The 202473-nt window shown below is 41.6% G+C and overlaps 1 protein-coding gene across 1 annotated transcript; it reads right to left on the bottom strand.

Moving 5' to 3' along the window:
• Positions 1 to 20085: 20085 nt before the first annotated feature.
• On the bottom strand, positions 20086 to 200170 carry PRUNE2 (prune homolog 2 with BCH domain). The gene is made up of 19 exons (XM_054987592.1): positions 199993 to 200170; positions 167441 to 167545; positions 160625 to 160827; positions 159398 to 159561; positions 142896 to 143048; positions 140444 to 140538; positions 92893 to 93051; positions 83268 to 90042; positions 79182 to 79986; positions 51291 to 51370; positions 49704 to 49904; positions 39433 to 39609; positions 35104 to 35206; positions 32813 to 32944; positions 32487 to 32573; positions 31961 to 32059; positions 30569 to 30604; positions 27585 to 27632; positions 20086 to 25235 (listed from the first exon to the last, which is right to left on the bottom strand). The coding sequence occupies exons 1-19, from the start codon at positions 200026 to 200028 to the stop codon at positions 25205 to 25207; spliced, it is 9489 nt and encodes a 3162-aa protein (XP_054843567.1). The 5' UTR covers positions 200029 to 200170; the 3' UTR covers positions 20086 to 25204.
• Between the last annotated feature and the right edge of the window lie 2303 nt (positions 200171 to 202473).

The following is a 202473-nucleotide window of genomic DNA, read 5'->3' as shown; positions in this document are numbered from 1 at the left end:
AATAGTCTTGTATTTAGTGTACTTTAAAAACCCCAAATTTCTGCATGTGGTTTATTGAAGCATCAATTGTATGCATGGACTCTGTTCTGAACCAGCTGTTTCAGAGGTGACACAAGAAGTAGTCTGCCAGCTAAAATTTTCTCAGGGTAATATTGATGTGCCTCATTCTGTTAGTACAAACACATCATTATATATCGCATGGTGACATTTGTATGTTGCTTGATACCCTTTTTATAAATGTTCCTCCATTGACTGAAGTGAGATTCTAACTTAGCAATTCTAGTTCTTGACTATCAGAACCTCATAAACATCAAATAAAAAATTCCCTTCAGTTGCAGGTGCGTTCAGTGCTGCTAGAGCATTCAGAAATAATAAATATACAATCTGTGTTTTCAGCAAAATGTACTGGAATGCCTGGCAGCTGGGCTTTATTTTGTCATGTAACTCATAGCTGTAATTTTTTAGACCAGTTTGCTTTCCAGATTTTGTATAAGGGTAAGCTGGGCTGCCTTTGTTGCCTGTAATATTGATTGTGTATCTCAAAATGTGCACGCCCTCCTGACCATAATAAAACATTCCAAGGGACTTTCACCTATATTGGAAGGAAGACCTCTCTCTCTACTATAAGCAGAAAATCTGCATGTATGATGGATGAAGGACTCTGGCAACAGAGCTGGTTTAATATTACTGTTGCATCCATTCACACACACAAAAAAACCCCTTCTTGTCACTAAACTTTTTAATGTAGTCATATAAACTTGAAGATTTTCATATTTTAAGTCAATCATGAGTAGCGTTGTATCTTCTGCTTTCTCTGGGCAGTGCAGTTTGAATTCTCATTAATTGTAATTGCAGTTGTAAGTGGTTCTGATCCAAAGATGTCCATTGGCTTTCCAAAGTTTTCTCTTTCGGATGCACTTCTGCTTGCTTAATGAGAGATCACTTTCAAAGAATCTGAGGAGCAGCTTGGAAGGGCATGAGATATGACAGGGCGAAGTTGGTAGGGTTTCGTGGATTTAGATATTTTCCACATATTCCTCATAAGATTAGGAGAATTGTGTATAAGGTGACCGATGCCTGCTAAAAGCAAGGTTGTTGGGGGGAGGTTCTATAATGGATTTTTTTGTGTTGAACCTAAGGCTGTATACAACGATTAAAAGCAGAATCTTCAAGAGGTATATGGACGTGTTCTCGTGGCTCTAGTTTCTCAAGGCTGGAGTTTTTCCCAAGCGACTTACCAGCAGGCTGTGGAATCATGCCTGGGTGCACTAACACAATGAACTAAATGTCTTTATAAAGCACAGGAATGTCAGGTTATTTTCAGTGGGATTTTTTGTTTTTCATTTTTATATGACTGTTATTCAGTATCCTTTTATGCCACAAAGCATCTGTTTGGGTGGGGGCGGGTTGTTTTTTTTTTGCTTTTTCCTTTTAACTGCAGCCTTGCTAATCTGCTGCATGGACTATTTTTGTGGAACCTGCTTCTTTAATGGCTTTAAGAACTGCTTGCCACTTTGGTGAGTTTCCAGGTATTGACCTAGCTTTTCTTGAGTAGGGTTTCCAACTCAATTGGTAATTGTTGCAGTTTGCCCATATTGAGGTCTCCTTTGCCACAATTCTGAAGCATTCCTCCATCATGGCCTTTGCCACACCTGTGCTCCAAGAAATAATTATCTTGGCGAATAGCACAGACCTACTTGGTCTGTGAGCAAAATTCTCAGGTGTAAGTTAAATGATGCTTTTTAAAATTTACTTCAACTGAAGAAGAATGTTCCTTTTCCAACCAGTGTGTGAATAATTGTGTAAGAAAGGGTTAGATTGGATCCAAATAGAAGGGAGTTGACTATAGCAGATCTTCCCCTCCTTCCCCTCACCCCCTCCCTGCCAAGCATTCTATAAAGGATAAGAGAATGCTAGAACATAAATATACCATGAAGCTTAGAGAGCAGCAGGATGGAAATCACATGAAATCTTGTGCATTCTCAGGCAGAATTTTATCCTTGCATGAGCAGAGCAAACACTTGAGCAAGAGCAGGAGCTAATATTCTCAGTCTCCCCCTCCTTGCTGCAGCCTTCATATACAACTTTGTTCAGGAAGGGTCCCCCTGTCCCCCCGCACCTCCCATCATCTTCAATGGCAGCTTTATGGGGAGGAGCAGAGAGGACCAATGGGAGACAATGAGAGCCATTTTCTCTAATTCCCTTCTGTTCATGGATGCTTGGATCATCCTGGGTTGTAATTTACTGAGTGCCATATTTTATTACTGGAGGTTTCAACTTGTTACAAAAGAAGTTGACTGAGTGCCAAGCTACAAGTGACGAATGACGCTTGAACGGCAAGTGTATTTCTCCCTGTTCACTTGCGCTCCACTCAATCCACTTGCCGTTCAAGTGTCATTCATCACTTGTAGCTTGGCCCTTAGCATTTGAATGGTTGTTTCAGAGGTAACTAACAACATATTTTGCATTCAATTCTTAGGACACAGTCTGTTGATTGCATGCCGTTCTTGGCAGAAGTAGGGCGTTCCCAGTGTTAAATGCCTATCACAGAGTTAGCAGAGCAGGAGGAGCTGTGTCATGGCAACCTGCTACCCTATTATTACAGTAGGGAAGCCATACAAAACTCTAAAGAACAAGCCCACAGAGAGCCAAATCACCTAACTAGCAGCCTGATCTGAGCCTCTGAGGAGTTGAAAACAACAGGATTGTGTGCACTTTGGTCTTTACGGAAGCAGGTTGTAAAGTGGCAGGTTTTGGAAATGAGCCCCACTCAAAACTGCAATTTCTTTCCAAACCAATGGGGGAAGGAGCAGGACCTAAAACTTGTCCTACTTGCCTCCCTTCTTTACTCGGGGTGGGGGGGGAGCACTCCATTCTTTCTCCAAGGCAAAGAAACTAACATGAGCAACCACTGACCAAAAGCCTCCAAATGCAAACAGAACCAGCAAGCTCAACAGAACCGACATCAAACCAGAGAACCCCAGCAGAACCACAGGCCAATGAGACAAGCCCAACACAACCAATGTCAAACTAGGGAATCCAGTTGTTATGACTGGGCAGACAGTTCTGGTGCTCCTCCTAACTTCTGATTCCATTGCCTGGGAGAGCTGCCTTCCTCCTGTTGCTTGGGAATTCTGTAAATTTAAGTGGGCTTGGGAGCCTTAAAACGCCCCAAATATTTCTAGATCAAGATGGGTAGCTGTGTTAGTCTATCTGTAGCAGAGCTTTCATGAGCCACAGCTGAAGAAATGCAAGTGAGTTGAAGAAGTAAGCTGTGGCTCACAAAAGCTTATACCCTACAACACATTTTATTAGTCTTATAGGTTCTACTGGACTCTTGCCCAAATATTTCTGGAAGTTTTCAGGACTCGGTTGTTGGTATTCCAGAAAACCCAAATATTGTTGCAGAATATATCTGAAATATACCAATTAAGGTATTCTGGGGTATATATTCAGACTGGAAATATCCAAATGCACATCCCTACACTCTTTGTTAAAACAGGCAGATGTTTCATCCTTCCAAGCTATTTTACTGTTTTCTTTCTTAAATGATGATCAGCACAAGGCAATGCAAACACTGATCAAATCAAAACCAGTATAGCTTTTAATGTATTTCTTCCGCAATATCAATTTAGGCATACTGGTTCTGGAGTATAATTGTAAGAGGGAAAGTATTGAAAGTGACCTGTTCTAACTATGACACTACTAACATTTGTTTAAGGAAGTTCATATACTACTGATGGAGTATATGCCTGCATTATAAAGTGCATGCACAGAGTTTGGTCTGTATATAAAACAAACACTGCTGTTTTTCCATTAATGAGAATGCTGGCTCCAGTAAGAGAAATGATGTGAAATTTTGTGGTTCTAACAAGTTGATTATGTCATTTGAACGATGACCAAGGTCTCAAAACAGATTGCTTTTTAAAGTTTCTGGATGGTTATATTTAAAATTTGGTGGTTTCTTTTACGGTGGAAAAGGCAATGCCTATAATAGCATATAGTAGAGTTATTTTGGTTCCTGGCTTTATTTTGAATTTCCTTCAGCGGTGGGTTCTGATATGCTTGCTGCACCTGCATCCAACTGAAATGAACAAATTTAACACTGAAAGAAGCTACATAACCTGCAAGGCAAACAGATGTGACTACTTAAGATCTCTTGCTGCTCTATTGCTTCAGTCAAGAAAAGAAAGAGGCTGATCCTGTTCAAAACTGTATATAAAGAGAGAAAAGACTCACAGGAGCCACTATTCAAAACCCATTTGAATATATAATCACAATCAAATATATTAATGCATTTACTATTCAATGTTATTGATCACAGTCAAAAATATTAATGCATTTACTACTCAATATTATAAAGCATATATGAGCTATTCAATAAAGTTAGTCCAGGGTTTCCATTGTGTATATATGTGTGTTCTTTGGCCACGAGGAACAGCAGAATCTTCACAAAGTCTTCTTAAACGAAAAATTACCAGGTGGAACAGGTTCCAAAGCAAATTAGAAATTAGCCACGCCCAATCTGGGGCCGGCTAAACTCAGATTTCGTCCCCTTCTTCAGGGGCGTGGTTCATAACTGTAATGAAAAATTAATTTTGTGTTACATTCAATGGTATCCCCACTTCAGTGATTTATACAGTATCCATAAGAAAATGTATTACAAACCAGCAATGTAAGTCTTTTATACAGTGTTACAGAATACCAAAAGTCCTTTTTTTAAATCCATAAACCCATGACAAGGCACCATACATTTTCTTATGGATACTGTATAAATCACTGAAGTGGGGATACCATTGAATGTAACACAAAATTAATTTTTCATTACAGTTATGAACCATGCCCCTGAAGAAGGGGACGAAATCTGAGTTTAGCCGGCCCCAGATTGGGCGTAGCTAATTTCTAATTTGCTTTGGAACCTGTTCCACCTGGTAATTTTTCGTTTAAGAAGACTTTGTGAAGATTCTGCTGTTCCTCGTGGCCAAAGAACACACATATATACACGATGGAAACCCTGGACTAACTTTATTGAATAGCTCATATATGCTTTATAATATTGAGTAGTAAATGCATTAATATTTTTGACTGTGATCAATAACATTGAATAGTAAATGCATTAATATATTTGATTGTGATTATATATTCAAATGGGTTTTGAATAGTGGCTCCTGTGAGTCTTTTCTCTCTTTATATACACTATTGCTTCAGTCAGCTGAAGATGCATTTAAATAGTGAATGCTATTTGCATAGCTTATACCTTTCAGATTTTGGGCTAAGGGTCAGTTTCTCATTTTTAACAAGGTGCATGAAACGCAGAGTAAATTGTGCCAAATTCTTAAAGCACTTTCGAGCTAAAGGCTTGTTGTTCAAGTTTACAGTGTAGGGACAGGTCAGCAGATGCTAAAGAGGAAATGACAACCGGATGGCTGCAGCACTAGAGAGGTTTTTCCATTGTGCTGACATCTTCATTAAAGATAATGCGGTGTTTGCATGGGAGTGAATGCTTTGGCTACCGACAGCTGTTTCATATGTTGTGTCCACAGTATACTCTGAAAGGCTGCAATAAAGGGCTGGCTTTGAAGAATGGGAGAAAATTCAGCAGTTTGTAAGAGCACTAATTATACAGGTGGCTCTGGTTATACAGTTTGTGACCATATACTGAAATACTTTTACTTTCTAGTTATATGACTACTAAAGAAGCTTTATCACCTACTGGTTTGAGTCACAGTCCAAGCAGGGAGCAGATTTTTCATCAATCAGTTGGATACTCATGATGTTCAAGCAGGATTCCTCCATGCAGTCACCCCTACAGGTGATCATGGAATCATGGGGTCAGGGGATGGGGCCAACATGCTTCCTTTTATCACATGAGTGACCACATGGGGCTGTCGTGTGCACTGGGCTATTTACTTGCAGTAAAAAGTGGGTGGCAAATACACTAAACTTTGCAGTCTACAATGAGACTATCTCTTATAGAACCAACCTCCTGAGCTGACTACAGTTCTGGTCTCTTTACAAGAATGCATTCCTGAATATAAAAATGGGCTAGCTGTAAGTGACCTTGAAAAAACATGAATAGGACTATTGTAACAGGGCTCAGCATGGCCTACATGCAGTAGAATGAAGACAACTTCAGACTACAGGTGCTTGATCAGCTTCTTAAGTTCCCATCTATTTAAAGCTTCCTGTGAATATAAATTAGCCTAGCAAGCAAAGGCTAGCCCTTTACTCTCTGATGCCTCTGTTTTCTACTTGCAGGGAGCTTTCATATGCAGGGTCCTTGAGTCTCGGTACCCCTTTTCTGTAGCTTCAAGTGGGACAGTCATTTAGACCATTTCATCCTCACCCTGTAGCCTTTGACTACTAATACAGAATTTGAAAATGTAGCTGAGGAGATGAACAAAGCATTTGCTTTTCTAGCTGAACAAAAACCTGTGGATCCAAATACATTTTTTGTGTTCATGTAATATCACTCAGGCAATGCCCAGCTGCTGCATGAATACTGGTATAGCTGTAAAGAGCCATGATGAGCCAGATGAATGTGAACATCTGCATAATCTGCAACCTCCCTCTTTATAAAAATATTTCCAGTATAATGTAAGCATACATTATTCTTTCAGAAATCCTTCATCAGTTTTAATGTCATTTAAAATGAAATTCCCTCATACAGTATTGTTTTTAAAGCAACTGTTCTGTCTAATTGGGAAGGATGCCAGCAGATGAATGAAGTGGGTCTGTAATCAGATTGAAAATCATGCATATTTGCAGAGGGCTTTTTTTCTGGGAAAAGAGGTGGTAGAACTCAGTGGTGGAACTCAAGACCTCACAATGATGTTACTTTGGGTCAGCTGGAACAAGGGGGGAGTTTTTTAAAGTTTAAATTGCCCTCTGCACTGCGGCACGTGGAGGGCAATCTAAACTCCCCTCTGTCTGGAGATCAGGGGGCGGGGCCACCAGCCATGTGACCATTTTTAAGAGGTGCCGGAACTCCGTTCCACCACATTCCCACTGAAAAAAGCCCTATATTTGGATCACATCTATGCTTTTCCTCCAATAAATGACTGTAGGTGCAATCCTGTTGACCGGTCTGTGAGCTTATGCACACTTACATGGGAATAAATTTCAAATTTACTTCTGAGCAGATATGCATAGGATTGGGTTCTATACTTGTTTTTACTACATTTTTATTCTATATCTCCTCACAGGAGCTCAGGCTTATATACATAGCTGTTCCCTCCTCCATTTTATCCTCTCAACAGCCCTGTAAGAAGTTTGGCTGAGATAGAATGTCACCTAGAGAGCTTTACGGTCTGAGGTCAAGTCTAACGCCATCGCAACACTGGCTGTCATATTTCATTGATTCCAGAGTCAGTAACTGCATACTGGATGTCAGCCCAAATATTTAAATATAACTCTATAATCCCCATAAAATCCTAGAAATATACATCCCCATGGGCAAAATCCTCCTTCTGTTAATTAGTAGGTAATTGCATAAAGTGTTCGGTAACTTTTGTGGCTATAATGTTCCTGAATTGGCCCTTAATTAGTTAATGCCTTTCTCTACAAATAGAGCTTTAATTACTTTGTACAGGCAAGGCAATTGCTCCTTTTTTCATGTTAATGTTTGGAATAATACAGTTACAATCAGGAAAAATAAAGGCAAAAAGAACAATAGCTTTGGCTGTTTTTATTAAACATCCTGAAAGAATGTTAGCCCATAACAATTGTGATATATTTTCAGTAAGGAATTGGTAACAGTGGTGATCTCATAGGAACCATTTGATAATTACTGGGAAATCACGTTGTGGGATATTTGTTCTAGAGTCATAACAATATTTCATAAATAAAATTTTTATAACTGAACTAAAGGTTAAAAATCACAAAATGGAATGGGCATGAAGCTTGAAGTTTGGTTGTTCATTACAGTTGGCGTCAGAAGCACTGTCCAATAGATATCCATGCAAGCACAGTCCACACAGAACTCACACTAGTTGTGGTGACTGGAATGGAAGGGGGAGGGAATTATATTTTCCATTGATAAAATATACAATTTAAATTATGTTAAAATGTTGTATCTGCTCAACAGAAGTATGTTGAAAATGGCATGCTGTTTCACAATGAGTCAGAAAGTGGTATTTCTTTTCAGGAAAAAAATATATTGTGTGGAAAGCCCCTAAGGGTGCCAGATTCAATCAGAAGCCAGCAATTACCTAACCGAAGAAACTTTGTTGATACAATCTCCCCTCCCGCTACTCACACACTACAGTTGGCAACCTCCTTTTATGCAACTTCTAAAGTCACAGGTTGAATGATAGGGGAACGCTCAGGGCATTTTTCTGGGGAAAGAGGTGGTGGAACTCAGGACCGCACAATGACGTCACTTTGGGTCAGCTGGAACAAGGAGGGAGTTTTTTAAAGTTTAAATTGCCCTCAGCGGAAATGGTCACATGGCCGGTGGCCCCGCCCCCTGATCTCCAGACAGGGGAGTTTAGATTGCCCTCCGCACCGTGGTGCAGAGGGCAATCTAAACTCCCCTCTGTCTGGAGATCAGGGGGTGGGGCCACCGGCCATGTGACCATTTTCAAGAGGTGCCGGAACTCCGTTCCACCACATTCCAGTGGAAAAAAAGCCCTGGGAATGCTACTCAGATCAAATTATAATTTCACAGCAAATTTGTGAGTAGCGTTCTTGAATACTCAGAATCCTGCTTTTTTGTTGAGTGTTATAAAATGGACTACAAATACTTTATGCTCTTACATTCTTGTATTACCACTTGACGCCTGCAATTCATGTTCAGGGGAGGGCACCAGTTTAAAATGAAGCCATGCAGTTTCTCTTCTCCATCTCTTAACTCTCTGATCTACCCAAAAGGGATTCAGTGAAAAAAAAGTATAACAGAGTGTTTCTTCTGGAGAGGTAATTCGGCTTGCCTGTTTTCAGTGCCTGAGTTCCAATCCTGTCCAGGAAAAGGGGGAGGCAGCTCTGAGGCACAGTTGTTTGTACTGTGTGGACTGCCTATTTTACCCACCTGAATTCAAGTCCTGCAGGTTGGGGTGAGGGTGCCTAGTGTTTACTGAGAGTTCTAAATTTGACCACAAATCTTTGCACATGTGCACTGCCACTTGGAAATGATGGTTCATGGGCAAGGAGGAGACGTTACATTGCCTAACTTGTAACATTACATATATGTTTTGCATCACAGTGTTTAACACAATAATTTTGAGAGTGTATCACCATCAGCTACTAGCCAGCTGCTTAGGCCTTTTCCGCACAGGTGATTTTTGCTAATTCTGGCCTCAAACGGCTTCAGGTTTTCAATTCCTCCTTCAGATTTCAATGCAATGCTTTCAAGAGTTCTCTTCAAATTTTCAGCTTAAATTGTCCATTTGTCAGCAACTCAGCAGCATGGGTGATAGTTTTGAGAGAAAATGGTCAAATTTCTACTAGAAGTTTTACATGTTTAAGAAAACCTGCCTTAAAAACACTCCAGTAGGTGGCAAGAGAAGTTTCTCACAGTCATACTTGTAAGGCCAATTCCATATGAAGGTTTTTCTATGGTTTAGAAATGATGAGCTCAGGGTGGGTTGGCCTTGAATTTACTGGTAAATGTCTCCATAGGCTGCTGCCCTGGAACCAGGAACAAGCCAAGAAGATTCTGTATGTGTGGTTTTGGCTGTGTGCATCTTGTAATTCTGTGTGCTTCTTGATCTGTAATTTGTGCATTGTCATTCCAGTGCATTTTTATTTGGGCATTTTTAAAAATTTGTTAATTGGAATGTTATGTTTTGTGTCCCTGCAAACAACTGTTGCATTGTTCTCTGCCTTGCATCTGAGGGGATAAGGCATGGTATAAACGTTTTAAAGCAAAAATTTTAAAGAAAAGGCATGGTATAAATGGTATAAAGGTCTTAAAGAAAATAAACAGAACCCCATTAGTGCTGGAAAAGCTGCATGGGCCATCCAGCTCAGACTCAGCTGGCGATGGCAACAACAGGTGTAAACTTACCTGTCACCTTCTCCATCAGCCATGTCTGAGCCAAACAGTTTCATAGGGCTATCTGGGCCTGGCCAGGAGCAGGTGATGGGCCAGTAATGATGACATACTTTGTAAATCTCTCTGAGTGGTCGTTAAGTTATCCTGAAGGGCGGTATATGAATCAAATGTTGTTGTTGTTGTTAATCTACATCTGCCACTTGGCTTGTTCCTAGGCCTTTTTGACACCCCGGTGCACTTCCGCATCACTACTGTACTAAATCTAATCCAAATGAGGCTAAGCAGAAACAGGGAGGTGCCACAGTCCTAAAGAGTTGTTGTGTGGGGAGGGCTGCATATTTTTGTAGCTATTCTTTTTGTTTTTCAGCTTCCTTTTCTTTGAACGGCTGGGTTGAAAAATGACAGAAAAGACACTTTCTGTGCAAGTTGTTTGATAAAATAAGGGCTGATGAAGAAGGAGCAAACCAGTCAGCTTATACAAGCCCATGGTATGATTTCAGGCTCCTGAGGAAGCAGCGTCAGGTGTCATCACAAAAATGCAGTTCATTTGCCCCCCAATTTGGTGCACAGGTCACACAGAGACCCTCTTTTGGAACTTCTTGCAACAGACTCCGTGCATTCTATTTTCTGTGAAGGCACATCCACTGGTTTGGAAGAATGTCCACTTTATGCCATTCACAGAGCCAGAAACAGGGCCTGCAGTGAAAGGTAAAGCGCACACACCTCTAATTATTTCAGCTTAGTTGTGGGTTTCTGTGAACATCCAAAGTACAGCCTATAAAAAAATCGTATAACTTGAATGATGATTTTGTAGTTTTCCTTTAAGTCCTCTTTCCCTTTCATAGCTGTGTTAGCAAGCCCAGCATACAACCCTGGTATTGATTTATAGATATGTAGAGCAGTTACTGTTCAAACAAAGTCCTTGCATTTCACCTACCTACTTGGAGCCAAGAGCCAATTATGGTCTTTGGCAAGAGCTCGAGTTACTAGCTTAATGCATATAAAAGCTGGATTGTCTCAGTGTTGGCTGCATACACTGACGTACTGATCAGGTAGAAAAGAAACACAAACATGCCAGTTCAAGCTACAGTGAAGAAATTTTTGAGATGGGCAGTACTGCATTTTGCTCAACTAAATTGCAGGTTGACAAAAACACAAGAAATTCCAGTTTGACTGATATTTGAGCCTGTCTTCGAATTATTTGCCCTTAAGTTGTGATTTGGGGTGGGGGGGCTACAGCTTGTTTGCTTTAATGTTGAATTCCTTTACTATGAATAGTTTGTGGCAGGAATACAGAACAGTTATCACTTCTGTTACACTGTATTAGATTGTATCACACTTGTGCAGGCATCAGCTGCTGTGAAAACATGCACAGTAACAAATGTTATATCCATACATGCATAATAATCACTACGGGTGATTTCATACATTATGTTGTCATGTAAACATTACCACCCCGAAATCTGAATGTGACAGTATTCCCATGTAAAATTGATTGTGTTGTGAACCACAGACTGTGTCGTCTATTTGAAATGTACCCTTGCAGACAACAGCTGGCACACTGGTGTGGCCAACTGCAACCGCACGGTAGTTGTTTGAGTGTTACTGTTTTTTCAGTGCAGCTTTGCCAGAATTGTTTATGGTGGTACTCGACTGTGGGTCACAATGAACTGGGCCCAAGATGATACACAGATACTGCAGAGGCTGGCACTGAACACAGGAGGCAAGAGCAGGGAGAGAGTGTGGCTTCAACTCTACTTTATGAACAGAGGCAAGTTCTTCTTCCTTCTGCTTCCTGAAATGACTCAGTTCAGGCTGTCTCTGATCTTAACCAAAATATGAAAGCATTGCTTTCATGTGTGCCATCAAAACAAAATACAAAAAGGGACATATTCAAGCTACAAACTAAGGGTTCATGAGGAATCTCCCCTTCCATTATTCAGATTTGAGTTGGCAGCTTCTGCCCTTCCCTTCTTTCTTTCTCTGAGGCTCAACTGCTTTCAATTTTCCATGCTTGGTTGTTATCAAGCCCCCCTTCTCTGTGTGTGTGTGTGTGTGTGTGTGTGTGTGTGTGTGTGTGTGTGTGTGTGTGTGTGTGTGTGTGTGTGTGTGTGTGTGTGTGTGTGGGGAGGGGTTTAATTTCCTTGTCTATAGGTAGCCTAGTTTTACTGATTTGATGATTGGCACGAGGCCCATCAGTTTACTATCAGATATGATAACTTAGGAAACCCTTTGGTGACATATGATAACATTCTTAAATGTAACTAATTAGGATGATATAGCTGACATATCCCTGGATCATAGACCATCTTACTAGACTAGCAGTTGGGCTGAATCCACACTTACCAGCATAGTGCTAAACAGTCGGAATGATAGCGTCTTCCTGGTGCATTTTAGGACATCATCACGCCGCGATGCCGGTCTCATGGCATGATGACGTCAGAAAAAGCACCAGGAAGATGCTGTCATTCCGACTGTTTAGCGCTATGCTGGTAAGTGTGGATTCAGCCCAAAAGAGCTTTGACTTCTCTTTTTGGCTAACAAGTGAATTGCATATTGTCAAAACATAAATTGCAAGTACTGTTGCAAGTCACATGTGTTAGATTTGCATCCCTATCAGTGCTTGATATAATGAAATGTATTAAGTCAGGGTTTTCGTTCTCCTTTCTCTATTTGTGAGTAGTGAAAAGTCATGGGCAACAACACTCCCCACCTATCTCTCAGTGTTGGCTGCAAACAGTTCAAAGCTCAAATGTTATAGGTGCTGATGACCAAAAAGCATAGGTTAGAACAGCTTCCTGAAAAAGAAAAAACTAAGAGAATTCAGGTAGGTTTTGGGGTGACCACAATGAAAAAACTTTAGTGTGGATGGAATTGCCCAAACAGTTCATTGCTGCAAATTCTTAGATTAACTATGAAAAAGAAAGGCTAAACACACAGCTAATCTCCAAGAATTCCTCTACAGTACTAGGACAGTGCCATGGTATGGAGGAGAAAGCGGGGGGGGGGGGGCGATAAATAAGATAAATGTTACCTTTGAAGTGAAAAGGGGCAAACTGTTGCATAGCTATATGCTGTATATCTGCATTGGCCAGTGTGGGATATCCTTCAGATGTATGCCTGTAGGTACCACTTTAAACTTTATTTTAAAAAGTACATCTTCATAATGTTCTCTTTAAAGAGAGTTTTGAAAATCTTTAACATGAGTAGAGAACCAGGGCCTCTCAGTATTTATTTTGGCTTTTTAAAAATAAAACCCTACATTTTTAGGGGTGAGAAGAATTTGTGTCCTTGATACTTTTAATTAAATACCAGGCTGCTCTGGAGATTGGAATTTGCTTGTGCCAAATCTAGCATGGGCTTCTCCTAGAAAACAAGTTTCATAAATTTTAATAGGCCTCTGCCCATGAATTAACTTTAGTCCCCAATCTACTCCCATCTGAGAGCACACATTCCCTTTGCGGGCGAGCCATGTACCTCATCTGAAAGAATTTGAGAATGGAAACTTTGATGCAGCCCCAGCTGTAAAGGCACAGGCATACTCCCATTTCAAGCATCCATGGTCATATACATAGAATTAATTTAAAAGAAAAACATTTGAGTGTTCTCTCTCTCTCTCTCTCCTTCTCAAGTCCTGAAACTTCAAGTCGTGGAAAACTTTTAAGAGGCTAATAAATTGGAGTGATTTAATGAATGAGGCCTTTCTTCACTCAGGTTTGCAGATGAGATTAATACAAAGCCAAAATGAAGATATTAATTCTTTTTTTAGAAGTAAAAACTGAGTGTTGTTTTTGTATTTATTCTTTCCTGATCTTGTCCTAGTTACTTATTTGTTATACTGACTAATTAGTTTGAATTTTTCATTAGTGGAAGCTAAGGATTTTATGTTTAGGTATCTGTGTTGAAAAGAGTACCCAGTGTAAGAACCCCTCCCACCTTCCCAGATAGGCTGAACACAGAGAAACTCAGCTTCATAAAACTAAAATCAGGTCACACATATTTAAAAGATTTTAGAGCAAACATGAAGATTATTAACATCCAGTTGTAAAACATATTATACAAAGCATATACTATGATCCTGTTTAAACATACTTCCATGTAATATGTTTATAACTGGTATGGAAGATTGCATTCATATAAATCAATGACCCTGGGACAAATTACCACGTGCCATATGAGAGCTCCCAACATAATAATATTGCCTGGGGCAAAGAGAAGTTTACACTATATCCCATGTAAGTAGGGTTGCCAGATGCAGGTTGGGAAATTCCTGGAGATTTGGGGGGTGGAGCCTGAAGAGGGCAGAATTTGAGGAGGGGAGAAGCCTCAGTGGGGTATAATGCCATAGAATTCACCCTTATAGCAGCTATTTTCTCCTGGGCAACTGATCTCTGTTGCCTGGAGATCAGTTGTAATTCCGGAAGATCTCCAACTACCACCTGGAGGCTGGCAACCTGACATGTAAGTGTTTCCTTTCTACACAGGTTTATGTCCACGCTCTTGAAGTAAAAGCACTTCATGGTGGTTGCTTCAGTACAATCCTCCGATACTAGCAAATTTAGTTTACATTCTACGAGCATGGCTACACATTCCCCCTTCTCACAGACACATGGGAGGGGTGAAGGAGATAAGAGTGTGAAGGAGTAATGGGACTCCCACAACTGAGGGCCAAGCTACAAGTGACGAATGACACTTGAATGGCAAGTGTATTTCTCCCTGTTCACTTGTGCTCCACTCAATCCACTTGCCGTTCAAGTGTCATTCGTCACTTGTAGCTTGGCCCTCAGCCTTCTATTCCTTGTGTTGTTTTGTTCTGCTCCACTATTAGTGAAACAGAAACTTTGGACCCAGCCCCATATTCTAACTTCCATAGTTAGAGAGAGAGATTTCCATTTTTAAAGTTCTTCAGCAATCAGAGCGTCTTGGTTACATGTGTACCAAATTTCAGCTTTCTGGTATGGAGGTATCTTAAACCATTTTAGATACACTTCTATAGTTCAAACTTTTATAGCAAAGTTAGAACCTTCTAAGTCCATTAAAGTCCATGGGCTTAAATGGGCATAACTCTGTTTAGAACTGCATTGTAGGCCTCTCTTTTTTTGAGATAGGATCATGTAAGTGCCTTATTTTCAATTTTGGTTGTCTCACTAGTAATTATTGATCATTTCTGGGTACATTTTGAAGTTCTGTTTTGAGTTAGATGTGTACAGATATTTTGTTTTCAAATTTGTCTATTAATCCAAAAATGTTAGACTATGTTACAATTTCAGCTTTCTGTACAATGTGTAAATGAATACATTTTTGATGCCTCATGTGAGTCAGTGAGACCCATTCATCTTATACTGGGTAGTTTAAAAATGTCCTACAGTCCAGTTCTAAAAAGAGAGACCTTTCTAAGCCCATCGACCTTGATGGATGAGTTCTAATGGATGATGAATAACTTCTAAGCCCATTGACTTCCTGACAATAAATCCTGCTGAAAAGACCTGGGCAGGATTCTAAGTAGAGCTGCCTAGGATTGCTCTCTTAGCTGAGTAACTTAAAAGAGAATATCTCATTCTGGTTTGTTTAAAATAAACACAGTACCTTAAATAAGAAGAGGTATAAGCAGCCAACATCACAAATGGCTGATATAAGCTCAGTAAGATTTTCCTGAATAACTGTGGTTTGCTAGAGTAGCTCAGAAAGCGATGTTAACCAGATGTGCTACCTCTGATCTTTTAAAGTGGATGGATGAACCCAACATGCACTGTACCATTCAGCTATATGCCTCTTCATTGGTTTGAACTGAAAATCTTGCATAGTTACTCAGATAGAGCCAATGTGGGACAGAGGATAGTGTTGAATATGAATAATCTTTCAAGTAACCCACTCCAGAGTATTGCTGTGAGGAAAGAATGGAATGATTCCATGTAATGCATCTGAAATGTGTACTCTGGCTTATGTAATAAGCAGGTGTTTATAGCTTACTTGATTATAGAAGAATCCTGCATAAATATTAATAGTTTCTAGGTTAGAAAGCCAAGATTTTATCCCTCAGGCAGAGGCACAGTGTAGAATCCAGCTTTTTCTACCATCTTTGGCTAAGGCTCAGGCCCTCGTCCTCTGACAGGCTTGGTTGTATTTGTATTGCCAACTTTAGCTCTGAAATGGGCTCAGGGGCACAGTATGACACAGGAATGAGACCAGCAGAAGACTGAGATGGTTTCCTCCTATAAGCTAGGGCAAGCCTTTTATCAACTTCTTTTGCACCATCACTTTCCTTTTAACACCTACATTCTAAAAGACGGGTGATATGAACAGATACTCTCTGCCCTAAAAACAAACACTTCCTAATGTAGCAAATGTTTGTTAAAATTACTTTGACAACACTTCAGGATTTCTGACTGTTTTAGATCTGCACGAGGCCCATAAAACTGCTCTTTATGTTTCAGAGTATAAGAGCATTTCTGATGTAACATTTGGATTTGGCTTTAAGTTACATCACTGCTTAATTTCTAGCAGAAAAAGAGGCTCAAGTCGGTGTGGAAACAGCACCCTATGATCTGAAGGCTCGCAAACTCATTTGTGGAGATTCTCTGTACTTATTCAGGTGTGCAGAAAATGCATCCTGCACCAACCCACAGGCATCTTTTTCTAGTAATAGTATCTTTTCATATATCCTAGGCATTGACCCAGGCACTGAGAAACTTAAACTCCAGCCACAAAAGTACATACACCTATCAATTGTAAATGATCCATTCACATTTAAATCTCTTGGCAAAATAACTGGAAGTGGCAGTTGGCAAAGGATGGTGCCTCCAGTTCTGTGTAAGAGAAACAGAAAGAGGTGTGTGCCATTCACAGCTGAACAAGGTAGGTTTATTTTGCAGTTGGGTCTGAAAAGTGTACACACAGTGAGAAGTGATTCAAAAGAACTTAATCCCCTTGAGAATGTTTGCAGCTGGGGTGTGTGGGTTTTTCCCATGAAGGGGCAATGACCTAGCCATTTCCTGAGCAGATACTGCTGGCATGTAAGAAGTTGGGGAAATTAATTTATAGGATTAATGCACAATTAATTGCATGCATAATTAACATAATGAATTAACTACATGAAGCAGTGGTGGCCATCAGGCTTTTAAACTATGAAACTCTTTTGCGGCACAGGCTGATGGCACATTTTGGGGGTAGGCAATTAAGTTGCTTACTTGCACAATAGGCACAGAGAGGTGTGAGCTGGTATGTGATTATGTTTCCTTTCCCTGCTTCTTCAAGGAACTCTTCTGAACAAAAATGAATGGGTAAGGGAAGCTAAACCACTGGTGGTGCCTTTGCTGTGTTCTGGTGCTGGAAGCATTTTGCTCTTAGCTGTGGACTCGTACTGGAGTCAAGGGAAGATGCACCTTGCCAGGCACTCCAGCTTTATTTTAAAATAACAAATGGACCCACTTTCCTTACAAGCGAATGCGGGGTTGGAGGGAGTAGCCTACCCTTTTCCCTAGTGGGGCTAGTATCAGCAGGTATGCCGTGATGAAAAAGGCAGTTGCTATTACATGGAATAAATAACAGAGACCTCATACTTTGTTCACCACTCTGAGAGGGGCACTAATCTGTCTAGAAGAGTGGTATATAAGTGCAGTTGTGGTTATATCCTGAATTAGCAGTTATTCTCCATCGAGATCTGATCATTCTTCATGAGTGACTTCCTACGTTTTCATGTGTTGGGGTATGTGTACTGCTGGGAGGCGCAAAGTTTTTGCCACTGCCCCTGGTTGTTCCCCCCCAGTCTGCCAGTCCTGGCTGCCAATGTAAAGCAAGTATTTATCTTTTTTTATCTCCTGCAGGGCAGGTGTGTTACCAATTGGCTGGGAGGCAAAGGGTGAAAGGATGGGTTTCTACCTCCCTTCATATATGTAGCCTGTTTTGCCTACTGATGGGTATGAGCAAAGCTTTGCCATTGCCTAGTAGGCAGAGCCATAGATAACAAAGTCGTTCATGCAAGCAGAATCAGAAAGTCCTCTCAAAGCCATAGGGCCAAGCTACACATGACGAATGACACTTGAACAGCAAGTGGATTGAGTGGAGGGCAAGTGAACAGGGAGAAATACACTTGCTGTTCAAGTGTCATTCGTCATGTGTAGCTTGGCCCTGAGATGGTATACAAATTGGCATTTCTGTGCACAGTATTTCTGTTTTCTACCAACTGGGTTGATATTCTTCAGTGGTAACCGAAAAGCTCTTTGGGCTCATTTAAGACTTTCTATCTTTTGAATCCCTGTCTCCCTTCACAACATTTCCTGCTGTCCAGGAAACTGAGTCCAAACAGTAACACATCAAACTAGTAGTCAAATCCAAATATTTCTAGTCATTGACAAATGCTATGAATTATTATGGTTGGATTATTTGTATTTTTTACATTCAAGAATGGATGTACTAAATGATAGAAATTAGCTGTTATCCAAATGCATATCTGTACATCGAAGGGTCCTCAATTTGATTCTGTGAAGTTCTTACTTCCTTGGAGAGATATCTTGTTTCATATGGAGTCATAGGACAATGTAAGGAGTGATCTGGGCAGAGGCAGCCCAGAGCCCACCCACTATGCAGGTGCAGGATCAGCTGCCCTCCCCTTGCCCATTCCACGGAGCTGTAGATGGCACCATGGTGCTGCAGAAAGTTGGAACTCTTGGGCACCACGCCATGGCACAAGCAGTAGCCATTAGGTGCCCAGTGTAGCAGGAAACAGCATGGAGTATCACCACTGCAGGCTGAGTGGAGCGGGTACCCCAGATTGCACCTGCCACGATTCCTTTATGGATACATTTAATGAAAGTAAAGGAGCCTTGTCCGTTCTCAGGAGGCTACTCTTATTTTAATTTCCTTCAGAGCAGGCAAGGCGTATAAATGAACGTTGAGGAAACGTCAGTCTAGGTTTATGAATCAGTGCATCCATCCTAGGGCTGATTCACAGCGCATGTGGCTGCTTGGGGCAACGTGATATCCTTGTGGTACCTAGTTTTCTTGGCTACCCCCTCCCTACCATCTGGCCATTCTCTTCCTCTTGCTGTAATCAGAGAGGGACTCAGCTATCCTTTGGAAGTGATACTACATCCTGATTCTTAGGAGTTGGGTGGTACTTCATAAAGATCTTTCTCTGATTATGGCTGGGGAGAGGGGAGGGAGAACAACGGAGTACAGGCTATAGACAAAGACTTTACCCTGCCCTGGGCCTGATTGGTGGCAATGGAGGCCAGGCCAGGTGGAGGAGAGCCCCCCTATCTGTGCTGTTGGTGCTCTTGTCCAGGATGGGTTCCAGAGGTATGTCATTGAGCCCATGCTGGACCCCACAGAGATGGCAAGGATGGGAGAAGTTTTCCTCCCATGGTGGTGGTGCTGCTGCTCTACACCTTGCAGGGATGGCATGGGTGGCAGCCCACTCAAAGAAACCATGAACACAGCACAGATGTACCAGGGAAGATTTGGCAACAAGACCAGCATACAGATCAAGTTTTTACACAGATTCCATGACTTACCCTGCAATAGTAAGTCTGCTGAGAACCAAGCTCTAGCATGCCTGTAACTGTGCTGCCATCTGCCATCTTCTATCAGTGCCTTTCTACGGATTCTGCCTCCCTAACACATTCCCACATTCTGTATCTTGCAAAGTCAAGAATGAAATAAATTTGCAAAGCAGGAATGAAAATAAGAATGTGCCAGGTGCATAAATAAAGTTTTTAAAACAAAAACAAAAAAATGGAGCTGGGTGTAGTAATTAAAACTAAAGCTGCTTCTTGAGAGCTGGAGATCCAGTTTATATGTTACTGCTAAACAGTGATAGCTGCTGAAAAAGCACTATTCCATGTTTGGGCTCCAACAGCATTAGTGTGATATGAAAACGAAAATCACATTGTCTAACTAGCATGGCTACTTCAGTACTATACTTCCATCAGATCTATGGTGGGCACAGGAAATGACCATGTAACCAACCATCTTGATCAATGCTTCCATGTGTTACCAGAGCAATATGGAGCATGGTTTTGGAAGGGCTTTTCTTTGTTTTTGTTGACACCAGATATGTGTCACTTAGTTCTAGCTCTTTCACCAATCATACCAGTCTTTCTGCACCGTAATGACTGCTGGAATAAAGCATCAGTTTCAAAGCAATTGGACATGCACAGTATTGGATTGTAAGAAGTTAGTGTAAAATGGAGTTGCCTTACATAAAACTATTTTATTGTTGGATTGCAGCTTTTTATTTCTGAGTCATACATATTATACATAACAGTAGCATTATATACTGTATTGCTTAATCTACACAATTTAGTCAGCATATCTGCATATAACAAAACAAGTAATGCTTAAGGGCCTTTCCATGGATGACAGAAGAAAAAACTTCTTTTGAAATTATTGGTAAAACTGGTGCTAGACCTGTACCCGCACGAGCAGTTATGTTATGTTATGCATGAGGAATGGTAGCCTTCCATGGTTCAACCGGAGGCATGCACAGCCTCTAAAGATGTAAAAGGAATAAAATAACATTACAATATAATGACATGTTTCAGTAAACTGAAGTACTTTTATACAGCATTGACTGCAATGGAAGATTGAAAGTTCAGGCTTAAATTTCTCTCACTCAAATCAATAGGTGTTTATTTAGCTTTAGCTTATATCATCCCTTGCTTATATTTTAAAAGGTATATTTAAAATGGCACAGGCATTTTAAATATTATGTTGCTGATTACTAGAGATATCATGGTTATTAGCCAATAGTTCCAAAAAACATGGGCAACCACAGTCAAAACTGCTGTACTTGGTGCACAAGCTGGGGAGGGGAAACACTTTTTCACCAGCGTGACAACAATGCGTTTAACCCTCAACAGACACTCATCATTTTGAGAAATCTGCCTTCTCCACAGTAATTAAGTAAACTGTATATTATTATTCAAAATGGATAGTCTAGAAAGGCCCTATCTAATACTTGACTCTAAGCACTTGTATATATGGCAGAAGAAAAAGAAAGCCTCAAAGGAGTATAAAATAAATTTATACAACAATATATTTGTGCAAGTATTCTTTCTTTGAAACAGAAAAAATAGTGTTAGCTGAACATTAATAGATAATTATTAGTATAATATGCAACAGTTATACCTTGACATTTTTTTAAAAAAAGTCAATTCTAAAAATATGTATTAGTAAGCAAGTAACTCTTTTCCTTTGAGCCCTAGTAAGCCATCATGAGGGAAACTCTTGTAGTTTAACAAGTCCTTTGTCTTTTTAATGATCTATAATTAATAATTAAATACACTAACTTTATCATATGTTCCAATGGCTGGAACTGGAAATAGATAATTTGCTTTTTATATGTTTTACAAATAAACACAATAATGACATGTGCAGTCCAATTCTGTACAGTTAAGCATACCTAAAACCACTGAAACCAACTGATTTAGGCCCACCTAACTTTGCACCAGAATGAGCTATAACACTACAACCTATGCACATTCACTATGGAGGAAGCCCAGCAGGAATTCAGTGGGACTCTCTTCTGAGTAAACCTGCGCAGAATTGGTGCACAAGGAAGTCGGAGTCATATTACGGAGTAGTGGCATGCTCTGCAAAAGAAGATCTGCAAGCCAGTCTTTTAAACTCACCCCTGTATTCGTGAATAGGTCATAATGGTTATTTATATGCAATGAAATTTCACCTGATGATAATAGTAGATTAAGCTGTTATTAAAGGCACAAGAGCAGCTGATCTGTTTTTTCCTGTTTTGTTGACAACCCAATTTCATTTGGAAGATTAACTTTATGGGCCACCATCCAACACAGAATTAGGCATGGTAAACACCAGAGAAATGAAGGGATTAAATACACAGTCTACTAGATTGTGGTCAAAAAGTTCAGAAAGTAATCTTCATTTTTATGTCTTAAGTATGAACATTTTTAAAAATTCTCACCAGCATCTCTGAAAACAAAATACTGTATTCAGATTGCAAGAATTCAGAGCAAAGCTGTCAGATCCATTTGATAAACAAGACAGATAGGACTATGATGGACAGCAAAGTGTAGTTGACAGGTAAGCCCTGTAATAGAAATTCAGTACACACAAGCAACCTATACGCATCTTTCCCAGTACAGAGCCCCATGTACATGCCAATATACAACTGAAAATTTTGCAACCAATCACTTCAATAGAAAGAGGCAATAGTGAACACACAAAATTGTGTGCGCGCGCGCATGCGCGCACGCACGCACTTGCACTGCTCTGAGGATGGCCCTGCAAGTGGGGAATTTCTATTTGCCCTATGGAAATAGAGATTATGAAAATTGAAAAGGAGGTAAAAGCTGTATCTGGAGAGAATAATACCTGCATTGGTCCTTTCCTTTCACATGAAGATTCTTAAATAGTATCTGTAATTCTGAATAACTTGCTGCCCTGAGATTCAATATGAAAAGTTGGATCCTACTACTCACACAGCCTTCCTCTGGTGCCAGGAGTGGCAGAAAAGGCTCTTGTACGAGACGAAGACCTGAACAGAATGGTAAGACCCAACCCCAAAGCTGCTACAAGCATCAGTAAGGATGCATGGATTCTCTGAAATGTACAGTTATTCTTCAGTTTTCAAAACAAGGCAGCAATAGGAAACAAGCAATGCATAGGGGAACAATTTTTCACTTTAATAGCAATTGGCAATCATTTCACATGGAAGGTTTTGAGGTAGAAGAGTCACCACAAGATTCCCTTTCCTATTACATGGTAGAAGGATCTTGCAAAAAAGCCTTTCCGTATGCTAAAATTGCAAGTCACCCTACCCTTCAAACTACTTGTTTTTCTAGTACAAATGTTCTTACTTACTCATGAATAAGTGCATTTAGGATAAGAGCAAAATACCTATATAGTTATCTCCTCTTGGTCTAAGTTGCCTAGCCTGAACGACTGCCAAGGACACAAGTGTTGGACACACTGAGAAACTGGGACTGAGAACAATCTCAGCATCTGCATGGCAACTCTAATACTGTTGCCTTTGTTTGCTAAACAAAGGGATTTGAAGCTGAGTTTTTATGCAAAAGATGGCATGAAATACAAGATGCTAATTTGGAGTCCCCTTGTGTATAGGAATTGCTACCGGTGCGTCACAGGACTGGCACCTGGCAGGATCTGCATTATTCACAGAACTTCAGGCTTAGGTTAAGGACGTACGAGTGCTAAAATTGGCAAAACAAAACAAGCCTAAATGAATATGGTGCTCTATCGAGATTGGAAGGGAGAATTGTGCACCATTGGCAAACATCTGTTCTGATACGGAATTAGAAAATTTGATGGCAATTGAGACATGTTCAAGTAAGTATATAGGTGCACAGTTTGAAAAAGCTGCCCTTTTCCAGGTTGATAAGACTATGTTTTTCACCTCTAGTTTGATCTACCAAAAAGTATATTTTATATTTACTTCTTGGTTGTTGCCAGCTTAAGAGCAAGAGGTAATTTGTTAATGGCAGGCAAGAATTCACCAGATCTGATAAAACCATACCCAGGTTTTCTGCACAAGTATTTGTATGCTCAGTCTGAGAATTCATCATAAAGAACCCCTTCCTTTCATTTGTTTATATTGACTAAGCTTGATTCCATTTCTTTTTGTTCAGTGTAGCTTTCCTAAGCAACAGAAACACAGAATCCAGTTCCCAACTTGTGCATTCACCATGCTTCCTCATATTACGAACACGAATCTAGGATAGATATATAGTTGGCTCTTTTCAGGTGTTTGATTTTACCATCCTCCAAGAGCACAAAACAGGCGTGTGGGCTATGAGAGAACCTCCTCATACTCACAGATATAATTTTGTTTGAATGGGGCAATGCAGGTATTTGCATGTACTTACAGCTTTGGTACACCTGAATGGAACCTCAGATTTTCGAAAGGCTGCACTTGGAAAATACACACGCCCAGTCACACAAAATAATGATCTCATATAGTGGGAAGATTGTATGTAGCATATGCTTCCCTTACACACAGCTGAAGAGCCAAAACCTGAATGTCTGAAAATAACTCTGGAAGGTATATAACATTTGACCTTCATTCCAGACACAGAATATATTCACTTGGTCCCCATTTGAAAATTAACATATTTGGTGTGTTTCAGAGTAGTTCATTCTTGTTCTTTAATATACATCTCTGTCTGGTAATATAATTAACAATAAGTTTGTTCTTCTGCTTTCTCACTGATGACTATTTAAATGGAGTATTTGATCTGTTTTATTGTGTTGATGGAGATAATATTGTTGGCATACTGTCTGGCCATCTTAGTATGAATTTCATCTGTTACAGCATCCTTTTAGTTTAGGATCTCTTTGATGTCCATGCATGCTCTTATTCATATCTAGAGTCTCTACTTCATAAGATGGGTTGGCACTTTCCTGAAATTTCATTTTTCCTAATGGTGGGTTTTTTCCCCCGCACAGAAAATTCAAGACACAATATCTGGATACAATGAAACGAAGTATTTAAATATTTGAGGGAATATTTTGAAGAGTGGAATTATAGTTAATGGCGATAGACCAAAATCTGCAGAGGCTTTGCAGCATACGTAGAGCTCTCTGGAATTGGAATTGCCCAATTCCCATGGATGCTAGGGAATATTCTGTGTTCACAGAGCAATACAGAAAAGCAGATAAAAAATTAAGTCTCCTTTTGTGCAGAGTTCCATGTTCATATCAATGTATACCAGGGCTGCTGTGAGGGGCACATACATGAAAAAACTAAGACTTGTTAAATGGAAGTTATCACCTCTGGTTTAACTAGGCACAGATGCTAATATATTGAAGACAAAAAGGAAAAAACAAACCAAACACACAAAATTACAGGCACATTGATGGCAAAACAGTAAAATACTTGTAAATTGAAAAATGCTTACTGAAATAGATTTCCTTGTTGCAGATAACACTCCTGAATACAATGAAAAGTCACAGCTACGTATTGCTGCCTGTCTGACAGAAACAGCAGCAACAGCCGCCTCCTTTACCTCAGAAAGCTCAGGATGGCATTAAGTAACGCAAGAACAAAGGTTATAATCCATCGGGAGCTTTTTCTTGCTCTGGCAGGCCTCATTGAAAGAAATGTGAATTGAGCATGGGAGGTTCCTGGACTATTGTGCCCAAGGGAGAAACCAGATTGTCCCCAACCTCTATGAATGTCAAATAGACAAAAAAATCCTCTTCTGAAAATGGCCAAGGAAGTTAGGCGTTTTCTTTCAGCTTCATTTCAGTGCTTTAAAGAAACAAAAGTTTTTAAAAAGTTAGTTCCATGTATTAATTTAATGTTAAATATATTTGGCATTTTTGCTAAAAATCATGTTACCATGTACACTTCTGTGGTTCCCACCCAGGTACTACTTAGGCCCAGAAAAACTTAGCTTTGAAAACCAAAGTTCCATTTTCTGTCTAGCACTAACACAGTTCACTTGGTAATCCCTTAACCTTAAGGTGTGGCCCAGTCATACAAATGGTTGAGAATATTGCTTCCTTTTCATGTCAATAGTTCTATCTTTCAATTCAAACTTGCAATTAGAGGGAAATGAAACATGTAGAGACACATTATGATTTCGCTAATGCAAGTATTCAGGTATTTCATAGTTTGATAGCTACTTTACAAAAGTAAAAGCATCCATGGAAAATCAATATACATACACAAGAATGAACAAATTTACATAAGGACACCTTTATTTTCCCATGAGATATGTGGATCTTAAAAACTCCAGGTAATAGTTATCTGTTGCTGATATTCTTTGAAGTAGCTTGCAGAAGCAGAGATAAAGAATTTTAATTACTAAATTTAATCAAATACAGGTTTGCTTAGGTTGTATCTCTCATTGTGACCTGCCAAAGGCTTACCAACAAGAGCTGTTTTGCAGCCTCAGGCAACAAAGCTCTGTTGTCCCTGGCAACCCACATCATGTGGCTAATGGGCTATCTTCAATCCAGCAAGTCACTGAAGTTGTAATATTTTGCCATTTGTCTAGCAATCCTCCTCAACAGGCATTAATTCAGCTCCAAATACATTCTATTCTACTTTCACTAGCCTCTCATGCAAGTTCCCAGGACCATTCCCGTTCAGAGACCGAGTGATTGCTATAGATTGGGTTTGCCTGGTGTCCTAATGCCTACATCAGATGCCAACATTATGCAGTTCACAAATCTGTCAGGGAGTCACTCATCACCTCTATGTTTCAGAGTGCCATGCAGTGACTGTATGTCTCTTTGAGCATGAGCTTGACTTAGAAGAGTTTCCTAGGAGGCGTTTCTATCTTCCCACTCCCCAACTTGTTTACAAGCTATTTATCTGCATGCTTAGGCATTAAGGGTCTAATAGTGTCAGTTTATTTCAGTTCTTGCTTAAAAAGCAAGTTTCTTTTGCTTTAAAAAAGGCAGCACTACTGTGCCAGACATGAATAAGTCCTCCACTGAATAATGTTTTATTTTTACCTATTCATGCTTCTTAGTTTTTTAACATGGTGCCCCTTCCACTTTCCCCTTGGCCTCTGTGCTCTCTTAGTTGGCCTTCCAGGGCTACCACATGGCCACTGTGAGACGCAGGTTGTTAGACTAGTCTAGATGGACCACTTGTCTAAACCAGCAGGTCATCTCTTATGTTCTTATGAGGAGGGTTACAACTGCCTTCTTCTTGTACTCATTTATGGACTACTTCACAATGAAATGAGTCATCCAGTATATATCCATTGCCATTGTCATGGCAATTCCAGAACACTTACATTTAGAGGGCGCTACCACTCATAAGTTGCAACCTACATACAAAATCCAAGTTTGCATGTAGGTGTAAAAATGAAAGGCAAGAAAAATGCTACACAGTATGGCTTCAAACAAGAGAAAATTAGTTGTACACCTCTTATCAAAATTATCAGTTTCAATGGCGTATAAGAGAGTTTTTTTCTGGATTCAGGTTATTCTGCCATTGGTCCCTTTTTGACACCTCTTTTACATTCCAAAATACTGCTACTACCCTGCTCTATTAAGCTTCTTTCCCCTTGCTGGGACTTGTGCTTTCTGAAGCTCAATGATATTCAAAACAAGCAAAGTACCCTTCTTTGTCTTTTTTTTTAAAGAATGCTCTTTGCTATTCAGACCAAAATGCAGTCAAATTTAAATGCAGCTGGAATGAAAGACAATGGAAGAGTTATCAAAACATAAGAAGATCAATGAAGGAGGGCTGGGTAGATTCCAGAAAGGAGTCACAAAAATTATATTAATCAGTACAAAGCTGCAAATCATGGTCAATATTTTTAACTTTTAGTTAAATAAGTTGTAACGACCAAGAAATTTACTTTCTTATTTGCCTGTCATTAGAGAAACTTTCTTTTGAGGGTGCACAGCCTAAAATGCTTAAAAGTGCAGCATTGAGTTATACAATGATCTAAACAGCAGTATTGAAATAGTCAATACTTTTCTCTTTAATAAGATCTGAACTACATTCCAAAAAGAAATCTCCAAGTTCCTGGATCTAGAAGAGGCTAGCTGGAGTTTACCCAGTTCTTTAGTTCTGAGCTGCATGATTATGAAGTGATACTCAAATATAATGGCATTATTAACTGTAAATTCTTACTCCTGTTGCACTGAAGTTACTTCTGGCTCATTAGAAAGACAGCTTGCTCTAGAGACAAGAGAAAATTTAAAAAGTAAATAGTTTCTCTGTTTAGACAGCTGAGGGGAAATAACTCAATCACTTTAAACAACCAAGAGTCTTATAGCACCTTAACAAGTTTATTTTTGCATAAGCTTCTGTGGGCCAAAGTCCACTAAATCAGGTTCATGATGACATGGTCACCCTAGTGGGCACAGAGAGAAGGCAACAAATGGCCCATAAATATGTTACATGGTGCTCATATCTTTAAAAAAGGAGAAGCTCCAAAGACAGCATTTTCCTGGGTTAAACACATTGGAAAGTTATACAGTTTTTGTAATGTTCGCTGTTTAAAAATATACAAGTAAAGTGCAGATGGAGGCAAGGATGATCCACTATCCCACTTCAGATCTTGAGAGCCAGGGAGATCCTGCATCCCCAGAGATCCATCACTCTGTTTCTTCTGAACTCAAGCTGCTGTTTCTTTGCATAAAGAGGAACACAAACCTTCACTTCCATTTAGCTGTAAGAGGGCCACCTCCTCTAAGCTCTAATGGATACTTAGAGCTATCTTCTAACCATTGCTCCCATTATGGGAAAAATTCATGTTTATTAAGCAACACAAACCTTTTCCCAAGGACCTAGTTCTGGTCCCCTTAAACCATACCTATTACAAAAGCTTATGTCATTATAAATGTGTTAGCTTTTAAGATGCCACAAGACCCTTTGTAGTTTGCTTAAGAGTTAACAAATCTCAGTAGCGGTGCATGCAAATAAATATAACAAATTACTTTGCAATTTCAAACACATTAACAGCCCAGTCCAGCACATACTTATTAGGAACTAAACTTCTGTACATTCAGAGGACTATGCTTCTGCCTAAGCATACATAGGATCAGGTTGTAAAAGAGCTACCTTTATAAAGACAGAATTAAAGGGCTGAAGAAAGTGTTACATATAAAATGATACTGTGTTCTAATATGTAAAATATGATGCTTTCATCTGTACATGTCCAGGAGAGGTTGTTGCTACTGTACGAGCATTAGCCAACATCACTAGACCTTATAACACAAAGCTATTATGTTACATGGTGGATTAAATTGGGTGATGCTTCGGACAGAATGCATGCAAGATTTCAAATCAGGGGCATCCTAAAGACATCCAGCCACTAACGAACTAATTTTATTGCTGCAGTCCAACAAATCTTGAATGTTATGATCTGTTGTATTGGGATTGCAATGAATAGACCTCATGGCAGAATGGTTTTGTTCCACTTTCCCAGCACAGGATACCACTGTAGCTAAAATGGCATAATTCTACATATATCATTAGAAGAAGGTATAAGTGAGGTTCAAAATTATAAAGCAATCTGGCTATTTGTTTAAGCTTCTTTGATCCATTCAGCTGCTGGAAATGAATGCTGAATTTTGGGATTGCTCAGCCAAAATACTTCCTTTACCATAAAAATTACAGCAAAGTGGTTTGCTTTCATTAGCCTCAGCTCTTAACTATCTACAGCTATGTGACAGCAAATCATTATGGCATATACCAATTTTTCTCTTGGCCACATAATGATTACTGATGACAAAACACCTAGAGAGCTATGAGTTTATACTTCGCAAATAACCTGCACTGTGAATTTCAGAAGCAGCAGTTTGATTTTGAGTTGATCAGTAGGATCATCTGCATTTCCAACAGTCTTTATTTCCAGCCAATTTGCCAGATGTTACATTGGAGCCCAGCTTAGCTAAATAAATCAGTCTAAACATCTTTGTTTTTATAAAGGTCAGCAACAAATCCTTTTAAAGGCTAAATCATCTTAAATAAAAAGTAAGTACAAAGACCATTTAAGGTAAACCTCTCAAGTTGCCAGCAAAGCTCATCTGTTTAAGATGTAAGTTTCACTGAAATCAATGGAACCTTTGCAATTGAATGTGCTAGGATACAGAATGTGATTGTGACTATAACCCCATATCCTGGCAGATAACTTCTAGATTAGATTACTGCAATGCACTGTATATGGGGATGCCCCTGAAGACTGTCCAGATTCTACAGGTGGCTCAGAATGCTATTGCCACAACAGTGACTGGGGTGGGTCACTCCAGCCTTGTTCCATCTACACTGGCTCCCAATTCAAGGTGTTCGTATTGACTTTGAAAGCCCTATATAGTTTGAGGCCACCATACCTCATATATATATATAAATATATTTATATATATATAAAAAAATATTTTAATGTTTGAGGACCCTGAATTGGGTGTTTCAAGAGTATAGAAATGTTTTAAATAAATAAATTACAGAAAAGGGTACAGTGGTCTAAAGAATCAATCTGGCGTAGAGAATTTCATGAGTTGAGTTATTTTTCTTGTGTGTCATCTTTGAACAAGAACAGACTGCTCACTCTCTGTGTGTGTGGCATCTTCACATAAATCAATGCCTAATGGACCTAGCAGATAAGAGTATTTAAGTAACTGTTTTCTTTAGGATATGGCAATATAATGGTAGTGGTTACCAGAACACTGTCTTACTTTGCTGATGCCTCCCTCAGCTCTTCATCCAGTCTTCATGAGTAAATATGATTGAAAATTAAAGGGGAAAGAAAAAGAAGCAAGCAGAGCATAAGATAGAAGCAGGGCAAAAGCAAGCAAAGATCCCGCAAGTTTTAGCTTCATTTTGCACTGTTTAGCTTAGGTGGAGGCAGGTGTGTAAAGGTAGCAAGAATCTGCAGCGTGCTCGCCGTGTCAAGCTAGGAAATGATGCTTTAACAGAAGAGTTTCAAATTAACTGCAAGCCAAGAATATTTCCACTAAATGAGAGTGATCTCAACAGCTTGTAAATGGAGGCAGGCATTCCATTCAGCAAAGCTGTTGATAGGCTGTTCCTGTTGGACTCCAGGAATGGTCGGTTGATATATCTCAACTTCGTAATAAACATCAGCACAAGCTGAAGCAGAGCAAGAGCATTACCTTGCTCGTCTCTGAAAACACCTGTCTTCATCAAACCTTTTAAAATAAAAGCATACAAAGAACAAAATTACAAACAATTGCTTATGTTATCCCCATTGTAACACCTCTATGTGACAGTAACCCCCTAGAGACCTTTTCTCAGTGCTAGGTAGCTAAAAACAGAATTATGGCAGACAATCTGCATTAGCAAGACCACAACATGGAGTGCCCTTTGCATCCGTTCTTCTGTGGTAGGTCTTCCATCTTCTAAGCATGATTTTTGTTCCCTGTGCTGGATTATTTTAGCCAGGGATAGAGAAATGCAGCTGAAGGCAGTAAGAAAGATGTATGTACTATTGATGTGAATGTACATCCACGCGATGATATCCATCTAGACCCACTAAACTATCCCAGTGTTTCTTTTGATGAGGATGGGGGGCACATCCACATAAAGAGATACATTCTACATCCGGAGCCACTACTACCCAACTAAAACTAGATCAAGGCCATGGGATTGCTACTATTAGAAATTAATCCATAAACTGGTCTAACGATATGCCAAATAGTCTCAAAGAGCTTCATCTTTTTAGAAACAGGCATCAGTGTCCTTGGAAATGAAAGCCTATTTTAGAATGTGGAATATTTTGATGCATCATTTTTGGTCAATATGTGCATTTCCAGCATACTTTGACTTCAGCCGGAATACCAATGAGGATGTACCTTAGTAGAGCCTTTCATTAGTGGAGATTTCTACGGAATCCAAGTTCATGAAAACTTGAACTCTATTAAAAGAAGTGGTTTTGTCCCAAGACAGCAAATAGAAAATTATGTATATTTTGTTTCTTCCTATATTGCTACTATACATCAAAGTGCTCCAGAGGCAAAATACACTTTGCCTGCTCAATGAATTTGAAAATTCATTCTATAATCCAAAAACCCAGATGTTAGATTCAATCAACTGAAAACAAATGAAGTTCAGAGTAAATTCATGATGACATACTACTTACAATGTAATACTAAATCCAGTTCAGGAAAGCTATCAGAACTCACCAGAAGCTAACCCCATTTATTTCAATTGGACTCCATCAATTTAAATCAAAGTTTAAAATGTTGATGTATTTGTTTGTTCAAATACATTCTATTTTCCAGTGATGTTAATGGGATATAAAAGATGTTATTCTGAGGAAACAATGAAAACTGATTTTTTCAATCTTGCTCTTAATAAATACATAAAATAGTTCCCTTATTTACAACAAAAGCATTCAGGACTTTTAAACTTTTGTTTATATTATTAAGCTTACATATTCTAGCTATAAGAAAAAGATAATGAAGTATAGAAATCTGGTTTGGAGAAACAAAACAGGCCTGTCTGAAGATACAAGAATCTTCACTCTCTGACTGTTCTTTACTTACTTGGCAATACTTTCTGGAATATTTATGAATTCCATAGGAATTAGTTCACTGAGCTCTGCCAAGGTGCTGACGTATTGTATCTTACTGCTGAATTTTGAACTGAAACACAAATGTACCATAATTAATTATTTAATTACTGAAGGATAATCAATTCAATAATATGAAAGACATTGGGTTTGATCCTATGATTCTGTTTTGCTAATGGCAGAGGAGTTTTTTGGCACAAAGAGGTATATAAGATAATGATGAGCCAAATATGAGATTTGGACACTTGTCGTAGCTGTGTGTCGTAGCTCACTTTGTTCACCTCTACACCGCAGTAGTTCTCATCCCACAGGAATACCTTCTTTGTACCTATAATTTTAGTAGAACATATTAGATGAGTTCCCTATTGGCAGCTTTCCAAAAGTTATTCTGTAACAGATTATCCATTTCCTTTTCATCCCACCAAAGACACTTATTTAGATTAAGTATTTCTGACCATACACAAACCTGAAACTTTTGAAAATTCTAAAGTATTAGTTACCTTATAAAAGGTCGTGTTACTGCTAGGATTGTCCTGATAAACCAAGAGGGGTGAACAATTATGAAGGATTTCAAATTCTTCCTTAACCTGTATTTAAAAACAAACACATCTAAGCCTTCAAAATGAAATATATTACCCAAGAAAAACTGGCACATAACTATCAGTCATTAGTATCCATTGCCATGCACGATGCAGCTTTTTGTAGAGAATCAAAAGCTGAATTCTGCACCTAATAACCAGTTAAGAAAAGCTGGAGTTACAGGATTATTTAAAACTATAGGTAGGCCCACAAAAACAAAAGTTAGAAAGAACGCTGTGGTCCATACCGCCTGTCAATCATCTGGTAACATCTTTTCATCCACCCCAGTCCTGGCATCTTTCTCCTTGGTGTTGCTCCGTTCAAGTAGACAATCATATAGTCTTCAGCAACCATGAGCTCCAAGGTGCTTATCACGTATCTGATCAGAAAGAGAGGATAAGGCAGCAATTAAGAAGCGGAGGAAATGAGAAATTGAGTCAAAAACGTTCATGTGCTCAAAATAATACAGTATTTAATGATAAATCATATCTAATAAATAAATAGAGATAGCAGATGCTTAACTGATAACCAATAGGGCTCAGCAAATACAACTGCCAATGCAACCATATATTAAGAGGCACATATGGCACTGAATAAAGTCAACAACACTTCGTTGTCTCAAAGATTAGAATGGTGGCATTCAAGGACAAGGAGTATATGATTTTTAGCCAGGAGGACCTTGCTATTTTATTCTTCAAAGCAGGTGAGTTAGAATGCCACAGGGAAATATAACTGCCTAGGCCTGCCTTCATGGCCAAGCAAGTAAGGAAGTGAACATTGGGAACACTGGTTGATTATAACCTTTGTTCTTTGAGGAGGTGAAGGGGAGGAGAAGACTGGGGGCTGACAAAGGTGGGTGAGAAGGAGAGAAGGAAGCAGGGAAGGGGACAGGCTATGGGGGGCAGGGAAAGGAATGAAGACTTGGTAGGGGAGGGGAAAATGAGATTCCCCCCACAAGACCTTGTGGCTCCCCACGTAGGAATAAAACCCAGATTGCTCATTTTCATATACTGTTACTGAAAATTATATTTAATTGGAACTATTTGGACAAAATATAATGTATATTGAATCTGTATGTCCCCAGAGTAACTCATGGTCTGAGTCCATGCTGGTGTTCAGTGGTACCTTGTACTAGAGTGAAACAACATTCAACATTGTACTACAACATTGTGATTCAAACAACATGGAGAAAGTTCAAAGTAAGATGTGACCCTCCTACAAACCAGTGTATTTTAGAGATAAGCTAAACAAGATGACTTACATGAGTTTGTGCGAGTGATTAGAAGTACTTGTGCTCCAACCTCCCAGTGTCAACTTTTCCCCAAGCTGAGCACGTATCCTGTAACTTCAGTCCACGCATGTGTCCTTTAACTTTGTGTAACTGCATTTGAGTGTGTCCATGGTCATAACCAGAGAGTTGCCAGTGCAGAGTGCCAATTTTGGTCAGCGTGGGCGAGATGAGGGATGGTATCCCATGATGCACCTTCTCTTTCTGCATTCAGCAAAATTCAACCATTGTTTCTAATGGGAAACACAATTTGGGGCTTTTGAGGCCATGGGGGCCATCTTTAAACCAAATTTTACCAAATTTGCTGGGGACCTACTCCTAACTGTCCTCTAATGACCCCTCAAGTTTCATGAATATTGAACTTTAGGAGGCAATTTTATGGCCCACCCAAAGAAGATGCCTCCAGCTACCTCTAATCTCAATTATTCCCTATGGGGAAAACTATGGGGACTATCCAGGGGGATGTGGGTGGCATTTTTCAAAGGAAATCTTCAAAATTTTCTGGAGACATACTCCTGACTGTCCTCTAAAGATTCCCCAAGTTTCATGAAGATTGGACCCCGGAGGGCCACTATATGGCCCCCCAAGGAAGGTGCCCCTAGCCACGACCAATTGCCATTATTCTCTACGGAGAAAACTAAGAGAGCTATCTAGGGGTCTGGGGGTGGCATTTTGCAAGCAAAATCCACCAAATTTTCAGGGGACCTATTCCTAACTATCCTCTAAAGACCCCCCCCCCAAGTTTCAGGGAGATTGGACCCTGAGGAGCAATGATCCATTTGTTTCTGCAGTAGAAATCATTTTTTCCAGAATAGAAACTAATGGAGAGTGGCTGGTCAGTCTACTCAGGGAGTGCTGGTTTTTTTTGTGGGGAGGGGGCCTTCATTTTGTGTCTGTTGGGCTGCCTGGTGTGTAGATTGTAATTGAGAGTATGCCTGTGACTATGGCGGCCATGATCCGTGTGTTTCTGCAGTGGGAGTCAGGATGAAGAACTGTGTGTGTGACTCTGAACTTCCTGGAGGATCGAAATACATAAGCAGAACCTAACCAAGAGGCCCTGTATTTTTTTTCATATAGTCATGAATTATCAGCTTCACTAAGCTGTATTAAATACATTCCTGAGGCATGTAGCCCATCCTGTCTCCTCACTTTTATACTCTCAATTCATGTCTTAAGTAAACATCAGTTATCTATTGGTACACAGTTTCAGAGATTAACCCAAATGGGACTTTGCCACATTGTTCACTCACAAGAAAAGGTTTTCCATGACATGGTTGTAATCATCTCGGTTGCTGTCTGGTAGAAAACATGCAGCAAATACAATAATGGCATTTAGACCATCGCCATAGTATCCTGCAGAGCAAACAAAAATACATTTGTGTCACGCAGAAGATTCTTAAGAAGTCAAACCAGAATAGAACCTGGCAGGCCAGACGTATGATGCATATATACAATGTTAAGAGAGGGAGCATATCCCAGATTGCCATACTTAGATCATGTATATTCCAAATATCACACAGTAGGTAGGAAAAGAACAACATTTTAATGGTCTGATGGAAAAAGCCTAAAAGGTGCAGCCTTCTTGAAATGGAGAAAGAAGACTACAAATTGCAGAATTGGGGCTCTGAAACATCCCCTCTTCTTTTTTGGGAGTACTAAACATTTTGATCCAGAGTTCCAGGGAATACAAAAGTACAGTGATTTCTGGCAGTCTGGTTACTCTTTAAGAAATAAATATATTAATAGTAGTGTTTTTAAAAAAATATTTTTTCCTAATGGACTAGTGCTAGATTATCATAATTTTTGATAATTTTTTTGTAGAGGGAAAGAAAAGTCACAGAATCATGGTCTCTTTTTGTGTGAAGAATTGGATACAAACTGCTAGTTCAAGCTCTAAACTGAATTCTTGTCTACAGATGTGTGTGCCCAGAGATTTCTTTGGCATGAAATCACATAGCAGTCTGACTAAAACCAGTAGATCATCTTGAGTATCCCATAATGTCCTCCTATCTGATCTAAGGTGATTATGTAGCAGAAGCTTTCCAGATTTGCCCGTGTGAGCTTCCTCAACTAGAAGAGAAAGCAAGTAGGACTTCTGATTTGTCTTAGATCCTCCCATCCAGAAAACTCTTCTATTAGCAACACCGAACATGGTTGTATTTTTGGATTGAGCAAAGAAGATCACTGCATAAAGAGCTGGTCTTAACTGTGGAAGATCTGGCTGCCTACTCTTCTGCCATGCCCATCCTAGTCCCAAACAACATCAGAGATCATTCACTCACAATCTCCAAGTGATTGCCCCTCGGTCCTGTAAGGCTGTTGCAGGGCTCACAGAGAGATATGCACCATTTTTGTGAACCACTTTACTCATGTGGGTAGTGAAGACACAACTGCTCCAATTTCTACTCCGTACAACCGCTCCAATTCCCACTCACAGCAGTTGTGAGAATTGCAGTAGCAATTACCTACTTGAAGTCACTGTTTCACACACAACTGGCACTTCTGCATGATAACCATCCCATTTGGTATTTACTTTACATATGAACCAGCTTCTGCCTCAGTTTGGCACTTATAAATAGAAATATTATTTCCCAGCCTAACAAGGTGATTGTGAGATCACATATGCTATACACGCAGGACATACAGCAAACCAGAAATGTCACATGTCAGTGCTAAACAGTGGAAGAGGGAAGAAGAGGGGGCTGGAAATAGAAAATAATAAGATAAATAGAAATTAGTGTGTCTGTGATTCATGCTGAAGTTCCAGTACTCCCACATTTTGAAAACTTTTGGTATCAGGAGTACATCATCATAATATGAACATACCCAAGTCCTATGTAGGAATAGATCAGTTTGGACCTTCAGATGTATTCTGTAATCTATGTATCTTCTCTGCAACCATCTCAGATGCTCAACTAGCTGAAAGACCAAGTTTTAGATTACCTAACAGGGCATACCTTTATAATTTCACTGGGTCCACAAGCTAGGGCCACCACACAAAAGAATAACACAGCCTTTCTAACTGTAATCACATTGTACACTGAGGCATATTTATTTTGTGAAGTCTACAAAATAAGGTACACACATGTGTGTGCATATGCCATCAAGTCACAACCAACTTATGGTGACCCTGGCAAGGGGTTTTTAAGGCAAGTGAAGAGGTGGTTTGCCTTTGCCTTCCTCTGCAGAGTCTTCCTTGGTGATTGCCCATCCAAGTACTGACCCTGTTTAGCTTCTGAGATCTGATGAGATCGGGCTATACCATGCTGCCTTCCCTCCAAGCTACAAATATTGTGTTAGTCAATCATACAAAAACATGGGAAGGAATAAAGCTGATTTTTAAAAGCTTCTTCATCTTGAAAAGCTGTGTGGAGTTTCCATTGCTTATTTAAATAAGCAAATCCCCAAGGACTTGCAATGTGACTGTTCTCATATGTCATAGGTTAGCTTCTAAATGGTTCTCAACTTGGCATAGCATGTCCACTCTGGCAGACGTATCTCTACAATTACACAGTCCCACTTTAATAGTTCCAATTTGTAATTCCATATAATGCCAAATAATTACTTGCAATGTGGCATTTTGTTAGTCATGTACATCAAAAAGCATTTCTATTAGAATATATTTTTCATGCTGTCTGTTATGGTCATTAATTCAAATCGGAGCTGCCTGAAAGCCTGTCCATGTAATTCCAGATGTGTGGTAATGGGTTACTCAGTTGTGCTCTGGACATACTCAATCATACACCCATGTTGAAGGATTAGCACTAAGAAGAGGTACTGTGGCTGGCCTTGATGGACAAAGCGGATAGGGGAGGAACAGAACAAGAACCATCTTGCATTGACTCCCACTTCCTTGATATTTTAAAAACTATTTTAACCTTTCCAGATTGTAACCTTCCCCTACAGGAAGAAGTGTTTAGTACAGTTTTAGTCCTCAATCCGTATTGTCCATGTTCTATAAAAGTCTGTGGGTCTGCTCCAGAACAAATGGATTGTCTCCTATATCATCTTAACCGAAAGATTACAAATGAAAGGTTAGACCAAACTTTTAAGAACTGCCAAGCACAGATACAAGAAAGCTGAACATTTAAAAGGTTCTCAGGTTGCTAGACTAAGGTTGGCTACTTTTGCATGCAGATGACAGGAAATAGCTTGAGCACCAATCCACGTAAGTAATTGTACATGTGGTGCACTGTGAATACTGGCACTACCACTCCACTCAGGAAAATGTGGCACTTTCCTCCACTTAAGATGGAGGTGGGCTGGAGGAAGGCTTCAGATAGATTTATTATGGTCAAAAGACCAGCCAAGTTAAATACAGATAAAAGAGATGGTTTTTAAATATTTAAAATGAATTAATACATAAAAGATAAGATCATATATATATAAACTCACTCACTCCACTAATTCACTTTCCAGCTTTTAACATTTCCTTAGTCAAGCAATTCCGTTTTCTGAGTGCTAATACACAAAATTTTGCAGCTGCGTAAGATACAGTTTTCTGGCTATCTTCTAAGAGATATATCCGAAGAGTTTCAGGGCTAAAGTCAATGTAATAATGGAATGGTTTATATCTGGAAAGTAGTCTTTCTTCTTGACAGAATTCGCAGTGCAAGAGTATATGTGTAATAGACTCAACCACTTTATTTAAGCAGGGACAACAGCGCTGCTGCAAAGGCGGGTGAGAGAATCTCCTGTATAGAACTGCAGAGGGAAATGCATTGAATCGTGCTCTTGAAAGAGCCCATCTACATCTCTCGTTTGTGATATCCGAAAAATATGGGGATATGGTATAGCTCAGTCCTTTTTTAAAGTTCTTATAACTTAGAGTGAATATTGCCTCGTCATTTTGGGACTCTATGTCGATTAATCTTTGAGTGATTAGAGCTTTTGCTTTGTTGAGTCCCATGTCAAACAGGGCTTCTGGGTCCAGGACAATCAATTTAATTTTATTAGCTATCTTTGAGCACCGTATATGATAAGGGTCAGAAGCTAACAGCAAGGGAATTAAAGCCTTCGGTTCAAGATGAATTCTTAGCCAGTAATAAATGACACATTCCCAGATTTTTAATTCAACTTTGGACAAACTTTGCTCACTTCAGCAGCACATATACTAAATTGGAGGAAGGCTTCAAACTTTCCTAGGAGTGGTAGGATACATGCCGCTGTATATGTATTTTTCTTAAACCCTTAATATATATTGTATTTTTATTTCTCTTAATATATATTTATTTCTCTTAAACCCTCAATATTTATTTCTCTCTTAAGCCCTGCCTTCCCCTTTGGAACTAAGCATTGTTGGTCTGCAAATGGGAATATATCATAAAGAGAACAAAATTAATTAATGAATCATGGAACAGTAAACACATTACTGAAATAGTCTAGAAAACAAACTGCACAATGGGCATGTGGAACTCCCCACCTAACTCTTTAGATCCAGATCTTTTTCTTTTAAATAGAGACTGTTCTGGGATTGGCTTCTTGAGTACAGAAATATTTATACAAAATAGATTTCACCAGTTTTGGAACTGCTGTTTTGTTCCATTCCATTTTAAAAATCAGTTTAGATTTCCCCCTACCTCCATGAGAGATGACCTTTTTATATGGCTCGATAGCTTTCATATCAATCCTCTGTTCCTGTTCTCCAATGACAACCGTTCTCCATAACCTGTTATCTTCCCGCTCTTCCTCAGCAGTGTATTCTGGGATTGATTCGGATTCCTCTCGGAAATCATCATTAGCAGCTGGCTGTTCTTCTGGAACAATAAAGTGCCAGGTATCACTGTCTTGTCAGTTATACTTTATATTGGTTGCTCCAGAGGGTTACCTTGCTTTAATTCTTTTCTTTCATCATCAGAATCAAAATCATGCCTGTGTGTTTTTGGTTATAAGCAGGGCTTTTTTCTGGGAAAAGAGGTGGGGGAACTCAGTGGGTTGCCCTCGGAGAAAATGGTCACATGGCTGGTGGCCCCGCCCCCTGATCTCCAGAGAGAGGGGAGTTCAGATTGCCCTCCGCGCCGCATGGCACGGAGGGCAATCTCAACTCCCCTCTGTCTGGAGATCGGGGGCAGGGCCACCAGCCATGTGACCATTTTCAAGAGGTTCTGGAACTCCGTTCCACCGCATTCCAGCTGAAAAAAAGCCCTGGTTATAAGACTGTCTAGTACTCTCAAATTATTGTCACCTGAATTAAGATCAGAATATAGTCCTGCATCTTTAAAATGGTCAGATCTGTACTCCACCCGTTTTAATGTTTTACTATACATTGGTGAGTATGTAGTGATTAACATTTTGCAGTTATAAAAAGGATGATGCAGGAAGATTCTAGGCAGCTGGTCAGAACAGCTGTTGAGCTGCAAAAAATGTGGGTTTTGCATGTCAGCGTAAGGTGCATAGCTGTGTAGTGTCCTCCTACCACTTTTCTGCAATCACCACTGTGGCACTCTGTTTGTTTCTCTTTTGCATGTAAATGTTTTTAACTCTTGGGAGTTATGTGCATATATTCATTGCACAGCTTACATAATCTGTTCCTTTGTCATAGCAAGTGATTGTCCAACACTATTGTTTTTAACATGACATATATTGTTATGGTAAGTAGTCCAGTGTTAGTGGAGGAAGGTTTTGATGGACAAGAGTTCAGGGTGACAACAGATTCCTAAAACAGTAACATACAATTCTTTTGCATTAACAAAACCCAAACCAGCACTGAAGAATGAAAGCTGTTTGAACATGGCCCCTTCATACACTGGCCGAAAGCACAGAGAGTGGGAGAGGGCGCAAATGTACTGGACTTGCCCTCCAAATTTGTGAGATCCCTGGGGCATGATGACCGTATGTGTAGAGGAAGTAATCACGTGTATGTTCTGTCCCCGTGATTGAGGATACTGTTTTCCAAGCATTCCTCCTGATCATGGAGATGGAGCTTATGCATGGACACTTCTTCTGCACAACGGTCCTGTGCTCACAAGTCAGTGGTTCAAAGAGGCGAGGGGTAGAGTCAGCATCCTTGGGCCTGCTCGCACTCTCTATGTGTTCAGTCAACATGCAAAAAGGCCCTGGGTGTTTACTGGTATTTCAGGAATATATACCAGCTGCCAATAGATACGCTTTATGACACTATTAAATTGGAGAAAACAAAGCAAGTCAATTGCTAAAACAGAACAGAGAGAAATGAGTATAAGATAAATTCAGATAATTACTGCTGAAGTAGAAACAAAAAAAAATCAACATTTGGATGCAAACTGATAGCAGTTAAGCAACAAAACAAATTGCTCCGAAAGATTGTAGATTTTTTTTCCTGTTTTTATTCCCACTTTCAAGAACAGATAGAATGCCGGTTGTTACGTATGAGCATATATAACCTTCATTTGTAACACGTCTCAGTTTTTCTGCTTTCATTTCTAGAACTTCCTTTATAATAATACTCAGGAGTACTATCAACTTTATCCCCAAAGTAGCTGAGACTTCTTGGGGATTTTTTTGTGGTGTGGAGAAAGAGTTGCATGATAGTCATTTGCAATATGATACTGCAAGGGATGGATGTGGCTTGTGACTAATCATACTGACTCTGCTTCTTGTGAATTTCGAAGGCACTATTGAAAGTGGTTGTTTTGTGTTGGTCTGGTGGTCTTTGAATGGTTGTGGGAGCAAATTCATATTTTTCAGTGCCGGTGCACCTTTGTAGAAAAATAATTTCAGCAGGCAGAATGAACTCCTTTCTTACACTTACTTTGCAGACAAATACCACCGGGGACTATTTCTGGTTCACTTGACGGGAAGACTAATCATCTGATGAGGGCCCCAGGCATGCAGTCTTTACCTTGAATTACCAGTAGCACAATTTATGTGGTGGTGGTGGAGAGTGCTGCCAAGTCATAGCTGACTAACGGCAACCCCTGCTGGGGTTTTCAAGGCAAAGGACTAACAGAGCTGGTTTGCCATTGCCTGCCTCTACATAGCAACCCTAGTCTACTTTGGTGGTCTTACTAACCTAGGCTGATCCTGCTTAACTTCTGAGATCTGACAAGATCGAGCTTTTTGCCTGGGCTATTCAAGTCAGACCAGCATAATTCAGAGGAAACAACAAAACCAGACACAAATATTTTTGAGACTAAAATAAAATATTTAGATTGTGGTTAGGCATGTCAGATGTTACTATATATGTGTACAGGCCCATATGCTTGCACGGTGGGACGTATAGCACAAAAGCAGAGCTATCCTTATTGAATCACAACATTTGGTTATCTATTTGTACTTACTGTGTTGATCCAGTATGATGATATACAAAATAAATGAAGTTGAGCTTATATATTTGTATCCTACACAGCACCAGTGGGTGGCGTGCAAATATTTTCTGCATTCCTCTTTTAAAATGGAGCCTAGAATAATTAATTATATTTAGATTACAGTTTTGGGTAGCCTTTGTGGGAATATCTTTGTGGGAATATAAAACACACATATTATATTATCAAAATTTAGTATGAGTGAAGTTCCTTTTAGATATAATTATAATACATTATCAGTGCAATCCTAAGAAGAGTTATTTCAGTCTAAGCTCATTGAATTCAATGAGCTTAGACTTGAGTGATTCTTCTTAGGATTGCACTGTATATGTATTATAATTTTTAAGACTACCTTTGAAAAAGAGTCAATTCAGTCAAACCACATTGGGAAGATCAGCATATATTGTTCATGCTAATTAAAATGTGGATTGCTTTGTATCAATTTTTATCACAGCTGCTTTTGCACACACCTGGCTTGTGGGCTTCTCTGTGACATCTGCTTCGTCATTGAAAATAGACAGAATGCTGAGTCAGGAAGGCTTTTGATTGGAGCTAGCATGGCTATTTTTTATATTATATCAATTAACTCTTATGCCTACTTAGCTAATGAATACTGACATTTGGATAAGTTGTATTTGAAATATTATAATGGAATTTTTTCTGCCATCTTATAATATACCATATTAGCAATTCAACTTTTCTTCATTAATTTACAGTCTTTCCCTTTCAAATAGAGATTTTATGTATTTGTTTGTTTGTTTATATTTTCAATTTATATTCTGCCCTCCTTGCACAAGCAGGCTCAAGGCGGATTACAGTTTAATAAAAAAAACATTTACAATATAAATTATATTAAAACAGTTTAGATAACAATATAAAACAGTATAGTATAGTATAAAAATAGATAGCAGCACTCAGTAATGGGCTCTAGACTGGAGTAATTCTGCTTAGGATTGCACTGTAAATATATTTACTGGTTTAATATTTTTTATTTCAGGGAGCAATCCTAAACAGGTTTAATCAGAAATAAGGTCCATTTTATTCAGTGATGCTTACTCCCAGGAAAGCGTTCTACAGCCTAAGTACAGCCAACAGCTCCTGTTCATTTGAGAGTCACACCAAGTTCAGCAGATTTATGGTAGCCGATATCGACAGAGTGAATGATTCATTGCCTTTCATATTCTATTAGACTAATTTGTACCCTTCTGGAGATTTACTGAATACCCTGATAATACAAAATGTGGGCCATGATCCAATAAAACACTTAAGCACATGTTTGGCTGCAAATACAGAAACATTGGCATTTTGCAGGAATAATGTAAACTAGGGCAGAGACTAAAAGAAAACAAAATGAATGAAGAATATTAACAAGCAAACGATATAAAAACACTCCTCTGCTATCTGGCTTTTGTAGGAAAGAAAGTGGGAAGAAATCTCCTTTGAGCAAGTCTGGTGGGCCTGTCTGAAGGTCAACCTCTTTTTGATCCTGCAGGTATGGGCAATTGTATAAATGTTTGCCTGAGTAAGTGTGTCAGACAGCCCTGTCTATGGGATGTATCAGTTCCAGAACAGTCCTGCGCATGATCACCATGCTAGATACCTGCCAAAATAGGAAGTCTCAGGGTTGACCTTGATGAGATGGAGACTTCAGATTTCCATTCATCTTTAAAACTACAGCTGCACAGAACTCCAATTTGGATCAGGGTGATTAAATGAGGAGAGGGTTTCACCTTTCTACCCCCTTAAAGTCTTGCTAATGGAAACAACAGCCTATCAGTCTTTTAAAGACAAAAGGCAAAACAGTTTGAAAGAACAGAAATCTATTATCTTTGATCTGCTTATTCTGACCCTCTGTCTATTGAAAACTTGAATTATTTTATAATCAGTCTATGCACATCAAATTTCCAGAACAAAACTCCTAAGTGAAAAGCATTCTATCCACAAAAATCTCCAAGGAAAAATTTGGATATGGAATATGACATCAATTGCCAGGGACTGGCAGCAACAAAAGGACTGCTTCTGTGGATTGGCAACTTTGCCATTCAGACAAGTCCACCTTCGGCTTCATCTGCCACCTGGAGGAAAGAGCCAAGAACCTGGACAGTCAGCAGTTGCTGGAAGCCATCTACACAACCATGCATCCTCAACGTATTATACCTTTGCCTCACCCTCCCTCAGAATGAAGAGGCAGACAAAAGAATTGGGAACTAAAGGGCTGCTTTATTAAAATAACACAACACATCTGTCAACACGGCAAGGGCCTAACTAGCAGTACAGGTCAGGCCCTGGGGTCACTCCTGGACCTCCACCTTGACCTGTCTGAGTGATCCACCTGCTGCCCTGTGTGCAAGCCATCCATTGTATGGTTGGGACCCAGCCTGGCCAGGTGAAGTGGTTCACCCATCTGTAAAGCGGGAGGAGTACTGGCTTGTCCAGGGGTTCCCCACCAGGGCGTCTATCCTCACAACTGGGCTGTAAAGGAGCCAGCTGCTCTGAGTCCTGACAGACCCCAATTCCCCACCAATGGGGATATGCCAAGGATGGTCACTGGTCTGCTCATTTTCCCCAACTTCTAACCTGCCACCACTAAGGCCAAGCCTCTAGTTAGGCCTTCATGCCCTACAGATGGCTTAAAGCCAACCGAGCCCTTGCCGCATATCCTCCAAAATTTTGTTCCTTCCATCCCCTCAGTACAGGTCAGCAAATTCAGCCCTGATTTGCGGATGGGGGAGCCAAGCCCCTTTTCCCAATACTATAAAGAAAACTCTATGGCCATCGCCTAGCCCTTCACCCCAGTTCCAAACTCCTTGCACACCACAGGCAGCAAACCTTGGATTAAAATCTCAAACGGGAGCCCAAGCTTCTTGCCCACACCCGGCAGGGAAGCTTTGGGACCAAAACAAAATTCCCTGCACCACAGGGAGGAAAGCCTTGGATTCCATGTGCACCCTTGGCATAAATCCTTGGGCCCAAAACAAAACAGGTTCCAAGCTTCTTGCACACACCCAGCGGGGAAGCATTGGAGTAACCATAGGAATTCTCTGCTTCTAATGCACACATCGCAAAGAAGCCATAGGCTCTAAATCTGAAAGAAAGGGTAACCGCAACAAAAATCCATTAATCTCAAATGAATGACTTGACAGACCACAGATTCCATGTCCGCTGGTCCTCGCCAACCACCAACCACCCCACCTAGGAAAAAACAAACAACAGTAACTGCCTTCAACAACAAGGCAACAGAACATGCATTAACCAGACCAATCAGTCTTGAGGCAGAGCCCCTTTGCCTGCCTGCTGCTGGGTGGCCCCCACCCCATCTGTCCTGTGCCGTCTGCCATGTCCTTGATGCCTAAATGCTGTAAAGGCACGAGGACCCGCACAAATTGGGAATGCATAGCGAAACTTGCAAGTCTCCCTGGAACATACTCCCTGTGAGGCAAACTCCCAGCAAAGTATATGCATCTGGGCAGACTGCTCAACTAAAGGACGAGCACCAGTTGACGTGGTAGTCCGCTGGACTAAGTGGCCGCTATCAGAGCGGTCCCCTGCACTAGGCCATGCTGGGGACATCACCTGCAGCCAAAGGTGCTGGTGAACCTGATCCAAAGCCAGGGAAAGGTTAAAGGCAGCACACATTTGAAATTCTTCATCATATTGCAGCCAAGTTGCACCAGCGAAGTCTGAATACCCCCTGTATATGATGTCTAGATACTGAAACAGCCTGCCAAGGCTGCATGCTAGTGATTACACCCGTGTAGACTAGGAACCTGGGAAGCCAATTGGCCCAGGACCTATCCACCTTATGGTGCGTAAGCCGCTCCTTATCATGCTCATCAATATCCTCTTTATCTTTCTTCTCCAGTTCCCTGAAGAGAAGGAAGACATCTACATATTCCCCCTTGAGTATCTTTTCCTTAGTTGCAGGTGTTATGCGGTCGCCTAAAGGCATAGCCATGTCTCCAAATGGAAAGGCCCTAAAGGGGACCATCCCATAAGCCGACCACAGGGATCCAAAGAAGGAGCCCAAAGGCACCACTGCACCCATCCCCATCTGAGGTTGAAACTTTGCAGACAGCCAACCAGCCCCTCCTGGGCAGCTGTCCCATGAAGGACAGTTGTCCCCATTGTGGCCATTCAGAACCCAACATTTGTGAAGTGCCTGCTTGGGTGAGATTGAGGTGTGCATGGGGGTGCAGAGGCAGCAGCCTGGCCCCAGGGCCCTCATGGCCATGCATACCCTGTATAGGGCCCTGAAGACTTACTTTTCAGCTTCAGCGGCTGGACTGTCACTGCTACTCAGCTGGATTCTTCTTGTCAATTACCTTCAGCTGCTGCCAAACTGGCCTCTTTGACAGAGCTCTCTGGGACCTGATGGCCACTTCTTTCTCCATCTGCTGCACTGCTCCCTCAAATATCCCACTCAGAGCCTTACAGCAAGGACAATGAGAGGAAAGGCTGCCTAAATACTGAAGCCCCTATTGAAATTAGATAGACTGGGGCCCACTGGCAAAAGGCAAAGGGGGGCACAAATGGGGCTGAGGCAGAGCTCTGTTGTAAAAGGTGGGCTGAAAAGAGCTGTGGCAGAAACTGCGTTCCCTACAAGACACTCCTATCAGTGGCAAGTGGTTAACATGCAAACCTGGAAAGGCCTCAGCAGCAAAGCCATGCAGCCCAGAGCCGGCCCACCCCCTCTTAAATGCCCCAAACTGCTGAGCCTCCCACGTTCCCACCCAGTCCCCAGCTGGGAAGCATAGACTCAAGCATGCCTGCCTGGGAGGCCAGCCCCAACTGGGGCTGGACAAACCCTCACTGCCGCACTGCTGCATGAAGCCCTGATTGCAGCAGTTTGCACAGGCGCTTCCAATGCTGCAGCCAGGAAACTGAGGCAGGTGCTACTGTGCTCCTTCCAAGGCATGCCCAAAGGCAGGCATAGATCCAAAGGAGTTAGCTGTGTTAGTCTGTAGTAGCAAAATAGAAAAGAGTCCAGTAGCACCTTTAAGACTAACCAACTTTACCGTAGCGTAAGCTTTCGAGAACCACAGTTCTCTTCGTCAGATGCATCAAAGACAGGCAGGCTGCCCGGGGCCAGGCAGATAATCGCTGCCTCCACCTGAGAAACAGGCCTGGGTGGAGCCAGGCGATCACTGCTGCTGCCGAGGAGGGTCTTTGTCAACACGCAGGTAGGCATGGCAGAAAAAGGTTGCGCCGCCGCTACAAGATGCTCCCGAACCTGGCTGGAGAGCTCCACGCTCCTTGCTGCTTTCTCATACCGGGAGAGAGAAGACGCAGCTGAGTTTTCTCTTCCTTGAGCACGAGGTGTGACTGCAGCACCAAGGGGTGGAGTGGCCTTATAAGGCCTCCAGCTCCACTCCTCACTGTGATCTCTGGATATCCCAGACAGCTCCGCTGCCTCTCCCTCCTCCACCGAGGCAAATCACGTCTCTTGGCCGTGGTGCTTGGTGCCGCCGGCCAGGAGTGCCACATTGTGTGGAATTTTAATTATTGTTAGCCACATTATAAGGCAACCATGGATGAAAACTGTGGTAAAAATATAATAAACTGACAAATGTTCTCACAACAGCATTCTATTTGAGCAAACTGCATAGCTGGTGTTAACCAGAGAATAGAGACATAGGCCAGGATTGTTCACCTGCATGTCAGCAAGGCAGAAGCACATCTCAGTTAAATATGAGCTAACAAACAATGTTTTCATGATGGAAAGCCTGCCATTACCTGACCAGATATGCTATAGCATAGTGGTTAAGTGGTCAGGTTGCAAATTGGCACTCCGCTGGTTCAAATCCTAGTACTGCCATGAATTGAGCAGGTGTCCTTTGTGTAAGCCACTCTCTCAGCCCCAAATCCCCAGCTGTATTTTGGGAATAATGATAACACTGACTTTGTTCACTGCTCTAAGTGAGCATTAATTTGTCTAGAAGGATATATAAGCATAGTTATGATTGTTTTTGTTGTTATTATTACAAGTTGTCAAGGCTGTAAACTAACAGTGTAATCTTATAAATACTTTCTTGGGAGTAAGCCCTTTCAGTAGGATTTAGAGTAGACCTTTTTAGGATTATTAAACTAGTTTATTATTTATACAAAATATTTATAGCTGTTTATCAGTAAAGTATTTCCAAGGTGGCTAGGTGATATGTCAAGATGCCTTCTGAGATAACAACAGCATTGATCTCAGAAATAATATGCAATCGCATTTTACTAATAGTTGTGGGAAGATAAAACATTTGTGATAGGGATGAAATTAATTTTAAACTTTGAAGAGTTAACTCCTAAAACAGAGTTCAGCAAACTGCAGCAATAAAACTCTCAAACTTGATACCATAATCTTTACTACAGTCAAAGCTCTGCTGCATTCTACATTATACTGTAAGTTCTGTCTTTAGTTCCATGATGCTATGAATGAACACTACTTAACATCTACATGAAATTGCTGGGAGAGGTCATCTGGGGATTTGTAGTGAAGCGTCAATAACATGTGGATTACACCCAGATCTGTTTCTCCTTAACAGCTAAGCCAGGTGGGTCTGTGGAAGTCCTGAACAGGTGCTTGGGAAGTTAATAGGATGGATGAAGACCAATAAACTGAAGCTCAGTCCAGACAAGACTGAGGTACTGTTGGTCAATGGAGAAGTTGCTCGGGGACTGTGGAGCCAACCTGTCCTGGAAAGGGTCGCACTCCCCCAGAAGGAGCAGGTTTGTAGCTTGGGGGTGCTACTGGATCCTGCCCCACAGTTGGAGACTCAGGTCTTCTCCATGGTATGTAGCACCCTTTATCAGCTATGACCATTCTTCAAAAAATGTGATATGGCTCCTGTGATCCATGCTCTGAACACATCCCAGTTAGATTACTGTAAGGTGCTCTGCATGGTTCTGCCTTTGAAAATATTCTGGATATTTCAACTAGTCCAAAATACGGTGGCCAGGCTACTGTCAGAGGTTGGTTACAGGGATCATATCACCCATCTGTTAAAAAATCTGCACTGGTAACAAACCATCCACTACTATAATATCCAACTCATCAGTTAATATCTGCCTCTGAAGTCCTGGTCTCCGTGCCCCTGCCTGCAGAGGTGTGGCTGCTGGTGGCTAGAGACAGGCCATTTCTAGTTGTAGCACCTTGCCTTTGGAGTGCTCTCTCCCTGGAAGTTCAGGAGGCATCTACTGTACTGTCTTTTAGGCACCAGTCCAAAATATATCTTTTATCCAGGCTTTTAATTAATTAGGTGTTACCAGCTTTTTAAAATGGTCTGCTTCTGGTCTGTGGTCTGTTTTATGGATAATTTTTATGCTGTATATGTCCACTGGCTTGTTGCTTTACATTGTTATATGATTTTAACTGCAACCTGCCTGAAGCAGGACTCTGAAAAGGCATAGAAATATTCTAAATGAATAGCATTACATCCATGATGGAAGATGCTGAACACAAAGCTGAATGGACAGCTGGACCCCTTAATTAAGAACAGCTTTTTCCCACACAAGGCTTCCATAAAAATGATACCAGAAACGTGTTTCTTTACTTCATGCATCTTCTCCAATTAATTCATTACCATGTGCTGCATATTCAAAAGAGTCTGCTTCATCTGGTGTATCAAGATCATCTACATTGATGTCAATTTCATCAGGAGTGTCCAGGTTATCATCAGAAAGGACAGATCCTTCACTCTGGTCCAATGAGAGACTGATATTTGGAGCTGTAAGCTTTATTCTTCTGGGATGGGAGCCATTTAGATCTAGAGAATTGGGAGGTTCTAAATAAGTGAAAAGATTAAAAAACCCTCTGTTTTAAATAAACAAAACTAAAACCAAGCAGAAAATAAAAATTAGCAAGCAGTACAAAAGAAAAACTTCAGCTAGAACGAAGAAATAGGAATATTAAACACTATAAAAGCATGAGAGAACAGGGCACGTTTTTGTCCTTTTAACACTGATGGCCCCTGCTGAATGTTCCTAGGAAAGGTTGTTTGATTACAATAGCCTCCATTTTGATATAATCTGCTCCTGCTCCCACCCTTTATGAGGGAAGAGTCAGAGAATGAGTGCCTACATAATTATGTATTTGTGTTGAATATAGCATTACATCCATGATGGAAGAAAAGTCCTATGCATACTGACACCATAGAATTTATGACCTGGGCCTATAAACACACATAACACACACACAGTAAGAGACAGACCATTACAGTAGCAAAGTCACAACCCTTGCAGGCTAAAGAACCTTCTCAAATGAAGAGGTCACTTCTAGGTGCTGGGTAATCTAGTTCAGAAGAGGGGGAAGTATGATAGGTTGGATATTCAGCTGTTTCCTGGTTACATTAGAAGGACGGAGCTCCCTACTGTGACATGAATATTCCTGATGGCAGAAGAACCTGCTCTTTCCTGGAATACTAACATGCTATCTAGAAGCCAGGGTAGTGGCCATATAAATTTATCTAGGTATCACTTATGTGGGGAGTAACTGGATTGAAGAATGAGGCCTAACATGGGCCATTTCCACACATCCTTAAAGGGACGGCTCACTCACTGAATGCTGGCGGCTTTTCTCCTTCACGTCTTCAATTTCAAAGTTTCTGTTTTTTCGGCGTCTTTTCGAGGACACAGGAAAGCGCAGGAAATTGCATTCTCATAAAAGACGCCCCAAAAATTGGAAGCCAAACAGCCTGCTAACATTTTGAAATTGGAGATGTGTGGAGTGAAAGGGAAAAGCCACCAGTGTTTGGTGAGTGGGCTGTCCCTTTAAGGACATGTGGAAATGGCAATGGAAAGGTCTTCTTTTCTAAGCTCTGAATTTTTCAGAGAAAACTGAACTGCTTTGTTTTGACTGGTGCATCTTAAATTGGAAGCAAACCCCATGCAGCCTGTAGACAAATTTAGCAAGTAAGTGCAGAGTAGGTAATTATCACATGAGCTCAGTATATTCACAGCCTGATGACACCAAAGCACTGGAGAAAGTGGATGGAGTGCTTGAAATGATTATCATTTGTCAAGAGTATCAGGGAATTTACTAAATAAAGAAAAGTTAACACTTTTCCTTCTAACACTGCAATATCGTAGCAGCACAAAAATGTGCTTCTCAATGAATAATTAAATGCTTAAGAAAGAGAGGGGATCAAAAAGATAATTAAAGGCTGTCTTACCAGTTCTCATCTCTGTATCGCTGGAGTCTAGCATAGCCTCATTAAAGGGAATATCCATTCCCACATCGTCTAGTACCAATCTGAAGCATAAGAAAAACAAGCATCTTAAACTGGGCTTTGTGGATGAACCCAACACAAGCCTACCCATGTTTCCTTCACTCAGGAACAAGAAGCAAAATTTCCTAAACTTCAATGATAATTCTTCTACCTTACAGTTCGAAAAATTTGAGCAGCAAGGCAATTTCAACCACCCTTCAGAATTAATATTAGGGTATAAATTTAGATATATTCCAAATGATTCGTGCTTGAAGATTCTTCAGACAATAAAAGAAAAAGAAAGAATTTTGGACTCTTTGGATGGAGTCTTTGACAGGAAAGCAAGTAGGAATGGTACAATGTTATTTTAACAGAAGGAAACATGGCCTAAACAAGGAGACCACTTTTTCTTTAATTACCAGTTTTCTTCTTCCTAGATTGGGCAATATAGCTTGGAGAAAGCAATTCGATCTTTTAATTCAGCTGTGTGTGCTGGAAACAATCAGCATAACTCCCCCTTCCTTTTAATTGTGTATTCACAGAACATCAAAAAATAAGGAACTCTGAGAAGGAAAGGAATTTCACAAAGAGCCAGAGCCAGGTTGCTGCCTGATGTGGAAACCCCCGCCCCACAAAAGAATTGACATCTCTTTGTAAGCTGCATACTCATGTCACTTGTGTATTTAGGTTCCTGTACTTATATCTGAATGTTTGAAAAACAAATGGAAAATATTTTAGGAGGTAAAGAGGGACTTCTGAACTCTCTTAGAAACACTATTCGTCCACAATTGAGGTACCAGACTTCTGCATACAGACTTGTTTGGAAGGTAACACAAATTTTTATTATTTAAATATAGCTTCTAGTTTTGTTTTGTTTTGTTTCAAATGTAGCTTGTAGAAAGTGACTGTGGTGTCATGGTTGGACTAGGATCTGGGAGACCTAGGTGTGAACTCCTATTCTGTCATGCACACTTGCTGGGTGACCTTGGGCCAGTCACACACTCTTACAGTGCAATTCTAAGAAGAGTTACTCCAGTTTACACCCATTGAAATCAATGGCGTTAGACTGCAGTAACTTTGCTTAGGATTGCACTGTTGGTCTAACCGACCTCACAAGGCTTTTATGAAGATACAATGGAGATGAGGAGAACAATGTAAGTCCCCGTTAGTGAGAAAGACACAGTATATATAAAGTAAGTAAATAAATAAATGTTTGTGTTTTTTAAAAAAACAATTTTTATTTTTATTTTTATATTTCAATTTATATACCGCCCATCCCCGGGGCTCTGGGCAGTGAACAGTTAAAATCGATAAAAACAAGAACTAAAATCAATATACAAACAATAAAACAAATTAACAAAGTGCAGTGGTGGGGAGAACCCTCTCCCACCCCAAAGGTGGGAGGCCGACATGGCACTGCCCCCTTCAATCACCGAATGCCTGGCGGAACAGCTCTGTCTTACAGGCCCGGCGGAATGATAATATGTCCCGCTGGGACATAAATAACAAATGTCCAGATCTTATTTTCCTTGGCCTTTTTTAGATTAAAGGAAACCTTTTATTTTCCAAGCAATCAAGGACTGGGTTTTGGGAGCATTGTTTTATGAGCAAGTTCACAACAATGGACAATCAATAGGCATCTGTCAATCAATGCAGTAGATGATCTGAGCACAAAATAAGGTTTGGGCTTCAATACGGCAGATGTAGATGTGCCTCTATGGCAAAATTAACATCTTATATACATAATAGGCTAATTTCAGAATTCCAAGAAAAATGGAAAGTGATTTTTTTATTATGTAGCTGAAAATTAAGAATAATTAAGAACAATTATTATGAAATATAAATATATATGGAAAGATATTTAAATAGAAGTGAAAATTAAGGATATATATATATAAGCAAGTTTTATATAGATACATGATTTAGTTGATGACAATATGATTTAAACGGCAGAAGTTTATTCATTATTATTTTCTTTTATAGGATTTAGACATTGTGTTTAGGTTCATATATGACCTAGATGATTATTGATGATTGAAGTAGCGGATGACTGTAGAGATATGAATTAGATGATTATATGATATAGTTCATATTTTATGTGTTTATGTTTGAGTTTATTATTTGAAATAACAAAAAACTTACAAAAATAGTTAAGAATCTGGGACTTCTTAACACATAAAAGATTATTACAGTGGACATGCTGGATATTTGTATAATTATGATTAGAGGAAACGGAGAGAAATTACTCTAGAAATAAAGTTGAGGTACATACATTTGTGACTAGATGGTGGAATTAGGGAGCACAGATATATCCAGACCTTTTAGCTGTAGGTAAGTAATGACCTTATTTACACACAGGAACACTATGGTGCTCTGTCAGTTCACTGCATAACCAGGGTAGACAACCAGCATATGCATAAAATAGGGTTGCCAATTCTGAGTTGGGAAACTTCTGGAGATTTGGGGGCAGAGATGGGGGTGGGGTGTTGGTGAGGACAGGGAGCTAAGCAGGGATGTGATGCCAGACAGTCTATCCTTCAAAGCTGCCATTTTCTCCAGGGGAACTAATCTCTGTAGTCTGGAGATCACATGCAGTTCCAGAACTTCAGGACCCACCCTAGAGGCTAGCAACCTATATTGTAAACTACCTAAGCTGGTGATGCCAGAGGCAGTGTTTAATAGGGACTGTGTTTTTACTGATGGCCACAGTAATTTTGTTTAAATCTCAGCCCTCAACAGGCTACTAATCCAAAGCATTAAGAACTCAGGCGATATAAAAATGGATAACTGGAACTTTTTTTAAAAAAAGAGGTAACATCGAGGTTATGCTGTTTTTGGTATTGTTGTACTATGTCTGGATCTCTTTTTTCCCCTGTGTGTGCCTCTGAACACAATTCAGATATTGATTTTGACCTATAATTCCTTCAGTTATTCATAACTGACATACCTGAGAGATCTCCTCTCAAGTTTCTTCATAATCTCCAGAGTTAGCCAAGAGCAGCTGTTTGGGAATGTTCTCCATGTGCCAGGTAAAAAATAGAGGGGACACACAGAGAAGCATTTTCAGTGGCTGTTTCTCTTCACTGGGTTTCTTCAAAGATTTCTCCAAATCATGTTTAATTTAAATCTTTTAGTGACCCAAGCCAATGCCAAGTTCTGAAAAGATCTGAAAATCCTTCTCTTCCTATTATATAGTTAAGGCCTCATTTCACTGAGGTACTTAAATATTTATTTAAAGTAGTATTCACTCATTTAAAATAACTACTTCAGGTGTTAGATTAATAAGTTCTTCTGTCAGATCAAAAACAAAATGAAGCACATTAATTGATTTTATCAGGTTTGTACTTAACACTATGCTGGATTGTTGCCATCTCCCTGGCCTCCTTAGCTATTGTTCATGTAAGAAAAGCCTCGCTTCTAATAATTCAATTCAAACCATAATGTTCACTTGGCTTTATTGTTTTGAACTATCAGGTAAGGTTTACTTCAGGATAGCTGAACACTATTCCAGGATTGCATTTATAAATTGTCACTGTTAAACTGAAACTGAACAGTGAGAGAGTGTTTCCTGAGAATAATGGAAGAGTAACAGAGATCCATGTATCAGGCAATGTTTTTAGACTTTCCACATCACAGTCAGTTTTTTCACATTCCACTTGGCCACATCATCAGAAGTATTTGCTATCTCAGCTCTTAGTTATTCCCTTTTGTGCCGAGACCCATGTATTCATATTGTGACCCCATAAATCTCCTGCAAACTACCTTTCACATCTTCCATACATAATGCAGCTTCAAGATAAGCATAGCATTATATGAAGTTTAAAGAATGACTCAAAATTACATAGAATCTTTTTAACAGCGGGTTTCATATATCTCTAGTGTATCATAAACACTTAATTTCTTTGTCTTCTTCCTGCAAAAGGCCATTTGTACTTTCGCCATTTCCCTTTAAATTCCTTGTTAAAATTCATGTGTCTTTTTGGCCTACTGTCCTATATTATATATAATACTGATAAGATTTCATGTCAAGGTGTGTGAAAGCCAATTCTACACATGAAGCACATCCTACTGATAGTTCACTGCATGATATTGCGATAGATATTTTAACTCAGACCAGAACAAGTTACAGTGTGCACTTCCTTCCTTGTTGGCATCTAAGGGAATTCATCCTGTATTACTAATGATAAATATTTGTTATTTGATGACAGTTGTTTGGCAATTCCTTCTTTTAAAATTAACTGCTTCTTATCAACATGTGCTTTTACAACTAAATGTGATAACTTTCTATCCTCCATTTCTTTTCACTTGATAATTTAGCATGAGAGCTTTGTCACAGGTTTCCTCAGATACACTGCAGCCACCTTCATTTAAAATTCAGTGGTGGTGTAAAGTGCTGTCAAGTCACAGCCCACAGGATTTTTCAAGCAAGAGTGGAGCAGAGGTGGCTTGTCATTGCCTGCCTTTGTGTAGCAACCTTGGACTTTCTTGGTGGTCCCCATCCAAGTAATAATCAGGGCAGACCCTGCTTAGCTTCTGAGGTCTGATGGGATTGGGCTAGCCTGAGCCATCCAAATTGGAGCAAAATTCTCAGTATTATATCACATTAGGTTAAATACATACTCACTTTACTGTTACTAACATTTGGATTCATTTTAAATGAGTTGCTATTTCCCTGGCTTATTCTTTGAACAGTTGAAACCGTGTGAGCAATGGAATACTCAACTATAAGTCACTAATGAGGAATCCTATTAATTATATATATATGTCTTAGCTTTGATCTGATTGTCTAATTAGAGCATTTGGAAAATATTTTGAAGAGTTGGTCAGAAACAGCCTCAACAAACAGATTAAGAACTGCTGTGTCCGTAATATGCTAAAACCACAAAGAGAATGAAGAAAATATTCAATTTACAATCAAAGGCTAAAGTATTACATGAGTATTTAATAATCCAAGCCGCTAATATCCATATCGGGGCTTCAAAATGGCTTCCCAGATTTTGCTTAGAGTATTTCAGAGTGATCTTTATTCTCTAAACAGGCAGCTTCTACATACTGTTCTAGAGATTCTTACGGCAGTAAGGTTCATAGTAACTGGCACTAAGTTAATTTTTTTAAGGACTGTTCCCATTTGACCACTGGAGCAGAACATAAGTCAAAGTGACCTGAGCTGCAACCTGACACCCAACCACCTGGGAGACTGGTTCACACAGGACTTTCCAAGACATATGGGTCCATTTATTTCAATAAAGCAATGCAAATCATTAGTTATTGAAATTTTCTTCACTAGAGTACGTCAGTGATACAACAGCCTGAAAAGTTGATTGATATTCTTGAGGAAACTGTGTGTTAATAATGTTCATACTTATTAAACAAATTAACCTCTGTACCAATTGAAATAATGAAATCCTGGCTAAATTGAGATTATACTTATTCAAGTAACATATGCAACATCAAGTAAAATGAGGATTTGAGTCCAGTTGCACCTGAGAGACCAACAAAATTTTCAGGGTATAAGTTTTTGAGAGTCATGGCTCCCTTTTTCAGATAGAGCTTGACTCTCAAAAGCTAATGATTTCTATTGTTAAAGGATTTTTATCACTAAAAAGGGACACATTTGGACAAGGAGGTTGCAAGAGAGTAGAAGCGTGTATGATGCACATCCAAATCACAGATGCCATTAAGTAGAAAACTAATAGGCTCGATATATAAATGTATCCAGGTCACAAAACTGGATCGTATTTTGAAACAAGCTCTCTTGCTCAAAAATTGTCTTCTACTCCTCATTTAATCTGTAAATAGGATGAATTTATACAGGACTTTTATTGTGATGGTACTCACTGGCACTGTGTACTGGCTCTCCCAGATCCTAATCCTTGTGCACCATTCCTACTCAGCCAGAGAAAGAGAGAGTGGACCCGGAAATTGGTGCAAGAATGCTGAACATAACAGCATTGTGTTCACTGCTCCCAATTGGTGGAAACAACATCTACGTCCCTTACCAGGTCTTGGGCCTTGCTCAGAACCATGTCACTACCACTCTGGTTCGCTCTGTGACCAACTGTTGCAGTGCACAGTCACTTATGACGGCTAAGAAACTTGTTTCTACAGCATGACTCAAGCACATGTTTGCCCAGTCAGTGAGAGGGTACTTGAAGTCATCTATCACATTTTCTGCATTACAGTACAATCCTAAGAAGAGTTACTCCAGTCTATAGACTTCAATGGGCTTTGACAGAGATAACTCACCATAGGGTTGCACTTTTAGTCACCTTCCATGCTTCATTTTTCATCTTAAGATGAACCTCAAGGGTTTGATCACATGGGTGATAGTACACTCCTACTTTTAAGTAACTGTTAGGGCCCTGTATGCCCTGGCCTGGATAGCACAGGTGAGCCTGATCTGGTCAGATCTCAGGAGATAAGCAGGGTCGGCCTTAGTTAGTAATTGGATGGGAGGCCTCCAGCGAAGACCAGGGTTGCAGAGGCAGGTAATGTCAAACCACCTCTGTTATTCTCTTGCCATGAAAACCCTACCGGGGTCGCCATAAGTCAGCTATGACTTGAGGGCACTTCCCACCATCACCACCAGGGCCCTGTACATCTACCCACACCTCTTCTGTTAGAGGGGGTTCATTGCCTTATTTTTTAAACAACTTATTAGATTCTATGCCCCCTCTGATATACAAAGCAACACCTCCCCTAACATGTGCCTCCCTGCCCTCCCTATGCATCTTATACCCAGGGATAATCATATCCCATCAATTTTCCCCATTCGGCCATGTTTCTGAGACCCACTATATCTAAATTGTCATTTTGCACTAAGCACTTCAGTTCCCCACATCTTGGTTCAGAGATTTCTAGCACTGGCATATTGACATCTATAATGTGTTCGCCTCTCCTTTACCTTCCTACCGTCATTCCCAAGTTCTATGGTATGTCTATCAATATTACCCTGAGTGATTCCACGGGGATTGTTAGTCCTAGATATTGGTGCTGAGCATGCAAAACTGGAAACAATACTGGTGAGGTGATATGAATCAAGCATCACTGTAAGAAAGCTTCTCTGTTGCCGTGTACATGACACAGAAAAACAGAAATAAAAAGAGAGAAATTCATGCCAGCTCATCTGAGGTTAAGGGGAAAGCTATCGCTTTTACTGACAATTGTTTAATAGAAACTGTGTAATCATAATCACTGTATAGGCAACTCAAGAAATTTGATTAATTTTACTGTCTCCAGAGAGTTAAATTTTAGTGGATATGTTCTGTAGCATTTGATGAATGTACCTTTGCTACAGAGCTGGTTAATTAGCAACACATAATTAAAAATTATCAATGCGGAGAGGGAAAGCAAGAGAAAGAGGGCTTTTTTCCAATTTGTCAGTATTTTTGGTAAAGAAGCTTTTAATAATTTTATATTTTCACACCATGAAGCAGTAGTGAGACAAAAACCTAAGCAATACATTGTAAAACAAGTTACTCATAAAATTTGAAGTGCAGGATGTGTAAATATTGGCTAATAATGTTTACAACACATCTAACATTATAGTCATTCCTGTGTTGCTGATAACCTGGAAAAAAATGGTTTCTTTAAGGCTACAGAAGAAATCCCTTAAGGCGATGAAACTAGAATTCAGTCTTTCTTTAAAATCAAGAATTCCATTGGCCCTGTTTATTATTTGTAGTTGAAATCTACCAAATTGTAATATTTCAAAAATAATTTCTCTGAAATGTCACAGTTGGACACAAAACCTTCCACATGCTAGGCACATTTTCCTCAACTCAAGGCATGAACCAACTGATAGCAAAAGTTTTCTGAAGGAACAACCACCAGCCAATCACTATGCAAGAATCAGCTTGAAGGAGCAGACAAGCACAAAGTAGATTGTGAATGCTGAGGGCTGCCTTCTGTTAATATTTATGGAGCATTGTCTCGTAACTGGAATGCGACCAGTTAGTGGATCATGTGCTGAAAACATCACTAGGTGGCAACTGAAATATATCTTGGATTATTCATCTTTGGATAGTTCAAGCATCTCTCTCTCACGCGTGCACAAACACACATTTTTACAATGGAAAAACAGCTGGAAGCAAAGAGAATTAAATTAATTGCGGTTTCTTGAGCCAACTAGCTTTCTGAGAGATGAGGGTGATGACTGGAAACTCCATCCAGGATCTATCTTACAGGGATTCTGGGGGAAAGCTTTAAGTTTCTACCTATACATAAATTAGTATTCTAGACTGGCTCATTAATAGTTAGTTGACTCTCTGTCAACTAACTATTAGGAGTTTATTATTATATTTAAAAAATTGCATTTTACCCAAACTCAAAATTGAAGGATATGAGAGATAATTTACAATTTTAATTAATATCTGTTGTTAGAAAGGTTTCTTTTTCTTCCCCATGCCTTATTAGTTTCTTTTTCATGACCTATTACAATAACACAATAAGAGACAAACTATCTCAAAAACATGTGGCTCTTCAATTTCAGACCCACTGATAACTATTTGCCCCAATGACTAATCCATCAGTTCAAGCAACTGAAGTGAGCCTTAATGTATTTTATTTATATGATAATGCAGTGGCAGTTGGGAGCAGAAAGCATGCATGGCTGGATAATTGTCCCATAACTGGAATGCTTGAATAACTGGATGGTTGAAGCAGAGTTGGTTGAAATTAAATCCCACAAAAACGGAGGTCCTGCATGTGGGTCTGGGGGCCATGGGCACGGGACTCTGGCTCCCCACTCTTGATGGAGCGCTACTTGCGCCGGTTTCGAGAGTTAGGAGCCTGGGGGTGATCCTGGATGCCTCCCTGACTATGAAGGCAAAGGTCACAGCAGTTGTCCAGTCTTCATTTTTCTATCTAAGACAGGCCCGGCAGCTTGTCCCCTACCTATCAACCCATGACTTAACTGCAGTGATCCAAGCAACAGTCACCTCTAGATTAGACTACTGCAACTCGCTCTACTCAGGGCTTCCCCTGGGCCTGATCCGGAGGCTACAGCTGATCCAAACTGCAGCTGTGCGAGTAATTGCAAGGGTCCCAATTAGGGAACATATAACACCTATACTACGCCAGCTGCACTGGTTACCAGTTGAGTACCGGGTCCGGTTCAAGGTTTTGGTGTTGACTTATAAAGCCCTATGTGGACTGGGCCCAGCATATCTGCAGGACTGCCTCTCCCCATATGTACCCCAGAGGATGCTTCGTTCAACAAATAAACAACTGTTGGTGGTCCCTGGCCCAAGGGAGGCCCGCCTGGCCTCGACCAGAGCCAGGGCCTTTTCGGTCCTGGCACAGACCTGGTGGAACTCTCTGTCTGAAGAAACCAGGGCCTGGCGGGATTTATTATCTTTCTGCCGGGCCTGTAAGACAGAGATGTTCCGCCAGGCATATGGTGGAGGCTAGGTTGGGCCCCCACTGGCCACACTAAAGATCTGTCCACCACCCTACATATGAGCCAGGGCTTGAAAAGCAGAATTTTATCATCGCCATCTGAAGATAAGCTGTATTGTATAAAGTTGTTTTAATGTTATTTGTATACTGTTTTATCTGTTTTTAACTGTATTTATGTAATTGGAAATGTTGTACTCCGCCCTGAGCCTGCCTGGCGGTGAGGGCAGACTAAAAATCTAATATAATAAATAATAAATAATGTGGAAGGTTTTGAGCAAAATACACGTCATACTTTCTGCTCCAAGCCCAACCTCCTCCTAGTTACTTGACCAGCAGTGGCTGCGGGGGAGGGGGGGTGAGACATGGAGCAGCCAGGTGCTTTCCTCACCACCACCCCACCTGGCATTCCCCCAGGTTTGCAGAAAATCTCCCCTTTCTCTGTCTGGCTCTGTTGTACAGATTTTTTGATCCACACTCTGGTGCCAAATGGAGAACTAGATAGATGATTGTAAATTGATTGTACTCTGTAAGCTATTTTGAGTCCTACTGGGGGGGGCGGGATAGGATTGCCAGGTCCCCTCACCCTCTGGGCAGGAAGCAGCACTTAACTTTGTTAGTATCTTTGTGTGCGCACAAAGCAGGCATGTGCTCCCGCGCTGCGCAATGATGTTACTTCTGGGAAGAGACATCGCGTAGGCCCTTGTGCCACCCCTGGAGCACTCCCGCGCTCTGCAGCAGGCCAATTTCAGCCTGTTTGGGGCTTAAATTGGCCCACTGTGAAGCACAGGAACTCTCCAGAGTCCTCCTGGCAGTACTCCTGTGCTCTGCTTTGGACCGAATCGGGACAATTTGAGGCCAAAATCAACCTGCTACAGAGCATGAGAGTGCTGCTGTCATGGCCCAGTCTGAGAGTGAGGTCTCCTCTGGAGGAGAGGAGCCACGTGTAGCCAGCCAGGACTCCTCAGGAGAAGAGGAGCCCTGTGTAGCCAGCCCTAGCCCTGCTTCAGCAGAAGCCAGCAATCAGGAGCAACAGCTGCTGGCTGATCAGAGCTTGCAGCCAGCAGCTGAGACACCAGCACCCTCTATCTCCTACACCACAGGGGAAGCTCAGCCAGGGACTTCTACAGGTGCAGCACAGCCAAGAGCCTCCCCCCCGCCCCCCCCCCAGGTTCACCCACACCCAAGGAACACCGCAGGCAGCGCCAGAGACTGGAACTGCAGGAGAGACGGCGCAGTGCTCGCCTCTTGAGCCAATGCCAGCTGCTGGAGAGTGACGATGAGTAGTGTCAGGATGGAGCCCCAGCAGCTGGCTGAAAACCACGCCTGGCTATAAGAGCCAGTCTGGAGGAACTGCTGGGCGTGGAAGCAATGTGTCTATTGCCTGCAACCACTCCGTGTTCTGTGAACCTTGCCCGCGCCTGCTTTTGGACCTGACACTACTGGTAAATGACCTTGGATTGTACCTGACCTTGCTCTTGGACTCTGGACTCACTCCTGGCGTTATCTTGTGCTCTGACCACCGGTTTGACCTGGCTTTTGCTCTTGGAACTCCCCTCAGACTCTGGCATTAAGGTTTGGACTTGAACCACCCTGCTTGGGCTGGCCCAGCCCGTGACAGCTGCTGGGTTAGCATGACAGGCCCACTGCAGAGTGTGGGAATGCGCTGTGCTGCCCGGAAGTGCACCACAGAAGGCATGTTCCCCCGCCTTTCCCCCCGCCAGCCAAGTAAGTGGAGGCAGGGGGTGAAGGATGGTAGCGGGGATCCCCACCCGCAATGGGGGACTGGCAACCCTTGGGAGAAAGCAGGCTCTTTGTTGAACACTTGAAACATTTACATTTTGATATTCTGAGCCAATACTGGGCATGAAGTTATTTACATGAACTTAGGTTCGATTTCCACATGACACTATTTGTACACATAGAATGTATACACAGAAAGTTTTTTACTGGGAAAATCTTCTCTGTCAGAGCAAGAGAGAAAGTTTCACTGATTCTCCTTTCCCACTGCAGATGGCTTTCTTTCTTTCTTTCTTTCTTTCTTTCTTTCTTTCTTTCTTTCTTTCTTTCTTTCTTTCTTTCTTTCTTTCTTTCTTTCTTTCTTTCTTTCTTTCTTTCTTTATTTATTTATTTATTTATTTATTTATTTATTTATTTATTTCAGTTTATAAACCGCCCATCCTCAGGGGCTCTGTTACCACCCTGTTCTGGGGATGGGGATGAGGGGTTCTTCTGTTTCTGAGAACTTAGCGGGCTGCAGTGGGAGGTGGGAATCAGCAAAACTCACTACCTTCCATTGACAGAAGGGTCATAAATCAACAGAAATTACCTTAAGATCCAACCCTTTATCTAAAGATACTTAACAGTTTATTGTTCTTGTTAGTGACTGTACCTCTTGTATTTCATGCCTTTGGTCCCACTGTTAACTCTTTCTGTCTTTATACCCATGTAAATGTGTGTGTTTGTGTATGTACATGTGTGTTAGGGATGTCAGGTGCCTGCTGATGGTGGGCAGTCTCCCAGTTATCGCTTCCTCTGCCCACTGATTACCAGCTGATTCGTGGGAGGAGGCAGGCCAGGAGGGAAGCCATGGGTGTGAACATGCCCACAACTCTGATCAATGATGTCACTTCCAATGCAACCTGGAAGCAATGGTGCTACAAAAATGCTATGTTTGGGGCGGATTCCTAAATAATCAGCCCCAGTGCAATACCAGTGCTTCTGGATGGCACCAGAGAGAGGGAGAGAGAGAGGGAGAGAGAGAATGCGAATGAGAACATCAACTAAGGATGACACTGTATGCATCTTTCCAGTCTATAAACAGTCTATAAAAGTGTATACCATAATACATCCACTGGTCTTTAAAGTTTTGTGCTGAAACAAACATTTCAAAAAGCAACTTAAAACAAACAAGGTACACTGCACAGTAGCTACCTGCAAAGCAACAAAAAGAAAACAAGCTGTGAAAATAAGTTGTACGACATATTAAAGTAGGATGGAGAAAGCCAACAGCTCCACCATCCTCTTTGATGTGAGCAAAACATGTCTTTCCAGCCACAAATAATGGCAATCGGTCTGACTTGAAGTAAAAGAACAAGTAATCTGCCACTCACAAACTCATGTTTGCCCTACTTAAGAGCGAATCCTTATGTTACTAGAGGTGAGAACCATATGTTACTAGGCTGGGAGCCACTCTCCTAACATCTGTAAAGAAGAACTACAGGGGTTAGGAAAATGATACTGATTCTTCCCATGCCAGCATCTCCCACCATTGTGGGCTGGGCAACACTGACATAAGCTGGAACCATAGTGCTGACTAAATGGTCCACAAGTTCACTTAATGCATGCATTGGGCAAAGAATCATGTCTTCTGGTCTAACTCATAACCACTAAGTGTTAAATGGGAAATCTGTGCATATATACATAGAGTCTGTACATAATCACAGACTCTGCCTTCTGCAGGATACCCAGCTGCAAGGACAGAGCCTACCCATGTACAATTAAGTTGCACAAAAGCTCTTCCACATTTTCCGGCACACACATGGAGCTTAGGACAACTGATATGATCCCATTCTGTCCATGACTGCACATTCATCTGAATGTGTGAATACTTCACATTGGATGCCTGAGTCACATGATTCTTCCTAACCAGAATGGCCTGGGATCTTGCTGCGTGGAAGCTGCTCCAGCAGCATTTGAACCGATCCCAATACCTCATCTTCTGTGTGTGTTAATTTCCATTTCCAATACTTCAGAGGAAGGAGAAAAACATAAAAACTTTAAAGCAGATAAGCTCCTTCCTAAATGTTCTAAGCTGCTACTCAAGCATCAAAGCTATTGCTTGGTAACTATATAATAAGGTATAACAAGCTGCTTTTTGAAACGAATGGCCAGTAGCCCAGCAATATCAACTGTGACTGACAGCAGGTCTCCAGAGTCCTGGAGTCCTTGGACAGAGGTCCAAGTGACGAAATCTAGTTTTTTAGGACTAGATTTTCTTTAAATTATCCATGCAAAAAACTTGTGCTTCCATTGAACTATGCCTATTTTATCATAGACTATGCTGTATGGTGAACATTAAAATATATTTTAAAAAATGTAAAACATTTTAAACAATACAAGTTTAAAATGAAATAATCATTTAAAATATTATAAAAATAAATCAATCAAAACATACACAACATGAGGAGCAGGGAGGAGAGTGGATAACAGTTATCGCACTGGGCCTAGAAGCAAATTGGGAGCCAGTGTGATGGAACAAGACTGGCGTGACATGGTCCCTACGACCAACTCCAGTCAGCATTCTGGCTGCTGCATTCTGTACCAACTGATGCTTTGGGATAGTCATGGCTGAAGCCACATCCCTTTGTTCAGCATACTTATGACTATGAGTCAAGCAAAGGAGGCAGGAAATAGGTGTGATGATGAAAGAAGCTACAACCTAGCTTTCTGACCTTTGCAGTCTCAGTTAAGAGCCTAGGGGTTATACTGGATCCAGTGCTACTACTAGAAAAACAAGTTAAGGCAGCTGCAAACAATGCTTTCTGCAACCTCACTCTAGCCTGGAAGATGGCTTCTTGCCTCAACAGGGCTGATCTGGCCACCTGGTAACATCAAGACTCGACTATTGTAGGCCGAATCCACACTACCGTTGTTCTTGCGGCAGTTTTTCACTTCTGCAGCGCCATTCCTTCATCTGTTCACATGCATCGTCTCCAAAGCCGTCATTAATTCGCCATGGCGTCGCCACAGCCCATTGCACTTTCGCCGCGGGTTATCTTTTGATGAATAACTGCCCTCCGTTGAATTCCGAGCCTCTCTTGACCCGCCTCCCAATTAAGGAGTAATTCTCCGCCTTTGTCCCCACCCCTTTTTTAAAAAAATAAGAGTACCGTGTCGATATGGCGACATCTCATCATATTAATCTCATTTTAAAAAAACGGGCAGACCTCAAATATCAGAGGAACAATTTTATATGTTAATTCAATTTATATATTGGGGGGGGCATCCACATGATACTGAAATCATGGCTCATGTTACGCCCCGACACGGACTGTGCCGACAAGTTAGGCACAGATTTCAATTTTCCAAAGACAAAATGAAGCTCTGCTGTGGGATGCTGCTGTAGGTGATCGTGACTGCTCACCCATTCCCGGATGATTTCAACCAGCATGCAGGCTGTGATGTTCCAAGCGCTCATCGTGTCTCGGGTGATTTTTTAAAATATATTATCTTAATGGTGTCATTGTACCATTGAATCAGGATGCTTACTTGTCGATATAGCGTCAATTTGTCCTTTTTTTAAAAAAAAAAACAGCGGAGCCGTTCGGGTTTTTCCCGCCCCTTTACCCGTCTTTTTGAAAGGGGATGTGATCAACGGATTGCGCAGGAGAAGCGCTATTCAAAGGGTGATGTGGACAAACAAGCGAAGAATGCGCAATAACAGATGGAGCAATCATTGCACAAGAAAAGCGGGAGCTAAGGTAGTGTGGAATCGGCCGTAATGTGCTATATATATATATATATATATATATATATATATATATATATATATATATATAGGTCCCTCATCTAAGTTAACTAGGAGACTCCAGTTGGTGCAAATCGCTGCAACTCAGCTGTCATCAGGAGTGAGCAGGAGCATGAATATCACTCCCATTCTGCAGTTTCTCCACTGGCTATCAGTTACTGTGCTTAGTTCAAGGTATTGGCTATCACATACAAAGCTCTTCACGGCCTTGGTCTGGCACGCCTACAAGACTGCCTCTCTCCCTATGTTCCTCCATGGCAACTTCGCTTATCTGAACAGGGTCTCCTGCAGATGCCACCCTGCACACGGGTGAAATCAACAGCTGCCCGTACACATGCATTCTCTGTGGTGGCCCCCACCCTATGGAATGGCCTACCTGAGGCTTTCCACAAATGATGCAAAACTGATTTATTCAAAAGGGATTCTTTACTCAGATAGGAGGGCTGTACTGTAGGGAAGTGGTGTCCAAGAGAAGTTTCACTAATAAGTTAGGGACCATAGACTTCACTACTACTTTGCCACGGGTCTTATCTGTTGCTTTAAGTATGTGCTCCTATGTACTGCCTGTTACTTTTAGTATGACCCTACTGGGTAGTTTTGTTTTCTTATGTTAGTCCTACAATTGCTTGTGCTCTTTCAGCATTTCTTCAACTCTGTATTGGATTCTTGCTTATGTTATGTCTTTGTAAACTTGCATTTGTTTATCTGACAGCATTGTTTATTGAAATGTCCTTGATATTGATTGTACTAATCTCACCCTATGTAATCCACCTTGAGTCAGTGAGAAAGGTGGACTATAAATGACATGAATAAAAAAATAAATAATAAAATAATAAAATATTATCCAAATGCCACGAGGGAAGGCAGCTAGTGTGGCTGGGATGCTTTCCAATCTTGAGAGGGAAGCTGGGCTAGAACTTTGGTAATGGTGAAGGGTCCTTTTCATCAAGAGGCAATCCCTTCTTCGCCTAATCCTTTAAGAAGACACTAAATCATAGCAGCTGCAGAACCTTATATAGACACCTCCCACCCCTTGAGCTATGGAGTATGAGGCACAGAGCCCAACTACACAAGATGAATTACATGCGTACAAAACATGAATACACTTACATGTCTTTCCCCGTTGCTTTCCTGTTCACTTGCACAGTGCTGTCAAACTGCACTCCATTGGATGCATCAGGGGAAAAAACTGCCAGGTTTCTTGGGGAAATGGGGCAAAAAAACCAGGGGTTCCACACATCTGCTGAGATTTTGTAGCTCGGCCTGCCAGGAAGGGGGAGGGCATCTATGCAAAGGGGGTTGGGGAATCCCTGCAAAGACTCCTCATGATCCCCACTTCCCAAGCACCTCCCTTATTCCTGGAAAGCTGGCCAAAATCGACACTCTGCAATGGCGACTGATTATGGACACTCGCAACTGTGACTACACCAGTTACCCGACATGTGCACAGACTAGGGCTACAGGACAAGTGTTCACCCAAGGTAAAATGGACACAGGCAGGTAGGAACAGACATGATTCTAGACACTCACATGTAATTCGTCTCTAGTTCAGCTCACAGCTATGGAAGAATAGAGAGGAGAAAAGACTTAAGCCTACGAAGAGCTTTCTTTCTATTCTTACATTTCAGAAGTCTGTTAAAGGTGAAGCTTTCATTTTATCTGATGGGGGAAGGAAGATGGAGCTCTGGGGTACAGAACTGCTTCCTGGTACTGGGATTCACAATAGGATTGTGAGGTGATACTGTGCCAAAGAGGAAATGGAGCTGATGGTAAAGTGCATGATGTCAGAATGAGGGCATTAAGTGCACTATCCAGTGAAAGGATCTTAGCAACAGCATTTTCAGTAGCTAGAAATGGGTCAAGTTAGGATTTGCCAATGCTAAAAATGTGGACAATGTAAGAATCTGAATGTGAGCGGATAGAGCTTTGAAAAAAGAGAGCTGTATGAACTGGGGGTGGGGGTAATCCTGTATCTTATTTAAGTATCAAACAGTTTTCACCAACTGAAAATTATTGAAGTATAACAAAAATTGAGAAAATGATGCTTCTTCATTATTGAATAAGTATGATTAATATTAAAACTGTATTGTTACCATCATTCTTGGTAAACACAGACACTATATTATGCCATTAATATTGGACATGTTTGGGAGGGAATGCAAAATGTTGGAAATTTTCTTCTGAATGAAGAAGCAAGAGAAAGTAAAGCTGGAGAATGCTGTAGGAAAAATATCTGTTACTTAGACAGGATTCCTTCCCATGTGTGCTGATTTGTCAAAACAGAGATTACAGCACTGCTTACAGCATACTCTCCTGGGAAATTATTTCTTATTTCATTAAGAGCTTATTTATATTCTTTTTTTCTTTAAGAAGTGGGTTACCCTGAGCTTCTTCGAGGAAGGCAGGGTTAAAATGTACTAAATAAATAAGTCTGATCCTGTTATCGTTCTTCAAGACCGCGCTGATTTACTGTGATGGAAGATCTAGAAAAGCTTCTAGTTTGAAGAAAGTGATACAATCTAATGACTGTTATTTTAGACTGAGAGAGGAGTTCAGTGCTGTGCATCTTAGTTTATAACAAATATCAAGTAGACTTTAGTGATATTTTCAAAAGATGGGAAATTAAATTGCTACAGTTCTTATGAGTTAAAACTGTCATGAGCTCAAAAACAGTTGCTTTAATGGAATTCTGGTTGCCATGCTCCAGGTGGGGCCTGGAGTTCCCCTGGAATTACAACTAATCTCCAGACTACAAAGATCAGTTCCCCTGCAGAAAGTGGCAGCTTCAGGGGGCGGGCTCTAAAGCATCACTTCCCTGTTCCCTCCCCTTCCCAAACTTCATCCTCTCCATGCTCTGCCACCAATTATCTCCAGAAACTTCCCAATCAGAGTTGACAACCTTAGAGGAATGTATAAGCCAAAAGAATCAAGAACGTTTTTCACAAAGGGCTTTGGGCATTTCAGACAGTATTGTTTTCCAAAAGCCAGAACAGCAAAGACATCGCTTTGTTCTAGCAAGTGATTACCAATTCCAAAATAATGTTTAGGAATTCACTCCCCATTTATCAGCTTCCCATTAATCAACTGCTAAATGTAGTTAATAGGAAATTACAGATTTTGCACCAGGAAGCTCAACTCCGGGTCTGAACATTCCTGGAGATTTAGGGGATATTGCCTGGGGAGGGTGAGAGAGGAAGGACCTCAGTGGAGTATAATGCCAAAGAGTCCGCCCTTCAAAGCAGCCATTTTCTCCAGGAAACTGATCCGTCATCTGGAGATCAGTTGTAATTCTGGGAGATCACTGGGCTCCACGTGCAGGCTGGCAACGTTAAGCTCAACTACTGCACGTTTTTGTTGGAGGAGTGGCACTTGAGCCCATGACATCATGGCAAGGCCTGACACAAACTCTCTCCCAGCTGTGCCATTTTGAGTGACTTATTTGAATCACCTCCCAGCACTCTCCTGAGTTTTTTTTTTACTTTCTTTTAAAGACTGTACTTAATAAACCAACAAATATATGAAATATAAATATATATTTAATATGAACTATTCAAAAATACGTAATACTGAATCAAATTCTTTATTCATATTTATTCTTATGCTAACCTCCTGGTGGCAAGTACTACTGTTTTCATTTTACAGATCAGTGATTCAAGACAGATTCTTATATTACGTAAAGCTTTAGTCTCAAAAGAATTTTCTGTGACTGATTAAGCTAATTCCTTTTTTGTTCCAACTTCTTCATTTTCACCACCCACTCTTCCTTATAACTCTATTTCGTAGACTTCATGTTGTTCCAGACCATTACCCACACTTCACACAAAACAACACTTCATATATCTCTCCTGACATTGATTCCCAGCATACTTTAAATATTTATTTAGGAATGCTATATGAAAGTCCAGGGGTCATGATTTCTTTAATTAAACTAACAGTGTTTTCAAATAATGTCTCACAGGAATTTTTCAAACTCATCCGCAGACAAATCAGTGACCATTTTCATATATATCCTTTTAAAAGTGCTTGTAATTTTCCGAAACTTGTATTCATTTTCACGAGAGATGCAATTCTCTCTCAGTTACAAGGGCTTTTTTCACTGTAATAGTGCAGGAGGATGTTGCAAGGAAGAAATGTCATACGGTTCACTTGATAGCAAAAGATCAAAAACGGGGCAATTGTCTGTTACTGGGTTGTAAGGCTGATATCATCTCGAACAACCATAGTGCTCCCTTAGTTCAACAAGCTTTTAACCCAGTTAGAGAGCAGAAATGCCTCTGATTCCATCCCCCACCCCACACCCCAAAAAATCCTCTGAAAGCAATGCTGAGGACCAGATGACAAGTGTTTATGCAATTAAACACACAGTAAAGTTTTGTTCCCTGATTACAAAAAAACACATCAGTTTCCTGACAGGACAAATCTATTGAATGGACATACTGTTCCCCTCATGTGACAGAATTAAGACACAGCTGCCTAATTTTCTATAATGAGGCAGTGGATGCCTCACATCCTGCCGACAATATTCTCCTCATCCCCTTTTTTATACCCACCACCCTCTGCCTGCAACAATAGAGCTGTTAACTGGAAAAGCGCTTTCTTTGTCAATCTCTCAGTATAAAAACAAAAGCACTTACCTTTCATAGACAGCTAATTTCCAAGGTGAAAATAATACAAAATGCTTTATTACTTCACTTCAGCATCTCCTTTCTGTCACAGCTTCCTAGGAATACAGATCTCCACCATTTTTCTGATCACATGACTAGTGGTACTTCTAAATAAGGAAGATCACCTGCCTTCTGATAGTCTGCTGCATGTAGCAGAATACACAGCAGCTCTGAGAAGCACTGCCATTTAGCCACAGATTTCATGTCCCTTGTGCAATTGTGACAAATTATTAATATGCCCAAAATGTCCTTGGCAAACAAGTTGTCAGTGGAGAGGGAGGGGAACAATCTCCCCTCTCTTTCCAGAAATGGAATAAGATATTTACACTGAGATAAAGGAAGAAAATATTAGCAAAGTTCTAAAGGACTCAGAAAGTCAGGATATAATTTTTGCAGTATTTATGTATACAGCATAGATACTTAGTACATTTGGCATAAGTTATTCTTATTTAAAACATTGTTAAAATTGTGTTGGGATGCAGAGTTGAGTAACATGGCAACAGAACAGTTGACATGTCTATAAGCATGTAGAAGAAAGGGAAACAAAATCAGAAATTTTGTGGATAACCCAAATGAGAAAGGCAGTATAGTATGTCTCAAAGAAGGCAAGAGTGAATTTCTAAAAATTCCTGCACAAGAAATACCAGTCAACTTAATTCAAAGCTTAATTTTTAACATTTCTTATAGAGCAAAACTATAGAAAAATATAACCCATGGGAATAACAATAGATTGAAAAATACAATAGGATGAATTCCATCTTGAAACGTTTTGTTTCAGATGATAATAAATACTCCTTATTTTCAAGAAACACATCTGCATGAAATTTTGTATCTCAGATGTGTGTTTGTGTATATCATTTACTTAAATATTTATACTACTAAAAACATGAATCTCAGGTTCAAAAACAAATAGTTTCTTCTGCTTCTAGTTGCTGTTGAGTATTGCTCCCTGACAGAACAAGAGAACAACTATTCCATCAAAGAGTGTTTTAAGTGAGTTTTGTTTTTACTGGCTGTGTGCTGGCAGCTATAATGTCACCTGCCCCTGTGTTTTTCTAAAAGAGAAACTTTCTGCACCTCCCCCTCTAACCCTGGTCTTTCCCACTTTCCCCTCCTCTACCACTGCTTTTCTGCCTATGTGAAAAGTGGATGCCTCAGTGGACAGAGTGCATTTATTTTCAAATTTTAAAAGTTGGTAGGAGCAAAGTAGAGCTGCTCCTCAGAGCCCTCAGAGCCCAAACCAGGGGATGAGGGGAGGGTTTCGGGAAGCACTTCCTTGTCATGCCAAGAATGATGTTCTCTTCTCCCCGCCCCCCCCCCCCCCGCCGACTAGGTGAGAGGTGGGGGGGCAGAGGCTGGGAGCAGGCGATCCCCTGCCCCCACTGGAGGAATTAGATCCCTAATATATGAAAAAAGGAAAAACAGGTCTTGTGTTACAGGTGGGATTTAAAATGGGCTCTTGGCCTGAAAAGTTGGTCTGTGGCATCTCTATAGCAGCCACTTGATTTTGCATATACTGCCATCTCCTTGGGAAGAAGGGTGTGGAGCAGTGGGTTTGAGGATTTTGTTTTACATGTTGCAGAAAATTAAAAGGGCAGTAGGGTTGGCACAGGAGGTTTGGGAGTGGGGCAGGGGTGACATTGCTTATGGCGCATGATCTGCAGCATCACTTCTGGTTACTTATCCAGAAGTGACATTGGGGCAATGCTATTTGGGAACTTCCCAAATCAATATGGTAAAAGCCACAGAGGTTTGAGGAATTCCTACAGCAGCACTGTGACACCATAACATCATTTTCAAATACGTAACTGGAACTGACATTGTGCCATCATCCAGATGCCACTTTTTTTCTTTGCTTCTGCTTCTGCTGCTTTATCAAGCATCAGTAGGGGCGCAGAGTAGCAGGAGCCTAGTAATAGGAGACCTGGCCACCCGAACTGGCTGTCCTGGGGAAGAAAACCGGAAAGGTGCTAAATGATTTGGAAGTAGGTGGGGGAAGATGGAAATATTTTTAGCCTTTGCCAGTCCCAGCCAGAGAGAGCGAGAGCGAGAGAGAGAGAGAGAGCACACCCATGCACGTCTGCACACACTGTGGGAAGGGGGAGATTTGACCACGGCTGCATTTTGGAATATGAATCTCTCCCTTTCCATAGGTAATATCACCTCCACAGTGAGAGGAAAGAAGAAGGTAGGGAAGATTTATGCCCCCCCCCCATTCTTTTTTAAGCATTTCATATTTTTAGACAAACCAGGGGGATCCCCCAAGTTTACAGAAATATCACTTTTCTTTCAACATGGCCATAATCCCTAGGTTTAAGTATCTGCAGATAACACATTTTGAGAAGTAGATATGTTGACATCATTTTCCAACACCACTGGGGAGTGTCATGCATGACCATGTGCGTCCCTCCCCTCCAACCGGCAGGTAAGTAGAGACAGGGGCAGGAGCTGAGGGCAGGGGGCAGGGGAATCCCACACCCCCAGCAAATGGATGGCACTCCTAGAAGATGCCCTCTGCACCCAGTTTGGTAAGGCATTCCAGGGGAATGTACTTACCCAGATAAAGCCTGTGTCCGAACTATTGCCAAACAGAAAATCCAAGATGAGAAAGTACCACCAGGAGAAGGCTATCTGAAGAGTATAATTGGAGATTTAAATAATTTCTAAGCATCCTGAAAGGACTGGGCCTTTTTGTCATTATCTCCTTCAGCCTCTTTGGTGTAGTGGTTAAGAGTGCGGAACTCTAATCTGGAGAGCCAGGTTTGATTCCCCACTCCTCCACTTGAAGCCAGCTGGGTGATCTTGGGCTAGTTACAGTTCTCTGGAGCTCTCTCAGCCCCAACCACCTCACAGGGTGTTTTGTTGTGGGGATAATGATAACATACTTTGTAAACCACTCTTAGTGGGCATTAAGTTGTCCTGAAGGGCGGTATATAAATTGAATGTTGTTGTTGTTGTTGTTGTTGTTATTATTATTATTATTATTAGAATCTCTAGAGGTATACACCAAAACAAATTGGCTTAATTTGGATCCACTATTTTGGAATACCACAAATAGTCAGTATTTCTGATATACAGGTTAAATTCTCTTTTCAGAACTGAACTGAAGCAAGGGAACCAACATTATACCATAGGATCACACCAGAGGCAATGTCAAAACAGAGAATCTCACTACAACAGAAGCAAGGAGCACCAGCATCACATCAGAGAATCCCATCAGGAACAAGGTCAAAGCAGGGATTCCCACAGAACCAATGTCATCCAAGAGACTCTCATCAGAACCAAAGCAAGGATGGACATTGTCACAAGCCCAAAAGAACCACTGTCACTCAAAGAACCCAGGCAGGCACAACTAGAGCTAATAAAAGCACAACAAAACCAACCAAAACCCACAGAAACCCAGTAAAACCAATGTCAAAAATCCAAACTGAAGCAAGGTAGAATTCTTGCAAGCCCAGCAGGACCAACAACTAACATCAAACCATTACCAGAGAAGTCTGGGAAGCCTGCAAAGGGGGAAACTCATTCACTCCCCCTCCCTCCTCCCTGCCCTGGGGGGAAAAAGGCCCAGGACAGCCTTGGAAAGCTGTGGGGGAGAGAAAAGAGCTTGCAAAAGCAGCCAGCCAGCTTTAAAAAGGCTGTAGCTGCATTTGCTGGATCCGATCCGATCCAAGCCACACAGTCGCGTCCGACCCTCGGCTACTCCGTAGATCGTCCCCCTCCAGGCCTTTCTGTCCTATAGCACGTCGAGAGAGATCCGCAGAGTCCCGCAGTGAAGTTTTTACAGGGTAGTTCACCATTGCTTTCCCCAACCCAACACACTTAGCCGTACAACAGCCACGAATGGTAAGTCATACGTTGCCACCCCCTTGGCACTTTCAGCCGGTGTGGGATAAGGGGGCATTTGCTGGATAAACCCAAATATATTTTTCCGACATGGATTTAATTGGTATCCCAATTTTATTTAGGATTCTCATGTTATTTGGTATATCCAGTTAATACCAGATAGGCAATTATCTAGTATATATTTGGTATATCCAATACCGAATCACATATCCCTACTAATCCTCTCATTTTAAAGAAGTTTCTTCTTCTGCAATAAAATGGGTCTGTGCTCGGCTTTTCCCCCAGTCGCATAAATGCTGGACTTAATGTCAATGTGATCACTGTACTCCATCTGTGCAACAACATTTACATTTCACAGAAGATTCTGAGTACCACTCAGTCCAGTATCACCTCTCCTCTAACTGGCTCCATTACCAACTGTTTCGATTCACAGTCATGATGGTATCTAGAAATTTTGTTTCTCTCTCATGTTCTGAACACATGCTTACCAAGGATAGAATGAGGAGAGTTGGTCACTCAGCTATCACACAGTTTTGTCCTCTGGTTGTCTATTTTTTTCTCTATTTCAAGATGACTCAGAGTTTTGATCAGGCATGTGATAGTATACAAATTAATTTTCAGGCCAGGTCTTCCACCCAGAGTGACTCTGTGGGGTAGTCTCTGCCCTTTTTTCAGTTTCTTAGACTCTGTGCCCTTTCTGACATACAGGAACACTGCATTGTCCTTCCTATGTATCTAATGTATCCAAGGATAATGGTATCCTACCAAGTTTCTGAAATGTCCACTATATCTATATGTTCTAATTTTCTTGCAGGAATTCCTGCACACTTAATTTAGCTTGAGGGTTTCTAGAATTTGCAGATAAACACCAGTGGTTTGTTTTTTTTCCTCTAATAACCATCTGCACAAACATTTCCCCATATGGGATTTTTATTTCCTTAAACAACTGGACACATCCTCATTGTCAAGCTGCAGCTGCTATCTAGGATTGCCCAAAGAAGGCCGTCAGGTCTCTCTACCTTTAAACCAGGGAGAAGGGAGGAGCATTGGTTCTCCTTGTGATTTCACTATGTTTGGGGGTGATTCCTTCTTTGTTGTTGTTGTTGAAATTTTTATTTTATTATATTATAGAAAAATTTGAAGAGAAAATGGGGGGGGGGAGGCAGATATAACTAATAGAGGCCTAGACTGGCCTACACAAAGTAACCTACAAAAAAAAAACAAGCTCGTGTTATTAGTCATTACAGTTTTCCCCCTGTGACCCTTCATTTTCATATCCATCAGCTTGTGATCTAGTTAATTTCCTTTTTTCTTTTTAACGTATGTATACCTATCTTATCTCGTCTCTTTAACATCCCAGCTCCAATTCTAACACAACTTATTCATTAATTTATTTTTAATCTCCCGTCACAGAGAGTCATCAAGAGCTTCCAATTTGCTATGTATACAAACCATATATCTTTTTATAACGAACAGTTCAACAATCTCAATTAAAGCCTACATCATTCAAATCCAGTTCCTCCACTGTCAGCAGACATGCCACTTTAATATTTCCCCACATGACATTGAAGAAAAAAGCCATACTCTCTTCCTCTTCCACCCCCCCACCCCGTCATATTTCCCCACCCATGGAACTCTGGTCCAAACTAAAAAAAAATTATCTTTCAAATACAGATTAATCCCTTAAAATAATAGAATAATACTTCTATGCCCCTTCCTAATCTTTACCTTACAAACCTTTACTTCCTGTTTGAACCAGAAGTGACATCAGTGGAAGTCCCATGGAGCACATGCATGCCATTTCACCAAGTTCTCTGGCCTGCCTCCCCCTCCTTTCCCCTCTGCCAGGCAGGTGAGTAGTGGTGGGGAGGAAGCAGCTGGGGGCAGGGCAAGTGACACACTGGCTTAATGTCATGAGGAATTGCTAATGTGTGAGGAAACAGAATGAACTATTCATTAGTACACACTGCTTGTTTGTTGGTTTTAATTCCTAAACTGTAGTTATTTGCAAACTGATAATTTGTACAGAAGGTCATTAATTCTAATATCCATATATTTAGATTTTAGAAAAGAAGGATTGTCAGATCTAGCAACTAGCTAGCTCTTGTGCATGGATATGGTGTACCTGGAGTATGCAGCATGTTTTCCATTTAAAGTACAGTTCAAACTAGTCATTTTTCATTGCACTAAGAACCCTATCCAGACCATAAGCTTAATTATATGATTCCAAGTTACCATCCCCAGAAAAAATTCACCACAGAAAAAGGAGTTAATTACCTGGACCAGAAGAGGTGCCTGTTAGCCCAGATAGTATGAATAAAAACAATTGTATATCTAAACATGTGCAGAGTTCATTTCATCATTTACTTCATCAATGAATAAAATACCTTTGTTTTTTGCATCAAGGATAAGGAGCTGAGATTTACAGGTCAGGCCGTGTGTCCAAGAGACTATCAGAGGAACGTGCACTTTTTACTTTTATGAACTAAACAGGATTTCTGGGAGTTTATATGTGAGAATGACACTTGTATATTCAGTCCTGTAAACTAAAAATGAATACCTCAAATTGCAAACTGGAAACAATAATAATCCTAAGACATAAAAGGCAAACTGTGTTGCTGATGACTCACTTCTTATCCCCACTCAGGCGCAGTATGCGGGGATAAGAAGTGAGTCGGGGGCAAAATGGTTTGCCTCACCATGGCACCCGAGGAGCTCTGCCGCTGCAGAGGAGCTCACCACCACAGACCCCATGGAGCCCGCTGCTGCTGCAGGAAGGTTCAGCACAGCAGCAAGGCCCTCCCAAGGTCTCGCAGCGGCCAGTTCCCCGCCACCTCTGTGGGGACTAGCCCTGGTGCTAGAGCACAAGCCGATCAGTGGCCAAGGGACTGGAGGAGGAGGGAGCCCCCAAACTCTTCCCCATTCCCGCCCTAGACTGATGCTGTGGGGGAAGGCATGGGGGAGGGAAGCACTGCTAGGGCCTGTTGAATTTTTATGAACAATTGGCCTTATGGCTAATACTTAATATTTGTCTCATGCTTTAGAGTATCAAAAGCAGTTCACTTGTGTTATTTCAGTAGTCTATACAACAGGCTTGCAAAGTTGGGCAATATTATTATGCCCATATTGCATATGTATGGCTGAGGGATGGTATCTTGCCTAAGGCCACTTACTGTATCTGCAGAAGAGGAGATACTTGAATTAAGGACTTCTAGATCACAGCCTCTTTGCACTATTCTTTATGTTAAATGCTAGCTAGCCATTCGTCAGCAAGCTTTAAGTGATTCTTCTAAGAGCCAAGCTACAAGTGATGCCTGACACAGGTCGGACACTTGTCAGCTTCCCTCAAGTTTTGATGGGAAATGTAGGCATCCTGGTCTTGCAGCTGTAATGGAGAGCCAAGCTGTAAAACCAAGACACCTACATTTCCTATCAAAACTTGAGGTAAGCTGACAAGTGTCCGACCTGTGTCAGGCATCACTTGTAGCTTGGCTCTAACCTGAAGGCTGGTTGCTCCAAGTTATCTATTTAAAAGGGTTATTGTTTTTCCTTGGTGTCAACAATAAGTGCCTGGTATAACACAGGGCTCCCATGCCTTCCAAGTCCTTTGCAACTCAACACTCAAAGTTGCTTGACAGCATGCATACAAAAGCACTGTTAAAATAATATAAATACAAACATTAAAATTGGTAGTACAATATTAAAATAGGGATACAAGCATTAAAAAGCAATAATACAATAGAATACAAACATTAAAACCCATACATCTAAAAGAACAGTGCCATTGCTAAATCCTACTCATGCCCATTGTCTATAATAAATAAGTCAAGCCAATAATAATATCTAAATCAGCCTCAAAATGTCAGACGAAACTTCTCTGCTTTGTAGGCCCTCTGGAATTTCACTAAATCCTGGAGGGAGCAAGTCTCCCCTGTTAATGCATTCCAGAGGAAGGGAGCCACAACTGTAAAACCCCTCCCTCTGGTCAAAGAGAGTTGAACGGTCCTGGGGCCAGGAACCACCAACAGGCCCTGACTTGCAAACCGTAGGGCACACAGGGGGTTATACTGGGAGAGGTGGTCCCATAGGTATGAAGGTCCCAGTCCATTAAGGGCTTTAAAAGTTAAGACCAATATCTTGAATTTGATTTGGAAGACAATTGGAAGCCAGTACAGTTGCTTCAAATCAAAATAATATCAAAGTATAATATATATAATTGTGCTTTGAGAGGAAAAAAGTATCAAGAAGAACTTGACATCCTCTTACTAAAGCAAACGTTGAAATGAGTAACCTGGATAGAAAAGTAAAATATAAACTCCAGCTGTGTAACTAAAATAATATTTAGCTCTAGTGACCACTTGGCTTACAATCACACAGAATAACATCAGAAGTAAAATGCATAGGCCTGTCCTTCCTTACCCTGGTATGTGACTATGTTCTTTTCCACTGCCAACAAACTGGGTCTCCTCTTCCATTCCTTGTTCAGTTACCATGCCACTGCCGAGAAGTGGTTGTGAACGGACATCCAGTTCACCGTGAGCAGCAACAACTTGTAGTAAAAGAGCATCTGTTGCTCTATTGTGAGAATTTTCATCCTCTTGTTCCTGTGATTTGTGAGGATTTCTCTCTAGCAGAGTTTCAGCTTGTGTCTCATAGATCAATTCCTGGCTTAAAGCAATTTCTGATTCATTATGAGAATGCTTAGACAGTGACTCTATTGTGTCTGTCCTGCTGCAGCTTTCTTCAGGTGATATATCATCCACTCCATTTTGGCCCACCATAGTCCATTCCTGGTCTTGCACAGGGCTTTTGGGTGATTTCTTTTCATCTCCTAGTTTTTGAGACACAACAGCAGGACTTTTCTCTGCTAAATAAAAAGAATCCCATTCAGTATCCAGAGCAGACTTCCCTTCACTTCCATTTATTATGGAGATTGACTGAAATGTATCCGAGGAGTCTGCTGAAAAGACTTCAAGAGAATCTATTTGTTCTGATACTGCTGCAGCTTCCTGTGAAGCAAAATTACTTTCTCCTGTTACCAAGATATCTTTCCCCAAAGATCTATTTTCTTCTCCAGTAATGAGCACATAATCCATCTCTAGTGAAGATTGATCTTTGGCCTCCTTTAACTTTGTATGTTCCCTGCCTTCTTTTCTTATCATCTCTGGACTCCCAGTGGACTTGCATTCTTCACCCTCACTATTAAGCATGTCACAGACAGCTTCTAAATGAAAAAAAAGTCGGATCAGTTAATTCATGGTTATGGCTATTTTAAAATAAAGATGAAAACCAGGAGGGGAAGTCTAAAAACAACATCCAATAACAAGGGGAACCTAATCCAAGGAGACTCAAGACAATATACACACTATTAGCAATAGTAACAATTTTTGTTGCTTTTTTATAAAGTGCAAGTGCTCAAAGTGCAAGATTAAATATAGATACATATAGATATATTGTTACAATTAAATTCCTTCTATCACCAGGGTAAACACCCCTAATAGTCTGCTTATTGTCCACACCGATGCATTTCCTATTTAAACAGTATCTAATTTAGTTTGGGTTAGGTTAGTTTACTAAAGTATTCTACTTAATGTAGGTACACAAAGGTAAGTAAACATACATCTTTTTTTGTATTGCATGATGTGATACAGCTAAATGCCTGAAAAATCTTATTTATTTATTTTAAGATATTTGTATGCTGACTTTCCATCCAAAACAGGGTCCCAAGGATGGCAAACATCAAAACACTAACAAAAATCAAAACAGTTTAAAACAATTTAAATCTAAAAATATTTTAAATGGTATTTTAAAAATTTCATAACAGACACACAAACATACAACACAAAACAAAGAACAGGGTGGAAGGCTGACAACAGTTATTTATGGGGGATATGCAAGACTAAACCTGCTGGCAGGTGAGAGGTCTAGAGCTTTAAAGGTCAATACCAGCACTTTGAATTGGGACCAGAAGCAAATTGGGAGCCAGTGCTGGTAAAATGAGACTGGAGTGATATGGTCCCTACAGCTCACTCCAGTCAGCATTCTGGTTGCAGCATTCTGTACCAACTGATGCTTTGGGATAGCCTTTAAGAGCAGCCCCAATGTACAGTGCATTGTAGTAGTCTAATCTAGATGTTATAAGGGCAAGATCTTTCCTGCCCCAGACTGGCCACAGTAGGCTCACCAGCAAAAACTGGGTAAATGTTACCCCTGGCAACTGCTGCCATCTGCCTATCCAATAAGAGGCGCAGGTCCAGCAGCACCCCCAAGCTATGAACCTGCTTATTTAGGGTGAGTACAACCCAATCTAAACCAGGAGATAACCCATTTCCTGAGCCAAACCTTCCCCTCCACCAACAGCACCTGTTGTCGGGATTAAGTTTCAGCTTGTTAGCCTTCATCCAGCCTAAAACTACCTCCAGTTCATAGTTCCCACAACCTCCTTGGGATCTGCTGGCAGTGTGAGATAAGAGCTGAGTGCCATCTGCATATCGGTGGCAACAGAGCCCAAATCTCCTCATGACTGCTCCCAGTGGCTTTAGATAGATGTTGAAAAGCATGGGGGAGAAGATTGAACCTTGAGGCGCCCTGTAGCCCAGAGGCTAAGGGGTAAAGCAGCAGTCCTCCGGCACCACACTTTGATCCTTGAGTTAGGTCCAGAACCACTGCAGAACAGTGCCTCTCAGTCCCAACCCTGAGAGGTGGTCCAGAAGGATACCATGATAGATGGAATCAAAAACTGCTAAGACATTCTGGAGAATTAATAGGGTTGCACTCCCCCTGTCCATCTTCCAGGCAGGTCATCCATCAAGGCGACCAGGCCTGAGACCAGATTGGAATGCAGCCAAACAATCCACTTCATTCAGGAATCTCTGGGGCTGGCCAGCCACTATTCATTCAGTCACCTTGCTCATGAATGGTACATTTGACAGTAGCTATTCAACTCTCCTGGATCCAGAGAAGGTTTCTTTAGGAGTGGACACACCACTGCCTGCTTCAAGGCAGGAGCAACCATTCTGTCTCAGGGAGACTTTTACTGTCTTCCCAAGCCACTCTGCCATTAACAGTTTTAAACAGTCAAGAGAGGCAAGGGTCATACAAGCAGGTGGTAGATCTCAAGCTTCCAAGAATCCTGTCCACATTCTCAGACTATATAAGCTGAAAGGTATCACACATAAATGGGCAAATTGGTACCCTTGGCCCATCAAGAATCCCAGTCACAACTGATGCAAGAGATTTTACCTGCAGAGTACTTAGCAAAATAATTGCAGTAGGCTGCAGAGCATTCCACCTCCTCCTGTAGGCCAGAGCCAAACAGGCCCCTGACCACTTGGAAGAGTTCTGCAGGTCTACACTGTGAGGATTCAGTGTTAGCAGAGAAATATTGTTTCTTTGCCATTATCACTGCCATGCAGTAGGCTTTAAGTGATCTCTAGCCTATGCCTTGTTGGATTCATCCCAAGTCTTTCTCCACTGTCACTCTAGCCATCTTCCCTGTCTTTTCATCATCCACAGTCCCTCTGTAAATCAAGGGGCTGACCAGGCTCTTAGACTTGGGAGAAGGTGCCTAAATGAGATACTGTCACTGGCCCGAGTCATTTTCTCATTCCAGAGGTCAACCAGCAAATTTACAGGAGTGCCAACCATATCAGGAGGAAAATTTCCTAGTTCAACCTGAAAACCAGTTGGATCCATCAGGCTACAAGGGCAGATCATCTCAATGAATCCCCACCTCTGCCAAGTCTTGGTATCCCTATAAGCCTAAACCCCAGCAAGCAGTCATCTGTCCATGACAAGGAGGCTGTCTTCAATCCCTCCACTTTCAGATCGCCTTCCTGCTCAGAACCGAGCACCAGATCAAGAGTGTGTTCTGCAGAGTGTGTGGGGCCTGTTATTACCTAAGACAGGCCCATGGTTGTTATGGAGTTCATAAAATCCAGAGCCACTTCTGACAAGGTAGAATGAATGTTGAAGTCCCCCAAGACAACCAGCCTAGGAGTCTTCAATACCACCTCTGAGACTACCTCCACCAGCCCAAGTAGGGAGACTGTTGGGCAGCAGTGGGGGCAGAACATTGACAGAATCCACCTCCTGTTTTGCATTCCCAATGCTAGATACACACTCTCAAAACCAACAGAGTTCTGGACAGGATACTGAGCCAGGGGGATAGAATCCCAATAGACTATAGCAAGCAACACCACCTTCCTGCTTGCCAGAACTATGCTGATACATCACTGAGTACCCTGGGGGGTGGGGCATAGATGGAAAAGGTTAACCCCTCCCCTTTCCCCAGCCAGTTTGCCAGTGAGAAAAAAATGCAATGATCAATGTCTCCTGTTTCAGACAATGATTAGAGTGGAAATGGTTAAGCACAAATTACTGAATTCATCAAACAGACAGACAGACAAGACAAGACAAATTTCACTGTCAGCATCATCCTAGATTTCCTCCATCTCAATTTGTCAAACAATTTTGTTTTTATTAGTGGCTATACTAATCCCTTACCCTTGGCTGTTCCTCTGACTCCATCTGCTGGTGAATCAATGTTAATTGATTCTGTTTCATAGTCAAATCCTGTCAAAGAATCAGTTGATTTAGGAGTAATTTCAGATTCTAGCAACAAAGATCCCCAGTCTTGGTCTTCTTGAGAACATTCCCCAATCTTGTCATTAGCATTACTGGCTTTAGATTCTGAAAGAGTCACTTCAATTCCACCAGTTGTTGAATCTGTAACACTTGAATCTGTTTCATGTTCAAATTCTTTCAAAACATATGAAGATTCCGGAGTCTCATCAGATTCTAACAAAAGAGATCCCCAGCCTTGATCTTCTTGAGTAAATTTTGCAACCTCTTCCTTGACATCTCCACTGTTAATTTCTGAAAGGTTTCTTTTACCTACATCAGTTTGCGAGTCAACAATATTTGTTTCTGTTTTGTATGCAAATCCTTTTGACGTGTATGAAGATTCAGGTGACACTTCAGATTCTAATAACAGGGACCCCCAGCCTTGATCTATTTGAGAATATTCTGCAACCTCATCTTTAATAACTTTACTGTTAGATTCTGCAAAGTCTGTGTTACCTTGCTGAAAAGTGAATTCTGTGGCAAATGATACATCAAATGGAGAAACACATGCAAATGACGACTGTTTACTGGATGATCCTGTAAAGCATGGGCTACTATGATTCTCTTGCAAGTTTTCACATTCCTGTACAAAATTTGTAGCATATTGACTTTCTGTACCATTGAGAAATTCTTCCCCCTCCTCTTCTTGGGAGGCTTGAGTAAATTCTGCAACCTCTTCTTTGACATCTCCAGTGTTAATTTCTGAAAAATCTGTTTTACCTGCATCACTTCGCAAGTCAACAATATTTGATTCTGTTTTGTATGCAAATCTTTTTGAAGTGTATGAGGCAAATCTTTTTGAATGTGTATCTGTTTCATTATCTAACACTGCTAGATGATTTAATGCGGTGGATGAGCTACTAATAATTTGTGGCTCATTGATGCTCTGCTTTCTCCCGTCTTTGCTGATACCAATACATATGTCTGATGTTTCCCATTTATCAGATATTCCTGTCGTATGGTCAAAGGCTGGAATCTGGTTACCATCGGGAAAGTTACTAAGTACAGATTCATCAGGAGGGGAAACAGGAGCAACATCTTGATCGGAGTTCTTAACTGCATCTTTGGAATCTGAGTCCTGCTTTTCTCCAAGGCTTCTGTTTTCACCTTTATTGTTTTCCATATTTAGGGATCCTGTTTCCAAAACATCAGTAAAGGAACTTGTCAGAGACATTTGTTCAGTACTGGTTTTGTTTGTTACATCAGATTCCTGCATGATATTGTCCCTTCCAATTTCAGTTGGCTCTTCAGTTTTAAAAGACATTAATTGGTAGAAGTCATCAGCCTTTGAATTACCACTATTTAAGAAACATAGACTGCTTTCTTCAGGATGTGACTCTTCTCTGTCAACTTTCAGTTGGTGTTTGACACCGAAGTCTGTGTGTTCACATATATCAGATGGTATGTGAGACATCTGAATAGCTTCTTCAGGCTCTGTTAGAACTGAAGATTGTGCATAGGTTTGTTTGGTTTCATACTCCTGGCAAACATCAGGGCTACTTGAGGCTTGTGAACTGCTATCTTGATCACAATGACTTAATATATCAGGATTTTCTCTATTTGTTCTCAAAACGAAAGGCTGTTCAGCATCAGTCCACAAGTCAGGATCAACAGTGAAGGCCTGAAAATCCCCCAAGATATTATTTTGTAGTATATCTGGAACAAATTCATTCTGTTGCAGAACACTATCTTCATCATACATTGGGCTGAAATTCCTTCTTGTTTTTGAAGAGCCAGATTGAGATTTTTCACTGGTGTTCAAAAGAATTGGATCAAATGGATTTGTTATGTTAACTTCAACTGGGCCGTTGGATGTTTCGTTCATGCTGTCACTTAACAAACCTAGTGGTGGATCTTCATGAGTAAATGCATTTAACTGACTTGACTGACTGTTTTCGGGAATAGATTGTTTAAGTGTATCTTGGTCAATATCGGCTTTAGCAAAGGATTCTTCTTTTACATCTCTTTCATCCTTGCATGCTGGTGACAGTGGACCAAGCCCTTCAAAGGTTTCAGCATTGTGCTCTAATCCATCTACTTGAATAACCAGTGAGTATTCTTTGTTTTTGTGTTCACCTTCACTATTATATTGAGAAGACTTAATTTCTTCATTAGCTTCATTTAATTCTTTTATTTTTTTATAACTGGCAGTGACTACTGCATCATTAATCTGAAAGTCACCAGAATTAAATTGATCTTCCATTGGTCTCTCATTATGGTTTTGTATGTTCCACCATTCTGAAGAATCATCTGGAAATTCAAGAGCTATGCACTTTTGATCTTTTCCTACTACATTTTCTGAATGACATTGAAGTAGTACATCCCACATGTCTGAATTCTTTGAAGCATAATTTTCTTCATGATTCACTATGGTACTTTGTGCATTTTGATCATGTACTATACATGAATTCCAAGAATGTGCATCATGTGGATGTTCCTGTGAAATACTTAGGGCTGGTTCAACTTGAGTTGTTTCACAGTGGGCCGAATATTCAGAAACTTCGTCAACATTGTCCTCCCTTGAAGTGTTACATGTATTAATTTCTTCAGAACTTTTATTTAAAATGGTCATATGGACTTTTGTCTCCAAATTAGATTGAACTCCAGAACATTCTGAATCAATGTCAAAATTTGTTTCAATGGACTGCAAACTATCCTGTTCTCTAATATCACTAACTGTATCCTCCAATTTGTTCAGGTATAAACCTGATTGTATTCCTGCTGGATAGACATTTGAGTATTCTGAATATTCATCTGTTCCAGGACTAGATAGAGACGATTGTGTATCATCATCATCCACATGTGCATTCCAAAGATCTAAGTTTTTCGGAACTTTGTGATCAGTGCTTGTTTCAGAATCTTCTTGGCTTTTAGTCTCAAGGTTTTCTTTTCCAGTTGCTTCTGACGTGGTGTCGTTTGTGAGGTCCCAAACATCTTCATTTACTTTCTGAGTATTAGCTGTTTGCATATTGTCCCAAATATGCCTATTTATAGATGAATCACTTGTATCAGGACTTGTTGCACTTGAGTGTGTATAATCATGAATGGAACCACTACAGAGGTTATCTTCTTTGTAGGTGTTTTTTGTTGGAATATCTGATGGGAAACTATTTATGATATCTGATGCTTCAAGAACTTCACTTATCTCAGGACTTGTTTCAACAGATTGAGTCTGTTCATTCACTGATATGTTCCATGCATCTAGAATTTGGGACAATTCATGGTGAGGTACAATATCAATTATTTTCTCATATGAAACCTTATTGTCAAACTCTAAACATTCAGAAATTTCACTTCTCTCAAAAGAATCCATTTCATATGACAATGAATTATTCGTTCCATGCATATTTGTGTCATCTAGGGCTTCAGCACAATCTGCATCTGGATTCTGAGGGATTTCACTGCCTTGATCATTATCTTCTAAAGATGTTTCATGACCACTGCTCATTTCTGAGATGTTTTCAGGAGTTTCTAAGCTTAAAATATTCATGGTATGATCTGTTTTTTCCAATAAAAGTTCCTGATTTTCTCTTATTAATATTGATGTTTCATGTGGCAAGGATCCTGGTGCCTTATAGCTGCTCTCCACCAATTCATTCCATACCTCTTGGTTGTCAACTGTTTCTAATGCTGAAAAATGTTTTTCTTGACTGTTTTCCCCTCTAGGAGAACTTGGAGAAAGACTTTCTTTCTCAGGGATGGTTACATTCTGGGCAGATAGATCTTCAAAATGTTTAGAATTTAATGGAATTGTTTCTTTATAATCATGTTTTGAGTCATCTGCTATGTAAAAACGTACCATATGTCTGGTATCTTCTTTGGGACAAACCGGAAAACATTCTGAATCGCCATCTAAAGATCCTTCCTTTCTTTCCTTGATAATAGGATTAATCTGTTTGGGAAATGGCATATTTGTTTCCAGTGGTTCTGTTCCTTCTTCTTCTAAACTTTCTGGTGAGCTGGGATAATCAGAAGCTGACCTGCTTTCCTCTGAATTATTAAAACATGGCAGAGGCAGCAGAAGTGACAGTGGTGTATTGTCATTTTGTATGATGCTATTCTTAATATCGTTAGGTATGACTTGTCCACTTTCCTTGTTGGTCATTTTACATTTCCTGATTTCTGCTAAGGCAAATGAGATGTTATCGTGCTCCTCACCAGCCTGTTCATCCTCTTGGTCCAAATGTTTATGTGGAAGTTCATCATCTTTTACTTGATCACTAACTGAAAATCTGCTCTCCGAGGTACTTGTTGCCCAATCTAAACTTTCAGCCATGTTTGGAATTTTTCTAACCGGTTGTATAACCTCAAGGATGACTCCACTGCATATTTCAGATTTTTCTTCTGCTTTGAGGTTGCTTGTACTTAGTGGTTCATCACTATTTTCCTGTTTAGAAAATAGCATTATTCCACAGTCTTCAGAACTAGAAGGACTACTTTCATCAACACTGTAGTTATCTGAAAAATATGTATCATCCTTCTGCTCTGAAATCACTAAACTTGTATTAGTGTCTGTAACAAGCATGCTTTTAGGCTGTGCAGCTTCTATTTGAGCTTCATTAAGTGGTGATTTCCATGGGCCGACATTTTCATTGTTTGAAAGGGATGGGCTTACAGGAGATACTTGTGATGATTTTTCATCTGCTACATCATTTGTTTCAGGTTTGCCTAAGCTTGAGTTAATGATATGGTCCAGCACTGATTCTCTTTCAGGATGCTGGCCTTCACCTTCTCTTCCATCCCCATTTCCTGTTGGAGATACATACGAATCAGATGAATAATTTGTGTCTGGGGGAGAAACAACCCCACATGGATCTGATGTGATAAAGTCTGAATCTCTGTATGACATGAAGGGATCTTCCCAAGGCACTAGGCTTCCAAGTATTTCTTTTCTGACATTTGTGCCATATACACTCCAGTCATCTGTATTGTCAAATCGCTCTGGCTTATGCAGAGTGTCATTTTGGTATTCTGTGGATAATTTAACATTCTGCTGTATATTACCAATATCAAATTTCATATTTTCATATGTTCTGTGCTTTTCTGCTGCACCGTCTTGTCCTTTGCTTTCAGAGTCTAGATCTACTTTCTGGTTTAGATTTTCACATTGTTGGTCTGCAGAGAGTTCTGGTGATTCTGTTAAACTACATTTAGTCCATGTATCAAGATTCCTTAGTGAAAGCTGATTAAAATCCATTTGAGCAACATTCCATATTCCTTCTGAATGCCCAGAGCCGTCATGGTCAGCCTTTGCCCAAGCATTAGGAGAATTTGTCTTGACGTACCCAGTATCCAATCCATCATTACACCAAGGATCAGATATTACAGGAACAGGCTTACTGGACTTCCACATGTTAGCAAAGTCTTCCATTTGTTCTTCATTGTCTTTTTGTTGATACTCTAAGGCACGCTCATTCTGGGCTGGACTGAACTGGTTCTCCCAAATGCCTGCCCTTGAATATTCCATATACTTTGGTTGTTTTTGCATACATACTGAATCCGAAGCCCTTCTGTCAGCCTGCTGTCTCAGTAATGCACTTGCTTTATAATCTTTCCATGAATCAGGACTCTGAAAAACAGACTCTTGTTCAATTGAATTCCATGCATCAGCATTTTTGGAATCTAAGTCAAAGCCATCCCACCAGCTGTTGCATCTCACATGCGACTGAGAACTGTTCACAGGATCAATTTCAATAATCTTTTTAATTATATCTTGAGGATACAAGACGGGTTGCCCACTAGCTAAAGGTGAGCTTTCCACAAGGCTGTTCATTGAGGTTGGTGGGGTTCTTCTTTCAACGTTTTTCAACAGTTCAGGGCAAGAGGAAGAATCACTTTCCAAGTCAACCACACTTGACTTTTTTTCTGAATAATCTCTAGTGTTTTCTTTCCCGTGGCTATATTCATCTTCTTCATTTGTTGGCAGTAAGAAATCAGTTGAATAATGTTTAATATCGCATTCTGATAGATTTGTCTCACCAGTTATTTTAGAATCAGGCAGCGGCTGTCCTTCTGATGAGCCACTGTCAGGGAAGAAATCATCGGCAGGAGAACAGGCCACAGCAACTGGTGCTAAATCAAAACTGAAAAGATCAAAATGATCACTGCTGTTTCTAGACTGAGCATTTTCTTCTTCAGCTATGGCTCCTTCAGGAATGGGACTATAGGAATCAAAACCAGAAAGGAAGCTGTGATGAGATGCAGCGCCTTCTGCTACTGGGCTGTCATCACTAAGAAAAACGGAGCTCTCTTTGGAAGATCTGCTACTTCTAATAGTAGCCAGTCCACTATCTGGACTGACAAGCTCAATGTTAACATCAGCATGGGCTTGAGCAGATGCATTATGATCTTGTGGGTTTTCTATGAAGTTTACAGCATTTGGATGTGGTTCAATATCAGAACCGTATAGTTCCATAATTCCAGAAGAGCCTTGGGAAAGTGGGGCACTCCCAGCAACAGCTTCGGTGGAAGAGGTTCTACTGTTTGGTGCCATTTCTGGGTGTCTCCTGCTGATCACATCTTTCATTAACAGAAAAATTTCATCACCATTTGCTAAAGAATTTTCTTGTTGATATATGAGGAGTTGGTCACATCCATATTCAAGGGGCTCCAACTCCAGGCAAGGATTTTGACATTCTTCTAACTCACAGCAGATCTGTTGAGAAAGAAAAGGACAGTTTTTTAAAAAAAATTACTGTAGTCTACATTTAATTAACGTATATTTAATTGGAGTAAATATTGCCCTTTAACTGACCACTATTTTTAAAATAACACATTTCACTTTCTAGTATCCAAGTTGCTGGTGGGTAAGCGGGCTTCCTCTGGAAGAAAGAGAACTGGTAACTTGTGGAAAATATTAGTGCTTAGGCTATAGTATATACAGCTTGGCATTTTCAAGCAAGCACACAGAGTACACAGCAGTACCAGACTCAAAGTAACATTGGTTCAGTCTTCTCAAAACTCTAAACTGTAGATTTCACCTTTTCTCACACTAACATATGGAGCAAATCAGTTTTATCACCAATTCTGCTGTATGGGGCATCAAGCGGATTCCCTCAAGGACTGGTGTTATTCCTCATACTTTTTAATATATCAACAACAATATTTGATTTATATACTGCCCTTCAGGACAACTTAACACCCACTCAAAGAGGTTTACAAAGTATGCCATTATTATCCCCACAACAAAACACCATGTGAGGTGGGTGGGGCTGAGAGAGCTCCTAGAAGCTGTGACTGACTCAAGGTCACCCACCTGGCTTCAAGTGGAAGAGTGAGGAATCAAACCTCCACTTTTAATATCTATGTCCAGCCACTGAATGAGAATGTCCAAAGATTTGAGGTGATGTGTCATCAGTATGTAGTTTTATATTTTTTAAAATAAACCTCCAGAAGCTGCCATCTCCATCCTGGGCCAATGACTGGATGCCATGATCAAGGGACTAAGGCAAAACCAGCTAAAATCAAAGTCAGATATGAAGGTGATGCAAGTCAGATGCTTGGGGCATCTTGTTCAGGGGCTTGTAGAATAGGATCCCTTGGTCCAATTCATTTGAAACCTGAGAGGACTTAAGGGAACAGACAGCACTAGATGCACTTTTGGTGTAATTTGATTGAACAATTGGCACTCCAGCCCCCTAACGGCAAAGCTGTGGTTCTCTTTCCCTTTCCTCCTTTATAGGGGTGGAGCCCTTTTTCCCTCTGCAAGTAGGATGGCTGGGGACACTTTGTTTAGGGGGCTTTAGAATTGAGCCCCTTGGTCCAATTCATTTGGAACTTGGGGGGCTTTACATGCAATTTTGGTGTCATTTGGTTGAACAACAGCTACTCCAGTAACTCTGCCCCTGAAAAACATCCCCCTTAGGGATTAATAGCAGAGCTGTGGGACCAGATGGGATGGGGAAGTTTTCTGCAAAGGAAGCCTTCTCATTTGTGAAAGGAAACAAACAACAGACCACAACAAGGAAGAATAGCAAACACAGAGTTTTCAGTAGAAAGATTTTTTAAAATGTCAGTGATTGTAAAAGTACAAAAATGAAATGAATGCAGACAGTTGTGTATTTTTAATGCCAGCGGCCAGCCAGCCTACTCCTACAAGGCTACTGCTTGACTGCCATCCTGCCTTAGGAATCAGTAGAGAGTAATGTGCCTGTACCAAGGGGCACCTACTTCAGGGGTATGTAAAAACCGATCTCCTTTGTTCTATCTACTTGAAACTCGGGGGGGGGGGGGTCTTTAAATTAGGGGAAGAACTACATTATGTGCAAATTCAGTGTCATTATCTTTACAAACAGCTGCCCCAGAACCTCAAATGCATTCCTCATTGCAAATAATGGTCTCAAAACTCTAGAACCTGAAAAATCACATGGATATGAATACCAAACCAGTAACATTCAACCCAAAAATCAGCAATCATGGTAACTCACCACCATATGCCCTGATCTAAAAATTGTAGAAAAATTTTTCTTGAACATACTCCTAACAGGAAGTCATGTTACTGAACAGAGAGAAAGATGTTCTAAGCTTTTACCTACATGGGTGACATGCAGAGAAAAGTAAATTAAGAAAGTAGCAAGCCTGAAAGTTGCATGCTAGGGACAAACAAGGAAACATCATTTAGCAAATAGAGAAAAGGGTTGTACCCATGTCCCTATCTGACTGCCCCTTCCAGGAACTTCTTCTTTTGTACAGTCGATGTCATATATTTCAACATCTTATTTTCCTTAACAGGGGAAAGTCACCATGTGTAAACCCTGATTGAGGAAGTACGGTAACCACAAGAGCTCCTAGGTGTTACCAGTCTTTCACATTCATAGCTCAGAGCATGCCTTGAGTCTTTGAGTGCACCTGCTCCTGTGGTTGCATTAGTTACTATCCATGTGTTTCTTTTTGACTCTTTGCAGGCAGTCATCCAACAGAGAAAGAAGCCAGAATGGTCTCAGTTTACAGTTGGTATGCCAGCTTTACTGTCTGGTCCTTTTTTTTACATATCTAATCTCTGCTAAGAGACCAAAGCATATTGACTACCTATGCCAGCATTATTTTGGCTTCAACATGTTGGTGTCCAAGGTTTAGGACTGTGCTGCTAATGACAACGGAAAGCAGCTCTTTAGGGCAATTACACGGCTTCATAGTTAATCTTTTTCTTTAAAAAATGAATAAACCTTATGATTCTTTATGAAATGGATGGTAAAAGGGAAATAGAATATGGAAGGAAATTAGTGACATTTCTGTAGCCTTTAAATAACTTAAGTGTTCAAACTGAGCCTCTCTCTCTCTCTCTCTCTCTCTCTCTCTCTCTCTCTCTCTCTCTCTCATTTGGCCACTGTATGATGCATACATTATTTCTTATAGATGGTTGTTGTTTGTTCTGCAAACTTTTGATACAGAAATTTTAAGACTATCACTTATTCTGTTTTTAAAATGGCAAAAATATGATGTCACGAAATATTCTGTACTATGACACAGAAAAGAAAATACTACACTCTTTCATTAGGATACTTACCTGATTTCCAAGCTCCATGTTTTCTGAATAAACTGCTATTTGCCTTTTTTCCAGTCCTCCTTCTGATAAGTAGCTTGCCAAAATGACAAGGACATCAAAGTTGTATTTATCTACAAATGATTTCAGGTCTCCAGTCATGTTTCTGTGAAGAAGGCAGTTCTGAAATATGACAAGAGTATTGCTTTATGAAGTAATTTTGCTTAATATTCATACTTGTACACTGAGTTTTTTAAAAGCCATGCTTACTGTAGTGTAGAATAGTAATAATGAGCCTTCCAATAGCAAGCCTGTTTCTCCCTAGAGTGCTGTCCATCTGGACTGAAGAAATCAGAGTCTGTGCAAACAGCCACTACTTTATATATCAAGTCCTGGCATGGACTAGGGCAGTCTAAAGGACTGGCCCAGATTAAAATGGATTCTGTTCCTCCTGCAATTTCTACAGCTGGAGAAGTAAGACATGTAATATCATGACAATATCTGCCTTTCACAAATGCTAAAGTAACATTATGGTCAAATCCAGATGTAAAAATTGGAAAAAAATCTTTCTTATTGAAGGCTTGGACAGAGAAGGGAATTTTTACTTTAGATCAATTGATCGGTGAGAATGAGTTCTTGTCATTTTTTCAACTGAGGTCTAAATATGATTTGCCAACTTCTGCTGAATGGCAGTATTTACAATTGCAATGTTTGTTGGTGTCCAAATACGGTCCGGCAGCTTTGAGTGCTTCAGAATCTCCCCCACTTTGGAGATTCTTATTGAATCAATACAGAAAGTGAAATCTACAATCTGACAGCAGCCTGTTTAATAAAAGTTTGTATGTCAAGGACTTCTTCCTTAGAGTCACCCATTGTGAATAGCAACTTAAGACACAAGGGCTGCCATTCCCCCAGTTGGAGTGGGGAATCCCCTGCTCTTACTCTCCACCCCCTGCCATCACTCACCTGGCCAGCAAGGAGGAAAAGTGGGGGAACAGGCCTTCCAGGCTGGCGCAACAGAGCAATGTCATTGCACCACCCAGGGAATGCACCCGAGCTTTGCATTTGGCCTATTTGGGCCCCAAACGGACCGAATTGGGCCTATCTGGGGCACAAATCAGCCTAGTGCACCACATGCATGAGCTCTCAGGACTGTGCAATGATGTGATTTCCCATAAGTGATGTCATCGCACAGCTTTGGGAGTGTGCACAGCGAAGAGAAGACAGAAAGGTGTGCTGGGTCCCCCCTTACCTGCCAAGAGGGTAAGGGGACCTGGCAATCCTATAAGATACCCTTTAAAAATGAGTATGGTGTTTGTCTAAACCCCACCATTCAGTCCCAACAGAAACGCAAAGCCACTATAGCATTTTCCATTTTTCCATTCCACAACAACCCTGAGAAGCAGGCCAGGCTGAGAGAATGTGACAGGCTGAAGGTCACAGGCAAGCCTTTTAGGCAGAATAGCATTGAATTCTAGATTTCCCAGATCCTAGCCCAATGCTCTAATCACTATACCAAACTGATCCTTGTTAGAAACTGCGTTATACAGGAATGACTTCAGAGACAGGCTAAACACAACTGAAAAAATAACTCTCTTAGCAGTAGCAATTGTAATGCTGTGGAATCTGTTTCATGTTTTATGTTCGTTCTAGAATACTAGACTCTGGAGCTGCTCCAGCACAGGTTTTACTCATTTCTGTGTAAGCTGGCTAAAGGACTGCTCTGACTCTCAAAGGCTTATACCTTGAAAACCATGTTGATGTCTAAGGTGCCAGTGGACTCAAATTCTGCTGTTCTACCAACATAGTTACACACCTACAACTAGAAAGCTCTGGAGATCATTTTCGTGGCTGGCCTGCATTCACAGTCTCAACGTGAGACTGCAGAGGAGCCACAAAGATGAACTAAAAACGTTATACATTTTAAGAAGACAGTATAAATAACTTCTTATGGTGTTTAAAGTTTTAATTAGGGATGTGCGTTTCGGCATTCAGAATGCCGAAAGAATGCCGAAACAAAAGTGTTTCGGCTTCTTTCAGGGAATGCCGAAACGTTTCGGGGAATGCCAAAACGTTTCGGGTAGCCGAAAGAAAAAAGCCGAAACGTTTCGGGATTCTTTCGGCTTTCTTTCGGCTTTTCAATGGGAAAATGCCTCCGTCTTCCCGGACGTCTGGGGGAGGCATTTTCCCACCAAATAAGCCCAAAATTGGTGGGAACCTTCCTCTAACCCTTCTCTAACAACCACCCAAGTTTCAGACAGATTGGACTTTGGGGGGCCATGTTATGGCCCCCCAAAGCAGGTCCCCCCATCCTCCCATAAGAAAGCGAAGGAGCAGCATATTGTTAGCATGCTGCTGCTCATCTTCTTCATTATTTCCTATGGGGAAAAAATGAAGAGGCAGGCTTCCTTTGCCAGGGGTGGCATTTTGCATGCAAAATGCCCCCTCACCCTCAGGGGCCCTTCTCCCACCCCTCCTCCCACCCCCCACCAAGGCTCAGCCTGCTCCCACTTGGGGGGGCATTTCATGGCCTCCCCAAGTAGGTGCTCTCATCTCTACCACTGACAGCTGGGGGAGGCTTGTGTTGCCAGGGGTGGCATTTTGCATGCAAAATGCCCCCAAGCCCTCAGGGGCCCTTCTCCCACCCTTCCCCCCACCCAGGCTCAGACTGCTCCCACTTGGGGGGGGCATTTCATGGCCTCCCCAAGTAGGTGCTCTTTTCTCTACCACTGACAGCTGGGGAAGGCTTGTCTTGCCAGGGGTGGCATTTTGCATGCAAAATGCCCCCCAGCCCTCTGGGGCCCTTCTCCCACCCTTCCTCCCACCCCCCACCAAGGCTCAGCCTGCTCCCACTTGGGGGGGCATTTCATGGCCTCCCCAAGTAGGTCCACTCAGCCCCTAAAGTCCACCCCTTACAGCCCCACACAAACCCAATTCCCCCCCAGCTGCCACACACAGACCCGAATCCCCACATTAGCCCCTCACAGACCCAAATCCACCCCCACCTGCCCCACACCCATAACCCCAGGAACAGGCTGGCAAAGGCCAGCCCTCTCCCTTTGTTCCCTATGCTGGGAACTTCTAAACTCTCTTTCCCTGGGCAATTCTGCACAGCCCAGGGGTGCCACAATGGTGGGCACACTTCTGAGTGCCAGCTGGTCCCTGTGAAAGAGCACCTTAACCACAGACACCCTCCCTCAAATTCCCCCACCACCTACAGAGATGGCTGGCCAGCCAGCCCCATTGTTCCCTATGATGGGAACCAACTGCACAACAAAGAATAAAACAAGAACAACACAAAATAAAGTTTTAATTTTTTTTCTCCCTTCCAAAGTACAAGTAGGCAAAGCATTATGACACATTACACCAGCAGTCCCCCACACAGAAAAATAACACAACTCACTTAACATCAGAGAATCACAAAGCATGATTCCTGTCAAAAACACTTTATTTCTTGAACAGCTTTAGGTTACACAGCAGGGGGGAACACCAAAGGGCATGGCAGCACTATCTTACACAAAAATAACACAACTCACTTAACATCGGAGAATCACAAAGCACAATTCCTGGCAAAAACACTTTATTTCTTGAACAGCTTTAGGTTACACAGTAGGAGGACACAACAGGGCATGATAGGAATGTACTACAAAAAATAATACAACCCACTTCACCGTTTTTGACAGCAATTGTGTTTGTGTGATTCTCTGATGTGAAGTAAGTTTTGTTATTTTTGTGTAGTACACTGCTTTCCTGCTCTGTGGTGCCTTCCTACTATGTAACCTAAAGCAGTTACAGAAATAAAGTGCTTTTGACAGCAATTTTTTTGGGGTGATTCTTTAATGTGAAGTGAGTTGTGTTATTTTTGTGTAAGATACTGCTTCCATGCCCTTTGGTGTTCCCCCCCTGCTGTGTAGCCTAAAGCTGTTCAAGAAATAAAGTGTTTTTGACAGGAATTGTGCTTTTGTGATTCTCTGATGTTAAGTGAGTTGTGTTATTTTTGTGTAAGATAGTGCTGCCATGCCCTTTGGTGTTCCCCCCTGCTGTGTAACCTAAAGCTGTTCAAGAAATAAAGTGTTTTTGACAGGAATCGTGTTTTGTGATTCTCTGATGTTAAGTGAGTTTTGTTTTAATATTTCTGTGTGGGGGACTGCTGGTGTAATGTGTCATAATGCTTTGCCTACTTGTACTTTGGAAGGGAGAAAATAATTTTTTTAAAACTTTATTTTGTGTTGTTCTTGTTTTATTCTTTGTTGTGCAGTTGGTTCCCATCATAGGGAACAATGGGGCTGGCTGGCCAGCCATCTCTGTAGGTGGTGGGGGAATTTGAGGGAGGGTGTCTGTGGTTCAGGTGCTCTTTCACAGGGACCAGCTGGCACTCAGAAGTGTGCCCACCATTGTGGCACCCCTGGGCTGTGCAGAATTGCCCAGGGAAAGAGAGTTTAGAAGTTCCCAGCATAGGGAACAAAGGGAGAGGGCTGGCCTTTGCCAGCCTGTTCCTGGGGTTATGGGTGTGGGGCAGGTGGGGGTGGATTTGGGTCTGTGAGGGGCTAATGTGGGGATTTGGGTCTGTGTGTGGCAGCTGGGGGGGAATTGGGTTTGTGTGGGGCTGTAAGGGGTGGACTTTAGGGGATGAGAGGACCTACTTGGGGAGGCCATGAAATGCCCCCCCAAGTGGGAGCAGGCTGAGCCTGGGTGGGGGGTGGGAGGAAGGGTGGGAGAAGGGCCCCAGAGGGCTGGGGGGCATTTTGCATGCAAAATGCCACCCCTGGCAAGACAAGCCTTCCCCAGCTTTCAGTGGTAGAGAAAAGAGCACCTACTTGGGGAGGCCATGAAATGGCCCCCCCAAGTGGGAGCAGGCTGAGCCTTGGTGGGGGGTGGGAGGAGGGGTGGGAGAAAGGCCCCTGAGGGCTGGGGGGCATTTTGCATGCAAAATGCCACCCCTGGCAAAGGAAGCCTGCCTCTTCATTTTTTTCCCCATAGGAAATAATGAAGAAAGATGAGCAGCAGCATGCTAACAATATGCTGCTCCTTCGCTTTCTTATGGGAGGATGGGGGGACCTGCTTTGGGGGGCCATAACATGGCCCCCCAAAGTCCAATCTGTCTGAAACTTGGGTGGTTGTTAGAGAAGGGTTAGAGGAAGGTTCCCACCAATTTTGGGCTTATTCGGTGGGAAAATGCCTCCTCCAGCCGTCCTGGAAGACGAAGGCATTTTCCCATAGAAAAAAGCCGAAAGAATGCCGAAAGAATGCCGAAAGAATCCCGAAAGCCGAAAGCCGAAAGAGATTCTTGTTTCGGCTTTCGGCTTTAACGATAGAGAATCTTCTTTCGGCTTTCTACTTTCGGCTATAGCCGAAAATTTTTGGCTTGCACACCCCTAGTTTTAATATAACGATTAGCCAAGAATGTGACCCTTATCAAGCAGGACAGTTAGCTATTGTTTGGACAGTATTCTGAAACTCTATAAATATGGAAAGTGGGAAGCTGAATTCATTGGGAGCATCTTTTTAGAAAGGGCTCCATGCATGTGACCTTGGGGTAAGAAACTTTTATGGACTCATGTAATTGCTCTCCTTTAGAGAGCTAGAATTAATGGTATGATTTTATGTTGATTGAGATAACGTTAAGAATATTGAATAATTATGTTTTAATAAAAGCATATAATGGATAGACTAGAATAAAAGCATAGACTTTACTTGTGTACTATACCAAGTAACAAACCTAAAATGTTATTGAGGTGCACCTTTTGTCAGGTATTAAATGATCTGATATAAGAAAGCTAACTAGATGCTTAACTTCTTAAGTGCATGCCTATATCTGAATGAAAACAGTACAGAGAGAATCATGAGAAGTAATAACGTATCAAAGTATCGTGATGTTCTAACAAAATAAAGTACTACTACGGCCTTCCATAGGCAGCCTTCCTTAGGAGCATTACCTGACGTCTGGCTTACTAGTGATTGAATAGAATCGTTTCAGGAATTGTGAAATTGATGTCAACTTTTTGACCATCTTTGATAAAGAACTGAAATGGGACCTATAGCGAACGGGTCAGCCCGTTAGATGGTTTCCTTTCCATCCTGTACACCTTGACCTACAATTGGCATTGATGGACTTTATGCACCTTATATCAAGAATTGTTTACAAAAAGCAATATTGAATGTTGTTAAATGACTGTTCATCAATTGTATTGAATGTACTAGCACTTTATGTATAGGTCTGAAGGTGGGAAGATTGCATGTGCTGGTATGTTGATGTTAAATTGTGCACAGATGAAATCAGAACAACTTAATTATTTTGTAATTGTTGTAGCAGTACTTTATTTCATTAGAACAGCACGATACTTTGATATGTTATATCTAAATGAAAGCTGATGATAGTCATTCAGAACACTATGGAGTTGTTCTAAAATGTTGAGATTGCACATGCCCGGTGCTAATAATCATGTGCTGAATGGCACAGTTTGTTCTTCTCAAAAAACACCATGATTTGAGGTATTCCACCTCTTAATTTACATATGAGCAAATATATACTTTGGGACAAACCTGGTGTGTGTGTGTGTTTATTCCAACATAAAACACAGAAAGTCCAGTGGAACTGGGTACTGAATTGAAAAAAAAACTCTCAGCTAAATGTTTAAATATTTACACTTGCAATAATTGGGTGGGTGGCTAATCTCTGTTTGCTTTAAAAGAAGTGGCAATGGCTTCTTTAAATTGTGGATAATCATTGCCTAGTTTCCTGTAGAGTAGGGCAAGTTGGCTATTGTAACTCCCCACATAACTGAAGCCAAGCTATACTTATGACCCTCTCCATGACTGTAGCATGATTCATACATCATTGAGCATAGTTGCTATTTCCCCCATGTCTCCATCCCATGCCTCTCTGGTAATGGATGAAGTAGTGAAATGATGTGTGTCAGGACAGAGAGAGCATCATGCCAGCCATGTGATTCTCTGGGTCAGCAGCACTGACCTCTTCGTTTTCCATGTGATCTGCTATACCTATGTCATTTCAATACATCATAGCTGACCAGAGTTCTGGAACTGCAGTGATGTCTGATAAGGAGTAAAAAATGAGCTGCTAGAAAATGGAGAAAGTTTAATTGCCCCGAACACCAACAACCAAATCAGATTGTTTTTGTTTTGTTTTTATTGTGAGTAAATGATATGTATCCACTCAACATGTTGAATGTTTTTCTTTAGTTTCTGCCTCTTGCAATAGCTTAGTAAAATACAGAACAACTTCATCTGCTTTTAGAAAAAAATTCCCTTTGGCTTGTTCTGTTTGTATTTGAGACAATGTATTGTTGTCTTCCGGCTAAACTCATTACCATGTGACATTATTGGCTTTTATGCTGCTACTACACAACACTCTTCTTAAATAAACATCACTTCATCAACAACATGTCACAACTGTAGATTCAGGTGGGCATTCTATTCACTTCCTTCACCGCCAACTACATACATCTGTCTTCTACCTGATAAATTACTCTTTAACTTGCATGTGTACAAATACTATTTGTTAATCTACTCAGACGTGTCCATAAAATGTGTTTTGTTTCCCCTTCAGTTAAAATTAAAATGGAAAACACTATTTATCAAATTGAGAGAGGAAAAATATTAATTTTTCAACATGAAAAAAACAAAGCTCATATCACAATTTTGTGTGCTTTGCATGTAGGAGGTGATTTCTTTTCATTTGATGAGCATGATACATGGCCAAAATATAATTGGGATTAACTCACAGTATAATGGGCCTGAGATTAAATTACACATCAGTTACCCAAGTGCCAGAGAACAAGGACTGGGATTCAAAGAGCTATTTTAACCCATGGGATTGTGCACAACCTGTAGTGTTCATTACCTTTTATTCACTGAAAGTCATATCAACGTTACATATCTCAAACTCCTTTTGAATCTCCTGTCATTTTCAAAAGTGCACGGAGGGGCTGTTTTTCAAGAAATGCATCCAAAATTCCCTAAGGCAGACACAACTAGTTGCATTGCTCTTTGGATGCTGGCCAAAAAAATGTTCCTAACAGAGCCAGCAATAAGTAAACTCTGACAATATTCTGAATACGCTGTTAATGAGAAAATAAAATTATCACGTTCAAATGGTGGTTGCTGTAAGATACATCTTACTCTCATCTTAAGAAGATGCGTATCCCTACACCTCATAAGCTATACTAGAAGCAGGCTTTCTGAAACAAACCAATAGGTTCTGTCATATTGCTGAAAGATGCACCGATGAGACCTCATTACAATGTTAATGTGTCTAACAGTACAACAGCAATAATATGACTAATAGACAGTGGTAGAAAGGTGGGATATAAATGTTGTAAATAAATAAATGACATAACCTTCTACGCCCATTGAATTTAAAAGGTGTGACTCTGCTTAGGGCTGCACTGCAATTTTTCTATATGTAAATATTAAAAAAGAATACTGGGTTCCTTCCTATTGGTTTTGATAAGATTTCTATCCCATCCTTATATAAGTCATCATTCATGTGATTATCCTCAGAATACTACTAATAATAATAATAATAATAAACAACTCATAATAATAGTAGTAACCAATTGTTTAATTAAGTATCACTAGAGTCTTTTCTGCACAGGTGATTTTTGCCATTTTTGGCCCCATACCTCTTTGGGTTTTCCTCTGAATTCTGGAAACTCCCCCTTTAGAGTTCAATGTGGCGTTTTCAAGATATCTCTTTGGATTTTCTGCCTGCGTTTATTCCCCGATGTTTTTCTCAATGCAGTTTTGAGTCAGCTTTTTCAATCATGTCGAATTTTACTTTCAGTTTTTCCCCCTCCATCCTCTTCAGGCTTTTGGGGTTAAAAGTTCTGTGTTTGTGGTGACTCTGTGCCAACACTGCACACACACCATGTTGGGTTTCTTTTCACTTTCATGTCTCGTTTGTTTGTTTGTTTTTCCTACTGCTAATGCCTTAATGCTCAGTGCCTTTGGTAGGTTGTAACATCATAACATTGTATGCCATAACATAATAATGCAATGGGGCATAGATGAAAATTTTAAAATGATGTGATGTGGTGATGATGCGACAGCACCGGTGATGCCAACAGTGATGCTGATGATGACATCCATATCTCACCGCATACCCCTCTTTATTCCATGGTGGTGCAGACAAAAAAAGATGGCACGCACAATAGGATTAAAATCAGTGTGCAGAAAGGTAGGTGTCCAAAACAAATATGACCCCTCAGGAGTGAACAGTCAAAAGAGAGGAGAAATCACCAGTGCAGAAAAGGCCTAGGAGAAATCCACCAAACATGAATACAGTACAACCTCTGTTCTTTTACTGGGGTTTGACCAGGTTCCACGAGATCATGTTCCACCATAATAACCAGAGCTAACAAGCTGAATTTTCCCAGCCAAAGTAGTCAGTGTCAGTGCAATCCTAAGCACAGTTACTCCAGTCTAAGCCATAACTCTGCTTAGGATTGCATTGTGTAAGTTGTTGCAAAGAACAGCAGAGTATATTCCTCACATTAAATTAATTAACTTTAGCATGTTACTATGTATGCTCTGTATATACTGTACATCTTCTGTGAGCAAGCCCATTTGTACTTCCAGAGCCACACACGATAACTTGGCATAAGAAACTTCTCTGCCCCGTCTCACACTTTCTGTTCTAGAAGGAGTTGCCTACTTATGCTGCAATCTTAAGAACAATTTTCTGGAAGTAAGCCCCATTGATTAAAATGGGACTTCTTAGAAGCCCTACTTTGGATTGCTCCCATAGACTATTAGTTGGCTAAATACAGAAATTACCCAAACCAGGACTTGGACCAAATATTCTATTTTATAAATCGAGACAGGGATTTAGCAAAATAATCAGAGAAAGTTTATTGACAAGTACAAGCAAGTACAAGCAAGCAGTCAGAGTAATGTTTGGGTATTTTGCAGTACAAAATACCAAGGACTCTATGGATATCAGTCCCCAGTTCCACCGTTCAAACAATATTTATGCACATTAGGAAAAGTGTATCTCAAAAAGTAGAGGATTACAGAGTGGAAGAAAAGAGAAGGAACAGTGAGGAGAGTAAAAGGAGATATTACCTATTCCTTAAAATATTGGGATGTTGACTAGGGTGGTTGATAATGTTCTGCAGTCTGATGATTGATGCAGCAACCCAAGAGGGGTCACCTGGGCATGGATGCCAAGCAGGAATCCAGAAAGCCATTTGGGTAGTAGCCCAAAGAAGCCCATATAGAGAGCATGTGGAACGAGACCTGGAATGACAAGTCGCTCAGGATCCAGGGTGTACTGTTGGGACTAAACATAATATTTCCCTCTTCGCTTTACAAAAGAATTGCAGGGGAATAAAAAGAAATGAAGGAAAGCCTGGGGAAGGAGAGGCGAAAGACAAGGGGAAATAAAAAGAAAGAAAGCCTGAAGGGAAGATGAAACCACAAGCTTGGATGCTTACTAGCACTCTTGTTGTACTAGTACTGCCCCTGTGCCCCCAGCGGCCTGAATCACACCCCACAGTGCTCTGCAGCGGGCCGATTTCAGGCCAAATTGGGCCCATTGGGGAGCGTGGGGAGTGCCCTTTGACATGCGGGATGCCCTTTGACCCGTGTAATGACATCACTTCCTGGAAGTGACATCATCATGCAAGCCGGGTGCACGCACACACAAAGAGAGACTCCATGGAGGCAGCAGGGTAAGATCCAGGCTCCCAGTCTTCCGCCAGGGGAGATAAGGGACCTGGCAACCCTACCTTTGATACATGATTAATTCTTTAGTAGACAAGTCTAGGAGGCTGTCAACATGATTTTGAGATGGTAAAATAATACAGTGTGTAATGCTCTGACAATCTAGAGTAAAGCAGAAACCTCAAAGATGCAGGGAAATATTCTCAAGACAACATGACTGAATGAAAGTTTCACCATTCACTGTAAGACCAAAATAATTATCTTACTGATATCATTCTAAAGGAGATTGAATAGTAGGACATGTCAGTACTGTAGAACTCATGGCCAGTATACATTCAATTAATATACATCTCCATGATAGTTTACAAAAAGTTTGTTACATAAACTAAACAATAATGGTACAAAGTATGTTATATATCTTCTGTGGAATGAAGATATTCCTGGCTATACTTGCAAATGCATACTCTTGAATAAATAGCACAATTTAAGCAACATAATAGATTGTTTTTTGTTGTGTTGTGTTTTTGCCCTTTGCAACAGTTACACTTTCTGATTTATGGCATCTGACAGTTGATTACCCAAGTGAACCCAATATAAATGCACACTGCACATAGACCTGACTCTTTGGAGGAGCTAGCTGTGTCAATATTAACCTGACCAAATTAAGAATAAGATGGCTCTTTTGTTCCTCACACTTCTCACATGGAGAGCACAATATGGCTTTTGTCAGAGGTGCTCCATCATTTTGGCTCAAGGAAACTGTCAGTACAGTTTGGGATTCGTTATTCATGGGCAGATATCCTGATGGGTCTAATGAAGCCTTTCTGCTGACAACTCATTTGCTAAAAATACCCAACCATCACGAAGTACAAATGAGGAATATATTTCCTTCCTCATTACTGTTTTCCCCCTCCCATAATGGCAATTATGTCATGAACCCCAATGATCCACAACCTGGGATATGCTGAATTTCACTCTGAAGCCTATATATGAATAGCCTCTTCATACGTCTCGGTCAGACTTTTTATCGTCTTGTTTCTTCCTATTAACTCATTGGAAAACTTTATGACATCTTTAAATTGCAATATAATAGGGTAAACACCAATCTTATAGCACACATGCCGAGCCAACAGCCTGTGTGCCATTTGTTGAAAATTTTGAGCTAATTACTACAAGCCCCCTCCTGCAAACAGGCCTGGGCTATTTTTTAAAAATAAAAGTTTTCAGGTAATATTATCAAAGTGAAAATAACGATATATATATGAATTTGTCACATCAGTACTTATTTTTTTGAATTCCCTCTCCAGATACTGACCCTTGGGATGTTGGTTAAACACAAATCTAGGTTACATTCATCATGACTTGGTCTTACAAGAAATAGGCAGGCATCCCTTTTTTTAACATCAACCTATTTTTATTCCATTATTTTCTAAGGTTCATAAATACATTATTTTCTCATATCTTGAATTTCTAGCCACTAATATATTCTTGGGCTTCCTTCAGTTATGTTTTTGTAAATTTCGTTCCATTGGAAGTATCCTTGCTAAACTATCTAACAACTTATTGGTGCCGAAGGAGTTCAAATAAGCAAATCAGGGGCCCTGGTCAAAAGTGGGCCCTGCCCCCTTTTTATTACATCCTTCTCTCAAGGAGAGCTTTAGACAATGGCCCTGCCCTCGTGGAGGGGAGAGGGAAGGAGGAAGTGCCGCTGGCTGCACAACAGCTCCCTCCAGGCAGCCTCCCAGTAGTACCCACTGGCTGGCAGGAGTGGCAGCAGCTCGTGCCCACCCAAGTGCCTCATCTGGCCAGCAGTGATACCTGGTGCTAGGCAGGCATAAACCACTGCAAACAGTGGTCGAGCGCAAGCTGCTGCCAGCCAGTGGGAAGTGCTGTGAGGCTGCTTGGTGGGAGTAGCCACAGGGGCTGCTGCAGAGTTGGCTGCCCTTCTTCCCTCGGTCTCCCCTCCACTGAAGAGTGATGCCATTTTCCAAGGCTGTTTTTCCAAGGCAGGTTGCATCTGCTCTGCCTGAAACTCAGGCAACTGCCAGCAGGGTAGCTGAGGGTAGCAGTGCTGTGAATCTACTGCTGATGCTTGGGGAGGGGCGGGGGTATCTAGGTACCTGTGCTGTCATCCCACCCCTCTCTCCTATCCCAGTTTCCCATATCTAGACTACCACTTAGAAATCTCAAAAATGTTGGGGGATCCTTGTGGACAAAGCAGTATGTAGTATAGTGGGGATGCATTGAGAATTGAGTGAAATCATCCTGCTAGGAGAAAGCTTTTCTGAGTGAGTTTCCCCTGCTAAGGAAAGAGAGATGTCAATTCTGGCTGCTACTCCTTCCTCAGTGCAACCCCCCTCCTCCCAATGCCACATGGTTTTTTTGTCTATGAGGGCCCCTTCCCTCAGAGAGCTGTTGAGGACAGGTGACGAAGACATGCCTCTAAGAACTCCTTATGATAGTTCATTGGATCCAATACAGTATCTACTGGTTTTCCTTAGGATTCTCTTAGGCTCTTTACTTTTATATATTTTTCTCCTAGGCCAGATGACTCTCTCCTTAAGTTTGAATTACCAGGTTATCAGATTTGTGAATATTATTTGCATCTTCTGCTCTCACTAACTACAATCACAACTTGAATATCATAACACAATCTGAAATTAAACATGAAGAAAATGTAGTATCATATTCCTTGCAAAATGCTATCATTCCAGTTATGCCTGAACGGATGTCAGGGATGTTATCTACTGGCTTGGTTCACATCTTGCATCTTGGTTGCAGTCAAAGAAAGCAATTTTTCAACAGACTGTTCATCTCCAGAGCAGCCTAAATATGGCAAATTGTAAGGAAAACTGTGGATGCACTATTGTCTTGCAGCTGTCACTTCCATCTTGCACAGTGCTTGCAATTTCAAAAGATATATTGTTAAAAGAAAAAAAATTACATTTTTGTTGAAACTTACTCCTTTGGTGTTGCTATATCTCTAAGTTATGATAGAGTAACTCAGTGTCTGTTAATGGCTGCCAAATGATCTGAATCCAGATCAATTCACTCATGCACATTCTCACATTTCCCCTCTTCCTCCTTGTCTGTAAAAACTTGTATTTAAACTTTAAAACTAACAAGGATGCATCTCAGGCCTTGTTGCAATGTGCCCACATTGACACCTAAATAGAAAGGCAGCCAAACTGTTCCAACTACAGATACATTTGTACAGAGAGGGGGCAAACTGTGAGTGATCTGTGCTTTAAAAGTAGGTCACTTTAATGTGACCCTGAGGGATGTGTTAACTTCTCCAGGGACTGAGAAAATTCAGTTTGCTAACTGGGTAGGTGTAAAAGCAGCCAGAAGCCACAAAAACAGAAATAAATGACACATCTACCAGTACATAGCAGAGCCATGACCAAGTAGCAAAAGCAGCTACTGTGAAATTTAAGTCAGTCTTCAAATAGCAAAATCAAGGTGGTCAGGCAAGAGAACTTGTTGCAAACCCTTTGCTTTCTCTAGCTGATGCTGTCCTTCCCCTACTTTGAGGTAAAAATTTCCTCCCAAAGCATATGAAGCCGTTTCCTGGGCTGGGAAGCCTTCAGTAGCATGTTGGTATCTGTAACTCAAACTTTTATTGTCCCACCCTTAAAGAACATATAGGTTGTAATGCTACCCAGCCAAGGTTACGTAGAGGGGAAAACAGGGGTTTACATTTCCCTTAGAAATGAAACTGGAACATTAGGCTTATTGAAGTTTAAAAGACAACATAAGGTTTATTCACAGGCAGAACCAGAACAGATAGGTAGGAGTGTGGGCAGGTACTTAAAAGCTTCCATAAGTAGGTGGTTTTTATACAGATCACCTGCATGAGGCACAATACACTTGGGGCCAAGCTACACATGACAAATGACACTTGAACGGCAAGTGGATTGAGTGGAGGGCAAGTGAACAGGGAGAAATACACTTGCTGTTCAAGTGTCATTCGTCATGTGTAGCTTGGCCCTGTGTCTGGTTAAGTTTATTATGTTGGCTAACTTAGATGAGAAAGGTTGGTGTTATCAGACTTAATCTCTTTGAAATACAGTTCCTCCTTTTTCACCCCTTCACAGATTAGGTGCTCCAATTTATGCACCCACAGTACTTCCTCCCTTTTACTACAGGCCTCAGGGTATTCCACTGAGTTAAAACCCTCTCCAGATACTGGGCAGGAGTTATACTTATATCCAAGCTATAACCTGGTTTCTTTGGCTGAAGGGGAGACTCCTTTCTACCCACTTCCTGGGCCAACTACAAGTCCCCAGATCTATTTTGTCTCAGAAAAATTTAGTGCTGTCTGACTCACTTTAGAACAAGGACTAAAAGTGCTTCATAAACTTTACTGTGCTTCATAAACTTTCTTCCTCACACAGAGGACTCTCTGGCTGACCCTCTCTGGTTGGAGGCCAGGCTCCAACTCTCTAACTCTTCAGTTTGCTCCAACTATCAACCCCTCCTGTTAGCACCAACTGTCAGTTCAATTGCCAACTGCCATTCTCTCAATTGTCCTCCCTTCTCGCTGCTGTTTCAAGCCTTTACCTGCCTCTGCTGGATGTAGCATTTGGCAATCCTGACATTTTTATGTTGATTCCATCACAGAACTCTATTCAGATGTAGGCAAGGAGTTTTGATCAAGATACATTTGGTGGGTCGTCACATTCACAATTCTTAGCAGCCCTTCTTACTGCTAAAGCTAATACTTCTACTACTTCATACACTAACCAGTGCAGGTGTGTTATCTAATTCTTTTAATTAATCTATTAATGTACAAATGCTTGTCCATACATTAATACTGTTGCAAAGAATTGCCAATACCCTTGCTTTGATCTGTATTTCCACATATAAATCGTTAAGCAGTTGTCCTTGTTTCAGAATCTATTTTCCTATATTACCTTTCATTTCCTCCAGTCATTCCTTAACCCTTCTTCTTGTATCAGCCAAAGTTAGATTGTGAACCTGCAAGCAGGGAATCAGCCTGGTAGAAGCACTGTACATGGGCTGTAACTCTACCTAGTATTTTTAGGGTCTTTTATAAGTAAAAAATGATGCTGATAACCCTACTTTTCTACAGCTGTTTCATTTTGAAACAGTACAAATATATCTATCTTTTTGCTCATTATGTATTATTTATAGGCCTGAAGTCCAGACCTTTTATTTCTGTTCTCAGCAGTTTGTTTACAAGCTCTAATTGTAAAAGTTACTGGAGAAAATCCATGGGTTCCAGATGCTCTCATCCAATATTAATATCAAATCAAGGGCAAATGTTTATGAGTCTTGAAAGATGAGAAAGGAAGTACATAGTTTTTTTCTGCAGGTAATGGAATACTAAGCAATGTAGAACAATGACTGCCATACCTAGTGACCAGGAACACTCTGTTATAAAACAGTCTCAGGTATAAATTTATATTCAGCAATTTGTCCTGTGCGGTATAACTTTCACGTAAATACTGTAATACAAAAACACATTTCTTGCTGTCAAGAAAATGTCTAGCAAAATTAATCAACCATTCATCCATTCAGGCTCTTTGCATACCCTTTTGTCAAAGAGGGAGCGCTAAGAGATTTCTTTCCTCTTCCATGCATTCATTGTAGAATCCATCAAGCCCATGTTGATTTATTGAACTGTCTCTTAGCACAGCAGTATAACTATAGCAAATGAACTGATAACATCTCAAAAAAACTGTAATGATTCAAAAGTATCTGGAGTATTTAATTTCATCCAACTTCAGATTATAGATTTCTTGAATGTACTGACTTGTATACTTCTCAGGGGTTCAACAACTTAGCACTTAGAAATTTTAAAAGGTCCACGTCTCCATCATACAACTGTAATAATTTAGAGGTATCCAAACTATCCAAGGTATTTGGCTGTCAAATCTCAAAATGGTCCAGACTCCATATATATTTTATCTTTACTATTGGTAGTGTCATTGGTGTCAGCATTTTAAAGAATATTTTATATTCATGAGATCCTTTATATACTGCAGGTCGATACCTAACACTGATGAAGAATGAGGTTTTCCTGCACATCCCAGCATACCTACAGGCTACAAGTATCTCCCTGTCTGTTTCAGGCATTTCAATATAATGTGTACAAAAGGTATTTACGGAGAAAAGAATGTAGAATGCCAAGCAGCCTGCAACACTATTTAAACATGGATTTCATCCCTGAGCGGCATCCACTGAACCCCACAGAGCCCATTCATCACTCACCAGCTTTGCATTTTTCTTCATAAAGATATATGACCTTTGCCCATTAGATTTCATTAGCAGGGCACCATACAAGGCTCCTTCGCAGATGACAGGCCAGAGAGCTAAACATCCTCGCCTGAAGGAGTTTGTGGGAACAAGCCCATATTCAATCCTTGTCCCTGGGAGGCACTTTTAACACCTGCCAGCCACAGCACTATCATCAGAAAAACATTTACAAATTTATCTTCAGGCTGGTGATTATAAGAGATAATTTGTTTGGAGTATGGATAAAGTTGGTCTAGCATAAACAAACTAGATGTTCAAATTACATGACGAACATCATTAACTATTGATTTAACCACTACCATTCTGAGAGAGAGAAAAAGACATTAGCACAAAATGATAGGTTGTTTTAACAGAAAAACAATAGTCACAAATAGAAGGAAATTGTAGCTTGAGCATTTGTCCTCTCTCTTTCCACAGTAGTTTACATTATGTTTATGCCATATTAATATTTACACCCTACCATGAATATCTACATATAGTCACTCCTATTAATTTATATACAAAAACCCTTATATTTGTCTATCTGTAGTTGCTCCCTACTTATGAACTCTAAAGCTAATCAATAATTATTTCCAAATTAGGCATTAAGGATGCTTGGCTCACCCTTACAGTAAAGCAACAAACTGTATTCTAGAGCCAAAAGGAATATTTGCAAAAATTCAATACTGAATTTGCTGAATTTTGTTATTTAAGAAAAATGAAGAAGCAAATGTTACTTCAGAAAGTATGGAGCAAAATTTGGATTGCAGTTGAATGTACAAAATTCAAAAACCTTTAGATTGCTGGTATCTCTTGGGCATTTTGGCAGGCTTTGAATATGATATCATGCATGTTTTCAACTCTCAAATATGATGTTATCCATCAAATGCTCTAAGATAAATCATGTTAAATTAAACAATATAAAATCTTAAATAGCATTTCATACTACAACCATCAAATAAGGATAGTCCACTGGGTTTCAATTGTCTTCCAAGGAAGCCTGGGTTCTTTGAAAGTTTATTTTAATATTTTCTTAATGAGAAGACTAGCTGAAAGTTTCTACTACAGCTATTCCTCTGTAACTTGCAGCTGCAAGGATGTAAGGTATGTTCTGGAACACCATAATTTGCCCACAAAATGAGAAGAGATTTTATAAATGTTAATGTGGATTATATGAGCTGAAGGCAGAACACTTGAAAATTATTGCAGAATCTGTGGAATAACATTGCACGTAAGTTCATAATACCATCAAACACAAAATGCCATTGCATACAAACTATAAATTTCTGACACAGTCACAAACTGAAATCAAATATCATTAGATATAAAATACAAATAGGTACCAATATTCCAATGGGAATCCACTTTGAGTGATTTTAATCAGAATGAATTGCCTCTATAGTCCTGTGAATGAAGTCCCACTATCACCTCCCATTGTGTCCCCGCTGCGCCTTCTGAAATGCTGCCTTTGCAATCCAGGAAATACCCAGAAATAGTGCTAAGAGTGAGGCAGAGATCTATGGAGGGGATCACTGAAGGAAAAAAAAAAACTCCTCTTCCTGCAACAGAAATGGCACAAAATAGGATTTGGATCCAACCTCTTTTAAACAAATAAATGTAGCGGTCTTATACTCAGTCAAATGATTGTTCTACCTCAGTATTCTCGACTTTGACTGGCAGCACCTGTCCCAGACCTCAAGTAGAGAAGGTTTTTCCTTATTTCTTAAAAGATGCCAGGGATGGAAGAAAACACATGAATGCCCAACATCCTACACCCCCCCTTTTTTTAATATGAGCCGAGGATTAGATTGAAAACCTGCAGCCCTCAGGTTTTCTGTCCACACCCTCCCAGCAATGCAACTCTCCCATGAGGTAAGCTGCAGGAAGCTACTTGAGGACTGCCTGATAGGACAGCCATTCAGAGCCCAAATGCCAAGGGTCACCCTGTCCCTCCTCCCTTCCACCCAAAAATTGGCAGAAATTGGCCGTTTTCACACTGCTTACCGGCAATGGAACATCGCGCCAAGCTCCTGGAATGACAGCTTCATCCCGTGCGATTTTGCGCGAGAATGGATCCAGCTTCACGCTCCTCTTTTCAAAATCATAAGGTCAGAACCTGCTGCTTCCTCAAGGCCCTGCTTTTCAGTCCATTTCCGACTTTTGTTCATTTCCTAGCTTCTTTGTTAAGCCTCCTTGCCAAGCACTTTGCTTTCCACAAAGCGTAGAGTTTTCTTTGTAAGTACAGCAACTTTTCCTTTTGAAACTGAAAGGGCTATTCTGGCACAGAAGGCACATGGAGATTTCCCATGTTCTTCTCCATGCCCACAAGCCTTTTCTGATAACCAGAAAGATCATTCTCAGGGTTGTGGGATCTGCACAGATGAGTAGCTGGACAACGGAGAGGGAGCTGGACAAGAGGATCATCCCTCCCTCCCCTCCCCTCCCCTCCCCTCCCCTCCATGAAGCTGTGTGTGTAGAAGCAGAAGGAAAAGCCATTTCACCCACATGTTCCTCCTCATTCCAGTCCCTGTGAGCTATTTCTAGGCCTTCCCAGACCTCAGGAATTATTTTTCTAGAAGTCATAAGGAAACCTAGGAATGAAGAGGAACACAGGAAAAGTCTGTGTTCTGTGTAGGTCTCTCTGTCTTTAGGATCCCTAGTATAGCTCCCAACACAGTATTTGACTATAAGCTTCCATGCAATGCATTCTGGCCTCAAAAATATGCTGTTGTTCTGGATGACTCTGGTCAGGCCTGATACAGATACAGCCATGCACTTAAGAAGCCCGAGGCATTTAGTTCCTACATCGAATCATTTAACTCCTAGCAAGAGATACACCACAGACAACATTTCAGGTTTGTTACTGGGTATGGTACATAAGTAATACTATCACAGAATCTCTGCTTTCATTCTAAGCCTTTATTATTACAACATGATTATTGAGCATTCTTAAGAACCACTCGATCAACAGAAAATCATCATAACAACAACAAAGACCATTAAGAAGAGCAATTATATGAGTCCCAATAACTATCTTACCCAAAGATATGAAGGTCACAGGCAAGGAGACCCTTTTAGGAAGAGGTTCCCTATCAATTTAGCTTATTATATTTATAGGATTTCAAAACCTTCTCTTAACAATAGCTGTGTCTGTCGCACTTTAAAGGGGTACATATATTTGGCTAACCTACTATCTTAGAACTTCAAACACCAGACAAGGTTATCCATATTTGAAACATTTTCTTAAAATATATAAAAATAGTTCATTCTTGCTACCTCTTATCTTAATAAAGGCTATGTAAAATTAGTGATTACAAGTTCTCATATGAATATTTTTTGGCCCTCAACTAATACTTCTTAGATTCTGTTTCTGACCTCTATGAAGTTAAGACATTCCTGCCATTCTCAGACACTCTCTGCATCTGGGCCATAATATATTGTATATATTGATATGAATTAGATGGCTCTTCTAATTTATACATAGTCATACAACTGTGTTACTCCATGCCCCTCTCCAAAAAGAACCAACAACAGGACACCACTGATTGTCACCTACAGTTCCCAGCTCAAACCTATCCAACATATCTCAGCGATCTACAGCCCATCCTGGAAAATGATGCCTCTCTCACAACCCTGGGTGGAAGACCTCTTCTTGCCTACAGACAGCCCCCCCAACCTTAAATGACTTCTCAGTTCTCACTAACAACCATGAACCAGCTAACAGAGTCACCAACACAGGAACCAGACCCTGCAACAGACCCAGATGCCAACTCTGCCCACATATCTACCCAGAAAATACAATTACAGGACCCAATGGCATCAACTCTGGCTCTTACAGCTGCTCATCCTCCAATGTGATATCCCCCTTATGTGACAATAGTGCCCCTCTGCTCTGTACATAGGGCAAACCAGCCAAACTCTGCGCAAAAGAATAAATGGACACAAATCTGACATCAAAAATGGCAATATCCAGAAACCAGTAGGAGAACACTTCAGTTTACCAGGACACTCCATCAAGGACTTAAAGGCCACCAAAGTTCAACAGAAACATTTCAAAAGCAGAATCCAATGGGAAGCTGTCCACCACCCTACATCTATCCACCACCCTACATATGAGCAAGGGTTTGAAAAGCAGTATTTTATCGCCATCTGAAGAGAAGCTGTATTGTATAAAGTTGTTTTAAAGTTATTTGTATACTGTTTTATTTGTTTTTAACTATATTTATGTAATTTGAAATGTTGTACTCCGCCCTGAGCCCGCCTGGCGGGGAGGGTGGACTAAAAATTTAATATAATAAATAAATAATAATAAATAAGCTGCTGAATTGGAATTCATATGTAAATTTGACTAAATCAGACTTGGATTAAATAGAGACTCTGGATGGTTATGTCATTATCAGAAGTAACAGCCTTTCAGGCATTCTACTCAGATTCAGCTATGAAGGGGAGGGGTCACACCCAGCCTGGATTGTGCACTCCACCTCTTTCATGATTTTTGCAACTGATTTACATCTACTCCCCCCCTCACAACCTATATATCTCTGGCCAGTTTCTTCATACCCTCCATGCATATGATGACGAGAACTGTGGTTCTTGAAAGCTTATGCTACAATAAAGTTGTTAGTCTGTTAGGTGCTACTGGGCTCTTTACTATAATCCATGACACTACGTGGAGAAGGGGTGGGTAGTAAAAATGGTTGACTGGATATTAGTGCATGAACTTGGATTGTTAAATATTTTATTCTAGGAACCAGAAAGTTTATTTGTAAGCAAATAAATAACTATATGGCATGGCTGCTTCTAACTATTCTTTATAATTCTGCTGATGTTTTGCTAAGGATACTAATAAGCTCTCATGGTTATGTGAGTTGTGAGATGCCTTTAGCAACTCATTTGTTAAACAGTCAGTTCCTTCAGAGGAGATGTTAAGAGTCATTATCTTACCAAGCAAGGGGAAAAATGCAGATGCCCACCCTATGCAAGATGCTCAGTAGCTCTTGCTTGGATGCTTAATCTCTCTCTTTCTCTCTCTCTCTCTCTGTGTGTGTGTATTTCTTTGGCAAAAGTTTAACAGTTGCAGAATTCAAAATTTCTGTATAGATAAAATTCAAAAGGCCCTAATTTTCTAAGTGGCTCATATCAGCAATGGTGCAGCAGTCAGAAATCAATAAGGACTGAAAACTTTCAGCATGAGAAGTCAATTTGGATGAACCTTGAAACCACAAGGTGCCTTGGGGGAAACCTTCCCTATTACATGCTTGCACTTGAGCCCAGCCAAAGTTAAATATTCTGAAAGATGTCAGAGGAAAACTGCCTTTTCTCGGAACACTTTCCCTATAATTACCACAATGCCAGTATTGCCTTCATTGAGAAAGAGGAAGCTGTTAGCATTAGCCTGGGAAATAACCACATGTATAAAGAGACCCACATAGTGCTACTTGCATACATTATGGGTCCTCCTGGCCACATGGAAGATTTTGTTTTTTGCAAAGCTATAGCAGACAGCATATTGATTGCATTACATGTTTACACAGATACATTCATTGTTATGAAAAAACACTTGAGTATTTTACAAATGAAGTCAACAACTTATTTATGACATTCATTCCCCATGGAACTCAAGGCTGCGTACATGGCGGGGGGGGGATCCCAGGCAATCTCCCTTTCAACCCCTGACAAGACTTAGGTCCGCTCAGCTTCAGCAAAGTTGTTTTATTAAAACAATATCCCTTCCCATCACAACCTCAGTGCTTTCATAATTCTAAACAATTCATCCAAGTAAATATTAATAGGATTTTAAGTACTGGAGTCCCAAATTCAGAAAATAAATGTATAACTGAACAATCACATCCACAAGATGGCGATCTTGGCGCATCTGTAACCATATAAAGAAAGGTTTTTTATTGGGGGGGTGTCTTAAATTCCAGTATTTCAATACTTTCTCAAAGAAGAATGTCCCATGCTGTAGATTTTCTACATGCACATTTTGCAACAAACTATAAGATATCGAACCCCTCCTTTCTGAACATTTCTGAAATTTTATAATTAAGATGAACTTGTTGATAGGAATGGGGAGAATACAGATTTAGTTCAAAAATTTCAACATCAATTTTTTTCATAGGTTAATTTTCGTGCATGGTTCTAAGTCCATTCTAAAACAACGGGCCTGGAAAGGTGTAATTCTGGAATTCACTGCACTAGAATTTCTTTTAGATATAAAAATAATACAAATGTACAGAATTGTGCATTCATCTCCTGAAGAACTACTAAAAAGCTCCAGAATCTTGTGCATCTGTAAATATTTATCCTATTTATTTCATACCATTATGCATTTACCAAATGTTAATTAACAAGCTGAAGTTTGTACTTCTCCAGGTAAAGGCTTCCAAGAGCTACTTAGCTTTCGTTCTTACTTATGCTATGTTAAGGAAAGCTTCACGGTATAATTCAGTTTTCTCCATCTGGTAAAGAACAGGGTATTGTTTTTCTTTCTTTTAATTTCAACTTTAAGGATTGTAAAAGAGCAACTAACCTCTTATCTTTAAAGGGGGAATGTGAGTTATACGGAGGAGAATAAATTTGGGAGTAAAGTGAGAACCAAAGCAGCCACTGACAGGCCAGTTCAGGAATAGAAAGGGAATCAGATTACGAAGCAGTAGAATCTGTGTCATTGGCTGGACCATGCAAAATGCGTCACAAGTACTAATCTCAAAATACACAATCAGTGCTAGTTTATTACATCTTTTGTGAACTAAATAATATTTTGCTAAAATCTTTAAGAAAAAAAGCCTTTCAGAGCAAATGATGCATCAAATTCAAACAGGCCATCAAGATTGCTAATGGATTTTAATAGCAGCTATTACAGCATAATGGTGCTTTCCCAAGAGCTATTTGTTTATAAAATTTTCAGTTTACAAGACCTTTATGTCCAATCCCAGGAGACAACCCTCAATCATTTATAATCATTTGGTTCAACCTACAAATAAATGCTGTATCATTCAGAGAGTGTTGCCAGATTGACAAAGTACCATTTTTGCCTTTAAGTTTTCTGACACAAGTGGGGGGGGGGGCATGGCTCATATAAAGTGGGGTGGGAAATAGCACTTGGCTTTTGCTGCCAAGAACACAAAGAAGCATGATCCGAACAGGGATGGCTGGGTCAGCACTGTGTAGGTACAGAGCTGCTGCTGACTGACTCGCTGCCCGGCAGCATGTCGCAAGGCCATCAGATACTGACATCAGTGAGCCACGCAGGGCACTACTGGACAAATCAGCAGCTGCACACCCATGCAAGGCTGCACCAGATCCCTACCCCTAAGGGTGCCTCTCAGTGCCTGCTGGTAAGGACATGAATGTCCTTCTATCGGACAATAGAAGGACCATTTCCTTCAATTGCTGCTCAGTAACAGCTTCTATCTCCCATCAACCACGTTTTCCTTTGAGTTACAAGCCTCAAAAGGAAAAATAGTTTTCTGGGATACAGTTCTGGCCCACTCATGTTACATGGATGAATGAAAGAGGCTTCAGTAATTTTACCTTCCCCATTTGAATTCAGTCTAGTAAGTACCATATTATGTAACCTACATCCATCACAATGGAGTTTCAGCCGCCATGATTATAAACTAGTAGGCTGTATACAGTCATCTCTAATCCCCTCATTTTCCCTCCCCCACCATTCCTCTTTCTTGACAGCCCCCACAGCTTCTCCCCTTTTCCTGATTCCTTCTTCCCACTCACCCACCAATCTATCTTTATCTGTCCTCCATCCTTTGCCCTGGAAGTTTCTCTCTGGGAAACCACTGTGTAGTTCCAGCCACAGTGTGAATCTGTGATGGCTGCACTATCTCCACTTTTACGTTGGGGTGCACTATGTATGGGACAGGAGAGGAGAAAAGAGAGAAACAAGCGAGACTCCTGAGGTAACTGCCCTCCGGACTTATGGCCGTCCAAATCCCACTCTTTGACTTCTTTTATTTGTTTTAACTCCATCAGTCACCCACAATCAGTACAAAGGGGAGAGACAAGCTTTATTTAACTGGTCAGTAGCATGTAAGCTCTGTGTTCCCGAATGTTCCCTAAGAACCTAATGGGTTCTTATTTGTGACCTTAAAAGAATAATATGGTACTTAATGGTGAGGTAAGTATAATGTCCATTTTCACAGCTATTTTGACTTGACAACCCAGACACAAATGGAACTGAGCAACAAATATTTATTTACAGAAAATAAGGTGTGTAGCAAGTTAAAGGTTTCATGTGGAATAACCAACATGGAATGTACTACTGCTTTCAGCTTCACTCCCTAGAGATTATAAGATTTTCCCATTTGGGGTTAAAACATTAAAACTGTATCTTAAACACACACTGAGGAGAGATTTGATTCCTTTTTCTCCAGACAGAGATCCTCAGCATTCAAAGTTCAACTATAACCTTTTTACCTCAGCCGACAGGTTTACTACTCAAGTTCCAAGCTGCCCCTTTGTCTCACAGAGATCCAAGTCATAGAACCTTCACAAAGAAAGTTAGACAGGCCCTTAAGAGTTGTACATGTTTATTTCACTAAAAACAAGTTTTCTTCCCTAACCTGACTCCAAAATCTCAATTAAAAGCCCAAATAAGCTTACTCTATCCACAGCCACCAAAATCCCTCTGAGGCGAAAAATCTCTTTCCCCTTCTTAAACTGAGTCTGGCTAATCCCCTGCCAACCAGTGAAGTTCCAGGGGCTCTGACTGGCAGGCAATCTCTTGAATTTGAATAAGGCTTAAATCACAAGGATGGATTCAGAACCCTGAAGAATAGGCAGGACTTCAGGGATGACAAGTGGGGAACCACAAGGACTTGTGGGGGGCATCTCATGTTCCCCTCCCACATCATGTCCTCTTTCCCTTCCCTGCCCCAATAGCCTCTTCCCCTTTTCCCTGCTTCCTTCTCTCCTTCCCACCCACCTTTGCCTGTCTCCATATTCACCTTCCCCCTTCCACCCCAGGCAGCCTCTATGGCCTCTCCTCTATGACTCCACGTTCCCCTGTATCCCCTTCCTCAAACAATCTCCTCTTTCCCTCCTCCTGTCATATACTCACTTTTCCCATATGCTCACTTTTCCCTATGTCCTTCTTTCCTTCAAATCCTTCTGGATGAAGGGGTAAACGGGCTACTCATGAAATTTGCTGATGATACCAAATTGGGAGGAGTTGCAAATACCCAAGAAGATAGAGTTAAAATTCAACAAAACCTGAATACTCTGGAGAAGTGGGTGGTTGTGAACAGGATTCAATTCAACACAGATAAGTGCACAGTATTACATCTGGGCCACAAAAATGTAAAGCACAAAAACTGGATGGGGGATACACTTCTGGGTGGTAGTATATGCGAAAGAGATCTTGGGGTAAGAGTGGACTATAAACTAAATATGAGCAGTCAGTGTGATGCATTCACAAAAAAGGCAAACTCAGTCATTGTATCAAAAGGGCCATTGCATCGAAATTGCAGGAGGTCATAGTCCCACTCTATACTGCCTTGGTCAGGTTGCACCTGGAGTACTGTGTGCAGTTCTGGAGGCCTCACTTCAAAAAGGATGTGGACAAAACTGGGAGGGTGCAGAAGAGAGTGATGAGAATGATCAGGGGTCTGGAGACTGAGCCCTACGAGGAAAGGCTGAGGGCCTTGGGAATGTTTAGTTTAGAGAAAAGGAGATTGAAGGGGGACATGATTGCTCTCTTTAAATATTTGAAAGGATATCATTTGGAGGAGGGCAAAGAGCTGCTCCAGTTGGAAGCAGAGGATAGGACCCGAAACAATGGGCTTAAATTACATGCAGAAATGTACTGGAAAAACTTTTTCATGGTCAGAGTAGTTCAAAAGTGGAATCAGCTACCTAGGGAGGTGGTGAGCTCCCCTTCACTGGCAGTTTTCAAGAAGAGGTTGGATGAATATTTGTCAGAGATGCTTTAGGCTCATCCTGCATTGGGCAGGGGGTTGGACTAGAAGTTCATATGGCCCCTTCCCACTCTGTGATTCTGCGATTCACTAAACAACTTACCTTTTATCTGTTCTCTGAGCAGAACCACAAGTGACAAAAGGCACAGATTGGACACTTGCCAGCTTCCCTCAAGTTTTGATGGGAAATGTAGGCAGCTTGGCAGAATGTTGGACAAGTGACAGTTGAAAAGTCCATTGGACAGCAGTCAGAGAGCCGAGCTGCGAGACCAGGATGCCTACATTTCCCATCAAAACTTGAGGGAAGCTGACAAGTGTCCAATCTGTGCCTCTTGTCACTTGTGGTTCTGCTCAAAATCTTCATCTATATTTACTATATTTACTTTATTTATATACTCCCTTTCTACAAGGGGGACTCAAAACAGCTCCCATCATGCCTCCATGTTATTCTCAGAACAACCCTGAGGTAGGTAGGCTGAGAGTGTGTGACTGGATCAAAGACACTGAATGCGGAACTACAAATGACAAAAGGCACAGATTGGACACTTGTCAGCTTCCCTCAAGTTTTGATGGGAAATGTAGGCATCCTAGTCTTGAAGCTTCGCTCTCTGACTGAAGTCCAATGGACTTTTCAACTGTCACTTGTCCAACATTCCGCCAAGCTGCCTACATTTCCCATCAAAACTTGAGGGAAGCTGACAAGTGTCCAATCTGTGCCTTTTGTCACTTGTAGTTCCGCACTAAGTGAGTTTCCACAGCAGAGTGGTAATTCAAACCTGGGTCTCCCATATCCTACTTTGAAACTCTAACCATTACACTACACTTGCTTTAGGGGAGCTGCTGTTGAGCAATAGAAAGCAGCAGGGCCTGGATGATTCATGCAAATCATGTGGTATCAAGTCATCCAGTGGTTGATTCTAGGCTTGGTCCCAATGAGTCCTCCTTCAAAGGACAAAACTCCCTGGAAAGAACCCTACCCCCTACCCTTGCCTTTTACTGACAGAAACTAAGCCTGGAATACTGACCTAAATGTTAGCTGGTTACTTAGCAACAGTCACTGTGTTAGTGGTCAGACTTGCCCTCATGATATTTAGATGGCTATATCATAAGCCCCTCCCTGTATGTGTTTTAAACACAAATTGCTGCCTAAGCCAGGCAGAAGAATGGAAGCCAGATGTCGGCCAGGAGACTGAAAAATACTAGCATGTTAAGTGTCAGGCAAGACCAACTTTCAGCCCCCACAGCCCAGAGATGTGCAAAGATCCTAAGACAATAGGGTCTTCCCAGTGTTCCTGAATTAATCACCTTAACACACCCTACTGATCTTCCCTTATCCACTCTCCTATTTTCAGGTGATTCAGGGCTCTGATAGCCTTACCTACCTATATATCACGGGTTGTCAATCATCGCTGATAACTTTAGTTTGCCCAGGAAGGTTTTATCAAACCTTCCCAGTTTATTGTCTCACCTCAGAGACAGCTTACAGTTTATTGTCTCACCCTGGAGACAGCCTTCTAGTTCTTTGACCCACTCTGGAGACAACCATTAAGTCATTGTTTAGGGGGGCAGAAGATGTAATCTTGCCCCAGGGTACGTTCCACAGTATAATTGGATTACCCCTCCACCATAGTGATGTGCATGCCCTTGGATCCAGCATCAACCCTCAGACCTCTGTTCAAGCTCTTCTACATTGGCATGCTGATTGCTCAGCACTCTCTCTCCTGGATGCACTCTTCAATCTCTCAAACTGTATCCAATTTTCACCACTGCTTTCTTGTTAGCTGTGTGTGTGTTGTGGGTTTTTGTGTCATATAATAATAATATAATAATAACATTTGATTTATATACCACCCTTCAGGACAACTTAAAGCCCACTCAGAGCAGTTTACAAAGTATGTTATCATCCCCACAACAAAACACCCTGTGAGGTGGGTGGGGCTGAGAGAGCTCCTAGAAGCTGTGCCTGACCCAAGGTCATCAAGATGACTTCAAGTAGAGGAGTGGGGAATCAAACCCGGTTCTCCAGATTAGAGTCCCATGCTCTTAAACACTACACCAAACTGGCTTTATTGACCTTCATTATTTTCAATTGAAAAACCCTTTTGATTGAATATCTTCCTCATTATCGAAATAGTTCTCTAGCAGGAACAATCCTCATATACATAGGTGGTGATCGTGCTAAGTTATCTGCCTTTCTCCTTGCATGCGAATTCCCCCAACTCACAAGGAGACCTCCTCATTGGTTAACTGAAGGTATCTGGTTAAAGCTACAGGAGTTCCTTTAATCATTTTGGGCTTTAAAAAAAACAAAAACAAAAAACTGATGTATTTTTTAGATTTCAGATTTTTCTGCAAACTGAGGTCATTTTCCAGGAAGATTTGCCTGTTCATGGCTCCAATCTCTGGTTTTAAGTATCCCCAAATCAGGGTCATTTGGCCATTAGTATATAAGATTACCACAGAACCCACGAGAGGCACCTCACTTTCCCCTGTATCCTCTTCCTCACAGTTTCTTTCCCTCTTCCTAGCAAGCCCCATATCCTAACCTTTCCACATTTCCTTTTCTCCTTCCTACCCACCACCTTTTAACTGCCTCACCACTTCAGCTATATTTATTAGTTACTTCATTTAAACCTCATCTTTCTCCGCAATGTGGATCCAAAACAGCTTACATCATTCTCTTCTCTATTTTATCCTCACAACAGCCCTGTGAAGTGAGCTAGACTGTGAATGTGTAACTAGCTCTTGGTCACCTAGTGAGCTCCTATGGCAGAATAGGGAATTCAAACCTGGATCTCCCAGATCCTAGTCTAACCGCTGCACCATTCTGGAATGGCTGCTGTTGAACAGTGGCAAGCCAGGTCTGGGTGAGGAATGGAAGTCAAGTGGTAGCAAGTCACTCAGGCCTGAGCATGATTCCTTCCTTCCAGGGGCTGATTGGCTATTATGGGCTCCAAGATGCCTACTGGCTAGGCCAGCCCTGTGGCAGGATAGTGGTGTCTCACCTGCTCAAGCTCCACACAGTATTGTGGAGTTAGTACCCAAGCCTGCACAAAGTGAGGTGGTGTCAGGCCTGCTCAAGTCCTGTGTGAGGTGGTACTTGGCTTACCCAATTCCTACACAAGGTGAAGGAGGTGGCACCCAGACCACCCAAGCCCCATTTGAAGTGAAGCAGTGCCTGGATCACCCATTCAAGGTTAGGGAGGTGACACCCAACCAATTGGGAGAGGCCCAGCCTTTGAGGGGCATGGCAAGGGCTGACAGACTGCTTCTTCCATTATCCCTCCCTCCTTCGGGTTGTATGGTTTTTTTTCCAGGGCTGTTTTTCACTCCTAGGCTGCCTGTGCCTTCTCCCTCAAAAGTCAAAACAGCCCTGGAAAGGGCCCTGCCTGTCCCCCTTTCTTTTACTGCCAGAAGCCAGGGCTCAAAGGCTGGCAATACTATTGTGATTGCCTATCAATGGCCATTAAGGGCATTCATTTCTTAAAGCTACTTTTTAATATATTTCCTGTTTTCCTGCAAACCTGGGGCATTTTTCAGGTTTGTAGAAAGATCTGTCTTATTTATTCATGGCTCCAATCTTGAGACTTAAATATCCAAAGATTCAGCCATGCTGAGAATTAGATATACCGATAATAACACTAATACTGGCAGCATTTTATAGTTCTCAGGAGCTGCTGTAAATGCAAAATTAAAAGATATGTGATATACACCTATAAATCACTGATCTATGAAGATTCGCTTTGAGCATCTCTACTTTTATATCAGCTCTCCTGGCCACTAGGTGGCTGTAACTTTCCAGAAAAACACCAAAAGACAATATATTTTTAATAATTTGTTTAAGCAGGACAGCATTTGTTTTGTTATATGTAAAAATGCTTTTTATGATTAAACTTCACAGTCCACGGAACAAGTATTAGGATTAAGTGGTACAATTAATGACACTCCATTGGTGTAGCAAATACTTAAGCTTAGATCCTTGCTAGTTTGTGAAAGCAGAAGGTACTTTGATCTATGGAAGAAAAAGCTCATTTCTGCCAATTCCCTCCTTTCTTGAGGGACGCTGACCTCCTGTTGCAGGATTGGGGGACATGACAGGTTACCAGGGAGAGTTCAGAAAGTTCCCTTCCACAAGCATTGCTCAGCTTACGTTGTATAGGATCCAGACCTTAGAACTTTGCTCTAGAGCAATAATGCAAGGTAGTTCAAGAGCACCATGCAAAGCCTATTATAAGATATAAGAAGAGAAAGGCAATAGGATGCTGGAATATAGGACAGCAGGGTGGTGATCCTATTCTTTTTTTAAACTTAGTTTGGCATAACAATAAAGCATTTACAAATAAATGTGTTGCACCTTGCTGAAGGGATAGCCGCTTGGTTTTCCTTATTCTGGGTGCTGATCACAGCCACTCCAGCAATCAGCAAGCAGGACGTACTCCCTTTTTGTTTGTGAGACTGAAAGCTCCACCTCCTCAAAAGACTTGGCTTTCCAATCTCTGAATTTGTTCTGGGGTATATCCATGCCCATGTCATGGATTCCAGACTTAGCTTAAGTAAAATTATATTTATTAGCTTAAGGAGTGTTTGCAAAGCATAAAACACTCTCATACAGGCAACAGACATAAAACAAAAAAATCTTACTGTTGCTACATAAAATTCTGCTTATCTAAAATTTAAGAGCTTGCAACCTAACGATGGTTCTTGTGGGTTTTCTGGGCTGTATTGCCGTGGTCTTGGCATTGTAGTTCCTGACGTTTCGCCAGCAGCTGTGGCTGGCATCTTCAGAGGTGTAGCACCAAAAGACAGAGATCTCTCAGTGTCACAGTGTGGAAAAGATGTAGGTCATTTGTATCTACTCAGGAGGGGTGGGGTTGAGCTGAGTCATCCTGTAAGAGTTTCCCAGGGTGTGGAATGCTAATGGCGGGAGGCTTCACTGTATCCTGAGGAGGTTCTTTTGCATATGGATTGGTACTTGATGTGCTAATCTTCTCTGCAGGGCTATTGTCGGGGATAGAATGTTTTGTTAGCCTGGTGTTTTTCAGAACTGGAAACCATGCTCTGTTCATTCTTAAGGTTTCTTCTTTCCTGTTGAAGTTTTGCTTATGCTTGTGAATTTCAATGGCTTCCATGTGCAGTCTGACAAAGTAGTTGGAAGTGTTGTCCAGTATTTTGGTGTCCTGGAATAAGATACTGTGCCCTGTTTGCGTTAGGCTATGTTCAGCCACTGCTGATTTTTCAGGTTGTCCAAGTCTGCAGTGTCTTTCATGTTCTTTTATTCTTGTCTGGATGCTACGCTTTGTGGTCCCGATGTAAACTTGTCCACAGCTGCAGGGTATACGGTATACTCCTGCAGAGGTGAGGGGGTCTCTACTGTCTTTTGCTGATTGTAGCATCTGTTGTATTTTTTCGGTGGGTCTGAACACTGCTTGAAGGTTATGCTTTTTCATAAGCTTTCCCATCTGATCAGTAATTCCTTTGATATATGGCAAAAACACTTTTCCTGTAGGAGACTGTTTTTCCTTGGTTGTTTGATTCATCCTGGGTTTGATTGCTCTTCGGATCTCATTTCTGGAGTAGCCATTTGCCTGAAGTGCGTGGTTTAGATGATTAATTTCCTCATTGAGAAAGTGCGGCTCACATATCCGTCTTGCACGATCCACTAATGTTTTCATTATGCCTCTTTTCTGTCGGGGGTGGTGATTGGAGTTTTTGTGTATGTACCGATCAGTGTGAGTTGGTTTCCTGTAGACCTTGTGACCTAACTGAAAGTTTGCTTTGCGGATGACCAAGGTATCCAGGAATGGGAGTTTTCCCTCGAGTTTTTGCCATATATCAAAGGAATTACTGATCAGATGGGAAAGCTTATGAAAAAGCATAACCTTCAAGCAGTGTTCAGACCCACCTGAAAAATACAACAGATGCTACGATCAGCAAAAGACAGTAGAGACCCCCTCACCTCTGCAGGAGTATACCGTATACCCTGCAGCTGTGGACAAGTTTACATCGGGACCACAAAGCGTAGCATCCAGACAAGAATAAAAGAACATGAAAGACACTGCAGACTTGGACAACCTGAAAAATCAGCAGTGGCTGAACATAGCCTAACGCAAACAGGGCACAGTATCTTATTCCAGGACACCAAAATACTGGACAACACTTCCAACTACTTTGTCAGACTGCACAGGGAAGCCATTGAAATTCACAAGCATAAGCAAAACTTCAACAGGAAAGAAGAAACCTTAAGAATGAACAGAGCATGGTTTCCAGTTCTGAAAAACACCAGGCTAACAAAACATTCTATCCCCGACAACAGCCCTGCAGAGAAGATTAGCACATCAAGTACCAATCCATATGCAAAAGAACCTCCTCAGGATACAGTGAAGCCTCCCGCCATTAGCATTCCACACCCTGGGAAACTCTTACAGGATGACTCAGCTCAACCCCACCCCTCCTGAGTAGATACAAATGACCTACATCTTTTCCACACTGTGACACTGAGAGATCTCTGTCTTTTGGTGCTACACCTCTGAAGATGCCAGCCACAGCTGCTGGCGAAACGTCAGGAACTACAATGCCAAGACCACGGCAATACAGCCCAGAAAACCCACAAGAACCATCGTTCTCCAGCCGTGAAAGCCTTCGACAATACATTGCAACCTAACGTCTATGATTGGCATCCATATGTGCCCCCTCCCATGCCTGCCTGATCTGGCATAGAGACATGCTGAGGAGAAAGAAATAAAGGAACTGGGTGAACTGAGAAGCCAAAATTTCTAGGACTCAATGCATCATCCAGCAACTCAAGAGCCAAACAGGGCCAAGCTGTTTATTTGGATTTCAGCTATGTGAAAAATCTAAGGAGCGCAGATAAAGCCTCTCTGAGAACAGCCTCCCAAGGCTGAATCACTGGGGAATTCAGAGACTGCTTTGCAGATATTATTAGTCAGCCCATACAACACATATCTGAGCTAGGCCAGAATCCCATCAGCACTTACAACTCTGAACCTAAGAGTCTCTCTATACAGGACTTCTGGCTTGTGTTCTTCACATGTCAAGAGACATGTTAGCCCGGAAGCATAATTTTAAATAACAGAGCCAGTGGAAATCACCCTAGGAGAGGTGGATTCTCTCACAGCCCTCCACCACCTCTGGCGTGCCAGACTGTCTTCCTTTCCGGAGCCTTTGCCCTGCCACCCTCGCTGCTTAATACTTTGAATTAGCCAAGCCTCGGCAGGGCAAAGGCTCCACAAGGGGAGACAGTCCAACATGCCCGAAGCAGCGAAGGGCTGTGAGAGAATCCATCCCCTCCAGAGTGATCTCCGCCGGCTCTGTCATTTAAAACTATGCTTCCTGGCTAACATTGTATCTCCTGGCACTTGACAAACATGAGCCCAGGTGTAGAGAGACTCTCAGTTCAACCATTTTTACCAAACCCTGGGTTTGGGCTCACAACTATAACATATAGTATTTTCCTATAGACTGGGGTTTTTTTGTGGTGGTACTCATTGCTGGTCCTGAGTACCAGCACCTTTCGGGAGGCTCTCTGAAATCCTGAGCTGGGAATTGGTAGACATCAGTGCAACCTTATATATGTATACTAGTACTTTTGTAGCACAGTATATTGTATCCCAGTTCTCTCTTTCGATCTCTCCTGCTTTTATCTACTCCTATTCAGTAATGTTGTTTGTTTAAAATATTTATATCCTGCTGCTCACTAGTAATCTCCAAGTCAAATAGCAAAAAATTAATTTAAAAGCCACCAGAGAAAGAAAAAACATATTAAAACGAAAAGCTAGAACAAAGCCAAAAACCCAACAAAACAATGGAAACGAAAGAAAAAACATAGCTTGCACTGGCACTAAAATAAAACCGCTCTACTGATTCAGACCATTAGTCCATCAAAGTCAGCATCATCTGTTCCGGTTGGCAGTGGCTCTCCCAGTTCTCAGGCAGAGGTCTTACTCAACACCTCTTGACTGAAGATTCCATGGATTGAACCTGGGAATTTCTGCATGCCGAGCAGATGCTCCAGCACCGTGCCACAGTCCCTCCTCAAAGCAGGTCACCCCCAAACTATCTTGTAGGGAAGAGAGTCTCCTTGGCCTACCTTCTAGAAGCCGGATGGTAAGGGCACGCACAACGTGCAGCTCACAGCAGTCAGCATTCAGGAATTCTGAATACTAAAGAATGTTGATGCCCGTCTTATTCATGCAAAGAAGACAAGCTGCAACCACCCCTTATACTTGCAGAATACTGCAGTCACAAAAAGGAATGCTATGCAAAAACATAAGAACTGAAAGGCAATACCAGTGCTAACGGGGTAGGGGGAACCAGCCACAGAGTATAAGACTTATAAGGAGGGTACTCCTGCTGCCCATAATCCCATATTCCTGCATCTTGCTTCCTGGAGTGGCTTACCAAATTTTCCTAGAAGCCTCCAAGTAGGCGAGGCAGATTGACCATTAAGGCCACTAGGAAAAGTCCCAGTGCACCAATGGCTTGCCACCCCTAGGGTCAGAGCCATCACCACTGTAAGCCACTCTTCCCCACCTACCATGTGGCAGCCTTGTGTGACGTAGGCATGAGCTGCCAAAAGTCTGCTCTTCCTCCTTCCCTCTCCTCTCTTTTAGAGGACAGGGTCTTTTTCCAGGGCTGTGCAGACAGGACACTAAAGCCAAAGCCTCCCTTATAGTTGCTCCACCTCACTGATGCTGCATCTGAATAAGGAGGTTCCACTGCCTCTTAACAGGAATATTGTTTACAAGATTTATATCCCACCTTTCAGCCAAATCAGGGCCACTAAGGCAGCTAATAACTAAAAACAGAGCAGTATAAAAAGAGACATCAATTAAAAGCATAAGACAAGGAGGGGGATTATAGAGGGAATGGCAAACAAAACAAAACTAAAAGGTCTTTATCTGCCTGCAAAAGACAGTGATAGAAGGGGAGATTTCTACAGTCTTGGCTCTGCAACTGAAAAGACCCTCTTTCAGGATGCCCCTTGTCTAACCTCAGGCAGGGGGAACCCAAAGCAGGGCCCCAGAAGATGACCACAGTGGCTGGGTAGGTTCATATGGGAGTAGGCGCTCCTCATGAATTTGCCTACTTCCCATTTGAAACCCCTTAGTTAGCGATCATTACAACATGGGTGGACATGTAAGTGATTACCAGGCCACAGATAGAGCATGCTATACAGGATATGATTAGCTATGGATGGACCCTACCTGACTGATACTGACATCAGGCAAATGGGCAATTCAGTTGATGCACTGGGGTAGGATCTTCCACCATGGCCATCACACTTCATCCTTCTTCCTTTTTGCCTTTTAGACTGGACCGCCAAATACTTCATACTTTTCTTCATACTTTTACTTATGTCGTCCTAGTTCTTAATGGTCTGTATTTGAGAATTAACCTTTTTAATGGCTACAGATTATTCTTTCTTGAACATTTAGGGAACTCATGCCTCCGTTCTTCCAGTGATAATGGAGCTGCATAATGAAGGCTGAAGCTATAACCTTATCTTCCAAAAAGGCAATTGGAAGTACATTTGAATGTTCTCGGTGCTTAAATGCTTTCTGTGCTAAACTGATACTTAACTTGGGATTTGTTCTTTATTCTTTGTCAAAGTAATGGAGACACAATCAAATATTTCATGAGGGAATTCAAACCACTGTCCCTCATCCTCATAAATACGGTATTGTCTAAAATGACTTATCTCAGTAGCAACTTGGGCTCAGATTTATTGTACAGTTCATCAACTTCTCAGCATGCTGGATAATGAATGTTTCATTTACATTGCTAATTGACAAGCCATGGTTCCTCCAACCTTTAACCCTTAAGATTTATCACAGTATCACCATATGTCAATATAATTGCATTTAACTTGCCTGACTTTTTTTATAAAAAGCTTTACTAGCTGTAGAACAACATATTTACAAAAAGATCAAAAGGGCAACAATAAATGTAAACTCAAAGTCACAAGATGACAAGATTACTACTCAACTAGAGAATATTTTCTTTTGTATTTGTTATTTTTAAAATTTGCACATGATATTTTGAAGATGAGGTAAAACAGTCTCATGGAATGGGTGCTGCACCATACCTCAGTAGAGGTATAAACTTATCCAAGGATGGAGACAGCATTTAAAAAGTAGAACTGTCAAAAAAATTAATATTTCATCCTTAGTGATGTAAGCAGTGCACTCAGGATAGTTTCAATACAAAAGAATTCTTTGCCACCTACATAATGCTTGGTTTGGGAGTCACATCTGAACATCTTAAGACAAGAACAAGATTTCAGTCCCTGTCATGCTTGCCGAAACAGATCTCTGAATGGTTAGCTCATAGCAGGACTTGAACAAACAGATGTTCTGTTGAGAAGCTATTTTTCTCAATTGCTGCGCATTTCTTTTCTCTCGGATTTTGGATGAGAAATATCAACAGGTGTTCCCTGCTTTCATAGACCTCTGCTAGAACTTCCTCTATCCCTACTTCTGAGGCATTTGTGTATAACAGAAAGGGCAATTGGGCCCTTGAAGCACAGGTAGCCCAGACAAGATCATTCTTAAGTCCTGAAAAGGCTGTTGATATTGGGGAGATCACAGCATGGGTTCCAGGACCCCTTTCCTGAAAAGATCTTTTCATGGAGCTATAGGTGAAGCATAATTAGGAATATACTTCCTGGCACAGATTATAGGTTTTTCAGTAGTTTTCTTCTTAAAACCCTGCATGGTTTGGGACCTTTGTATCTGAAGTACCACTGAAGGACCTCTTTCTCCCACAATTATGAAACAGTATCCCCAGGGAAGCGTGCCTGGCTCCTTCCCTATTAATCTTCAGGAGGCCGGAGAATCAATTTTTATTTAGGACAGTTTTTAATTAACTTTGTTTTTATGTTACTGGCAGTTCTAAACTGTGTTGTTTTTAAACTTTGTTCTTTTTATTTATATTATAAGCTGCCTTGAGTTCCTGAATGGTAGAAAGGTAGCAAACAAATGTTTTAAATAAATAAAAATAAAATAAACTTATAGCGGGCCAATAAATTAGTCTCCCACCTATATCTTTTCAGTTCCAGATGCTGTTTGGTGTAGTGGTTAAGAATGGCGGGATTCTAATCTGGAGAACAAGGTTTGATTCCCCACTCCTCCACTTGAAGCCATCTTGGGTCAGTTACAGCTCTTTCAGAGCTCTCTCAGCCTCAGCCACCTCACAGGGTGATTGTCGTGAGGATAATAATAACACACTTTGTAAACCGCTCTGAGTGGGTGTTAAGCTGTCCTGAAGGGCAGTATATAAATCCAATATTGTTGTGGTTGTTGTTGTGGTTATTATTCACCTTCCCCTTTTCCTCTCAGGAGAAGCCTGTCAGGGTTAGGGCAGATGGGTCTACACTGTGATTCCTGGGTGCTCCAATACTTAGGGGCTGTCTGTGAACTGAAGTTAGTTGCCAAGCCAGAAGTCTAGATCACCCATGAGCTGGGACCAGAGACTAGGACTACTAAGGAACTCACAATGAAACCCTATTCATTCAAATGGGGCATCGTCATGGCCTGCCTCACATTTAAGACTGCATAAAATCACTCACTGCTACAAGCCTATATGCTCCTTGCAGCTTGGGATTTTCCTGTTGTCAAACCAGAAATTCTGATTGTATCATCAGAACCTTTGGAGAATGCCAGGAAGTCATATTGAGGTCCCCGGAGTCCTTTGGATGCCTCATTTATAAGCAACTCTTTCCTATCAGGGCAGTTACAGGGAGATCATCAACTAACATGGAAGAATAGTCATGTCAATTCCCTGTACTTGGAATACTAACTAAAGTGCTGGATGTCCTTCAGGCCAGTCATATCAATACATAACCCTCTGCTACTGAATACAGGGTACAAGTACAGGGATCATTTCCACTTGGCAAAATATCATGGCACTGCTTGTATATTTCTGTTTGCCACCCAAATAATTGGATCTGTACCATCAAGGGTTAGATCTTGGCATTTCCCCTTTGCATAAGTGGCCCAGTTTTCCACACTAGAAATATAGACCATGTTTTTTTCTGTTCCCTGCACTGGTATTTCCAGACATTTTCCAATTCTTACTGAAAACTGTGTTGCCTTCTCTAACTGGTGCCCCCATACAGGACATCCTATGGGGTTCTCTCCAGTAAGGAATCCATGCCTTCCTGGTCTGCTGGCTATTCTAGCTGGCTCTGTCCCTCTATCAAGACCTTCTACATGGCCCCACCAGGACAAGACCTGTTGTGTATTGGGCCGAGAAGGCCTCTAAAGTATTTATTGTATTGATTGCAATGCACTATACTGTATTGAGCTTAAGGTTCAGTCAAGGCTCCCAATGCCTGCATTCTCATTGGTCCTTCATCCCTGCAATATCATAGGTTACTTTCTCAAGGCAGCAGCCAATCAGTCCTCTATAATAAAGACCAATCAGTGGCCTGCCTACTTCAAACATTGTATATAGTTTATGCAAATAATGGTATTGTAAAGTATGTATTCTTATTGGCTATCAGTTATTCTGGGGGTGGAGCTGCTGTATATATATTGAGGGCTTCTGTTCAGTCAGTCAGTGTGTGTTGTGTTCCTGCTAAATAAAGAGCTGTTGAATTACCTCGTGTCTGAACCCACTATTTAATAAGACCCCTCAAAGTTTACCAGAAAGGCCTCAATACTATATGGAGAAAACTCTCCAAAGATCCTTTATGGCAGGCAGCCTTCAGTAAGGAGTAACTCCTTGTGTCAATTACCTCACCATCCTCTCCTGTGAGTCCTGTTTTTTGTCATTAAGCAGGATATCATATCCTCTTAGGCTTTTGCCATCCATTAGCTGAACTGACTGAGCACTACTTTTCCTGTAATCTTGAGTTGTGTTACTCCTCAGATCTAATAAGCAATGCCTTTTTACCTCATTTGAACAATAGGCACTGTCTAAGTGGGGTTCTGATGCCCATAATTGCCACAGCCAGTCCCAGCCATGGACTGTACTCCCAACAGATATCCAAGCAACACCTGATATTAGGTGAATGCTTACTTTATCACTGGTCCTATTAAGCTGCCTGTCTCATTAAGACGTATGGGAAGAACAGTGTTCCTTTACATCTCGGTTTCCTGTTCACCAACAAAGAGGTAACTGTTGTGTGCCACTATCATACCTCATCTGTCACTGGAATCAGTTTTTGCTGTTATGTATGAGCAGCATACTCTGTTGTCAATTCCTGACAGTTGCTGACCCCAGTATTCTAAATATAGACAACTCTTACAGGTGTCCCGGCACTGCTCAGGCAAATACATGGTTGTGCCATTTTCACAACAACCTGATCCACTTCCTGTCAGCCTGTCCTATGCTCTGGCAGCCTTACTACATTTCCTAGTAGTACTGGGCCACAATGACGGATGGACCATTTTGTTTGCCCCTCTAAATAGGTAGTAAGAAGTAGTAAAACAGAATCCAAAACTCCAACAATAAGAAATGTAAAAAAACCTCGATTTGCATTCAAAAGCAGCTATTCTTGCTTGAGAGGAAAAGAAATATATGAAAAGCTTTTAACAACATACATCAAACTGTGCATTTGATGATAAGAGTTAGATATGTGCATATTTCAGTTGTCCATTTCCAGCTGCTTTTGTGGCATCAAACTTTTTTATGTTAACGGATCACATTATTATCGCATTTAGAAAAGAATAATGGCATATGGTGTTGATACATCATTGGCAGCACAGAGTGCCATTTGAAAACATGCTTGCTCTTTGCATCACTAATAGTGGGCCAGAGAGACACTTGGGTTTTAGCATTAAGCCACTGCTTGCTCATATTTAATGATGTAGCACAACAAATGGATACAAGTTCCATGGAAAATGACTTGTATGTTGAACAATTCTTGAAGTCAAGCTTTTGTCAATGGACTAAAATGAACCAAGCTTTATTTTTTTCATTAATGAATCTATACAAAGTTTTCTGAAATAGCAGTAGGGGGGCCAGGAATCAATGTGGAAGGGATGCATTAGTGATTAAGGAGTTCATACTATTTTAAGTGATAATAGGACAGATATACAAAGCTATAAGGAGACAAGGAATGAGATGCTAGTATTTATTTTTCCTATATACAATGTAACAAAAGGTAATATGAATATAGAACTGTTTTAATTTTGCATAATTACAAATGACTACACACAACTACAGATGAGCAATGCCTAAGTGCTTACAGACATGAAATTCTGTACAATTTGTTTGGTTTTGGTTGTGAGTTTGTGTGTGTGTGTGTGTGTGTGTGTGTGTGTGTGTGTGTGTGTGTGTGTGTGTGTGTGTGTGTGTGTGTGTGTGTGTGTGTGTGTGTGTGTGTGTGTGATCAGGGTAAGGTTAGACTATAACTGGGTGAGATACAATTGATGCATTTTGCATGTGTCATGCATTTTGCATTATAGCATGTGTAGGTGACCTAGCTTTAGAGAACAAGTTTAGTTGTGCAGCCATGTTGGTCCTCAGTAGAACAGCAGGATTTGAGTCCAGTGGCACCTTAGAGACCATCAAGATTTTCAGAGAGTAAGTTTTCAAGAGTAGAGCAAACTTCTTCAGACTTGGGTTGAATTAAAAAAGAGCTCTACTCTTGAAAAGCTTACACTCTGAAAATCTTGATGGAAATCTTGTTGGACTCAAATCCTGCTTTAGAGGACCATTGGTACAATACAGTGCAGGTTGACTAAAGTAGCACTCAGTATCTTTACAACTTAATTGGAATTTATTATTCTATGCTACACACAAGAAAATAGTGGTCATGGGTCATCTTGAGGTTCACTAGAGCTGAAATAAATATATGCACATCAGCAGAAATAAATACGTGCACATCAGCAAAAGTTGAATTTTCAATGAGAAATTATAGCTCAAAATATCAATGCTTAAGTTTAAGTGGCACTTAATCAATTGTATTTCAATAGGCAACAAACAATCTCAAAAATTGTTAAATATAAAACAGCATTGTATTATATCTTTTGAAGTAAAAAAAGCAACTATCAAATATTCAAGTGTTCAGAGAATAGCCACTAAATATTTTACATCAAAATTCTTAGATGATGATCTTGAAAATCTGAGGAAACTAATTTCAACTTGACATTCCATTCAGGCAGCAAACTAAGCTAACATGAAACAAGTGTAACTGTTTTGACATGGTATATAGATTGGCAAAGCACAGCAGGGCCATTGGTCCAGCCCTGAAAAGTCTGGAAGCTAAACCCATTATTTCAGTTCTAAACTATACAAACCGTGCTTTGGTATGATATCTGATTTGAGTGTTAAACTGGATGACAAACATCTCATATGTACAGGACTTGTGGGCCGTATGACTGACCGACTGACCGACCAACTGACTGACTGACTGATGGAACGATAAGTTGTCTTGATTATTTATTTATGTGAAACTGAGCCAGTATTTCTGTAATTATCTGAAGCAGGGCAGACAAAACTGACAGGATCAAGCCCATGAAATAACCTCAGAAAAAAATGACAAAATTTGTTCAGCCTACACAGATGTACTAATGTTTATCACTACAAATATGAGTTTTAATTCGACCTAAGGCATCAACAATATCATAGCTACTATCCTTCAGAGTGGTTCATTTTATCATTTTAACATACACAGAGTGTGTTTAATAATGGCTTTTTGGCTGCCCCATTTGTTTTTAGAAGCTGATTATTTAACTAGAAATATATCTAAGAAGACAAATCAAAGAATACTTCCAGCTATACAACAGATACATCATGAAGTCGATGTTTTTTAAAAGTTTGATTTGTTTATAAAGTGCGGTGTTTTCAGCATCCAAAAACATGATGTATATTTTCTTATAAAGAATGCAATTAAAATAATATATAAATATATACACACTGCAAATGTAATACAGATAACAAATTCATTTAAACCCATTTATGCACATTAGTAACACACCATGTGGCAGAAAGACTAGGACTACAAGAAGGCCCCTTGGCGATTTATTTTATATTAAATCCCTAATGGCCTCTCCTTAGCTTTGCAAAAATATGCACAAAAGTCCAGATGATGAAGCCATTGAAGTGAATGGTTATTTATTTGCTAAACAAGAGCCCTATGTTTAATGTTCCTTAGACATAAGGTAGTCTGCAAAAGTCGCATTCCTACGGCTCCATACATCATTTATTTTACATACCCTAACTCCTCATAACAGACAACAGAAAAATATCTCACAAGTTACTTGGAATTTTGTTTTGAATGCCATTACTGGAATATTACATAGTAGCATATTTATTTGGCTTGCTAGCGTCAAACTACAACTTTCTAAAATCAGCCTGAACTCCATTTTAAACGCCATGTATATGTTTGTTCAGCAGCAGAAAATATTTTAATCTTTATGTGTTCATAAATTACACAGGACTAATTCAGTCCTTTAGAACTACACATACTTAAGCAGATTAATAAATGGTTTTAAAATATCAAGCAAACTATGGCCAAGAAGAAACATACTTTATACGAACATGCAATACACCTTTTATAATTAACTGATCTTTACAAAGCAATAAACAATTGACATGATCCACCGTTTCTGTCTTTGCCTGGACTGCAGGATTTTGTTATAGGAGGTAAAATTTCTGGCAATGGTGGGAGTATATCTAAAAACCTCACATCTATCTATTTATATAAAGACAAGTGTCCTGACTGACTCATCAACGTCCAGCCCAAACCCCTGGACCTAGAAACATGAAATTTGGGGAGAACATTCTTTTCATGATGGAAACACCCACTAAGAAAGGATTTTAAGAAATTTGCCCCCTAAGGGGGTAAAAATTGCTAAAATGTGTTTTCCCAAAGGGATACAGCTTTCCTGTGTGGCTGGCAGGCTGCTGCCTGCTTGTGCACCTCCCCCCCCCCCCCGTCCTCTGCCAGCTCGGCCACCCTCCCTGATTGGACCAGCCTTTCCAGGTCATTTGCATATGCAGGCTGGTTGAGGCTCACAACATTCCACACCTCACACACACACCCAGAGACAGTTAGAATACAGATGTCATTTGCATATGCGGCCTGATTGGTCTTCACCCCCACATTCTAAACACTCTGCAGTTGCTATTGGGAATCATTGAATGTGTCCTGAGGTAAAATGCACCTCCCAGTCTTCCCCTAAAAGTTCACTAGGGTTGCCAATCTCCCTGTGGGGCTGGCTTTCCTGTGTGGCTGGCAGGCTCCTACCTGCTTGCACCCCCCTCTCTCTGATTGATCAGTTGTGGAACTCTGTGTTCTGAGGTAAAAATCAGGTCAAGGAAACTGCAGACAGTTTAAGAAAGATAGTACAAGACTCCTGAATAGGGATTTTATATAAAAGTGGTTATCAGGTACCTGGCCTCCCTTCGAGAGCAGGGTCTGGCACCCAAAACTATGCATGGGCACTGGGCTGCCATCGCCTACTTCAGCAAGGCCATGGATTTCCCTGACCCTTGCTATTCACGTCAGGCCAACAAAGGCTGAGGGCAGGTGGCAGAGGTGCCACCTGCCCTCAGCAGACAGCTGCAAGCCCATTACGTGGCTGGTCCTTGAGTGCATCATTGGCTAGCTCCCAGGGCTCTCCCATTCCCCATTTGATCCCAGCCTTTTTAAGACTGCTTTCATTTTGGCCTTTTAGGGGGCCTTCAGGATTGGGGAGCTGGTGCTGATTCCTGCCACAAGGCTTCTGGGCTTGCCCTGGCACATGAAGACATGGTTGTACGGGGGCAGTGGGCCTTCATCTGCTCACACCTATCCAAGACTGACCAGATAGGCTGGGGGACACACTTCATCGTAGGGCCTACTAAGGCATCTCTGTGCCTGGTGCGGGCACTTTCAGCCTACCTTCGGGCCCATCTGGCTGGTGACAACCCCCTGTTGGTTCACATCAATGGCACCTCCCTCACCTGCTTCCAGTTTACTGGAGTCCTCAGGTCTGCCTTAACAGCAGCTGGCCTCCCCACTGGCGAGTCTGGTGCTTACTCATTTAGGATTGGGGTGGTCACAGTCACCTTGGGCCTGGGCCTTCTCCCTCACTGCATTCAGGCCATGGGCAGGTGGAGGTCGAGCATGTATAAGGCCTATGTACACCCCAATCTTACTCTTACCCCCTCTTGTTTTTAGTTTTCACAGGACGGAGGCAGATAGTGTGGCTCTGCGGGCACAGTGTCATCCACTGGGCTGGTTGTTATGCTGCTGAATTGGGAGGAGGCCAGGGGGCCATCACAATGCACTGGTTTGACATGCATGGGATGAGATTTAACACCTTCCTCCCCATGGTGCTGCGACACATATTCGACTTGGGACCTTCAGATGCCTTGGTGATCCAGCTGGGGGAGTACGATTTGAGTTTATAACCAGGGTTGGACCTCTTGCATCATCAAGGGCCGGCAGCTTCTGCATCAACAATTTCCAGGAACTCTCTTGCTATAGTCGGACTTGCTTGGGCAGTGCTCATGGCTGGACACCTCTTTGCCCAAGAAGGTGGAATTGGCCAGGTGGAGTGCAGCCAAGGCAACAGGACATTTCCAGGAGGCATCGGGGAGTGCATTATCCACCACCCAGACATCTCATTCTGATTGGAGGCTTTGTACCATCCAAATAGGGGGCAACTGTCCAGCTGGGGACAGGACATTTGGCTGCAGGACATCCAGGTCTGCCTATGGGATTACCTGCAGGTTTAGGATCTTTGGTGGGACCATTTTAGGACTCTTGTGGCAGTTTGTCATTGGGCATGGATCTGTTTGGGGTTAACACAGACTGGATGCTCTCTTTCCCCATAGCAGGGGATCCCCTTATGGGATCTTGGGGGAGATGCAGAACAGTGACAAGTCTGGCTCAAGGGAACTGTCGGGGTATGCTTGCTCTTGGTGACAGGGGAACCACACGCAGGTGTACACCCAAGTGCATTCCTGCTTACTGCAATCCCATGGTGCCCCCCGCAGCTGGCAGTCTAAGGGGGTGAGGGGGTGATCAGCTGGCAGGTGGGTCAGCCAATCAGGGATCCATGCCCCATGCAGCACTAAGGCTCTGGTAAGCTGTAAGCAATAAAGTTGTGGCCTCTTTTACCTCCAACATGGTTTCTGTATCTCCTTCCTCCATCCTACCCCTCTCCGCTCAAGCTGGTAATACAAACTAACTCTCCTCTAAAGTCACTTTGATAAAACTGTTGTTATTTTCAAAGAAATCCCAGTAGAGAAGAAAAATACACTCTCAGGATTGAGCATAATATAGGGCAACAAAGTTAAAATGCATGAAAGAAATTTGACAATACTACTGAGTAATATTTTGACATCATTTGGGAAAAAATCTCCCAAGAAAGTCAATGAGAGCACCTCAGCAAAGTTCATTTCACCTCTCAGCTGCTACTTGAGCATTAATGCTGCCAATTATATTGGCATTAAGCAGATCTAACAGATTTAAGAATACTTGTCATAAAATAATATGATACCGTAATGGCAGATGCAAACCCTGCAGAAATATCCAGAATGTTTAGCAACATGTCCAATAATAAATAATTTAAACTGTCTTGGAAATAAATATGCCATTCCCAGTACATGCTTTTTTTGTTTTACAATGCAGCAAATGTCACAATAATAATATGCAGGCAAAACTAAACAATCACTGCAGCTACAAATTAACTCTCATGGAAAAACGATAATTAATTTAAAACTGTACATTATCTGAGGTGGGAACTCAATCCTTTACTTATTTTTTTCCAGGTTTATCCTTATATACTAATATATGTTAATATTTTTAAAATATTTTTGTTTCTATACATTTTTGTTTTCTATACATTTTCTATCTTCTTCAGTGTGTATTCCTCTACCACCACCCATGTATCCTGCTGAGAGTATTTAAACAGATTTTAATGACCTGTAATTAGAAGAATGAATACTTAATATAAATCAGTCAACATAAAATGGAAATGCTACCTGATTTAGATTTCCCACAGTTCGATCTATAAATTTTATACAACTAAACCAATGAACTAACGATGCCAATAAAAATGTAAATGCAGTGCCAAGATGCCCTGGCCCATAAAATCCTTAGTCTATTATTACTTGCCTTTTACATATAATATATATAACGCCCCCTCCATGGATGAGATGTAACATTCATAATTAAACTTGATTCCAAGAACAGTAGTTTGAGCCAACAGGGGCCTGACAATATGATCAGTTTATACAGGTCTCTAGAGATTTCTATGTAGACAAAGCATGGCTGCATCTCTGCTTGGTGGACTAAGCCCACTGACCCCACTGCCTCTCTTTGGTTATCTTACAGCAGCCAGGAATCACAGAGTGCACACAGCGCTGCCGCTTGCCCTTGTGGACAATGTTTCCCTTTGTGTCTCTTTGACCTTCTGTGATCACCTGCTTGCTAAACTACCATCAACAGAGGTTCAGCATAGGCTAGCATAAGCACTAGTGCTTCCTCATTATTCTCTCCACACTGAAAAATAAATCAAGAACAAGGTAATGCCAATCAGCTACCAGTGAATGAATCTGAAACTGCCCCTGCAAGTATCAAGAGGGAGTTGAGCATATCAATTACATACACTATATCACAAGCAACATTCTATCAATTGTTCAGCAACCATAAAAATATGCTCATATATCACTGAGAAAAAGAGAAGAAATACTGGCCTTAAAAGAGCTATTTCATTTGGCTTTCTTCTTACCTCCAGATTCATACACACAGTACCAACGGCAACTTTTATTTCTCCATCTGACACCTCCTTCAGATCCTTGAGAACAGCCTCCTCAATCTTGAGCCCTATGGGGCAGATAGGAAAGTTATTGATAAATGTTTGGGATTAGAATCTGGACTCTGATAAATTAATTCATATTTTGTCATGCTAATAAATCCAAAAATGGATTCCTCACACTAGAGTTACCAACTCCAGCTTCAGAAATTCCTGGAGACTTGGAGGTGGTGCCTGGGGAGGGCAGGATTAGGAAAGAGAAGCGAGATCGTCCAGTCTGCCCTCCAAAACTGCCGTATACAGGAAGAACTGGTCACTGTAGTCTAGAGATCAACTCTAATTCCAAGGGAACTCCAGGCCCCACCTTGTGATTGGTAACTCTGTCTCACACACAGCTAATATTGAAACTACCTAGGGATCAGTCTAGACAAAGTAAGACATTGTTTTCAGTTGGGTTTACTCCCAGGAAAGTGTTCTTAGGACTGCAGCTTCTGTATAACATAAGGTTGCTAAATTCAGTTTGGGAAATTCCTGTAGATTTGGAGATGAACCCTAGGAAGGGCAGGAATTGATGAGGGGAGGGAACTCAGCAGGGAATCTGTTATATAATCGAAAATGATCAACATATATAGGTGCATGCTTGAGCCCATATTTATGGTGGACAACAGCATATCTATGAAAAAATGCAGACTGATATGGTTATGGTAACTGAATTTCCAAGTCCATCCCATGGATACTTTCTCTCACATGTTATCTGGACTTAGTAATAAATAATAACAAGTAGGGGACATGCAACGACTTGTAGGGTCATCTCACTTTCCCTCTCTCACCATGTCATTTTCCCTTCCCTGTCTCCCCATAGTCTTTCATCCCTTTCTTCCCACCCACTTTTATCTGCTCCTCGTCTTCACCTTCCCCCCCACCACCTAGCAGCCTCTCCCCTATGGCCCAGTTGCATGCTTGGGAAACTGCAAGGACTTGCAGGGGATACTTCACTTTTCTTTGTATCCCCTTCCTCACACTTTTTTCTCTTTCCCTTCTCCTGGCAGCCTCCATATGCTCACCTTTCCTTACATCCTTCAAACCCACTAAACAACTTACCTTTTGTTTGCCCCTCATCTTCATCTAAATTTATTATTTCATTTATATCCCACCTTTTTTCCCAACAGGGATCCAAAGCAGCTTATATCATTCTTCTCTCCTCCATTTCATTCTCACAACAAGACTGTGAGGTAGTTGAGGTGAGAGTGTGTGACTGGATCAAAATCACCCAGTAAGCTTCCACAATAGAATAGTATTTCAAACCTGGGTCTCCCAGGTCCCACTCTGAAAGTCTAACCACTACACCACACTGGCAGGCTGCTGTTGAACCCTAGCAAGCAGCTGGGCTTGAGTGAGTCATGGAAGTCATGTGATATCATTGCCCAGTGGTTGCTTCTGGGGTGGGCTCTAATGAGTCCTCCCTCAAAGACCAAAACAGCCCTGGAAAGGGCCCTGCCTCCTCCTTTTACTGATGGAAACCAAGCCTGGAATATTGGCTAAACTGTTACGGTTGCCTAGCAACAGCCACTGGGGGCATCTGGTTAAAGCTACAGGTATATTCCTTTTTGTCATTTTTAACACTTTAGATTTTTCTGCAAACCTGGGGCATTTTTCAGCTGTGCAAGAAGATCTGTCTTGTCTGTTCATGGCTCCAATCTCTTGATTTACATAACCACAGATCAGGGCCACTTGGATATTAGTATATATGATATCTGACACTACTGACTGAACAGTATCATAAAAACTAAGCCCAAAGTATGTAATAAAATGCATGTGCATAATCTCACTTCCTCTGCATTGTATCCCAAGTTTTTTTCTAGACTGCAGCTTATCTCCTGTAAACTGTCAAATGTCACCAACAAATATGTCCTGATAAAATATTCTCTTTAACAAGCATTACCACATTCTTGTGCTTAAATAAATGCCAACCATTTAGGGGCAGATTGGGAAATTAAAACAGCCCTAGTCCAAGCTACGTCAAGGGACCCCTGAGGTGCTGGCTGCACTGCAAGGTCACCTCAGCTTGGCACCAGACTGTGGTGACAAAGACAAAGCATGTAGGCTCAGCCATTGTCATTATCACCACGTCCCACATCGGAGCTAAGTGGCCCTGCAGAACTGCCAAAACGGCCGAGGCCACTTCACTCATCTTGCTGTTGGCTACCAGTGGTCCTCCAGAGCAGCAGCCTGCTGAGAACTATTCCAAGGGTCATTCTGCTCCTGCATCTATTAACGCTAAGAATAACCACTACGCAGTACAATTTTTTAAAAAAAAGATTTTCTATATTTTAGAGATTTTGTGATGCTATAAAACATCACCTTCCACAGTAGTCAACAAAGTAAAAATTGTCCTGGTGGATCAAGACAGAAAAAGAAAATGTGGTACCATTTGCATGAAACTGAGCCTCCTCTAGGACACTGATAATCTCTTCTCGGGGTAGCAGCTCTGGGAATTTCTCTTCCAAACTGGAAAGCACTTCCTCCTCCTCTTTGGGCATTTTTTCAGAATCCACAGCAATTGCTTTAGAGAGGATGCTCCCTGTAACGTTTGAGAGGAAAAAGACAGGAAGAAAGTAGCATTCATAATGAGACAATAGTAATAGTTATGATTTTATTTGTTTTCACTCTTCCTCTTTCATGGGGCTTTTAATTTTTTTTAAAAAAATACAGTAGTAGCAACTCTAGACATAAGCTTCTATAAAAGGTCTCCAAATATCTAAAAATAAGTCCATACACAATGATCGTTTATATGAAATACATTCAAACATTGATATGCTTTATAGGGTCCTCAATCCTTATAAAATGCTGTCCAAAGCATATGCTTAAGAGACTCATCTTATAAGGTACAACACCAACATTAATTGGCTTAGATGGGAGTAACTCTGCTTAGGGTTTCACTGAACATTTCTTAAAACATTCCTAAGAATTACTTTTGGATCTGCGCAAACTTAAAATTTATCCCAAATCCTGACATCTCCCAGCAGAATAGCTCTATTAAAATAGTTTGTGCAAAGAAGTACATATTTTGTATTCTAAATTATTGGTTATCCTTTTAAAAAATGAAGAGACAGACAGAGAGACAGAGCAAGAGACCAGTAGTACCTATAAGACTAACAAAATTTTTGGTAAAGTATGAGCTTTCGTGAGTCACAGCCCACTTCATTAGATACAGCTAGAATGTGAGTCCATCTGTCCTTATATCTTGGAGAGTGGAGTGATACAAGCCATTAGAAACACCATCCCTGACAACATCACAGCAGATCTTGCCACTGAACTCTGCATGTTTGCATACCCCCGCTTGTGCAGCATGAACTGGTTCAGACCCAGGCCAATAAGCCCCCGGAAAATCGCACAAAACTCACAGTACAACAGCGTCTTCATAGTGTGCTTTCCCGTCATAATCCCGTTTAATGGCGCGATGACATCAGAAATCATGCCATTAAATAGGATCATGACAGGAAATTGCGCTATGAAGACGCCGTCATGCCATGAGTTTTGCACAATTTTCTGGGGGCTTACCGGCATGTGAAAACAGCCCCATTCATTGCCAACAGTAATTGCTCACAATCACAATATGGCAAACTGGTAGTTATGTTAGCACAATGCATCACAATGGTGCAGATATTTCAGGATATTCATAACAAATACTTTAGAGATGTGATAATTTGAACATGTCCCCTGTGCTGGACAAATGCAGCCCAAATCCTCAAAATGTGACTGGTATGTTAAATTTCCAATGACCTGTTTGTGTACTGAACTAGTCTCTGTCCTAGCATCCTAGTCCTAGTCCTAGTCCTAGCATCACCAGACTTCAGTAGGTTCGTGGTGGCATAACAAACAGACTTTGTATTTTGTCCTGTACTTCCCATTGTACCTATGAAGCACCAGGAACTGGGAGAGGTCACATAACAGAATGTACAGGGGATACCATATACTAATTTAGCCATACTGAGTATAGTTTTCCAAAAAAATAGTGCTAAGAGAAGAGAAAATCACACTTCAAAATACTTTTAAAATACTTGGCTTAAAGTGAAAAGTAATAGGTAGCACTGCCATTTGAAAACATGACAGGCTCATTAGTTTAGAATTAATGCTGATGAAAAGATCAGAATTGATGTGTAAGCCTAATTGTACAGAAAAAAAGATAAAGGCCATGCTTCAGTACAACTACAGTAACATTATTTGATTAATTTTATTTTAATTTATCACTTGTCTACACAGTCTAATTAAATAATTGATAACAAATTGAGTAATAATTGCACAACAGCTTTTGCCAAATCAATTGAGGTTCTCAATTAAGATAAAAGATAAATGTTGGGGTTATATGGTTCTATGTGTTACTGATGGCAAAGGCAATACATGAAAAACTATAACAGATTTTTATTTCTCAGAATCGTAAGCATTACACCATTTGGGGGGGCAGAATCTGGTAAGTTGATTAATCAATCATGGTCAGATTTGTAAAACATTCAGAATGTGAAAATGTTCGAGAACATATTGATGATCCAACTTTCCCCCAGGTGTGTAGGCAATGATACGAGGAAGACAGCAAAAGAACATTCCCAACCTCAATCAGTAGCCAACGGCTCAACCAAATCTCTCCAGAAGGGAGGTACCGAAGGATACAAGTACTATGTGCAGAATTCAGTAATGCAATTAGGTTAGCTATAGCCTCAAAATGTATTTTGTAGGGAACCCACAATTACCGAGAGAACTAGTATGAATCATACACTTCCCAATATGAAAAAAAACCCACTGAAAATCACCTATCTAATTCTGAATGGCATGGGCTTATATTCGAGGATCCAGGCCACTTGGGAACAAAACAGAGGCTTCTGCATCCTGGGAAAAAAACCCAGAGTCACAGAAAATCCTTCTGCCTCACTAATGACCCAATCCTAAGATCACCTTCCATTGAAGATGGTAAATTCATCAGGTAAACATGTTCACTGCAACGTTTGCAGCATCCTAGTTAGAGTGTCAAACTAGGACCTGGGACAACCAAATCTGAATCCCTGCTCTTCCATGGAAGCTTGCCAGATGACCTTGGGTCCATCACTCTATCAGTCTAACCTACATCACAGGGCTGTTGTCATGAGGACATAGTGGAGAAGGAGAGAACAATGTATACATTAAGAAGAAAAGAGGGATATAAATAAAAAATAAAATAATTAACAGACAAATTTAGATATACTAATTAAGTCCACAAAGGACTCCTAATATGATCATAAGCAAACCATTTTCCCAGGTAGATTTTGGTGTACCATATTGCAGTTATATGGCTTCTTGTAACACTTCGACATATGCTTGCTTGTCATAACTACTGCACATGTAAATTGAAGATAAATTGGCACTAAAAGCTCAGCTGTGTTTTACATATAGCACACAGTTAATTTCCATGTTATGTTTATTTTTAGTCTGGTAAATAGCCTATCTTTTCTAAGACACATGATTGTGACTTCACAAAAATACCATGCAGCATGTGGTAGTACTACTATTAATACCTGCTTCAGTGGCACCTTGCAGAAGATGACTGTGATCTCGAGGAGTGAGTGGTGTGCCACAGTCCCTCCATCTTGTGCCCAGTTGCAGACCAATGCAACTGCCAATGCAAAGTGTTTTTCTCTTTGTCACTCTAATGCCAATTGGGCTAATCATAGCATCATGCTATTGCATTTAGGAGTGACCTGCTTAGATTAGCGCCTGGTATGAGAGTTTTAGGGAGAATAGTAGCAGTCTTCATCTTGAACGCTTGCCAGACGCACAGCTTATTAGTTGGCCTTGAATATATCATCTCTCTCTTTGAAGTATCTTAGTATCTATAGAAGTCTTACCAGTCTACACCCATTGAAATCAACAGGCTTAGACTGGAGTAACTCAGCTCATGATTTCACTGCTAGGAACTCCCTCTCCTGTTGAACCTCAGCTCAGGCTGAACCATAGAGGAGCGCTGCGCAACCTGCCAGAACCAGGGGTCCACCCACTGTTGTCTCCAGGGGTTCCTGCCACCAGTAGAAGGGCATAAGCATAAGTTGTATCTTTTCTCTGTTGCTGTTGCATTTACTCATTTCTTTCCTGTACTTTACTGGAGGGATTTAATAAATCTGTTTTCCTTCCACACTTGTGTGCTTATTGTCTTCAAATCCAAAAGAACTATTTGCCCCTTGGCAAAACAACTGTTCAATGTGACACAAGCAGGTCTTATCCAGTATGTCTCAGTGTTTAGTATTATGAGGGTCTGGCAATCCCAGCTCCCCTTGACACGTGTTTCCATCTGTTCTGTTCCTCCTCTCCATCTCCTGGTATTATAAAGAAAGCTGACTTCTAGAAGGAAGGAAGGAAGGAAGGAAGGAAGGGAGTGCCTGCCTGCCTATCTGGGAACAGACTGTTTAATCAAGGGCAGAGCTGTTTCTACCTGCTCAGCCTTATGAATTAGTTTGTTACAAGTTGTAATTGTAGAAGTCCAAAATTCCTTAATGTTTTTCCTCTCACAGTATCTCTGAAGCTTAGATTCTTTCTCCTTGAGAAAGGTGGGATCTAAATAATGTAAATAAAATTAAATTTTTCCTTGAACATTCCTGCCCTACTTGCACTTTTCAGTCCTTATTGTGCAAACCCCACCCTAACTAGCATGGAATAAATATGGCACTCATAACACACCACAGTTTTGCCACTACTTACCTCCTGATACATCCACAGGCAACTTCAGTCATACCATTAAGAAAGGATATGTGCATGCATGTCTACAGGACGTAAGAGAGTGCAAGTCAGAGGCAGTAAATCTGAGTGCAATGAGTGCCCTGGGAACCTCACAATAAGACCAAGTCAGTAGCTGTCAGTAACTGTCAAGGGCAAACAAATGCGGTACCATCCATGACTACAGGCAAAACTGATGGACAAAGTACAATAGCAGTATCCTTTCACAAAAGACATAATTAGTTGAACAGAGCGGGCAAGCACCTAATTTTTATAGCTGGTTGAAAATGTATCTTTCACGGGATCTACATGTGAGTCAGTCACAGATAGGCTGATAATCTTGGAACAGCTGGACACAGTCATATGTTACAAGTAGACATGTGCATAACTGCATCTTATGTTATTGCTGTCCCAGGAAATACTTATAGGAGCTATCCTATGAATAAGAACACCAGAAAGCACGCTGGTTCTAGTTTTTAATCTATTGGCTGTGGCACACAACCATGTTAACTTACAGCGGCCCCTATTTACAGACCCTGCTATAGTTAATTCAGGAGTGGTGGACAAAATTATACACTAGCAAACAAGTTGGACAATCCTTTTGGAGAGAGTCATTAGCAGTGATAGCCATCTTCAGGCATTGAATGGGCTACAGCTGGAAATTAAAAAACGTGGCTATTGTTTGTTCCATCAAGAATTCCATTTTTATGTTGACTTTTGGGGCATTTTGCAGCAGGAAAAGATTCTGTTGCATAGAATAAGGAGTAAATCATGAGGTTGACTGAACTATTTTTAACAAGAGCTTCCAAAGATTCTTCCATCATCTGTGATGGAACATACACACAATCAAGGCAGCTTTCACACGGGATTTTTTCCCCAGGTAGAACACTGCATGCCACTGTTTTATTGCCCACAAGCAGAGCCTTGCTGGATCAGACTAGTGGTCCATCTAGTCCAGCTTACTGTTCACACAGAAGTCAATCAGTTACCTTGGTGGGCCACTAAGCACAGAGGCCCCTGATTTGGCCTCCAAGCACGGCTATTCAGAGGTTTGCTGTTTCTTATATGGAGATTCCCTTTACTCATCATGGCTAGTAGCCACTGATGAATCTATCTTCCTTTTAAAGCCATCTGCCTTCATAGCCATCACTACATCCAGAGCAGTGGATTTCACAAGTAATTATTCTTGAGGCTGCTTCTATATGTTCTAATGTTTTCAGGTTTTTCCTGTCCCAAAGCTGCATTTTCTCGAGAACTCACCTTTCACATGCATTGTCTTCATGAGTGTTTTGTGGGTGTTTGTCTCGAAAAAAAGATCTCAAAACAGAACGTGTTCTTTATCTGCACCTCATCACAAATGATGTTGGTGCATTCCCGCCCAACTTTCCTCTTTTTTTTTGAGCACATGTGGTATTAGACTATAGCATTGTCCCGTCTTTCAGTTTCTGTAGAAACTGTACATGCACAGTACTCTGTTCTCTACCTTGGATTTCCTGCTCAAAGTTTTAAATGCAAAAGTGTTTAATAAATATGTGAACAGTAGAGTAACATGATCACATGATTCCATATCCTAATACATAAAAGGCAAACCATGTTACCGATGACTCACTTCTTATCCCCACGCAGACGCAGTACACTGGGATAAGAAGCGACTTGAGGGCAAAACAGTTTGCCTCCCTGCTGCATCCTCAGGGCCTCCAGAGGCCTGGAAAGGCCTAGCATGGCTAAAGGAAGGCCTGGTGCTGTTCAGGGCTTATGGAGGCATGCAAAGTCCTGGCCCAGCAATGAGAAGACCCAGTGCTGTGGTGCCAACCCTTAACACTGCCTCGGGGCTTCTGAGGAGCCCGCCACTGCCGCAGAGGAGCCCACCACACTAGTGCCCAAGGAAGTCCATCACTGTGAGCTGAAGAGCTCTGCTGCTGTGGACGAGCCCTCCACCATGGAGTCTGAGGAGCCCGCCACCACTGCAGGAAGGTTCAGCATGGCAGTGTGGTTCTACCAAGGTCCCACAGCAGCTGGGAGGGCGGAGCTCACCACCACCTCCACAGGGCCTTGGGAGCAGCACCCGAGGGGCCAGAGGAGGAGGGAGCCCCCTGATCTCTTCACCAATCCTCCCCGACTGATGCCACAGGGAGAGGCACGGGTGGGGGAGCGCTGCTGGGGCCCATTTTATTTTTCCAAACAACAGGCCTTATTGCTAGTTTAAAATAAAATCAGAAATGGCATTCCATTCTCAATGGTGTTCCTAGACTGATAGTCCAGTTGCTGAGTGATCCAATGCAGCAAGTAGTATGACCCCCTTTGTATACGTAGATATCGTAATAGCGCAAGGACTGTTTTAAAACGTTTTAAAAATGGGGGGAATTATATGATTGCACATGCGAGCTAGACACATGTGTGATGTTTAAAGGAGGGTAATGGCAAGAGGAGAGGTTGGAGATTTGTGGGAGGTCTCTTCTGAAGAGCAAAGAAGCCTCCGCATACATTGAAATGGTAGGATAAATGCACGGAATCATGCATCAAAAATAAACAATGACCAAAACAGGTCTCACAAAAAGTGCTTAAAAACCAGGATCATCGTGACTGTTTTAAAAAGTTTTTTTAAAAATGGGGGTGGAATTATAAGATCATGCATGAGAGCCAGATGCATGTATGATGTTTAAAGGAGGGTTAATGGCAAGAGGACCCCAGTACTTACTTCCCTCCAAATCACAGAACTATCCATTTATTCCTACTCTCTCCTTCCCGCCATTTAACCCATTCTTAATATATAAGGGGACCTGACTTCTTATCCCATAACTACTATGCTTACTCAGGGGTCTCTGCTGTGATATCTTGTCAAAAGCTTTTTTTTGAAGTCCAAGTAAATGTGATGGACTGCACTTAGCAGCAGGTTTCTGAAGTGCAGCAAAATCAGAGAGCTGGAAGAGGAAGGGTTAACTATTCCCTAGAATGGAGACTATGAGTGACAGCCTCCTCCCTCTTCTCTGATTGGTCAATTAGAACCAGTCTGAAGGCAGTCAGTTGGTTCTGACAGGTTTTGGAGTCAAGGAATCTGACAAGAAAAGTCAGACAGGTTCACTTTTAGAGTGAAGGGAAAAGACTCCTTTGCCTTAACTGTAGTATTACTGTCCTGAGGAAGAATTCTATCTAAGAATTCAAAGTCTAAGCATCAGCATAAGCTGAAATAAGCTCTACACAGACACCAGAGAACTGGGAGTGTGTTTTAGTGAGAGTGATTGTGTAGTTGGATGAGACTCCCTTTCATGCCAAAAAGAAAAGGGGCTGTATGTTCTGAGGAGAAGATTAATTCCGGCCCAGTTTTGAAGGGGGTTTCGCTCTGAGGAGGGTCCCGACTCCCGGGTCTGTTGTGAAGGGAAAATTGTTTTACACTACTCATGACATAAAGATACCCTCTAGTTTCAAGAAAGGAGTGAGTTAGGTGCACAAAGAAAGCAACTAACTCCAAAAAACCTGAACTGTCATAGGAAACTTTCTGAAGAAACATTGTTGTTGTACCTAAATTGCTAAGTAAAACACTTCTCACAGTTAAGAACCCTAAGCTTCAAGGATACTATTTTGCCTGTTACACGGAGTGTATTCTGCAATACCAACAAAATTTTACCTCCACATTTCCATTCCCTGACGCCATTTGCTCAATCCCTGCCTGTTAAATAAAGCTGTTATTTCTTTTTGAATGTTATACAGTTCCTAGTGCCATTTCCAACAAAAAGGAAGAGGGCTACTGCTTTTCCACTTCAAGTTCCTGGGCTAGGCTAAAAAGCCAAAATTATATCTGCATGTCAAAGTGGGATTAACAGACTTTCAAAACCACAAATATTAACACGCTACTTGGGGCTGCTCAGTCAAAGCAGGGAAACTGAATTTTGGCAGGAAAATCTGCCTCACAGTGGGGAGAGTGAAAGGGGGTCCATCATAATTGTCTACTGGAACACTCTTATACACTTGCTTGTTAATTTGCTTTAAAAGGTTGGTGGGGCCGGGATCACCTTTAGAGAAGCAATGCCTACTTCCTCCCAGCAGACTTTGTTTCTTGATGTGCTTAATAATTCTGTCTTTAATAACAGTTTCTACTAACTTACCTGAAACAGATGTTAGAATCCCCTCTGAACATCTTTTTAAATATTGTTGTTTCATTTGCTACTTTCCGGTTGTCCAGCGTGGAGGCTGATTTTAGTGACAAGTTTCTGGTTTGTAGACCAGCAATTTCACATTTGAGTTCCTTAAGAACTCTCAGGTGTATGCCATCTGGACCAGGAGATTTATTAGTTTTCAGTTTGGTGAGTCATCCTAGAACTTATCTTTTGTTATCTCAATACTATCACACTGCAATACTTCATTTGATAATTCAAATGAAGCGAAGGACTTTACCAAAAGCTATAGCCAAGTATAAAAACAAAAAAAAATTATAGTAGAAGCAGAAAATGTCAAGTATTGTAGAAGCATATAAGACCTCATATTTTAATTTTTTAAAAGCACAAGTAAAAATATATAGGCTCAGAAATATAAATGCTGGGGGGCATGGTGTCACTTTGGAGGAAGAAGAACGTGAAAAGCTGGGCTTTGTTCCCCACTGAACCTAATTAAATATATAAAAGATAATACAGCGTTATGATCACTCATGATATGGGCAAACAAAATGCAGAGAAAAAGAAAGCAAATAATAAAATTTCCAGAAGACTCCAGGATTTCTTCCCCACGATGCAGCTGACTGAAACCCAGTGCAGGGTTGGGAAAGACGCAGATAAAATGGTGTCAGAGCACAAGACAAGGAGAGAATCGCGGTAACAAGTACCAACACAACAAACCCGCGATAAACTAACAAAGGTCCTTAAAGGTAATGAAAAGTGAAACAATTTATTACAGTATAATAAAGAGAAATATATAATATAACCCTTCTGTACTAGAGTCACAAATATATATTTTATGCTCAATAGCGCTCAGGAAAGCAAAAATAGATTATAGGTGGTCAAACTTCACAAAGCTTCAAGTTAAAAATAAAGGAAAACTCTGTCTGGCAGAAGATCAGGAGTCAGGTTTAAATTTATTACAGAATATCAACCAAGATCTACCCATGGACTTTGAGAACCCATCTTTTAAAAGGAAAAGATCACACCATCTACTCTTCAAAAGAATAGCAAAATTCCAGTCAGATACAACCGACAGACATTTTTCTTATTCCTATTTTCTATCTCTCTGTACAGCAAAACTTTTATTTTAATGTTTAATCTTAGGAGACATATCTAAGTGAAAAGTAATAAGCATAGAGATTAAAAATACAAGAATAAAGGTTCGGGGGATGGAAAAGGGAAAATAATATTTTCAACTCAGCTCCTGTAACAAATATGATGCAATTGCTCTGGAAATTGTTCCAGAAATCTAAGAGAAGAAAATTGTCTGAGGTTCCATTGGGTCACATGATAGACAAGTATAGGTCTCCTTTAGTGTTTGTATTAACATAAGTATTTTTATAAACATATATAAATTGTTTTAATTTTTATTCTTTATAGTTGTGTTTATTCATCTCTTTATATAAATATAAGAAAGCTGTTAAGAAATCCCAATAAGAGGAGGGGAATCTAGTTCGCTGTTACTAAAAAGTTATTTACATTTATTAAAAAAAATTATTATGTAAGGAATGTGTGTTGAAAAACTCTTAAAATTAGGCTTGTACTGATCTGTTTATAGCGCATGGTTAATAATATTTATACAATTACTTGTAGAGGTACTGTAGTAATAAAAAGAGGAATAAAGGTTAATAGAAGGAATTAGATGGTGATAATTATAAAATTAATTGAAATATATATCAATATATATATCTTTATTTTTTTCTATAGAACATTTTGTACCTTTTAAATAAGCAGGAAACGGACATCTCATAAACTGAGCTTTAATTATAATCTCATGTATTGTGTGTGGCCCCCAAATTCTATTTAAACAGTACATTTTCTCACTGTCTTACTCAAGAGACAGATGGATCTAATTTCAATATCATGCTTCAATCTGTAAACAAGTGAACTAGCAATTATAATTTCTAAAGAAAAGTAGTTTCCCGTTCTTGAATTTACCAGAATTAATATTATATAGCATTGTATTGTATTTGTAAAATTATACCGCATTTGTAAAATAATTCATATTTGTACTGATGATCTGTATTCTGTTTATATTTGAAAATAATAAAAAAATTAAAAATATAAATGCTTTCAATCTTTTGTGATCTTTGAAGTAAGTATAAGAAAGAAAACTGGTCGCTACAGAAAAGTTTGTTACCAGATGGAAAGAAGCAGAAACTTGTGAAATGAACAACTCACTACTTCCTCGCCAAGGAAAAAAATGTTAACAGAGTTCCAGTTGAAGCAAATTCTGAGTTACCTGGAACTTTTTCACATTAAGGAGCTCTTTACTTTACTTAAAAGTCTGGGCAGGGGGGAGAAATGTTTCCACCTTTTCCAACCCCTACTCATAGCATTGCCTATCAATATTTTAAAATCTGTTTTCATGACTTTGAAATATCCATTTCTCTTGTCGTGCTAACACTGAAATCTATAAAAGATTAGTGATGCAATCCATTTAGCCTTTATGACCATATAAGAAAAAGGGTAAAGCATCTACCCTCCTGCGAATCATTCTTAGAAGCAAGATTTTTTTTTTAAAGGCTGGCTTTTCCCCCAAACACCAAGGATCCTTCTGCAACAATATAGCTGATATGAACTGCCAAAATAGTAATTTAATCCTCTTCCTCAGAAGCCATGCTAGATTATCCATTGCACTGGGTGGTATTTGGGAGCCTGCACCTAAACACATGAATCACAACAATGCTTCTTTGTGCTTTAAAGTGGCTTGTGTTTACATGTAACTATCTGTGCTCCTTGTGGTATCCTTCAAGGCCTTATACAAATAAACAGAAGGAGACATTTCTGAGAGTGCACTGACCCAAGATACCTGACAATCAGTTTACTGAATTACATTCTTGCCAGCTGGCTCCAACCAAAAATGTAATGATTCAGCAATTTAATGGATCCTGAGTTTGGCAACAGTCCCTTAGTAAACATCATTTGGGAAATAAAACGATCAGGCTCAAGTCTCTGGCAGGTTTTCTAATTGTTTGCTTCTGGCATAAACCCAAAAATGGAGTAGGCCTTGACTAACTGCAGACTCTCTCTTAGAGCACTTTGATTCTTGAAGCAAATTCGCTGTGTACATGATGAAATGACTAAGTTATCAGGAGAAAGCAGAGCTTTAAACGGACCTTGAATATGAAACTTATCTTGCATAATAATTCTAATCTTTGCACAGATGTTTATTTTTCTACTCTGCAACACTAATGCTGATTCTCCTATACTGGGATTGCCAATCTCTAGATGGGGGTCTGGATATTTCCTCTGGTCTCCAGACAACAGAGGTCAGTTTCCCTGGAGAAAACAGCTACTATTATACCCTGCTGAGGTCTTTCCCCTCCACAAGCCTCCCGAGGCTCCACTCCCAAATCTCCAGGAATTTAAGTAAGTGAATAAATTCCATTCCTTACTTGTCACTTTTATACATAACTGTGAACTTGCCTGCTGTTTTTATCTTTGTGAAGTTGAACGGCTGGTATGAATATAGTGATCTATTTTAAGGCTGCACAGAATTTCTGCACATGTTGATTTTAAGGACAAATGTAGAGCTTGGAGTGAGGTAGGAAGACTTCCTGAACACACACCCGTAAGTAGATTTCATCTTTTCAAAGTGGTTTACTTCTGTTCATTCCTTCATCATCTGCTGCTGCTACCTGATTTTCTGGTAAAGGCTTGCTTTTTTCCTCTTCCTAAAATATGCTGGCCAATCAAGAATGATACTGTGGTAATAGTAGGTAGGTAGCCAATCAGATTTGGCTATGTGATATCACTCAGGGCAGAGTCGAGGCAATGCTTCCTGAATTTGAAACCACTTTCTTTTCCATTCAAAGCACTCTCTGAAAAGTTACCTGGGGGTGGGGGATGCTGTTGATGGAGATGAAAATGTTCGGGAGAATCTGGAATCAGCTTGTCTTTAAATAATGCTTGTTTTAATGCTTGCTTTTTATACTACTACGTATGTTACTTAGCTTGATCTCTGAACTTTGCTTTCGTTGTGCTGTTATTTTACTATGTGCTGCCATTGTCCTATTAATTCCTGGTCCTACCTACCTAGCAACCAGATTTACACCTTCTATCTTCTCCAGAAACATGGGTTTTAGTCCAGTGGGACCTTAGAGAGCAGCAAGATTTTCAGAACGGAGCTCTGATTCTTAAAAGCTTACATTCTGAAAATCTCTAAGGTGCCACTGGCCTCAAATCCTGCTGTTCTACTGCAGACTAACACAGCTGTCCACCTAACTATACAGAAATATGGCATGTGCTGCAGTGGGAGAGCAGAAAGACTCATCTATCTGCAGAATCTTTGTGCCATCAATATCCTGCTTATGTTGTGATGGGTGATTTGGAATGCCATGGAAAAGATCTGGGTAGGGACTCTGTGACGGACTCAGCCTCAGATGTTGAGATTTCCAGAAGTGAAAGTATGATTGACATGTTTCCTTCCGCCCACCCCCAATGTGGCTAGCCTGAAGTGGCAGTTGTGGATGGAATGTTGGGGAAGATGTCAGTTGGAACTGGAGAGTAAACAAGAGAGTGAAAAGGAGTTGATGGAGTCTGGCTTTTGACCAGAGAGGGTCAGACGGAGAATCCTCTGTGAGAGGAAATAATGTTTGTGAAACACTGTTAGTCCTTGGACTAAATTGGGAAAAACCAGCACTAACTCCTGCTTAGACTTGAGAGATCTGGGAACTATAGTGTCAAGGAAGTGGGTAGAGAGGAGTCTTCCCTTCAGTGCCAAGAACAGGGTTATAGCTCATAACTATAAAGCCTGCCCAGTATCCAGGAAGGGTTTGTCTCAGTGGAACACCCTTAAGTCTGGAGAGGGGGGGGGAGTCGTGTTGTGTCTGTGTGTTAAAAGGGAAATATTTGTGAAGCAGTGTCCACCTCTGAAAGAAGCCCGCAATCTAGTGTTAAACCAAGTGTTTTGTGCCTCACACCAGTGAAGTTCCTATATAAAAACCTTTCTGTTATGTCAGTTCAAACATCTGCATACCTGCCTTTTGATTTTTAACCTTCTATAAATAAACCTTCAGTCATGTTTTGAACCTCTCCAAGCCTTGTGTGCCAGTTTCTGCTCTGATCTGTCCCCTACTAAGACTTGGCTGGGTAACCATTTTTAATAATCCTTAAGGGTGGGACAAGAAGGAAAGTTGAAGCGTAACATCAACCACACTACCAGAGGCTTCCCAGCCCAGTATACAGCTTCATAGGCTTAAAGAGGAGAAGTTTTACCTCAGGGTAGGGGAAGGTCAGCCTAAGCCTGAGTTGGACGTGGGTTTGTAGCAACTCATTTTGCAACTCTCTCATACTACATGTCAGGTTTTTGTTATTTGACCCTGAAAGAAACTAATGAAAGGACTTGCTTTAGTACATTCATACCTTAATAAATTAGAGTTGAACCCTACAAGTGAAGAAGAGGGATTTTTTAAATCTCCCCAAAGCTGAACTTCGTCTAAGAGAAAAATACATGCCAGTCTTGCCTTGCATTCACTCTATACCTTGTGCATCACCTAAAATAAAACTCCAATGTTGCTGATACAAGGTTTGTCATGTTTTTCTTTATTTTTTATCAGCTTTACAAAGGACCTGTTTATTGCAATTAGTCTAGGAGATACAGATTCAGAATGCCTGTTTTTAAAAAAAATGGGATATACAGGGGCAGTGCTGTCATGAGTGACTCTTTGTGGTGCTTCTGCTACAACAGAGGATACAAAGAATGTTGCACTCTGTATGTCGTCTTGATCTATTTTGCTCCTACTGCTAAGGAGAAGCAGGTGGTAAAGGAAGAACAGAGGGACTGATGGATTACAGAGGCAACGAAGGGCAAGGCAACAACTAAGAGTCCCCTAAAGTATTTTATTTTTCCTCTTATTTTTACATTGTTTTCCCACCCAGCAGCAGTTACTAGAGAACAGATAACAGCAATATGTTTCCTGTTCTCCAGAAAAGCAACATACCCTTGCAAATCTGTCATAACAGATAAATAACATTCCTGGCCATGACCAACATGTGACGATCCAGAAACAAAGCTTGGATCCAAAGAATTCCCAGGATGCTGACCTGTGCTTCTAGGAAGATTGTAACCCTGTCCCTCATAGGTACAGTCACCTCTCTTATATCAGGAATAGAAAGGGGTGAAGAATGGAACTTGTGGAACAGAAGCAGCCTACTGTGTTGGAAACTTGGATACTGAGGCATCAAAACTATTTCATAAAATACAAATGTGATACTTCTGTATTTGAAACAGAAAAGGATGGGTGTCTCATGAAGGGAAGGAGGGAGTCAAGCTGGGGACCCCAAATGGGACCCCCCTGCATTCAGTATAATAACAACATTCGATTTATATACTGCCCTTCAGGACAACTTAATGCGCCGAAACAGGACTCCCCTCCCTTAGGGCGCTGGTACACCTTGCAGTTTTAAAATACTGGAAAAGGATCAAATTTTCCAGTTCTGACTCCTTAAGTTGCCAATCAGTAAATTAGTTACTATCCAAAAACCCCACGCGGCCTTACTTTCTATCCACCATTTGCCAAAGGTATACCGTCCCAGATGACCTGTTAGGGGTCTCAGCCAACAACCTCCCACTTCAGGAGTGGATCTATAAGTCAGATGCAGTGATGGATCGGCTACCAATATCAAAATCTAAGGCATCTCATTGGTATAAACTAATCAAATTTGACCATTCAATATCTCCCTACCTAGCCAGTATTTCTCATTACAACCTCAGAGTGTCTTTCACTGCTCTGCGCTTCCAGATGATGCAGACAGCTCTTTTGGCAGGGCGTTAATTCTCACACCCCTATGGAACAATGCACCTGCATTTGTGGATTACCTACAGTGGAGAACCTTTCCTACTACCTACTTCATTATCCATTATATAGTGTACCCAGAGCTAAATTTTCAGCCAGAATCCTATCAGTGACAAACACATACTCTGAAATCAAGAAGATTGTGTTTTTGTTATCTGACACTGATAATCATGTGTCCTATAGAGTCTGTCAGTTCGCACTCACAGCCAAAAAGATAAGATCTAAGGTGGTACTGAATGAGGCTGCTTCGTGATCCCTGGGATAGTTTGGCATACTGTATTGTTTTAATTAATTTTAGTAACTTATATAAACTGTGATAAGGGACTTAATTGTCTATTAGTCAATGTTTGGTGAATTGTGACGGCCTATGGCTATAGACCGTCCCCACAACAAACACCCTGTGAGGTGGGTGGCGCTGAGAGAGCTCAGAAAGCTGTGACTAGCCCAAGGTCACCCAGCTGGCTTCAAGTGGAGGAGTGGGGAATCAAACCCAGTTCTCCAGATTAGAGTCCCACTGCTCTTAACCACTACACCAAACTGACTAAAGTATAGTTAATTACAGCCTTGCAGTTCACCAATCCCTTTGTACTAGCTGACCAGGACACAATTCCATTCCACAAAAAAGACATTAATTGCCACAGGATATAACCCTTTATCATAGTGTGTTTGTGTACTTTCACTGAATATCTGACTGACCACTGTCAGAAACAGAATACTGGGCTAGATAGACACCAAATGAAACTCTTCTGATATTCTGCTCATAACATTATATGTTTGACAGGGCACTGCTAATTAGGAAGAGAGCAAAGAGCCTAAGTTAGTTGGTTTTGAAGAAGTGGAGTCACTGACTCCACAACTGCAGGATCTGAAGCAAAGGGAGCAAAAGACAACATTGATCCTATTGTATGGAATTATTGCCCAAATCTCATATGCCTCAGGAACAAAGCTAAAACAATGCTAGGAGATCTTATGGTACCCAACTGATGTACAGATATCGTTAACATTCCTGTCTAATGATACAGCAAACACCCCAGCCATGCCTATTTTTAAATGCACATTTTTAATCTTCCATTTAATGTTACTCTTTAACAAACTCTTTACACCCTGCTTCTTTTATGCAGCTTCCTATGGTCTTTGAAGGGATTGTTAACCAAAGAATGGATCGGAGTCTCTCTGCATGAGCAGATTCAGAAACACTCCATTAAACCTTTCAGTATTTAATATAAAGAGTAATCTCTCACCTCTGAGGAGATGAGCCAGTTGCTGAGTGATTAACTCTGGCGCCTCTCGTAGAATCTCTTTTGCTACTAGGTAGGAAGAGGATTCTAGTAACTCCTGGTTGCAATCACATCGCTCTTCAGGGCTGATGACTCTGACAACAGCTGACTCCAGATTTTTGTCTTCACTATAACGCAAAGTTTTCAAAGGTTGCTTTCAGCTTCATTTTTCATTTGTTTAAACTCTAGAATGCAATGCGGCAGTTGTCGATATGCAGTTAAATGGTGATATTTTTGAATGGGATTGCTAACAAAGGTTGTTACTCCATTTTAGTAGTTGTCTCTTATTCAAGATCAACTGGAAGTAATAATGCACAGAAATCATCAGTATACTGTCACCCAGTTCTGCTGACAGGTTAACCTGTAGGGGAGATACTTGAGTTGCATTTCCCATTATGCCAGCACACACAGAGTCATGCACATTTTAAAAAAAATGTTTCAGGTTAAGAACAACATCTCCAGCTGCTGCCAGATACTTGAGTTCAGCCCCAACCATGTGATGCTGCCATTTCCTCTTTTTCGCAATTCTATAGTAGTATAAAGTGTAGATGACTGGAGAAAGCAATGGCAAACCATCCCGTAAAAAGTCTGCCCAGAAAACGTCGTGATGCAATGTCCCCTCATGGGTCAGTAATGACTCGGTGCTTGCACAGGGGACTACCTTTACCTTTTTAATAGTATTATACAGGGACACAGAACGTAGAACATGCCCACATCTGGTCATCTGTGCACAGACCAAATGAAAGGGAGGATTAGTGGTGCCTCAAAGAATGTTACGCTTTTCATCTTCCTGGAACATGTCTATATGTGAACATGTGACAGAGAAACACATGGAGAAGGCAACATTCATGCATTCAATCTGTGTCTTTAGAACTTATTGCATAAGGCTTCAGAGAATGAACTCCAGCTACGTAAACATGAAATGTGTAAATATGTGCAATAATGGTGGGAAGACTGTGGCTTAACTAATCACACCATTCTACTTACACATGATACCTTTGATGTCTAAGAGTGGCACCATCTAGTACAAAGTTTCTCTCCAGATAAATGACCAAGTCTCCAATAGAGATCAAACCGCATGTGACAGAATCCCCTACACTTCAGTCAGTCTTAAATTCAGTGACAGAAAATCTTCAGTGGTACCAAGGACAAATCTATGAAGCCGAGCATATTGGGTACATAGCATGCTACCTTGTCAGTGCACTGCTGGTCACAAGAGTCAGAGACAATTTCCCTTCATTGTTCAGCTGATTCAAATTGATTTCATCACGGAAGACATGGAGAGTCTCTGGGATACTCAGCTCCTCCAAAATAAACTTTGTTTCTGAGCAGAAGCAAAATTCTCTTCTTGGTATGTTCAATACTGGTAAACACAGGATGTCAGGTGGACTGACCTACAACAAGAGAATTCCCATGAATTAGAAAGCTCTCCATTAGTGTCAATTGCATTGTATACCTGTCAATTACAGGTATACAATGTTTACATATAAACTGCACATATAAATCTAAAAAGAGGACATAACACACAGGGAACTAGAAAATAGATGGAGAAAACAAACCAAATGTAGACGGTCAAAATATAAACGTGTGTGTCTTTAATTATTTCTTTATGATGATAATTATGCTGGGTGAAGCAAGGTGAGAGTCAGAGAGCAGGGCATGCCAGTGACAAGCATGCAGTTAAAAGGGGGAAATGGAAATCCTAGTCTTATATAGGAACAGATTAGTTAGAAAGGTGTTCTTTGAATTACTGTATTGAAACTTTAAAAGAAAAAAACAGTGTTTCATACCTGTAACTGTTATTCATCTAGGTCTTCCGTGCAGGCACACATGGAACTGCGCACGCGCAGGCCTGCCGACTTCGGAGATTTTTACAGCTCAAACCCACTAGGGGGCGCCCCTGCCTCCTAGCGCGCATGCGCAGCCATCTTTTCCTGCCGAAAAACGGCTCCTAAGAGGCAGGGCGCCCCCGACGTACCCTCAGATCCTCTTTCGCCACCGACTACAAGGTAAGTACCAAGAGAATTAGCGGGGAAGGAGGGAGGGTATGTGTGCCTGCACAGAAGACCTAGATGAACAACAGTTACAGGTATGAAACACTGTTTTTCATCTGCGGTCTTCCTGTGCAGTCCCACATGGGAGATTATATAGCTAAATACCTGGGTGGAGGTATAAATGTCTCATCACAGGAAGATTGATTGTAGGACCGCCGTGCCCACTATCGTTTCCTTCCTGTCCAGCACATCTAGGGCATTGTGCTTGACGAAAGTGTCCGCAGACGCCCAGGTCACCGCCTTGCAGATATCTTGTAGAGGGACACCTCTCAGGAGCGCTGCTGAAGCTGCTTGCGACCTAGTGGAGTGAGCATGTATCTCCAACGGACAAGGTAAGTTTGCATATTTGTAACTTAACAAAATAGCTTGCACTACCCACCGAGCCACAGTCTGAGGATTGGTTCCCATCCCCTTTTTTGGGCCCGCAAAGCAAATAAACAGGTGAGAATCTTCCCTAAAGGACTTTACCCTATCCAGATAAAACAAGAGAGCCATACGAACATCCAAGGTATGAAGGGATCTCTCAGCATCTGAAGAATGATCTTTGAAAAATACAGGTAAAGAGATTTCTTGCGATAAATGAAATTTGGACACAACTTTAGGTAAAAATTCTACCTTTGTCCTGAGGACCACTTTATCAGGGTGGATACTCAAGTAGGGGGGATCACATGACAGAGCCGCCAATTCACCTACCCTTCTGGCAGATGTGACGGCAATCAAAAATGCCACCTTAAAAGAAAGGCAATTCAAGGGGCAGGTAGCTAAGGGTTCAAAAGGTTTGGACATAAGTTTGGTCAACACTAGGGGAAGAGACCATTGAGGTACCAACAGTCTTACTGGTGGGAATAAATTGTTCAGCGCCTTCAGAAACAATTTGGATGTGTAATGAGAAAACACCGTCTTCCGATCCACTGGGGAGTGGAAAGCAGAGATTGCACCTAAATAAACCTTAATAGAGGAGTTTGACAACCCAGATTGTTTTAATCCCCATAAAAAATCCAAAACTTCAGGGAGGGGGGAAGTCAACGGGTCTAACCCCCTACCCTCACACCATTCTGAAAATGTATTCCATTTCAAGGAATACGACTGGCATGTGGATAAGCGACATGCATTCTGAAGCACATGCATTACTCCCGCAGAGAAGGCCCGTCCTGCAGAATCAGCCACGCCGTCAGTCTGAGTGTATGCACTCTATGATGGAACACCCCCGAAAGGACAGCAGATCTGGTTGTTCCGGGAACTGGTACATCCGACAGTGGAGTCTCAGAAGAGCATGGAACCACAGTTGTCTCGGCCAGTAAGGGGTTACCAGAATGGCTGGTGTTTTGTCCATCTGAATCTTGGAAAGTACCCTGGCTAAGAGGGGAAAAGGAGGAAACATGTAATGAAGACGACCGGACCAGGTTAACTGAAACACATCCCCAAGTGACTCGAGGCTGACGCCTCCTCTCGAGCAGTAGTTGGGAATCTTGCGGTTTTCCTCTGAGGCGAAAAGGTCTAAGTCTGGGGTCCCCCATTCTGAAAAGACAGGATTTAAATACTTATTGTGAAGAGACCATTCATGGGTATCGCCCCCCAACCTGCTAAGGTGGTCAGCTGTTACATTATCAACACCCGGTATATGCACCGCCACTAGCCAGACCGCATGATCAATAGCCCACTCCCAGATCTTCACTGTCTCCTCGCATAGGGTTGGAGACAATGTACCCCCTTGTTTGTTCAAATAAAACATTGTGGTGGTGTTATCCATAAGAATTTGGACTTATTCTGTACTAGATCAGAAAAAGAAATCAAGGCGTAATAGACTGCCCGTAACTCAACGAGGTTAATGTGTTCTGTGCACTCTGACTCCTCCCACATTCCATAAGCATACAAGCCCTCACAATGGGCACCCCAACCCAGGGTAGATGCATCCGTAGTAACCGAAACATTTGGCTGTCTATAACCAAAACCAATCCCAAAGAGGTTGGAATCCTGTAACCACCAATCTAGGGATAAGATGACCCTGCGAGGGATGCTCAATTTCTTCCTCTGGGAATCTTTTTCAGGGAAAAAGGCCCTAGAAAACCAAAGTTGTAAAGGTCTCATCCGAAGCCTTGCTAGGGCAATCACAGCCATGGTGGCAGCCATATAACCCAGAAGAACCTGAATAAGCTTTGCTGGTTGGAACCTGCATCTCTGAATTTTTTTAACAAGAGCCTTAGTCTTGCAGGCCCTATCTGAGGGCAAGAATCCCATATTTAGGGACCCATTGATAACGGCCCCAATGAACTGAATCACTTTAGAGGGAACCAGGTTAGATTTCTTTTGATTCACGAATAACCCCAATTTCAAACAGGTATCCAAGGTAATAGACACCTGGTTAGTGACATCCTCCTCTGATTGGCCAACAATCAACCAGTCATCAAGATAGGGAAAGATGCAGCACCCCTGAGTTCTAAGGAAGGCAATCACTACTGCTACACACTTGGTAAATACCCTAGGGGCAGTGGATAACCCAAATGGGAGAACACGGTACTGAAAAATCCTGTTACCATAGGTAAAACGTAGAAATTTCCTATGTTCAGGAAAAAGGGAAACGTGAAAATATGCTTCTTTAAGATCTAAGACCCCAAACCAGGAGTCTAAGGGTAATAAATTTAAGACTGTCTGCAAGGTAGTCATCTTGAACTTTTGGGTCTTTATAAACTTATTTAACCCTCTGAGATCCAAGATGGGGCGTAAACCTCCATCCTTCTTGTCTACCACAAAAAGGTTCGAGTAGAAACCAAGGGGGGAATCAGAAGGAGTCACCTCTTCAATAGCCCCTTTATTTAGCAAGGCTGATAACTCAGACACTACCCCAGATTGAGGTGTATGAGAGGAAAAAACAGGGAGCCAGAGACCAGGCCACTGAAAAAACTCAATTTTATAACCAACTTTAACCAACTGTAACACCCAAACATCTGAAGTGATGGCATTCCACTCTGAAAAGAAAAGAGAGAGCCTGTCCCCAAAATAGGGATCAGGTCCTTGTAATTGTCAGAACTGTTTTTGGGAATGTCCCGGTTTCTTGGACTGGTGTTGGTTATTTCCCTGTCTACTCTTGTTGCCCTGCCTTCTCCTCTGGAAGGTAGACTGTGGGCTTTGGTAGCGGTGTTGAGATTGGAACCCATACCCATAGTAAGGGTGATAGCGCTGCTGACGATTCTTAGTAAAGGGTCTATACTGAGCGCGATTAGGCTGATGCAGAACGCCATAGGATCGAGCTGTCAATCTGTCTTTCCATTTCTTAGAAAGATACTCATCCGTTCTATCAGAGAACAGGTTCTGTCCCTCGAAGGGAAGGTCTTCTACTATGGCTCTCGTATCTAAAGGTAGAGCACTGGTTCTTAGCCAAGCGAACCTACGAAGCACAAGTGCAGATAGAAGTTCTCTGGCAGATGAATCAGCCATGTTTCTACTAACAGTAATCTGGTGGCGGGACAAACGCACAGCCTCTTCCTGGATGACTCGAAGGAAGACTCTTTGGTCCTCAGGAAGCTGGGGAACAAATGTTGCTACTTTTGTCCATAGCAACAACTGGTAAGCGGCCATCATCGCCGCATAGTTAGCAATTTTAATACCAAATGCTGTTGAGGCATAGACCTTCCTTGCTAAGGAGTCAATCTTTCTACTATCTTTGTCCGCCGGAACCGAAAGGGATCCTTGCTTGGGTTTCGATTGCATGTCCTCCGTGACAAGAGAGGAGGGAGGCGGATGAAGGGATAAGAATTGACATTGTTCATCTTTGACTCTATAGAGATTTTCAATCTTCTTATTTGTAGCAGGAAGAGAGGCAAGTTTCAGGTTTAAACCTGACAGGAGCTCCACAAATCCTTCGATCATAGGGAAGGCAATTGTCGGAGTTGACCCGGAGTACATATGCTTCAAAATCTTATCTTTGGATCGTGGTTCCGAAGAAGCCACCTCAATCTCTAGCGCCTTTGCCATCCTTTGGAGAAGCTAATTGTAAGCGCAAAAATCTTCCGTCGGGGAGGCTTCCTCCGAAGGGCCAATAACTCTCACCGGTGAATCCAAGGGAGGAGAACAATAAGACCTCTCAAAGGGAACATAACCATCAAGTTCTGTATCTGAGAAAACAGGGGTCCGTCTGGATCCCCCTGGGGAAAAAGCGCGCATCAAAGGCGAGCGAGATCGTCTCCTGGAATCATGGTCGGAACCATAAGATCTCTCTTCATAGTAGTGGCGTCTAGCAGATTACGGGCTGTATCTGTCTGAACGGCGCAATCTTGGTCGACCCCTATCCGTTCGAGAGGAACACGAGGACCACGAATCTCGAGAGGGTGAATGAGGTATACCCGATGGAGTTGGGGGGTTTTCTATCATAATTACATCTGATTCACGGGACCTCTCAGATGCCGGGGTTCTCTTTGGGGAGGTTACATCCCCTGAACCTCGATGAGCTGTAGCAGTCGGTTCCGACTCGGACGCATCTCGTTGGGGAGTGATGACACTCTCGAGTAACTGTTTGTCCGACTTCGAAGAACGGTGCTTCTTCTTTTTCTTCTTCTTCTCCAAATTCGTTCCCAACGGATCCGACGGTCTCGGATCCGAAGATATTTGTGAAATACTTTGTCAGTTCGATAGCGAATCACTCCAAGGGGGTTTCAGCTCCGAACGGGGCACTGAAGCCTCCCTCCTAGGTCGATCTCCTGACCTGGAGCCCGACGGTTCCGATGCAGGCCTTGACCTCGAGATCGGATCCGATGAGGTGGTAGCGATTGGATCCGAGGAGCCACATGCCAAAGCGACCAGGGTTGGCAGTCTCGGGTCGGAACGAGCGGGAGACTGACGGGAATGAGGCGATTTCTCCGCATATCTTGAAGTCAAAGTGGTGGATTTTTCTGGCACAGGAGATTTGCCCAGCGCAGATGGATCTGTTACCGCCATAGATAGGCCTGAAGTCTACCCGACCTTTCTGCCCTGGCCTTTGGCGTGAAGGTTCGGCAGTACTTACAAGTTTGCGGATTGTGTGCCTCGCCCAAACAGTATAGGCATTGAGAATGACCATCAGATTTGGTCATTTTTCGATCACACGTCGAACAACACTTGAATAGAGCTTTCTCAGACATCTTCCAGAAACACGACAAACGCTATTCCAAAGAGCAGAGCTAGCAAGAACCTCTCAAGTCAGCGGCAAAAGAGGAATTGTGGGTACGTTGGGGGCGCCCCGCCTCTTAGGAGCCGTTTTTCGGCGGGAAAAGACGGCCGCGCATGCGCGCTAGGAGGCAGGGGCGCCCCCTAGTGGCTTTGAGCTGTAAAAATCTCCAAAGTTGGCAGGCCTGCGCATGTGCAGTCCCATGTGGGACTGCACAGGAAGACCGCAGATGAACTATAGTTCAGTCATTTCTCAGCATTAGTTCCTGATGGAACTGGGGGACTTTACATGGTCTCCTAGTCTGAGATTTTGGAGGGGGACAATGAGAAAGTCAGCAAGATAGAAATGTCAAAGGTCAGTCCATCCTTTCTTTCTACCAACCTGGTGCTATCCCTTTGAAGTGCAGACTGATACTCTTAGGGACTTCCTTCTTTCCATCTTCCCCTTCCCCTCCTCATTCTCTTCTCTATCTTGCAGCCATGAGAGCAGGATATATCTCCTGCATCTCCTGGCATCCGACTTTCGACCATTAGTTTAGAATGTTATCTCTACTCTGTCCAATCCAAAGGGTAGTTCCTTGCAATAAGGGACTATTATTTCTTTGCTAAAGATAAAGCAGGCTTTATGTAAGTTATTCCTCAACAGCACACATGCCCACATTTAACTGTACCTACTAGACTTCAGTTCCCCTACTGTAAACCAGAATATTTTATTCATGGCATCTCTTATAATTGAGGTGAATAATATGTTTCCATGTTTCCATGTAATGGTAAGCATTAAAATAATAAGATAACTTGAGTATAAAATAATTACCTTGTCAAGATAGTAGGCGTATGTTAAAGCAGAAATAAGGGAATCCACATCACAGAGTTTCTTTCCAAGGATTACGTGCACTTTATCCAGGGGTTTATTTCGACTCTAAATAGCAGAAAATAGAGATACAGACAAAAGTTATCTTATGAAACTGCTGTATCTGTTCCATAGAGCCAGGCTTATCATTCAGCAGTTACGGGACTTGAAAGTAGAGGAAGTAAGAAGTCCATAATATCTAGCATCAGCTGGAGTACTGCATCCAGTTTGATTACTCCAACAGAAACATCTTAAGGATCCCTCCCCCACATACACACCCATGTTTTGCACATCATGACAAAGTAATGGGAATGTACAGGGATCCCCTTCTTTTTATGCATATATTAGTTTTATTTAAGTAACTCAAGTCTACAGTGCCAAAGTGGAAACTTGTATGAAAAAACCAAAACTTAAACTACTGCAATAGAAGGGCTCTGGAGAAACATGCAGCTGAAAAAGATTCAGAAGAAAACATTAAGTTGGATAAATGGTTAATGATGCAAGACATATGAAGAGATACAGGAACCAGCTGTGATCAGCCTAGAGAAAAGTAGCATAGCCATTACTGAATATCTGAAAATCTATCCAAAGAAGATGGAGATCAATAGGCTTGCTAGGCATTCTAGTTCATTCTTTGTTCCATGCATGTCTTTAACTATCCAGGAGTTAGAGGTTGACTGTAAGCATAAGCATGAATTAACTCCTGGACAGAATACAGTTCAAAAATACAGTTGCCAACCTCCAAGTGGGGCTTAGAGATCTCCTGGGATTACAACTGATCTCCAGAGATCAGCTCCCCTAGAGCAAGGTGGACTGTATAGTATTATACCCCACTGAAGTATCTTCCCTTCACAAACACTGCCCTTTCCAAACTCCACCCCAAATCTCCAGGAATTTCCATACCTCGAGATGGCAATTCTATTTGGAAGTAGTCACAAATTGGTGGTAGTGCATAAGAGTGGTGAAAAGTGTGCAGGAATAGATTGAGACTATTGGCAACAAAATGACTCTTGTGAAACATTGGAATATGTGTCCCTAAATAAGATAATATGGAATTTAAGAGAAAGCCACTTTAATCAGTCCAATCACTTGTGAATATTTTTCTGTATGTAATTAGAGCACTCCTAACCTAATGCACTCACAAGATCCCAAGGAAGCTTCAAATCTCACTAATAAATCACTACCAAACATTGATAAAACAGCAGTGGGCAATAAAAACAGCAGCAATAGTAGTAAAATCAATAAAATAATCAAAACAGAATTATAAACATTTCTTTAAAAGAAAGCAGAAACATCCATTAAAAAGGCATCAGTGGTTTATTTTACAGAGTATCAACAAAAGCCCGAGAAAAAAGAAACATATTCACATGGCACTTAAAACTAGACAGGCCATATCCCAGGCAAATATTTGTGGGAAGAACACTCCCAAAGTCATGTGCTGCCTCATGTTACCAGGTCCCCTGGATCTCAAACCGGGGGACGGGAGTAACACTCAGGGATACTTACCTCAGAGCTCTTCCTTGTTGCACTGGGAATGATATCATGGAAGTGCTCTGTAGCATGTTCTGGAGCTCCTAGGTCCATTCCTCACACTTTTTCCCCCCGCCAGCCAGGTGAGAGATGGAGGCTGGGAGCAGGGGATCCCCTGCCCCTACCAAAGGACTGGTAACCTTACAGCTATCGCAGAGTAGGCCTTATCTGTTCTAGCCATCCAAGCCTTAAGTGTGATGGGCTCTGATTAATACACCTGACATATAACTGGAATACCATGGCCAAGCCATACTTCTGAAAGAAAGCACTAACCAGAGGTGGCTGAAGGAGCTTTGTGCCACAGAAAAGGCCAATTAAAAAAAATTCCAAGGGCCTTAGACAAACCTGAAACTAGCTTTCTTCCTAGGGTTGCTAGCTCTGGATTGTGAAATTCCTGAAGATTTTGAGGGTGAAGCCTGGGGAGGGTGTGGCTTAGGGGGGAGAGGCATCAGCAGGGTATAATGCCAGAGAGTCCACCCTCCCAAACAGTCATTTTCTCCAGAACTGGTCCATGTCGCGTTGTAATTCCAGAGGATCTCCAGCTACCACGTGGAGGTTGATAAGTACCCCATTGCCTCCATTTCTACGATTCTTTCCAATGTTTTCAAACAAATGAAAAAGAACATATTAGCCAAAGAAACAGGCATCTGTTTAAGAGCCAAGTGATTAGATCAGACTACCTAAAAGCAGCTTTCAAAAATGACACTGTAGGGAGAACAAATTGTTTTCAGTGGTTTCCACATAAAGGCCATAACATTTGAATTGGCCTTCATCTACTCTTACCAGCCACATTTTCAAATATCTCTTTTTCTGCATTTGGAGGGAGGCAAAAGATATGTAATTTAATATTTATGTGTACAGATGTATTCTGTCATTTTTATACTGTAAGCATTTAAAGCATTCGAATCTCATAACTATTCACACTATGAAAAGCAAGAAAATTTAGTTTAAAATGTATCCGTTACTATCCTGTGAAACTGGAAACTTTTTTTCTTTTTAGAAGTTTTAAAGGACTTTTTTCAACTTGATAATTAATGTTTAGCTTTTTATCTAGAAAAAAATTCACTATGCAGGAAGGATCTTATGTCTCCCAAGAACTTCATGTCTGTATTTACAAAAAAAAACAGTCTCTGGGTTTGCAATTGTATGCCCGCTTACTGGCCCTTTGGTCACAACTTACTTTTGAATATTAGTGCACCAGATTGGATTATTCTATTAAATAAAGACATGGCAACATTTATTTTGTAATTGGAGAAGTAACTTTTGTTAACACAGCCAAAATTTTTAAATTTCATCTGCTACGGACTGAATAAAAATGGGGGAAAAGTAGAGTCCTTTCCAAAATGTTTTGCATAGGGTTGCCAGCCTCCAGGTAGTGGCTGGAAATCTCCCAGAATTACAACTGCTCTCCAGGCCACAGAGATCAGTTCACCTGGAGAAAATGGCTACTTTGGGGGGTGGACTCTACGGAATTATGCCATGCCAAGGTCCTTTCCCTCCCCAAACCCCGTTTTCTCCAGGTTTCTCCAGGTTTCACCCCCCATATCTCCAGGAATTTCCCAGCTTGGAGCTGGCAACCCTAGTTTCGCAGTACAATCCTAAACAGAGTACCTCTGCTTGGGATTATACTGTCAGTCTTATAGTTGATAAGTGGAGACAATTACCTGACAAATGCTACTTTTCCATAACAGGAGTATCATTTCTGTACTGCCCTTAACTAAGCGCCATTATTAATGTGCCACAGATCTGTTTCTGTTCCTTTAAGCGTACCCTTTAAAATACTTTCATCATTAGTTTGGCACTGTATGGCTTAGAGGCCACTCTTCCATAAATCTGACATTTCTATCCATGAAAGTGAAAAGTGGTCTAGTACGCTATTGCTGGTGGCGAGTAATCATCAAGCCATCATATTCATCAGAGAGAGAGACAATGAGGGCCAATGAGGGAGGAATACACGTGAGTCTGTTCACTTGCCGTTCAAGTGTCATCCATCACTTGTAGCTTGGCTCTCAGTAAGAGAAACAGGGTATGAGACCACAGTAGGATCTGAAGCAGGATTCATCCTGTGCACCTCCTTCTAGCTCCAGGGAGAGCAACCACATTATCAAAGAAGTCTCTTAACAGCAATAGGACAGAACAGATCAGGTGACATCCCCTTCATAAAGTTATCTCAGGCCATTTTCACATGTCTTTAAAATAGCATGATACTCATGGAAGGCTGCCTGCCAGCTTCCTCACGCAATGTTTGATGCCGTCCGTTTACAAAGAGGCAGGCAGCAAAGAAAGCGCCATCATCACGGATGGCATCAAGGAAGCCAGCAACCTTCCGTGAGTATTGCGCAATTTTTCAGACGTGTGAAAACGGCCTCAGACTTGCTTGGTAGTCTGTGAAGTTTACTTGTGATGCCACCTATACAGCGAGTTGCCTTGTTGAACTTTCTGACCTTTTTTCTCCCTGTGCATTGCAACACATATGGAATGCCACTTCTAATTTGACTGAAGCTATATCTGACAACCAAACCAATATCATATACTTCTATTCTCTTTTTTTCCCCTTTGCTATTATCCCTTCAGAGGCTAATGGGATTCTCCAGTAAGGCGCCAACTATATCTTCCAGCATTGATTATTTTGGGTCAGTAACAAACACAAGACAAATAACTCACATCAAATTGCTCGGCCTGCCTTGCTGTTATCAAAATTCCTCCACTTTTAGCAAAAATAATGCTTAAAGCATTGTATTCCCAGAAGAGCTATGTTAAAAAACACTTGTGCCCACTGGTTCCTTTAATACAAATGATCCAGCTTTTTTCTGTCTTTCTAATTTAAGACCACTGATTTAAGCACCATAATACAAGTTGTTCTGCATGTTTAAATTTTCTTTTTCAGATGCAGCAAACACTGGGGAAACATTTCCTCTCCCTAGTGTGCCAACTGAACTGGCAATGAAACACCTCTGGATTGTGCCTTCTAGCATCATTGCAACTATTTATCTCTTTTAGAGAACAATAGCTGCAAGCCAACTGCCTCTTGGCCTCCCACCACCAAAATATATGAACAAACATAGTCAATGTAGCCTAGAGGCATTCAATTAGCTATTAGAAAATACTGCAAGGTCAAACTTGAGCTTTTCTTTTCAAGATCAGAGAAAACTTCCCAAATAATTGATTCTGCCTTCTACAACCACAAATTCCCAGATTAATGCAAGTTCAGAGTAAGAAAAAGGAGCAAGTTCCAACCTAGAAGAGTGAAATATTTTCAGATAATGACCAAAGAGCCTCAAAATTGTTTTGCAATGAAATAGTCAGGGAGATAACCAATAGAAATGTAGCTTAAGAAAAAAAAGATTGGCTTATAACTATTCTGATTATACAGCATAAAATAGACTAAACAATGCCCTGATGCACAGAAGTAATCAGAATTAATATAGTTGAATTGCATCAGGAGATGAAAATACGATCCTGCTTTACTGAAAGACCACACAAGTGACATATTTTGCAAGAGGCACCTTCCATCAGATTTAATTGGTATGCCCGCTGCATTACCTTTTGGGGAAAAGATCACAGGGTGTCCATTAGGCACACCCAAGGGACAGCCTAGGGAGACAGAGGTGGAAGGGCACTAAAAACAGAGTCCTGCTGCTACCCTGCCCAGCCCACCCACTGCATCAGAGTCTGCTGTGGCAAGCAGCAGCTCCACTTGGTTCCAGTGGGTGGCTAATGGGGAGCCTGCTCCTTCTTTCCCTCACTCTTTCAGGTGGATGGGGAAGGAGACTATTCCTCTTTCCTTCCCGTGTCCATTGGGGTGTGGCCCTTTTCCAGGGACATTTTCCCTTCCCAATCCACCCATTTGAGGAAGCATGGCACCACAGCACACCTCAGCCCTGGGCTCAGTGAAGGCAGCACAAGTGAAGGCAGTTTCCAGCACGGTGAAATGGGGGAGAAGGAAGGCAGCGGTGTCTTCCCCACTGTGTGGGGGTGGAAAGTAGTTTCCCCACTGTGTGAGGGGAAAGAAATGAAATCATTTGTCTGTGGAGCAAAAAATCTTGGGCCACTATTAACCATTTTTCAATGACAATAATAACATTTGATTATTTGTATACTACCCTTCAGAACAGTATACTCACTCACAGCGGTAAACTGCCCACTCACAGTGGTTTACAAAGTCTGTTACTATTACCCTCACAACAATCACTCTGTGAAGTGGGTAGGACTGAGAGAGCTCCAAGAAGCTGTGACTGACCCACAGTCACACAGTGGCTTCAAGCGGAGGAGTGGGGAATCAAACCTGGTTCTCCATATTAGAGTCCTGCCACTCACTACTACACCAAACTGGCTCTCAAACTGATGTCTTGATTGCAATGCATTCTCTGTGGGGCTGCCTATGAAAGTGTCTGGAAACATTAATTTATTTAGAAGAATACAACACCCAAACTATTAACTGGAATTTGGCATAGGGAACAGAATCCTCCAGTGGGTGCAAGAGTGAGTGGGGGTTGTTTTGGCCAGTTCCCCCTTTTTGTTGCAGCGATCACCTTCAACAACAGCTTTATGGGTGGTGCAGAGGGATGCTGGGAATAGGAAAATGTGGGAAAGATCCACTTCCACTACCGGTGACATTTGGATAAAGGAGCTTTAACTTTCTTCTAGGTTTCCAAACTTTCAGAAAAGGAACCCATATACAAAATTCCTTTGCCCAAACTAGCACTGTCTTGATTCAAGTAGCTTTGTAGATGAGCTTTCTCCTCCTCTCCAGAATTAGACTGGAGATGTATCACTACATATATAGCAGTAGTATAGGACTATGGGATAATTTTAAATGGACTAGACAGAGTCACAGGGTTTTGTTGCTGTCTCCTGGAATACAGGATTTGGACTAGTGTTGCCTGTTTCCCAAAACCTCAGGCTTCACATGGCTTACATCAACTACCCAGAAAAAAAGGAAGTCGCACAGCACCAGTAGCTTACACATATTAAACTACTGACAAAACCTTTAGTACATGCACAGTGGGTGTAACCTTCTTTACAGCCTGTTGTTCTATCTCACTGATTTTTCTCCATGCTCTCAACTTTCCTAATTTGCCCTTAGAATATAGGGTTTGCTAAGATCTTAGCACAACAAAAATATTTATTACATGATATGTACAAGAAAAAAAGAAAAATCCACTGGAACAACCTCCAGCCAAACAGACTATCCAGCCTGCCCAGACAAAAATGAAAATTGATACAACAGCACGGGAAGATTTTTCAGCAAAATGATTTTCTAAGCCTGAATAAACAGTGCGTAATCAAGCTGTTTAGAATGGTTGCTAGTAGAGAGGAAACTGAAGTACAGCAAGAAAACAACCTGCTTCCTTCCGTTATCTTATCTTTGGCAGCTGGAAATACTGCTTTTTGCATGGCAAGTAATCTGGAATACTAAAAATACACAAATCCACATTTTCAGCAAATGGAGTGTATCAGACAGAATACAACTCCCTTCTTCTCCCCTCCTTTATGGCTACTCTATCAGTCCTTAATATAAATATTCATACTAGCCCAGAAGAGCTGGGCTACCCATTCACACCGGTTTTCACGGACAAGATTCCAGGGATTACTACACATAAACCACAGCCCCAGACTGAGTATTTGTTACTTGGTAGCATCCTCTTGTGCCATCTGTGACCTAATCTACCACCACCTTTAGCCAGAAATCCTACTGCCTGTTGCCTGCCTGTTGCCCTGGCCTGGCAGCCAGAGGGGTTAAGATAATTAACTCCTGGCCCCTTTAAAAGTAGAGTAGAAACTCATAAGAGTGCTGCAACCATATCTTGTTACCACTTGCAAGGACAACCAAAATGGTAGCCTAACTCTTGTGAGAGGAAATAATATCCTGAGATTTCAGGAATCCATATAGGGCATGTGTAGCCTGCCACACTATTTTTAAAGAGGGTTGGAACAGTGAAGAGGTGAGAAGGATAGCAGCAGTGGTGAGGCAAGCAAATGGCTGGACAAGTAGGTGGCTACTGCAGCAGCAGGCAGAGGGCAGCTACTGCTGCTATTGTCTCAGGTGACAAAAGGTTTTGAACCACCACTGAAAATAGGAATTTAGGAGAGGCCTTAGATGTGTTCACCTGGAACATCCAAATTCTGCAAGCAGCACTTTAACATAAACTCATCCCTATGATGTAAACAGGTATAACAGCAAGACTAACAGATACAATTTAGTTAATCCTAATAAAGTAGACTACATAGATTTTGTTCTTATCCGGGAGGGGGGGACGGGTTGGGGAGGTGGACCAATATGGCTGTTTATAACTTCTTTTGTACTACATGAGGTCTAAAATAAGTGGGGCGGTTTTCTTTCCAATATCTCCTGCCTGCACTTCCATTTCAGCACTTCCTGTGTGCAGTGGCAAACATACAGAATCTCGAGCAGCAGACCTCTAGCCTGCCTAGGAGATGACTGAGTCCACTAACATCTGAAATAGCTTCATACAAGAATTCAAAACAAATTAGAGAGAAAATGAGCAATGGGCAATGAGAGGGGATAATCACATCACAGTAATTTCACTATTTCAAGAATGTCAGACTATTCTCATAGAATCATAGAGTTGGAAGGGGCCATACAGACCATCTAGTCCAACCCCCTGCCCAGTGCAGGATCAACCTAGAGCATCTCTGACAAATATTCATCCAGCCTCTTCTTGAAAACTGTCAGTGAAGGGGAGCTCACCACGTCCCTAGGCAGCTGATTCCACTTTTGAACTACTCTGACCGTGAAAAAGTTTTTTCCAGCCAGTACCTTTGTGCATGTAATTTAAGCCCATTGTTTCAGGTCCTACCCAATGCTGCCAACTGGAACAGCTCCCTGCCCACCTCCAAATGACAGCCTTCTCATTTGCATCAATTATCTCCTGTCCCTTATATGTGGAATGTCCCCCTGCCCCTCCTCAAGATATTCACAGAGATTGGAGCATTTGTTTAAACTGAGTATACGACCTAAGCCAGCAGCTTCCTTAGTGCAGGAGCGAGGGCAGAACATTTTCTTAGGCTATTTCAGTGTAGGTTTTTAAAAAATTAAACAGTGGATTACATTCACACTGGCACATGTCTAGAGTATATATGTCTTTAGGCCATAGATGGAAACAATAGTGCTATGAGTTTGTTTTTCTGTGAAATTATTACATAAATCCTATGCAGAACTACTCCGATTCCCGTCTAAGCCAAGAGAAGCAGTTGAGCCTTTAGATGACAAAGAAATAAAAGGATTGTTAACATGTCCTCAGTATTAATGCTAAAAGATTGCTAAAGGAAGATGGAGAGATGGCAGAGAAGCCCTCAAAAGGCTTTGGACAAGGTACCTTACCAGAGACTTCTAAGTAAGGTTAGCAGTCATGGGATAAGAGGATGGGGCCTTTTATGAATTAAAAATTAGCTAAATGAAAGGAAGTAGAGAGTAGGAATAAATGGACAGTTGTCACAAGGGAGGGAAATAAGCAGAGGAGTTCCACAAGGATTGATATTGCTGTTTAATTTGTTCATAAATTATTTATAATTTGGATTGAGCAGTGTAGTGGCCAGGTTCACAGATGACACAAACTTATTCAGGATGGCAAAACCCAAGGCTGACTGCAAAATGTTCCAGAAGGATCTTCACAAATTGGGTGAGTGGGCATCAGGGTAGCAAATGAAATCCGAAGTGGATGTGTAAGACAATGCATGTTGGAACAACAAATCCCAACTAAGTACATGCGAATGGGGTCTCAAATTGCTGAGATTTAGAGAAAAAAAGAATGTGGGTGAGAGTGGATACTTCAATGAAAATGTCAATGCAGTATGCCACAGTGATGAAAAAAAAACAGCAAGAAAGTGAAAACACACAAGTAGGAAGCAGTTGCTAATTAACCAATTCAAGAAGTCAAAGGCATATATCAAATACAGAATATTATCTTCATATACAGTCAAAATTTCTCACACAGTCAACATAATATTGCAAGGTAAATTTCAAACAATTACAGTATCATGATGGTACAGCATAAATACAGTCAGGGAGAACATCCCACGGGTAAGCTTCCATAAAAGATTACAAGGTAAGTTGTAAAAAAGTCATTTTAATAATTTTTCAGGTGGAGCAGATGAAAGCCAAAGGCACATCGAGTCACCCTACACACAGCACCGGCTTGACTCGGGTGTTTCATCAGATGACCTCATCAGGGGCGAAAAAACATCCACCATACTATAAAAAATTTAAATGCTAATAAATATCTCCTTTGTATCAAAAATAAGTCTTCTATATCCAATAATCCATAAATTTATGTTGTGAAAACAACTTACCAAAAAGTCAATAGGTAATGTCAACATTGTAACCATTATACTGCACCGATAAAACAGGACAATGGGAAATCAATGAGAAAACATCAACTGAAAAGGTCACATACAAACCAAAACTGTTTGGGTTTGAATTTTTATTAATTTCATCACATTTCAACTTTAAAAAAATGTTTCCGCTCTGAACTCTACAATCTCTGCAGCAGGTAAAAACGAGGCAAAACATGATGCAAAGTCTGTCCTTCTCAAGGTCAGCTGAATATCAGTCTCACATCTCCACAACACGAACTATTATAAGAGAAATAAGAATCAATGTATGCCACGGGTGTATGAAGGGTATTATACTACAAAAGTGATTTTGTAAGTACGGAACAAAGTAGTAGTGGTGGGAGACATGCATCAGGAAATAACATGGAGCATTTTCAGATATACAGCATACCATAACTGGAAAGAGGAGACTCCACCTCACATTTGACTATGATGGAGTGGATATTCCTTTGAGAGGCAGGTGAAAACTGCTTTTTCCATCAAACTTTCTGAGAAATAAAGCATGAGATTGTTCTGCGGCTGCTAGTGTTTTGATTTTATGATGCCTTTAAAGTTTTAATTGTTTTAAGTATATAGAAAGCTTGGCTATGTAAGCAGCATCTAAACCCTTGTACATTAAATGAACAAATTAACTCCAAAGGTTGTCTTTCAGAGCCACCAGAAGCTTAATTCTTCATCATCTTTAATACGCCATGATTCAATTTAATGCAAAGGCTCTGGTACCACATATTTTCCTACTAGGTCATACTCCTAGGTTTCCGTTACAGCCACCCCTGGACATGAGTTCCAAACTTTTCTGGACAGGCTTTCGGGGACTGGCTGCTCTGCCATTCCTTTCAATATTGACAAGGACCCAGGATGCATTTTGTTTGGCGTATTGAAGGCTGTTGTCATTTTAAGTTCACCATAGTCTACCCTAAGTAAGTTCATAATTACATTTAAAAGCTAAGTGATCTGTGCCACAAATGTATTAAAATATATGATAACAAATGCAGTCAGCATTTTCCATACCATATGCTTGTAAATGCTATTCTTCAGGGAACCAATTAAAACTATGGAAAACTTGGAACACAGACATATGGACCAAGACAGAGCAACTTATCTTGTCACTGTGCTGCTTGCTCAGTGCATTGATAAGGGAACTGATAATATTGTATTATGGGACAATTAACTGCTGCCTTAATTAAAGCTAATTTAAACTCAGTGTACAACTACAACCTAGAACTGTGGTTCTCAGCTCATAGTTTCATAGACTGGCATAAATGGTCCACATTTTACTCAACTGTTTCAATTGACAGTATTGCTAGCCATAGTGCCTTGCATGTTTCCTTTCATACAACATTTAGCGTCTTTTTCCAGCTGACACCTTCACCCTGGAACAGAACAAGATGGATGTTCTTTCTCATCCTTTAGACATCTAGAGAGGCCTAATGCCATGATGCCAAATCAACATTTCAAAGACAAGCAACATTTTGGAATGCCCATGTATGTGGAAGGGTAAGGAGTACAACAAGCTATAGCATCTCCTGTGCTCTATGGAAGTACGACTCAAGGGCTGTGATAGTCTTGTGGGGGGATTCCGCATGATCAATTTTGATCGGACTTTCTGAGCAGTCATGCCGCAGTGGAGTCCTACGAATCCACTTCTCCCTGATTCCACATTAGGCTTTTGTTTCGCATATTTCATCAGCTCAAAGTCCATCATGCGGAATTTTTGACAGGATAAAAATCGATTCCTCATCGCTTTTCCCAGGGGAAGTGTCGAATGATGCACATCTTCATTTTTTTTTTATTTCCCCCCCCCCAAAAAAAACGTTGCTACACATAAACATTGCATCAAATAAACATATTGGATAGGCCAGAGCACTTCCCGCTGATATTGTGGAAAAGTATTGGCTATTGACATTTGGAGGGAAAATTGTTACCAATGACCCCGCGTCTATCTTTCCCGCTTTCTTCGTGAGCAGTGTGGTTTAGTGATAGGTGTTGTGTTGAGGATGGTCTCTTTCTCCCTCCATGAAATGCCTAGACCACTAGTTGAACGCTGAAGTCCCTCCATCACACTTTCACTCTACCGCAGAAGCTGTCAGCTGTCCGCGAGAAACAAGTAACAAATTTGGCGTGTTGTAAAATGGACCCGTTATTGGTCAGCTGTTGTCATGTGACACAGGATATGTTTCTGCATAGATTTGTAGAAACGTTGCAACGTTTTTTTACATTTTTTTTTTTTAAAAAGAGGGGAAGGGAAAGGGTAGTGGGTGTAGCTTAGAAAACATGATTGGCCAATCAAATTAAGTTGATTCGAAGGGCGAGAGAAAAGGGCAAGGGTGGGGAGAACATCAGATAAAGAATTCCGCATGATTAAAATCCCTAATCTGCTGCTCATGGACAAATAAGTCGGGGGAAAGCAGGATGGAAAAAAACCGGACAAAATGTGCAGTGACTTCGAATCTGCTGCTTGGATTGCCTTCCCACATGTGGAAACACAAGAAAAAATCGAGATCATTTAGAAGCTGAAGCAGGGAAAACCATTCGTGCGGAATCACCCTTGGATAAGAGCCAGTAAACAATCAGAACATGAAAACATATGTGGGATTATATTACTTCAGAGCACAGACTTGGGAGTAAGACACGCAACTAAATTACCTAAATGCCTCCTCTCATCAAAACTCTCTGCCTTAGACTGGGAAAAATTTTAGACTTCAGATATTCTTATTTTCAGTGTATGTGAAGTTTATGTCCCTCTTTGACTATTTAATGGAATGCTTGAGAAGTTCTGAAGCTATCCCCAACCTTGCAAATAATCTTTTAGGTGAGGACACTAGGCAGTATTTTCTCTGTGGAACTACCATCAAATACTGCATGGAGTTCTATATCCTCTCTACATAATGTTTAGTTGGACTTGGGCCCGACTGAACAAGATGCTGGGTAATTGTCACTGATTTATCACTTCTTTTGAAGGAAAATGGAGGGTCAAGTGGCCCCCATAATTTCATTATAGCAGCACTCTGTACCTGCTTTGCCACTTAGAGGCTTCTTCTAGTTGTCACATCTCCCGCTATGCTACCACAAGCAAGCAAGGACCCTGTCTATTACAGCTATGCAAATATGAGCTCTCTAGATTCAAGGACGGTGAGCTTATCAGCTGCCCCTCCAGACTGTTACACCTCAGAGAGCAAGACCAAATTGATGTGGTGTTTTTCCAGCCCCACTTGTCCTGGTCCCCGTTTTAAGCCCACACTTTGGCAGCACTTCCTAACTCTCCCCAATGACCCCTGTGTGGCATGTTGCTGGGCCTGCAATGTCCTGGTGTGTAGGGGCTCAGATCCCAAGCACCTGTCATCTAGCACCCTCCGCAGGCATCTGCAGATGCACCACCTAAGTCTGTTGCCTCAAGAGCAAGGAGAACCATCCAATGGGGGGACAAAGAGGGCTTTTGAGCAGGGAGAATGGGGAGGGGAACAGGAGTTCTCCCCGAGGAAGAAGGCTCACACTCGCACCAAGGGTGCTGTGCATGGGAGTGGAACTTACAGCCGGGCTCCCCTTCAGGAAGTTGTTCCCTTGGGGTCAGTGGCGCTGCCATGTAAAAGAAGTGAGGGGGGAGAAGTGAGCACTCAGGAGGTGCTCATTCGTGTGGTGGCGGAGATGATTGCCCTGGATGGACTACCTTTGTCCATTTTGGAGTGTGTGGGCTTTTGATGTGTGCTGCATTATGTAGTTCCCTGGTATACCATGCCCTCGCAGTGGACCATGGCCAGTAAGTCTTGCCATCCATCTACCACTCTGTGGTGGAGCTCGTCTATAACAAGCTGTCCAGAGCACAAGGATGAATTGTGCACTTCATGGAGGACCTGTGGAGAATCCATCAGCATGGCTACCTTGCCCTCACTGCCCACAGGTGGCAAACGGGGGACCTCCAGACCACCAGGGTAAAATCAGGGCCCCGAGAGGAGGGGACAGCTCTGCTGCCAGGCTACAGAGTGGTTCTGCTCCAGGTGCAGGGGATGGATGAGGACTGCACAGAGAGGAAGATTGTTGACACGTTCAAGGCTGGACTGAGGGAGTGGGTGCTGGTGGGAGATGTTGTCCATGGCTACATGGTCACGTACACCAGTAGAAACATGGTGGCAGCTCCGAATGACACATCCCTTGAGGGCATTTTTGCTTGGTGCACAAGCTGCACCTGGTCATAAGGGATGCTCTTGGGCTGGGTAGGACCATCAAGGCCACTTGGGACCAGGGAATGTTGGACACGCGTGCCTTTGTCTAACTGCCCACTTTTCCCACAGCATTCATTCTTCCCGCCAGTTGCATGAGAAGCAGGGGGAGGAGGGCATCCCAAGCACCAGCTCTTCGAAGACATGCCCACCCATTGGAACTCCACCTACATCATGATGACTCATCTGTTGGAGCAAAGAAATGTGGTGCAGGATATCATGTCCTCTGGGCCCATTTCGCAGGAGGGAGAGGAGCTCAGCATTAGGTCCATGGACTGGCTAGCCCTCTCCCAAATGGTCCGTGTCCTGCAGCCATTTCACGAAACCAACAACCTCCTCTGCTCCTACATGGCCAGCCTGGGGCAAGCAGGGCCGGCACGTCCATGGAGGCAGTGCCAGCAGCTGCCTCAAGCGCTAATCGGGGGCGGGGGTGCACACTGCAGAGCTGGCGGCGGCAGTGCCAGCAGCGGTAGCACTGGCGGCAGCAGTGCTAGTGGCTGAGCAGGATGGTTGTGAAGCCGCCCACATGCCGCCCCAGTCACCTGCCATACCTGGCCCGCAACTGAGCTGCTGCAGCCTCCCAGCCCTCCTGCTCAGCTGCCCTGCGCTACTGCCATTGCCAGCACACGTCCCACCCGGGTGCAGCAGCTGCGGGCCAAACGTGGCAGGTGGCCAGGGCAGTCAGCCAGGGCAGTGCACGAAGCAATTGAGCAGGAGGGCTGGGAGGACACACATGCAGCCTGCTGCACCTGGCCCGCAGCTGCTGTGCCCTGCCAGGAGTGCGTGCTGATGGCAGCAGCGCAGGGGAACTGAGCGGGCAGCCTCCCAGCCCTCCCACTCAGTTGCCCTGTGCTGCCACCACTGCGACCAACACACAGCAGCAGGCCAGCCAGGCACGGCAGGCAGTTGGGGTGGTGCAGGGCAACTGAGTGGGAAGGCTGGGAGGCCACTCGCATGCCGTCCCAGCTGCTTGCCATGCCAATGGGGTGGCTGGCTTGCAGCAGCACGCCCTGCATGATGATGTGCAGTGATGTCATCACAAAGCCCACGTGAGGGTAGCAATGCCCCTGAAGCTGCCCCCGGGTGCAGGTATCTGGCCTCAGGTGCCAGAAACCCTGGCACCGTCCCTGGGGGCAAGCCATCCTCTTGATCCGCGGGCTGCACCAGGTACTGGCCAAAGTACTGGAGCAGGGGGAAGCCCTTCTCCCCCGTGTCAGGGACTTAGTGAGTAGGGTGCAGGCAGGTGTGGCCCTCCACCTGCATCCTCTTTGCCATGGGGGGTGTACAGGCAGGCCTGCATCTGCAACCCCCCCATATAAATAGCAGCACACCATGCACAATGCTGAGCTCCAGCTATGGCTGCAGGACTTCTGCAGAGAGGTGCACAGGGTCCAGGCAAAATGATCTGGCCAGAGGGAAGAGGGCATGGAAGAGGAATCATTGGCCAGTGCCCCAGGCCATGAGAGCCCCCCCAACAAGCCCCCCCAACCTGTCCTCAGTGGTGAGCTGGGAGGTTGGCCGCATCAGGGAGGCCACACATGCCTTTGTGGAGGTCTCAGTGGAGGTGATGATGTGAGAGTATCTTGCCAAGCCCTCCCAGCTCCCCTACTCCAATCCCCTGGAGTACTGGGCATGTAAAGCTGCCATCTGGCTGGACTTGTCATCTGTGGCCATGAACTTCCTCTCCTGCCTCCCCACCACTGTCCAGAGCGAGTGGGTATTTTCCCACCTAGAAGACCTGCTCTGTGCCCGCTGCTCATGCCTGGCCCTGGCCCTGGCCCTAGCAGATCAATTGGCCTTCATAAAGGTCAACTTCCTCCTGCTGGGCTACCCCTCAGCAGAACTTTGGGATTGAAGCTCCAGGATCCCCTGCCCTGGAAGTGAACCTTGCCCCTCCCCACCAACAGCAATCTGGAGGTATCATGACTCCGACCCCACCCGTCTCTGGGCCACTGCCAGGTTCAGGGGCTCTGTCCTCATTATGGAATGCAATACTGTTTCCCCAAGGTCTCCTTCCCCCCAAGATTAACCTCCTCTCATAGATTGTCTCTGTCCTCCTCTCCTTGAGAAGAATATTCCTGTGTCCCCAAGAACATCTCTTTGACTGATGGAGGGTGCCAAGGGGGGCCTATAAAGGTGGGCAGAGACAAAGAGCTGGGGACAAGTAATTGGGAGCGAGTGAGTTGGAGAGACAAGCGAGCATGGCAAGGTGAGAGAGAGAAGAAGTGACTCTGGCTGTCCCAACAGAGGAAGAGAGGGATCCAGGGTGTCTTTAGCCCCCTACTCCCTCCCTATCTGAGGCTTTCCTTGCACCACTACCCAGGCCAACCTTGCACCACTTGCACCACTACCCAGGCCAACCTGGAGAGTGTGCCACCCCCAGGCTCCAACCAACCCTGCCTCAGGAGGCAGCCACCATCAGAAAAACCCATTGCCACTCAAGTGGCTGTCCCCATCTCCAGGAGCCCATGTCCTCCAGGGATGGAAGGGAGGCGGGCCTCTGACTGCCTCCTGGGCCTGTGAGGAGGGGGAGGCCACCAACAAAGCCCACCTCACTCACATGGTGGCTGCCCCCCCAGGCACAAGGGGGTTGCTGCGGGTTACCCTCCACCCTGGGAGACCGTGGCCCCCAGGGGACGGAAGGGAGGCGGTCTGGTACATTGACCGCCTCCCAGGCCCACAAGACAGCCACTGACAAAGTGCACCTTACCCCACAGTGACTGCCCCCAGGCACAAGGGGAAGTGGTGCGGGCCACCCCCACCTCTGGAGCCCCTGGCACCCGGGGGATGGAAGGGAGGTGGTCCAGTACATTGACTGCCTCCCGGGCCCATGAGACGGGGGCAGCCACCAACAAAGCCCATGTTCCCGACATGGTAGCCACCCCCAGGCACAAGGGGGGGTGCTGTGGCCCCCGAGGACAGAAGGGAGGCAGTCCGGCCCACTGATCGCCTCCCGGGCCTGCAAGGAGGGGGTAGCCATCAACAAAGTCCATGTTCCCGATGTGGTAGCCTCTCCTCAGGCACAAGAGGGGGGTGCCCACCTCTAGTCTTCTTCATATTGTCCCTTGCTTCAAGGAGAAAATGAAGTCCCTAGGGAAAAACTTAGTCGTGCATGGTATATGGTTAGGGTTGCTAGGTCCCTACTGGGGGGGAACCAGTACTCATTGGGATGATCTTCCTTGCTTGCGTGTAAGGGAAGATCTTCTGAAAGTGACATCATCATGTCTGCTGGGAGTTCACTCACCTCGTGTGTTCCCAGGGTGCCTGCCGGTGGCAGTGGGAGTTAGCTCTCAAGCAACATGCATAAGATCAGGCTTCATAAGTTGTTTTTCCCCATATCCCAAAATGAAGACGACAGAATGTATAGGTTAAACTAGGGTTTGTTAATCAGCTTGAAGACAACAGACAGAATGTATGGGTTAAACTAGGGTTTGTTAATCAGCTCTGAACTTTAAGAATGGCATGAACACAGCAGCTCCCCTTTGGCTTGTCTCCATAACTTGCTGCTCAAAGACTTACCCATCTCAGAATACAGAAGAATAATTTCGCTATCATGACTAACAGCCGCTGATAGATTGCGCTCTCTGTTTAAAACACTCAGAATGTTCTATGTGTGACACTCTCCCCTCTGGGTTGGTAGCACCCCTCGGTTTGGGGTCAGCCACTGCCCCTTTAACTGCAGTCCCTGCCTTCCCAAGGTACTCCTGTCTCTTCCTCGTCTCTCCACACTCTTCCTCTGACTCCTTACTCTCCACCCCTCCTTGTAGGAGGGACTCCCCTTTTATCCCTCCACCAATCCCAGCCTCCACCTCCTAGCCCCGCCCCTAACAACCTAGCTGCGGCCGGACTGCCTTAGGCAGCCACACCTGTTGCTGCTCTGCTGCTGGCTCTTCTAGGCTACTCCCTGTCCCTTCTAGCCTGCCTGTTGGTTTGCTCTGCTGCTGCACCTTTCTTGCCAGCCTCTGGGGGGTAGTGTGGCCTAGTGCCTCCTTTACCGCCTTTGGCTGCTTGAGTTGGTGCTGGCTGGCTGCCTCTGCCCTCTGTCTCTCCTCCTCCTGGCTGGCCTGTTGTTCTTCCCCTGGGCTGAGGGAAAAGGCTGCCCTGGAGCCCTGACGGAGTAACTGGCACTCATTAGGACCCAGGAGGCTTCACCTAGCCTGCCTCCTGTTGTTGAGGCTTTGCCTGAGCTTCTTGCACCTGGGGCTCTGCCTGAACTTTCTGCACCTGGGGCTTCTTTGGCATTGTGGGCCCTTGCTGGTGTCTCTGATGTCTGTCCTCTCCTGGCTGGGTGAGTGTTATGGGTGGTAGGGCTGGGCTGGGCTGGGGGGCTGCAAGCCTAGTTCCTAGGGTGGGTGTCCCTGGGGCATTCCCTAAGTCCGGCCCCAGCACCAGACACTATGAATCTCATGGCAAGCATGACAATGATGCACTTCAAGATCATTTTGCCACTCAATTAGCCTACTAGGTCTCTCAGAGTGTCATGTTTGAATCGCTTGTTCTGAAGGTTGGAGTTTTATATTTTTCAAGGTATATGATCTTTCAGCTGCAGATATAAAGATGGCAGTCAACCACTATCTACATTAATAACAAGTATGTATTCATTATGGGCCTGAGGACAATATCCCATAGTGGCAGTCATCAGCTGACCTTAACTGTGTTTTCAAATGCCTCGGATGAGCTAGTTAATGACATTCTTGTTAATCACAAACTTTAGAAATACACATAAGAACATGTCAAAAACAAGTGCATAGGCTAATTCACCTCTCTTTCATTGAGTTTTCCAAAAAATGCATACTCATTCCAGAGTACAGCCTGCTCTGCTTACATTACGCAGCCTAACATGGAAATTACAGCAGCAACTGACCTTTCTGCTTACAGCTTATACTTTTCTCTTACTTAATTTTACCACAAACAAGATCCAGTCATTTCAGACAATAAAATGCAGACAGCACTGTATTGTGTAATCTATTTTCTATAAGTCATAAAAATGTATTCCAGTCCAGAGCTGGAGGGGGTCTCTCATTGTTATTTTTTCTTTAGGGGCAAAAATTTACAAAGACTGCATGAAGACAGTTCTGCAGATTAGACACTTCTGTCTTCCTGGACAGAAAAAACTGAGTGCATTTCCAAAAGCACTCTATCCCTTATACCCTAACTCAATGTAATGAAATATTGGTCAGCCACTTTCTTTCTCAATATGGAGGCAAAACAAAGTAGAAGATTAATAATCTAATTACGACAGATCTTGTTACAGAAGAAAAAAAGGAAATGGGGAAGATAAGGCCTTTTTAAAACTCTTTTAGACTAGTTATGCTTTACTTCAAAACATCTGCACTGTCTCTTCGGAACATCCAAGAGGGGATAGCAGCCTGGATTTTCCAGCAGTAGTTTTAATCCAAATTACAGCTAGTCAGGTTGAAACCCCAGAAGAGAACAGACCAATGCAGCAAGGAATTGCCGCTGTAAAAGTAAACTACTTGTGTTTGGGGAAAAAACCCTCTGCCAGTTCATCTACATTTGCTTGCATTTTTAATCCCAATTCCAATTGACTGCATATTACAAAAAAAATTGTCAATGTTAAATGAATAAGCAATCATCAGACTGGATGGTCGAAGGTTTTGAATCCTAGTACCATCTCGAGTGTTCAGGCTCTTACTGATTCTGCAGAATTGTCTTGAAAGCAAAGCCTGCACAACACTAAACATTATAGGGCACTATAGAGCCATTAAGCCAATTAGGTCAATGCATTGCATTTTAGAAAAGCACAGGACCTCTTAGGGTAGAATCAATCGATAATGCACACTGTAAAACCTTGGTGTAGGATTTATTCAGAACTACCCTTTAAAGTTGTAATCCAAATGGTAAGAAGGGGAATTATAACTCTAAACTTCTACTTTTAACCTCTGAGTATTACTGGAAGTTGCATCACACCTTAAGACTTCATATCTGTTATTGGGCATTAAGCTTATAATTGCTATTTAGTGTTTACTTTAATGGGAGCTAAACCCAATCCCAGCACTCTGATGAGTGTACCTGTAACAGACACATATAAACAAATTTATATACAAATACTATATATTATTTGTCATACTCATATACTACAGTTTTGCATGGACAGTTTTTTTACAGACACATTTTTAAAATGGAACATATTGGGAAAATATTGGATTTTGTATCCTGACAGTGGATTCTCACATCTCCATAGCAGGTTATTTAAAATAGCTAAAGCTAATAATGATGGTGGTGGTGGAAAAGTGCAGTCAAAGCATAGCTGATGTTTGGCGACCCATGCTGGGGTTTTCAAGTCAAGACAGTAACAGAGGTGGTTTGCCATTGCCTGCCTCAGCAACCCTGGTCTTCATTGGAGGTCTCCCATCCAATTACTAACCAAGGCCAACCCTTCTTAGCTTCCAAGATCTTGTTTGCCTGAGCTATCCAAGTCAGAGCAAACCTAATAACAGTAGAGTAGATTTAAAAGAAAAAATCAACTAAGTATTTCTGGCTTGGTTTCTGCTATGTTGCAAAGGATACTACTCTATCAGTGAAATCCTAAAATGAGTTACTCCAGTCTAACCCCATTGAAATCAGTGGGATTAAACTGGAGTCTTTTATTTTTTTATTCAATTTCTAGCCCACCCTCCCTGCAAGTGGGCTCGGGGGGGGGGTTTACATCAAGTGAGGATACAACTAAAAACCACAATAATATCATCAGAATTTAAAACCAACAATAAATATCATTTTAGCTCATCAATGCAGTTAAAAATTTCCAGCTACAATTCCCAAGATTGGTCCAAGTCCAGCATCCACTCCTGCTGGTAGTACACGGGGGAAAGGGGGGGGACATTTTAAACAGGATTAATTTAAATTAAATTTAAAATTAAATTTAAATGCAAATGGGGGGCAAAATAAAGAACAACCCCCTCCAAATAACATATTGGTAGAGAAGGCGAAAGCAGTCTTTTTAATCAAAGTTGATTCAGATGGGGGGGCAAAATAACAAAGCACCCCCCCCCACAGGAGACTGGTAGGGAGGCTCATCAGATGACACACACAAGATTTCACTGTAAGAACCCTTCTAGTGGTATGTTTTTGCATCACCAAGGAGTCTTTACTCTTTATAACTGGAAAAGAGCAAGAGTCCAGAAGCACCTAAAAGATTGACATTAGTGAAGAAATGAGCTGTGGCTCATGAAAGCTCATACTTTACCACTAAGTTTTGTTAGTCTTATAGGTGCTACGGGACTCTTTCTCTTGGGAACGGTGTTCCGGCAGCTCTTTAAAATACCTGTGTGACTGGTGTCACGTGGGTATTTCTTAAATGGCCTATTTTGACCACCTGGGCCCGGATCGGGCCGCTGCTGGGCGGGGGAATTTTCCCCACCCGGCACCAGCATGATTCTGGCAATTTCATCCCTGATCCGGGCCATTTTGGGCCCTAAATAGGCCCCAAATGGCAAGGATTGGGGCTGAAACAGCAAGGATTGGGCTGGTGCCAGGTGGGGGAGGGTTCCCCTGTCAGGCAGCAGCCCGTTCTAGGCCATTTCTGCCCTGATCCAGGCCATTATGGTCATTTTGAGCCCATTTAAGGCCAAAAATGGCCCAGATCTGGGCCAAAACAGCCAGGAGTGTTCCCCCGCCTGGCAGCAGCCCATTCCAGGCTGGTTAGGCCCCGATCCAGGCAATTTCAGGGCCGTTCTGGCCGTTCTGGGCCCAAAACAGCCAGGATCAGGGCCGAAACGGCCAGGATCGGGCTGCTGCCAGGTGGGAGAACACTCCAGATCTGGACCAAAACAGGCCCCAAATGGCCAAGGTCAGGCCCAAAACGGCCAGGATTGGGCCGCTGCCCTGCAGGGGAGTGCTCTTGGCTGTTTCTGGCCCGTTTTGGCCCAATTTGGGCCTGAAATGGCCCAGATCCAGCCACTGCCGGAAGGGGGAGTGCTCCCTCATGGCAGAGCAGGCCAAACTGGACCCCCCCCCATGGAGCACTGGAGTGCTCCTGGGGCAGCCACACCTGCATGATGACATCACTTCCCGGAAGTGACGTTGCTGTGCAGTCCTGGGAGCGTACATGTGCTCTGCACGTGCGCATGTATTGAGAGGCGCACCACCTCCGCCGAGGAGTTGTTCCAGGTGAGAGTTCTCCCACCGCTTTCCCCAGAAAAAAAGCTCTGCTCTTTTCCACTGCTACAGATAGACTAACATGGCTACCCATTTTGATCTCTCTTTATAAGTGTTACAGCTTCTTGGTCTAGGAGATCATACTAAATATTATTGTTTTGTTTTTTTTTTAAAAAAATTTTATTGGATTAGAAACATATAATAACAATTATAATCACATTCTTTAATTTTTTCTAATTCTAACCCCCTCCCTTCCCCCCCCTATTTGTTGACTTCCAACAGTTTTCCAACCCCCTATCCACTTTCCCTCTACTCCCTTCATACTTATTTTATTTATTTATTATAATATACTTTCAGATTCTTCTAAGCACTATTTCCACTTCCTTTCACATATAGATTGTCATATAAGTTGTCATATAAATAAAAACCTCTTAATCTATCTTCTTCATTAAAACTACTAATAATATTCATTTTGATAACCTGTGTTTTATCTTACTCCTTCTATTCTCTTCGATATGGGACAAACAATTTGCCCCCCTTTATACATCAATTCCAATACTGCTATACACATACTTATTATACACACTTATTGTCATTTACTTAGGCTTCTATTCTATATATTGTTCTTTATCTATACATATACCATAAGTCTAACAATTAGACCTATCTTTAAATTTACGTATGTATGTATATATTCACTCTATGTTATACGGTTATCTTTCCAAAAAATATAGATTAGTTAATTTCTATCCCAATAATTCTCATAGTATCAACACTACTTAATATAATACTTAAAAATCATATAAAGTTGCTTAGAATTTTTCCATTAACTCTCCACCCCCTCGGTATAGTCACTTCTCTCCTCCTGTGTACCTCAATAGTTTTCAAACTGCCACAGTTCTCCTCCCACCTCCCATTTTTTCACCAGATATTGTTTCAGCTTTCCCCAGTCCGTGTTAAACTGCCCTGGATCAAGGTCTCTCAGTTTTCTTGTCATTTTGTCCATCTCCGCCATGTACAGCAATTTATAAATCCAGTCCTCAATAGTTGGCACTTCTTGTACTTTCCACTTCTGCGCATACAAAAGTCTGGCTGCTGCCGTCATATAAAATATCAATGTCCTATGTTGTGCTGGAATGTCTTCCATTCCCAAGTTCAGTAGCAGGAGTTCTGGGTTCTTATTAACTTGAAATTGTAAAATCTCACTCATTACTCTTATTATTTCCCCCCAGTACTGCCTAGCTACCTCGCAAGTCCACCACATGTGATACATTGATCCCTCATGTTTTTTACATTTCCAGCATTGAGAGGCACACCACCTCCGCCGAGGAGTTGTCCCAGGTGAGAGTTCTCCCACCGCTTTCCCCAGAAAAAAAGCTCTGCTCTTTTCCACTGCTACAGATAGACTAACATGGCTACCCATTTTGATCTCTCTTTATAAGTGTTACAGCTTCTTGGTCTAGGAGATCATACTAAATATTATTGTTTACACCAGTGCTGGAAGTACTACATCAGATCTTCTATTCCGTAGCTGCCTAGACAACATCTGGGAATCTTTATTTTCCAGTGGTAGCTTAATATGTATCAAGGAGCGGCAAAAAAAAGATGATATTGAAAGCAAATGGTCTTTGATTTTAAAGACTTCTTTCTCTTTCCTTTCTATCTCTGTTTTATATGCATCCAACAGGGTCTTATTTATTGCTTAGTTCAAGCTTAACCAAGCCAACAAACAATGCCTGGTTTAAGTTGTGACTCTTGGTAGGTGAGCAGCAGGCCACAACAGCCTCTTGAAGAGACCCTCTCATTCTTCTCTATTGAAAGAAAGGGAAGTGTGGAGTCCTCTGCTCCCTGCTGTTAAAACCCTATCAGGAAACATATTTTAGCATTTCACATGATGAATCAACTGTCACTCATGACTACCATGCCAAGTGTAATTAAAATGAAATCAGCTTAACAATAGCCAACTGTGTATATTTAGGAGCTACTCTCACTGGACTTCTAACAGTGCTTGACATACTCTTCAAGTCCACAAGCCAATTCTTAAATATTCATTTGTTTTTTCAAAAAGCATCACTACCCACCCACCCCAATTTTATGCTAAAATTGTACATAAAGGGCAGATTTTTTTCTTTCACCATAATGGAGGAAGTCAAAATAGGAGTTAAATAAAACATCTTAATGCATCATCACACCTTTGCACTGCAATTCTAAGCCCCAATTCTGAACAGGCTTGGATACTGAATAACAGTCCTAAGCAGACCTGTAGAAAATGATCTAAGAACGGTCCAAATTTGCTTAATATTGCAGTTCTAGTCCTATGCCAGTGTACACCAATGTAACTTTAAAACGTAAATCAGATGCTGGTGGGTGGCCCAGTTGATATCTGCAATCTCTTAGCCTACTCCCCATTGCCAGCATAACATTATGCCGATCACTGACAATGCTGCTATAACTGGGGTGAAATCTAGGAGTGTGCACTAGAAAAATATTCGATAAACCTAAAGCAGCAAAATAATTCGGAATACCCCGAAACCCAAAACAGCAAACTTTCCCTGCCGCTTGCAAGTGACAGGGAAAAGGCCCTTTAAACTTCAGCTGGCCAGCAGGGAGATCCTCCTCCACTGGTCAGCTGTAGCCAGCTGCGGGGCCCCGAAGCAACCCGAATCACTTCAGGAAGCTTTGATTTGGCATTTCTGAATTGGGGCCAGTATGCTGCGCCTGATTCGGAAATCCCAAATCTTTACAAAGTGGGTCCGATTTGAGTATTTATCCCAAATCAGAAACTTGAATCACACACCCCTAGTGAGTTCTCATAGAAGTCATGGAGAGTGAAAATACAGCTTCCGTGTCTACCTTCCCACCATGCCTCCAAACCATGCTGCAGCGTAGGATACCAATTATAGCCAATCACAGCTCTCCTAAGCAATAATCCGGGCTGGAACATCCATATCTCAGATGATAAAGTGTGCAGCTTGAGGCTGCATCTTTCTAGCTTTATATAGTGATCACACAGTAGTTCTTCATCATGATGATGGTATGCAAGAAAGAAGCTGAAAGCTGCATGCTATTTTATCACCTTAGCATGTTCTTTTGCTGAATCAATCAAGCATGAGCGAGGGCTTGTTTTCTACCAGATGGAATGGAAACTACTTAGAGATGCTTAGCTACCTAGTGCTTATGTTTTATGTAGGCAGCTTTAATATTTAGTTACAATAAGGATTTCTTGTTTTATTGCCTGTTGCCCGAGTAACAGTGCTTCATGCTTGAGACACTCCTTAATTAATAAACTTATTTTTTACTAAGCTGAATCTTGAATTCATGTCTTGTGCATGGGTACATCCCAGAAATGAACATGAGATTGGAAGGCCTGGACTTTGAAAAAGGGAGTTTTCATTCTCACAAATAAGGTGTACGCGTCCCGCCTGCCTGGTTGCTGGAGTGGCTGAAAACAGTGCCCAGAACTGGGAGGCGACTGGTGGTGGGTTTGCTGTGCAGGGGGTGGGGGAGCAATATGCTGTCAATATATCACCAAATGACACTGTCATGTAATACCAGTGACACTTGCCATGGCAGGTGAAGAACTGAAGGAGCCTAACCACAGTCATGGGAGCTGAACAACCATTCCATTTCAGTTGTTGTTACGGCTAATCAAACAGTTTTAGTGCTTACTGGAGTACTGGCAGCCAGACAGTATGAGGGGTCCATTCTAAGTGGGTTTTTTTGATGATGCAAAACCTTAACTGTCCCCAGGACTCCTTCACAAGTTGCTGTCTATCTAGCCCCATGCAAGGCTTCATCCTGAAATTCTGGGTATACCTGTGCATTTCTATACATTGTGCCGTTCTCTACAGTCCTCTCTGCCTTTCTAAATACTGCTGCTTTTGATTCCACAGCTGCTGTGGGATTCATAATGCCCTATGCTGGGTCTGTCACCTGTATGCCCTGTTGGGTGTGTGGTCAGGATGTCACCGAGGATGTCACCAGCATCCCCCATAGTGGTATTCAAAACCATGTCTACCATTTGTCACATGGGCATGTTTCCCCAGTGAGCTCTTGGGGAGAAGACAGACAAACTTCGTATGCATGAGCAGCCCTGTTTCCTCGTAGGTTCCCTAGTATCTTATACCCTTTACCTGGTAAAAAGCTGCTTTCCTTAACCCTCTTTGTGTAGTTATACACAAGGTTATGCAGAACCTGGACAGGGAGCCTCCTTAATCCAAAGACTGTTTTCAACCAAAACAAAGTAAAAATGAGGGACATAATAAATTGCTATATTTTTAGACATTCAGTAATAAATCATTGCACAATAAAATTGGCTATTAAAATGAAAGATACTGTGACATCAGGCTGATGGTTCCCTGCCTAATTAAAATCTGCTCATCAATCAAAGAAGAAATAAATACACATTTCCCCCTGAATGTATCAAAACTGTGCAGGTGGCAGCTATGTTTAAACACAGCTGTTACATTTAGGATCAATGTTGGACAGAGAGATTTGTTTGAGGACTCCTCTGAAAATGTTTTCACACAATAAATCTTGAGTCTGCCTGAGATCAGATGCCTTGGAGCTTTGGTGAAAGGCTGGCTAGAAAGATATAATTAGTGAATTAAAGTTCATATTTAAAACACTTTTTAAAACAAATATATTCTGGATATCACAAGTGCAAGTCTCCAGCCGACAGAATTTCAACATATGTGCACATATGACAATGCCTTATTCCAATGATCTATCTAGCTCGTTGTCTCCGCTGAGTGGGGCAGCAACAAAACCAGAATTTTGCACATGGTTAAGGGCAAATCCTTCTCTTCCTCAAAAAAGAAACACCAGGCACCAAACTTGGGTTAATGAGAGTTTATTTACAACTAATTAACTTTTCCCCTTCTTTTAGTGTGGCTTCCCTAAATGGTTACCCTGAAGGTTTGCCAGTGTATGGGCAGCCCCATACTGATTCCAAGCTTGGAGTAATAAGCAAGAGGCACTGTGTTTATCATAGCCTGCACACCAAAAATGTGTCAAGAGATGCTGATAATTAACACCATCCCTCAATGCCAGTAAGCACGCAGGTTCAAGCACAGATGCCTAATTTCCTCCCCAAGCCCTGGATCTGGTACCTGATTTGGTTTCCTCCCTCCATCTGTAGGTGCCTCTGGGAGCTTCCTAATCTAACCAACTTGAATCATCAAACTCACACTAATCCTGCCAACCACCAGTTAGAACAACCTGTCAAGCTCATGGACAAGGTCTATATAAATTACTTCTCCAGCACTCACAGTTTAAAAGAAATAAATAAAAGACTCTTATTCCAGCCAATCTGAAAAGGGCTCCCAAAATTCCTACTTAGCCCTGAAGCAACCAAACAAATAGGGAGAGAACGGTTCGCCAGCAAAAGGCTGAGCAGAATTGCTAAGTCATTACACTTAGCAACCACCATGCCCTTGCCTACCCACTTTGGGCCAGATCCCTGACATCAGTGCCTGGGATATACCCAAACTTTAAACAAAGTCTTTTATTCAATATCTCCTACACAAGCAGACAATTATAACAATTAAAAGACACATTAACAAAATAGTATAAAGTGTTCTGTATCCAATATTTACAATAGCCACACACAAAGAACAATGAGGTCCATAATAATTGAAAGCAGATAACTTGTAAATTCCAATTTCATATATAAATTGCCTTCGGTCTTGAACTTCTGTTGCTTAGAACTTCTGTTCAGTTTTTGTTCAGTTAACAGGTAGCCCGGGTAACTATGAACCTTTATCAAAACCATAATTTAATTTAGGACAATATATCTTATTCAAAGGCACAACAATATCCACTGAAATTCAAAAACACTTCTGAACTGTATCAGTCAACACCATTTTCCATAGGATGAAGTCTTTCAATCGTTCCTTCTGGCAACAAGCGTCTATGGGATAAACCCAAGCAGACAATTCTGCCACAGGCACATGCCAAGGTTACCTCAGCCCTGCTGGGGCACCTGGTTGGGTTCTGTGGCTAGCTCAGAAATGCTGCCTGTGCCCTGACTGGAGCTGACAGAGGCAGCATCGTAAGGAGAATCTTCTCAGTGCAGGGTGCCATTTTATCCCATGCTGTAGAAACCTCAAAAGAGGTTGCTCTTGGGGGTTGTCTTTGGGTTCCTCAGCCTCCATTTTCTGCTTTCCTGCCCCACTGTTTTAAGGAGCTGAGCACATACATACATACAATGGTTGAGGCACAATGTTCTTTCGTTGGACTGACAAAAGGGGATCATTCCAAATACCCATGCTGTAAATTGCAGGAAGGACAACAAAAACCCTGACTGCTTCCATCCTATTGTTCTCTCTCAGCCTCTCCCTAAGAAAACTCTGAGCTTTAAGAGGGGCTTGGGGGGAAAACAGGTCAGGTTGTTCCTAATTTCATTCTGTCTTATTCCAGGTGCTTAAAAATGACAGGGTGTACATGAGTCTCATGGCCACCATCAGAGTAAACTGTCATTTACGAGGGGGAAAGGAGAATTCCTGGGGTTAGTTGTAGAATGAAGGCAGGCAGCCCAGGCCAGGGGACGCTGTGAAAGAGAGACTCAAAACCTACCTTTCTTAGGATATTTAGACTCAAAACCAGCCTCAGGTATAATCTAGATCAAACACTTGGTCCAGCCAACCAAAGGACCAGTACAAAGTCATCAAACTCATGTATCACTCACTAGCCACATGCCAACACTTGGAGCTGGGCCAGCCAGGCCAGGCCACCTTAAGATTTCTTAAATGCCTTCAGTCTGGGGTTTGGTATCTTTCCCACACACTTTGCCACAAAGCCCCATTCATCACTTGCCATCTGCATGTTCTTCTTGTGTGCGTGAATGAAGATCTCACTGCTGTTGATTGGGGAACAGAGGCTGCTTGTTCCTCTCACCATTGTTAAAAAAACAGGGGAGCTTGTCATGGGTGCCTCCTGCCTAGACCTGGCCCAAACACCAGTTGTGTGTGCAGGTGATGCTGACACTTCCCCGCCCCAACCCCTAACTCTGCATAATTCTAATTATGCATGTGTTAGTACTCTTTGAGTCTGAAATTGGTCTGATATAACAGTTTTCACAAAAACAGGTTATAACATTCCCAACAGATTAGCCCATATAAGAGAAGAAGGTATACAATATTCAACCAACAGAAAGGACTGCAGCATGCCATTCTTTAGTTTCAGATAAGTAGCTGTATTGGTCTGCAGTAGAAGAGCAAATCTGAGTCCAATGAGATACCAACAAGATTTTCAGGGTATAAGGTTTCAACAGTCAGAGCTCCCTTCTTCAGATACGGGGTATCTCTCTTCTTCAGGTAACAGGGCTTTATCCCTGTACCTAAAGATGGGAGCATTGACTCTCAAAAGCGTATACCTTGAGCATATTGTTGGTCTATAAGGTGCCACTGGACTCGAACCATGCCATTCCTCAGTCACATTGAAAAAATAGTACTTTGTAATTCATTTTCTTGAACGTATATACTGATTATTCTTCTGCACTCAACAAGACTTAAATCAGCAATTTAATTCAGGGTTTTGGTACTAATCTATAAAGCCCTATGCAGACTGGGACCTGCGTATCCGCGGGACCGCCTCCCCCCATACGAACTCCAGAGGACTCTTCGTTCCAGCGAGAAACATCTGCTAAAGGTTCCTGGCCCCAGGGAGGCCCGCCAGGCATCAACCAGGGCCAGGGCCTTTTCGGTCCTGGCCCCAGCCTGGTGGGACGCTCTATCTGATGAGACCAAGGCTCGGCAAGACTTGTTATCCTTTCACCGGGCCTGTAAGACGGAGCTGTTCCACCAGGCATATGAGCGGTGCTAGGCGGAGCCCCCCTGGCCAGTTGATGGTGGATTGGGCCCTCTCCACCACACAAATACCCCCCATTTAAATCATCTTTTTGCTACGAAGATGCTCTGAAGATGACTTGGGCTGGTCAGTTGTACTGCTATGTTCAGGTTTTTATATGTATTTTAAATTGTGTAATATTTTTGGATGTTTTATGGTTGCTAATTTATAATAATTGCTTTACATATTTTAACTGTATGTGCCTGTAATCCTCCCTGAGCCTGCTGGAAATGTGGGGAGGACGGAATATAAATTGAAATAAATAAATAAATAATTGGAATGTCATTGCCATTAAGGATCTCTACTTGCTTTTCATAAACAAAGACATGACAATGTTAAAAATACACACAATCCTAAAACATCTGATGAAGTAGGCCATCAACTATGAAAGCTCATGCCACAATAAATGAGGACAGATCTAATATTCCACTATTTTTTACTTTTTTGCTGACACTAGCTGATACAGTGACTTTGTGCTTTAATGCAATTTACCTACATAAGAATTCAAAATGGTTGCATTTTAGTTTGAAATAGTGGAACATATAAACATTACAATCCTAAACAGAGTTACATCCTTCTCAATACACTGATGTCAACTACTTTAGAAGGGTGCAATTCTGCTTAGGATCGCACTGCCAGTAGCTTCTCCAGAGTATTATAGAGAAAGCTGATGGTATATTTTAGCAAAGCTTGGAAACCATTTTACTCTTAAATTTACTTTAGCTGAGCAAATGCCATAACTGTTGAGATTAACTGTGCAGAAGGGAGCTGCAGCATTTCCATGTGCGTGCAGACATTATACAAGACCCCCTGGATCCCCCTTTTCAGGCCTCTAACTTCTTTAACTGGCAATGATATGATGCATTGTACCACCTTCCATCTCTCATCTAAAACCAGCATGGGAGGCCTCAGTCAGCGTTAGCCCTCAGTCAGCGAATCATACAGTTAAAGTGCCATCCTAAGTAGGTCTACTCAGAATCCTATTCAGGTCTATTCAATGGAGCTTACTCCCAGGAAAATGTTCTTACAATTGAATGGTTAATATCCTTAAAAGATAGCAGCATAACATCTTGGAGACAACATTTTAAAAGGCAGAATTCAAAAGTACCATTGATCATTTCCTGCCATGTGACCGTCCTTCAACCTTAATGTAGACTTCAGAGTGTTCTTCTACTAACAGATAAGAGGGTCATCAATTATGTATTTCCTTCTGTGCTTTGTCATCGGCGGATTAAAGAATTTTCTTCCTTGCATTAAAACATTGTTTTGAACCATAAACTTAACCAAAGTAGATCTATTAACATTTATTACCTAAGTTTTATAATGAAGGAAGTACCTTCTAACTGGGATATTTTTAAAATCATTGTATATCTCTCATAAAGCACAAGATTTTCTAGCAAAAGACACATTTATTATTCTTTTCTTATTAAAAGTCTGTGATGGAAGTTTGAGAAGGAATTCATACCACAGGAGTAGATCTTGAGTATATATCACATTGAGGCAAAATGCCCTTGGTGAACATCAACAGACCCCCCCCCCCAGTTAATGATTCTGATTTCTAAATCTAAATAACTACTTCCTAGACCAAACATGATGACATGGAGTTGAAGAGTAGTCACAGTGTACATGAAATGGATTTATGAAATGGTATTTGCTATAAATGCAGAAACATTGAGAACATGGTTTTAAAGTAGTTGTTAGCTGAAACAACTAAAATGAGTAGGCTTAAAACTGGCCTGGTGCTGTTTCATGAAAATACTACTGACTGGGTTTCCACAGTGTTTAGATAGCTTACATGACCATCCTAAAGATAAACAGATGCTCACATAACTTTGACTAGACATTCACTTGGTTCAAAAGAATAAGTCAAGCCTTTACTGTAAAACTATTTTATGGCCACCAAAAGGTCACACATGCAGAAACAAATATTATTCATATTCCATTTTGTTATTGTTCGTAGAACATCATTTCTGATATGTATTGTATTGGGCTTCCCTGGTTTCACAGATGAAACAAACCCAAAAACTTCCCAAGGGTTCTAGATACTGTTCTAGTGTATTGACTATAGAATGGGTGTAAATAAATCTGGGTGAACTTTTGTGGCTGTCTGAAATGATTTACACAGAAACTTGCCAGCTAGAAAGAACACTTTAAAACCAAACACATAGGGCAGGTCCTCTGCTATTTCCTATGTGGGTGTTCCTTGGGGCTGTTTTTTATGTGCTAAAAGCTTGTATCAGGCCCCAGCAATAAGGGTGCACTTGCAATCTACATCAAAATTACTAGGAATTATCACATCATCATCATTATTATTATTATTATTATTATTTCAAGATGACGATGATTCACACTAGGTCGGTGGATGGATACCTTCTAAAAGTTAAATAAGCCCAGGAAGACAACAAGCTAACATCATAACAAACTCCTTTAAAGTTACCCTCTCCTTACCAGCCGTGTTTTGGCACGCAGTAAAAATTCTTCCATGTTGTTTGTTAGTCTGCCGGTTCTGATCAGCCAGGGCAAAGTCCCATGCCAGAGACCTGGGCTGCTTCTGAAGGGCGGTTCCCGCCTCCTGCAGCCAGTGTTGCTGCTGCCGCTGCTGCAGCTACGTGTCCCAGCAGACCAGCGTTGCCCGTTGGCTGCTCTCCCTATTTAGGCAAAGTGGGACTCGGGCGAGCAGGACACGAGGGGGAGAGAGAAGGGAAGAGTTTACGCGATTCCACAGGCCGGCCGAGCGCCGCCACCAATCGCAAGGGCGCTCAGGCGGGCTGACGTCACGCAGGCAGTTGCTGCAACCATGGACAGCGCCCAAAAGTGAGGGCAAGCCGGGAGGATGCAGAGAGCTGCGGCAGAGGAAGACTCTCTCCCGCGCGCCGCCCCCGCGCCTCTGGAAGGCGGCGAGGAGTGCAGACGGTTGCGGTGCCCCAATAAGGAGGCAGGCCAAAGGGAAGGCGGGCGTATTGCTCAGGAGGAATGAGAGGCTGGCTTCGGAATGAGAAGTCCTCAGAAGTGCGTGCGCTTTGCCCCACTGATACACGTGTTGCTGCTTCCCTAAGAGGGCTCTTACCCGCCAAAGCTTTTCCTACAACACATCTTTAAAGTGCCACAAGTCACCTGTTTGTTTGTGTTGTTTCTCTATAACCGTTGTTTTCAAGGATGGGAAAGGAAGCTTTGCTAGATATTATCTTAAAGCTTGAACCCTCCTCCCCATTTATGTGTTTTAAATGGTTTATATGCACGTGTTTTAAAACTTGCTGTAATGTTTTTGATTGTTTCCTTCCTTAGAGACACTAAGTTGGATGGAAAGTCCACGTAGAAATGTTTAAATAAATAAATATAAGGAAACTGCAGCAGTGGCAATGGAACTTCCAAGTAAGTCTCCCAAAATTGCAGCCTTCAAAATATAGACATATATATATATATATATATATATATATATATATATATATATATATATATATATATTAGACTGTTTACATTGATTTTCTTCCTGTTTTTCCTATGAAATGACCAAACAGTAAGAAGTTAGAGAAACTGCACACATGAGCAATAAAAAATTCTAAATCACATCACTTCTATACATGAAACTGTTCAAATCTGTCTTCTTTATTGTTATATGTGAGGATAATGTGATGTGAACATCTCTCCACAAACACAGAACAATTTGCACATATGCAGTCACAATGCGATATGCACAAATTCCTACATGGAAGTAATTTTTAAATTTGTTGAAAAGTGAACCCTTCATCTTTTCAGCTCCAGAAATGGTCGAGTGTTGACATGTGTTCCCACTTTACAGATTTGGAAAACTGAAATATACAGTTATAAATAGTCAGAGGCATTGGCAAAATATTGAGCTTTCCATTGCCAAATGAAGAAAGCGGAACTTAACTTTATTTTCCATTTTTAAAATCTGTCTCAGAATAGTGGTATGTATCTTGGTGTAGAGAAATTATTGTATCCATCCTAGAAATCAGAAACTTGGATAAGGCTGTATCAGAGGTGAATGATAATGTATTAATGATACAAAACTCTTCATTAAAATATTTTGCTCCCATGCCTTATGGAACATGAGAGCCAGTGTGTTGTAGCAGTTCTAGAGTTGAACTAGGATCTGGGAAACCCCGATTTGAATCCTCGCTCTGCCATGGAAGCTCGCTTGATGACTTTGCACCAGTCATACACTCTAAAACTAACCTACCTCACAGTATTGCTATGAGGGCCAAATGGAGAAATAAAAGACATAAGCCACTTTGGGTCCCTACTGGTAAAAAAGCAGGGTTTAAATGATACATAATATAATTCATCTGTCCAACATGAACTCTACTGGTTACCAACTAATTTCCTGGCTAAATTGTTTCCTAGCCCTCACTCTCTAGTTCAAGGATGCCTGTGGGACATCTTCAGTGCCTCCTGAGAATGAGGGCTCTTGTAGGGGCCACAACCATTGATTGATCTTATGACTTTTTCTGTGGTAGCCCCACAGTTTAGAAACTACTGCTGTGAGATATATACCAGATTCACAAAACTGGTCCTGTCTAAAGCACCACAGAGACTTTTTAAAAAAAATTGGATACGCCTATGAATCATAATCTGCTGGCAACAACTCTATATGCTCTCTCAATCTCTTGTTATTTTGGTTTTATTAAATATTTCATGTTTGCCTGCTGTATTCTACTATTGCCTTTGTATGGTACAAAACTGCTTTTATAATCAGGACTAAAAAGGAAGAATAAAACCTGAACCAAATAAATAGTAACAGGACCTCTATGTATGTCTGCTGATAGCATAGGATAATACATCTAAGAAGAATAAGTTGGTATCTCAGATAGTAACTGTTTTGAATGTACTAGCATAACTCTTTCTTTTCCTATACTGCAAAGTATGGTGCAAAGCAAGGAAAGCCAGATGTTGAGTCATTAACCAGTG

Source organism: Eublepharis macularius, chromosome 8 (genome assembly GCF_028583425.1).
Source record: "Eublepharis macularius isolate TG4126 chromosome 8, MPM_Emac_v1.0, whole genome shotgun sequence".
NCBI classification, from domain to species: Eukaryota; Metazoa; Chordata; class Lepidosauria; order Squamata; family Eublepharidae; genus Eublepharis; species Eublepharis macularius.
Note: the sequence above shows the minus strand (reverse complement) of the source record. Positions and strands in the feature narration are given on the sequence as shown.

Coding starts and splice junctions, on each gene's coding strand:
- PRUNE2 (XM_054987592.1), bottom strand. CDS start 200,028: ATGGAAGAATTTTTACTGCGTGCCAAAACACGGCTG. Junction 167,546..199,992: donor TGCGTGCCAAAACACGGCTG/GTAAGGAGAGGG, acceptor TCTGCTATTTAG/AGTCGAAATAAACCCCTGGA. Junction 93,052..140,443: donor CTGTGTGTATGAATCTGGAG/GTAAGAAGAAAG, acceptor GTCATATTTCAG/AACTGCCTTCTTCACAGAAA.